Source organism: Podarcis raffonei, chromosome 7 (genome assembly GCF_027172205.1).
Source record: "Podarcis raffonei isolate rPodRaf1 chromosome 7, rPodRaf1.pri, whole genome shotgun sequence".
Taxonomy (NCBI): Eukaryota; Metazoa; Chordata; class Lepidosauria; order Squamata; family Lacertidae; genus Podarcis; species Podarcis raffonei.
The window spans coordinates 88,806,676-89,095,033 of NC_070608.1; the positions used below are offsets into that span (position 1 = coordinate 88,806,676).

At 43.3% G+C, this 288,358-nt stretch overlaps 6 protein-coding genes across 17 annotated transcripts; 3 read left to right on the forward strand and 3 right to left on the reverse strand.

Annotated features, from left to right (window-relative positions):
• The first annotated feature begins 6,966 nt into the window (after window positions 1-6,966).
• Window positions 6,967-55,681, forward strand: KIAA0232 (KIAA0232 ortholog). Of its 8 annotated transcripts, none has more exons than XM_053394874.1 (13): window positions 6,967-7,106; window positions 10,596-10,704; window positions 19,990-20,499; window positions 31,710-31,847; window positions 37,305-37,371; window positions 39,031-39,115; window positions 40,979-44,249; window positions 45,653-45,761; window positions 47,864-47,968; window positions 50,893-50,955; window positions 51,173-51,271; window positions 52,306-52,403; window positions 53,177-55,681. In XM_053394874.1, the coding sequence occupies exons 3-13, from the start codon at window positions 20,269-20,271 to the stop codon at window positions 53,351-53,353; spliced, it is 4,443 nt and encodes a 1,480-aa protein (XP_053250849.1). In that variant the 5' UTR covers window positions 6,967-7,106; window positions 10,596-10,704; window positions 19,990-20,268; the 3' UTR covers window positions 53,354-55,681. The 8 variants fall into 8 exon arrangements, with proteins under 8 accessions (XP_053250849.1, XP_053250854.1, XP_053250855.1 ...); XM_053394879.1 differs by having other exon boundaries at window positions 39,034-39,115; XM_053394881.1 differs by having other exon boundaries at window positions 6,968-7,106; window positions 19,990-20,031.
• Window positions 55,682-58,620: 2,939 nt separating this feature from the next.
• CCDC96 (coiled-coil domain containing 96) lies at window positions 58,621-63,083 on the reverse strand. The gene is made up of 2 exons (XM_053397581.1): window positions 61,968-63,083; window positions 58,621-59,725 (listed from the first exon to the last, which is right to left on the reverse strand). Exons 1-2 carry the CDS (start codon window positions 63,081-63,083, stop codon window positions 59,180-59,182), a joined length of 1,662 nt encoding a protein of 553 aa, XP_053253556.1. The 3' UTR covers window positions 58,621-59,179.
• A 228-nt stretch (window positions 63,084-63,311) lies between these two features.
• TADA2B (transcriptional adaptor 2B) lies at window positions 63,312-68,299 on the forward strand. Its single transcript, XM_053394912.1, has 2 exons — window positions 63,312-63,728; window positions 64,735-68,299. Exons 1-2 carry the CDS (start codon window positions 63,459-63,461, stop codon window positions 65,725-65,727), a joined length of 1,263 nt encoding a protein of 420 aa, XP_053250887.1. The 5' UTR covers window positions 63,312-63,458; the 3' UTR covers window positions 65,728-68,299.
• A 6,281-nt stretch (window positions 68,300-74,580) lies between these two features.
• Window positions 74,581-79,344, reverse strand: GRPEL1 (GrpE like 1, mitochondrial). The gene is made up of 4 exons (XM_053394924.1): window positions 79,210-79,344; window positions 77,061-77,226; window positions 76,329-76,410; window positions 74,581-75,300 (listed from the first exon to the last, which is right to left on the reverse strand). The coding sequence occupies exons 1-4, from the start codon at window positions 79,305-79,307 to the stop codon at window positions 74,954-74,956; spliced, it is 693 nt and encodes a 230-aa protein (XP_053250899.1). The 5' UTR covers window positions 79,308-79,344; the 3' UTR covers window positions 74,581-74,953.
• Window positions 79,345-90,669: 11,325 nt separating this feature from the next.
• SORCS2 (sortilin related VPS10 domain containing receptor 2) lies at window positions 90,670-213,030 on the forward strand. The gene is made up of 28 exons (XM_053397582.1): window positions 90,670-91,404; window positions 109,682-109,749; window positions 132,134-132,233; window positions 152,224-152,388; window positions 152,941-153,014; window positions 160,023-160,087; window positions 161,532-161,650; window positions 162,991-163,080; window positions 165,071-165,250; window positions 166,245-166,391; window positions 171,888-171,990; window positions 178,795-178,871; window positions 179,418-179,509; window positions 182,335-182,442; window positions 183,070-183,190; window positions 185,399-185,532; window positions 186,943-187,071; window positions 187,737-187,908; window positions 191,509-191,695; window positions 193,329-193,462; window positions 197,627-197,750; window positions 198,161-198,273; window positions 200,222-200,347; window positions 201,486-201,585; window positions 202,109-202,208; window positions 204,478-204,635; window positions 211,023-211,102; window positions 211,374-213,030. Exons 1-28 carry the CDS (start codon window positions 90,670-90,672, stop codon window positions 211,395-211,397), a joined length of 3,825 nt encoding a protein of 1,274 aa, XP_053253557.1. The 3' UTR covers window positions 211,398-213,030.
• A 15,698-nt stretch (window positions 213,031-228,728) lies between these two features.
• Window positions 228,729-278,552, reverse strand: AFAP1 (actin filament associated protein 1). 5 transcript variants are annotated; one of them, XM_053394901.1, is made up of 18 exons: window positions 278,470-278,552; window positions 268,147-268,275; window positions 266,886-266,983; window positions 262,016-262,124; window positions 261,035-261,246; window positions 260,356-260,535; window positions 252,568-252,660; window positions 250,208-250,292; window positions 249,708-249,857; window positions 247,579-247,790; window positions 245,107-245,252; window positions 243,126-243,261; window positions 238,697-238,954; window positions 236,709-236,823; window positions 233,701-233,865; window positions 233,060-233,250; window positions 231,788-231,949; window positions 228,729-229,395 (listed from the first exon to the last, which is right to left on the reverse strand). In XM_053394901.1, exons 2-18 carry the CDS (start codon window positions 268,271-268,273, stop codon window positions 229,369-229,371), a joined length of 2,466 nt encoding a protein of 821 aa, XP_053250876.1. In that variant the 5' UTR covers window positions 268,274-268,275; window positions 278,470-278,552; the 3' UTR covers window positions 228,729-229,368. The 5 variants fall into 5 exon arrangements, with proteins under 5 accessions (XP_053250876.1, XP_053250877.1, XP_053250875.1 ...); XM_053394902.1 differs by lacking the exon at window positions 278,470-278,552 and adding an exon at window positions 268,651-268,728 and having other exon boundaries at window positions 243,144-243,261; XM_053394900.1 differs by lacking the exon at window positions 278,470-278,552 and adding an exon at window positions 268,651-268,728.
• Window positions 278,553-288,358: the final 9,806 nt, after the last annotated feature.

The window sequence follows — 288,358 nt, forward strand, 5'->3', positions numbered from 1 at the left end:
CGAGCGACCCTCCTCAGGGGCAGCACAGGGACCGAGCCCAGTCCGAAGACCCCGCAAGCGCCGCGGCCTCCTTCGCGCCCCTTCGGCGCAAAAGCCCCAGCAGCGGGCAGCGGGGTTTAAGGAAGGCGGCTCCGAAGGCCGCTCTCCCGCCCCGAGAAGGCGGCGACCGGGCGCGCCGGGTACAAGGCGACGGCGCCCTCCCCGCCGCTGCCCCTCAACCCCGGCAGGAGACAAAGGCGAGGCCTCGGAGGCCCAAAGTCAAGGGCGGCCTATGGGGGGAGGAAGAGGAGGGAGGGAGCGAGGGAGGAAGACAGCTACGCCAGGCCGCTCGCAAGCCGCCTCGGCTCCGCCAAGCTGTGAGGGGGAAACGGAGGCTGACACAAAGAAGATGGTGCAGGCCGCGCCCTAAAGCGGGCGCCGCGCCCCGTGACGAGCAGCGGGAGCCTCCCCCGCCCGGCGCCCCGCGCCCCGCCGAGCTCACCTCAGTCAGGGGTTGCCTTCCAGCGGCCGCGCGCCACTAGGCCAGAAAGCCCGGCAAGGGACTGCGACGAAGGCGGAGAGGGCGGCGCAATTCCTGCCGGCTCCGCTGGAGGCTGCTGCCCTCCTCCTCCTCCTCCGGGGGCTCTCCGGCCGTGTTGCCGCCCCGGGAAGGATTTCTCCGCTGCTAACCAAGCCAAGACACAGGGAACCGTTCGCTTTCATGTGTCCGCGGGCTGCCGGGCTGGCTGCTCCCGACGCCCGCCTCGCCCCTGCGCTCCCTCCATTCAGAACCGGCCCAAACCGACCCCGCCGCGCGGCTGGCCAGGAAGCGGGCTTGGGCAGGAGCCCGAGAGGGGCTTCGCAGGAAGGAGGGGCCCTCGCGTCTGAAAACGAAGTAAAACCAACCCTCCTCCAGTTGGCTGTTTGTGACCGAAAGTAATAACTACGCTTAACGGTCAACTAGAGTTCCCGCGCCTAGAGACTTTTAGGTGTGATGACGATGATGATTACTACTACTATTTAACGCCATTTCCCCCCCCCCCAAATCTATTTTATGGACTTTTAATAATGACCCTACTAGAACCAAAGATATTGGACAACATGACACCAAACTGCAAGGACACACGGTTTAATGCAGGCATGTCCAAAGTCCGTTTCAGGGGCCTAATTCGGCCCTCCAGTCAGTTTAATCCGGTTCCTGTGGCAGCTTATTTCCTGGGGTAAAATCCTAAAAACCTCAACAACTTCAATACTTAAAAAAGGTCAACTTTGGTCAGCCCTTCACTTCATCAAATCTGGCCCTCTCTGAAAACAGATTGGACACCACTGGTTTAATGGGTTTTGATGAATTTTTGGCGCAAGTTAACATAGGCCAAGGAAACGAAAAGCGGGCAGGAAAGGGGAGAAAGCTTCCTCCAGGTGTTGCAAAAGTACGTTTTGTTGTGCTCAAGTTGCTCTGAATATTAACGTCCCTTGAAGGACAGCCAAATTTAAATAACAATCTGACACACAGCTGTGAGGCATTTGCGAGCTTTTTTGCGGAGAAGGTCCTGTTGCTCCGCCATGACCTCCCTGCCAATTTGGATACAATAAATGAACTGGAGGCCCCTCGACTGTCCTCGGGTCCAGTATTGGACCACTTTGACCGGATATCTCCAGCCGATGTGGACAGACTCCTCCAAGCTGGAAAGCCCACCACCTGTCCTCTTGACCCGTGCCCGTCATGGCTGATTAGAGCGTGTCCAGACGAGGTGCGGGCCCCCCTGGGGGATATCATCAATTTGTCCCTTGGCACCGGGATATTCCCAGGGGAACTGAAGGAAGCAGTGGTGCGTCTGCTCTTAAAGAAAACATCATTAGATCCCTTAGATCTATCCAATTACCGCCCGGTTTCGAATCTTCCATTCCTGGGTAAGGTGATTGAGAGAGCGGTTGCTGAACAGCTTGGTAGGTTTCTGGATGAAACATCGGCTCTCGATCCATTCCAGTCCGGCTTCCGCGCTGGTCATGGGACCGAGACAGCTCTGGTCGCCCTAACAGATGATCTCCGCAGGCAGCTGGATCGAGGCGGGTCGGGGCTGCTGATTCTTCTAGACCTGTCAGCAGCCTTCGACATGGTCGATCACTAACTCCTAGACCACCGCCTTGCCGACGTGGGGATCCAGGGCACAGTCCTCCAATGGCTGCGCTCGTTTCTCTTTGGTCGGGGACAGAGGGTGGTGCTTGGGGGGGGAATTGTCATCGCGCCACTCCTTGGTGTGTGGAGTGCCTCAGGGTGCGATTCTCTCCCCGATGCTTTTAAACATCTTTATGCGCCCCCTCGCCCAGCTTGTCCGGAGTTTTGGGCTGGATTGCCATCAGTATGCCGATGACACCCAACTCTATCTGTTGATGTATGGCCATCCTGACTCGGCCCCAGACACACTGACCAGATGTCTGGAAGCTGTGGCTGGATGGTTACGTGGGAGCCGGTTGAAGTTAAATCCTTCGAAGACAGAGGTCCTCTGGCTGGGACGGGACGATATGGGATTGAGGGGGCAACTCCCACCTCTTGCGGGGGTGCAATTAGTGCCAGCACCGTCCATTAAGAGTTTGGGTGTAATCTTCAATACCTCCCTCTCTATGGAGGCGCAGATTACAGCTATAACAAAGGCGGCATTTTTTCATCTCCGCCAAGCTAAGCAGTTGGCCCCTTATCTCTCTCGCCCTGACCTAGCCACTGTGATCCATGCGACGGTCACCTCCAGACTGGATTATTGTAACTCGCTGTACGTGGGGCTGCCCTTGAGACTGACCCAGAAACTCCAGCGGGTGCAGAATGCCGCGGCGAGACTCCTTATGGGGTCTTGGCTGCGAGACCACATTCATCCGGTACTATACCACCTGCACTGGCTCCCAGTGGAGTACAGGATCAGGTTTAAGGTGCTGGTTTTAACCTTTAAAGCCCTATACGGCCTAGGACCCTCGTACCTACGGGACCGCCTCTCCTGGTATGCCCCACAGAGAAACCTACGGTCTGCAAATAAAAACATCCTGAAGGTCCCAGGCCTCAGAGAGGTTAGGCTGGCCTCAACTAGAGCCAGGGCCTTCTCGGCTGCGGCTCCAATCTGGTGGAACGCTCTGTCACAAGAGACTAGGGCCCTGCGGGACCTGACATCTTTCCGCAGGGCCTGCAAGACAGAGTTGTTCCACCAGGCCTTTGGTCAGGGCGCAGCCTGACTCCCTCCTCTGGCAACCTGCACAGAATTTTGCTTAATGGTTGCCATCAACTTGATTTTAATTAATTTTTATAATGAAATATTTTTAGAATGTTGGATTATTTGATTGTTGGATTATTTGATTTTTGTTAGCCACCCTGAGCCCGGCTTCAGCTGGGGAGGGCAGGATATAAATAAAAATTATTATTATTATTATTATTATTATTATTATTATTATTATTATTATTAATTCTTTCAAGATCACAACAGACTTTCGAGCCTGGTCTCCAAAAGAGTGAGTTCAGACAGTGGCCGCCAATGTGTTTGGGGTCTGTGGGCACTTTTGGGATCCTGAGAGCCTGTGGGCGCCGGTGACACGATGGCTGCTGTGAGCACAAAATGGCTGTCATGCTTAAAAGAGCCCAATTTGGGGGGGGGCAGCAGCTCCATGCAAATATGGAAAACTTTAATTTAAAAATGCTTTAAATGAATAAGCAGCTGTCGGACTGGTCAGATGAGGTGAGGGGCACCCCAAGATGCGTCCAGGAGTTGGAGTGAAACAAGAATATTGAGGGGTCCCTTCAAGGGGTTCAGCTTCTTAAGGAAGACTGGACCTTCAGAGAGAGTATCTTTTAAGGCTCAAACTGGTCAGAAAATGAACACAGACCAGACCAGGATATACAAAAGCAAAGCAGCTATAAGCCTGATCTTTATTAACTGCTGCAACAGGGTGCTCACTGCCACACAGGAGGCAGGAAGGACCCAGGACAAAGGTGTGCAAGCCCTTATATAGACTTTTGAACAGCCCACCCCTCCATATGTCATACGTACATCACAGAAGGGGTGTAGCCCAAACCACCCTCCAACACATCATACGTATATCAGAAAAGGGGCGGACTACAGAAATCTGAGTGCTTTGTTTTTATCCTGTCTGCCAGGTTACCTGATTGGATTACCTGGGCATCCTGGCCACTCTTTTGTTATGATAACTACTCAGTCCCTGAATACAGGTCACAGGCTCACCCTATTCATATCTTAGATGTGCCCTTGAGATAGGATTTGCAAGCAAAGAGGCAATGGGGAGGCTCCCCATTTCCTTCAACCTTGCAGAGAAATATTTGAGGTCATTTGGAAGAGACAAATGGTTTCGGGACTTTTTCTGTGGGTCTCAGGCATGTGGTCTATACATTTATGTATATGCTTGCTTGGTACATTTATGAACATTTACTTTATATATATAAGACCTTAAAATTCTTATAACAGGAGCAAGCTAGCAGAACCAGGCGTTTTATCCATTGCATAGAGCTGAAAACCAAACGGGTAGAAGGAGCCCCTTGGCAGCCACCGTAAGTAGGAGGGGTCTCTGGGCAACAGCTCAGCTATGAAGGAGTACTCTGCATTGATACTAAATAAATGAACTGATAAAGAAGCTCACTGCGTGCCTGGTTTCTCTCGGCTGTTAGCCAAGCGTGCTGCCTGTTGGCTCCCACGCAACAGATGGGACAGTGGCTAAACTTTCCCCATAAATCTCATCCCCTCCCCCAAAACCACCTAAGCATTTATTGCTGTGCGTGAGGGCGTATGAAGGAGAGGGGTGGGCTGCCCTGGGCACCACTCGGGGGGGTGTGACAAGATGGCCCACTGCCCCCCCCCCAGCTTTAGAGCAGCCGAGGACATGTGTGCAGTTAGTATGGGCGCCGCTCACGTGGCATCCGTACGGACTGCCGCTCTCGCGCGCCGTGTATGCGAGCGTCCATACGGGTTGCCTCTTGCACAGTGACCATACGAGCTGCCATGCGTGCGCAGTCTGTACGGCATGTCGCGTGTGCGCAGCTGGGTGGTTCGCCCCACCCCTCGGCATCCCGCCCCAGGTGCCGGAGAGGCTTCCTCCGCCACTGTGTGGGTGAGGTACTGTAGATTAGAACTAGAAAATAAATCATAAATAGTTCAAAATTATTCTAGAACTCTATTTATATAGTGCTGGTTAGCTAGTAATCATTCAATTTTATTTATTTAAATATCTAACTTTTTAGGCAAAAAAGGCTCCCCAAGTGGCAATGAAGATCAGTAAAAAAAAGTACAGTACCTGTCCATAGGCTTACAATTGGAAGGTGGGAAGACACAAAAAGAAAATAGGGGAAAATAAGCAAATACGTGGAACACAGCTCACCAGAGTTGGAAAATATTGCCCTACTAGTGTAGTGATTGACGCAGAACATCTACTGCAATGTGCGGGAAAGAATAAGCAAATAGAGTGTTTCAAGTCCAGGGAAAAGTCAGTCAATCAACAAAGGTAAAAATAGTCCTAACCCTAACCCCACCCTGACAAACCCAAAACACAGGATCAAGATTCTACTTGGCTAACCATGAGGTTTGCCAAGGAACCTGGCTCACGCATTTTCTTTCTCTGTTATAGGTGTTAATAAAAAGGTTGACATAATAAAAAGGCTAATATGACAGGAAACCCACCATTATGAACCTTGATGACAAGCCTGATTCCAGCCTCCTCTCCTGTAAGGCCTTCAGGCATATCCTGACCTAAACATTAACACATGCAAATTTAGTTGCCAAGTATAGGAAACTCAGCTCCTCCATGTGAGTCATCCACACATGATTTGAAGGCAGTTAGCATGGGCTTACAAATCAAGTAAATAAAAATACTTAATTAACTGACCAATAGCATCATAGATAAATTTGTTCTGCTCCCCCCAACATAAAGCCTGCCCCCCCTAAATTCTGGCTACGCCCAGATGGCCATCATTTATTTTAAGGTGGGCAGGTTCTATGTTGGATGGGGAGCAGAACCAAGTTAACTGTGACAAAGTTGTAGAATGCTGTGGACAGGTTGTTGAGTTGCACATAGATTACACCTGTGCTGAGGGAACTGTGCTGGCTACCAGTAAGCTGCCAGGCCATGCTCAAGATCTTAACATATACCGTATATAGCCCTGAACAACTCAGAACCAGTTTTCCTGAAATATCACCTGCCCCTATATAAACTTGGAAGATCACTTAGCTAATCAGGATAAATTCCACTTGTGGCAGCACACCCTACAGAATAACATAGGATGGTGACTCCAAAATAGGTATTTTCTGCTGTTGCCCCTACTCTATGGAATGCCTCCCTCTTCCCTAAAATAATGTATAGCAGGAACTATCAGTTGCTTCACATTTCTTGTAAATACCTATATTTTTTCCCAAGCTTTTCCTAACTCATGTGATTGGATTCTGCTTTATGCACTTGAATCTCTCAAAATTTTGTTTAATTTGCTTCTATACTGCTGTTTTAGTGGCTTTAGGTGGTATTTTTGTTTCACTGATACTGTTTTTTAAAATATTGTTCATCACATGAATATATTTTTTAAACTATTAAGTAGTTCATAAACCATTTTAAATAATTATTCGATCAATAATCCAACCTGCAAAGGAAGAGGATTGGGGCTGAAATAATAAAGGAAAGTGGGAGTGCAAGGAGGCAATCTGGGAGAGTATAATATACAGTACAGGACTATAACATGTATTTATTTCTTATGTGACACAGAATCATGCTTCGTGGTGAAGGTTTTAACTCTTAAAGCCAAATATTTTATAACAGCGTGTCGCTGTGACCCCCCCCCACCCTGGGAATGTTGTTCTCTGGTAAAAGAGGAAGGCTAATCTCCTCCCTGGAAGCCGGGCTGAGCCAGCCCCGCCTGAGCCGGGTCGCCCGCGACCTCCCCCCCCCCCCCCGAAATGCGCCGGCGGAAGGATCCTGACGCCGCGTCAGCTGACCGCCTCCCGCTTGCGCAGTGGGAGGAGAGGGCGCTCCGCCCCAGCCCTCCCTGTCCCTCCCCTCGGCGGGGCCGGCGCCGGTTTACGTAACGCCTCTCCGGGCAAATTCCGGCTCGGTCCCGCCGCCTGACTCGGCACGGGCGCCAGAGGCCCTGGCAGGTAAGCGCGACCTTGGGCCAGGGGCGCCTCGGCGGGGGCGCCGCTCCCCGCTCCCCCCGCGCGCTCCCCGGGGCCCGGGCCCAGGCCTGCGGCGCGGCGCGGGGGGGACCGGCCTGGCCGGGCCTCTCGACTTGATCCCGAGGCCTCTGCTGGGCAGGGCTCCGGGGCCGCGCCGGCTCCCGCAGGCGGTCTGGCGCGGGCGCCGCTCCAAGGGCGGGCAGGCGGGAGGGCCGGGCCGCCGGGCGAGCGGCGTCGGGAGGGCGGACGGCCGGGCCGCCGGGCCTGCCCTCTCTGCGCCCGGGCGAGCGGGGCGAGAGGCCGGAGGGGGCTGGGGGGGCGAGAGGGCGGCGACTCGTCCATGTTGGTCGGCTGCTCCGCCGGAGCGGAGGGCTTCCTGCGCGCTTCCCACGACGCCCCTGTGGAGTTTGTTCAGGCGCTCCTCCTCCTCCTTCCCCCTCCCGGTTTAGCACTGCGGTGTCGAGCTGGGCGACGGGGGCGGAGGCTCCAGAGGCCCATTTCGACTGCTCCCCCCCCCCCCGCTTGTGCTGATCTTGCAGACCTTGCTTGGGGTTGCTGGAAAAAGTACTTTCAAGTTACTTCGTCGCTGCTCGGCTGTACCTGCCGCTCCGTTTGCTGCGCTTGTATTATTGTGCTCTCGTGCCCAGTAAACGGGAGAGGAGGACAGGCGTATGAACAGACCCGTGCAGAGGGCGGGGCGGGGCAGCCGGGTAGCCTTACCCCGGGGCTGGGAGGGCGGTGTCGGCTGGGGGGTCTCGCCAAGGGCCGGACGGACTTGCCCTGTTGGAGTTTACCGTCTTCTAAATAGACTTCCGCTTCGGGCCACAAACAAGGTCCTCACCGGCTTGAATGTAAAATTTCCAAAGCTTTTATGAAGCTTAATGTCCTTGCCAACTTTTCCACCTTTCCGTTACTGAGTTTCTTTAGGAGTTGACTGAAAGGCCGCCACAGCCATTTTGGTTTCAGACTCTGGTTAATGTATGGCTTGGGTTACCGGTATATTGGTTTTCAAAACGAGGTTTGAGCCGATAGCGTTTTTTACCGATAGTTTAAATCAAGCATGTGTTTAGTCTGGCCCTTTAAACAAATCCACAACTGTTTTAGTAGTTCACCTGCCCTTGCAAACCTATCTGTAGGCTGCCACCCAAGGCATAGTTACTGGGAAGTAACTATGAGCAAGGCTCAGTTCTGGGTGAACATGCGTCGTCAGTGGCTTGAAAAAGTTAAAGTTGCAAATGCTAAATTGCAGGTCATACACCCAAATTGTTGGCATACTTAAACATAAAAGTATGGGTGAAATGAGCAGCATATGACTTGAGTTGATGAAAATGTATGCTGTAAAAAGTGCTGCTGCTTTTTGTGGTAGAGCTACTTCAGCATTCATATGAGGAAGTTGAGAGGGCAGCAGTGGCTGCTCTGCGGAAGAGAGGCTTATGGGAATATTTTTGAAATAACTCTTTAATATTATAATTTAAAGGAGAACGTAATTGATTCTGAGACTATATGGGATTGAAAAGAAAAGTCAAAAATACTTGGTATTTCATTTCTGCTCTGAGATTTCAAAGGAGGAGTTTTTCTTGGTATCCCTGAAGGGAGGGGGTGCTGGTTGCTGGGGCGGCCCTGGAATAAGCAGGCAAGTGGGTGAGGGGACCCAGCCCGCCAGTCCTTGCTGCTAGGAATGGATGAACAAGTGGGAGGCCAGGCAGGCAGGCAGGCAGGTGCTGTGGTGGCCTTTCTTGTGCTTGCTGTGTGCAATGCCTGCCTGGGAGCTGAGTGCCCAGCACTGAAGGGGAGCATTTTCACCATGCAGGCCCAGCGGTGCCCACTGCTGCCTCCCAACGTGAGTAAGATGGTGGCCTCATGTTCACCTTCAGCCAGTCTCCATCTGGCCGCTAAGGCTGGAGGCATCTTCCTCCCAGGAGGCATCTCTCTTTGGGGTGGGATGTGGCAGCATCAGCAACTGCCCAGAGAACTCTGAAGGAGAGGAGAAGAAGCTGAGGGAACACTCCACAAGGGAGGGTCTTCAAAAAGGGGCGAAGGGTTCCCAGCTCTGAAAGCAAGGGTTGACATAACTGGATTTCTGAGGCTTAGAGTGCGTTTCCCCACAGGGAAGCCACAGAAAGTGTGTCAAGGGAGCTATGGACTCAAAAAGGTTGAAACCTCTGGATTAGGGTCTTGTAGTAGCTGAAGGTGACCATCCCTATCCCAAACTGAACCAGAACTTGCTTAGCCCTAAATGCTAGTGTAAAATAATAGGCTTACCTCTGATAGATTAACTTGTTCTAGGATTCAGTTTCGGAATCTGTTTCCAGGACTCAAGCTCTGATACTGAAGCAGCATAGTTTTAGTCTTCTTTTAAATGAATTTACTGTTTTTTGTCCCGCCCCCCCCCCATAAATCACATGGAAATTATTGATTAGAAGGTGATTAATAGATCTATGATGAGTATGCACAAGGGACTTAGCCTTAAGAGGCCAAGTAGTCAACTGCATTATGTCCCAACATACCAATTTAAGTTGAGGAGCAGCATTTCCAGATGGATGGCATAGGTTTCAGGCACTCTGGAGCCCTGGTGTTTGTCTCTCTTTTAGGAACTAAGCACTTTTTTCCTGAGCATATGCAGAATATCCTACCACCTCAGAGTAATAAATCTCTGAACAGGAAGTAATGCATATTTTGTTCTGTATCTTACTATTTGAGACTTCCATTAGAAACAAGTGAAAAGAAACCTGTGGTTGTAAAAGGAATATAGGATCTAAAAAACTTAACATAAAGTTATAAATTTATATTTTTATATTTCACTAAATTCCAAGGATTAGAAAATTTCCCTTTCCCCAGAGAAGTTCCTAACTCAGTGCAGAACAGTACAGCAGTACAGGCACACCTTGGAGATATTGTGGGTTCAGTTGCAGACCACCACAATATAACAAATACATATCACAATAAAGTGCATTTTTTCCTTTTCTGCTCCAACCCTAGCCAGTGCCACTCCTGTGGCCAGAAGAGGAGTGGTGGCAGCAGAGAGAGGACTTCCTTCCCCTGGAAGCAGACAAGCTGCCTGCAGCTGCACCCACGTCCTCCTAAGGAGCTCAGTAAAATGAAGTATGCCTGTATTTGCAAGCTGAATGCTGATAATTTCTACTACTGCCATTGGGGTTTAAATGAGCCCATTTAAAAAAGCCCATTTGATTTTTTTCTTGCGCTACTGGTATGCATTTGTGAAAGACAGAAATGGGACTTAACATGAAGTTATATAACATTTTCTAAATGATTGTTGTCCATATAGTAAGAAGGATTTAGGATTGTATTTCAGCCATACTGTGTTACACTGTAAAACTTAGTGAATGTAAATAGATGCATTTTTAATCCTCTGTCTGCCACTTTCTGTATATCCATGTTTGAAAATAGTGCTTCTAATATTTTAAATGTCTACTTCATGTAGGGAAGTTAATATTTGATCAATATTGACAGGATTGATGTTGCTCCCTTACCTGCTTCCTGCTGCTTCCTTATGATTGTGGTCAACTGCCATGTGATTGGTTGCTGCTTTGTCTCTTCACTGATGGAACTGGCAAGTTAGGTGGGTAGCTGTGTCAATTTCACAGAACTTTATAGTATGTTTCCTTCAGAAAGCCCATGTATATGAGCTGTTACTTACATATATGAAACACCCTTTTGAAGGAGGGAAGAAAGAGAATGCCACAACTGAAATAAAACACATCATTCCCAAGCCCTCAGCCATGTCAGTGTCACATCAGAGATGAAGGAAGAAAAGGTAATGGAGCAGATAAGCAAGCAATGAAGAAAAGAGTCCTTCATACTTCTAGGCTTACAGTGAAGCCACCACCAATCATGTTGTGATGGAATTGCATTCAAGTCTAGTTGCAGGGCAGTGTGGTCCAGTATCCAGAACAGATTGCTGTAGTATCCAACTTAAGTCATATTCAGAGTACACCCACTGAAATAAATAGTCCTAAATTAGTCAAACACCACACATAGTGTAGAAGTGTTTTCTCTTGTGCTAGCTGGAAGGGGCATTGTGATAGAATATTTCAAAGCTGGAAAAGTGAAGAGTGGTAATGTGTATTAAGTGAAGTGGTATTAAGTTCTTAAAAATATGAATGTGATTTTCCTCTTAATCAGACTTTGATCCAGAGCCTGTTTCAAAAAATAATAAACCTGTAATTTTTAAAAAAGAAGATCTCTGAGCAGAGAGAACGTTCCACAAAGTCATATGCCTGCATATATCTGATATCCAGGCGGAAGTTTTGCTCAGGAATATTTGTCATAAGCAGACTTCTAATTCCACCCACCTCCTATGATGAAATAGCCAGCACATAGTTTTTAAAGTTCATTTGCTTCTTACTGATTATAAACTATGACTGCCAGCCTTACTCAGAAGATGAAGGGCTTTTTAGTATTAATATTTTATTGAAAAGTTTTCAATTATAAAGAAATAAAGTGGTACAAAGAAAAAGGGACGAAAAGAAAAAAGGGACAAAAATCTGTAAAGAAAAAACCCCCAATATATATGAAAAATACTACATTCTTTTTTAAAATTTGATAGGTAAATATCAGCAGCCAACTACATTTTGTAAAAATCATTCAAGCAAAGTCTTTGTATGTAAGTACTTGTCATGGTGTTCTGTGTGCCAGAAGTTTAGAAGACGTTTAGTCATGCTGGCCACATAACCCAGAAAAGCTGTCTGTGTACAAACCCCAGCTCCCTCAGCCTGAAAACAGAGGTGTGCATTACATGCCATTAGGGCTGCGTGATATCTGGTTTTCAATATCACGATATATCGCCAACTAAACATCACAATATCTTGATATGTCATGAGATATATCTGCGGCAGCGGAGGGCCTTGCCGGGCCTCCCCGCAGGGAGAAGGCCCCCACCACGCCTCCCCATGGAAGTGAGGGCCGCCTCATGCCTATTCATGGCGGCGGAGGCCTCACCACACCTCCCTGTGGAAGCGGAGGACTTTGCAGGCATCCCCGGGGTGGAGGAGGGCCTCACTGGGCATCCCCACAGTAGTTGAGGGCCACCATTGCGCCTTTCTGAGATGGCAGAGGGTGCACTTTGCTGACCTTCCCATGGCAGCTGAGGGCTTTACAGTGTAAGGAGGTGTGAGATTTCATAAAAAATATTAAATAAACTTCCATATAATATTTTACATATTTTTTCAGCTAATTTAAGAGTAGTTCAACTGATTTACAAGGCAAGTTGCATCTATTTCCCCACTTGGAGGTCTAGGCATGCAAAAAACCCCACTGAGTTCATCTAAACTTCTACTTTCCTGGTAGTAAGCCTCATTGAATCCAGTAGAGCTTGCTTGTGAGTAGACATGCATTTGTTTACCAGCAAACACCCGCCATACCATTCTCACACAGTACCCAACTTCTCATTTCAGCAGAAGGCAACCAGTTAAATCTTCTCCCCTCCATTTCCCCTGACACAGAAGCCCCCTCCCCCCAAAAACTCCATCCCACCAACCTCTCCCTTTTTATTAAAGGGAGGGAGGGCAGGCAAGCAAAGACTTAGTCTCCTATAAACAAACAAACAAACAACTTTCCTTTTGTGTCCACCACTGCGTGCAGAATCATGCTATAGAAATTGTAATTGTAGTAATCTGATCCATGTGCTTCCGAAAGATTTAATGAAAATGACCTAAATAAGGGAACTTTTTGCTCTTCCTACTGATTAATGATAGTTCTCTGACTCCTGTTAGAGAGCAATTTTCTCCATAGCATAAGTATTTTAACAGTCTCCCCTGGTATTAACAGTAAATATCTTAATATTAAGCGTAAAAATTCAAGTGTTTGACTGGGTAACAGTTATTTTAACGATTTTAGCTTTTTTACATTCCAGTTTTAGGTAACTTTTCAACCATAGTTTTCACTAGTATCTTTCTTTCTTTAACTTATACATAGTTGCAGTGAAAAAACCCAAACCTTTTGAAAAGTGGCTTTCCTCCAATCCTTTGGGTTGTCTTTCCTCCTCCACCCCATTTACTCCTCTGCAAGTTTACCAGGGAGATTAGATCTTGAGGTTCTTACCAGATACACTTACTAAATAGGCTGTAGTGGAAGCAGGGGTGGATGAAGGACCTGATAGTTGTCTTGTAAGTTCTGGTGTCCCAGGTAAGGCATATGCTGCTACATTTGTGGCTGTGCAACTGGCTTGACATGCATTGCTTCACCTGTTTTCTCCAGAAACTGCAGTGACATTGGCCTCTCAAAGGCAACATTAGATTCTTTCATAGCTGATGTGGCTTCAGTCATGAACTTGCAATGCGTCCCAATTCTAGAAGTAGAAGCAACTTGACTGCATAGCAACCTGAAGGCCCTAACATTCCCACTCTGATTCCCTATTTTATCTAGCTCATATATGTGTTCTGCCACCCTCCTCCCAATATGTGTTTGGCCTTAACTATGTCCCTTGGAGGCTGCACACAATGTCTTTGCCTTGTATTCCTAAGTCAAGCAGCCCTCTGTCACAGGTAGCTCCTACTCAGCTGGTTGCTCAATGACAGCATGGTTCTCAGTTTGCTCTTCTTCTCGTGTGTGCGTTTGCGGCTCATCTGATCAGCTAATTCCACCAAAGAAAATAGCAATTGGTTAGTGATGTGATTTTAACTTGTAGCTAAGCTTTTATATTGATCTCTCTGACACTCAGCAATTAGCACAATGACTATAACTTGAGAATATGGCCTTGTGTGAGATCTCTAAAATGGGTTTGCACCAAATCTAGTGCGCTTCCTCACTGAAAACCAGAGAAGGTTGATTTCTGTACTGGCAAGCAGTGTTAGGAATCCCTCCAGTCAACAATGGCATTTTGTGACTGACGCATGTCCAATTGTCACCCTATGGAGATCTCTGGATGCCAGGTTGGCGACTGACATCTCCATCTGGCTGGTCTGTCCAGCTTTCTTAAGTAGTAGAGCTTATTTATTGCATGTATGTCCCATATTTTCTTCAAGGAATACATGGTTCACCCCCTCATCAGTTAATACCTACAATGACCCTGTGAGGTAGGTTAAGAGACTGTGACTGGCCCAGGGTCACCCAGTGAGCTTCATAACTGAGTGGAGATTTGAACCCTGATTTCCCAGGGCCTAGTCCAACAATCTAACCACTACATCCCAAATGCTTCCTAGAGTACTTCTGTTGTGGGGCAGCTCTATAAAATAAGTAGGGGAAATCAAAATGTCACTTAGAGAAGGATCTGAAATATTTTGCTCTCTCCTTCAAGTTTCTGTTCAATGCTTGATAGTGGGGAAAAATCGGTATGTTCCTTTTGGGTTTTAACCAAGAGAGAAGGCACAGTTTGCATTGAAACCACTACTAACAACTACTAAACTAAGGTGGAAGCTTCTTTCTCCTGTGAAAATGCTGATTGTAGTTCTCATTCACACACTCTGAAAAATCTTTAAGAGCTATGTGGAGCATAATCAGTTTGTGTCTGGAACCTTTATAGAACTTTATACACACAGGTCCCGCTTATCAAACGCAATGCGTTCCCTGGAAATCATTTATTAGGTGAGCGTTTGCAAAGTGATTCTACAATTTCCATTGATTGCTATGGGGACATTTCTAATCCATTATTTCTCCAATCTTCCCCCTCTTCCATGGTTTCTTCCTGAAATGACTGTAGCTAACCAGCGGAACTGATTTGTCCAATCTCTCCTGCTCTGATTTGTCCAATCTTATCTTCCTTACTCCCTCCTTGCATGGTTTCTGCCTGAAAATGGCTGCGTCTGACCAGCGTTCAAAATCCACCAGGCACATTTTGCACCTGGCTATCAGCCACTTGTGATCAAGTGAAGATGGCACTTGATGCAGTGTTATAAACTCAGATATATAAGCTGGACGCCAAATGGTTCCTTAATCCAAGGCTGCAGTCACCAAGACGGAATATCTGGTTGTCATTTTTGGGCAAGATGGCCTTAAAATCTTACTTTTCAAATGATGGACTAACTGTGATTTCTTGTTTAAGTTCTCAAAGCTCTTAACCTAGCTCAAGGTTGTCATCTGAACTAGCCAGATGTTTAACTGATAATCACAGTCAGTCAGTCGTTTGACAAGTAAGACCTTAGAGCCATCTTGTCCCAAAATGGCAACTAGACATTCCATTTTGGCTACTGTAACCCTGGTTTAAGGAGCCATTTGGCACTTAGCTTATATATCTGAGTTTCTAACACAGATCTGGAGGTGCACCAAATGGCTCCTTAAACCAGGGTTACACCTGCCAGAACAGAATGCCTAGTTGCCATTTTTCTGCCAGTCAGTCGGACTTTTTGGTTTCTGGTATCTGGAACACAAACACAAAGAAGTAAGGAAGTGGGCAAACTCTTAACTGTTTGTATATCTGAATCTGTGGTGTGTATAGTGAGCTTTGGGCATAATTCTTTATGTTTTGGTAAATGATTTTTTAGTTTTTTAGTGGATAGTTGGGACCTGTGCATAGGTGCCTGCAACCAGTTATTGAACAGGAAACTCTGATACAATGCCTTTCTGCTTATGGACAAAGCTGCCAGCTTTGAGTGCATGGTTTTCAGGACCACATTTAGCTAGAATTGCAATGTTGCCTAGCGCAAGAGCTTATTTTTCCAATATTGTGTAAAGAAATGCGTATCAATACATTAGGTTAGGCTATTGAGTACCCTGTGATACGGAGCGTGGATAAAATTAGATGAAATTACTCCTTTTCTCATTCTAAGAGTGCAGTCTAGGTAAGTTAGCCCTGTTTTTGCTGGAGTGGAATTTATTTGTTCATAAATATGTGATTTGGGCTGTAGAACTTTAATCGTACTTGTACAAATAATTGATATTTGCATTACTTGCTTGGTTTATGAGAAGATAACTTAGAAGCAATTATTATTAAATTTATTTTAGAATGTTTTCAGTAAATACGCTTTGCACTGGATTGAAACCTACTTGGCAAGATTGTTGTAAATGTGCATTTACAATATGCTAATTTCCCTTAGAGACAGCATGTTAATTCCCTTTTTGATGGATTAAAATGACTTTTGAGTTATTTATGTGTTAACTCTTGGGTCTGGAGCGCATCCAGGTCTCAACATAAAAAGAACAACAAGGGGGTGTCCAGATTGCATTTTTATTGCTTTGATATATTTTTTATGATATAGAGGCATACAACTATTTTTATAAATAAATGAACCTGTTCACTTCATCGCAGGGAGCTATGCATCACAGAGAGCTATTCAAATCCCAGCAATCCTCTGTCTGGGCAAACATGGATCACTTTCTGTTATTGTGACATCAGGAGATCATTATGTGGGAGATAATGATCTGGCTCACTCACCAAGTCTAATTCCGCACCCTTGTGCCAGATAGATGTAAATTAAAATACTAAAAGCTGCTTTATACAGTTTACCACTAGCCCTGAATTTCTCTGCTTATGGCTTCTTTCTATAAGGAAACCCTTTACTAAAAGAATATATATATATATATTTACCACAAAATTTATACATTTATACAGTTATTTTCTTACTCTTGTGAAGCCGTGTAAGTAAGATGGCATTACTTATGCTCTTCCTCCATTAGATCTACTGCCATATAACTTTCACAGGCTTGTAGGAGATGGAGTCAAAGGCAAATCTGTGGAGATGACAAGAAAAGCGGATTCCTCTGTGAAATGCTGCACAATTCAGCCCCAGTCCCCTCAGGCTAGTAGTCCCCATGCGCCCTGCAGCTGTCCTTTTTCCTTTGCTGTTGAGAGGTGGAAATGGGGAAAGGACAGCTGTAGAGCACATGGCTGAGCACTTAGGCAGCTGTTGGCCTCTGAAGGACATGGAGATCATGCCTTTTAGCCTTAACCTGAATGTACCAATTGGCTAGCAGGTGCCTTAGTACCAGACCATGTCCTTTGCAGCTGTCCTTTCCCCACACTCCTGTTGAGAGAGGATAGGGAAATCTGCTAGTGTAGCACGGCACTTGAGCAACTACTAGGCTTTGTGTCTCTCTCTAGGCTAGAATCACTTGGGCAGGGGGACCAGGGACAGTGGTTGGATATCCAAGCATCCTGCCATGACCCTTAGCTTGTGGGCACAGCAGGGCATCCCAAGCAGTTGCTAGCACCTGTATTCTCCCTTTCTGTTCTTTTTCTAGAGGAACAGAGGAAGAAATTGTGGTTGGGAGCTGTACACAAGAGAATTGTAGTTTAAAGGCTAGAAGAAAGAAGGAGAGAGTTCCTGTGTCTACTCTGCACACTGGAGCCCTTTTAATAAGACTTCTGCATTCTAGAGTTGGGGCTCAGGGATTTTTCTTTCCCACTGCAGGAAAGTTTGTGGATTCATCTGGCATCTGGGAGCAATTATGTGCCATAGAACCTCAGATAAACTTTTAGTCTATTCTGTGGGTGAGTGGGAAAATTGAAACAATTAAATATAGTTGATGTGACTTATCTAAAAGATTTTGAATTAGACAATTTTCTATATAATATTTGACTTAACTGTTTAAATGTCTGTCTGACTGGATTACTTGATGTATACAAAAGTATACATCATTATAGCTAAAGCTTTTATTGCTAGTATTAACACATTTGTTTAATTATCTACATGAGCCGACAAATTCCTGTTTTGTTGTCCAAAGCCCAAAAAAACCCTTTGTCTCAAGAAAGCCAAAGGTGAGGCTTCTTCACCAATCTCAAGAACCTTTAATTGCTCTTGGAGTATTCTTAATGCCTTCTGTTCTTTCTCCTTAACAAATTCCTTACATTTTTCATTTTTTATATAATGTTGCCTCTCATTTTATTTGTTTTCTGGCTTCTAAAGCCTGAAGCAGATATAATCCTGTATGGAAACATTTAAAGGTTTCTCATATTGTGCCCCTGAAATGATATTAATTTGAAAAAAACAAGACAATCTCCTGATTAAATCTATCTACTGTATTTGTGTCTCTTAGAAGTGACTGTTTTTATATCCATATCGTATCAACTTGTTCTGTTATTCTCATCTTACTGTATAATGGAGGAAGAGCTGATCCTAGAATCACAGAATCATAGAATTGTAGAGTTGTAAAAGGTGAAAGATTTGTACAATCTGAGGAGAAGCCTTCATCTGTGATGATGAAAAATGAAAATTTTTGAAGGAAATAAAAATAGATATAAAATTAAGAAATGTAATAAAGTATCTAGGAATAAATATAACAAGAAATTTAGAACAAGAGAATTTTAACAAAGAGGGAAATTAAAGAAAAGCTGGAGGAATATAAGAAAATTAAGCTTTCATGGTTTGGAAGCATAGTGATAAAAAAATTCTAGACAAAATTTTCCTTTTAATTATTTGGAATGTTGCCAATTAAGATATCAGAGACAGAGATAAAGTGTTGGCAAAGTATGATTAATTAATTTTGTAATGGGGATAAGGAGACAACAGGGCAGATAAATAGTCAAAGCTGGGGGGAAACACACTTTGAAAATGTTGTCTATAAGGATAAAAGAAATTTGTTATAAATTAATTTGGAGATGTTATTTAACACCAGTCAGATTAAATCAAATAAACAAGGAATATTCAGTGTTATGTTAGAGGGGATGCCAGGACTTATGTTCACATGTGGTGGGGGTGCAAATATGTACAATTTTTGGCAAAGGGTGTTTAAGGACATAACAGAAATCACTGACTGAAAGTCCCAAGGTAGCATTATTATCAGTTTACGATGGGGTGGAAGGTACAAATTTGACAGCTGCACAAGGGGCAAGGTGATTATAAAATGGAAGAATGGTATAAAGAGATGTGGGATATAGGTATTAATGATAAATTAACATGTGCTATTAAGGTAAGATGAGGAATATGCAGGAGAAATGATTTTGAGGAGCTTTGGAAGGTATTTGTAGAATTTGTACTGTTAAAATGCAATGGGGTCAAACCATTGCAAGAGGTGTTGAAATTTTGGGAGTTTGGGTAGTTACAGTGGATGGTCTCAGGGGTGGCGTGCACATTTTTATTGTTATTTATTTATTATTATTACCTTGTCAAAATAAAAAATAAAATTATATATAAAAAAAGAATTGTAGAGTTGGAAGGGACCCTGCAGATTACGGTATCTATTCAGCCCCCTGCAGTGCAGGAATAGGCAGCTGTCCTGTATGGGGATAGAACCTGCGACCTTGGTACGATCAGCACCATGCTTTAACCAACTGAGCCATCAAAATGTGTGATATATTTCTTATTTTAATATTGTAGTCTGTTGCCTTAAGTACTACAGGTGTTGCAAGGAACAAACCAGTCCTTTGAATTCAATGTATTGCAGAATTCTCAATGTAAATATTTTATTATTGCCCACTTATGACTGCCCAAGTATTTCCAAAAGCAAGTTAATAATAAAATTTTTAACAAAACTGAATAGCAGGAAAAATCATAATTACCAAAATAGATATGCTAATTTAGTAATGTATGGCAAGCTTGGCTCTTGTGGGATTGGAATCCAGTAAGAGGGAAGGTTAAAAATGAAATACAAAATCACTCAAAGTTTACCACTCCTTTTTTAGAGCAGGAAAGTAGTGCTCAGAGGCTGAGTAAGTTTTACAGGTGGGTCGCATGTCAAAATATTTAATTGCCCCTGAGCAAAGAATTGCTTTATCAAGATCAAAAGAAGATTTGCCTAGAGGGAGGGAAAGGGAGACAGGGTTCCCCTTTCTCAGCTGAAAGTGCTCCCCAAAACTTTTTTTTTTAGTTTTCAAGCCTGTAATGATCACTTCAGTTCAGTTCCTTTTTATAACAAGGCTTTGTTTTTTTCATAAGTGTACATTTCTGTTCCCTTTATAATTCATGTATTTTGCTTAAATTGTGATTTTTTTTCTTCATATGCATCACAGCCTCTTTTTTCCTCTTATTTATAGGTCCTGCTGGGGATTTACATCTGGCGTCAATGTGAAATTAAGGTAGAAAAATGCACATAAACATGTGTTTCCTGTTAAGATTTAGTGTACTCAGTGGTTATGCCTGAAGAGTGGGTCTTGTCTTTAGACTGATAACTGCCAGGAAATATAAATGATTATCCTAGAAGTCAAGCTTCTCTCCTCCTTGCTGGAGTGAAAAAAATAACCACCTCCAGGTTCCTACGGAATATCATCTACAGAAAATGCATCACGTTCTAAGGATGACAGTCACCTAGATTCATGCACCCAATCTATACAGTTGTTGTGGATGGTTTGCCATCTGAAAGCTCCTCAAGCTCCTGTCTGGGCTCTGTACCTGTTTCTGAAATGTCTCTGCTTCATGCTTTGGGCCCCGTGCAGACCTGGCTGGGACAAGAGCTAGAAAAATGTGGCATTGATGCCATGATTTATACTCGCTATGTCCTCAGTCTTCTACTGCATGATAGTTATGACTACGACCTGCAGGAACAGGTATTTGCATATTTTGGATATTGTTTGAGTGAAAAACGAATGCATGTTTTCATTGTGTGACACGTGTTTGAAATTCTAGATGTGTTAACTGATTTCAGATTCCCCTTTGAATAGCAAATATTGGGTACAGAGTGGTTACACTAGACTTGAGGGTTGATTGACTGGCAATCCAAATCTTACAGATGGAGAAGGGATAAGAAAGGGCAGATTTAAACATTTCTGAACAACCTTTTTTTAAACCAAGGCTGTCCCTGATCTGGAACCACATATCCCTGTCTCTGTAGTAGCAGAGGTGCTTATCAAGCTCTCCCCACCTTGATTGCACAGGCACATTACAAATGCACCCCCCCCCCAAAAAAAAAATATCTGCAAAGGGTGGATCATCTGCTTAAGTCCTAATCGATAGATGAAGCTTTGGGCATCAGCCTTTAGGTGCTATCTACAAAGGCTGGAGCTTGTTTGTTTTTTACTCAAATCTTTGTTGCCTAGTCCCTTCCTTAATTTCCTTTTATGTCCCAATTCGCTTCCCCTTTTTTCTTTGTCATATTTTTTATTTTCAAATTTAGAGATTAAGCCATGTTTAAACTTTCTTAGTTGCTTTTTGGCATGAGGTGTTCATTTAATTTGTGGGGTTAGAGCTGTCCAGAGAAGGCTCATTGTTACTTGCAGCTTTAATTTGCAGCTTTTTGAAAACTGACTCGTATATTCCTTGAACCCACTACTTGGCAGTCAGTGGAAGAATACAGGAGAGGTCCATGTGTCTATCTACATAGCCCAATTGCATGTACAAACTTAAACTTGTTCTACAACTTGAAAAAGGAGAACTTACAAGGGCATTACATGAGCAATGGTGATGATGGAAAGGAAGAGGGCACATCCTGGGCACCACGATTTAAATGCTCCTGCAATGGCACCAGCAAATGCAGCAGGAATAGCAGGCAGGCATTACTAACATGGCAGTCAGTTGGTGCAGGCCATACTGTTCCAAAATAGAACTTTTACCTGTTTGGCCAGGATTGTGCCAGTCTATTTACCAGAAAAGAGGCCCTGGATAACAGCTTGGCTGGCAGTTGTTTTGGCACAATCCGTATGCCGTTCTTTCCTCATGCCTTTTATTTGTTCCTTAAGACTGGTGCTGTATGTTGCTAGCCTGAAGTAAAATGTTGGCACTGTTTTACCAAATAGATCACAATTTCTTCCTTCACCTGTGGTGTGGAAGATACCAGCAGTGGCAGCAAATGGACACTTGACAGGCCAGAGCCAGAATGTAGGCAAGTGTGGCATATTCAGTATGGGAGTAATAGTCGCCTACGTTAGTAGTTATTTTGTGTGTGTGTGTGTGTGTGTGTGTGTGTGTGTGAATGAATGAATTATAATGCATTTTGAAAATGTGATTTATAAATGGTCTCCAGTTAGATGATGAGAATGTGGCTGGTTGTCCGTTTTCTACCTGAACAAAGCATAGATCTTAAGAGGTTTGCACACAGGAGTATGAACCACAAGGTTCCACTATTGGTCTAGGAGCTGGCACCTAGTCTCTCAACTCTGCAAGCTTGTATTTGCAGAGCCTGGTGCTCAAAAGTAATATAGGTCTCCTACAGTGGAGCTTAATAACATTAAAGGAAAACAAAAGTTAAGGCCATTGCCGTGACCTCTGAGCTAGGACTTGTGTTGCTTTGCTCAGGACCAACATGGCAAAGTTGACAGACAAAGCTGCTTGAGGAACACTTTTTCCAACCTCGTCTCCATGCCTCTGGGTCCCCTGTATTGCACCTGGGTAGCATAAACACTCCTGTAGAGTTGAGAGAGACTGAACACTAACAACTAGACCCCATCCAGTCTCACTCTTGCGTGCAAACCTCTTAAGACCTATGGCTTGTTAAGGTATCCACTTTCTTTCACTTGGTTAAAACTTTCTCAAAACTATTAAATTGTTTTTATCATCTGTTGCTATTTTACTGATTTTTGTTTGTCAAAAAAGTCTATTTTAATATGTTTATGCTATACTGTTTTTGTAGTATATTTCAAAACCAAAAGTAACAGGTTTCCAGAGTGGGAAAGATGTTGCGGGACTAAAACTTGCATTTTGCCTGACTGTTGGCCAGTTCTTTTTAATTATAGTTTTCTTACCACAATTTGCAAAAGACAGCGAGAAAAACAATAATATACTGGAAAGCCATTCTAAGTTCCTTATTTAAAACAAATTACATTTCTCCATTGATCAAATATATTTCTGTTTATTTAAATTCACCCCATGTCTAATCCTTGTAGAATCATAGAATTGTAGTGTTGGAAGGAACCCCAAGGGTCATCTAGTCCAGCCCCCTGCAGTGCAGGCATCTCAACTAGATCATGCATTTCAGATGGCCATACAACCTCTGCTTAAAAACCTCCGAGGAAAGAGAGTCCACCACCTCTCATAGGAGTCTGTTCCACTGTCAAACAACTCTTACAGCCAGAAAGCTTTTCCTGTTTTTAGTCAGAATCTCCTTTCTTGTAACTTGAATCCATTGGAGAAAACAAGCTTGCTTCATTCTCTGTGTGATAGCCCTATATATATCTGAAGATGGCTATAATATAATATGGGGACACGGGTGGCGCTGTGGTCTAAACCACTGAGCCTCTTGGGCTTGCTGATCAGAAGGTTGGCAGTTCGAATCCCCATGACGGGGTGAGCTCCCGTTGCTCTGTCCCAGCTCCTGCCAACCTACCAGTTCGAAAGCACGTCAAAGTGCAAGTAGATAAATAGGTATCGCTCTGGCGGGAAGGTAAATGGCATTTCCGTGCACTGCTCTGGTTCGCCAGAAGTGGCTTGGTCATGCTGGCCACATGACCCGGAAGCTGTACGCCGGCTCCCTCGGCCAGTAAAGCAAGATGAGCGCCGCAACCCCAGAGTCATCAGCGACTGGACCTAACCATCAGGGGTCCTTTACCTTTTTACAGATTATGAAGTAACCCTTCTGAGAATGTTAGTGCTGATGTGAAAGCAACCAGCAATTCCTCAAGCAATAGTCTCAATACCACCCTGATAACACTGGGATTGCCCTTCTCCCCATTCCTCTAGAAACATTTTTGTGTTATGGAGTATGCCACTCCTCTACTTTTTGTCCATGGCACAGGTGCTTTTAGTGGCAGATAGCCACAATTTTTTCATCCCAGAATATAATTGGGTATTCTAATCTAGCATCATTCCATGGGGATATCTGGGAAGAAAATGCGGCAGCCACCAATGGAGTCCCTGGTGGCAGAGTTGGAGTGTAGAGGTCCCAGTAGGGATGTAAGTGGGAACAAGGATAGAATGGAAGACTCAGGGAAGTTTGTAAAACTAAAGATGTTGTAGATACGTGTGTGAATGTTGTGAAAAGGGATGGGATTGCAGTGTAGTAAACGGAGAAGGGGTATCATGTATTTTGAGCAATAAGAGGGGCAAATCTCTTTCACTATGAAGTTTTTGATAGAGGGCTAATATGTGACAAGAAGGTTCAGAGAGAAGCCTGCAACTATTTGGACTAGAGTGAAGAGGATAGGATGAATTTTTGCTTTGCATTATGTAGATAGAAGCACTTTAACACAAATAGAATCTTCTGCTTTTTGTTCATCATGTTTAGTGATCAAAGATGAGGCTTATGCCTGTTTAACAGGGTGAATGTTGATGCCAGTGGATACAGACAGCAATTTTGGATGTAAGACGATCGTGTTCTTGTATACAAAGTTTGAGGTGGCAGTTAGATGTAAGTAAGTAAAAAGATGGCAGTTAGTAAAAAAACCAGATGGGCAGTCATATGTGGATTGGGATGGAAGAAGGATAATAGGTAGAAAAGAAGAGCTGTGTGCCATCATCATATAGATAACCTCATAGAATTGAGTTGGAAGGGACCACGAGAGCCATCTAGTTCAAACCCTTGCAATCCAGGAATCTTTTACCCAACATGGGAATTGAACCCATGACCCTGAGATTAAGAGTCCCTGAAAAGCCATAAAATTTGAAGGTATTCATAGACTGTGCCAAGAGAAACTTCCTTCCACAGGGAAGACTTCGATCAAGCACTGCCTTGAGGGGAGCCAGCTGAGAACAATACGTTTAAAAAAAAGGAATGAAGGAAGTTGCAGTGGAGAAAGTGGTTGATGTTATAGAAGACAGCAGAGAAGTTGAGGAGCATACATACAGTGTACCATATCAGTGGAGAGCAGCCAGAAGTTGAGATAACTGTTCAGAGGGAACAGTTGGGTAGAGGAGCAGAATGGGTCAGAAGAGGGTATGACAGCTAGTGGTGTGTATAAATGTGGTGAGGGAGGAACTTAAGTAGACTGAAATGTTGGTGTGGAAGATAATGTCAGAGGGGATGACAACCTTTGGTATGCCTGTGATGTGCATACAAAGTGCATTGAGGCAGAAATTGTTCATATCTTCCATGACTTTGATGCTGCTGTTGATGAGTACAGATTATAGATGTATCCAGCACATATTTGAATCAAAGTATTTTCAGATGAGTTTCAGCTGTTGGGGTGTAGACAAGATTCTTCGACCAGTTTATTGTATGCTTGATCTTTCCCCCTTGTCTTATATCAAGAAGGGAGGGATTGGCCAGCTAGGTCAAAGACGAGACGAATGCCTCACTTTGTGGAGGAGTGCTTCTGTCTTTGAAGGAAGTAACTGTAAAGCTTCACCTAAAGAAGCTTTTGTGGATCAAGAAGTTAACAACCACCAGCCAATTGCTAGTACAGTGGTACCTTGGGTTACAGACGCTTCAGGTTACAGACTCCACTAACCCAGAAATAGTACCTCGGGTTAAGAACTTTGCTTCAGGATGAGAACAGAAATCGTGCGGCGGCGGCAGCGGGAGGCCCCATTAGCTAAAGTGGTACCTCAGGTTAAGAACAGACCTCCAGAACGAATTAAGTTCTTAACCTGAGGTACCACTGTATTCCCTTCCTGAGCAAGGTTGTTATGGAGTTCCAGATACTCTTGGATGAGACTGGTGACCTGAAATCTGATTGAAATGAATTCAGATATAGTTTTGGCACAAACACCACTTGCTTTGTCTTGATGGATGACTAATGCTGAGAAACAAACAAGGAGGGTGTGTGACCATGCTTATTCTCCTGTACCTCTGAGCCACTTTCGGTACAGTACCTTGGTTATCGAACGCCTTCGTACTCAGATGTTTGCGAATATTTTTTGGCAGCCAAATGTCCAACGTTGCTTCCATGGCTTCCAATTGAGTGCAGGAAGTTTCTGCAGCCAATCGGAAGCCGCGCCTTGGCTTTCAAACCATTTCAGGAGTCAAACGGACTCCCGGAACGGATTATGTTTGACAACCAAGGTACAACTGTACAGTTAAACATAGTATCCTTCTGAAAGCCTGTTTGTGCTGGGAATTGGGGGCAATGTATTATGGTGGTTCCATTCTTCCCTGGGTGGTCAATTCTAAGCAGTGGTGCTAGGGAAGTACTGTTAACCTCCATGGCTTCTATGCTGTGGAGCTCCACTGGGTTCTACCTACTGGGGTAGGAAAGCTGAAAAACAAATTACATCTGGCAACCAATGTGCTGCTTTGCTTTCAGATAGTAAGTACATGGGTAGACGAGTCTAAGAAGCCCGGGACACAAATGTTCACGACCCTCTAGCAGGTAAGGTGGCTCATTTGCCAGAAGTAATGAATTTTGCATTAGCTCTCAAAACTTATATTCAATTTTGACCAAACTAAGCCTCCTAAAGCAAAATAGACATCAGGATTACGCCCCCCCCCATCGTAGAATTGTAGAGTTGGAAGGGACCTCAAGGATCATCAAGCCCATGTCCTGCAAATACAGTGGTACCTCGGGCTAAGAACTTAATTTGTTCCGGAGGTCCGTTCTTAACCTGAAACTGTTCTTAACCTGAAGCACTACTTTAGCTAATGGGGCCTCCCGCTGCCGCCGCACCACTAGAGCCCAATTTCTGTTCTTATCCTGAAGCAAAGTTCTTAACCTGAAGCACTATTTCTGGGTTAGCGGAGTCTGTAACCTGAAGTGTATGTAACCCGAGGTACCACTGTATGACTATAAAATCTTCATCACCCTCTTACTCAGTTTAACAGCAACAAAGATGAACAAAAAGCTCAATAAGTTTTCCTGGACGCTCATTTTACACCATTCTCTTGGCTAGCAACTGGAACAACTGTTGCTTGTTTTCATTAACACGTAGGAATTGCTTAAATTGCATTGGAATTGTAGTGTTTTTGACTTGAATACTGATGTCACTTCCTCTTGATTCTCAAGTATCTGCCTTCACACTGTTACTAGAGTATCAAACACCATATCTAGTCGTGAAATATCCTTCAGTTGAGTATTGAAATATGATTTAAAAACACTTTCATAGTATTCTGAAAATGTTTTGACATTGCCCAGATTACGTTTGTGGATTACAGCTGCTCCATCAAATATTTTAACTGTTAGAATTGGTTTGCTGTGATTAAAGTTGTCATCACATTTTGATTGAATACAGTCTATAATTTCAGACTTGTTGGTTGGTTTTCGGCGTTTTCCATCATCTGAAATGGAGGGTGGGTACAATTGCTTTTCATAGGAAAAGAAAGCGTCAATGTCACCATCCCATACTTCAGATACGGCATATGCTCTGCAGAACCAGTTGGAGTCTTTTAGCAAGTTAGTAATCTTGGACTTTGTTTTACTGGTGCTTTTTGTTCTATTAAAAATGTGAAGGTTGCTCCTTGGAATAACTTCATGAATTGTAAAAAATAACTTCATGGAATAACTTCATGAATTGTAAAAAAGCCAATGCAATTCTGGGCTGCATCAATAGGAGTATAGCATCTAGATCAAGGGAAGTAATAGTGCCACTGTATTCTGCTCTGGTCAGACCTCACCTGGAGTACTGTGTCCAGTTCTGGGCACCACAGTTCAAGAAGGACACTGACAAACTGGAACGTGTCCAGAGGAGGGCAACCAAAATGGTCAAAGGCCTGGAAACGATGCCTTATGAGGAACGGCTAAGGGAGCTGGGCATGTTTAGCCTGGAGAAGAGGAGGTTAAGGGGTGATATGATAGCCATGTGCAAATATATAAAAGGATGTCACATAGAGGAGGGAGAAAGGTTGTTTTCTGCTGCTCCAGAGAAGCGGACACGGAGCAATGGATCCAAACTACAAGAAAGAAGATTCCACCTAAACATTAGGAAGAACTTCCTGACAGTAAGAGCTGTTCAACAGTGGAATTTGCTGCCAAGGAGTGTGGTGGAGTCTCCTTCTTTGGAGGTCTTTAAGCAGAGGCTTGACAACCATATGTCAGGAGTGCTCTGGTGGTGTTTCCTGCTTGGCAGGGGGTTGGATTCGATGGCCCTTGTGGTCTCTTCCAACTCTATGATTCTATGTATTTTGAACTTGATCAAGACGAGGCATGACATATTCTTCACACTTTTTCAGTCCTATTGTAAATGCCTCTGTAACACACTTGACAGCTTCGACACTTAGAATTACTTTTGAGCCCCCAATTGACACCAAATCAGTTTCTTCAAATGGATTTCCTTGTTCAGTTAAGATGTTGATCATTTCTTTGACATGGACTTAAGAACCTTTTCTCAAATCATCCCTGACCACTGGTCCTGCTAGCTAGGGATCATGGAAGTTATAGGCCAAAAACATCTGGAGGGCCAAGTTTGAGGAAGCTTGGGTTAGCACGCACACACACGTACACACACACATATACATACATCATAGAACAGAAGGGCAGTGTATAATGAGAAAAAGCAACACTCCGTTAAAAAGAGTACACAATAATCATTATAGTGTTTTAAACAGCTGCATAGTTCTGTTGGCATAAAAAGTCTTCAAGGCTTTAAAGGGTGGAAGAGTGTTCTGCAGTATGTGACTGGCAACACTAAATGCCCACATTCTAGGTGAGGATAGTCAGACCTCGGTAACATGAGAACGACTAGCAGTGCATCTATAGATGATCTCAGTGATCCAGATGGGGTATAAATGCTCAGCTGCGTATGGTGCTGTGAACCCAAGTTGTTCAGGGCTTTGTATATCAACACCAAGTGCCTTGAATCTGGCCCAGTAGCATTTGGGCAGCAGTGCAAATGCTGACTGCCTTCCCCCATCAGCGTTCTGCAATAGCTGGAATTTTTAGACCAAGCCCAAGAACATAGAGCACATTGCAGCAATCTAGTCCTGAGGTTAAATAACATTGGGGACAAAATTGTGCCATGTAGAACCCCACAGCACAAGTTGCAGGCAGGGTTCAAAATTAGCAGGGCGCCAGGTGCATTTTGTGCCCAAATTCTCCAATTGCGAGCTCAAAAAGTCTGGGTGCCATTTTTGTGCCTGCTGACACTCAAGGACTACTGAAATGTATGTGCTCAAAGTATATGTTAAGGATAGACAATACGTTAAGGCGTTTAACAATAAAGAGTAGAATGTTTTGAAAACTGAAGTATGGTACCAATATTTTTATTGTCAACGCCAAATTAAAAATGTATTAACAATTTCTGCTAAAAATGAGATATTAACAATGTGTTACTTATGTGAATTGTGTATTAATTCATACTTAACAAAATAATAACAAAAAATGGTTGTCAACACACCCACCCCACTGATGACTAGACATTCTGTTTTGGTGCCCACAGCCCAGGTCCCAAAAGCCATTTGACTCCTAGCTTTTCTATACCAGTTTCTAACGCTGGTGCCAGGGGGTCAAAGAGCATCCCTTCAGTGTTTATTTCTGGATTTGACTGCACAAATAGGAATGGAAAAACTGTAATACAGTGCCACCAGTTCCAGTCCCACACAATGAATCTAGGAGGTTACTATTGTCATTGGTATCAAAGTTCATAAGAGTAACAGGGCCACACTCCCCTGGCCCTCTATTAATAACAAGGCTAATATACTCTTGAAACCTGGCCTGTATCCAGTTTGAGGTGGATCCAGATAATCATTGTCATCTAGAAATGCTAGAATTGCTCCATAACCACCATCTTCACCACGTTTCTTAAAAATAAGGGTATTGTGTCCACTGTGGGCTTTTAAAGGAGTAGCTGCCTATTTAAGGGCGGCTGGGACCTCCCCCTCATGCAGTGGTGTGTTCACAACACCCTAGACCCACCCAGCCACCCCACTGTGGCTAGCTTTAGCCAGCCAGAAAAGCAAATGCCCAGAGGGCATATGCTTGGCTCAGTTTCTTCAAGTATCTGTCCACATCTTCAGGCCACATCAACTGGAAATGGTCCCATAACAATGGGCCAGACGCTTCATTGGAACCCTGATTGGATTTGCTATAACATCCATGTCACTATGAAGTTTAGAGATTTTGTCTTTGAAGTATAGAATCACAGAATTGTACAGTTGGAAGGGACCAGAAGTGTCATTTAGTCAAACCCCCTGCGTTGCAGGAATGTTTAGGTTAACGTGGGGCACGGACCCATGACCCTGAGATGAAGAGTCTCATGCTCTATCAACTGAGCTACATATATCAGGGATAAAGTGCCTTGCAAGCTAGTAGCTGCTAGTTACCATATGTTCTAGGAGTCCACCCCTTGAATTTGGGCTAACTAGTCTCTGGACTACACAGAACAGCTCTGCCAGCTCACTTATCAAGGGTGTGATTGACATGGTGAATTATGACTTTGCTGCCTTCACCGCCATGTGGTAAACACGACTGCAGGTGTTCAGTCAACTTTGGAGCAAGATTTCAACCACTTGCAGTTAAGCATCCATGTGATGTCCAGTACTAGAGAGGACCCTTAAGAGTGAATCTATTTACATTAGATTCATATAAGGTGGTAGAAATGTTGAATCAGTAACTGGGCCCAGTAATGGACTGGATGACGGTCAATATACTGAAATTTGATTCAGATAAGACAAACAAGAGCTGTTGGTGGGTGGCTTGTCAGTATTGGTAGGCAGAGTTCAAACACTTTGAGTTGTACTTCCCATAAAGAAGCAGGTTTATCAGTTGGTGCTCTAGATCTAGCTTTGTTGCTGGAGGCACAAGTAGCCTCTGTGGCATGAGGTGCCATTTATCAGTTTGACTGGTGTGCCAGCTGCTGGGACAGAGCCTACTTTTAGTTATCTCTGCTGTGCTGTCCTAGAGATTAGACTACTGTAATGCATTATATGGGGACGCGGGTGGTGCTGTGGGTTAAACCACTGTGCCGCTTGGGCTTGCTGATTGAAAGGTCGGCAGTTTGAATCCCCGTGATGGGTTGAGCTCCCATTGCTTCGTCCCAGCTCTTGACAACCTAGCAGTTTGAAAGCACACGGTGCAAGTAGATAAATAGGTACCGCTCCAGTGGGAAGGTAAACGGTGTTTCCATGCGCTGCTCTGGTTTCACCAGAAGCGGCTTAGTCATGCTGGCCACATGACCTGGAAAAACTGTCTGCTTAAGCGGACAAACGCCGGTTCCCTCGGACTTTAAAGCAAGATGAGCGCTGCAACCCCAGAGTCATTTGTGACTGGACTTAATTGTCAGGGGTCCCTTTACCTTTACCTTAATGCATTGTATGTTTGGTTGCCTAATTGAAAAATTACATTTAGTGCAAAATCCAACTGAGTGTGCCAACTGGGACCAAGCATTGGGGGCACTGATGGTACTGATCTCTGCACTTGCTCCTAATCTGTTTCTTTTTAATGCCCTTCACAGCTTACAGCCAGGATATCTGATAGACCACGTGTCTCCTTTTGAGTCAACCTGTGTAGTTCATCTTTAGGGAACCTTCTTTTGGGTACCTCTGTTTTCACAACTATGTCAAGTAGTGACCAGGCAATGGATTTCTCTGTGGTGGCAATCCAGTTCTGAAATACTCTCCTCAGTGAGGCTTTCGTCGTGCCTGCTTTTAGGACACCTAGGTGCTTACACTCCGAGGCAATTTAGCCGAATAAGGGTTGCCTAAGTTTTTGTGCTGTTCTATCATGTGCTGTTGTAAGTGTTGCTGATGTTATTTGATACATACATTATATTCTCTTGTGTTTTTAAATCTTTATTGTAAATCTGTATTTGGAAAACTTAGTTGGTTGGATCTACTGTAATTAAAGCTAAGAGTCAGGAGGGCAAGTAATGGGCTCATGGAGCTCGTGTACATAGTTATTGTGCTTCTGCTCCTCACCACGGTATTTGTGCCATCCTTGTACAAAAGTCTTCAGCATCTTGCAAACAACATGGAGCCAAATGCTGCTGTTAACTTTTATTCTTCGCTTTAATTTATTTTTAGGAGAATGACATCTTCCTGGGTTGGGAAAAAGGAGCTTACAAGAAATGGGGAAAGAGTAAGAAAAAATGCTCTGATCTAACACTAGAAGAAATGAAAAAACAGGCTGCTGTTCAGTGTCTTCGCTCTGCTTCTGATGAAGTAAGAATTAGCACCCTTGTTTAATTCTATGTAACTTCTCATTCTTAATGTGGTATTGGGGTGGATAAATTTTAGTTTTGTAATGTTGGTAAATTTCAGTTATAGAAAGCTTCCCTTCAAAATATCCCAGTTGAATATGAAATCTTAAGTTTAGTCTTTTTTAAAAATAAGAAACTTCATTATTATTATTATTGCTGTTTTCATACAGAATGGTTATTGACATAAGCATATACAAAACGCAATAAGAATAAATACAAATAGAAAAATGAAATGAAAATATAGAGGTGAGGGGAAAACTGGGAAACAACTGAGAGTGCAATGCCATATATATTTGTCACTTTTAAGTGGGGGTTTAGACTACATCGTTTCCCATACTTGTTGCTCTATCCAGAGACCCAGATCACTCTCCCATACTAATTGTAGCCCCTGAGAATGAACCATTAATAATGTGCACCATTTGCTTTAATTTGCTTTAATTGAAAAGCCTCATAGCATAGCCTAAGACACGGGTCCTGGGATGATAAAGTCTGACAACTCTGCTGCTCCTTCCTCCAAGATTTCCAAGTCCCGTATTTCCTTGTGTGGCCTGGAAGAAGCAAGTTCCCTTTATTTATTTTTCTGCTAGAGTGGCTTTGGCTTTGCCCTCTGATGACGGGTTTCATGGCATCCCTTAGGCTCGAGATTTTAGTGTCCGGGATGGCATTTTATAGGAAATAAAACTTTAGCGCTTGATGAAGACTTTCTTTAGCCAATTTGTTGATTAGTAGGAGAGAATCAAAAGTCAGCAAAATGAACTTGGGCTTAGAGAGTCCACTGCTATAGAGATAGAATTTGGGCATCGTCTGAGACTGGGATGATTCCTATATCTGTTTTTTTCACTTTATACCAGAGATCTTTGGATATGAAGATATAGTCCAAATGGGCCATACATGTACAAGTGAAATGTAAATTCCCTGTCAGTGGAGTGGCAGATCTGCCAGGGGTTGCATAATTATTGGCATGCAAAAGTTTAGTGAAGGCTTCACCAGGCTTTAAGGAACTAAACCTTCTCAGACCCTAGTGAGGTATCTGTCTTTTGGGTCTGCTATGGAGTCCTGAATAGTGAATGGGCATTTATTTATTTTTGCAATCATTATGGCCACACCCCTTACTGAGGGCACAGGTTTGGTCACCCAACCATTTGCCCTTTAATAGCAGTGTAGTTGTAGCAGTGTAGTTGTTTTGCTGTTGTTGTTTTTTTGGTGTGTCTCTTGTATCAAAATTATATCTGGATGTTCCTTTTTCAGGAGCGTTTCTACTCTGGATCACCTCACAGCAGAGCCTAAACCTTTAGCATTTAATGAAATTACCTTTACAGTGGGTGGCGCTATAACCATAGTTGAGAACAAATGGTGCTTATCCAATATGTCGAAGGAGGAAGTAAGAACACAGCAGTATGCTTGAGGGTTGATTGCACTGTACAATAAACTCTCAACAGGAGAGAACAGTAAGAACAGAGAACTTCAACTTTTAACATAGCAAACTGTTCAAGGTGCATCCAGCTATCTGTGGCTGGAATAGGGGAAGCTGTGGAGAGCATTATGCTAGCACACCAAGGAACAGGAGGGGGGCTGAGGCAGAGAAAGATCTTTTGCTCCACACCCTCTCCTCCTCTGGGAGTTCGTCATAATAAGCCTGATGGCTAAGTGCTTGGTTTAATCGTTTGTGCTTTACAAAGGCCTAAGAGCCATGGTGTGAACGAAGAGAGTCTGCTGCAGAGCTTTGCATTTTCTTTTTCTCTCTGTGCATGAACCATGAGGAAGAGGAGGGGAGGCTAGTTCCACTCCTTGCAGCCACTTTGGGGATTGCAATTTTACGTTCATGGATAATATTTTGTAGAGGCAGTTTATCAGAGGCAGCAATGTGTTTGCCATTGACTTGCACCAACAACTTCAATGGGAACCCCCATCAGTAGGAAATCCCTGCAGCCTCCAGCGCAGTGGTGTGACATACCGTATTTTTCGCTCTATTGGACGCACCGGACCACAGGACGCACCTAGTTTTTAGAGGGGGAAATCAAGGGGAAAAAATATTATCCCCCCCCCCAGCCCCAAAGAGCAACGGACAGGCTGCGCCCAGAGCTTCTTGGGGCTGCAGAGGAAGCCCGGGTTCCCTCACCAGCCCCAAAGAGCAAAGAAGCCAAGACAGCGTTCTTTAGCTGTGATTCCTACATTGTGAGGGGGCTGGGCTAGATGACCCTCGGGGGGCCCTCCCAACTCTATACAGTTCTGCAGCTGGAGATCCACAGCCACTTCACACAATGCCCACTCCCAATTTTCATGTGAGAGACATGTGGCTTCAGTGTCTAGGTAGGTACCCCCCTACCTGCCACACTTCCCCCACCCCACTTAAACTGAGGGAATTCCTGCCCAGAGAAGCTCCCAGGTGAGGCAAGGGTTAAGATCTACCTCTGGTGGATCGCAGAGAGGCGCGCAAGTCTAAAGAGGAAGCCAGGGCAGCGAACGGGATGGATCGCGCTCCCTGCCCTGGCTTCCTCTTTAGCCTTACACAGCCTCCCGCGGCTGGAGGGGCGCACAAGGCTAAAGAGGAAGCCAGAGCAGCAAACGGGATGGATCGCGCTCCCTGCCCTGGCTTCCTCTTTAACCTTGCGAAGCCTCCCCCCGGCTGGAGAGGTTGTGCAAGGCTTTTCTAGAGGAGGAAGAAGGGACTGACTGGCGGTGTCAGTCCCTTTTCCCTCTTGGGGAAAAGCCCGCAAGAGCCGCGCGAAGCTTGTGTGGGGCTCTTGGGGGCTTTTCCTGCCTGCCTCCCCCCTGCATTCGCTCCATAGGACGCACAGACTTTCCCCCTTAGTTTTTAAGACGGGAAAAGTGTGTCCTATGGTGCGAAAAGTATGGTATGAATTATCTCTGTTGAGCCAGTTTCCTGGCATAAATCTGGAAATGCCTCTACACTGAATGAGTTGTATTTAAGTTCTGGATAGTTGCGTAGGGCATTTAAAATCAGAGTTTTAGTTTGGTAGCGTTCAAAGCAGAGAACAATATCTCTTGGTGCCTCTGAGTTACTTGCTCTTGGTGCACCCACTCCGTGTCCCCTTTCAGTGTCATGGAGAGTGATGGGGGGTTATATATTCAAACTGTCTAACCAACTTAAAATCCAATCAGTCATATCTCCTCCTCCTCTTTTTCTAGAATCCCATGTAGTTTAATTTTTTTCAAATTTTTCTCTATCCAGTTGAGAAGCAAATTTTAAATCTAAATATTCATTTGCCATTTTACCTTAAGTGCTTGCAGTTATGTTTGGGTGCTTAAGCTGGTATTGAGGGTCTCGTTTGCTGTTTGTGCTACATCAGCTATTTGATTAGATAACATATCAATCTTGCTTTCAAGTGAATGCAAAGCAGCTGCTCAGTCTGTTGCTAAAGTCTTTCTTATTTTATGAATACAATGGTGCCCCGCAAGACGAACGCCTCGCAAGACGGAAAACCCGCTAGAGTCCCCGCAGGTTTTTTTCACTTTTTTCCCCTTTTCCTAAGCCGCTAAGCCGCTTATCAGCTGTTCTGCTGACAAGCCGCTTAACAGCTGATCGCTGAAAGCCGCTAGACCGCTGTAGCGCTAATCCGCTAAGCTGTCAATGGGCTTGCTTCGCAAGACGAAAAAACCGCTAGACGAAGAGAATCGCGGAACGGATTCTTTTCGTCTTGCAAGGCACCACTGTACACTCCCCTCCGTCTTTTTTATTATCTAAGCTGCTACAAGGTTTCCTGCCTTTTGCTTTTAGGCCCTGGAGCCATTTTTTCCTCACAAGCATCTTCTGAGAGCTCTGAGTAATCAGGAGCTACAGCTTCCTACCAGTCAAGCCTTGCTAACTTACCTTTCAGGCGATGCAGCCCCTGCAGCATTACCTTTCAGGAGGTGTGCTGAGAAAGGTGAAGAAGAGTGAAATTCATTCCTGAGGGTGCTGGAAACTTGAAATCAAGCTGCCATTTGACTGCAGCAGGCCAAGGGGAGGGGAGGGTAAATAGGTTGTATATGATGGGCATAGTTACAATATGAGTTTCAGTAAGACAGAGGTGATGATCAGAGCTCTTGGGTAGCTCCATGATCTGCTCAAAAGTTGTGCAGTTTACATTCAGAGCCAAATTTAATCATTTTAAGTCATGGTGCAAAGGAACCATGAGGAGCATTCTCTAAGGCTCCTGATTGTTCTTATGCAGCTGTGGCTTTACTTGTCCTTCACCTGATGTCAGGTGAGTGACAGCTGGATGTTGTTTGGCCAAAGTGGTCGTCTTGCAGGCCATCTGGGATATGTGTGCCTGTTTAGGCGCATGGGCCAGTGGTTTCTCACCATAGTAGTAGAGCATGGAACATAGAGTGTTGTGCCAAAGGCTAGACATGTGCTGGAGCATTGGGTTGAATAAATGATTGAAAATACATTTCAGCTGGTAGACTAACAATTAATGAAAATAAGCAATAGATGACAAGGTGTAAGGATCAAGTGAAATGCAGCTGGTTGGCCACTATCACTCACTGTACTTCTGTATCTATACTTCTAAATAACACTAATATTTCAAAAATTAGAGATTTGTTGGGATTGCCTTTTGACATTGGCTCCCAGTACGTTTCCGAGCACAATTCAAAGTGTTGGTGCTGACCTTTAAAGCCCTAAACGGCCTCGGCCCAGTATACCTGAAGGAGCGTCTCCACCACCATCATTCTGCCCAGACACTGAGGTCCAGCGCCGAGGGCCTTCTGGCGGTTCCCTCACTGCGAGAAGCCAAGTTACAGGGAACCAGGCAGAGGGCCTTCTCGGTAGTGGCGCCCGCCCTGTGGAACACCCTCCCATCAGATGTCAAAGAGATAAACAACTACCTGACATTTAGAAGACACCTGAAGGCAGCCCTGTTCAGGGAAGTTTTTAATGTGTGACAGTTTAATGCATTTTTAATCTTTGTTGGAAGCTGCCCAGAGTGGCTGGGGAAACCCAGCCAGATGGGCGGGGTACTACTACTACTACTACTAATAATAATAATAATAATAATAATACTTGGGATAAGATCTGGTGTAGCTATTGAACTGATGTTTTTTGGTTTTAAAATTAGAGTTCTTTGGGGAACTTTTGGATAGGTAACATGGCCCTCCGCTCCATTTCATTTTAGTTTGACACCTAGGCCAAACTACACATTTCACTGGCTGAACATTCCAATTAGTTCCTTAAAAGCAGCTCCAGTGGCTCCAAATGTGAGCAAAGATGGGGAAATTGTTTACTTGCTCACACTGCAACCAAAAATTAACTAGTTGGCTTAGATACAAGCCACTATTCTCTTTGCCAGCATTACCTTGGAGTGGGGGATACATGCCGAGACTCTTGGGGAGACAATATATATGAAGCACTTTCAGTACTTGAAATGTATTAAGTAAATGCCAAGTGGTCATTGTAAGCTTTTTTTTTATTGCACAGAGCTCTGGGATTGAGACTTTAGTGGAGGAGCTCTGCTGCAGGTTGAAAGATCTCCAGAGTGAACAAGGTGAGAAAAACATTTGGACTACATATCTTCAGAGTTATTTTTATTTATTTATTTAAGTATTTATGAACCACACTTTCATATAAAATATCACAAGGCAGTGGGGCTAGACCATTCTTAGATGCATTAGGTCAGTACCGTACACAGTTCTATGGTTTCAGTTAGGCTAGAACAAAACCCAGGTCTCTCAAATCGTAAGGTGTCTCCCATTTCAGGCTGCTAGTGAGAACTCACATGTTTAGAGTGCTTCACCCTTTACCCCAGTCTTAGACATTGAAGTCAAGCCTTTTATCTGGTTTGCTGAGCACAGGAATACTTTTATTGTGATGGAGCATTCAGTCATGTGAGCCTCCAATGCAGCCTGAAATAGTACAATCCTCTTTATTGGCTCTTTATGATAACTGCACCCAAGTTCTTCAAGGACTGTAGATGTAATATTGGGTCATGATGTGCGACATTTCTTAGTAAATTGAGATCCGTCCCACTATATATAAGGAACATTGTGAAGCCATAACAAGAGAATGTAATCCGTGGGAGACCAGCTTGGTGTTGCTGGATTACAATTTGGAACATCCCGGTCTATCTTGGCTACCCCAATCAATGACCAGCTTTCTAGAGTTGTTAATGGGTTGATAAAAGTCTGAAAACGCACTTGAAAAAGTTTATATTGAAACTAAGGAAATGCAATACTTATAACAGTTACACACTTAAGTATTTAGCCTGGGAAGGCAAGCCAGAATAAATTATTGTCACTTTAGTCCCTTTGAAATCAATGAGATTTAAGTTGGTGGTCATCATCATTCTCTCTTTTCATAACAAAGGATCTAATAAGTCACTTGAGTGATGATTCAGAGGTTAAAGCCCACACTTGACCTTGTTTTAGATTGCATTTTAAGCTAGACTTTTACCTGCAGTAATACATACAAATTTACAATTGTGGGATTGAAATGAGGGAGCAGACAAAAGCAAGCCATCACCCCACTTGGAGCCATCCCTTGGCTTCAAACAATAACACATTGTGTCTCATTAATGTCGTTCACCATAAATATCTGGGTGATCCTCATACTCTTAACTGACTGAGTTCTCATCTTAGTTTTGGTCTCAAACCCCAAACGTTTTACTCTCATCTACCAAACAGCTGAACATCAACACATTTTTATCTGTATCTGTAGCTGGTGTTTCTGGAAAGCTTAGGTAAATGAATTTTCCTGGCCTCCTTGAAATTAATTAATCCATTACTTTGATAACTGCTCCCTGCTTGTCTCCAAACAGAATACTATATTGTAAAAGAAATGTGGGTTATTTGAGCAAATGATTTGAATTTCACCCCTGCATGATATAAAGGCTGTATTGACAAATTCTATATATTTTAATGGTTTCAGTAACTTATGAGCGTGTTTTTGAAAATTATTAAAATTAGTTAAATCCCAAATGTATATAAGGCTACGCTGATTGTGTTCAAATAATATTTGATCAATTTTAGAGGACAAAATTCACTTGATGAAAGGTTTAAAATATAGTGCTTAAACCATTAAACTATGCAACAATACTACTGTAAATACAATTACTTAATATGATGCATGTTTCTCATTATAAGAAGTAGCCTGGTAGGGAAAGTATGATATCACATTTTCAGAAGGCTGTTTTTATTTTATTTTTTAGCAGAGGAGAAGATTCACAAAAAACTTGAGGGCTCTTTGCCTCCTGAAGTTGATTTCTCTCCTGCAGCAAAGGATCAGGTGGAAATGTAGGTATTCCTCTCTTAAAGCGAAGTATTGTGTTTTCCTGTGTATGTTGATGTAAAAGCCAAATGCTATTTTAAATAGACAGGTAAACATATACAGGGCTTAATATAAGGGTTTCAGTCTTTTGTTTTCTATTAAAATGTTTACTTCTGCACTGTAATCATAAAATAAGATTTTTTAAAAATATATACCGTATTTTTCGTCCCATAGGACGCACCTAGTTTTTTTTGGGGGGGGGGGAATAAAGGGGAGGAAATTCCTTTATTCCCCCCCCCCCCAAAACCAGGTCGGGGAACAGCGGGATGGCGGCGCTGCGCCTCCCCGCTCTCCCCCGAGCTTGTGGGGCTGGCCGATGTCTGCCCGAAGTGCAGGGCGCTCTGCTTCAGGGTGCCCTGCGCGCTGGGCCTCAGGCTGCTATCCGCAGCATGGGGAGCCCTGCGGGAACTCCCGCAGGGCTCCCCACGCTGCGGATGTCTGTGCGGCGCGAGGGGCGCTCTGCTTCCCGCGGGCTCCCCAGGCTTGCTGATAGCTTCCTGAAGCCTGGAGAGCGAGAGGGGTCGGTGCTTCAGCGAAAGCCTGTATTTGCCCCATAGGATGCACACAGATTTCCCCTTCATTTTTGGAGGGGGAAAAGTGCATCCTATAGGGCGAAAAATACGGTACATGAGAAAGTTATATTTTCCTTTGACAAAGGTTTTAATCCCCAGCAAGGCTTCCCCAGTTTATCAGTCCTACCAAACAAGCTGCTAAGGATGAGAAAAATAGGCAGGGAAAAGCTATTGATTTGATGAATCACAGGTGGCTGTGGTCTAAACCACCGAACTTCTTGGGGTTGCCAATCATAAGGTCAGCAGTTCGAATCCACATGACGGGATGAGCTCCTGTTGCTTTGTCCCAGCTCCTGGCAACCTAGCAGTTCAGCGCAAGTAGATAAATAGGTACTGCTACAATGGGAAGGTAAACTGCGTTTCTGTGCACTCTGGCACTTGTCACAGTGTTCCATGCGCCAGGAGCAGTTTAGTCATGCTGGCCACGTGACCCAGAAAAGCTGTCTGGACAAACGCTGGCTCCCTTGGCCTGAAAGCGGAGATGAGTGCCACACCCCATAGTCAAATTTGACTGGACTTAACCATACAGGGGTCCTTTACCTTTCACCTTGCTGGAGAAGTTAGTTTTGTTGTGTCAGAAATGTTGTCTTCAGTGACACCTGTTGAGGAAAATAACATGAATTTACAAGATGGTCTCCTGGACATCTGGCTTCTTTGCCCCTTCATGCTTGATGACAACATTGGGCACCAGGGACTCTAAAGATCTGTGTTTCTGTGCCCCTCCTGACACGGATGGAACCGGTGCTCCCCCCCCCCCGCCGCCGCCGCCCAAAAAAAGTGTTTAGGGGTACTCTCATTTTCCTACTCATATTGAAATACTGCCCCTCAATGAGGCCAAGCTTAAGATTCACAAAATGTTTAGTGGTGTGCGTACCCCTTCATCCCCCCAGAAAAAAGCACTGGATGGAACCTTTACTTCTGCCTCCCACTTTGCACTGCTTTTCAGAGGTGGCAGAAAGGACCCACCTATTTCTGCAGAGAGACTTTGGACACTCGTGTGCATGTACAGTGAGCCAGGATGTCTGGGCATAATGAGTAACCATTCCCATGATGCCCACACACCCCAAGCAACGCAGGGATGGGAGTGTCTGAGACATTCCAATTGCCCCTTCCTATAAATGGAACCCTTGTCTGTCGTCATCCCCCTTTCATCTAGTAAGCTATGAGAGAAGGATTGAGTGTCAAATCCATATCTACAGTAAGTCCTGCATATAAAACTTATTCCTGATTTATTTATTTTTTCGTTTCTCCATTCAGGTATTATGAAGCATTCCCACCTCTTTCCAAGAAACCTGTTTGCCTGCAAGAAATTATGACAGTGTGGAATAAATCCAAAATTTGTTCTTACTCCAGCTCCTCATCTTCTTCTACTGCCCCAGCAACTAGCACAGATACATCATCTCCAAAGGATTGTATTAGTGAAAGTGAAATTTCCAAAGAGAGAAATGGTAACAAAGTGCATGCCACTGTCCATGAGAGAACCACACAGAAAAAGGATAAAGATGAAAAAGAGAATAAGTTTGGAAATAGCAGTGTTGAAGATAAATCTGTTTTATATAAAAAGCAAGTCCGACATAAATCTGAGGGAAAGATACGCCCGCGATCCTGGTCTTCTGGCTCCAGTGAAGAAGGTTCAAATTCTAGTGGTAATCAAGGTGAACTAAAGGCAACCACAAAATGTGTTAAAGTCAGGCATAAAACAAGGGAGGTTCGGAGTAAAAAAGGTCGCAATGGACAAAGCAGGCATTTGGCAAAATTTGGTGAGAAGTCTGAAAGAAAAATTCATGGTGGCAGCAGCAGTAATGGATCTATCAAACAACTCTGTAAAAGAGGTAAACGGCCATTAAAAGAAATTAGAAGGAAAGAAACTGGGAACTACGAGAGAAAAGAGCTATATTTTGATAGCAGAAATGAGAAGGAATATAAGGAAGAGCCCTTATGGTATACTGAGCCAATTACTGAATACTTTGTTCCCCTGAGTAGAAAAAGCAAGCTGGAGACGACGTACCGCAATAGGCAAGATGCGTGTGATGCAACTTCGGAGGCTGTAGAAGAATTAGCTGAATCGGTGCAAGGTCTCTGCATTAGCAACAATAATATTAATAAAACATACCTCGCAGCAGGTACTTTCATTGATGGCCATTTTGTGGAAATGCCTGCAGTTCTAAATGAGGACATTGGCCTCACTAGGACCTCAAAGTGTTCTCAACCAGAGGACGATACACACTCAGATGGCGTTCATCTGTCAGAACTAACGCACTTCTATGAAGTGGATATTGACCAATCCATGTTGGATTCTGGTGCCTCAGGCAAGATGGAAGGAGAGAGTCGGATTTTGAATATGATTCGGCAGAAAAGTAAAGAGGGGACTAATTTTGAGGCAGAATGTTGCATAGTGTTTGATGGAATGGAGTTGCAAGGGGAAAGTGCAATATGGGCAGATTCAGCCACCTCTGGTGCTGAAGGGTGGTTCTTACAAGATCTTAGTAATTTAGCTCAATTTTGGGAGTGCTGTTCGTCTTCTAGCTCTGGTGATGCAGATGGGGAAAGCTTTGGAGGAGATTCTCCTATTAGACTTTCTCCTACTTTAGACAGCACAATGCTTAATTCTCACATGCTTGCCGGCAATCAAGAGCTGTTTTCAGATACTAATGAAGGGTCTGGTTTAAATTCTTTTTCAGTGTTTGAAGTGCAATGCAGTAATTCTGTCTTACCATTTCCTTTAGAAAAATTCAGTTTGGGAAATGAAAATGCAGATTCTAGTAGCAATGTTGGTATGTTTGGGAAAACACAGTCTAGATTGTTAATATGGACCAAAAATAGTGCCTTTGATGAAAACGAACACTGTTCTAATTTATCAACAAGAACTTGTAGTCCATGGTCATACTCTGAAGAAACACGTTCAGACAATGAGACTTTAAATATTCCATTTGAAGAATCCCCTCAATTTAACTCGGATGAGATAAATTATGTAGTTCCCAGAGTATCTTCAAGTTACATAGATGAGGAAATTGTAGATTTTTTGCAGGAGGAAACCTGCCCGGAACAGACTAGACCTTTAGGAGAAATGCCTACCTTAGTTTTTACAAAAAAATCAAAACTAGAATCTATATGTGGTATACAATTAGAACAAAAAGCCGAAGATAAAGAATATGAATCTACACAAGTGTGTAGTGACAGCAGTCCACATGAAGATGACTATGGCTCAGGGGTTATTAAAGACATCTGGACAAATATGACAGACAGAAATTCTGCAGCAATTATAGAAATAGATGGTGTAGAAGAGGAGCTGTTTTCAACTGATGTAAATCATTATTGCTGCTGCTTAAATGACACAAAGGTAGAAATTCTTCAGGACCCTAACAAAGCAGTGCAAAGATCAGAATATCATCTGTGGGAAGGACAGAAAGAGAATTTGGAGAAAAGAGCTTTTGCTTCAAACAATTTATCAGAAGTGGATTGTGGGGATTATACTACACCCTCCAAACCATGGGATATTAACCAAGATAAAGAAAGTTCATTTATTCTTGGTGGTGTGTATGGGGAGCTCAAAACTTTTAACAGTGATGGAGAGTGGGCAGTGGTGCCGCCTAACCATCCAAAAGGAAACTTACTACAGTGTGCAAATTCTGATGTAGTTACAATAGCTGGTACAGATGTTTTCATGACACCAGGAAACAGCTTTGCCCCTGGTCACAGACAGTTATGGCGACCTTTAGTATCATTTGAACAGAGTGAGCAGTTGAAGTGTGGTGATCGTGGATTAAATAGGGGTTTTTCATTTATCTTCCATGAAGACTTGTTAGAAGCTTGTGGTAATTTTCAAGGTGAAGAGTCTGGTCTTGAATATTCATTCTCTTCCTTTGATTTGAATAATCCATTTTCACAAGTTCTTCATGTAGAATGTACATTTGAACCAGAAGGAATTGCATCCTTCAGCCCTTGCTTTAAACCCAAATCTATTCTTTGCTCTGATTCTGATAGGGAGGTTTTTCGTCCTAGAATATGTGGTGCTGGGAGAACACAATACAGAGCTATACGAATTTCTCCTAGAACTCACTTTCGCCCCATTTCTGCATCTGAACTTTCTCCATGTGGTGGAAGTGAATCTGACTTTGAATCAGAGAAAGACGAGGGGATTATCCCTGCCCCTTCACAGACTGAAGTGTTTGATGATCCACAAGCAGATCTTAAGCCACTGGAAGAAGATGCAGAAAAAGAAGGGCATTATTATGGCAAATTGGAACTTGAGTCTGGAAAGTTCCTTCCTAGATTAAAGAAGTGTGGAATGGAAAAGAGTGCACAGACATCTCTGGATTCCCAGGAAGAATCATCTGGAATATTGCTGTTGGAAAACGAGAGTTCTTGCTTAGAATGTGGTATAAAAGACCTGCAAGACGTGATGGCTGTGGAAAACCCTAGCACTAGTTGCAATGTTGTAGAACCACAAGAAGAGGAAGACAAGTCTTGCAGTTGTGGAGATAATTCATATGAAGATAATCTTGTTACTTCAGCACATCTGAAAGAGGTATGTTCTTGAGAGATGTATTCTTTACATTTTTTGTATAATTCAAAGATCTAACATATTTCAGAAAAATGGAACCTTAATGCCGTCACAAAAGGCATGTTGGCTTTGAATTACATTAATGTGTTAAATAGGTTGTGATCAACATTGTTCACACATGTAAACTCGAAAGATACTCAAGAAAGCAGGAAGAGGAACATGAGAAAGACAGGGTTGGCATCCAGACTGCTAAGAGAACAAACCTCTCTCAGTGAGCAAATACAATACCATTTTCTTGCAACCTGCTGTCTAACCCTGTTGGGCAGGGTATAGCTGTTGCACTATATTAAGAGCCTGTGTAAATATTCCAAGATGTTCTAAAATGATTGTTCTATTCTTGTATTATGCTGCTTGTTGGAAGAATTTGACAACCTGCCTAAAATGTATAGTCCTGATCCAACTGTTATGATTAATTTTTTTATGAAGGGTAAAAGATAGGGGATTTCAGAATTTATCCTCCAGTCATGCTATATAATCTGAAAGGCTGGCTTGAATTTGTGACTTTAAAGTACCGTATATACTCGAGTATAAGCTGATTTTCAGCACATTTTTTATGCTGAAAAAGCCCCCCTCTAGTGGCGGCGGAGGAACGAGAAGCAAAAAGGAGCCCTTTGGCTTGTTCTTCCTCCACTGCTGCCACCACCAGCCTCGGCCTCTCAGCAGCTCCCTAGGTAGGCGGGGGTGCGGGAGGGGCTGGGGGGAGAGAGAAGCCCCCTCTGCCGTGTGCGCATGTGCACGTGCGCGCATGCACTCTGGCCCACCAGGAGGTTTGTGGTGTGGTGAACCTGCTTATACTCAAGTCAATAAGTTTTCCCAGTTTTTTGTGGTAAAATTAGGTGCCTTGGCTTACGGTCGGCTTATCCTCGAGTATATGCAGTATGGTATATTTTAAAATTAAAATTTAAAGCATGAATTATTAGCTGTTTTTAAAAATGGCTGCTCTTATCAGTATGAGGATTTTTGAGGGCCCCAAGCCAGAGAACTACAGAGCAGCGGAATGAATGCAGCACACATGACTTTCTACCTGTCATCCCCAAACAGGGATTAAATGTGAACTGGGATCCAATTCAAACATAGGTGTTGATCTCAAGGCTGAGCACAAATACCTTCTGCTATTCGCTTCTGTTTCTTGGGAAACAGACGGCTTTGAATCTGGGAATAAGCTTCAGTGGGGCTGATCCCTCAGTCAATGCTGCATGAGTGTAACTGGTGCTATATAGTCACTCTATCAAAAGACACAAACTTTGCAACTGTAACTTTTGAACAACATTTAAACGTATTTTGGCTACAGATTAATCAGTTAGCAGAAGTGCAGTTTAGTGCAGTGTTTTATCTCTTAATCTAAAATGCAGTTATTCTCAAAACAGTTTCCTGTATTGAATAATGAGCTTCAGAAAATAAGCTACAATCAAGCAAAGCAGTGCTGGTGGGAGAAAGCTCTTTATACGCCACTCTTTCCTGCATCACAGTTTGAAGGTAGCAGCATCTTTTAACTTACTTAAAATGAATTGAACACTTCATATCTGAGCAGAAATAGAAGGTGAATGCAGTTGAGCATGTACCAACTTGTAACCATTAAGTACCGTATGCCAAACATACTTTTGGAGGGGAATTGCCACTCACCTACTTCCCATGCATTCTTATCACTGCAATAGTGTTGTGAGCTTACAAAGTAGTTTCTGGCATATTAAGAATGGTCATCTATATTTAATCTTAGCTACTATCTCACAACTGAAGTGGCGAGTGCCGACAGAAGTGAAGCTACAATGGGACTAATGAAAAACAAGAGGGGTGTCTGCATGCTAAAGAGAAACTCTGGGATGTTTCAGACAGGGTCTGCAAATTATGGCTGGCTGTGAAGTCCAGTCCCCCCAGGAGAACACAACATTATAAACATTTTATCAACACTGTTTTTATTAGCACTGTATTGTCTGATTAAAAACTGAAGTTGTATAGCTAAGGTTTTTTGTAGGTCGATGAGCACATGCTTTAAAAAAAACTCTTTGACTTCTGAATAGCTGCACTGCTTTTTACAGTTCTCCTTCATACGTCAAAGACCGTATACTCGAATGTTTAAAAAATGATTAAAAAATAGTAAAGTGAATGTTATTTCTAGTATAAGCATCAAAATATGGGGAATTTTGGATTTTGGCTTTTTAATTTTTAATATGTACGAATGCCCCGGTATTTCACGGAGTTGTATGGCACCTTAGAGACCAAATTATTTTGTGTCATGACTACCATCTTATGCAGCATACCTACCTGGGAGTAAGTGCTATGGAATGTAATCGTGCTTTACTTCCTTCTACATAGGTTCTACATGCAAGACATACTGAGCTTTAACTAACAATTGTGCTTCAGTCAGCTGAAATGCAACTTTCAGCTTTTAATTAAAAATGAACAATCTTACAAAGGAATGTTACCATTTAAACTAGCTTCCTGCTAATCCAAGAAAATGATAGAAATATCTAGCCTCTGTTTGATTCATTTCCTCACTTGGGTCTTTTTTGTTCTCTCTGTGCCATTGTAAGCTTTACAGACCAAAAGAGAAAATTATGCCCAACAGTGGAGCAGTTTAAAGAAGCTCCCACTCCGGCTCACGCAGCTGAGAAGTGGGTGGTTCAAGAAAGCCCGCTTCTCAGCTGATCAAGCCCCCTGCCTCCAGCTTGAGTGTCCCTCAGCGGGGGCTTCATTAAACTGCTCCACTGAGGCGTGGCAGCTGCACACCCTTCAGCAGAGCAATATAAAGAAGCCTCCTTTCTATGCAGTCCCTCTGGAATATGAGGGCCAGAGCTCGATGGCAGTTTTACCCAGTGTTTATTGCAGGTGAAGCAGCCATTGCTCTCTGGCCCTCATACCGGTCCTAGCCCATGTATTGATACAACGCCCAGGCCTAGTGTACACCACAACCACTCACACATCACAACCACACAAGTGCCCTCACAATTAAGATTAGAAAAAGCATTTTAGCTCTTTCCAAACCTGATTTGGGAGGTTGGAGTGATTCTCCTGAAGAGTGATTAATTTTCCCTCCCCAGCTGCTTGAGGAAGATCTCCCCCGTGCACGCACACCAATTAGGCTTGGGGAAAAACCTTCTATTGAAGCCAAGTTTTCACCCTAATTGGGGTGCAGAGGGGCTACAACTGGGGACCATAAAACCATTGTTAAGACTTCTGTTGAACAAGCAGGCCGAGGGATGGGGGGAATGACTGAAGAGGAATGGAGCTGAGTTGAAATCCTATGCTCACATAGGACTTGATCTTGCCCCTGGTGTTACACCTATGAAAAAGCTGTTAACAAGAATTCAAACACTTTCTTAGTGGAGCACTTCAGATGGCTGCCGCCTCTGTCTTTCCCAAATCTCAGAATAAGATTCCAGTTTGGCAGCCAATTGCAACACATCACCAGGAGTATATAAGCTTTGGCAAGGGAACATCACTCATACATCATGCTAGGACTCTCTCTGTCCAGAAACACATGACTATACAAGTATGAACTTGATAAAAAGGTGCTTTGTGCAAACAACAAACCACCAAGGAAGATAGGAAGGGTAGATGGATAACTCTTGTGCTCTCAGACCCTTTACAGGTACTCTGCTTCCGAACTCCAGACACACACATGCACCAGGAATCCCAAATCCACTGCAGCAACTGGAAGCTGAAGGACAAGCCACCCTACATAGGTAATCTGAGTGGGTGGTGGGTAACCAGGGATTTGGTGGTCCATTCCTTAAACTATGAGTCCTGAGCATCCTCCATCTGTTCCTTATAAGCGTCCCAAAATCTGCAGAGTACATGCACCCATGGCCAGAAGGTTTTCCTCTCCTACCCTAGAACAGAGTTTTTCAACCTTTTTAGGTCCATGGCTCCCTTGACCAACAACATTCTTTCTGCAGCACCGCTCTGAGACTCAGAAGCCCTTGCCTGCAGAGCTGCCAGCCCCTCACCCACTTTCGAACACCCTCCCTTGTGGAGTGTTCCCTCAGCCTCCTCTTCTCCCCTCTCCTTGAAAGTCCTCTGGGCAGCCCAGTTGATCCCCCTGCCCGAAGGAGAGGGGCCTCCTCACACTGTCCCACAGGGGCCTGGGAAGCATGCCCTGGCCAGCCCCAGAGGCACCATGCGCCTGGGGAGTTTGTAGCCAGAGCTGCTGCAACAAACAGCTGTAGAAGCCTTTGGGAGGCAGAGATATGGGAGGGACAGAGGCCAGTGTTGCCCCTGGCACCCCTGACCATCATTCAAGGTACCCCAGGGCGCTATAGCACAGTGGTTGAAAACCACTTTCCTAGACGGAACGTCTAATCTGGATAAAAGATTGGACAACACTGGAAAGAACAGACATTTTAGACCTTGAGAGTCATTGTAACAGATTTGGATGGCATGCCTTTCTCGGTTATAATAAAGCTAAAGTGCATAGCAGATTTACTAGTCACATTCTCAGAAATGCTCTATTGAAAGTCTGGACCAGATATCAACCTCTTATTGGAGCCACAAACTCCATGGTGGATATCCTTGTTGGAAGCACATGCTATTAAAAAAATGAACATGCAGAGACATTGGGCCTCATATAGGCAGTAAATAACAGAAGACCAAGGCCAATTAAAGTTACAACCATACCGGGAGATAAGGCAACATTTATCTGCCTGGCTCCAATGCCATCAGCTGAATAGCGTTTTCCAATCAGATATTACAAGAGATTTTGGCAAAGAAGATTCAAAATTCCAATTGATAGTATTAAGAAAATAACACGAAACTTGTATCCAAAATGTATGATTTCCTATTGGAGTGAGACATGAAGGATGAACAAGTAAAGGAGGCTCAAATAAAATGGGCCCAAGACATTGGCAGGACTATATAGAACAGTGGGAGAGGCTATGGCAAGTGGATATTAATTTCACAGCCTGCTACTGTATCAAAGAAAACTTTATAAAAATGTTCTTTAAATGGTACATGACACCAGCCAAGCTCACAAAAATTTACAAATTAAAATCTATTTTATGTTGGAAATGAGGAAAGTCTGGTGGAGGGGTGAAAAGATTAAAACCTTCTGGGGCATAATACATGATGAGTTTAAAAAAATGCTCAGGATCTCCATAGAAAAAAAACCTGGGGCATAATAGGGAGTGATATCCCACAGAATAAGAAAAGAATTTTTTTTATATGCCACTGTAGCCGCCAGAATAGTTCTAGCCAGCAAATGGAAAGACAAGACAGTATCCTCTAAAGAAGAATGTATTTATAAACTAAGTGAATACATAGAGTTGGCAAAATTAACAGCAATTATAAGATCTCAAACAAATCAAAATTTAAACTCAGAATGGAAATGCTTTGAAGAATGCATGGGAAAATGCAGCTCTGAAAAGAATATGTTAATATGCATAGATTAAACGTGTAAAGTGGATGTGTGAATATAAATATATGGTTAGCAAGTATAGATTAAGTATGTAAGTATATAAAGTAAAGGTGAAAATAAAATCAGAAAGGGTTGTAAGAGATAAAGATGAAGATTTTTGGAAGGAAGTCGATCCGTGGTGGTGGGAGGTCACAGGGATGGGTAAGGTGTCTTGTTTTAGTTTGCATAGGTAGCATATGTGTTTCTATGTGTATTTGTGGTATCTGTACGTCTTTGTTCATATATATTTTCCCCCTCAATAAAATATTAAAAAGAAAACCACTGCCCTAGATTATAGGAAGAGTCTAAACTGACTGGAGAATCTTCCCTTACTTAATAGGTTATAAGACTGTCCAAATCCCAGTGAGCTCTCATCATGCGCTGGAAAAAGCAAATAGTTATAATTATTATTTATACGCCACCCATCTGGCTGGGTTTCCCCAGCCACTCTGGGTGGCTTCCAGCACATATAGAAACATAATAAAATATCAAACATTTAAAACTTCCCGATACAGGGCTGCCTTCAGGTATCTTCTAAAAGTTGTGTAGTTCTTTATCTCCTTGACAACTGATGGGAGGGAATTCCACAGGGATGGTGCCACTGCTGAGAAGGCCCTCTGCCTGGTTCCCTGTAGCTTCTCTTCTCGCAGTGAAGGAACCAGCAGAAGACCCTCGGAGGAAGACCTCAGTGTCCTGGCTGAATGATGGGGGCAGAGATGCTCCTTCAGGTATACTTGGCCGAGGCCATTTAGGGCTTTAAAGGTCAGCACCAACACCTTGAATTGTGCTCGGAAACGTACTGGAAGCCAGTGTAGGACCTTTAGGACTGGTGTTATATGGTCCCAGCGGCTACTCTCAATCACCAGTCTAGCTGCCACATTCTGGATTAGTTGTAGTTTCTGAGTCACCTTCAAAGAACTCATTGCAGTAGTCCAAGTGGGAGATAACCAGAGAATGCATCACTCTGGTGAGACAGTCCGCGGGTGAGTAGTGTCTCAGCCAGCATGTCAGATGGAGCTGGTAGACAGCTGCCCTGGACACAGAATTAACCTGTTCTTCCATGGACAGCTGTGAGTCCAGAATGACTCCCAGGCTGCACACCTGGTCCACACCCACCTGCCCCACAAAGGGAAATGCAACCAACTTCAATAAAAGCCAAGCAATCCACTCCACCTTTTCTTAATGCTAGCAAAACTTGTAATGTGTTCTCCCTTGCAGGATCAGAACCAGGTTACATTGAAGCAGAACAGTCGCAGGAGAGAGACACTCTACATTTGATGAGTAAGTACTTTGCCCAGAACAATGTTATCTCCAGTGGGTCTTTCCAAATACTGACGCCAGCAGAGCTGAGAGCATTCTTGTTTGAAGAAAAAGGACACAGGCAGTGGCATCTAGAATAAAAAGACTCTTAAGTGTTGGCACCGTTTTTCACTTACTCATTACCTGGGTCAAGCTAATGTCTTGTAACACCTTGCCTATGTTTCTCTTGTCTCCTCAGGCAATCCGGCAACCATCCTGCATACACAGAAGCAAGAATGCTCTTCGCAGAACATGACATGCAGACCACAAGGGATGTCTACAGCTTCAGCAACCGCCAGTGAGAAAGCAGCTTTTTTCTCTAGAGTTGCTACCATTTTGTTCCTACAGGGTTTTGTGCCTTTGAAAGCTGAATGACAGGCAGTGTGGCAAACAGGTGTAACTGCACTTGGGGAAGTCTGCACCAGTGAACCCCTCTGGCTGTTAACAATGTTTTCGAAGGCAGAGGACTCCTGTGGAAACAAAAATATGGCAACCCCCGCTCTGTGGTACTGTCAGGCCTCACTCCACAACTGATATTGTTCAACAAAATCTGTGACTGAATTGCTTTTCTTATGGTGGCTAAGCAGTTAGGGAAGCCTTTCCCCTTATTGGTCACCTCAGATGTCTTTAGAGGACATACAATGGAAGGGATTATCCACAACAGCCCACCTGGGTTGAATGTCTGTATCTTGCCTATGTTTGTGTCTTCTGTGTGTCACTAATTGGTGGACATCATGAGCACTGGCATAGCAGGACCATAAAACTGGCCTGCACAAGAAGCCAGAAGAACTGGTACTACACTGTAAGATACAGTGGACCCTCTGGATACGAATTAAATTAGTTCTGGGGGTCCATCCGCAACCCGAAAAGTCTGTAGGCAGAGGTGCTGCTTCTGCGCATGCGCGTGGTGCAATTGAGCGCTTCTGTGCACATGTCAAGCGTGCAGAGCACTTCTGCGCATGGCAAAACCTGGAAGTATACACTTCCGGGTTCGCCACGTTCGTAACCCAAAAGTTATGTATCCAGAGCGGTATGTAACTAGAGGGTCCACTGTATTAACATAAGATGTAAGAAATAAAACATTTTAAAACCATGGTTCTGTTTAGTCACTTGACCAATTGAACTGATGAGAGATACCTCTGTTTCCTTCACTAGCCTCTGTTGCAGTTCTGCTTTTCTTTTGACATCTTAATTGACCAAACTGGATACTTTTGTTTAAAACATAATAAAGACACTATGGCACTGAAATGTAACTTTAACAAAAACAAAAAACCTTTTGTAATGGAATTCTGTTTTTCTGTCTCCCCCTTATCTGAAATACAACTTTGGAAGAATGCTGTACAAATGTGAAGAGAGAGAATAGTATTGGAGAATTTGCAGATGTGGAAGAAATATCGCAGTGTGAAGAACATCTTCTAGATTTTAATATGGTAAGCTTAGCAAATATTTCGCAATAGCCAGCGCAACTGGAAATCAGTTCTAAATCACATGTGGAACCTCAGTGAGTAGAGGAGATTCCCCATTTCAGAAGTCTGCCTCTCAGTTTGTGGAGAGGGGCAGGGAGAAAGAAGGCTTACCAAGCTAGCCCCTGCAGAAGTGTTCATATGAGCAGAGTGCCTGAAGAGGGCTCATGTGTGAATAGCAGGCACTGGAGGTTGCAGAGGAGCAGTTGCTGACTTTCCTTTTCAGACACAGCTTTTCACATCATGTTGAATCCTCTTATAGATGTGATGGGCCCTAGAGGGCGCAGTGAAAAGTGGGGAGAATGAAAGTCCCTATTGTGTGCATGTAACTCTCTTTGGATCTCAGTCAAAATGTGTAATCATAGTGCAGTAACACTGAGATTTAGCTTTTCTGTATATAGGATTACTATACAGTGGTACCTTGGTTCTTGAACGTAATCCATTCCAGAAGTCCGTTTGACTTCCGAAACATTTGAAAACCAAGGCACAGCTTCTGATTGGCGCAGGCACCCCAGAAACAATAGCCGACAACCGCATCAGATGTTTGCCTTCCAAAAAGGTTCAAAAAGTGGAACACTTACTTCTGGGTTTTTGGCCTTTGGGAGCCGAAATGTTTGAGTACCAAGGCATTGAAGAACCAAGGTTCCACTCTACAATGTTTGAATGTTTATTTACTAAGGGAAATTTTATTTTCTCTTTTGCAAAGCTGTATTCTACATTTTAATTTCTTAAATCTATAGGTTTCTTCTGTACATGAAGCAAGGTGTGCAGATCCCAGAAGTTCTGAAACAAAATCAAATGGCATTAGGAAAAAGCTATACTCCAGTGACAGCCCCAGCTCTGAAGGCACAGCATCAGAAGGTGGAAATGGATGGGCAGATCCTTGTGAAGAGCTTTTCTCTCGAACTCAGCTATAAAAACTGCGGAGTAAAAAAAGTATGGTTTAAGAATAGCATGAGATGGAAAACTCTTCCTGAAGGTCTGTGACTCAGCAATGAATTGATTTTCCCTTTGGGTTAATGGATTCAGAAGTGTATTTATCTTTCTCTTCTTGATATTTTATTTTCAATAGTTGGGAACATTGTCCCATTGAAGGCTTTTTTTCTCTCCCTCCAAACTGTTAGTTCCTTGGCCATTTGGACCTAGATTAGATTGTGTTGTCAAATCTAGAATGGATGTGCATGTGATTTGTCATGGTAGTATCACTGCTCTTTTGCATCTTAGCTGCAGTTATTTTTATTTTTAACTGTAGCCTTATCAGTATTACTATCTAACTAGCATTGCAGTGTCCACAGCTATTCAGATATTTTATCTTTTGGCTTTTAAGATTTGGGAGATAAATACTTAACACTGTAATCTATCAGTGCCTTTCTGAATGTGAGAGGACAACATGTGTGGCTTGTCCAGTCTTTAAGATCTTCTAACTTTGGAGTAGGAAAACTAGGGCTGTGCTTTAGAGACTTTCAGAAACTGTGTTTTCTATTCTAGGATCTCTCCTCTTAACTCGCATATAAACTAACACAGTTGAAACTATTGTTTGTTCTTGCTAACTGAAGAAGCCAAGGATTTTTGCAGGCCTGGGAAAGAAACACTATTTTTTCCCCTCTTCTTCCTTCCCCCTCATTTCTTCTCTGTTCATCTCTTTCAGGGCTCAGTACTGTAAAGTAGATGATTAAAAACAAAATGACACTATGTCCTGATTCCCAAGCACACTTACTTCAATGGTACTTAGGTGTAAGTGTAGTTTGGGTTGCACTGTTAAACCCAATGGATAAATTTAATGGATGATGAGCTTTTTCACAAGCTGCAAAGATTTTGCTTGAATAACTAAAATAATCTCAGAATTCAGTGTTCGGTAATTTATAGGCGAAGGATTAGTGTGTCACTCAAAACAAATCCTGTGGCTCCTGCAGTTGGCTACTATTGTGGTTCTAATTTAGTAAATCTTGTAGCGATCTTTGTGTCCTGAGAGAATGTTAGGAGTAAGTTGTGTGTTGTGGGTGGGAGTGGGGAACGTGATGACGACTTACATGTGTGATTGCAGTAGTGATTGTTGCTTTATGTGACCTGCTCTTAAAGTTTATTTTAACATAGTCAATGCATCTGTCAAGTTGTAACTGTGCAAGACTATCAACTCCTTGTGCTACTAACGTATTATGCAAATCATAAGAGCCAGGAGGAGCAATATTGGTTTGTACCATTTCATAGTTTTTAAAAAAAGATCTATACAATAGCAGCATGTTTAAGACATCAGAAAGTGCAGAAAGTTTACTATTGACTTGAAAATGCTAAGCCATTACTTTTGATAGGCAAGAAACTCCTAACAATTATAGTTGTTTCAAATATTAAGCTGAACTGGCTTTGAAATTTTTATTCTGTGCTAGTGAGCTGAACTAAATTTGAGTTTTGTTGCCTTTTCTTAATTGATAGTACATGACTTAAGATCTAGGGTATCAACACCTTGTAAGATTGCATGTCTCCTTTCTGTTGAAACTTTTACTCCATTGGCTTGGTTTGTACTTTCCAGGGAAATGTTATTAATAACTGCTTTTAAGCTACATTATTTTAGCATTCATACAACAAATCTTTAGAGTGTTTGGGTTTTTTTCTTATTTGAGATTCAGGATAAGTTTTTATATATTTACTTTCTTCTGGAGCTTCCTTAAAAAAAGTTGTATAGCACATGCACTGAGAATATTGTCTGTCAACATGAAAGCAAAAAGAGCGAGACTGATAAATCATAATGATTAACTTAACTAGTAAGTCATTATTACAATAAGAAATGACCAAATGGAAATATTGCAGTGGGCGAGAAGAACCCACACTTTTTAAAACTCAGCTTATTTAGGTAGATCTCAGTGAAAGGGTTGTTGGTTACATTATGATTTAATATTTTAACACCTTTGGAAATGTACATGTTTCATGTGTGGGCAATAACAAATAATATTTATTTGTTCCATAATTGAATGGAGAAAATTCTGAAGCTTTCCAGGGAGGAGGTTGGCGTGTGAGTTTGTGGTTTTTTTTTTTGCAAGGATAATTTAAAAGTGGAGATGCTGAAATGCACTGTGGTCGGAGGCGCATTGCATATCCATAGCACTGAAGGATCAGTTTTTCATTCCTGGGCTGAATTTGTTTCTACTTTTTTGCTTCAAGTGGTTGTATTGTTCTGATTTCACATACACCAGAGTAACTGAATTTGTTTTTTGTGGAGTTACTTAACACCAAATAAAAAGATAAAAGGACAGCTTTGTTGGTTTGTCTGTTGATGTACAAAATCCCCACTCGCTATGAGAAGCAAGGCTACATAGGTTGAGAGCTCCTGGGCTTGTCTGTTGTGGGACATATCCCTGTGTTGGATTAAAAGGTCAGACTGCAGCAATTTTCTTGAAGGTGAGACAAAGGATGCAGGCATAACCCTCCCAAAGAGAGGACTCAACAGCCTATGTTGTAACAAAGTCTTTGGACAGGAGAGGCAACCTAAGGCTGGATTGCCTTCTAAATCCAATTGCCTTCTAAATCCAGCCCATGGACGATCCGGGAATCAGCATGTTTTTACATGAGTAGAATGTGTGCTTTTATTTAAAATGCATCTCTGGGTTATTTGTGGGGCATAGGAATTGGTTCATATATTTTTTTCCAAAATATTGTCTGGCCCACCACATGGTCTGAGGGACAGTGGACCGGCTCACGGCTGAAATAGGTTGCTGGCCCCTGTCTTAGGATAGCCTAGACACAGAGCTGAATACAGCACTCAAAAATGGTGCCTGCTTCTCTTCCCAAAATGCCCAGGCCAACAGAGGAACAAGATCTTTAAGTATACAGTGGTACCTCAGGTTAAGAACTTAATTCGTTCCGGAGGTCTGTTCTTAACCCAAAACTGTTCTTAACCTGAGGCACCACTTCAGCTAATGGGGCGTTCCGCTGCTGCCGTGCCACTGCTGCACAATTTTTGTTCACATCCTAAAGCAAAGTTCTTAACCTGAGGTACTATTTCTGGGCTAGCGTAATCTGTAACCTGAAGCGTTTGTAACCCGAGGTACCCTTGTACAAGAATTCGTGTAAGGAATTCTAACAGCTTACCAAGAAGTCAACAGCCAAATGGGACAAAAATCTCTGAAACCTTTTGAGTAGGGGTGGCCTCTATCACTAAGCTATATCACAATATCTGAAATAAGGATGGAGCTATGTAGAGGCATTGGCTGGTTTTACGGTTTTCCCCACATGGTGATTTTGCATGCATGTGTGCGTCCACCCACATACCATGATTCATGATATATTGCCAGGTCAAAAATTATGAAAAGGATATCACAATATGGACTTCAAACCAGTTTTGTATCATATATTGCCTATCCCTACTTTTAAGGGCCAGTGTGGTGTAGTGGTTAAGAGTGGTAGACTCATAATCTGGTGAACCGGGTTCGCGTCTCTGCTCCTCCACATGCAGCTGCTGGGTGACCTTGGGCTAGTCACACTTCTCTGAAGTCTCTCAGCCTCACTCACCTCACAGAGTGTTTGTTGTGGGGGAGGAAGGGAAAGGAGAATGTGAGCCGCTTTGAGACACCTTCAGGTAGTGATAAAGGGGGATATCAAATCCAAACTCTTCTTAAGTAGCCAATAGTTACGTGAAACACTAAAATAGAAAAGATATTGCTAGAATTACTATTTATGATACAGACTGGGACAGTATTAGATTAAAGCCTTGAAATGGTAGTGGGAATTTTTGACATAGCATGTGCACAGGGTTGTTCCCGAGTCACAAGATAAAACACTTGCTCAAGATGTAGTGATCAGTTTTGCATGTTACGTGTAGAAAGGGAATATAATGTGGCACCTGTGAAGCATACATGAACTGACAATGGTCAACCAGTGCTTGTTTTGCAAAACTTGTCACCTGAAACCCTGAAGCATCATCAAGAACTGAAACTAGTGGCCATCAAACTGGCGGAAAAATAAATCACTTACACCCCTTTAAACTGATGATCCAAAAAAGTGGCACACTGCATCAAATTTAAAGGAGCTACCTAAAAATTGTAAGATGAACAACAAAGACGGAGATCAGGAGGAAGAACAAGAGAGCACCAGGAGGAAGAATGGTTGCCGCACTGTGGACCCAGAGGTCACCAAACATTTTGGACCAGTGGACACATTTTAAATTTTGAGAGCGCTCTGTGCACCACTCACAAAATGGCTGCCATGGGGCATGGGTGGTAGGCAGGAAATATTTGGGAATGCCTTGGTGGCTGAAATGAAGCAGAAATTACAGCCTCCGCGACTTAAAAGGAGACTGGATTTTAAATCTGATTTAACTGAGCAGGATTTTAAATCTGATTTAACTGATAGCCTCCTTCCAGTGAAATTTAAATATGCCAAAGTTAAGGAAAAGAATGGGAAACAAATATTGTATATGTGTAAAATAATGTAAATAAATTGAAACATTGGCAGGCTTATACAGCACACTTGCAATCAGCAAAAAGCTGGATAACACTAGAAGAAGAATTGATGAAGTATGTGTATGGAAATGCAGGAGGAGGAACCAGAAGAGGGAATGGAGGGAAGTCATGAGGTCTAAAGAACCTCAAAGATAAGGTTTTGAAATGTTTTTGTGAATGGGGATGGGGGTTGTTTTTTGTAAATTGTGGAAATTAATTGTGGAAAAACCAATAAAAATTTAATTACATAAAAAAAATTAAAAAGATGATTCCCCCTTCACTTCTCACTTTCCTCTGTAGCCCCCTAGCCCCATTCTGTGCCCCCCCCAATTTATGTGGTTTTTCACCTGGGCACCCCTTGGAATATCCTGGGGGGCACCATGGGACCATGTGGCCCCCGATTGGGAAACACTGATTTACTTGGTCACTAAGAACCCTCTGCATTCTGGGTGTAATCGCTCAACATCTTTCAGGCACAACACCCACACGCAACCCTCAGAATCCTTACACACCTGAGCAATAGGCCTAGCACCCATGAAGCTCTCTACCCACACCAAGATAGATTTTTCTAAAGACTTTTAAAAAAGTTTTTTTAACCAAGCATCTGGCTCTCCCTTCCATGCACTTGAACTGTTGTGTACCAAGGCAGGCACTGGATGCCTTGCTGCTATTAGCATTATCAATATTTTTATCCTATTCTTTAGCCAAGACAGACTCCTACAGCAACTTACAAATAAATATTGACCTCTTAATCAATGTTACACAAAATAATTTATTGCTATGTAAATTTGTGTAGGATTGCTGCTGAAGGACAGCCATTTTATGGTGGCACACCAACACTTCATCAAAATCTCAAGCCCACCCATGTGTCCAAAGATAAGGAACCCTTGCAAAATCCCACCAGTGGGCCTTCCCCCCCCCCCTTTGATCCTGTACCGACTGCAAAGGTTTGTTACCCACCACACTGCTTGGTGTATATGCGCAGAAGGGAGCAGTTGGCCCAGAAAGAGGATGTGGGGAATCTTAAGAGTTGATTGAAAATATGTGTACATCAAGGCATTGATAGTTTCAAGTTGTTACTTTTTGAAAGTAATTAAACTAAGCACAACTATCAGTTTGTGAAAACTTTTAACTGACAGTTGGAAGCCAGTTGGACAAATTGATTTGGTTTTAAAGCACTGTTATCTTCTGGAAATAGGAACAATATCTGGAACAAAGATTCTAAGAACAAACAACTAATTGCTATTTAATGTAATATTTTATAGTGCACACACTCACTCTCTTTGCTCTTTTTGACATTTAAAATAAAGTTTAGAGCGGTAGAAAAGATGTCACCCCTCTGATTTTCTTCTTTACCCCTTTGCAAGTAAGGGAGATGGCAGCATGATGGCGTTTCAGTACCTCCAGCCTTTCATTCAGCATTTCAGCAGCAGTTACCTTATCTTCAAAGTCCCTTAACAGCAGTGTATTCCCAAGCAAGCCGCACTTCTGGTAAAGCCTCTGATTGTCCATTCGCAATTTGTCCCTAGCCTGTTTAGTCTTAGTTAGAATCTCTCTCCTTTGGGCCACTAAAGCCTCAACTGCCATTAGTTGAGACCTTTGGCCATGATTCTCTGCTTCCACAAACTGCAGTTTTTCCTTCACTTGAGTAAGAATTTGCACTGTGTTGGTTATCTTTTTCCGGAGCTTCATAAGCTCCTCATTGCGCTCTTCAATCTTTTCATTGTAGGTTTGGTTCTCTATTTTCAGTTGCTCAAAATCTATTAAGTGCAGACCTTCTGCTAACTCTTCCATGGCTTTTAAACTTGCATCAAGCTTTTGGATCCTGTGTTTCAGCTTTATATTTTCCAGTCGAACCTAGCATGATAAAAACTGAAGTGAGTCTACAGATATCCTACCCAAGGGTGGTATTCAACTAAACAGTTGTGCAAATGCAAGGATCACCTCTACCACACGACTTCCCCCACCCCTGTCTCCTCCACATTCAGCTCTCATTTTCCCCATGTTCCTCATGTTCCAGGGAATTTAAGGAAACCCCAGAGCAGGTAGGAGAGGCATGGTGGAAAGTTAAATTGCTAAAAATGGAAATTACAACATGCACAAATATACATTTCCTACAAAAAGAGACAAAACCCTTGCTGTGATGGAACCATAGACTTAGTGCTACTTAGAGTACAACCCAAAGGATTTAACTCAAAGCAGATTTGAAGAACTCGAGGAATGGAATAGAAGCAGCCACAACTCCCCTATTGACCGTATGTGGAACAGTTGACTTGGGATGAAACTCTTCCAGGTGAGAAACTATTATGGGAGGTGATTGGGGTTGGAATAGGAACTGTCGGGAGCTTATGTGAACTCTGGATCAGTCTTTACCAGCTGTAACACCTATGAATAAACCTCAATAAAACTGACTTTTAAAATAGTTCAGACTACAAGATGCTCAGGAAGTTGCCTCTTACTTTTTTATCACCATAAGTTTCTATAACTAATAAGCCTAAGCACATGTGATGGAAATAACTACAGTGGTGCCTCGCAAGACGAAATTAATTCGTTCCGCAAGTTTTTTCTTCTTGCGAGTTTTTCGTCTTGCGAAGCACGGTTTCCCATAGGAATGCATTGAAAATCAATCAATGCATTCCTATGGAAACCGCCTTCAGACCAGGTCCGGGGACAGTCTGTCCCCCGACCTCTTCTGAAGGCTGGGGGGGGGGGACAAGGGCTTCTTCTCCCCACCACCCAGCAAGCTCCGGGGACAGGAGGGCTTTCCTCCCGACTGCCAGCATTTTAAAAGCCCCCAGGACAGCGGAGACTTCTCCGCTGTCCCGGGGGCTTTTAAAATGTTGGCGGGAGGCAGCGAAGCGCTCGCTGCCGCCCGCCAGCATTTTCAGATCGCCCCGGGACAGTGGAGAAGTCTCCGCTGTCCCAGGGGCTTTTAAAATGCCAGCATTTTCAGATCGCAGCCATCCGAAGGCTGCCGGTGGGGCGGAGAGATCTCCTCCCGCCGCCAGCCTTCGGAGCAGCCTTCTGAAGGCTGGCGGCGGGAGGAGGTCTCTCCGTCCCGCCGCCAGCCTTCGGAGCAGCCATCCGAAGGCTGCTGGTGGGGCGGAGAGACCTCCCGCCGCCGCCAGCCTTCGGAGCAGCCTTCCGAAGGCTGGCGACGGGAGGAGGTCTCTCCGCCCCGCCGCCAGCCTTCGGAGGAGGTCCGAGGACAGTGGGGAAGACGCGCTGCGCTTCCCCGCTGTCCCGGAGATTTCCCTATGGGCTTTCGTCTTGCGAAGGAAGCCCATAGGGAAATTCGTTTTGCGAAGCGCCTCCAAAACGGAAAACCCTTTCGTCTAGCGGGTTTTTCGTCTTGCGAGGCATTCGTCTTGCGGGGCACCACTGTACATAGGCTTTCCTTGTTTACCTGTGGCCCTATTATTGACTGCTATGGTACCTCGGTTTACGAACTCAATCTGTTCATGAAGTCCATTCTTAAACCAAATCCGTTCTTAAACCGAGGCGTGCCTTCCCTAATGAGGCCTCCTGCTGCCGGTGCCCTGCTACCATTCGGCTTCTGTTGTAGACCGAGGTAAAGTTTGCAAACCGGAACACTACTTCTGGTTTTGCGGAGTTTGTAAACCCAATAGTTTATTAAAGGGCTGTTCATAAACCGAGGCACCACTGTACTATTACTATCAGGGTTTACAACTTGGGTTTTGGTATCGTTGCTCTAACATGGGTAGCCAATGTTGTGCCGTCCACATGTTGATGGACTATGACTCCCATCAGCCAAAACCATTGGTTCTGTTGCCTGAGATTGCTCAGAGGACACCATATTGCCTATCCCTCCTCCACTGGAATAGAAATGCAAAAGTAAAGCATGGAAGGGGAGGGCAAATATTAACTGTGCATCACAACTGAAATAATAAACTGCCTAAGCTGAGAAGACCATAACTTCCAGGGGAGAATTAACTAGCTGCACCGCAGACTCCTGCCAGTGAGGTGGCTGGAGGGGGTCGATGAGTGTGTTTGGGTTTTTTCGTTAATGGGTGAGGGGGAGAAGCAGGTCTAATCCATCGCTGGACTGTCTGGGCAGGCTTGTCCGGTCAGGTCTCACCTCCGTCATCTCCCTTTCCTTGCTCTGCTCCCTGGCCTGGATCTGGCCCACTCTGTCGATAGCGGCTTGCTTGCTCCCCAGCCGGCGCCCCACGGTGTAGACGGCCACCTCCATCTTGAGCGCCTGGTGGGCCTTCCAGGCGCTCTCGACCTTGGCCAGCTTCTGGCTACAGGAGAGGCGGGCGTCGTCGATCTGCTTCTGGAACCAGGCGGCCTCGTCGGCCTGCTGGGTGCGCAGCTCCTCCAGCATGGCCAGGTAGCGGCTGTAGCGCTGCTCCTTGTCCGAGATGTGCTGCTCCAGCTCCTGCCGGACGCGCTCCTTGCTCTTGGCCTTGTTGAGCAGCTCGCTCAGCTTGCTCTGCAGCTTGGCGTTGTAGTGCTGCAGGCGCGCCCGCTCCAGCAGCAGCTGCCGGTACTGCTCGGCCAGCTCCTGCCGCCGGAGCTGCTCCTCGGCCAGGCGCCGCTCGCGCTGCTCCTCCGTCTCCGCGGCCGGCGCCGCCTCCTCGGCCTCCCAGCTCCCGGCGCTGCTGCCCACCTCCAGCGAGAGCCCGCTGTGGCGCTGCAGCTCCAGGTCCCGCAGGCTCAGGCTGATGCGCCGCCCCAGATCCACGCCCGTCAGCAGCGGAGGCGGCTCCAGCAGCCCTCCCGCCGCGAAGGGGGCCTCGCTGGGGAGCGCGGGCACGGGGGGCTCCTCGCGCGGCTCCGCGGCCTCCTGGATCTCCGGGGCGGGGGCGCCGTCAGGCGGGGCCCCTTCCTCCCCCTCGCCGCCGCCCTCCTTCTCCTCCTCCTTCTCCTCCCCCTCCAGGCCCCCTTCCACCGAGCTCTGCTGCTCCGGCCCCGCGGCCTCGCTCGCTTCCTCCGGGCCGGGCGCCTCTTCGGAGACCGGCTCTCCTTCGCCCGCCGGCTCAGCCTCCGCCGCTGCCCCCGCCTCCTCCGCGCCCGCCTCGGCCCCGTCCGCCGGCGGAGGCTCCTCGGGGCCCGAGGCGGGCGCTTCCCCCGGGCCCTCGGCCTCCCCCGGGGGCGCCTCCGCCGGTTCAGGGGGCCCCTCCGGCGGGGGAAGCGGAGCTTCGGCCGCAGCGTCTTCGCCCGCCGCCTCCATGTTCCCCGTCTCCTCCATGGCTTCCCCGGCTCCGCGCAGCGGCGTCTCCGCGTCTCCACAGTAACCGCTCTGTGGGCGGGCACGGCGGTTGCTAGGGGAAACGCGGACCAGAGCCGCGAAACTCGATTGGCCACGCTAGCCTGGGCCACGCCCACGGGCCTCTCGGAGCTGCTGATAGGCGAAGGGGAGAGCCGCTCAACCGGCGGCGCCAGAGGAAGCGCGACGCCGAGCCTCGAAGCTCGATTGGCCGCGCCGGCCTCGGGCGCCGATAGGCGGAGGGGCGAGGCGGGGGCGGGGCCTGCTCAGCCTCTTCCCCGGCGCAGTCTCTCCAACGTCAGCTGTGCGCCGGTCTCCCCCCCCCTTGTTATTTTCCCGAGGGCGGGGGGAACCAAGATGGCGGAGCTGGGCAAGAAGTACTGCGTGTATTGCCTGGCCGAAGTCAGCTCGCTGCGCTTCCGCTGCACCGAGTGCGCCGACATCGAGCTGTGCCCCGAGTGCTTCTCGGCGGGCGCGGAGATCGGGCCTCACCGGCGCTGGCACGGCTACCAGCTGGTGGACGGCGGGCGCTTCACGCTCTGGGGCGCCGAGGCCGAGGGCGGCTGGAGCAGCCGCGAAGAGCAGCTCCTGCTGGACGCCATCGAGCAGTTCGGCTTCGGCAACTGGGTGAGGGAGAGGGCGCTCCGCCTCGGGCTCCGGCCTCTTATCGCGCTCCCTGGGCGCCCCCCCCCCGCCTCATTCGCGTCCCGGGCCATTCACCCTTTTGCGATGCTTTCTGGATGAACTACGGCCAAGAATTAAAAAATTTCCAAAGATGGGTTAAATATCATTAGAAAATGCCATTACTTATCAGCTGATTAGGACTTCATCTGTCACTCTGTTGTGACTGGTGGGCTGAGTAATTTTCAGCCATCTCAAGAGGGTCCTGGCGGCAGTTTGAGAACACAAGAAAAAAGCCACCATTGGATACATTTAATACTGTTCTTTTAGAGAGCTCCAGTTTAATATGTATGTATCAAGATGTGAATTTGTGGGGAAAGGAATGGACAGTTAGGGACTACTTGATCTTTGTGTGTGCATATAACAAACTATCATTGCTGATTGGGGTAAATCCTTGGTATGAACAAGCCCTAGCATTCATTAACACTATTTAAAAGTATTATAATGTGAAATATTACTCTCGATAGTTTTATGAAGGAATGCCACTGCTCTTATCTAGAAATTGACATTTATTACATACTGTATAGGGATGTGGGTGGCGCTGTGGGTTAAGCCACAGAGCCTAGGACTTGCCAATCAGAAGGTCAGTAGTTCGAATCCCCCCGACGGGGTGAGCTCCCGTTGCTCAGTCCCTGCTCCTGCCAATCTAGCATTTTGGAAGCACGTCAGAGTGCAAGTAGATAAATAGGTACTGCTCCGGCGGGAAGGTAAATGGCGTTTCTGTGCACTGCTCTGGTTCGCCAGAAGCGGCTTAGTCATGCTGGCCACATGACCCGGAAGCTGTACGCCGGCTCTCTCAGCCAATAAAGCGAGATGAGCGCCGCAACCCCAGAGTTGGTTACGACTGGACCTAATGGTCAGGGGTCCCTTTACCCTTTACCTTACATACTGTATATGGGATAATCTTACAATTTTAAAGGTCTTCATATATTTAATTTTAATTTTATTCTAGGAAGATATGGCTGCTCATGTTGGAGCATCACGAACGCCTCAGGAAGTGATGGAACACTATGTAAGCATGTATATACATGGTAACCTTGGGAAAGCCTGCATCCCTGATGTTATTCCCAACAGAGTGACTGATCACACCTGCCCAACCGGTGGCCCACTTTCACCTAGCCTGACCATGCCTCTGCCACCTCTAGATATATCAGTGGCTGAACAGCAGCAGCTGGGATATATGCCACTTCGAGATGATTATGAGATTGAATATGACCAAGATGCAGAGACTCTAATCAGTGGCCTTTCAGTAAACTATGATGATGATGATGTCGAAATAGAATTAAAAAGAGCTCATGTGGACATGTATGTAAGAAAACTGAAGGAGAGACAGAGACGAAAGAACATTGCCCGTGACTACAACTTGGTCCCTGCTTTCTTAGGCAAAGACAGAAGAGATAAAGAAAAACCTTCAAAACGCAAAATCACAAAAGAAGAAAAAGAGCTGCGGTTAAAATTAAGGTCTCTTTATCAGTTTATGTCTTGCAAGGAGTTTGATGATTTCTTTGAAAACTTGCACAAAGAGAAAGTACTTCGAACCAAGATTAGGGAACTACAACGATATCGGCGGAATGGTATAACAAAAATGGAAGAATCTGCAGAATATGAAGCAGCTAGACACAAACGAGAGAAAAGGAAGGAAAATAAAAATATTGGTACTTCAAAGAGGGGGAAAGAAGATGGGAAAGATGGGGAATTTGCAGCAATTGAAAACTTACCTGGCTTTGAACTGTTATCTGACCGAGAGAAAGTGCTTTGTAGCTCTATTAATCTGAGTCCAGCACGTTACGTGACTGTTAAAACTATTATCATTAAAGATCATCTCCAAAAAAGGCAGGGCATTCCATCAAAAAGTCGCCTTCCTAGTTACCTGGATAAGGTACTAAAGAAAAGGATTTTGAACTTCTTAACTGAAAGTGGTTGGATATCCAGGGATGCCTCTTGAATCTTGTTCTTTCTCCCTTGAAATAGTATGAACTAATAGTCACTTCACTTGCTTATCCTTTTCTTAAAACCTAGGATTCTCTTGTAAAAGCTTAAAATCCTAAACTGAACTGGATTCTTCTGTATTGAATCATGCAAATGCTAGATTGAACTTTGCAACCCAGACAGCTTTCTTGAGAGGAGGAAATTGCTTTTAAAATAATTGTGGGATATGTGACACACTTATCTTTGACTAGTATAGCAAATGTGGCAGTAGTTACTGTGATCCACCTCTGCTGTAGAAGCTGTGTGGAGAGGGGGAGACCTTCAGCTTCTTACGGACATAGTGCAGAGTGAGGCTGCAGTCCTCTGTATACTTACTTGGGGAGTAAATCTGACTGAATTCAGAGGAACTTGCTGTTGAGTAAACTTGAATAGGATTGGGGTGCATGTGTCTTTTTACTAAATCCTGGGTACTAAACTTCAAAAGCACAGAGAAATTAAGATTTTTAGTGAAGATCCTTAGCTATAAGCTATTGTTCATTGCCAAAACAATATATTTTGCTGCAACAGTAGAAGAGCATAATGAACGCAATTCAAGAGGGCATTAAAGGGTATCTGCTCACTTGCTTGAGTGTACGCATGGCAATTTTAAGAGTAGACTGGCTCCACCAGCTAGCTGAATATAAACCCATGACTTGTCTTTGGCAAGTAACTGGCATTGTGGTTCTGAATGTAGTGGTTGGCCAGCAGCTCTACATGACACTATTTCTGTGACTAAAGGCACAGAGTGAAGAATCTTTGCATGCACAAAGGTTTTCTCTGGATTCATGTAGAAATCTCATACACACACACCCGTTACATGGGGGTAGGCACTACCTGGCTCAGTAGAATCCACTGTCACAATTTGTGCTTACGGGAAGTTTGCACCACTTGAAACTATGACAGGTGGGTGGGATCTTAACAGGTTCCTTGGTTTTTCAGACTTGGGCAAGAAGCAAAAATATTGAGGCTTTCTAAGCTGCTGCCTGGATTACAAATTATGCAGGCAGGCCTGATTTAGGCCAAATTGCCTCTTAATGCAGCAGGTAGCATAGTTATCAAAAGAGTAAGCTTGAAAAGGGTCGTGTCAAATGCAAATGCTCATTTATCAGCTGTTGGGACAAAGTATAACTTTGCTGTTACCACAATCCAGTCTGGGATAGCTCAGTCTGGAGAGCATGCAATTCTTCATTTGCCTCATGTTGGGCAAAAGATTCCTGCACTGCAGGGGGTTAAACTAGATGACCTTCATGGTCTCTCTCAGTTCTCCAATTCTAGGGCAGTTGACTGTGTGCCCAGGGGCCTTGTCCTTTATACAAACTTATGAAGTGGGGCTGCGGCTAAAGAACAGCTTCCTGTATGGTGTATATGGAAAAAGTTTTTTTAAAAGCACTTCTGCAAGCTCTCCTGTCCACATCAAAGGCTTCATTGGCTTGTGGTGATAATGCCCAGGGCTAAAGGGATGCTTCTGGCCTGCTAAACCATATCTGGGCCTTGAAAACACTGATCTTCATGTGCAGCTCTACCATAAGTAGGTTTCACCACCAGCTTCCTTGATGACTGGGGTTTACTAACAGTTACAGAATCTTAACTATTCAGGATTACAGATTATTCCTCAAACTCCTGTGAATTCAGAGTTGATATACACCTTACACAAAATTCTGAATTCTCCCACTTTATAAACCACACCAGCTGGTAGATTCAATTTTAAATGTGTCACCTCCCCCTAGTGCAATGAATAACACATCAGAGGGAGGCACAGCACAAACCTGTCACTGATATGTGGCTCCTTACACATCCAGTGGTCAGAAGTGTTCAGAAAGGACATGCCATTTGCCATCTCACTCTACTGCACCTCTAGATCCATTTCTCTGCTGTTGCATGTGCTGGTGTTTAATCCCTACTCTTTTTCAGCTGTATACATGTGTAGCTCGGCAGCTCTTGCACATTCCACTTTCTGGCCACTAATGGACTAGAAATAGCACAAAGGTCCCTGAGGAAACAATAGTGTTCTTCTTCAGTTTGTGTTCTCTTCTGATTGACAAAGCAAAGATTTTCTCTCATTTTATATGTGACTTTAATTATGATACTTTGTTTTTGACAATAAGTCTACTCTGGTCAGAAACTATGCAGTGTTTTATGGTCAATGCACTGTTCCATCCAGGTCAGTCCAAAAGGACTGAAGCACAACTAACCCTAAGTAATGACAGACATGTTTTGTTATTCCTGCCCTTCAAAAAACTGGTAAACTTTGTTAACATGAGTACCACTATCTAAATGTATTTAGCTCTAGTGCCATAACTGTAGTTTCCTGAATGTTAATCAATACATCTGCTAAACAAGGTTGATGTAAGCCTTATATTTCATTGGCAGCCCTTTTAATGTTGCTTAAGAGGAGCAACTGGTGCTAAATATAACTTATTTGATAATCTGAACAATTTTTAAATGTGTTAATATTTATTACACTTCTGCAAAGGTCTTTACAGTGTGGCATTTTCACATTCATGCAAAGCCTCTAAGCAAAACTATAGTGAATAAATACTTTAATATAACTAATGTTTCATTAAAATTATTTAAGGGTGACTGAAATCTAGTAAGAGAAATATGGGCATGTAAGGAACCACAGTGGCGCTGTGGTCTAAACCACAGAACCTAGGGCTTGCCAATCAGAAGGTTGGTGGTTCGAATCCCCGCAACAGGGTGAGCTCCCGTTGTTCGGTCCCAGCTCCTGCCCACCTAGCAGTTTGAAAGCACATCAAAGTGCAAGTAGATAAATAGGTACCGCTCCGGCAGGAAGGTAAACAGCGTTTCCGTGCGCTGCTCTGGTTTGCCAGAAGCAGCTTAGTCGTGCTGGCCACATGTCTGCGAACAAACGCCGGCTCCCTCGGCCTATAGAACAAGATGAGCATGCAACCCCAGAGTCAGGGGTACCTTTCAGGAACACATAATTATTTATTAGCTTTTAACAGTTAAAAGAAACATTGAGATTTTAATGCTTATTGTGGGTGGAAACCTCAGCTGCAGGGGCCAAATGCAACTCCAGGCCTTCACATTCATGTCTCAAAGACTGCCCAGGCTACACCTCACCAAAATTATACTACACACCCTTGTGCTTGGATGCCTCTTGCACGCCAGAAGAGGTGGATGCTATATCCAGCAAAGTTATCCCATTAGCACAAGGACTTCCACCCATCCAATGAGATTTCCTTTCCCCATCGGCCTCCGAATCTGCTGAGGAGAGGAAGGAGTCCTATTGTGCAGACACAAGCCTTTAACTAATGGTACAACTTTGCAGGATAAAGTCCCTGACTTTTCCATGGCTTAGAATGCAGCCTATAATACAAAGGCTGTTCTAACCATTTCTACTTCGGACTATACCTACATTTTGGCTCTGGATGTACCTACTATCAGCACGTACTTCCCTGAATATCACCCACAAGGGAATGTAACCCATGGAGAAAGTGCTCTGGCAGAAATAGTTCAGGAAAGACATCAGACATACTTTTCACAGGCATGTGTCAAGTTAACACTCTTAGCCCAGTTCACAATTTGAAGAGGAAGGGTGTTAAAATTATCAATTCATTTCTTACCACTCTCTTTTCTAATCGGATGTAGCATAAAGTATCCGTGCACATGAGAGGCAAATCATTTTAAAGCAATATATACTACTACACAGGTACTATTACTCTATACTATATATTTCCTTTTCCATACATGATGTTGGCAGGACTCCATAATTTCATTCACCATGGGAAGTGCTGAGCCAGTTTCCAGAGAGCACAATTCCCAGGCTTCTGACCAATGCAGGAGAAATGGTAATCTTCATGCTCCACATAGTTGAGAAGAAGCCTATATTCTGGCTGTGCAGTTGTGACTTGTGGGGAGGAGGGAGGTATGTCTACTTGTTTTTGCACTTGCTAGGAACTCCAAGCAGCTGGAAAAGCTAGAAGTCCATACACATCTCCCTTCCTGTATCATCATTTGGGACTGTATGTTTTCATGTTTAAAAGTAGAGGCTATGCTCCATTATAGTTGAGGGTGATCTATCACATACTACAGCTAGCCCTAGATGGCCATTCCCATTCATATACAAAGACACATTCAGTCTTTGTGATCATCATCATGTGCAAAAGTTATCATAAAGAACAAGTAGCATATAACAATAGTGAGCAGCTTCAAGAGGGTTTCACAACAGTTTCAAGCATGCATTTGTATGTCTGGAGTTCAGCAGAACTTTGGAAACCACAGTTGGCTGTATGGGGAGGAATTTTTGCAAGTGCATCTAGGAGTAGAGTATGACACGAGTGTCAACTAAAGGACAAATTAAAAGCATAGCAATATGTAATCTGACATTTAAAAGGCCAGTCAATGCACAAATCTGAGTTGTTTTTTTAAAAAACAACAACACAACAACAGCTAATTAAGACAAGAGCCCTGCTGAGTCAGACCAAAGGCCCATCTAATTCAGCATGCTGTTTTCAGAGTGACCAAGCAGGTCATGCACTTTCCCGACTTTGTGGTTCCCAGCAACCGGTATAGAAGCATACCGCACCCAACGATGACCATACATAGCCATCAAGGCTAGTAGCAATTGATAGCTCCATCCTCCATGGATTTGTCTAGTCCTGTTTTAAAGCCATCCAAGTTGATGACCATCACTATATCTTGTGGCAACAAACTGCAAATAACTAAGCTGTTGTGAAGAAGTACTTTTGTCTGCCCTGAATCTCTGATGTGTATGTCAGGTAAGCTTGACTTGGCTTTTAGTTTTGGTTAACTGATATAGCTTCATTAGATGACCCTGGATCTAGGAAGAGGAAGAAAATCCTCTCCTGATCCACTTTCTCTGGGTGATGCACAATCTCACACACCTCTGTCATGCCCTCACCCTTGCCTTTTCTTACTAAACAGCCTCAGATGTCATAACATTTCCTCAAAGGATGGGCAGTTGATCATTTTGGTTGCCCTTTTCTAGCTCTGCACTGTCCTTTTTTAGGTGATGCAGTTAGAATTGCACACAGTACTCTAAATGTGGTCACCTCATAAATTATTATATTGGCAGTCCCTTTCCTAAAGATGCCCAAGACTGAATTCAATTCACAGCTGCCACGAATTGAGTTCAATGAGCTATCTGTTGCGACCCCAAGATCTCTTTCCTAGTCACTGCCAGTTCAGACCTCAACCTCATATGCAAAATTAGGATTTTATTTGTGCCCCATTGTGCATCACTTTAAACTTGCTTACATTTAACTGGATTTGCCATATACCATAACTGTCTTTCACCTGGTTTCAAAGCTCCTCACAATCTCTTGTTGTTTTAGCCCTCTTGAACAATTCAGTATCATTAGTAAATTTGGCTTCCGCACTGCTCATCCCAACCTCCAGATCACATATGAACAAGTTAAAAAGCAAATGTCTCAACACTGATCTTTGGGGGCGGGGAGATTCCACTTTCTACATTCCTCCACTGGAAGAACTACCCATTGATTCCTAGCGTGCTTCCTGTTTCTTAACTAGTTACTGAACCATAAGATAACCTTTCCTATTCCATGACTGCTAAACTTAGGAATCCTTGGTGAGGAACTTTGGCAAAAGCTTTTAAAAGTCCGAAGTACACAATGTGAACTAGATCACCTGGTGATTTGTTTTTATTTTTCATTTGTTAATAAGGCTTAAAACGTAAGCATCTTGTAATCATTGTTTTCCTCGGTTTGTCTGCCCTACATCTCTCTGAAAACCGATGCAAATATTTCATTCAGCTTCTCTGTAGTGTCTTTTTTCTCCTTCAGCACACTTTTTACTCTCTTGTTATCCAAAGGTCTAAACACCTCCCTAGCTGGTTTCTTGCTTCTGATGCATTTTTTAAAAGCTGTGGTTAGTTTTGCAAGTTTTTAGCAATATGATTACAGTGGTACCTCGGGTTACATATGCTTCAGGTTACATACACTTCAGGTTACAGACTCTGCTAAGCCAGAAATAGTACCTCGGGTTAAGAACTTTGCTTCAGGATGAGAGCAGAAATCGTGCTCCGGAGGCGCAGCAGCAGCGGGAGGCCCCATTAGTGGTGCTTCAGGTTAAGAACGGACCTCCAGAACAAATTAAGTACAAAAAAATGCACGCAGATAAGGGATGCAAAAAAGAATTCAATACAGTGGTGCCTCGGGTTGAGGCACCAACTGTATTGAATTTATTTTTGCATCCCTTATCTGCATGCATTTTTTTGGCCAAAGTTTGTGTTCCCTCTTGTTCCTTTTTGGATTAGACTTCCACTTTCTGAAGGAAGCCGCCTTGCTTCTAACAGTTTCCTTGACATCGCTCATTAATTATACTACATTTCTCTTAGCCCTGATGGTACCTTTCCTGATAACCAGTATGCATTGTCACACTTGTGACACACTGGATATCCCCCACAACCCACAACCCTGCTGGCTCTCCACCTGAATATCCGTTGCTGTTGTTTACTGAGGTAGTTTACTTGGGAGCTTGGGTTTTGTTAGGTCACTAAGGAGAGTGACAGAGCAATCTGCCATGACCTCTTCACTGTGTCAACCTCACCCTACTGCTTAACTTGCTTTGTTACTGTAGCTTGATGTTTCATCACTAGAGCACAGTCCCTCATTAGATTGTTCCAAATTTATTGCCCTGGCTAAGCTTCCCCAACTGTTGATGCAGCAAATTAGGTAAAGTAGACCTTATTTGGAAAAAAGCACAATACAGAAAGAAATGTAGCTCAACTCGTGGGCTTAATCAATTCCAGTTAACAGGAAGAGATGAAACTAGATTATCTACAGACTTTCCATCCCTAGGATTAAGCTCCTATTAGTTTAAGGTACTTGAATTAAACAAGTATGTGGTGGTACTTACCCTCTAGTTGCTTCATTGCTTAACTCACTTGTTTCCTTGGTTTGATACTTCAGCACTGGGGCTTGCTTGCTCAAGAAGTGAACAATTAAAAAGGCCTGTCACCGTAAATCACCATCCAGTACTTACTAGTGACATTTTTCCTTTGCAAGTTTATCCACTATCCAAATCAAACTCATTAACTGGAAAACTACTCCCCCCCCCCTTAACAAAACAACTTTAACTTTATGCTGTATAGTTCAGGAGACTGGTACAAGTCATCAACCTAAGTTAATAAAAAAATTTGTCACTAAAAATAGATAATGGGTTTTACCCATTTACCAAATCTGCAGCTTAAAAAAGTAAAACCAAAACAGGAATAAAATGTTGAGCGTGTTGTTCTCAGTGCTTTTTTTTTAAGGGGGTGTGTGCCAGTGCTGCATACCCTTGATTACCGCCAGAAAAAAAGCAATGGTTGTTCTGGACAGTTTGTTTATAGGCAAGACCCCAAAAATGCAGGAGTAAAACTTTTAGAAAGCTTCTTTCCATCTGCTTGTTGAACTTGTCCTGAAGGGATGGGGAGCGAAAGCCTGTTGGGGCAAAATGTTCCCTATCCCTAGTCTAGGAGCAGGTGGTGCTACAAGGCTCAGGCCTGAAGACAAGTAAGGATGGATGTAACCTGCCTACGTCAGATTATTTAAACATTTTTAAAAATAAGTTTGCCATTTTGTTTGCAAAGCGACAAAGCATGCACCTTCCTAATTATCTGTTGACCAATGTAAAAATATTTGTATATTAATCCTTGCTGGGATCAATCATCATCCCAAATATTGGGATCAAATATTGCAAAACTGATGACTTTGCATCTGGTGGAAATCAATGCAAATACAGAAAATAAAACATTGTAAGAAATTAAGCATGAAGAAAGTGGAAATGTGATCATTGTATCATTTGCAGTATCTGTAACACTGGCAACAACTTTGATGGATTTAAAAGGATGGTTAGACCAATTCATGCACAATTAAGTACCAGTCACAATAGCTGTATGCAGGGGTAGGGAAGCCACAGACCACAGACCTAATTAAGGCCACCAGTATTCCTCATTTTGCCCATGAGGTCACTTTGGCCACAATATGCCCACCTGCTCTACACCAGACATGCCTGATGTCAGGAACAGAAAAAGTGCTGATGATCAGCTGGTCAGAGCACTTTGCAGACAGTTTTGTCTGCAGTGTCATTTAAAATCATGTGGGCAGAAACTGGACATTTGATGTCAGGTAACTGACAAGTGGGCAGCCCCACCTGTCAAACTCGGTCCACCAGCTGGTTCCAGTTCTCCACCTGTGGGTATATGCTACTTCAAGGCTCAGAAGCACCAGGTCTCCAAATACCAGCCATTGGGGAACAACTGGAGTAGGAGACTGTCCTCACATCCCACTTCCTATAAGCATCTGGTATGCAACTTTGGGAAACAGGATGCTCAACTACATAGGCCTTGGGTTTGATCCAGTAGGGATCATTTGGCATTCTTAAAGTTAACTGGCAGGATTCAGAAAACAAAATCCCTAACAAGCTGTTCCCAATGTATCATAGAGAATTCAGAAGATGAAGTGCTCATATTTTATGTTGGTCAACTGCCTCTGACCTCCCATGCACTCTTCTATGTGCCAGAGGACTTTGATGAAGCAGGCAGGGAACGGCAGGTATTAAAAAATTCTGGTTTCAATGAAAACTAGCTGATGTCTGTGAACTCTTAAAACACTTAATTTGGTTGTGTGTCTGCAAGCAGTTACTAAATGAACTTGCTATTCTTTTCTTTGTAATAGTCTCAATACATCTCTAGATCAATTGTCATTTCAAGGTCGTGCAATGTGATTCAATACTAAACTAAGTATAGAAAAGGCTAACGGCACTCATACCAAATAGTTGTGTTATGTGACATACAATTTGATGCTTTCCATGGGAACAGAAGCTATTTAAGTTAGTACTAGGCTGGTGTCCAACTCTGTATTCATAAAAGAATAAGCAAAAATGCTAATTTGTACACAGAACACGACACTGAAAAGATCCGATTTTCATTCTGAACAATCTACATTGCATTATTGTTACTAAATTGCCTAATTACAATGCAGAATACCTTTCATTAATCACCATAATATTATTCACAGGGCACAGATGACTCATGCTTGCAATTCATACCACTCACTTTGCATTCCCCACATTATTGGTATTCATTTTAAAAACACATTTCAACATTGCTTCATTGGTATTAAAGCTTCTTCCACCATTTAGTTTAGCCTCCCACACTGTTTAGTGAGTCTTTATCTGGGCATCTATTGGTTCTGTGGCACTCTAAGATTAGACTGCTAAGGTTCCTTTACAACACCTACTAAAGCAGGCCTCAAAGTACGGCCATGCAACTTATAGCCCACCTTGGATACTAAAGCCACAGTGCCAGGTTCTTTCCCTTCCATGGGAATGTGGAATAATGCTTCGTGCTCATAGGGATCAAACTTGGCTCCAAGAGGATTCAGTTTCATCAAGCCATGTTTGGTGAACACTTTCTGTATTTGAACCTCAGTCATGACAAGACCTTCGTAAAGGTTTTTGAGATGTGGATTTTCATCCTTGAGTTCTTCTCTGGGAACACTCTCAGTTGCTTTTTCCAGAACATCAGCAACTTCCAGCAAATCTTTGCAGAAACTCTGAATTCCTAAAACAAGAAAAGCAAATAAAATTTCAGATAATCCTTAAAGATGCATCAACATTTCATCAGACAATGAAAGGGACCATTAATTTTATATTTTCTTCCAGGATTCAAAGCTTAGGCATGTATATGGTTAAAGATACATTATCAAGTATTACCAATACCAAAAATGACGTGCGACTGAATCTCCATTAAATTCAGATTTAGCCTTATGTTAATGAAAATATATTTGGATACATTTGTAGAATTGGGGGCATAAAAGTTATAGCTAGAAAATTATAAGTAACTTAACTCTTTAAACAACCACCCTCAAGCCTAAGTTTTAATAAGGTACCAGTGTATATGATAAACGTGTATTTTTTCTGCTCTGTACAATGACCCAATGTTGTCTCTTGAAAATTTAACTGAAAGGGGAATTTGGCAAAGCAGTAAGCAATTCAAGCTGCAAAAATCTCCACCATGTGAAATTCTTTTTTCTACAGTCAAGATCAGTGGTGAATTTCCAGCCTGGCATCCCTATTATGGCTCAGCGGAGGTCCTAATTTCGCATCTAAGTCACACACACCTGACATATATGACTTTGGAGTAGTGTGGGAGAGGTGAAACTGCAGTTTACCTGTGTGCTGTGAAGTATGACTTCAAATCACCCGGGCAATGGAAGCAGGGTTTCCAGGTGCCACCAATCAACTGATCATCAGCACCTGCAAACCCAAGCCTTTGCCTGCGCTGTTTTTGACTTCAGACCAAAGGGAAATGCTTTACCTAGTGCCATGATGATGTCACATTGATCACCAAAATGGCCCACAGAGGTTCTTGCTCTCACTTGTATATTTTCTCTCATGCTTACTAACCAAACAAGAATCATGTTCACTGATTCAATGCACCAGCTGAAAAAGTATGTATCTAGATCTCTTGAAGCAGCACAGCATATGAGCTGAGTGGAAGTACCATTTTGGAATTTCCAAGCTTAAGTTTTTATTTATGTTTAATGTGGTGTTCTAGTGCTAGTAACAACAAATACAGCCTATACCTACCATATAACTTTGCTTCTTCTACCAATTTCTGAGTTCTTTGTCGCAGATTTTCTGCATCTGCCAGGGAACGTTTATACTTGTCCTGGACAAGGGGGGAAATAAACAGTGGAAATGTAAAACCAACTGCCTATGTAAAAAACTCCCAGGAAATGGAGACACAGAATGAATGAGTCCACCAAACACACCATCCTAACTGTGCTCCTGGATCAAAAGAGCTGTCTTTTCCTCCAAGTGATACACTGAATTTGTGATGTGTCAGGTTTTTAATAGAACTTTATAAATGTTGTGACCCACAAGTGAGGGGATAATGGTTAAAAGCAAGACAGAAATACAAAGGGAAAGATATTACTCCAGCCATTTGCTATGCTGTTAAATCCTACAATTATATGGCAATATTAAGAGCAACATCAGCAAACCATGAGACACTCCTATTTTTGTGGCACCAGGGCCCATTTAATTAAACAAGATAAAAGTCCTATTATTAACTAGATACATGGTAAAAACTTAACCATTCCCTTTTTAGACAAAGATGAAATCCAACTTTAGTTCACCAGTGGGGGGAAATTAATGACCACATGTACAGAGCTCAGGTAGTCTCATACATTCTCACTTTTCTGATGCTAGCACTTTCAAGACCCAATTGCTAAAGGAAACTACTGAAAAGTAATATGCATATCCTATCTATCTGCTGTTTGAGGGCTATACAAATATATAAACCAAAAGGAGTCTTACAGTAATTTCTTTTAATTGTTCTTCTAGTTTGGCCTTTTCCTCTATTAACATCTTTTGAGAAGAGCCAGTATCAGATTTTTGTTCATGTTGAGTCTGGTTTGGCTCTTCTTCCAAGTTTGGTCCAGTGCCTTTCTCCTGTGTCACTATGCAAAGCAGCTGAGAAGTCCTGAAACAACAGCAGGTTCAGTAAAACTCAAAGCAACTTTTTAAGACTGAGTACAAGAGGCCACCAGCACATTGCCACCTCTTATCCCCAAATCTTCTCTGAAGGGTCATGACTCATCAGAATCCCCAGAATAGTATACAGTGGTACCTCGGGTTAAGTACTTAATTCGTTCCGGAGGTCCGTTCTTAACCTGAAACTGTTCTTAACCTTAAGCACCACTTTAGCTAATGGCGACTCCTGCTGCCGCCGCACCACCGGAGCACAATTTCTGTTCTCATCCTGAAGCAAAATTCTTAACCTGAGGTACTATTTCTGGGTTAACAGAGTCTGTAACCTGGAGCGTCTGTAACCTGAAGCGAATGTAACCCGAGGTACCACTGTATAGGGAGGGGAGGGGTGGTTATTCCATCAGACAAGCAAAAATGAATGCTGCTAGAATGATTTTTTTAGCACCACACTGAATAGAATTCCATGCGGCAAAACTCTATACAAATAGTAAAAGATTATATATAATGGGAGGCCAATCCAATAACCCATTTGGTTTTTTTTCTTGGAAAAGGAATGTCTACTCAGGTTCTCAGTCTTGAAGAACCACAATGCAGTTTTTGCAGCACATCCTTCCAGTCCATATCCCTTGTGGTGGTGACAGACTGGTATGCAGATATCAATAAAAACATAAATATTTTTAAAACCACATAAGAAAGAGGGATAACCTTCCTTCAAACAACTTGACATTTTAATATTTAATCATGCATAAACAGGCCCCACTACTTCTCCATTAGGAACAGAATTAATCACCTAGAAAAAAGTGTACAATCTCATAAAAGTTTTTTCAAAGTTTGACTAATTTTTGAAGAACAGATGTGCAGCACAGTCCTTTTAAGTGTCTTCTCATAAATTTTACCACCTTTCCAACAGGAATCACTTCCAGATATGTATGTACAGCAGGTGTGGTTCCCCTGTAGTGCTCCAGTTGCTGTCAGACTCCAACTCCCACCAGCTCCAGCTAGTAAGGACAACAGTCAGGGATCATGGGAGTTCTAGTCCAGCAACATCTGGAGGGCCACAGATTCCTTGTCTACAATGAACAGTATTGCTGCAAAACACAGCCAAGTACATAACTCTCCCAGGAAAGTTAGGGCTAGTTCACATTTAGTTTAAAAATCTATACAGTATTGTTATCTATTATTTATTACATTTATATACCACCCTTCATCCAAAGATCTCAGGTGGTTCACAGGATAAAAATACAAGGGATAAAAGAGACTTATACTGTCCCTCCTTTATGTTTCACCTGGGGTTGGTGAGCTCTGCTCTAAAGTATCAGCATATTTAAGTGAACCAATATCCCCTACTGCCCGCGCTGGTTTCAAAAACGTCCCGTTGGCACGTGCAAGGCAGGCAATTCCTGCTCAAAAGGAATCAAGTCATTTGCTATTAAGATGGATCGGGTATTGAAAAGCTTTTTAATACTGCCCCAAGCACTGGCCAAAGGAGAATCTGAAAGGATTCAACTGCCTAAAGAGAAAGAGAGAAAAGGGGGGGGGCGGTAAATAGAAGAGAAACCCCGTCCACGCAGAGAAACTAAACCGGGAAAGCTACCTCCTCCCGGAGTAAGACAGGCTGCGTGACGTGATGGACTAGGGTCTGAGCGAGACCACGGTTCAAATTCCGCCCCTAGGCTGGTGAAGCTCCCTGGGGGTGACCTTGGGGGCCAGGAGCTGCCTCCTCTCCGCCCAGCCTGCCTCACAGGGCGGTGGTGGAGCGGGGGGGGGGCAACATTAAGTCCCTTGGAGGGGAACGAGGGATTAAATGCGAAGAACGGGAAATATGTAAAATAAATAAAAACAGATTCCGTGACGGGGGGCGGATACGGGGGGACCGTCGGGCTGTGGGCCCGCCTTCCCGCCTCTTCGCCTCAGGCACGCGGAGCCCTCCCGGCCTTTCCCACAGGGCGGAGTCCCGCCGCCTTTGCCGCCTTACCGCTGCGGGTGCTGTGGAACGAGAAAGGCGCCTCGCCCCGGCAGCGCCGCCAGCCCCGCCAGCCGCCACACGGACCGCACGCCTCTCGCCGCCGCCATGTTGCCGCTCGGCCTCCTCCTCCTCCCCTCCCCCACCCCAAACGCACCAACGGAAACCGCCTCCGCCCAATCAGCAGGCAGGTCGAGCGGGCAGATTGGGCCATGTAACCAATCAGCGACGACCTCAGCAACAGCCTCTGCCCAATCATCAGGCAGGTCGAGCGGAGTGCTCCTCTTCTCTGACCATTCAGCCACGCCCTCGGAAGCACGTGCGTGAGAGGGAGGGAATAGAATGGTATGTCGACATCCGGGGCCTGCAGTTCGCCTTTTGAAAGCGAGCTAATCGCGAGTCAGACAAGAACCGAGGAAAAGGCAGCTATAGATCTAATAATTAGACTCACACTGGCATTTAACTTCCGGGTTCAGTCAGACCCGTGCTCGCTCTCCCAACGCAAAAGCATTAGGCAACAACTGAGAAATCTACGAATTGATTGTTAATATTTTTAGCGCACTGGCGCTTAGACGCCTCCAGGTGCCCGCATGCCAAAATAAAGTGAAGTCGCAGAAAGAGTACCTGTTCTTTCCCACTCAGGTCTTATTCGGGTTTTAATTTTTTTCAGCATTTTAAAATAGTGCCAGTGCAGTCCATTATCCCCAGATGTGGGGCGTTATCGCTCTCACAATGTTAAATGGAGAAGTCAAATTAAACCGAAAACTTAAACGGGGGTGCTTCCATGCGGTAGTTTCCTAGAATCATCGAATTGTAAAGGATTCCCGAGGGTCATCTAGTCTAACCCCCTCAATGCAGGAATCTCAACATGCAGTCCCCCTTCCAATTGGAAACCATACTGGAAACCATACTAGGGTTGCAAATCTGCTAGAAGTTTTATTGCTGCACCTATGAACTCCCATGTGGCTGACACACGCAGCTGTTTTTGCAGCGTTCACAGAATGACCACGGTCGCATCATAACACCATCTCATCCCACCTCCTGCTTTTAAAACGGATTTACTGTTTTCAGCAAGTGCGCTCTCTCTCTCTCTCTCTCTCTCTCTGTGTGTGTGTGTGTTTGTGTGTTACTGGATTGTCTGTGGTAAATCCAGATTAAATTGTAAATAATATGTGATGGCATTCTGATTAAGACAATGTCATATGTGGGCACTGAACAAAATTTAGAATGGTAAAGTTGCAAGGGGTCCTAAGGGTCATCTGGTCCAACCCGATGCAATGCAGGAATCACAACCAAATCATGCCTGCCAGATGGCCACTCAACCTCTGCTTAAAAACCTCAAAGCAAGGAGAGCCCACCGCCTTTCAAGGGACTCCAACAGGTCGTACTGTCAGAAAGTTCTTACGGATGTTTAGTTGGAATCCATTGGTTTAGGTTCTACCCTCCAGAGCAGGAGAAAACAAGCTTGCTCCATCTTCAGTATCTCCTCTCAGTCTCCTCCTTACCAGGCAGAACACACCCAACTCCCTCGACCATTCCTCATAAGGCTTGTATGTATGAACAGCACAGAGTCCAGAAGAAACTACTGGCTAGAAGCACCATGTGTTGAAAGCTGAGTTTTCTCTGCACAAAGAGACACACTATGCACGCCATAGGCTTCAAAATGCATAGTTCAGAAATATGGGCGTAGTCAGGCTTGGGGGGGTGTGGGCAAAACACAATTGGTCAGTTAGTGAAGTATTTTGGAACACCCTCCCATTGGATGTTAAGGAGATAAAGAACTCTACAACTTTTAGAAGACATCTGAAAACAGCCCTGTATCAGGAAGTTTTTTATGTTCGACATTTTATTATGCTTTTATACTGTATGTGCTGAAAGTCACCCAGGGTGGCTGGGGCAACCCAGTCAGATGGGCAGGGGTAAAAATAAAATAAATAACAACAACAACAATAATATTGACACCGTTTGGGCGGGGGCACACCATTTTCATGTATTGTTTACACAGTACATTTCTTACTGTGACTGATACTTCTTGACTCAATTATATGTAACACTCAGGCCCAGATGAGACAATTTATCTATATATATATATATATATATACACCGGTATTTCTTTTGTGACAGTGTGAATCATGTGACCTATATACAGTTTGGGGGGGGTTCTCTTTCTGAAACATGAAGTACACTGAGCATTTTCTTTTCTTTCATGTTTGATGCTGTTAGATTAAATAAGGGGGGATGAAGGTTTTATGGTCATATTTGCGATGGGGTGGACTGGATGACATTTGGGGATCCCTTCCAAGTCTATAAGTCATATGATTCTATGATTTTATGATGGGGGGGAATCTTGATGTATGTTTTGCTTTAGGAGGCTTAGTTTGGTCAAAATTGAGCCTACACTTTCAGAGTTAATGCTAAACACATTACTGTACTTCTGGTAAATGAGCCACCATAGCCACTAGAGGGCTGTGAAAAGTTGTGTCCTAGGCTTTTTAGACTTCTTAGACGCAGGTGGCGCTGCGGTCTAAACCACAGACCCTAGGGCTTACTGATCAGAAGGTCGGTGGTTCGAAAACCTGCAATGGGGTGAGCTCCTGTTGCTCGGTCCCTGCTCCTGCCCACCTAGCAGTTCAAAAGCACACCCAAAAGTGCAAGTAGATAAATAGGTACCACTCTGGCGGGAAGGTAAACGGCATTTCCATGCTCTGCTCTGGTTCGCCAGAAGCAGCTTAGTCATGCTGGCCACATGACCCAGAAGCTGTACGCGGGCTCCCTCAGCCAGTAAAGCGAGATGAGCGCCGCAACCCCAGAGTCGTTCGCGACTGGACCTAACGTTCAGGGGTCCCTTTACCTTTACCCATCTGAAACCAAAGGGGAACATTGGTTGCCAGATGTGATTTTTTCCCCAGTTTCTGATTTGATCCTGGAATGTCCCACTTTTCCTTAGGACGTCCCTATTTTCATCAGAGAAATGTTGGAGGGAATGGAGTTATGCAATCCCCGAGTCAAGGAGATAAGTAAGTATACAACCTTTAGAAGACATCTAAAGGCATCCCTGTATAGGGAAGTTTTTTAAATGTTTAATGTTTTATTATTTTTTTATGTATGTTGGAAGCTGCCAACCCAGTCATATGGGTGGGGTATAAAGAATAAATTTGTTATTATTATGGAATAGGATGTCCCTATTTTCATCAGAGAAATGTTAGAGGGAGTTACCAATGCATGGACCACTGTGGTCAGTAATGGTTGCAGTTGGTATACCAGCCAAAGTTGATGGAAGGCACTCCTTGTCCCAGAGGTCAACTGGGACTGTAGTGACAAAGATGGATCAAGGAGTTTCCCCAAGTTGCAGTCTTTCTCCTTGAGGTCAGAACAGGCAACTGACCTATTTCCCGGAAAAGGCCGTTGTCTTTCTAGAATGGAAGCTCAGTTTGCTGACCCTCATCCTTCTACAGACTAGATTCAGCTTCTGGTATGTTAGTGCAACCTACTCAGCATTCGAAACTCCCATTGTTCTAGGCGCATTTTACAACTGGGAATTTCATTAGCACAAGCATTTCTGAGCTCTGGGCGCAGGACTGCGCCTAAGATTTCAGATTAAAACTACCACTGCTGGCACTGAGGACTTCCAAGAGATTGCTGCAGCGTCAGGCAAGCTGACAGGTTCTACCTCTCAGCTGGCCTTACAGAAAGGCAGTGTTTTGAGGGACCCTCATAAGAATATTAGGGGGGTGGGCAGGGGAAGCATGGCTTCATTTTCTGCAGTCTTCAGATGAAGGCTAAACCATGTGAAAAATGAACATAAGATTTTAGCTGCAGTTCATTCATTTTCAGCTTTGTATTATTTTTATAAAAAAGTGCACCTAGACATTCTGTTGTGGTGCCCATAACCTACATAGGTTTAAGGTGCCATTTAGCTCCTAGCTTTCATATCTTAGTATATAACACTGAACCCACTCTAAATGAGGATTAGTGGCAGTGATGTGCAAAAACCCAATCTGGCATGTGGCAGCAGGATTCAGCAGTGTGTTCAACAAGTGATTGGTAGAAATGGATGGAAATCAGTTTGAGCTGCTGTTTTCTCATGGCCACCACACACAGACATTGTTGTGAGAAATGGCCCTAAGAGGATCAAATATAATATGTGCCAACAAATATGGGGGTTGGGGTGGAGAATGCACATAGCAGACATGTGGAAATAGTCTATTGTGTGGGATCCTCCCTCCTTCCTTCCTTCCTTTCTTCTCATGTAAAAAGTAAGATCCATCTAAATGACCAGAGGAATCAACTGAAAGATACTGAAACCCTACTAATTTAAAAACAAACATATACACTAAGCCTCAATAGACATGAAGTTACTCCTGAAAAGAACATAGTGTATCTTGGAGCTTATTTGTGGCAGTTCTTCCAGAATTCATTGTCAATAAGGATAATTTTTCACATAAGCCTTCTCATTGATTTCTCACACATGGCATTTTACTCAGTGCCTGCCATTGATTTTCTTCTCAGAACCACCATTCTCCTCTCTGACTCTGTTGACAGCCTGCAACCCCACGGGAACTTCACTCATGAGCCCTGTGGGCATCATTATCACCTTGTGTTTGCTTCTGATCAGCCTAGAGGCCCTTGCTTATGAAGCCAAAAGGGTGTCCTGGCTCCAGTCCCAAAACACACCAGCAGATGGTCTTACTTGTAAGCAGGGATAGGATCTTTATTAAGACAGAGCAGCAGTACATTGTTGTGAGGTGGAAAGGTATGTCATGGTTATGTGAGCAAAGTAGGTTCTCACCCTCATATTCCCATGGACTTGAGGGAGGGATGAAAAAAGCTAACCATACTGGGGCATTTTAAACATTAGCCTATACAACATGGGGACTACATCCACAGAGGGGCTCTCCATACATCCAAGGGGTGAACATGTACAGTGGTACCTTGCTTTAAGAACAGCTCAGTTTATGAACAACTTGGATTAAGAACGCTGCAAACGTGGAAGTAGGTGTTTTGGTTTGTGAACTTTGCCTTGGAAGCAGAACATGTTCTGCTTCCTGTTGAGTGTGTTCCATTTGTAAATTGAGTCCCCTGCTGCTATGGGAAAGCACACCTTGGTTTAAGAACGCTTTGGTTTAAGAATGGACTTCCGGAACGGATTAAGTTTGTAAACCAATTATTTGACTGGTGGCAAATGTATTGGTTGTGTGGGTCTTCTATGGGTTCTGCTGTTGGCACTCTGGCATCCTGAAGAAGGGGGCCCTGCCAAATATCTGCCACAGCATCCAGCAAGGCAGCTGATAGACTGGTTCTTGGCATCCTTGTGTGCAAAAGAGGGGGGAATTATAATAAGCACCATGGTTGCTCACACAATCACAGCAGGGGGGCAGTCCTAATCCCCTTCAGGGAGCCCCAAGAGTGCTAGTTGGGGCCACCACAGTCACAAGGAGCAGACACAGCTGCCTCCAAGACATAAGGTGAGCAAGTGATCCCCTCAAGCTGGTCAGGCAGCTTCCACAGATGCTCCAGTGGCACAGAACCATCACCTTCATTCTCTGTTCAAACCTCTGCTACCTCAGCCACAGGTAGGCCCTGACTCTGTTTTGGCTACTGCACACATCCTCCACAGGAGCTGAGAGTTCTGGCCTTGGGGAGAGAGGGGGGGAAAGGGTGTTGAATGGTTCAAGCCACTTGCTTCAGCATCCACACCCACAGACCTATCACAACTGTGAAGTTATGTCCCACTGCACATAACAAACTGTTTCACAGGGCACAATCACTGCAAAGATCTTCTCTAAGGTTCTGTCTGGAGTTTTCTTGAAGCCCATGCTTGAATGGACAAGCTCCCAGCCTCACTTTCTGAAGGAGGAGCCCCCTCACTTTCCATGATGCACATACATCATACGCTCCAACATTTCTCTGATGAAAATAGACATCCTATTCAATAATTAATATTTATACCCCACCCATGTGACTGGGTTGCCCCAGCCATTATGGCTGGCTTCCAACATATATAAAAACATAATAAAACATTAGACATTTCAAAACTTCCCTATACAGGGCTGCCTTCAGATGTCGTCCAAAAGTTGTATCCATACTTATCTCCTAGGTTTGGGGGTTTGCATAATGGCAAAAAAATACAATATGAAGATCCAAGCAGTATGGTGATCAAAGGAAAGGAACAAAGGTTTTGGGGGGAAATGGGGTGCCAGGTGCTTCAGCCATTTCCTCCACTCTTTTCCACCACTCCAACCCCCAGCACTTTCTTCGCTAGGTTCTTCTGTCTGCTAATACACAAAAATGGGGGGGGGGCTTTCCCTGAGAGATGTGTATTTAACTTACATTCAAGAATTGTGTTTAGAGGTACCCCAGGTGATTTGGACCATCTCCACACCAGCTCTCCAAATGCCCATTGGCCTTAGACAAAGAACTGAGAGAGCTCTCTCTTTCTTATCCTACTTCGTTCTAATATTGCAAAATGGAGCCCACTTAATTGCAATCAATGGCTAATGCACAAGGGTGGGCTGGGGATCCTGGCATTGAGCAGGGGAGAGAAGGGCAGACAGAGAGAGAGAGAGAGAGAGAGAGAGAGACCCCCTCACGGAGCTTTTCCTCTAAGTAGCAGCCTTGGATTTGCCGGTGGATGAGCCCAATACAATATTCACCTTGCAGGTGCACCACAGAGATAGGAAAAGGTTGAGAGTGATCCTTGCATGCATATATCCTGGCTCAGCTTGCAAAGCTGGGCACATTCATAGAGAAAGGAAAAAGAACAGAGTGATACTCTCATGCACACTTTCTGGCTCCGTTTCCAAAAACTCGGGCATTTTGGCTGAAATATACTCAGAGTCGCAAAGTGATTTCATGCTCTTTATTCAGCTCATAGTGGTGAGGAGGAATGAAAGTCCCCTCAAAGTATCTGCTTTATATAAATTATTTACACAATGGGCTGCACATGATTGGCTAATTCCAGAATTCTACTTCTATCTGGAGCATGATTGGGTAGTTCCTGCCAACCAATCATACTGCTGCATTGTTCTAGGACCAATCAGACTGCTGCATTCTGAATCCTATTGTTCTAGGACCAATCAGACTGCTGCCTTTTGGATCCTATTGTTCAAGGACCAATCAGACTGCTGCAGTTTGGATCCTATTCGACTCAGTACATAACATTGGCAAATTCAAAAAATCCACCTGGACTAAAATCCCCTGAAGAAGAGGACCTGTACAGGAGATACCACGTATGGCAACTTCCAGTGTGGAAGCCCAGTGCATTGTTACTCTCAGTTGCATTCACATACCACTTTCTTCTGTGCTCCTTGACCAGGCTCCAACCACAACTACAAAGGATCATCTCATGACCCCCCACAACTGGCCTTCTCAGCATGCCAGATCAATTCACGCTTGCGTTTGTCTGGAGGGGCCCTTTTCACCTGCCACCAACCATTCCCCCAGGCTCCCTCAGTGGGAGAGATGGGAAGCAGGGCTCCTTCCACCAGCTCTGCTGAAAGGCCAGCTGCATCAGGCACCTTCTGCCCCTGAGCTGGTTATAGTCCAGGTTCTCATTATCAGATCCACTATCTAAGAACCGGTGCCTGTGTTTGCGTTTTCCTTCTCCCTCCTTGCCCCTTTTCCCTTGCGTGTTGTTTTTGTAAGATGGTAAGCCTGAGGGCAGAGACTGCCTTGGTTTAATTGTATGTAAGTCACTCTGGAAGTCTTTTTGGAAGAAGATTAGGGTATAAATGCTCAAAATAAATTTTAAAGATGCAGTGTGTGGATATATTATTTTATTCCGAAATGCAAGATACACTAATAATAATAATAATAATAAATTTTATTTATATCCCGCCCTCCCCAGCCGAAGCTGGGCTCAGGGCGGCTAACAACAATAAAACAATACAAAAGTACAACACAAACAAGACTCTAAAATAATTCATTATAAAATTAATTAAATTCAAGCCACTGGCCACCATTGGGCCAGAGCTCCGCGAAGATTGCCGAGGGAGGGAGTCAGGCTGTGCCCTGGCCAAAGGCCTGGCGGAACAGCTCTGTCTTGCAGGCCCTGCGGAAAGATGTCAAGTCCCGCAGGGCCCTAGTCTCTTGTGACAGAGACTGAAACCTTTTTTTGGAAGTTTGTTAGTACAGTTGTACCTCACGTTAAGTACTTAATTCGTTCTGGAGGTCCGTTCTTAACCTGAAACTGTTCTTAACCTGAAGCACCACTTTAGCTAATGGGGCCTCCTGCTGCCGCTGCGCTGCCGGAGCACAATTTCTGTTCTCATCATGAAACAAAGTTCTTAATCTGAAGCACTATTTCTGGGTTAGCAGAGTCTGCAACCTGAAGTGTATGTAACCTGAAGCGTATGTAACCCGAGGTACCACTGTATAGCAGTCTGGTAGTATTTAAAAATAAAAATACAAGAGACAGCTATCCCTCCTTTTACAACTTTCTCCAGGGGACTTTGTACAATGAAATATGCTAATCTCTATGCCAATCTCTCATACAAGGTTTGGGGAACCTTGGGCTCTGCAGATGTCGATCTACAACTCTGTGAACCGCCCCAAGACCTGCGGTTATAGGGTGGTATACAAATATAATAAATAATAATAGTAAAATAACTCCCATCAACCCCAGTAAGCATGGCCAGGGATTATGGGAGTTGTAGTTCAGCAAAATAGAGCAAGAGAGCCAAATGTTTCCCAAACCTGAATTATACCAATGATCTCTCCATTTTGGCATATAAGGTGTATATAAATTAATAAAGATTCATGTGCCTGGCCTTTTCAATATGTCCTGCAGGTGAGCAGGTCACCCACGGTCCACAGCTGAAGTACCTTCAGTTTTGGGGCAAAGGAGTCACCAATAAGCATATGGACATTATTCTGCTAGATGATGACAATGAGGTGGAGCTTCTGGATGAGGGCAGCTGAACTGAAAAATGAGACACCTTGATCAAGTGGAGCTATTTATTTCACTATTTCTTCACAAACATTTTCTAGTACTTTAACTGAATTTTACATTATCATCACTGTGCTACAAATGGGGGCTTGAGGCTCTATTAAAACATTTTTTAAAAAAATGTAACTGCACACCTGAAGATATAAGATTCAAAGCAACTGAACAAGTTCATGCATCTATTCATAAAGGAAAAAGTATCTAGGCTCCATTTTCCCAAAGAGAAGCATTTTGGATTTTTTAAACTTTGTAGACAATTATCCCTAATGGGATGAATGGAAAATGTGATTTGCCTATTTGTAATGAGGTTTATTTGATGTAACATCTACTTTCACATACTTAATTACAAACACATGTAGAAAAGTGGCTGGTTCTTTAAAATGCTTTATTGATTGTCTTATTCACGGGGCAGCTGTTAAGGCTGGCATAAATTCATTTTGTCTGAAGTTGCAATCATTCTTTCCTCCAGTTAATATTGTGAAAAGCAGGTGATATAAAGGAAAAAGATTGAGCTGGGTTGGTCATTGCTGAAATCTGTTTAGCACTCAGATGGTAAGTGCTAATGGATTATAGTTATGTTGTAGCTTGATATTAAATGGAAATAATGCATTATAGGAATTATTTTTTGGAGATGGAAGTTGTAGCAGGAGGAATTACATTAGTTAAATGCAACTTGAAAAATATATTGTACTGAACTGGAACTCTGTTGTTCAGGACTATTTCACACTTCTTTGCAATATCTATGAAGTGAGTTGTATATTTTATACAACATTAGTCTATCTTACTGTAACACCTGTACCGCATATGCTTATCACGTTTGAGAGTGATAGCACCACAGAATATGTATTAGAGTCCTGTTTGCGTTGGGTTTGTTTGATCATAGATCTGACCTTGTTGTGGGCATCACACATGCCAACCCTTGCTGCTTTTGGTATAGCCTACCTGGGAGGGCTGTTATGGTTAAAAACAGGTGAGACACGTATGCCGCTTTGAGCCCAATGATGGAAGGGTGGACAACAAATGAGATGTCTTCAGGCCCTGAATCTTTTAAAGAGCTGGCAACACTCTTGTACTGTCTCTCAATGACAGAATAAGAAGTGCCTGGCTGCCAGATCAGTCCCAACTAGTGCAGCACTGCATACAAACCAGATGTCTGTGGCGAGTTTGCAGTGGATTAGAAGAACTAGCCGCATTCTGAACCAAGCAGGCAGTAACTAGTTTTAGAATCAGTCCGTCTGCTGACAGCCACTTCAGTGGGGACTAGCGCTGGATTTAGCAGGGTGCAGGTGGTTCCTTGGCACAGGGTGCCAAGCCAAGGGGTCACAAAATTAAGAAAATTAAGAAAATCCGTAATTGAGAAGATTCCAGTTCTGGGCACCACAGTTCAAGAAGGACACTGACAAACTGGAACGTGTCCAGAGGAGAGCAACCAAAATGGTCAAAGGCCTGGAAACGATGCCTTATGAGGAACGGCTAAGGGAGCTGGGCATGTTTAGCCTGGAGAAGAGGAGATTAAGGGGTGATATGATAGCCATGTTCAAATATATAAAAGGATGTCACATAGGGGAGGGAGAAAGGCTGTTTTCTGCTGCTCCAGAGAAGCGGACACGGAGCAAAGGATCCAAACTACAAGAAAGAAGATTCCACCTAAACATTAGGAAGAACTTCCTGACAGTAAGAGCTGTTCGACAGTGGAATTTGCTGCCAAGGAGTGTGGTGGAGTCTCCTTCTTTGGAGGTCTTTAAGCAGAGGCTTGACAACCATATGTCAGGAGTGCTCTGATGGTGTTTCCTGCTTGGCAGGGGGTTGGACTTGATGGCCCTTGTGGTCTCTTCCAACTCTATGATTCTATGATTCTATGATTTGAAGAAACCAAATTTTGGCCTCACACAGAGTGCCATATTATGACACATAGGAGATAACTCCTAGGGGCCAAGGTCCCTTTGCTCCCCCTAAAATATTTGAGCAGGCTGAGCCCCCCGAAGTTGATGGGCTTTGACATTTAAATGGGGTGTGTGTGGTGTGGCATGTGATAAATTATGTGATGTTTGAGCTGGTCTTTGACCATGATGATGATGATGTGAGGTGGGGCCTACCTGCCCCCCCTCAATATTTTATTCAGGCTGACACCCGTTATGAAAGATTACTAAAGTCTGCCCCTGTGGTGATGGAACATTACATTGTCCAGGCCCAGTCTGAGGGCCAGAGCGCGATGGCACCTTCACCCGACTGGGGCTTGCCTGTGCCTTATTTTCCTTCTCTGCCTGTTGCTGCCTCCTCCCTGTGCCAGGCGCTGGCGGTGGGCATAGCTGTCAACTTTCCCCTTTTCTTGCAAGGAATCCTATTCGCAATAACGGAATTTCCCTTAAAAAAAGGGAAACGTTGACAGCTATGGCAGTGGGGGCCAGTGCTATGGGACGTCTGCTTTTAGGGGCTGAGGGGCTTCCTCACTACGGACAGGGGCACTCCTAGGAATTTATTGGATTTCAAATCCCATTGAGGTGGGGGCAGGGGCGGACTTTGGTAATATGGCCCCCACCCTGAGTGAGGACAATAGAATAAATAGGCATCGTTATCATTATTTTGTGCTCCCTTGGCTCGGGACGGGTGAGGAAGCGCATTTCCCCGACGGGCCGAGCTGCCCCTGTGGATCATCCTGCTGCCTGAGGCAGCCGCCTCCCCTTGCCCTCGGTGGCAAGCAGAGGCTGAGGAGGCGCCGGGCGCGGGGCTCCGGTCCACTTGCCAGCAGCCGTCGGGGAAGGCGGGCGGGCGGGCTCCGGGGCTCGGCGGGGCCGGCCGGCAGAGGGCGGCGCTGCGCCTCGCCTGGGCGTGGAAGCCCCGCTGGCACGTTGTTTCCCACGCCGCGCGTCCGCGCCGCGCTCCCGCCTCCATCTCGGCTCGCTCCCTGCCGTCCTCCGCCTCCGCGCCCGCCTCGCCTGCCAGACTCGCATCCCTGCCCGGCGGCGGCGGCGGGGGCGCAGCGGAGGCCGAGCATGGCGCCAGCAGCGGCGTCCGGCCGGGCAGCCCCGCTCCGCTTGCTGCTGCTGCTGCTCGCGCTGGGCGCTTCCTGGGCGGCGCGCCCGCCGGAGCGGAGCGGGCGCCAGAGACGCGGCAGCAGCCCGCGGGACGAGGCGGGCGGCCTGCGGGGTCGCGCCGGCGGGGGAGCTCCGGAGGCGGCCTCGCTGCTCACCACCTCCTTCGTGCTGAAAGGCGACGCGGCGCACAACCAGGCGATGGTGCACTGGACGGGCGAGAACAGCAGCGTAAGTGCGGCTCCCCCGGCCGGGTGGCTCCCTCGCTCGCCCGGCAAAAGAAAAGAATGGGGGGGTTTGGGGGGGGTTGTAGTCACGTGTCAGACTGGGGAGGCGGCGGGGGGGACCCGACCCCGGGGCATGTCCCGGGCAGGTCTCGGTGCCCGGCTCTGGGAGCGGAAGAGGTAACCCGAGGGCGACGGGTTGCCGATTGAGACTTCTTCCGAGACGCCGCCGCCAGCTGAGCGAGTGAGGAGCCCCCTTCATCCATCTGACGGGGCGGAAAGGGGCTTCGCCCCCGAGGCTCCGCGCCGCCTCTCGCCTTCCGACGCCTGCTTCGCGAGGCGCGCGCGCCTGGGCTTCGGGATTGGACGGGGATTCCTTGGGATCCTGCGCGGCGCCGGCTGGAAACACCGGGAGACCCAGACTAGGTTGCGGCGAAACAATGGGAGACGCCCCCGCTCTCTTCTCCCACTCAGTATTTTGGTGCTGCCAAACTCCCCTCTCGCGGAAATGTATTGTCTCTCTAAATGCCCGTGGCAATTAATCTAATCGTGATTTACCGTTTTTCAGATTTTTTTTGTTAACTTTGCTGCATGCAATGCACATTCCGTGGCAGACCTCCTTTGCAATGTCTTATTTTGAAATGTATAATATTTTAGTTTCCTGTTAATTTTTATGTATACTTTATATTTGACTTTCTTTGTTACTGTTTTATTTTGGATTGTTTTATTTGGTGTTTTAATGTAGGCTGTAAACTACATTGAGGTTTTTTCCTTAACAATATAAAGAAGTATAGAAATTAGATTACTGGTGATTAGATTACTGGTGAGCCTTCCACATGGTCATAGAAGAATGATGCATGATCCGCCAAAGAGCTTGCCACAGCACCTGTCCTCCACATCTGCTTAGGAATGCCATTTCCTTCCCCGGGTGCCTTGGGAGTTGTTTCAGAGGCATAGGACCACGTTGTCACACACATGGGAAAAGTGTCTTGCTGGTCACACACAAAGTCGCCATGGGCAGGGCGGCCACTGGTGTTTGAGGGAAGCTAGTGATTTTCTGTGGTTATTGGGAGCGAGTGAAGTTGACGTTGTGAGCACCAGTGCAGCTGCAAGATGCTTGAGTGGTAGATGTGCTTGGGTCCCTCTTGGGCCCAGTGAATGGTCTGGAGAACACATTGCTGGATCACGACTGAATTACTTGGGCATGTAATCCCCATGTAAGCTGGATGGTGGATATTTAAATTAAAACACACCCAAGACAATTTGCTTCCTTTGGCAGAGCAGCAAATGGCTCTCCCTCCCAACCAAGACCAGCTGATTTGGGGTTTCATGAAAAGGTTGCAAATTGCCAGTTGTTTAATTCCTTATTGCATTTTTGTTCCCAGGGAGAAGCACTTGTATGATTTTCTGCCTCATGTGCCAAAATAATTTGGGTTACCTTGGCTTGGTTTGGTGGGGGGTGGGGCAAGGGGGGTATCATTTTTTGTTCTGTATTAGCAAAAGTGAAGCTCTGCTTCCAGCCAAGAAAAGGTGCTTAGTCACAAAATTATGTTTGTACCTGAGTGGGAAATCCTATGAAAACCCTTGTTTTTTGCTTCCCTGGCTGTAAAAATGACAATAGTTTGCTGTCTTTTTGTGACAGCCAAAGCCACCTGCCCAAGGTGGATGCACCTCTCTACCTAATGCTATGTCTAGCTCTGACACACATGTGCACTTACATGCATCCTTAGAAATACAACATCCATTGCCTTTTAAAAAGCCATTTCTTACACTCTGAGGTAGCAAGAATACATAATGTACTACAAATCTAATAAATAGTTTGTGTATGCAAATGCTGTGGCCCCCTCACCACCTCCTGTGTGGTTCCCACTGAGTCCTGTGACTTCTTATAGGGTTCTGGATGTTTCTTATAGTTGATTGGAGGACTGTGGTCAGCACATCTCAGTGCATACGGAAGGAGAATGGTGGAGAAGAGCGCTTGCAAGTTTCAAGGTTTTCCAAAGTTCTTGGTGGTGGGAGGAACGCATTGAGTTTCCCAGTGACTATATGATAGTATTATTAGCTAACCCACAACCTCTCTGGCAATTCTGGAGGACAACTCATTTCTGTGGGGGTTGAGGATGGTAGAAAACTCACTTAAGATACTCCTTAAAACTGTATTTCCTCTCCCTTTCTATGTCCAACTGAGTGGTAACGTATTTCTAAAGGGATGGTATAGTGGTGGGGCTCAAGGCAACATAGCAATCCCAAGTGCTTTGAGGTAGGTCAACTGCAGTTCTATAACTATTGGAAAGAAGAACATTTGTAGATCTTGAAACCAAGGCCACCATTGTCCATTTGGATCCATTAAGTGTATTCATTCACCTCTACATGGTTCTATCCTTATTTCAGACATCGTGATGTATCAATATATCTCCCAGCCCTCTTCTGCTTGACTGTTTGGTGCCACCCTTTTTCATAATCTTCCACCATAGAAGATATAAGTTCAGAAGTGATTGGAGCATCAGATCTCCTTAACCAGTTTTCTGCTGGTGTGGGCAGAAAGCAGTGAAAGGGAGGTCATACACACACAATGCTCTTTTCTGAACAGTACTAGCATTGTATTTGGGGACTGCACTCCCAATGAGTGGATTCTTCAGGACTTACCCCGTATTTTTCGCTCTGTAACACGCACCCGACCATAACACACACATAGTTTTTAGAGGAGGAAAACAAGGGAAAAAAATATTCTAAATGAAACAGTGGATGTATGATTTTTGTGGTTCATGCTGTGGCCACAGACATGTGATCTGATGGTGAGTTTGGGGTAGCCCAATGCAAAAATCCTGAGGATCCATGTGGATCCGTGCTTTGTAACCACGTTTTTGCACCACTGCGGCCCCAGGCAACAGTAGGTGCATGATTTTTTTGGTGCAAGCTGTAGCCATGGACATGCTATGTGATCTGATGGTGAATTTGGGCTGACCCAGTGCAAAAATCCTGAGGATCCATGTGGATCTGTGCTTTGTAACCACGTTTTAAGTGGTGAGGGAAGGAAAAGCACTCAAGGGACAAGGAACACGTGTGGGGTGGGTGGAGAAGGATGCTGTTAATAATGCAGAAGAGGGATATAAGGGGAGAAGGCTCTTATAAGAGGAGTGGGGAGGAAAGAGGGACAGAGAGCCTGCTTGCTTTAAAGGAGCCAACCGGACAGGAGCCGCTTACACTCGTGTAAGCGGCTCCTCTCCTCTCCCGCTTTGCTCCTTTAAAGCAAGCAGGCTCTCTGTCCCTCTCTCCTCCCCACTCAGCGGCTCTTCTCCCGCTTTGCTGTTTCAAAGTGAGCCACGGAGGAGGGAAGGAAGGGGAACCATGGATCCTCTGCTCACGACTGCAGCAGATCCCCCCCCCCGCGACCCGTAGGCATTCCCTCCATAACGCGCACAGACATTTCCCCTTACTTTCTAGGAGGAAAAAAGTGAGTGTTATGGTGCAAAAAATACGGTACTTGAAGATTCCTCGTGTGCCCACACGGGGGGTTGGTGGTTCTTGGAGACTAAGAATATGTTTGAACCATTGCCTCATGCTTGCTTTTTGTTTGTTCCTCTTCGTTTCCATACTATTCAGGAGATACTGATTTTTAAATCAGCAAGGAAATGATGATTTTTAACTAACTTAATTTTCCTGTTTTGTAAACAATGTATTTCCTTCGCAGATCTGCACACTGATAATCACACATCAATTAAAGCATAGTTGTTGCAAATAAATAAAGTCTTTGTACTACCTAGGTCATGCAGCCAACAAGCCATTTGCCCTCTCACAGAATGATGTCTGCTTACAGACAATAAGGACAAATAGTGGAATTGCTGGATTTTTCTTTGACATTATCTGAACATATGGAAGAACACTAAGGGTAAGCTAGTGTCTTTAAATGCAGACTTAACCCAATCACAGGGCTAGGGTTGTGTAGGTGAAGATGAAGAATCACCATTCCTACCATGCATGCCCCTGTTGTACTTCAAATTACACCCCCTCTTCCTGCTTTATTTGTGATTGGGGAAATTCAACATTTACTGTCACAAGTAGTTTGACCCTAAGCAGGATTATATCATGTTTCTCATATATCCTTGGGCAAGGCCGGATTGAAGTCTGATGAGGCCCTAAGATACTGAGGGCGAAGGGGCCCTTTATATGTCCAGCTGTCCTTTGTCAACAACAAATTGTTGCTGTTTTTTGTGTTGAATATATGCTATATGGTAATTTATTGACCTAATAGGTATCTAAAGCCTGTTGCTGTATGTACCGTAGGTTTTATTTTATTTGATTTTTATGTTACATTTTGGAAATGTACATCCAGTTTTTTCCCTTTGATTTTTTTTTGGGGGGGGCACCAAGAGAGTGGGGGCCTAAGCTATAGCTTGTGTAAATTCGGCACTGTCCTAGGGCATTCCTTGGGAAAACAACAGATGCATCCGCAAGGATTATCCTTGCCTCCCTTTCCTAAAATCCCAGGTTGTGTTTTTTCTTTTATTTTCAAAATTCAGACATTTTGTTGTGATCCACCCCCACCCCAATGTAGCCAGATTACAAAAATGCTCTGGGAATATCCGTTGGTGGTATTCAGTCTTACAAGCAATTTAAGGAGCTGCAATGATGTTATACATCTGTGCCAGCAGCTTGTTCATTACCTTCACTTTCTGCTTCATCTTTGTGTGATGGAAGATTCAAAGGGACGGAAGAGGTGGTGCAATAAAATATTTATCTGACACATAGGCACATATGCATTAACCTTTCCACTCCTGTTAGTGCTTGCTGGCAATATGCTGTGAAACCGCAGAATTTGCTGATGGCGGAGAAGTGGCAGAACCACCAGCACCAATTTCAGGCAAGATCACACCAAAGTCAGCACCGATGGCAGACTGGGACATTGCCAAGCATGAACTCCAGGTGCTGCTTAGAATGACAGAATCATATAGTTTAAAATACAAAATAGAAATCTAAAATGAAATGTTGTTATTGTTTATAGAATCATAGAATCATAGAATCATAGAGTTGGAAGAGACGACAAGGGCCATCGAGTCCAACCCCCTGCCAAGCAGGAAACACCACCAGAGCACTCCTGACATATGGTTGTCAAGCCTCTGCTTAAAGACCTCCAAAGAAGGAGACTCCACCACACTCCTTGGCAGCAAATTCCACTGTCAAACAGCTCTTACTGTCAGGAAGTTCTTCCTAATGTTTAGGTGGAATCTTCTTTCTTGTAGTTTGGATCCATTGCTCCGTGTCTGCTTCTCTGGAGCAGCAGAAAACAACCTTTCTCCCTCCTCTATGTGACATCCTTTTATATATTTGAACATGGCTATCATATCACCCCTTAACCTCCTCTTCTCCAGGCTAAACATGCCCAGCTCCCTTAGCCGTTCCTCATAAGGCATCGTTTCCAGGCCTTTGACCATTTTGGTTGCCCTCCTCTGGACACGTTCCAGTTTGTCAGTGTCCTTCTTGAACTGTGGTACCCAGAACTGGACACAGTACTCCAGGTGAGGTCTGACCAGAGCAGAATACAGTGGCACTATTACTTCCCTTGATCTAGATGCTATACTCCTATTGATGCAGCCCAGAATTGCATTGGCTTTTTTAGCTGCCGCGTCACACTGTTGGCTCATGTCAAGTTTGTGGTCAACCAAGACTCCTAGATCCTTTTCACATGTACTGCTCTCAAGCCAGGTGTCACTCATCTTGTATTTGTGCCTCTCATTTTTTTTGCCCAAGTGCAATACTTTACATTTCTCCCTGTTAAAATTCATCTTGTTTGTTTTGGCCCAGTTCTCTAATCTGTCAAGGTCGTTTTGAAGTGTGATCCTGTCCTCTGGGGTGTTAGCCACCCCTCCCAGTTTGGTGTCATCTGCAAATTTGATCAGGATGCCCTTGAGTCCATCATCCAAGTCGTTGATAAAGATGTTGAATAAGACTGGGCCCAAGACAGAACCCTGTGGCACCCCACTAGTCACTCTTCTCCAGGATGAAGAGGAACCATTGATGAGCACCCTTTGGGTTCAGTCAATCAGCCAGTTACAAATCCACTGAGTGGTAGCATAGTCAAGACCGCATTTTACCAGCTTCTTTACAGAATATGATGGGGCACCTTGTCAAATGCCTTGCTGAAATCAAGGTAGGCTACATCTACTGCGTTCCCTTCATCTACCAGGCTTGTAATTCTGTCAAAAAACAAGATCAGGTTCGTCTGACATGACTTATTTTTCAGAAATCCATGCTGACTATTGGTGATCACAGCATTCCTTTCTAGGTGCTCACAGACTGTTTGCTTAATGATCTGCTCCAGAATCTTCCCTGGTATTGATGTCAGACTGACTGGGCGGTAATTATTTGGGTCCTCTCTTTTCCCCTTTTTGAAAATAGGGACAACATTTGCCCTCCTCCAGTCTGCCGGGACTTCACCTGTTCTCCAGGAATTCTCAAAGATGACTGCCAGTGGTTCTGAGATCACATCTGCCAGTTCTTTTAATACTCTTGGATGCAGTTCATCTGGCCCTGGAGACTTGAATACATCTAAACTAGCCAAATATTCTTGTACTATCTCCTTAGCTATTCTGGGCTGTGTTTCCTCTGCTGAATCATTTGCTCCAAATTCTTCAGGTCGGGCATTGTTTTCTTTATCGGAGAAGACTGAGGCAAAGAAGGCATTGAGGAGTTCAGCCCTTTCTGTGTCCCCTGTTTGCATGTTTAGTCGTTTAGTCGTGTCCAACTCTTCATGACCCCCTGGACCAGAGCACGCCAGGCACGCCTGTCTTCCACTGCCTCCCACAGTTTGGTCAAACTCATGCTGGTAGCTTTGAGAACACTGTTCAACCATCTCGTCCTCTGTCGTTCCCTTCTCCTTGTGCCCTTCATCTTTCCCAACATCAGGGTCTTTTCCAGGGAGTCTTCTCTTCTCATGAGGTGGCCAAAGTCTTGGAGCTTCGTAATCTGTCCTTCCAGTGAGCACTCAGGGCTGATTTCCTTCAGAATAGATAGGTCTGATCTTCTTGCAGTTCATGGGACTCTCAAGAGTCTCCTCCAGCACCATAATTCAAAAGCATCAATTCTTCAGCGATCAGCCTTCTTTATGGTCCAGCTCTCACTTCCATACATCACTACTGGGAAAACCATAGCTTTAACTATATGGACCTTGTTGCCAAGGTGATGTCTCTGCTTTTTAAGATGCTGTCTAGGTTTGTCATTGCTTTTCTCCCAAGAAGCAGGCGTCTTTTAATTTCGTGGCTGCTGTCACCATCTGCAGTGATCATGGAGCCCAAGAAAGTAAATCTCTCAACTGCCTCCATTTCTTCCCCTTCTATTTGCCAGGAGGTGATGGGACCAGTGGCTATGTTCTTAGTTCCCCCCCCAAAAAAAACTAAGATCAAAAAATGAAATGAAAGTAACCATAGAATCTTAGAGCTGGAAGGTGTCCAAGTGTCATCTAGTCCAATCCCCCACAATGCAAGCATCTAGGCTAAAGCTTCCACGACAGACGGCCATCCAACCTCTGCTTCAAAACAAACCTCCGAGGAAGGAGAGTCCACCTCCTCTTGTGGGAATCTTCACCTGCCAGACAAGAAAGGAGCCAGTCTGGCTTCTGCAGGGAGGGAGTTCCAGAATGAGGCACAGTATAGACTATGGTGGGTTTTTAAATGATATTTGGTTTATTTACACATATATACAACCTGAACCTAGATGGAGGGACTGCAGATTATTCACATCCTATGGGGGTCTGGCTTCCCCCTTCAGGGTAGCATTGCATTCAAAGGGCAGCAAGAAGCCATCCTCTGTCTCTCTTTGTTCCAGCTAGTCCTGCCCAGCTCACTTGGACTTCTGCCCCATCTTCTCATTTTCTCTGCCAACCAACTCCAAGGACCTCCCCAAGCCTTCGGCATTCAAAGCTGAAGCCCTAAACCTTGCATTTTCCTCTTTCCACTAGCACCCAGCCAAGAAGGGGCAGCACCACTCCCCTTGGCTCTCCAGTGGTTTCCTGGATGGCCACCCCTGGCTTTTGTCCCCTGCTAATGGCCCAGCGGGTGGCGTTGTGGGTAAAACCTCAGCGCCTAGGACTTGCCGATCGCATGGTCGGCGGTTCAAATCCCCGCGGTGGGGTGAGCTCCTGTCTTTCGGTCCCAGCTCCTGCCCACCTAGCAGTTTGAAAACACCCTTAAGTGCAAGTAGATAAACAGGTACCGCTTTATAGCGGGAAGGTAAACAGCGTTTCTGTGTGCTGCGCTGGTGCTGGTTCGCCAGAGCAGCTTCGTCACGCTGGCCACGTGACCCGGAAGTGTCTCCAGACAGCGCTGGCCCCCGGCCTCTTAAGTGAGATGGGCACACAACCCTAGAGTCGGACACGACTGGCCCACACGGGCAGGGGTACCTTTACCTTTAAATGGCCCAGCCAGCCAGCTCTGCCTAGCCACCGTGACTCTTTAGCATAACTCAGCGGTCGGCAACATGCGGCCCCTGGGCCAGATGCAGCCCATGAAGACCGTTTTACTGGCCCACGAGCCGCCCGCGCAGATACCAGAAATCGCATCTCTGCATGTCCGGACACTGAAAATCACTTCTGCGCAGGCACGATTTTTGGTGTTTGGGTATGTGCAGAAGCAATTTCTGGCGCCGCAGACATGTACAGATGCGATTTCCGGCGTCACGCTGCACCAGGCTTGGCCACGGATGATCTCCGTGGGAGTGATCCGGCCCATGGCCGGCAAACCTTGCCGACCCCTGGCAAAACTAAATCCAGAGGGCTTCCCTGTCTGGCAAAGTTTAATCAAACCTTGATTAATTCTAACTTTTACTAAATCCAGGAGCTGTGGGGAGGAGTTGGCACCCAGGAATTTAGGGGAATGAGGCCCCCTCCACAAACTCATAACAATATATATGTTAAATAGCTCTTAGGGGGATACCCCCCCCAGTGCCCAGTCTAGTGGGCATGCTTTGTTGCCATGGAACAACGACTGACTGCTTGGGGAGGGAAAATGGAGAGGAAATAGAATGAAGTGCCTGGAACCCTGAACAGAAGCACTTCACACTGCAACGTTTTGTTGCAGGTGACACATGTATTCTTTAATCCTGTGATCTGTTAAACTAGAGGCTGATCCTGGGTGTGCCCCCCTTCCTTTCAGAGATCAGGAAGCAGTTTGCAACAGGGATTGTTGTTTAATAATGGGAACAGTAATCCCGTTGGTAGATTAAAAAGAGGTGTTAAGGTTTCTGAACATTTTCTTTTTTCCCCAGAAAATGCCGATGGTAAAGAGAGGAGACCATTTTTAAATCCACATAATAGACATTACCTTTTGCTTATTACATTGCTGATGGTTTCTGTTTTCAACTTTTATTCTGTACCTGCCCCATCCCATTTCCACAACTGGTAAAAACTAAGATAGGAGCCATTGGATGTAGCAGCTCCGCCTAGTATGTGCTGTTATTGTTTTAATAAAATAAAGACCATTTTACTCCTTTAGTCTATCATATAGTACAGTGGTACCTTGGGTTAAGTACTTAATTCATTCTGGAGGTCTGTTCTTAACCTGAAACTGTTCTTAACCTGAAGCACCACTTTAGCTAATGAGGCCTCCTGCTGCCGCCGCTCCACCAGAGCACGATTTCTGTTCTCATCCTGAAGCACTATTTCTGGGTTAGCAGAGTCTGTAACCTGAGGCGTCTGTAACCCAAGGTACCACTGTATGCTTTTATATGCAAAGTTATCCACAATGTTGTTTATGTTCTTAATGTTGTAAAGTAAGTTTGCATCTCATATGCAGTTATTTGTTTCTTATGTTTCTGTCTCTTCCAACATTTCCATTTTTTGTGCCTTCAACATTTCTGAAAATCTTACATCTGTAGCCAAGGAAGAGAAAGGATTTTCTTGTGCTGGAAATCCTTTTCCTTCCAAACTTTCTTCACTGCCATTAACCTTTTTGCTCCCAGGTCCCCATTCTTTACCCGTGTTGACACTGGGAGGAGATCTAGATTGTGCCTTGAATCTTTAATATTTTAATAAAAATAAAAATAGTTCCATGTTACAGCTTCATAGTTTATGTTTGGTTTGATACTTGAATTTCTCTATCTATAATAAACATGTAATAAACATGTTCCATATAGTCGTTGCAAATCAACACTGGGATTACCTATGCTCTACTTTATGAAGGTTTGATACAGAGTGAGTGCCACTTTTAAAAACCAGTCCTTTCTTCCATCTGTCTTCACAATAATTATCAGTTGTGAGTATTTTGGACATTGTTTCCATTTCTACAGAAGCAAATTCTGAGTACAACCGTTTCTGAAGACGGTTGTCCCACTTTTCATTGCTGCCAAGGGATGACGGAGGCTTTGGGAGAAAGGTTTCAGAGTTAAAATTCTAAAGTGGTGGCTTTGTTATAGTGCAGTGCGAAGGAGGGGTTTTGGTGCTCTTCCTTTGGGGCGAGTGTAGGGTTGGGGAGAAAGCAATTATTGTTTCTTGCCCATGGGCCCATTGAAAAACCAACCTAGATTAGGTGACTTTAAAAAAGATTCAACATCATCCCCTGTGGATTATACTATGTCTATCACTGTACCAGATTCCAAATGAAAAATTAATAGACTTGGCCCTGCCTGCAGGCTTACAACTGAGAAAACTCAACACATGAGGGGAAAGGAAATGGGATAATGTGTCAAAAGTTAATTAGGAAAAACAGAGACTGCTGGCAGTGAAGGGGAGACTGATTCTTTACACCAGAGCTTTCCAAACTGTGTGACACATTAGTGTGTTGGCGTCTCACACAAATGATCCCTGCTCTCCTCCCAGGGCTGGAAAGGGGTACGTTTACCTCTGGTTTGCTAGTAAAACTGAATTACTGTGTCACAAAATGATGCACATCTAAAAAGTTTGTCAACAACATGAAAAGTTTGGAAAGCTCTGGTCTAGACGGACCAAAGGTCTGACTTGATGTGGGGAGGCTTCTTATGTTCTCAGCAGGATATTCACAGTTTGAATTCTACACAGGAAAGGACAAAGGGACAATGAAGCTTATTTTGATGCTGGGGAATTGTTGTTATTTTTGTTACTATATATTTATTAAATTTGCTAGTCATTTTATCCTGCCCAGGGCAACCCAAAGCAACTTACAACCAACCAACGAAACCAACAATAAATCCCACATAAATACATTAAACTAAGAGGACAGAGAAATACATTAGAAACACCCCACCCTCTTCAAAAAGGCCACATATAGTTAAAGGCCAAATGCCTGATTATAGGGGAAAGTTTTTGTAACGAAGGTGCCAGGCGAGCCTCTCTAGGGAAAGTATCCTCCAGGCGAGGATCCACCCCAGAAAAGGCCTGTTCTCGTGTTGTCGACCTCCGAAACTCTCATGGAGGGGGCACATGAAGAAGGAGCTCAGAAGATGATTGTTATGTACTGAAGTTCTCACCCTGGGCCAGCAGGGGGATACTGTAGATATGCAAATGAAGGATCAAAAGTGACGTTCAGTGATTGGATAGTTTGTATGCAAATGAAGGATCAAAAGTGACGTTCAGTGATTGGATAGTTTTAGAAAGTTGCAACAGTTACGATTGTTCTGGAGCTCTATATAAGCAGGCTGACTGAGCTCCTCAGATCAGTTCTGTTCCAGCTTACAATAAAGAGCTGCTTTGGAAGAATCGCTGTGTCGTCTGATATGTTCGCCCACAAAACCAGCATTTGAATTGGGCCCAAAAATTAATTGGCAGCCAGTGCATAGTTCAGTTTAGGAAGCTCTAATGTAGTATTTCAGCACATAAAGAAAAAATGTGTGATAAAAATAGTATAAAATACTAAATATTAATGCAGCTCATTGAATAACCACTGCTACAGAGAAAGAATTTAGACTAAAGGTTATTGGTGACAGTGAATACCAAAAATGTACATTATCAGTATTTAGGATGTTTGATGTAGGGAAGATTTAGGAAACTGAAACAAATAAATTGTATGTTCCCTCTTTAAATTGAGCTCCATGCCAAGTGTCAAGGAAAATTTAAATGGTATGGTTGCAGAAGGAAACAGTCTCTATTGTATTTTATGCTTATAAATTGATCAGCTGGTAGGCTGTGGCTTTTCAATGCCCCTTGCCAAAACACAGGCATGAACGCAGGTGGTCTGCTACATAGATACCTGAGGTTTACAAAGGACTGTATATCTGTGAACTCGGTATTGGCAGCTTTTCAGGTTTTACCACTCTTCTTGGTCGCAATTCCCAGGATTTCTACCTTCATGTCAACTGAGTCATTCCTTTGAGCACTAATATGATAGAAGCATTGTGAACTTAATTTTGGAGCATATTGTTACCATTACCATTTACTTTCATAATAATTTGCCAAACATGGCATATGACAGATATTTTTAAAAATTCCGGTGGGAGGTATTGGGGCAGGGGGCAAGAGCAAAGGGTGTATTCAGAGGTGGAGAATATTGCCTTAGTTTTCTTGATTATAATGCTAACACTTCTCTCCTGTTTTCTAATGATTCTTTCACACTGCAGTACCTATTGTATTATGAATTGTGGCTTTTTAACCAATATACCGGCATGACATGCTGAATTTCATTCACACCCATGGCCATGGTGTGACACAACAATGAGCAACCTTGGACAGTTTTCTATTCCCCCAGCCTTCTTCTCACACATGCTTCTGTTGCCCCCATGTCCCCCCCCCCATGAAAAGAGCAGGAAAGAACACTATGCTGACATACTGCCCAAAATTTCGTAACTTTGCCCCCCTTTATTTTTTGGGTTAAGGGGGATCAAATAATACAGAAATAAGTGCTAAACATGCACTATATCCCATTAGTTTTGCAGAAGTGGCTTTTACGTCATATGAAAGCTATAATATGATGCAGCAATTAAGGAATCCTCAGGGTAAGTGAATAAACTGCAGTGAGAATGCAGCCTAGGTTGGGTTTCAGAGCACATGTGTTAAAACTACAGTGGTACCTCGGGTTACATACGCTTCAGGTTACATACGCTTCAGGTTACAGACTCCGCTAACCCAAAAATAGTGCTTCAGGTTAAGAACTTTGCTTCAGGATAAGAACAGAAATCGTGCTCCGGCAGCGCGGCAGCAGCAGGAGGCCCCATTAGCTAAAGTGGTGCTTCAGGTTAAGAACAGTTTCAGGTTAAGTACGGACCTCCGGAACGAATTAAATACTTAACCTGAGGCACCACTGTAATTTCTCCTGTTTCTGTCTCTCATTTGAGATCTGACCATTCACAGATCTAGTGAGGGGCTATCTGTTCACAGATCACTCCTTCCAGAAGCTAAAGAAGCTCTTACATTAGAGGGAAATCTCCTGACACCAGCTACTGGTCTTGTCCAGGGCCTGTCATATATGGACTCTGTTGTACCTTCCTCTAAATTCTGGAGAGGAAGGAAATCCAGCTATCCCTGTTGTCCCTCCTGGTGATTACTTTTGTGGGGGAACACAGATAGATCCACAGGAGGCAGTGTGTTTGTGGGTCCCTGGATTGAAAGGTGATTTCTTTTATTTTGACTGTTTGAAGCTGATGGCCGTCTTAACAAGAATTATTTAAAAGCAGCTTGCATTCCCAGTGGAATGCATGTAGCCAGACAACTGATCACCCAGTTGCCAGCAGTCTAAGGAATAAGGTAGGATGAAAGCGGACGCGGCACAGCTGCAGCGGCCTAATGAGGATTGGTGGCAGCAGCGGGTGTTGAGGCATGAGTATGACACCCAGAGCTGTGCTACGTGTCAGAGGAGATAGAAGCAGCTCCAGTTGGATTTTATTATTCTATGTAGGCTGGGCTGGATGAATCCCTAGCCGGAATTAATATTGCCGGAAGAAATATCAACAACCTCAGATATGCAGATGACACAACATTGATGGCAGAAAGTGAGGAGGAATTAAAGAACCTTTTAATGAGGGTGCAAGAGGAGAGCGCAAAATATGGTCTGAAGCTCAACATCAAAAAAATGAAGATCGTGGCCACTGGTCCCATCACCTCCTGGCAAATAGAAGGGGAAGAAATGGAGGCAGTGAGAGATTTTACTTTCTTGGGCTCCATGATCACTGCAGATGGTGACAGCAGCCACGAAATTAAAAGACGCCTGCTGCTTGGGAGAAAAGCAATGACAAACCTAGACAGCATCTTAAAAAGCAGAGACATCACCTTGCCAACAAAGGTCCGTATAGTTAAAGCTATGGTTTTCCCAATAGTGATGTATGGAAGTGAGAGCTGGACCATAAAGAAGGCTGATCGCCGAAGAATTTATGCTTTTGAACTGTGGTGCTGGAGGAGACTCTTGAGAGTCCCATGGACTGCAAGAAGATCCAACCTATCCATTCTGAAGGAAATCAGCCCTGAGTGCTCACTGGAATGACAGATCGTGAAGCTGAGGCTCCAATACTTTGGCCACCTCATGAGAAGAGAAGACTCCCTGGACAAGACCCTGATGCTGGGAAAGATGGAGGGCACAAGGAGAAGGGGACGACAGAGGATGAGATGGTTGGATAGTGTTCCTGAAGCTACCAGCATGAGTCTGACTAAACTGTGGGAGGCAGTGGAAGACAGGAGTGCCTGGCGTGCTCTGGTCCAGGGGGTCACGAAGAGTCGGACACGACTAAACGACTAAACAACAACAAGTTACCTTGAAGCAGAGCCAGCCCAAGACATTTTGGCACCTGAGGCTATCCACAAGATGCACACATACACACTGCTAGGCAAGAAGTGATGAGGCAAGATTTTGGGAGGAGACCAGAAGCACCTTCTGTTCACCATGAGGCTGCTGTAGAGGTGGCATTGTGGAGACTGCCAGGAGGCAGCAGATCTGGCCTCCAAGGACTGTGTGGCAACTGTTGCTGCCACAGTGACAGCAGCAGGTGATGCTTTTGGTGGGGGCTGAATCTGCTGTCCCTGCCGATCCTGTCACCTGAGGTGGTTGTCTCACCCTTTCCTGCCTTGAAGGTCCTTCTGGATTGAAAGGTGAAGAGAAACAACTAACTAAAATAGGCAGATGGTGGTGGCTGCTCTAATGGAGAGCTTCTGTGGTGTAGTGCGATGAAAGTGCCAGACTAGGACTGGAGAGACCTGAGTTCAAATCTTCAGTCAGCCATTAGCTCACTGAGTTACCTAGGGCCAGTCAGCCTAAGCAACCATAGCTCATGGAAAACATTGCGTTATACAGTTCCCTTTACTTTCTTTAACCTAGATATCCACTAGACTGCAGCATTAAACCCCAATCTAACCATATTTGCTGCTGAAAACCTGTGTTTGTCAACTGTGTTTTTAAACTGCTCAAGCCTGTTATTCTCTGTGTCAAGCAAGAGTCACTTTTGCTTAATTTGTTAATCACTGTATTAAATCAGAAAATGATTTATCTAGATAGGGCATTTGAATATGTGCATGTTGTTCTAGTCCTACACAACTCCTCTACTCGCTTCATTGTTCTGGTGAGGTTTTAGGGTGGAGGTTTCTGGCTTCAGCTTCCAGGCATAAGGGCAGTTAAATAATCCATTTAACCAAACAGATTAGGCATATTTTCCATAGTTGCCCCTGGTGTCTAATTCAAAGCTTCAAACTGTAACTCTTTATTAAGTGATTCTTGAGTTTTCCAGATACTTTGGTACCTCGGGTTACATGCGCTTCAGGTTACAGACTCCGCTAACCCAGAAATAGTGCTTCAGGTTAAGAACTTTGCTTCAGCATGAGAACAGAAATTGTGCTGTGGAAGCACGGCGGCAGCGGGAGGCCCCATTATCTAAAGTGGTGCTTCAGGTTAAGAACAGTTTCAGGTTAAGAACGGACCTCCGGAACGAATTAAGTACTTAACCTGAGGTACCACTGTATTGCTAATATATTCTCTTGTGTTGACTAGTGCCTGGCTGGAATATTTTCTGGGACTCTTTTATAAGCCGCTCTGAGGTTCTCACACCATACATTTGCAGTGCTATTGCGTCACTTTAATAGTCACGGTTTCCTCCTAAGAATTCTGGGAACTATAGTTTGTTAAGGGCACTGAGAATTGTTAAGAGACTCCTATTCAGAGCTACAACTGATCCCTCTTCACAGGACACTGGGGAAGTGTAGCTCTGTGAGGGGAATATGGGTATCTCAATAGCTCTTGGCACCCTTAACAAACTACAGTTCCCAGGATTCTGTGGGGGAAGCCACTGTTAAAGTGATATAGTAATGCTTGGTGCAGATGTGGCCTTAATTGCTCCATAACTGCTTAAATGAAAAATCTTCCACTCAAAAGCTTTCATTATATTATCAGTAAATAATACAGCTACTTTAAAAACATAATACTTTTTCCATAATACTGATTATCCTGTGGGTGTTAGTACCTAATATAAGCACTGGCGGAGGAACAGGAGTGCGGAGGGAGCGGACCGCCACCGGCACCAGTGTTCCGGTAGGGTGCTATCGTGGTGCCCCCTCCCCAGACACACGTTGCCACCCTCCTGCGCGCCGGGCACCATGCCCCCACAGGCAGCACATCACGCTCCCAGAACGCATGCCACGCCCCTGGGATGCACACCACGCCCCCAGGGGGGGCACCAGCCACACCCCACCTGCTCTCCATCCCTGGTAGCAGAGCATGCAGCTTCACCACTGAATATATGGCCCACATTTGATGGTGATAGTAAGTGGCAGCCCACTTGCCAAAATGGATTGTAAAGTTCTAAAATTATAGTTTTGTAATATTATTGAATAGTATGAAGTAACCAATAAATTAATCTCTTCTTTCTTTGAGCATTATGCATTTCTGACCTTATTTCAATAATATAATTTATTTATTTATTGTAGACTCTCACAGAAGTTCAATTTAGCAGAGAAATAATTTATCATATTCAAAACAAAAAGTCTGTGGAGTAGTGTGTTGCTTTTAGGCTAAAATATATACTGACATGGGAGTACCTTCCATTAATTCTTATATATGTTAGCTATGTAAATATAAGGGGATGCGGGTGGTGCTGTGGGTTAAACCACAGAGCCTAGGGCTTGCCAATCAGAAGGTCGTGCCAACCTAGCCATTCGAAAGCACGTCAAAGTGCAAGTAGATAAATAGGTACTGCTCTGGTGGGAAGGTAAATGCCATTTGTGGTTCGAGGACCTGACCCCCGCAATGTGAAATGAATACACAAGGACACATGATATAAGGTTAATGGGCAAGGAAAGGCCACAACTTTATTGATTACAGCAGTGAAAAGGTATTGGCTTAGGCATTGGATCTCTAAAACAAGTGGGTTTATTCACCAGTAGGTGGAGCCTGTTGATGCTAATCCAACTATAGGCTCTCCCCTGATGTCACCGAGGGTCGTGCCATGGCCTCCCGCCAAGCAGGCATCGGACAGAATACACGACCGCCAGATTCCTTTAACGGAATACCCAAAAATTGAAGGCATAGGCGATGGCCACACCTAGCCCTTCGACACACCACAACACATTATTCCAATGCCTAACCAATACCACAAAAGTTGTGACGATTGCTACGAGGTAGGCGAAAAAACCAAAAGGCCTAATGCCAAATGGAAAAACTCCTACCAGGCCCCCTGGACAACCAGGGCGACCAACCTAAGGTCCATAGCAAGGCCAATGACCTAAGCCCTAACTCAAAGGGAGTGGAGGGTGGGTGACTTGCGACGAGACGACGGCGAAGAATGAGGCCGGGGAGAGGCTGGCGCTGCAGCAAAAGGCTGCTGAGCACGCCCCCTCGGAGGCACCTGGTTGGGTGCCTGCCGAGGGGAGTGGGCGCCAGCCAGGAGAGGTGGAGGCAGGGGGCTAACGCCCCCTGCTAGGGGCGGTGCTCGGGCTCCCGCCCACAACCACTCCCCTCTCTTCCAGGGAGGAGAGTCTTTCTGTGCACTGCTCTGGTTCGCCAGAAGTGGCATAGTCATACTGGCCACATGACCCGGAAGCTGTACGCCAGCTCCCTCGGCCAATAAAGCGAGATGAGCGCCGCAACCCCAGAGTTGTCTGCGACTGGACCTAACGGTCAGGGGTCCCTTTACCTTTACCTTTTTATGTAAATATAAGCTCGGAAATTAGTTCAATTGTAGTATGTGCATAGTTCTTGTGTTTGCTTGTGGTTTTATTCATTATTATTAAAAAACCACTTTTACCACCCAATCCTGATTTCAGTGGGACAGTCTTAGATGAGGGTAAACATAAAATAACTCTTAAGAACTCAAAGTCTTGACATTTATTTATTTAATTGCATGCTGCTGTTTATTATTTTTGCTGTCTAACATAAATACCTTAGTTCTCTTATTCATTTGTTTTCCTTTAGGTGATTCTGATCCTTACCAAGTATTACCACAGTGATATGGGCAAAGTATTGGAGAGCTCTTTGTGGAGGTATGTTATTGTCTCATGCACTCAGTATGTGGTCAGATAGAGTCACATCTTGCTGTTTATTTCTTTTGTTCTCTTCAAAGAGCAGCTTGAAAAACTTGGAAAGACATTTAAAGGTTTGGAGCAATAGATACTCCTCTGATGTTACAATTTTAATAATAACTAGAGATTACAGGAGAGTATTTCTTTTTCGAGAGTGGTACCTATTTGTAAACTTCCAGAGCCTTAATTTTGTTCAGATCTCTTCTAGCCTTATGTTATCTTATTTATTTTAGTTGTGTAAATAAATGGGCAAGTAAATTAGCTCAGGATGTGGTATGTGCAGTCTTGGGTGCGTTAGTTTGCTTTATAAACATTTTTACATGTCTGCACATGTTTACTCAAAAGTAAACCATACTGAACTCAATACTTTTTAACAGTGTTAAACACTGCAACATTAATGATGATTAACCTTTAAAACCTTGATCAAATACATATATGCACTAGCACACCCCACCTAATGCTTCTAGCTGTTCTTAATGGATGTGATGAATTTCTTACTATATTCATGCACTTTTTTTAGTCTATATTTAAATCATCCACTGATTTTAATGGGGGGAAATCTGCAAGAGATGACTGCAAGTTACTTAAGATTCCATTTACTTCAGTGTGATTCATACTCAGCGGCAGAGCATGCCTTCATGGCGCCCGGAGGGGGGGGCATGTGTTTGTGCACTGGGGGAAGTACACCATCTCAGTGCCCATTTATTTTATTTTGTTTTTTCTAACTCTTATTTATTGGTTTTTCACACAGAAAGAAAAAACTTTACAAATTTTAAGATGTACTGTAAATTACTTTATCCTTTGACTTCCCATTCTCCCCTTCCATGGTTTCCATATTTACTCTTGAATGCTGCATATTTCGCATATACTATTCAATACATCAATTTTAACCTATTTATCTTAATAATTAATGCTGTTGCTTGCTCATATTTCAAGTCCTGCATGTGTTTTCATCTTGCTATAGTAGTTCTTTAAATACTCAATAAAAGGTCTCTAGACCTCAAGGAGTTTTTCGTCTTGATCTTTTGTTTTGATCTTTAATTTTTGCTGTTAATCTTGCCTGTTCCACATATTCTTCCTTTGTTGGAACTTCTTCTTTCCATCTTTGGGCATACAGTATTCGTGCTGCTGCTGTGATATACATAAATAAGTTAACCAACTCTTTTGGTACATCATTATCTATAATTCCTATAAGAAAAGCTTTGGGTTTCTTGGGAATCATCAACTTGAACATCTTTTTAATCTCATTCTATATAATTTCCCAATAGCCTTTAACTATTTTTACAAGTCTACCACATTTAAGTGGCCATTTACATTTATTTGTTTACTACTGCCTTTTTGTAATTTTACACACCAGTCTGATGAAGGGGGGGGGGTGTAGAAGTAGAACTGACCGATCCCAACCCTTGCTGTGCTCGCCCTACCCAGGCTGGAAGGCTGGAGGAAAAAAGAGGGGCTTAGATGTGTCATGTGGGCACATCTAACCCTCCCCCCCAAAAAAACCATGGCCCAGTATGCCCTTTGTCCTCTCCTATCCCAGTTGGAGTACTTATGGCTCCACTGAGCACTGGTGGCTTCCCCAGTGGCAACAGATCTCTGCTCTGTCTGCAGATCTCCCTTTCCTCTCCTTCCCTCACCTGTGAGAGGGACAGCAGCAAACTCCTGTGGCTCTCTTCCGAGGCCGTAGGTGTGCACCCTTAAGGATTTTGATGGGATTGCTGTTATTGTGGTGCAAATTTATTTTGTGATCTCATGTTTTTGTGCTTTGTGCTAGCATGCTATGAGAGCATTCTGCTACTGTTATTGGGGAGTGTTGTTTTGTGTACAAGAGTGCCAACTTGAATAAAATATTGTGGGGGCCCAGATAAATGCTGCCCTGCATAATCAATCACATAACACAGTGCACACACACCATTTGAGTGGGAATGCCCATCAACTCCCAGCCCCCTCAAATATTTTATTGTGGTGGCTGAAGCCCCCACGGTCCCTAGGAGTTGGGTCCTATGTTTGTGTATATGTCTCAGTGTATTTTAAAAAAATAATGTATGTGTTTTTGTGTAGTATTACAATTCATTTTTTTCTTGGGCTTAGGTTTTAAAATATGCTGTAAGTCAGTCAGAGACATTTGTGCAATAAGCAATTAATAAATAATAACAATAATCTTAATGTTTTAATATCCTGTCTGGCTGCTGCAGTTTAATTGTTTTGTGACCATGTGTTATTGGTTATAATTATAATGTTTCTATGTAGCTGCACATTTGTTTTGTGTATATGTTGCTGCGTAATTTAGAATATGATTTGTAAGCTGATTTTATTGTAAGAAAGTTTTCCTAAAAGGGAAGATTCATGAAGTAGATCAAATAATGGGCTTAGTCCAGAAACACTGGAGAAAATAAAAACATACTGTACTTCTTTTGGAACATGTGCTAAATGCTTATGCATCACTCACTGTCTCTGCTTTAGGCTTAACCCAGAACAGGTTAAATCAAACCTCCTAGTGCAGATGAGCCTCCTACCAACACTGCCTTTGATTTCCTGGGCTGAGCATCAGTTGCTTGGCTCCCATCCAGTCCATTATGGATTACTGATTATCATGCATGAGCAACGCAGAAGTAACAAGATTTGCGGCAAAATACAACCTATGCTTCTGAAGGCATTTGCAGCATCTCTCTTAATTCTGTAATTTTATCAACACGGAAACACTGAGATTATGGTTGTTTGTTTTTAAAACCCCTGTGATTAAATTTTATAGGTATTATCAAAATGCCAGGCATGATGAGAGGTTGTGGTAGAGGTTGGTGGAGTGTGTGGTGGAAGCCCATGAAGGGGTGCAAAGAGTCTTTCTGTGTGCTGTGGACAGAGGCCCAGTTCTACCACTGCAGGGTCCTTCTCCACAGAGGCCATGTCCAGTGTCAAGGGCACTTTGCACAAGCACTGCCACATGTGCTACACACTTTTTTGGGGACATACAAGTAAATGAACGCCATCCACCTACATGGTAGAAAGTAAAGGAATTGTTGGTGGGGGGACTTAATCACTGAACTGTGCTTCTTCTGACAGCTAGTCTACTTGCCCTTAGAATTCAGTGGGAACCATAAACATATTAAGAAAATAATGCACTTAGAACACAGTTGGAGTGGAGTCCCTGGGACCCAGTGAATTTGGCTGGAATTTAGCCTAGTGCTAAGGAGCTAATTCTGTAATTTCTTCTAATGGGATGATCTCCCCTTCCCCACGTGTGCTGTTCTGGGGGTTCTCATTGCTGTGGAAGGTGGGATGATTAAAATATCCCCTCACACCCAGTTTAATATTCCACCATTCTTCAGCAGAGTTTATTTCTTTCAGCAAAGTAAGCGGCTCACGTTTATGTCAAGCAAAGCTTTAATAATAAAGAAAATTGTAACACAATAACATACTATCTGAGGGAAACTAAAACAGCATCATAAGGCAGGAATGAGACAAGAATGAAGAATGACAGTTTGTCTCTCTAACTGAACTTAACTGAGCACACAAAGGGAGGGGCCAATTCCGGAGCAGAACACCAAAGCCACACCCACCAGATGCCAGACATTCTACTATTCGAATTAGGCCCCAGTGTTTTTCTAACACTCATGACCTTCCAGAGCAGATTTGGGGAGGCCTGGGGGTGGCACGAGGCAAGGAGAGAGAAAAGCCCCATTATGGGAGTCCTTGTGCTGGCTTTCACTAAAGGTACAAGGTAGTTGAATCCAGACCTTAATGTCGCAAAAGGGAGGCTGATTTGCTATTGCTTCAGGGTGTCTGTTATTAGGGCCCCAAGGGTCACATTACAGGGAGTTGTACAGGCATAAGACAACTGAATCCTTTTGTCTTTGTGTAGATGGCAATGACCTTTTCTGTGGCACTCCAGAGTTGTGCCTTAGCAGGGGCTTACACAAGAAAAAGATGGGGGGCGGGGACTGGGACAGGAAAAATATTACAGGGGAGGATGTGGTTTTGCCACTCCAGCCCCAAGGAAAGTCTGCTGGAAGGTAAAGAGTTGCCCTAGTTACTTCCACCATGGCTGGTGAGGGCTGGCAGACCTGGCTTCTCTAGTGGTGCCTCCTGCCTCTTTCCCTTCCTTATTTTTCCTCCTTCCAGCTGCTCCCCTCTGCTCCCCCCCCCATCCTGCCTGCAAGAGGGTTTTGTTCTTGAAGCTGCAGACTGGCTCTCCTTCTTTGATGAGTCGTCCTCCCAGCTGCCATCAGCTGCTCCTTGCCGCTTCATAATTGCAGTGCTGTGCAGCCGCCATGGGAGAAGCTCATTTTGTTTGCCAGCAAGGGTGCTGGCTTAAATACAACTTTCACCCTGTGTTCCTTGTTGCTGGGATGGAGCAGGCAGTGATATGTGACTGGAGCTGGCTGCGGTGTCCCTGAGATCAGGGCTCTCATTCTCCCCACCATCTTAAGTGAATGGATGCCATTCACCTTATTGGAGGGCAGGGGAATGAATGGCCACTGCCAGTGCTTTTTTTTCTAAAAAATGTTTAGGGGTACTCTCATTTTGGCTGCTCCCCCTTCCTCTTCCCTACCCCCAACCCCTGGACGAGGGACTCGAGGTGGCAGTGGTGCTGAGAGGGCGGGCGGCTTGAGCGAGGAGGGGCCAGTGCTCGCTGGCTTACTCTAGCCCGGCAAGAGGAGGAGGAGCAGTGGTGGCGCCATTGTCTTCACCTCTTTGGGCACAGGCGGGGAGAATGATGGAGCTCCAGTCTGCGCTGCTACTGTGGAGACAGCTGGCATGTCAATCCGTCCGTTGGTCGGTCGGTTGGGGCAACACAAAATGTTTAGGGGTATGCATACCCCTGCGTCCTCCCAGAAAAAAAGCACTGGTCACTGCCAAACATATCTTTTGGGGACTTAGCTATACAGCTGAAAGATAACATTTTAAGTGCCTTATGAGGAACGGCTAAGGGAGCTGGGCATGTTTAGCCTGGAGAAGAGGAGGTTAAGGGGTGATATGATAGCCATGTTCAAATATATAAAAGGATGTCACATAGAGGAGGGAGAAAGGTTGTTTTCTGCTGCTCCAGAGAAGCGGACATGGAGCAATGGATCCAAACTACAAGAAAGAAGATTCCACCTAAACATTAGGAAGAACTTCCTGACAGTAAGAGCTGTTCGACAGTGGAATTTGCTGCCAAGGAGTGTGGTGGAGTCTCCTACTTTGGAGGTCTTTAAGCAGAGGCTTGACAACCATATGTCAGGAGTGCTCTGATGGTGTTTCCTGCTTGGCAGGGGGTTGGACTCGATGGCCCTTGTGGTCTCTTCCAACTCTCTGATTCTATGATTCTAAGTGCACTTTAAGTGCATTATACAAATGTGACACTAGGTGGTGCAGGTGAGCTTATGGGGAATTCCATATGTATTTTAAAATGTTTTTTTTAAAAAGCATTTTCACAGCTTTTTAATTTATGTGTAGATTCAGCCTCTGTGTAAATTAAAACTGACCATGAAGGTGGCAGCTTCAGGGGCAGTGGGCAGGTTCTGCTCCCACCCTTGTGGCACTCCTGTGGTTTTACTTTCTCTCTATGGCAGGAAGTTGCAGGCTGCATGAGGCAGCAGCCTTGCCCTCTAGCTCTCCTGTGTGTGTGTGTGTGGGGGGGGAAATCTCTGCCTTCCTTGCTCCTTTCCACACCTCATGCACAAGAGCAATTCTCAGGCAGTGGATGCTGCTTCCGCTGCTGGAGAGAGAAGCCAGGCAAGAAGACTTGGACTCACCAGAGAGAGTCTCTTCCTGCTTCTTCACCTCAGTCATGGCAACAGCCCTCCGACTGGGCTGCCCTCACCCCGTATTGTGGAGGGAGGCTGGTTGTGGGCAGCTTTGAGAAAGCAGCGGCGCATCTTTAAAAACCTGCTCCCTCCCTTGCCTGTCTACACATTGTTCTGCTCTCAGTGGTTGATTTGCCTAAGGAAGAAAAAAAAGAAGCATATTTTAACACATAATGCCTTCTGCTGACCTGTAAGGGCATATAACAGGGTCCCGTAAGCAGATAGACTTTGTATTTGTGGGCAACTGGAGGTGGAGAGTGTCCAAAATTATTTATTACATTGCCCGCTATACACAGAACCTAGGAGGCACTTTTCAAATCCCTTGTTTGTCCAGGAAACCTGCCTCTCCCTGGTGGAGAGGGTTCTCTGGCTGCTCAGTGATGCTAATGCTCCAGTAACTTATAATGTGGTCCTCTTTGCACTGGCGGCAAGAAAGATCAGGAAGAAGAACCTGGACAAAATTGCAGTAAACTGTAAGGGAGATTCAGAGAGATAGGAAAATACTGTATGCTGTGTGGAGTCCCCATTCTATGTGTGAATCTTCATTTTATGATTTTGATTATTCAGGCACTGGCTCTGCTTTTTATATACAGTTATATAGATATTTCTTTTCCTGAAAGTGTTTGTATGGTTTTGTCATGACCTTTGGCTAGTGCAATAAAGCTTATTTACCCTAACTAGAAAGAATTAAACAAGAAAACTTTTAACACACAAAGTTTTCTTTTTAATATATTTGGTGGTTGGGAGACTCTCCTGGTCCTAATTATTGCTTTTTATTTTAGAAAAGTAGGGAGGACTTTAAAGGTTTGGGTTTCATTGCATCCTCCCAAATTCAAGGGTGCTTGGTTTATACAAGAATTTCCATGGTAGTTTCTAAAGTGCCAACAGATTTAAAAAGAAAGTGTTCTCAGGCTCTCAGTAGATGGCAGAATTGATATCAGGCCTATTCAGGGAGGTGCCATGGTGATAAACTGGTGTTGGAAGCTGAGAGGAAACAAAATGCCAGTGTTCTGTTAAGCTTCTGCAGATTTAGCCAGCTGCAACTAAGTGCTGTGGTGACAAACAAATTAAGAATGCCACAGATTAAAAACAAAGCATTGTCTATGTAAGGACCAAGGCCTGGTTAAATTGCTAAGGATGGCGCTCACTCCATGCATGTGTTTGTGGTTTTTGAAAGCAACAGTAACCTAAAATGATGTTTTCCTAGCAAGGTGCCCACCAGTGTGCATCAAAATATGGCCACAATGATAAATTATAGCTGAATGGGTAAACGAGTGGTCACCTCAGCGACCATTCCCTGTTGTTTTAACCGCCTCCTGCCTTGGCCTTGGCCTTGGCCTTGGCCTTGGCCTTGTTTATTGGAAGGGACAAGGTTCTACTCCTCTGACCTAAAGGATCATGTTTGCTGTCTGGGGACCCAGATAAATGTCACTGAAGGACCAGAGACAGCTGTGACGCAATGTGCCTTCCACCAACTGAGGCTGATGTGCCAGCTGCTCCTCCTCCCAAGCAGAGGAAGCTCAGCCACAGTGATCCACACCTGGGTATCTTCAGATTAATGACCACCAATGCTAGTCGCCAAAGAGCACCTTAAACCTAGGTTATGGTCGCCTCAAAGGAATGTCTGTTTTCAGGGGGTTGGACCGGATGACCCTTGGTACCACCCAGCACTACAATTCTATCATTCTATGATCTCATCTACATTGCTTGACTGTAGCTTACACTTACAACAATTCACTTGTCCCAGTATGCAAAGAATGAGAAACACACACAGTAGAAATGGAAATGGTATTACGATTCGCAGAGATGTGGACAGAATCATAGAATTGTGAAGTTGGAAGGGACCCCAAGTCATCTAGTCCAACCCTCTGCAATGCAGGAATCTCAGCTAAAGCATCCCTGACTGATGGCCATCCAAACTTTGCTTAAAAACCTCCAATGGAGAGTCCACCACCTCCTGAAGGAGAGCCAGTGTGGTGTAGTGGTTAAGAGCGGTAGTCACATAATCTGGGGAACTGGGTTCGCATCTCCGCTCCTCCACCTGCAGCTGCTGGGTGATCTTGGGCCAGTCACACTTCTTTGAAGTCTCTCAGCCCCACTCACCACACAGAGTGTTTGTTGTGGGAGAGGAAGGGAAAGGAGAATGTGAGCTGCTTGGAGACTCCTTCGGGTAGTGATAAAGCGGGATATCAAATCCAAACTCTTCTTCTTCTTCTACCATTCCACAGTCAAGCAGCTCTTACTGTACTGTCAGAAAGTTTTTTCTGATGTTTAGTTGGAATCTCCTTTCTTGTAACTTGAAGGCATTTGTTCAAGTCCCAGGAGCAGGAGAAGACAAGCTTGTTCCCTCTTCCATGTGACAGCCCTTGAGACATTTGAAGATTCATATAGAACTAGTTGTGCATGTTCTTTTGCACTGCCGCTTGTATCAGACAATTCAGTCTAGTTCATTAATCATTTGGTTGTTAGCAGGGAATGGCAGTCAGATGTATGCAAGGTGACCTTCCTAATGTTTACTCGGGATGGGGATAAGATGGAGATAGTAGCCAGGTTGCTGCAACACACAGTGAGGATTTGTGAATGAAATACAACAGTATTTTAATTGTTAGATGCAGATTCTGCTAACTGGTTTTATTGTACTGAATCTTTCAGAATCTTGTCCATATGCCAAAAAAAGTTTGAGGCTGGCTAAGATTGATTGGTCGAAATGGTATTAACTATGGGCTAAGGCAGAAGTTTTTAAACTATGGTCTGTGAGATCCATTTGGGAGGCCTGTGGAAAGGATGCAACAGAGTGAAATTTATCTGTACTCAGCTCTGCGCTTACTTTCCTTGATGTGATGATGGAGGACAGAATTATTAAAAGGTTAGCAAGGCCCTAGACCAGGCCTCATGAGTCTCATAATGCATTGGATGATGATGGGGAAAGGGTTTTATTTTTCACATCCCTGTACGAGATAGGATTTTCATCACTTGTCACCCTCAAATCCAAATACAGAAATGGGAGGACTGTTGAGCCCAACCCAAGGCTAAAACTGACAAAGATTACACCTGACGTTTGCTCACAAAAACCTCTGAGCTGCATCACCAAGGAAGTGCCACCACACTTGATGAAATGCTTCCCACCGGTGCCACCTGGTGCCAGGGCAAAGGGCCACATGTGCAAAGTTGGGAGGAGGGGCACTCCTCGCCTTTCATTCTCTGAGAGGGAGAGGCGCTACCACTGTGCTCTCTGCCACCACCATGCAGCCTCTTCCCTGGCCCTGCCCACCCCCGACCCCCCACTGATGAGGTCCTGGGTTCAGGCTCAGTCCTCCTGGCAGTGCCTCTGCGTGCCCGCGCGGCTCCTGCTTGCCTCTTCACCTAGTTTTTGGAACTCTTTGTTTTTCACTGCCTTAGAAAATTGGGGCCACCTGACTTTTCACCCTAAAAGCCAGTTCACTTATGAACCACTTTAAAGGCACCTGTAGAACCCTGGGGAGATTCTACTTCTTTATTCCATTGTGAGAACCATCCATATATTTCTACTCTTTGCATCCAGTTCTAATTAAACCAGCTACTAATCCATAAGTGGACCTTCCCTTTTATCGTATGATAAAGTGCAGTTTAGGAGCCTTCAATGAGGATTTTATCAAAAGCTTTTTAAAGGTCCAAGTACTCTGCCTGCTGAATCACCCCTCTCCACATTCTGTTTGATATTTTCAAAGAACTCTGAAAGGCTAGTCAGAAGCCACACTGAGTCTCCTTTAGCAAGGCTTGTTCTTTTATATCTGCCATTCTCCAAGCTGGGACCCTCCAGATATTTCTAGACTACCACTACACTGACCATTAGTTGGTTCAGGAGAACAATATATAGAAAGGAGAATACCTAAAAGCCAAGATCCAAGTTTGGGGCAAGTGCCCTTTGGTGAGAGAACCCTAGCAGAGATTTAAAATCACAAAATATGCAGCAAAGTAAAGCATAGAAACATAGGCGTTTAAACCTTTAAAATATGTGCCCTTTAAAGTGAGTTCCAAAATGTCCCCTTAAAAAGGTGTGCCCCCCCCAAGTCTCCCTCTTCCCCCAGCATAGGAAAAGACATTTGGTAATTTTAAAAATATTTTACTTACAAACTTTCCAAAGATCAGATTCATATGCTTCAGAAAAGGTTGCACAGGCAGTAAAATGTCACTTAGTTACAAAGTTGTAGAAGTTCCTAAATTATTGATATAGGAACTCAAGAATGGCTGGTGAGAGCCATATAGCTGAGCTGGAACAACCAGCTCTAACATCTTCAAACGTTGAGTTTCTCAGATAGACTGGAGGTGAACAATAGGCTTGATTACCTATTTCCTCCCAAGGTGAGGGGAAGTGACCTAGACTAAGCCTGGCAAGGCAGCTTACTCTATGGCAGGGGTGGCCAACTCGCAAGAGACTGCATTCTACACACAGATTCAGGTCAAAGTTATTGAGCTTTTTTTATAGGGAGGTGGAAAGCCCCCATTTTTTTAGAATTCGAGCCTAAGATCAAGGGAGAAAGGGGATCAGCCACTCATCAAAAGATCACTGCGGAAACAAACAGCCTCGTTGAGTAAACTCCGTCTTCCGTTCTGCAGATCGTGCAACAATGGAGGGCGGGAGGAGGGGGCAGGGGCGGGTTCTGTTTTACCAATGCTAAGGAAAGGGACCCAGCGATCGACCACGATCTACCAAAACCTCACTGGGTCTACCAGTGATCCCTCGTGATCAACCTGTTGGACATCCCTGCTCTGTGGTATTAACCACATCATGCATTAATTAGACTTAAGCATGTTGGAACACAGGTGGCGCTGTAGTCTAAACCACTGAGCCTCTTGGGCTTGCCGATCAGAAGGTTGGCGGTTCAAATCCCCACGATGGGGTGAGCTCCTGTTGCTCGGTCCAAGCTCCTTCCAACCTAGCAGTTCGAAAGCACGTCAAAAGTGCAAGTAGATAAATAGCGGGAAGGTAAACGGCGTTTCCGTGCGCTGCTCTGGTTTCACCAGAAGTGGCTTAGTCATGCTGGCCACATGACCCAGAAAAACTGCCTGCGGACAAATGTCGGCTCCTTTAGCCAGTAAAGCAAGATGAGCGCCGCAACCCCAGAGTCGTTCGCAACTGGACTTAACTGTCAGGGGTCCTTTACCGTTACCTTTTTTTATTGGTTTTATGAGACTGGTTATCCAGCACCATTGGCCATGTGGGCTGAACTAGGGCTGATAGGAGTTGTAGTCCAAGCATCTAGAAAGGCTGGAGAAAGCTGTTCTGTATGATTGATAACTTTATATTTAACCATGCTTTCCTCCAATTTACAAGGATCAGAAGTTATGCTCATGGTCCTAGATCTTTCTTTTAAAATTGGTGGTATATGCACTACTTTGCAATCGTCTGGTTTGGACAATTTAGGGACAGCTCACATATTTTTGTTACAAGATCAGCAATTTCTCAGCTTACCCAGGGAGTCTCACTTGGCATCTATCATTACGTCTTTTTAGCACTATGCAACAAGAGCTCTTAAAAGCCCAAGTGAATTGGTTTTATTCTTCCGCTACAATTTTATTTTTGCTTTTTCTAGTCTGCTGTTTTTATTGTTCGTATTTGTTTTTATTGTTTTTATCAGTTTTATCTGATTCATTAGTTGTCTTGGGAGTGATAATACTGAAAGGCAGTTTTCAAAACACCTGATAAATAATAAATAGCATTGACACCATCACCCCACAGGCTTCAATTTCCTGCAAGGAGCTGTAAAGTGTGAGTTTGAGGGAGTGGGGGGCATAAGGGCTGGGGAAGACCACTATCAGCTGCAGTACCAATTGGGACAGAATTACTAACCTTTCCCGCCTCAGCTCTGTGCATCAGCATTGTGGTGTGTAGCTGTTGGTACATTTTGCCAGCCATCTATATATGAGAATATCTGTGAGTACATTACAGCAAGGCTTTCATGCACATTTCTTTGACACAAATGTGGTTTGTTTTTGTTTGTTTGTTTATTTTAAATGCATTATGATATACAAAAAAAGGGTGTACCATGGAAGGAAACTTTATTTAAGATGTGCAGTATACATCCTTTAGCAGCTGTATACATGAGATAAGGGCTGGGGTCCAGAGTTCCTGTGCTCATGTTCTGCATGGCCCCATTTACAGTAAATCCCCCCCCCCCACATGTCCAAATGGTATGTATGGAATGTGTACCCCTTTCTCTCTTGCCTCGTTCCCATAGAAATACCACGTTTCCCTTTTTTTTTTGGAATAGACAGATAAACACAGAGAATAAAGTGGTATTAATTGTGTGGAAAAGGATTGTGATATTTTTGATAGGATTATTTTCCATGAAGATTTTAGTATATTGGAAGTGCTAGAGGAAATATGATACATGCTGGCTGGTTGTTTGCCTTTCCTATTTCTCTGCTTCAAGCTGGTAACTTGAAGCTTTTACAAATCAATTTTCATACTTGTGGAACGGCTTCCTGGTTGCCAGTTTCTCATCAAACATTTCTGTTGTTGGATGCTGACATATGTGGCCTGACCGTCCTATGAACTTTGTAAGAATTCAGTCATAATTATTCTGCTTCATTCAATGTCTACAGCAACAATTTGCCACAGTATAGTATGCTTGATGTCAGAACTGCTCACAGATTTTCATTTTCTATTCACCTTTTTATTATATTTTTTTACAAAGCAAGTGCCATAAAGCAAGCACTGTCTCCTCAGTATTAGACATTTGAAACAGGGTTCTTGTTTAATAGCCAAGTGGGTAGCTTGCTCATTTGTGGCACCCCTGCTGTGGAACTCCCACCCAAGGAGGCTTTTGTTTTATTGTCTTTTAGGTGTCAGATGAAGAAGACATCTCATTCTCTTAGGCATTTTAATTGGTTTGATGGTGGATAGTATTGGGAAGCTGCTATATTTTAAAACACAAATTGTTTGCTTTTTAAATAGGTATTTTAAATGTATAGCATGCTAATTCTGTTGCTTGTTTATTGCCTCTAAATAATTTACTGTATTTTATTATTGTCCTACTGTAGATTACACTGTAAAGCAATTTTGTACCATGGCGTAGAAATGCTCTTAAACAAACAAGGAAGCAAATGTGAACTCCCAGAAGGGAGCTTTGTGCTCAGAGGCTATCACCATGTGGGGCATTCCAGGGGCACATGGGGGGGCACTTTGGACCCACCAGAACTGGAGCCCCCTCTTCCCCTGACACTCTCGGGCTGAAAAATGTATGCTTGCCTTGGAACTGGTGCAGTTGTTTTCTCTCCCATTAGAGTCTATAAGGGGAGAATTTTCTGAGAGGGCTAACTGGTCGAGGGGGACCCCGGAAAATCCACCCCTGCCCCTCCCTTCCTAGCTGGTGTGAGTTGGCAGGGCCTAGGGAGTGGCAGTTTATCTTCCACATAATTCCAGCACCACCATCACTGCCGTAGGATTCCTCTGTCCATAAATAATTGTGAAGATAAAATATGTATCTGAGTGAAGAAAGGAGGCAGTGGAGGCACCATAGCTGAAGAATTAAGACCTCAGTTAGCAATAACTTTCCACTCATTTCTGGCTTATCATAAATATAAAACCCAGTTTCATTTCTTGGCAACCTTGGACTTTCAGGGTGGCTAATAGAACAAAGTTGTAACACCTCCTTTTGTGGCATCTTCAAGTAGCTTCTCCAAGAGAAATTATACAGGACCATTCTCTACATGTTCTCTATTAGTGATCTCATCAAAACTTACAGCTTTCAACATTGGACATACACTGTTGATATCTAGCTCTTAAGCCCTGCCTTATAACTTTCTCCCTCTTTCCAGCTGTGTAACTTCACCTGCCTGCTTGCTATTTCTTACAGGATCTAAAGGTGTGAACACATCCAGAGGTTACATTTGCTCTGCTTGTTGCTGTATGGCATTGCTGAGCCGGAGTTAAGTGATCAGCCAATATGCCTAGAATTTTTTTCTCTGTTGAACCCCTAGCCAGCAACAAAAAATGTGCTATTTTCTTTGTGTACATCTTATATTACTGAATTATTTAGTATGCCACAAATTTGAGATCAACCAATTCATCCTGTTCAATTTCCTAATAATCTGTATTAACAATGATTTGGGCTTGCTGTCATCTAACAGTTAGATTCTAACCAAAACATTTCTCCTCACCCCCAGGCTTCTGTAAAATATGCAAATATTTAATAAAGTGGGCCCCATCACTGATTACATCCACTGCTTTCTTTTCTTCAACTGTACTGTTTGCTTTTAAGCAAAACCCTAACTAGTCCCTTTAATACACATTAGACATGCCTCTTTTAAAGCAGAAATAATAGCTTCTTACATCATATGTAACCAAATGTTCTGTGAAATTTTAAACTGATTCAGTCTGCTGAATTTAATTTTATCTGGAAAACCATCTACCTTCTAAAAAAAGGATATCAGATTAGCTTTAGTAGCCCCTATAATGCCTTGCAGCTGTTTTCCTTCTCTTTCTCTGTCCCTGATTCAGAATTGCTCTGAAGTAAAAAGGCAGAAGAAATCCAGCCTCAGCAACATAGAGGGTAGGATCTAGTGTACTGTAAGCAGGGATCCCCTCCTGCAACAGGACTTCTCATTCCTCTCCCCCCCCCCACAGCAAATCCCATGTGCCCCTCCATCTGGATGGGGACCCTATGGACTCACGATTTCTCCAGTGTCTACAGGTGGTTCCAGTCATTCCTGCATTGATGGATGGAGGGGACGTCTCTCCTTTGTCTGAGTGGCAGCAGGGGAGTTGGGCATCACAATCTCCTGGATTTGACTTTCACTCTGCAGTACCAGCAAACTTTATGCGAAGAGGAAATGCTTTGTTTTTGGCCTATCTCCCTTCTCAGTCAAACCTAACATGGGTTGGCATAGTGCAGATGCACGCACCTTATGTACTAAAATGATTAAAACTGTTGAGCGTTTAAAGTACATCCACAGGTTCTTTCATCTTCACCTGGCCTTTTGAACGCATTCACCCCATTTGATCTCTTTCTTTCTATTTCTCCTACATGACCCTTAAGTGGCTTTTTACTCAGTCAGGGTGTTATGCTAATGCAACAACTACATTGGCCAGAATAGTAATTTCGTATCACAAATATTTCTCTCCTGATTTTTCTTTGATATGAAGCAGCAAAGAGAAACCCCGTGGATAAATACACTTAAAGATTATTACTTATCCAATTTGGTATGGAACCTCTGCTTCCTATGCAAATTGCTTATAATTATTGCACTGTTGACTGAAAGAAGTTCCACATGTTTTTCTGTATATACAGTATCACCTACCTCTCTAGTTGTTTTAGCTTCTCAACATTGGTCCTATTGAAATTAAATACTTCAGTTACTCTTCTAATTCCAGCTACCTACCCACCTAAATTTTGCTAGAAAATAGTGATGTCCCTCCCTTTCATTTTTAGAATAGAATTGAGACTGTGTTGTTAAGAACAATTTGATTCCTCACTAGTCTTCCAATCTGGGTTGGGAGAGGAGCAAAGTTGCTCCGTTAACTCTCCCTCCTGATCACCCTTTTTACTACTACTAATGTATTATTTATACCCCACCTATCTGGCTGATATATTGGTAGCACAATGTATACAGAACCAAACACCATCCATGGCATTCAGTTATATACATTTGAACATATATATGTGAATCTGAATTGAGTAAAACGGGGCTAGGAACAGCCTGCAGTTACTTGGATTATTGATATCAATCCAAGGCACTGCTACATCTTTTCAGACGCGGGAATAACCTGTGGGAGTCATCCAGTAGCTCTGCAATTTAATAAGTGAAGCAGCCCATAGATTATCACTATTTTGGGTCCTGTCAAAAGACGACATTGTCTTATCCCCCCTCCCACTCTCTCTAGCTGTGAAAAGCTGAGGGCAGCATTCTTGCATTTATTTTATTACCTAATAGAGGATGTAGATCTTCAGGCACAAGACAGCTGTGGTATTGTGCTGAATTTGTCTGGGAAAAAATTATGTTGAAGCTGAGGAGCTGAGAGTTAACCACGCTGTTTCCCGCCCTGCCCCCCTGGGCCTGACCTGGTGGTGGAGTTGCTGCAGCCAGGCGCAAGGCGCACCGTGGCTGAGGAGGGTGCAGGGCAGCACTGCCACCCATTCTCCTGACCCGAGGGCAGAGCTGCTGCAGCCAGGCGCAAGCCCCACAGCCAAAGCACAGCTCCTTCTTGTGTGGAGCCACACTACAGTGAAGGTCCCTGCTGTGGAGGTGCCTGTTTGTGCCCCCTCACAAAATTGCGCCCTGGGACATGGCCCCCATGTGCCCCCCCCTACTAAGCCTCTGATGCCTTGCCCATCAGATCATGTTTTTATTAAAGGGCAGATGAATGTTGAACAATGCTGCTCTCAGGGAACACTCAACAGTTTTTCAATCAAAGGGATGTCTTTTGAAGATTGTTCAGAAACAGCACTGGATTCAGAATATAACAATTGTTAACTGGAACTGACCTTTGAAGACACATAATGCCTGTTTTCAAAGAACGCTGACTGTTAGTTTTCTGGGCCAAGTTCAAAGTTTTTGAGTTTGAACATCCACAGTGACTTGGATCAGGGCGCATTACAGATCTGCTCTTGAATATACGGCCATGTGTATTACGATAGTCCCACGTGCAGGAGGCAGTCTTCCTGCTGTCTTCTGAAAGTGAGCTGAGAACCCGCCTCTTGGTGCTTGCCCCCTTATTGTGGAATTCATGCCTTAAAGAGCTGCTCTCAGTATGTGGTTGCTTAGGTAGACATTTGCATCTGGATATGCTTCTAGATGTTGACTTTGATTTCTAAGAATTTTAGCTGGCTCCGAGTTTTGTTTTTATTTCAGTGTTCCTTTTAAAATTATTTTAAGACCACCTTGAGCATTTCTAGTTACTAAGTGAGATAAAAGTATTCAAATAAATACAAAAATAAATTCAGAAATGTTCCAGATTTTACTTTTTCTATGCCTGTAGCTTCAGGTGCACCACAATTTTGCTTTCAAATCATTCAGCTATTCATTAGTTGCTTGTCTGCTCCCCCTGCCCCCACCCCAAAAAGTGGCCTGTTGTTTTGCAGGCAGGCTTTTCAAATGCCTTCACTGTTTTCAGTACCCAAGAATAAAGCTCAAGGTTGCACAACAGGAAGGGCAAAGGAGGAAGACTTGATGTGATTCAAACTGTGGGGGAAGAAATTAAAGCTCAACTGCTTTGAAAGATGGATGCCTCTCAGTAGGAACTGAAAGAGGAATTACATGTAAGAACAGAAAATTGAGATGGGTTGCTAGGAAACTGATAAATGAACTGGAAGATAGGTTGAGAGGAAAAATAGAACAACAGATGGAACCTGTCTTTAGTGTCACATAGACTGACAGTCATTCCCGTGTAGCTGAAGGAGTATGAAATGTCGCAACTAAGCAATGTGATGGTGAATTACCTCCTCCCCTACTGCTCTACATGCTGTCTAATTATATAATACATTGTTATTATTGCTGTTTATAAATAAACAAAAATAGAAAATGAAGCTATTGCCATTTCCGACTAAATTAGGGTAGCAAGACATAATTAGATCCCTTAATCTAGAATCCAAAGTCTCCAAGTTTAGAGCAGTCAGCAAGACTGCTTTGATGACAGATGACACTCTTCTACTCTCACTCTGCAATGCTGGAGAGGGTGCTTGGGGTGACTGTGTCAAAAACCCAATGATCCCCACTGTTACATAATGGAAAGGGCTTCAACAGGGTCCTCTGCCCTATGTGCTGGAAAGCCCCCAAGAGCATTCAGGAATCCATTGGATTCCATTAGTCTCTGGATTGATGGTGGTGCTTGGCCACTTAGATTTTTCTTACAGCTATGACATTTTTTAAAATATTAAGTGGTTTATAAATGCTTTTATGAAGAAATAAGGAACCAGGAGAAACCAGAAAGTTCACATGTGCTTTAAATGTATGTCTGTGCAGCTTATATTAAAGGACTCAGATGGGAGCAAATTTTTCTGTTGGAACAGGGACTTGTACATCCACTGGACTCCGAGTTGTCACTGTGTGTTCTGTATCCTCTATTAGGCTCAGGGTGCCAATGGGTATGACTGATTTCTTTGGTTCACTAGAACCCTCCTTATGTGGTTTTATGACACTTGCTAGTATCTGTCAGGCTGCTGGAAAAGCCTGCTGTCTCTTATCCAACACTGTAATCAGAAGCAGGCAAACTTACTTGTCAGTAATTAATTTTATTGCTCAGCAACCAGGGAGTCAGCATACATCACATCCTTCAGATAAGCAGGTCAGTTGCAGAAGCTAAAGTTCTGTCCTCTCTCTCCCTTATTTATACCTCCCTCCTTGCATTTTTTGCTGTGACTCAGCTTTTCTTAATTGTTCTCGCCTTTTCACGACACTTCATTCCTGCGCTGAAAGAGGGAGGAGAAGAAGCCAAATGGGGACTGTATTGCGAAGCAGGAGAGCCAGCTCCTTCTCCATCTCTCTCAGCGTCTGTGGCCACCTCAAGCCTCTCCCTTCCCCCTCCCTGTCCCACCACCCTGAACCTGGTTCAAAGTCCCCTTCCCCCTCAGGTGCCTCCTCAACCACCGGCTGCCACCACTCTTCCTCATCCAGCCAGTCCCTGACAGTGTGTCTCTCCAGGCATAAAAAAATCTGGAAAAAGAAACCATAGTTAAAGGGCTAAAGTAGTAATAGTTACACAGAGGAGGAATCTTGCTAATGCCTTCATGGGGGGGGGGCGGGATTATGTTCTTATTGATACAAACGTATGTAGAAGTCAGTCTCCTAAAAATCAGAGGCAGAGAGCAATTTTGATGTTCTCAAACATCATCTCTTATACAGTGGTACCTTGGGTTACAAACACCTTGGGTTACAAACACTTCAGGTTATAGACTCTGCTAACCCAGAAGTAGTACCTCGGGTTGAGAACTTTGCCCCAGAAATTGCGCCGCAGCGGTAGGCCCCTTTAGCAAAAGCGCGCCTCAGGTTAAGAATGGTTTCGGATTAAGAACGGATCTCCGGAACTAATTCAGTTCGTAATCAGAGGTACCACTGTACAGTACACTGCTAATCTATTCATGTGAGTACAAAATAACCAATCAGTTACCACAATTGCAGCAATCTTTCCTATGACAGTTACACAATTGCAACACACTGTCATCATTCTTAAGTCACTTGGAGATACTTGGATTCTTCTGACTAGCCAACCCTAACCGTCTCTTAATGTGTGGATACATGTAGCCATCTTTCAGTGTCTGCTTTCATTGTCTTCTATTATTGGTCTGCTTTCAGTTACCTATGTTAATATTTTTGTTCTCTTCTTGACCTAGGACTTAGTGTAACTTCTATGCTTGACTGATCTTCTAGCGTTTAGTACACCATCGTCATAGCCTAGCTGCTTACATTCCATTCCTTCAGTATTCTTTCACTGCTATCAGTAGACAAGCTATGCACAGCTTCTAGAATCATAGAATCATAGAGTTGGAAGAGACCACAAGGGCCATCGAGTCCAACCCCCTGCCAAGCAGGAAACAGGAAACCTTTTCTGTTGGGCCAGGGGGTGTCAACCTGGTCCCTAACACCCACTAGTGGGTGTTTCAGGATTCTAGGTGGGTGGTAGGAGTTCTACGGCAGCCTCCAAGGATTATGAAACATGTGTTTGTTGAGGAGCCCGTGCCACTATCTCAAGATGCAGAGGCACCCTTGAAGTAGCTTCATTGTAATACTGTACACATTCACATCCCGAAAGAGACAATACGGAGGCACTTACTCAGCTACCTGTGTTGCCATTATGATGTGGTGTGGCATGTGTGCTTGAATTAGCAGAACTCCTCAGTGTGCTAAAGTGTCTGGAGGCCGCGCACACACAAATCAATTCCAAAAAAATATCTACAAAAGCCGCCTTGCAACAAAGTAGGAATATGAGCACTTGGAAACTTCTAGGATGTAAGGGATATGAAGGTTGCCTTAAGCATCCACTTCTATTAAAAAGGCAACACAAACATATAGTATGCTGGTGTGCAACCTAAATAAAAAGCAACTGAAGATGATTTGCAATAAATGATTTCCACAAGAAGATATGCTTCGATATTCTGAGCAAATGAAATGGAAATGGCAAGAATCATTTTGGCTCAGTCCTATTGCCCATCAGCACTGGACTGACTTTCTCTCTGTGCTGGCAGATCTGAGCCTCTCCACTGAGCACAGAGCCACCTCCTAGGGGCTGTAGGGGCTTTGGCCCCCACAACAAAATATTTTAGGCGACTGGAACCCCACAAAGTTGATGGACATTCCCATTCAAATTGTGTATGTGCACTGCATCATGTAAATTGATTATGCAGGGCGGTGCTTACCTGGGCCCCCACAATATTTTATTCAAGTTTGCACCCCTGCCACTAAGCAGTATTTTATGGGCATTGTACCATTAACGGTCTGATACTTTTCCTGTTCCATGCTCTGAGGCCTAAAAAAACCCCAACAACTGTGCAGGCGGACAAGTGAACTGACTAATTATACCAATTAGGATGCCCCTTGGTTTCTTTTGGTTACATGTGACTGAGGAGAACAGCAATCAATGTCATTTTGACTTAGTGTTTGGGAATATATAAGGAATCTGAAGGTGTTTTGAGAAGCTGTTGTAAAATGTACGTTAGGCATGCTGTCATGTCCAATTTTCCTTCACAAGTTCTAGTTTCTGTGCTGTTGAAAAATTGCTTAAAATTCTGTTATTGAATTCATTTATTTTTCAAACCTTTAACCGCTAAGGAGAGCCAAGTGAGAAGCAATCGAATGGTTTCTCTTGAATGTCAAGGGCTGTGAAATGAACAGATTATGCAGAATTTCAAATCTTCACAATCATAGATATCTTTCAGATGTTGACGTTAATGCATAATTATTTTTACAAGATTATTATTTCCATGGTGACTTAGCCGTCTTCCCCTGTGATCCTATTTATGAGATTTCTTACCTGCCCTTAACTGTAAGGTCCCAGGATGGGTTACACAAATGTAATATACAATCATAAAACCAGATAAACCAGCTATAATTATAAAAAAGTAAAACTTTTACAGTCAGAACAGAACAGTATAAATTCAACAAAATAGGTATGTCCCACAAAATAAAATATTTTAACTGACAGAAACCAAGGTAAAGAGAGATATTTTGACATTTGGTGAAAGCTCAATGTACCACTGTGGGGAATGGGGTTGCCACAGAGAAAGCTTACAATACTGAGGGTGGCAGAACTAGTATGAGACCCCCCTCAGTTTTAGCACCCAAGAGGGTCAGTAAGAATGGAGATTTAGTTCAGATATTACAATGCATTGAAACTTAGCATGGTTTGTGCATGTTTTGGTGCACCTCACCTACTGTCTTGTTCTTTGATCATGTAGATCATGTTCTCTCTTGTCCTTCCCCTTGAAGGCCCCCACTGAGGGCAGAACTCACCATTATTTGTACATCCACTATTGTTTCTATAGGCTGTTGTATTTTGAAAATGTCACGGCTAAGGCTAAAACTGGAAGGATACCTGTGTATTTTTTACTCTTGGAGGCAAAAGCAAGTGTTCATTTTCTGATGGGTTCTTCCTGCAATATAAGGTCAATGTCTTCTGTTTCATAAATCTGGATGATGCAAAATGGTGTGAATTTATGTACAGCTTATTTCATTCATATTGTTACAAAAGTTGGATAGCACCCCTCCCCCGCCAAGTGGTAGCAAGATTTCAGGGGGCTCCAGGCACTTGCCCAGGGGTTGTGCTCCTTTGGGGAATTGAAGATGCTGCTGGGACTTTGAAGGAACATGATTCAGCCACGCATTTACAGCTTCAGTCTGCATGCAGGGAGTCCAGATCTTATGGCATGGTCATTTCGAGAGGGGCTTGTTTCCCCACAGCAGGGCAACCATGGAGTCCAAGGCATTTTTTCCAGCCAGCCTGCTTGGCATAGGCACTGAGTTGCACCCAACATGTGGGCGGGGGCAGTGCATGATGTCACATGTGTGACACACCTCCCCCTAGCTGGGCTGACTCAGCCTGCCATCCCCCAGCCCCCACCAGCCACCTTTTTGTCCTGCCCCATCCCTGGTGATCCTCAAAAGGAGGCAGTAGGGCCAAGCATCTTCTTCCCGGTGCGTCCTTTCATCCCAGTGTATGGTGGAATTTTGGTGAGCCCAGGCCCCCTTCTTGAAAATATGGGGGGCCCGGCTCCCATGCCCCCCATAGATGGCACCCCTGGCTCTCAGTCTTTGTTCTCTGCTCCTTCCCAGCACACCTTGCTGAAGACACCCTTTTCCTGTCATCTCTCACATACCCCACCACCTCAGCAACTTCTGCCTGCCCAGGCCCAAAATTCCCCTTAGATGGGCCATCAAGAAGAAGAAGAGTTTGGATTTGATATCATGCCTTTCAGATTGTATCTGAGCAGGGCCTTCAGAACTGGGCAGTTACTTTACCTAAAATTTTTGTTTATAACAGTTTTCAAATGTATAATATGTGAGCTGTATATCAGCTCTATTTTGAAATGTAAAAATACTGGTTAATTACCACCATGCATTTAAAGTTCTGTTTTCCACCATACCAGGTCCTCAGATTTTGGAACATTATATACCAAGTTGAATCTACAGCCTGGAATTGCTACAGTCATTGAAAATTTCTACATCTGCCCCACTAACAAAAAAAAGGTAAGGGGGTACTCTTTACTATACAACTCAATAGGTCAGCTCAGGAAATGGCTGTCTTTACCTTCTACTTGGCTGAATTTAGCTCCTGCTGGATTATGCCATCCATGTTTAGCTCATAAAGGAGCAGCTATGAAATAGGGATTAATGGAATGCTGTAGAACTCTGTATCAATACCTAAATATCATGTTTGAAGGTTGCTAGCAATAAATAGTTTTAGTATTAACCATAGTTTGGTTTATTTAACCTTACTCTTTGAGATATTCATGTATCTAGCAAGTGACATAAAGGGTGGGAAGAAAGAACAATAACGTGCATGAAAAGGTAAAAATAGATAACCTTTCCTGCAGGATCATAAGGAAAGCTGGAAATGTGTGCTGACATGAGCAGGAAGTAACTATAATTTATCTGAAAACATTGTATGGAACAATTGAAGAAATCTCATCTTTGTTGCCTGAAATGTTGTGACCTTTTGTGGATGCACACACAAACTTCCCATCTTTGCTCTTGGAAGAGGCAGTGCTAAATGTGAGTTTTAAATAACATAGCTGTGACTTCAAATGAACGTTGTGAGAAGGTAACAGTTTTAAGAGCACTCAGGGTGCATTCAGACGTGGAGATAATTGCATTAGAGTTCCTGGTCACTTCTGTTCTGGCGTCTGATGTTCCTTTTACACTGCATTCCCAGTTGCATTATGCATGGAATTGTGGCTTTTTGAGTGAGACATTCATGCTACATTTAATTCACACCTGTGGGTCAGTTGGGACACAACGGCAGGCCTCATTAAACATGTTGCCTCCACTCCCCACCCTTTATGTAAATATGTGCTTCTGTTCCCCCATGATTCACCCATGAAAGCAGTGGGAAAGAACTGTATGCTGGGCATAGGAGCAAACTCCTAGGGGCTGAGGGGTTTTCAGGCCCCCAGTAAAATATTTGAGAGGCCTGCCCCCCAAAAGTTGATGGGCAATGCCATTCAAATGGTGTCTGTGCACCATGTCATGTGATCAGTTATGCAGGGCAGGGCTTACTCTCCCCCCCACCCAATATTTTATTCCATTTGTCACCCCAGATGCTGGGATTCCGCTCCCAATTTTTTCATCCCACAATTTTTAAGGTCAACAGAAATGAGTGCTAACCTTCCACTAGATTCCACTATTATTTCCAGAAGTAGCTTTTACATTGTGTGGAAGATCACACAAAATGTGAAAATGATCAAGTAAGGAAATTTTGGGGAAATGAAATAAAACACTGTCTGAATGCAGCTTCAGAGCTGAATAATTCTAAGGAGTGTGGCATGTACAAGAGAAGGGGCTTTAAAAAAGAGGAACAATTGTATTGTCATCCAGGCTAAGCTGTTCTCCAGTTGTTGCTTCAATATCCCAGGATTTGATGGATGCTCTGTAGGAAAGATCTTCAAGTGGGAGAGGCTGTGGCCATCAGAATTAAAGGGTTGCGAAACAGTATTTTAATTGTTTTGGTTAAGATGACTGATTTATGGTCTCTAAATCATATACAAAGCTGTTTTTTCAGTGTCCTGGATGTGGTGTTCATGGTGTCTGTGTTCCGTAATGTATGTAACATTAGATTTTCAGGTGATGTTCTGCTTTATGAAATGGGCTTTATCAGTTGTCCTGCTTTAAAGGTAACCATTTTCCTATGGGAGGTCCAAGTGATACAACAACTCAGTTTATCATGATGTGACCCAGAATTGTTGATTGGTGGTTTTATTTCAGCACTCAGCTGTAAATTTAATAGATTTTGAGGTTGGCAGAAAGCAATTATGGAGGCTTGCTGATTGCTTTTGCATGGTGTTGTGAATTGGCTGCTAATCAGGTTGGAGGAATATAGTAAATGCCCAGTGTATGTTGATGTTCAGGGTATATCCACAGTGTACAAGGTGGGCATCTGTGGTCTATATTTTCCAGTGCATGTGGAATGGAGTGGACCTGAGTTTTCTGGTTCACACATTGAATTCCCCTGGATTTATTCCAGCCTGTGACATTTTGTATTTCCATTCTTTTGATACTAATGAGCTGTAAAAACACCAAGTTCTCTCAGTTTAGTTAGCTTTGAAGCTGACAAAACCTCTGAAATCTTCACTTCTTGCTCTGAGCTTTTTAAAAAGTCTAGTTCCCATTTCCTCTTTTTAGCACACTGGTTGCTTTGTTAGGAGTGGAGTTGGGCATTTGTAAGATTGGAGGACTTCCTGGCTTTCTGTGTGTCACCCTTGTTTTAGTGCCCAAGACAGACAAGAATTGGTCTTGTTAGGATGGGGCCATCAGGCATGCTTGAAGGACTAGGATAAATTACAGGCTGCTGTTAAATGAGGTGACCCGAGCTGGAAGCATATTGATAATGCCTGGTAATTTGGCTTATTTGTCAATCAGTTGCTTCAAAATGATGTTTGAAGGCCTGATCTCTGTTTTTCTGGAGCCAAAGATGTATAAAGCTGGAGTCTGGAATGTAATGAATACTGCTTAGTTCACATGACAGATGTCATTAATTATGGGTTGCCTTGGGACAAAAGAATTGTGTGTGCCTTTGTGGTTTGTTCATTGGTTGTAATGCTGTGTTACAGAAATATAATGAAAGCAATTATCATAATAGTCAAGACATGAGATGATAAGGATTTGATTATTCAAAGACTTGTCCAATCATCAGTTGACATATTCGAGGGACATCACTGCAATTGTTGTGGGCCCCAATGGTGTCCCACGGGTGTTTTCTGTCACAAGTGTGGAAGCAAAATATGTGCTTATATGCATCTTTTTTTTAAAAAAAACCCCATGTCAGATAAAAATGGGACAATTGAGCTTTCCCGGAGAGTGTAAAGACACATGGTTTTACACAAGTTGCACACCCATTGTGTACTGCTGCCCTTTGACAAATTACAATGATACAGGTCTTGTTGACTGAGCTGGTTTGAAGATAAAAGAAAGGCAGGGTTAAGACATGACTTTGAGCAGGAGAAGGATGGGCCACCAAATCAATACCAGTAAGAGAGGGTATGGGAATGAAAGAGAGTCTGGGAGAAACAGCCAATGAATTCTATTGATCTTGAAGGGGGCCCTGGAACATCCAGAAAGAAATGGCAGAGAAAGACAGAGGTACAAGGAAGACAGAGCTATTGATCAGTGCAGAGTCAATCCAGATCAAATGAAGCTATATGATCACAGAGAGAGGGAGATAAATGTACTCAAAAGATGCCTTAATGAAAGAACCTTGAGGAGATAAAGTGGGGAATATTCTTATGGGGAATCTTGAAACAATGCACAAAAAGTATGATATCTAAGCACCAAGGACCAAGCCACATAGGATGCGGGAGCTCTGTCACTGAGACTGTAATGCTCTGTATGTTTACCTGGGAGTAAGTCCTGTTGAAATCATTGGGATTTATTTATAAACATGATATGATTGATACTTGAATCTCCCAGGGAGAATACAAAGAAGTCATGGGGTTTGGGGCAGCAGTGCTGGAGAAAGGAGTGTTCAACTCTTCCTCTGTGTCCTTTTCCTGATCAGTATTTCTTCCCACCTGCACAAACTGTTAATAGCCTAGCTAGAAAAAGACAGACACCAAACATGCCCCCCCAACCCAGCCATTTTGGAGAGTGATTTCGAGTTGAGGAAATTGCACAGGGGCAAATGCTGCTAGGTGCCCCTTCACCCAGCACTGCTGCCCAAGTCCACTCAGTTTCCCCACACCCATAAGTGCTTTAAAGCTCTCACATCATCTGTGTAGTTTAGCCCTGCAAAAAAGAAAAGCAAGAGAAATACAAAGACCAGGCAAGAATTCCAGAAGATTAGCGTGAGCAACTGTGTGACATGCAGAGAAGAAATAAAGGAACATAAGAACAAAGATGACACCTTGACCTTTAGCTACCAGCAGACCATTTGACATGTTTTGTAAGGGAGGCCTTAGCAGAATAGTTTGAAAAGAAACCAGATTGCAGGGATTCAATAAGAGAAACAGGGAGTGGAGGGAGATTGAGACTGTAGGAATAGACTATAAGTAGCAATAATTTATATGGAAAATATAGCAAAGCAATAGCTTGGGGAAAAGTATAAAGATAAAAGGTATTTGCCAAGAGGAAGGCTGTAGCTGGCTTGAAAGGTACTCATCATGAGTATCATAGTGGGGAGCGTGGGAAAATGACAAAGAGCCAGAGTTTCGGGCAACATGAGCACCAGAATCAGCTTGGGAGAGCCAAGTTTGACCATGAGCCAATATGTGGAGATGTTCCAACAAGAAGAGTTGCCGACAATTACAAATTTGTTAAACACTGAGCAGCAATTAAGAAGGCCACAGAAAAAGAGAAGCAAAGAAATAGGAACTTGTCAGTTTAAGACCGATCAGATATGAAGAAAGGAAACAGTGACTGCCAAGGGATAAAGAATGAGAGAAGAGAAAATCAGGACAGTGCATGCAGCAAGGTAGGAAGGCGAAAACAAATGCACAGAGGCATGCAAAGCTGAGCTAGTTCAAGGGCTGGTGAAGGCCAAAGGCACCTGCAGGGTGGTCTGGTCCCATGCTGCTCTTGGAAGAACATGTGAGCTGGGGGATGGTGAGCTTACTTCCTATACCACTGTTGCTTATCAGGGCCAGTAGTACTAATGTAGAAGGTAGCCACTCCATCCTGCCCACAAAGATGGTAGCATGTTACTGGAGCTGCCTAGATTGGAAGGTGCAGCAACCACGCTCACACTGCCAATGTATCTTTTGAATTAGCCTTAGAAACAGCAGTTGACTGAATATATGGGTTGCACAAACAAGACTGGAGAGTGCAGATAAATTGTGTGTCATATTGTAACGTCCAGATATCCACAAGACCTCACACTTTTCATTTTTTTGGAAACTGACAAATATTTCCTTAAATGGACCCACAAGAAGGATGCTGCATGCTGCAAAATCAGTGCCATCTTTTTATGCATTTAACCAGTAGTGGCCAGTGGGGGGCGGAGAGGGTATGCCCCTGATACTGGCATCGCTGCAGCTCCCATGGCAGAGCCAGCCTGGTGCTCCTGACCTCAACACCACTCTATGATGCCAACCTGCAGCAACATCAAGTGTTGGGAAGGAGGTCCCGCAGCTCAGCCATGCCACACTGGCTGCTACCACATTTCAATAAAAAAGTTTGGTGGCTGTTTCCTGGCGTGTGGCTGCTGTCACATGCTGACAGCTTCTAGAAGCCACAGGTGAGAGCTGAGTGCAGGAGCGGGGGAGCAAAGGTGGACAAACTACCCCAGAATGAGCATGACGTGTCCCCCACCAGAGGTACTACCCCTCCTCTAAGACCCCAGACACCCCAAAAGATTGCAAAGGTTGTTGCTTCTGGTGACTCATGTGACGGAAACCAAGACCCTCCCCCATGGTGATACATGAGTGCCATCATATGTGCCACCTCCCCTCACACAGTCGCCAGTGCATAGGCATAAATGCAATGATATGTCTCCTCAATGCACTACATCACATACACACCCCAAAAACCCAGACAGATTCCCAAAAACCTAAGCAGATTTCTCTAATAAAGGCTCACACCTGTGAGGTCTTAAAAATTTTAAGTGTCAAGTTGTCAAAACTTGTGCTGTCAAAGTTGTTGCACCACAGCGCCCCTAGTGGCCACTCCGTGGTAGTAGCAGGCAATGCCACTGGTTTCAATGAATGAAACACCCCACTGTGCGATTGTAGCAAGCAGCATCACTGAATAGGGGCCACTCTATCTATTTAAACTGAAGCAATTAATCAAGCTTGTTTTGCTAGGGAAAGTTTGTATATATGAATGTTTCGTAAATGATTTATTCTATAACATAAACCTCCAAAATTACCCCCACACACTTGTATTCTGGGAAACCTCTGCTACCATAATCCCCTAAGTGTAAGATTCCCAGTACATTTCCGAGCACCATTCAAAGTGTTGGTGCTGACCTTTAAAGCCCTAAACAGCCTCGACCCAGTAAACCTGAAGGACCATCTCCACCCCCATCATTCAGCCCAGACACTGAGGTCCAGCGCCGAGGGCCTTCTGGCGGTTCCCTCACTGCAAGAAGGGAACCAGGCAGAGGGTCTTCTTGGCAGTGGCACCCTCCCTGTGGAACACCCTCCCATCAGATGTCAAGGAGATAAAGAGCTACACAACTTTTAGAAGACCTTTGAAGACAGCCCTATATAGAGAAATTTTTAACATTTGATGTTTTATTATGTTTTCATATGTACTGAAAGCTGCCCAGAGTGGCTGGGGAAACCCAGCCAGATAGGCGGGGTATCAATTGTTGTTGTTGTTTGTTGTTGTTGTCACATAGGCCGCAGCTTGTCAGGGGAAGGATCTGGGCAGGGTTTCTCCAGCACAATGGTTCCTGATGGAGATGATTGAGCAGGTGTTTGGCAATGATTGCCCAGACTTTCCAATGAATAGGATGTACCAATCCTGTTGATTGCTCATGTTATTTGAATGTAACTGTTTAGAATGTTTCATGCAAATTCTGTCTGGAAAGGTGTAAGACTTATAATTCACAAAATGTTTGGTTTGACACATTGTGATATTGGCCTGTCTGACCTGCTGTAACCCCTTCTAATTTTGTGATGCACCTTTGACATTTTCTGTGCCACAGATGCTTTGCTTATTGTTTTGTGGGAAATGTAAACCTTCAGAAGGCAGAACACCCTTTGGGTTCTCCTTTCTTTGCTTTTAGAGAGGTTGAATCTTTGTCACGACTAATAAACGATCAAAGGCTTAACAGCCCACTTTGCTTATGGATTTTTGCCTGGTTGTCTTTTCTGTTAGTCTTCTACTCTGACCAGGGAGCCTAGCTTCCAGCAAAAACCTCAGGACAGCGAGCCCCAATTTCGTGTTGCAACGGAAAGCAAATTGATAGCACTCACAATGGCAATGCTAACTTTCATCATTATTTCTGACTGAGTTTACCTTAGATTGCTAGGAGCCAGGGACTCACTCGTTCCTAAGATCCAGCCTGGCTCCACATGAAGCATCTCAGTTGTCCCCATGGATGTCAGTTGAATTTGCAATATAATGTGCAACGTGGCTCTTCCATGACTGTAGCTCAAGCAACCTGACATGAATATATACAGATTGGGGGGTGGGGGTGGGAGAGAGCCCAGCAGTCTTAGCTGTTACTCAAGGGGACCAACTGAAATGAATGAACGTGACTAAGTTATGTCCATCAATTTCAATGGGTCTACTCTGAGTACAACTTAGCTGACTGCCATCCATTTCTAGCTGACTAGAAGTCACAGGTTTGGAGAAAGGCTGATCCACACATTGCATTCTCCATGTGTGACCACAGATAGCTTTGGACAGGTTGCATGGAGCAAATTTTGAATGTCTGAATAAGCACTTAGACGTTTTCTGATCTCAGCAAGGTAAGAAAACATTGCAAAAAGCATGTCTTACATATTTGAAGACCTAATAGGTTTCAGTTCTCTTTGTGCATTGTTGCTAGAGATGTGATCGCTTTCTTTCAAGTTCTTTCTCCATATAGCTCTGGTACCAAAGGGGGAGAAATTGGGTTCCATTTGCTTTTTAATGTAAACTGTCTTATTTTCATTTTTCAAACCAATATATGAATATGAAATGCAACCACCTTTCAAAATCTAATTTCCTAGGTTTCATTAATTTTAAAATTTGGTAAAATTGAACACTGCCATGATGTCAGACATGCCTGTGATTTTAGCCACATCTTGCCAGGCATGTGTGGCACCATGAGAGTTTTCAGTTTTACCAAATTTTCCAAACTAGTGAAAAATTGGATATGAACTTGCTTCCAACTAAAATGTTGGAAAGTCAGTGTTGTTGAAAGGTCACTAGGCAGCACTGAAATCGGTAGCTAGACGTGCTCCTTTTCTGTTACCAGTGGTTTGCCCATCTATTGCATTTTTTATAGAAGTGAGACACTGTTCTTTTCCAGGGGGTTTGTGAGAAATGTGCTACTCCTGCGGGTTCAGCCTGTCAGCTGTGGTCATTCTCCCCCAAGCACATTTTCTGATTATTAAAAATGCATGATGTGCTAAGGCCCGCAGTTCCTTTTTTTCTGCACCTAAAAGATCTGCTCCCCCAAAGTATTGAAAAATTTAACATGTTACTGGCAGAATTTGTTCAGAAGATCAGTTGGTGAGTCTGCGTTAGCACTTTCAGAGGTTTTGTGCTGTGAATATACTTAGTACAAAAGTCTTGTAGAGAAATTTTCTGATCCTGATGCTTGTTATACACTGTCGTTCTCAAAGCTGCACACCTGCAGTGCTGTGACTAGTAGGTTTCCTGGCCAGAAGTTGTCGGCTATACAACAGGTCATCTCTTGCTGTAAAAAGAAATATAAGCCCCCAAATGTATCTTGTGCATTGCACTCTCTCATCTTGACCACAATGCCCTCTTCTCTGTTCATCTTTTCGTGTGTTGCCCTACGTTTTCTTCCATGCCAAATTCACAGTATATTCTCATTTTTGTTTGAAGGAGAAAAGAATATGATTTTTCAAAAGGCAAATAATTATAGCAAATTGGACTCTGCTGCCCGTCAAACTTATAATAGCTGGAGAGCTGTAAGACTCTGCCAAGCAAAGGTGATCATCTGATTTACATTCCCAAATTCAATTCAGATCAATCCCCAAAGGCAATTTTGACTTAAGCAATACTTCAGAGGGATAAAGGGGGAGTTCCAATCCTACAACAAAGAGTGTTGAGAGCTATGATATGCCACTTAGGATTTCAAAATGCTTATAATCCAGGGGAAGGAAACCTTAACATTTCCAAAATAGTATCATGGAACATGATATGGGTGACTTAATACAATTGTAGATGGAAAGCAAGTAGAACATGTAACTGAATTCCATATTATACTCCTCTGGCGGACAGGGATTTTATAGTCAAATTGGATTTCTCCTCAGGGGTATGTAACTTTTAAAAGCTCAGCTCTTGCATCAGTCAGGAAATTAATATGAACATCAAGCAATCCTGCCAGCTCCCATAGTTTTGTCACTATAAGCACACAAAGTTGGTATAAACAACCACATTTTGGGAGGGTGTGTGTGGAATCTATAAGGTCTCTCTCTCTCTCTCTTCCAAAATTCTCAAAGTAATCATCTACCAAAGATTTATTCCTTTGGTAATATTTACTATATGTCGTATGCTGCTGGGGAACTAGTTGTCTCCAGCAAGGAAAGGGTTTAGATGGGGAGAAAACTAGCTGAGGAATCCATTATTCAGAATGCTTGTTACTTCCAGCCATGGCCCTGTGTTTAAGAATGAGTTGGCTGAAGGGGAAATTGGTGGGTGGTGGGGGTTAAGTAGGTCATACGGTTCAAAATGGTTCAATGGATCAATTTGAAACTTGGCAGTATAGAAGAGGCAAGTTTGAGGATGCCAGATTTCAAGCAGAAAGGATGACAAAATTGGTTATTTTAAGAGATTAAGTTATTTACATGGTTTACATTGAGGGAAAGTAATTTCTGTCTGCCCAAGAGCCCCACTCTCCCTCAGTGCCAATTCTAAGTCATGTAAAGAACTCAAGTTGGAGTAAAAACAAGAAAACATTTGGGCAGCTTGATGATATGTTTTAAAATATATTAAAAACAAAAACCTGTAACAGGGTAAACATTTTCTGGTCTGGAAATACTATCGTGGGGAAAGCATCACATTGATATTCTGTTTGTCAGACCTCTTATTGCTTGTGTGTGGCCTTTGATGTATTTTTGCATCTTTCATCGCCATCGCAAAAGGGCACAAATATCCACATAACAACATATATGCAAGTTTCAAGCAAATTTGTGTGTTTTGTGAATGCAGCAGAAATCCCAATTCACATCGGCACACAAAATCCTGATGGCACTCCTGTTCAAAAGTATATTGTAAAGTTCTTGCAAGGTCTTCATTTCATATGGAAGGAAACCATCTGTTTCTTGTAAAACTAAACCGGTGGTGCAACTGCAGTGGAGTAAAGGGCAAAGACATTGAATATGTGCATTTGCCAAAGTGATTTTGGAAGCTGGGTATGTTTGGCCTGGAAAAGAGGAGGCTGAGAGGAGATAGGAGAGCCATCTTCAACTATCTCAAGGGGCATCACATGGAAGAGGGAACAAGCTTGTTTTCTCCTGCTCTGGAGGGTAGGACTCAAACCAGTGGCTTCAAATTACAAGAAAGGAGATTCCAACTAAATACTAGGAAAAACTTTCTGACAGTCAGAGCTGCTTGACAGTGTAACGATCTCCCTCAGGAAGTTGTGGACTCTCCTTCCTTGGAGGTTTGTTTTGAAGGAGAGATTGGATGGCCAACTCTCATGGATGCTTTAGTTGAGATTCCTGCATTGTGTGGGGTTGGACTAGATGACACTTGGGTACCTAAAATACAGAATTTTAATGGCACTTGTGGGTATTCCCAGGCATGCGAGAACAGAATCCCTCTGCTAGGAAACTGAACCCTGCAACATTTCTCAGCTGAAAATAGGGACTTTTCTCACTCAGCCAAACTCACCCAACTGATAAGTGTCGGCTCATCCTGAGCTTGGCAACAGCAGCAGCACTAACAGGGGAAATAGGGACATTCTGGGATCAATTCAGAGGCCAGGATGGCTTTCGTAATTCCAGGACTGGCCCTGGAAAATCAGGACAAAAGTTTCCAGACCTTTGGGTAATATAGGTCCCGTGTGGAGTGGATCTTCAATACATGATTTGTTCAGGCATTATGCCTTTTCAGTTTATGAGCGATACCACTAAAAATGGTGAATTGGTACCAATTGGTGCTGGATAAAGTTGAATGTGTGTGGTTTTTGTTTTTTTGCAAGATTTATACCTCAGTAGTTAGAATATAGGTGGTAATCTTGCAGTTTTCACTGTCTTACATATTTTCAGTGATGCTAAAGTTGGTGCCCAGTTCCTTATGCGACAAAGAGCCAAACTAATAGCCTCAATAGTTTATTTGACCCTACACCAGAAAATGAGAATTATAATACCCCATATCGCACCTTGCAATCACTTCTCCCCTTCAAGATGCATTACTGTTTGCTGGGATAAAGATTGTTTTTCTTGAGCACTTCAGTGCTTGATGACCTCAGCCTGCTGCTATGAATTAGAGAACTGTAGCTTTGCACCCCAAAAGAAGCACCAGGCCACCCCCAAACGATACTTCCACAGCACCAGGGGATTGTCTTCTATGACATTCCATAGAGTTTTATCTCACCCACTGCTTCCCTTTTCTGCAAGGCATAGTCATTGCCCGTCAGCCCAAGACATTTTGGCACCTAAGGCGAACCACAAAATGGTGGTGCCACACCCACAAACACCCAGGTGGCGTTGGAGGGTACTCCTGAGGAGGAGGCAGATCTGGCCTCCAAGGAGTACGCCACAGCCATCAGTGCTACTGCAGCAGCGGCAGCAGGCAGTGGATTCCTTGGAGGCCAGATCTGCTGCCCCTGTGATCCTGCTGCCTGAGGCAGTTGCCTCACTTTGCCTCATATTGGCCAACCCTGGTCACTGCCCTCCATGACAGTAATGGCCACAGCTGCCACAAATGTTCAAGGGAACTGTAGCTTTGCTCCTCCAAATAAGCATGGGGTCACTTCCCAAAGACAGCCCTACATAGTGTGCATGTTTGCAAGGGAGCCCTGCAAGAGAAGAAACATCTGGCACGGGGGATTTGAAGCTGAGGAGCAGTGCAGTTCCCTGCAATTCCCTGTTCAAAATCACATTCTCCAGTAGCCAGTTTTCTTAGCCAATGCATCTTGTCACAGCATTGTTGCACACTTGAGTGCTCCTGTGCCACCGAAAGGTCAGTTTCCCTTATTCTCAGTTGCCACAAAGTACAATTCATAACATGCCCCTCATTCATTTCCACTATGTAAATGCAAATAGGACCAACAATGTTTATTGTACTACTGCATTATAGGTCTCAAAAAGTTGATTGCATTCTACCTAATATGGAAATTTTCATTTACTTCTAATTGGGCTCCCTCATTAACTATTCTTCTAAAATGTCAACCTGGCAGCCTTTCAAGTGGGAAATTGATTTCTTTTGTTTTCTGTTTTTTAAAATAGCAAAAGGCTGATCTTCAGGTTGGGCTATTTATCTGGAAGATGCTCCAGAGGTGAAAACTAGACTGTCACATTTATCTCACAGTTTCAGCAATACTCAGTTAATGCTACAGTCACTTCCCTGGGCGTATATGTCTGAGAGTTAAAAACAAAAAACCAGAAAAGAGAATGAGAATATACACATTCCCTTTAGCACAGCTTTTGAAGGGAATCTGCATAAAATGTTTCCTCTAATTTCCCTTTCCGTGCCTAAATAAAAAACACTATTTTTGTGTATAACAGTCACTTGAAGTCACCCTAATATAGATAAGCACATTTATCCTTGCCCTTATAATAGAACCTGTTATTAAATTGATGGCAGCAGATGGTCGTATTGTTGCAACGTGAAGATGTTCCCATATGCTGTTATGATAAAATGGTGGTTTGTTGTTGTATCTCCACAAGCCATAATTCTTGCAGGGCCTATGGAAGAGTGGCAGTACTGTATTTCTCAAGCCTAGCGAAACACAGAAACCTTCTTTGTACCAAGACAAACTATTCCAGCCGAGTTTTGTCTACAGTGATGGGCAGGTGTCAGACTTGTAGGATCTACTTTGTTTTCTTCCCTAGAACCTTGAGGATCTATGCCCCACAAATAGCCCAGAGATGCATTTTAAATAAAAGCACACAATCTACTCATGTAAAAACACGCTGAATTCCGGACCACCCGTGGGCCCGCTTGAGAAGGCGATTGGGCCGCATCCGGGTCCCCAGGCCTTAGGTTGCCTCCCCCTGGTTTAAGCCTTTAAAGGTTGAAAGCAGCACTTTGCATTGGGCCCATTTTGTAAGCATGGTTTCAGCATAATTTTTGAAGATGCTCTTTGCTCTTTTATTAAGCGTATTTGTGATACTTCTTCTTTTTCCCGATATAAATAAGCTTGCTTCTTACTCTTCTATTAACTACAGTGGTACCTCTGGTTACGAACTTAATTCGTTCCAGAGGTCCGTTCTTAACCTGAAACCGTTCTTAACCTGAGCTACCACTTTAGCTAATGGGGTCTCCTGCTGCCGCCGCACAATTTCTGTTCTCATCCTGAGGTAAAGTTCTTAACCTGAGGTACTACTTCTGGGTTAGCGGAGTCTGTAACCCGAAGTGTCTGTAACCCGAGGTACCACTGCATAAAGATTTTTCTAGCATCCATCTCTGTGTATTTTGTATGAAAAGGAAGCTACCAAATGTGACAATGTAACCTACATTCTCTTTCTTACCTTCTGAATTTTTGCATTATTGTTTTCAGTGACTGCTTTCTATGAACAAATGAACGAACAATTGATGTGAGTTGTCATGACATGATGTGCCTGGGGCACTTTGATCAGTCATAATTTTGTAGACCAGCCATGACCTTCCTACCCTGTTGTCATCTTCTTCTCTTTACAGAAATGATGTTTGATGCCACAGTGGCACATGCACCCGGGGCTATTACTTAGAGGCTGCCATAAGCATTGCTAATTACAGTAATTACTTTGGCCACAATCCAGCCAAAGTTAAGCACTTTTAAGTCCCATTGATTTCAAATCAAAACTAAGTGCCAGCATTTAAATCAATGAGTTTGAATGTGATGTTTGCACACACAAAGTAACACCCGGAAGTGTCTAATCGAATCTGTCTGAGGTTACATGAAGGCAAGCAAATTACTCTATAAATGTTAGATTTACCCAGTCTGTATGGAAATAACTTTTATGAAAAAGACCAGGACAGCACAGAGAAACTACTGAGGTGACAGATGTGTCTGGAGCACTTGATCTCCTGTATTTGGGCAGAAAACCGAATATTTAGACTCTGTTATACTGTATATACTATACGTCGTTTCCATGCGCTGCTCTGGTTTGCCAGAAGCGGCTTATTCATTCTGGCCACATGACCCGGAAGCTGTACGCCAGCTCCCTTGGCCAATAAAGCGAGATGAGCGCCACAACTCCAGAGTCGTCCGCAACTGGCCCTAATGGTCAGGGGTCCCTTTACCTTATACTGCTCATTAGACTTTGGCTGTGTGGTTTTGTTTGAGACAGAAATATGTTACTATGTGGGGAAATGATTTTTTTCTCTTTTGTATAGAACTTTTTAAATTTCCTAATCAGTAAAGAAGCTGTACTTTGCTGCTTTTAAACATATGTATAGGAGCATGAACAGTGAGGGATCAGATAAAACATAGTTGATATAGCCAAGACTAATGCCATGTTACTTTTTTTTAAAAAATCATTTTGGGTGTATTCCGGAAGCACCCATTGCCTCATTCAGTTCTGACATCTCTATGTACAAAAGTACATTACATCCACAGCATTCCCCTGATCCACCAAGCTTGTAACTCTTATCAAAAAGAGAAATGAGATTCATCTGGCATGACTTGTTTGGGGAACTATAAAATACGTAATTGCTTCCTCCTAACATTTTCTTGTCCCTGTTGCTTGCATTCTTCTAAAATGCAGACCTCACAATGGGTTCTTTGTTCTGGTTCCATTCAGCTCCCCCTCCCCATAAGGCATGTCTGGTCCTTGAATTGTGCATTGTGCAAGGGAGGGGGCCCTTGATTTGCGATGGCCATGGTGAGGGGATGCGGAGGCCAGTCCCATTTGGTGGAGCAGGTGGGGATGGCGACTCTTTGCCTTGCTCTCTTCGGCCCCCTTCCTTCTCACAGCTGGGTTTCCTCCTCCCACACCCACTAATGATATGAGGGAAACAGACAAAACTTTTAGTCATTTTGGTATAGATCAGGCATGTCCAACAGGTAGATCGTGATGGTACATTGCGTGGTGTTCCTGGTAGATCCTGGTTGACCTCTGGCTCCTCAGCCACCTCCTTACAAAAAAGCAAAAAAGGAAAAGAAAAAAAAACCAAAAACCCCCCACTAAATTTGGCTTCCTAAAAAAAGCTCCACAACTTGGGGTGGATCACTGCCAGTCTTTTTACGACAATGGGTAGATCACTGCCAGTTTTTTTTATACTGTGAGTAAATCGCAGTCTATCGGGAGTTGGACGTCCTTGGTATAGATGAATACTGTTCACATGGAATCATACCTGCAGTGTCTTATCCGAGGAGGCACACAAAATTAATATGCATGCAATGTGAATTTTCCAGTAGCCAAAAACTAGAAGGTGTAAATTCTGTTGCATTACATTTTATGGGGTTTTTTTTTATTAAAAGACATTTCTACATACCACCTGCTACACAGAACATATGCTGACAGTGTACAAAAATAAGCTCATAATTTGGTAACGCTCCCAAATTAACAGCAGTTGCACGATATTTCTTTCACGTAGTAATTAAAAACCACAGCAGAGTACTTCTGGAATGTGAAATTGCATAATAGTATGGGATAGAGGCTAGAACAATGCAGAGGGAAATTTAATGCTGCCATCTCCAGGTAGCACATAGAATAGCATATGTCAACTGAGATCAATTTACCTAAATTCATGTTTTTAATGAGTAATGGAGTGAACAGACTCCTCCGTACGATTATATACACGGGTGCACTGCCATGTAGAGAGACTAGTGTACACTGGATGTGTATGCAGGAAGTCAACAGCCATTTCTGTGATCACAATGGCTGAGGTGAGTGTGGCAGGGATGAGGGCTGCATGTACAGACTCATCCCACCTCCCTTTTTCCTGCTGCTTTCCCCTGGGGAAACCCATGGTTTAGTGCTGAATCAGAAGAAATGGCAACCAGGTTTGTCTCAGATTGCTGTTCGTTCCGATTTAGCACTAAAGAGCAGGTTTTCCAGGGGGAAGCGATAGGGCAAAGACAAAATCATTTGGCACAAGACAAGCAGAAGTGTGAATGAGCCGTGACTCACCCTAGACCTTCTCCATGTACCTGTTACCCACTTACACAATCACATGGAGAAATCTGAAAGAAAAAACTGGCTACTAATATATGAAGAGCAGAATGCCACTGTATATTGGTACATTTCTTATCACAGAAACCTGGTTAGCAGGAGAATTTTATATTATTACAAATCTGACAAGTTACTCCTCTTTCTGTTGTATTACAAATGTCCTTGGCAGTTCGTTGTATAGGTGCAAGCAAGGTTGGTATGTTTTTGGTGTGTCAAAAGGATGTGGACAGGAATCTCTAAACATTATGGATTTCCTTCTTCATGTTTTGATATGCCGCATTTTCATTTCATGCACATTTCTTTTGGTGGTACATGGACATTTCATTGGAAAGAGATGTAAAGCATCAAAGAACTTCTCTGGCTTTGCTGCCAGACTACAGACTGTCAGTGAGCTCTGGAAATTTATCTGTGATTGGTTTTTCCGGGCGCAGTGGCCCACATGTCAGAATAGTTAGGAGTTGCTTGGTTGCAGGGGTGCCAACTTGAATAATAGGCCCAGGTAAGCCCCGCCCTGCATAATCAATCACATGATGTGGCACACACAGACACAATTTGAATGGCAATGCCCATCAACTTTGGGGGGGGGCGGTGGCCCCCTCAAATATTTTTTTGGGGTGGGCTAAAGACTACTCAGCCCCTAGGAGTTGGCTCCTGTGCTTGGTTGCCAGTTCCTCTTTTGTGTAGCTTCTAAATGTACAGGGTGAGTCTTTTAAAAGAGGCCCCGTGGAACATGTATGCTCTGTATCCACAGAGCCTCTTTTAAAGGACTCACCCTGTAGCATAGCTTCTTCTTTATGGGGCTCAGTCCACTTCCACATGGAGTAGAGCACTGGAATGCATGCAGTCTGAATACAACCAGGCAGTGCTTATAGTCTTTCTATTTAAGCCTGTGTTGAGCAGACACGGGGTATAATTTAATTTCTGCATGATTTGCTTGTTAATTGAGCATTCTGCTTTCATTATATTTCCCTCCTAAACTGTTGTTACAAGGCTGCAACTCTTGGGAATTGGTGGGATAGAAAATGAACTCAATGAATAACTCAATGAATAACTACAGTGGAACCTTGGTTCTTGAATGGCCTAGTTGACGAACAAATTGGCTCCCAAACGCGAAAACCCGGAAGTAAGAGTTCTGGTTTTTGAATGTATTTTGGAAGCTGAATGTCCGATGCAGCTTATGCTTGAGTGCAGGAAACTCCTGCAGCCAATCGGAAGCCGTGCCTTGGTTTTTGAACATTTTTGAATTCAAATGGACTTCCGGAACAGATTATGATCGAGAAGCAAGGTACCACTGTAATTGTCTTCTAGAGTGAGCCCAGTTTACTCTGTTCTTTGCTGCTACTAGAAATCTTTTCTCCCACTCTCAGAGGCTGATGGAAGCACGTAAACTGAGGATCCCTCTGTGCAGCACATGAATTTGGAACAGAACACCACAATTGTGTTGTTATGAATCGTATTGGATCATGTGTAATTTGCACAGTGTTTTACAATCTTAATCTTACTGATTACTGCAACATTAGAAATAATGCAATATTCTAATTTTACAAATAATGAAAGGAAATTGAGAAATGGCAAATTGCCAGATAGTGAGCTAGTTATGGTAATTCATATTAGGATTCCACCCCCTCCCAAGTTGATCTCCTATTTAAGTCCAAAATCAATTTTAGTCTTTTCCTCTTAATATTGTAGTTCAGGCTCAAGGTAAGCCCTGATAATGAACACTAGGTATTTTCAGAGTATCCATTGCAGATATCCTGAAGTTGTAGCACTAGCCGACTCTGGCCTGTTTTCATTGTTGCTCTTATTGCTGCAGCATGAACGGCAGCAAAACGCTTCTTTGCCATGCTCTTGGCCCCTTGCCGTATGTAGCGCTTAACATTCATAACATCTGACCGAAAAGGCATGATGTTGAATGTGTGAACGCATTTAACATGCCTGATTTTTTCTTATAACAATAGCAGCTCTCTCTTCCTGCAGCCCCAAGAGGGATTGGAACCTCAGCTCTGTGGTTATGGAGTTAACTCTTACCTCCCTCTGCAGTCCTGCCAAAAACCCTTCCTCCAGAAGCTTCTATTAGCTCAGGGGTCAGCAAGGTTTACCTCGCCTGGGCCGGTTCACTCCAGCAGAGATCCCTCCGTGGGCTGCATTGCGTGTGCACACACCCGCAATTTCCGGTGTCTGCGTCTGCGCAGATGCAATTTCTAGCGCCGCAGAAGCGAGTCCCCACGCCACGCAGGTTTAGTGCAGCACGTGGGGACTCGCCAAGCGGGCGGCTCGGTTTGGGGGCAGCTCGTGGGCCGGTTAAACAACCCCCATGGGCTGCTTGTGGCTCATGGGCCTTAGGCTGCCTACTCCTGCATTAGCTCCAGGAGGCAAGCATGTTGGGACTGTTGCGTGCGTGAATGGTTAACCTGTCCCCCCTCTCTGTGTGCTGCAGTCCCGATCCTGATTGAATGTCCCTGCAGCTTGCTATTGCTAAAATAAACAACAGCCGCTGTGTGCATTTGCATGCTTGCATCACACCTGTTTGGACCCACAGTCCACATGCCAGAGAATCACTTGGGGCATCTCTAAGCTCGTGCATTCAGCCATAGGGGTTGCAGCCATGGCTCCCTCCCCTCCCCTCAAACAAGTATGGTTATTTTGCTCCGTATGTTGCCTGCAGCTCCGCAACCCTGCAGGGATTTTTCAGCAGCAGCCAGGCCGCACAATAATGGGATAATCTGACCTTTGACTCTATGAGGAGGGGGAAGTCTTCAGTGGTTTTGCTTACACACAGAATGTATGTAACTAATTTGTTCACCTCACTGTGTTTCACCATGTTACTTCATAATCCATGGTACAACAGCCTTTCAGTCTCCTCTGAAATGTCACTTGTGGACAGTGAGTGACACTGTTACTCATTCTTGAGTTGAAAACAGCTAATTCTGGATCTGCAGTTAGTGGATACAGTCTAGTTCCAAGCAAAATCTGGAGTGGATTGTCATCTGGGTTGTGTGCAAACTGGCAGGTGAGGGGGAGCAGGCTGGCTGAGCTGCCAAGCCCCAGCCCTGCTGGCAGGTCACCTTTTACAGCAGTCTATGGGTTTGAGGATGAAGGCTAGACATAGGGGGCCTCCCCTGCTTCAGGGCCCCCCAGGACATTGCTGCTTAGCTTTTAGCACATGAAAATTATAAATGCCTGAATAGGTCTGCCAGTGGGAACCGTGAAAGGTACTGCAGTGTGCCTCCAACAGGATGCCTGCATGAGACAATTCCTCTTGCAGAATTCAGTTAGTTTCTTTATGCAGTTTGCAGCAAATTGTGATCTAGACAAATAATTGACTGCTGACTCTCACCACTGCTAGAGATTTACCATGTACATGTTGACATTTTTTAGATTATGAGCACATGGGCAAAGAATTGTCATTTTAAAATGTATTGTATCGCTCAGTAAGGAAAATACTGTCTTAGGAAGCAGCTTTGCAGCATTAATGGTAGTATTAGGAAGATTAGTTGTTTCCAACATTTTATTATCCCCTCCTTCCAACTGCAGTCCTTGTCCCCCGTATTTTGATGCCTCCTTCCAAACATCTTGTGCCAGTTGTGATATGATCACTGATAAAGCACGAGGATAATTCTTGTTCTAGGCTGCAACCCCACTAGGGAATAAGCACCGTAGAACAAAATGGAACTTTCTTTTGAGTTAACATTTATACGATTGTGCTATAAAAGTCCCTTCTCGTCTTCAGGGGATCCTGGGAATTGTAGTTCTATGGAGAAGTAGCATAGGGGATCCTAAATACAGAATTCCTACATCATCATCCTACAAATCCTAGGTTGTTTTTTTTAGGAAAAGCCATGGGAGTTGAAGTGGCATAAAACCAATGGTTATAATTGTAGCTTATATGACCTGTCCTAAAGGGATTATCATTAAAGGGCTGATATAGTTCCTCTTTTGGTTTCTGGACCAGTTGGAAGGAAGATGGAGCTGAATCAGCTCAGTACATGTCTGCCTATTTTCCGCTCCTACATTTCTTTGCCTTTTAATAAGATGAAAAAGATTCCTGTAGCCTAATCTGCTGTTCTTTTCTTTTGTAGATAATTCTTGTAAGTTCTTCCCATAATGACCTGGATCAGAGTCTTTTTATTAGCACAGATGAAGGAGCAACTTTTCAAAAGCAGCCTATTAATTTCTTCGTGGAAACCCTGATTTTTCATCCAAAGCAGGAGGATAAAGTGCTTGCCTACACCAAGGAGGGACAGGTAAAAAAAGGTCAAGCGGTATTTTGACATTTCTGAAATGTTATACCAAAATAAGTTCTAACCACTTTAGAGGAATAGTATTCAGATAAGGTTGACATTATTTAGCAATGGAAAATTATTATTCAGGTCATTCAGTGTAGGCTGTACCCTACACACATCCATCTCATACCATTCTTCAACAGTTAGTGTTTCACAGCTGAATAACTGAACAGAGTCCATTGAACAGCATTGGGTTTGAGATGACACAAGCCAGTAAGGAAGTGATATTAGATATATGAAAGTCATGACAATGAATGTACATGTGTGAACCATTCTGTTATGCTATGATTAGTTACATGAATCTGAATGTTGCTTCCTTTTTGGTCATGTTTTGTTGATATTTAAACAAATTGAAATGAACTAAGGGATGGCAGCCAGTAATTTGATCCCCTGGACAGCTCACTGGCATATTACTTCCAGCCTTGAAAATTCATTTGCCGGTGCTTATTGTACTTTGTAAGAAGGATTAAATAAAAACTGTACTAACATGTTCTGCTTTTATTATATTTTAAGCTTTATGCATCTCTTGACTTGGGGACAAAATGGACACTCCTGCAGGATCACGTGTCAAAAGACCATATATTTTGGTAAGAAACATAATGTTGGTCTCCAGAAATTAGAGTTAGGGCAGATCTTTTGTTGGTTTGTTAGTGTGGTTTGATGAAAACTATCCTTGGATGAAGGAATACACTACTCCAGGGCCGGGGAATCCTTGGCCCTCCATAGATTATTGGACTCCCATTAGCCCCGGTCAGCATGGCCAGTGTTCAAGGATTCAGGGAACTGGCAGTCCAGCAACTTCTGGAAAGCTAATACAATTGAGTGACCTGTGGTTTCTGTAGACATGGTGGAACAAATAGATGCAACTAGTCCTGCTTCTTCAATGGCCCACTCTTCAGTGGTGTCACCCTCATCCACTGATTTGGTAGCAGCATGTGAGCTCTGATTTAGACAAAGAACTCGCATATTCCAAAGGCTTTCCAATTCATTGCAACAAAGCAGAAAATTTTGCGCCTGCAGATCTGAGCCCTGTGTCAAAGGTAACTGAGAAACTTCCTCAGCTCCACTAAACACTAGATAATAGATAATATACTTATATTTTATATATTTGATTTCACAATCTGATCCAGTTATTTCAGTATAATTCCTTGAATCACTACTTTTAAGTTTTATGTGACAAAACCCAATCAAACTATCATTCTTGTAAGGAGGATTCATATAGAAAATTAATTGATGAAAAATGAATGTGGGAAGTATAGAACACACCAAAACATATATGAGGGCACAGGTCACTTGGGAAAAATAATATTGTGTGCAAAGTTGGAGGTGACCACTGCTGGCTTTGTAAAAAATAAATAAATAAGTGAGACTTCTATCACATGTGCCCTAAGGCAAAAAGCTTTTGGTATATGGCAGAAGTGGGGATGCTCAGGCCCGAGAACCCTCTTGACTTCTCTGTCTGGCCCTTGAGACTCTCCCCCTGCCCCGTCATGGGCCCTTCTTTCCACCCTGAGTGGTTTTGCCTGGCTGGAACAAACTCTGATGATGCTTCTTGCTTGCCCCGGATGTAGGATGGAGAGCAGTGTATTAGTGTGTGTAGAAACTAACTGGTTTCCACTTCTGCCTCAGCTGATGACGACTGATCGTTCCAGTCCTCCAGGGCTGAAGAGAGGCTTGGACAAAAAGGAGGAGGGTAAGGAGGCCATAAAGCCCCCTGAACCTCCTCAATAGGAATTGGGGAGACTAAGATACCTGCAGGTGCCTGTGGTGCCCAGGTTTGTCCCTGCGGGGGCAGGCAGGGGGAAGTGCTGGGTGAGAGCTTCTCCACTGTCTGCCTCAGTGCGTGGTAGAGCTCCTCTTCGAGTTTTGGCTAACTTAAATAAAAGTTTAAAAGGCGCTCTCTGGGCAACATATTGAAGGGATGCCACAAGCAAATCAGCTGCCAGCTCAGAGGATTGGGACTATGAAGGTATTTATTTGAAATTTCAATGACTTGAAAGGAAAACCCCTGCTGTTAACTGGAATTAGAGGCAGTGGGGCAGATTTTTTTGATGTTTTACTTGGAAATTGCCAAGGCTTTCTTTTACTGCCCCCCCCCCCCAAAATGAGGATTTAAAAGTGAGGAAAGTGCTTGGAATGTGAAAGCAAAGCAAATAACAATGGCATATAATTTCTCCATTAGAGAAATGGGGGAGAAGAGATCGCCTGAGTTGTGTTTGGTGAGTTTGAGACTGGTTGAATTTGCAGTGGATCATCTTGACAAAAGACCTCAGAACAAAATTTGAATTTATGTTGGAAAGACTGGAACTGATCACTATGATCAAGGAATAGCCATGAGGGATTAAAGTAAATAGTAAGTCGGCCTGAAGAAGCGAATATATTGGTGTAGTGGTTCATTTGGAACTCTAAGGGGCAAGATACATTTGCCCTCAGACAAAAAGGTGGCCAAGTCTTTTATGGTTGGAATTCTCCAGGAAATATGGTAATATGGCACATCTCCTTCCTAACACAAAGGGTTGGTGGTAAAAGCTTTATCTCCAAAGGAATGTAACTAATGGCCTTGAAAGGTTGGAGCAAAGACTGAACATTAAAAGGAAAGAATCTGGTTTAAGGACGAGTCTTCATTGGAAGGATCTGTGCAGAGATTGGAAGAAAATGAAACTACAAGCAAGTTGGAAAGATGAAAGATTCAAACTACTGTAACCTCACTTGTTGTTATTTAATATAGTTTTGTTTTATTTTTATGCAGGAGTTGGTAAAGGTACAGCTGAGGGATGAGGAATTTGCTTAAAAATGGATGTTAATTGGTGATAAATTTGTAAAATAAGCAGCATGTAAAAGGGATGAATTGGAATACAGTATATGTGAAAGAGTGGGAAACCAGTTTTGAAAAAAACTGTATTAAATTTATTTTAATTTGGTTTTGATGTGTTATAAATTTGAATAGGAATAAAAATTAATTTGCAGAAAAAACCCTAGCTGACTACATTTGTTGCTCCACCCATTCTTGCTTCCATATGGGTCTCAGAAGGTTGCTGAGAAGGGAGTGTGGCCCTGGGCCCGAAAATGGTCCCCCACCCCTTATCAGGGCTGTCAGGCAGGCAGGATCATCCACAGGGCTGGTGCCTCCAGCCAGTCCCTGACACCCCTGGTGTATGATCACTGAGGTAGAGTAACTACTCTTGCAAATCCAAATGTCAATTAGCTCATTATGTAAAGTTCAATATAGGTTAAATGTTGGGAGATCAACAACAAAACCCGCTACTGAAATAGAACTCATTAGAAAACTAGGTGATAAATAGTAATTGGCAAGCTTGAAATTATTAGCTGTGAGGATATATTATTATTATTATTATTATTATTATTATCATCATCATCATCATCATCATCATCACCATCATCATCATCATCATACCCACCACTCTGGATGGCATACAGCATATATAAAAACACAATAAAACATCAAACACTGAACACCTCCCAATACAGGGCTGCCTTCAGATGTCTTCTAAAAGTTGTGTAGTTTGTGTAGTTCTTTATCTCCTTGACATCTGAAGGGAGAACTTTCCACAGGGAGGGCACCACTACTGAGAAGGCCCTCTGCCTGGTTCCCTGTAACTTCTCTTCTTGTAGTGAGGGAACCAGCAGAAGACCCTCAGAGGAGAACCTCAGTTGACGGGGCTGAGTGATGGGGGTGGAGACGGTCCTTCAGGTATACTGGGCGGAGGCCATTTAGGGCTTTAAAGGTCAGCACCAACACTGAATTGTGCTCAGAAACGTACTGGGAGCCAGTGAAGATCCTTTAGGACCAGTGTTATGTGGTCCTGGCAGCCACTCCCAGTCACCAGTCTAGCTGCCACATTCTTGATTAGTTGTAGTTTCTGAGTCACCTTCAAAGGTAGCCCCACGTAGAGCACATTGTAGTAGTCCAAGCAGGAGATAACCAGGGCATGCATGACTCTGCCAAGACAGTCCACGGGCAGGGAGGGTCTCAGCCTGCGTACCAGATGGAGCTGGTAGACAGCTGCCCTGGACACAGAATTGACCTGCGCCTCCCTGGACAGCTGTGAGTCCAAAATGACTCCAAGGCTGCAGACCTGGTCCTTCAGGGGCACAGTTACCCCGTTCAGGACCAGGGAGTCCCCCACACCCAACCACCCCCTGCCCCCCCAAAACAGTATTTATGTCTTGTCAGGATTGAACCTCACTCTGTTAGCCACCATCAATCCTTCAACTGCCTCCAGACACTCACATAGGACATTCACTGCCTTCTGATTTAAAAGAGAGGTAGAGCAGGGTGTCATCCAAGTACTGCTGAACACCCAGCCCAAGCCCCCTGATTATCTCTCTCAGCAACTTCACATAGATGTTGAAGAGCATCAGGGAGAGGACAGAGCCCTGAGGCACCCCACAAGTGAGAGCCCAGGGGTCTGAACACTCATCCCCCAACACCACTTTCTGGACACGGCCCAGGAGGAAGGAGCAGAACCATCTTCCATAGATGGTCCAGAAGGATACCATGGTCAATGGTATCAAAAGCCACTAGGAGATCCAGCAGAACCACGAAACAGCTTCCCCCTCTGTCCCTAACCCACCAGAGATCATTGACCAGTGTGACCAAGACAGTTTCAGTCCCATGATGAGGTCTGAATCCTGATTGGAAGGGATCCATATGGTCCGCAGCCTCCAGGCGTGCCTGGAGTTGTTCAGCGACCACCTGCTCAATTAACTTGCCCAAGAATGGAAGATTTGAGACTGGGCGATAGCTGGCCATATTGGCCGGGTCCAAAGATGTTTTTTTAAGAAGCGGTTTAATAACCGCCTCTTTCAGCGGGTCTGGGAAGGCTCCCTCACAGAGGAAAACATTCACCACCCCGCAGAGCCCACCACTCAGTCCTTCCCGGCTTGCTTTTATGAGCCAGGATGGGCAAGGAGACAGGTGGTTGGTTTCACTCATCCAAGCAGCCTGTCCACATCCTTGGAGGTAACAGATTGGAATTGAATCCTACATGTTTTTTTAGATATATTAAAATATTTGTTGTTGTAGTAAATTGTATTATTTTACCACTTTGGTGTTTGCTGCCCTGGAAGGGTAGGAGTAGCATTGTAATAATTAAATGATAAAACCAACCGTGATAGTCAAAATGTTGAAGTATCAGGAAGCACTGATTGGTTGGAAGCCTACATTAAGTGGCAATAAAGAATTATAGGAATAGAGTTTGATTTCATGATTCTATGAAAATATTAATGATACATATCTGAAAGAAAATTAGGCTGGAAGTCTTCAAATGATTAACTTTTTTGAAATGCAGTCTTTTAAATTACTCCACCTTTGTATTGACTTTGTATGTTCTTTGATGTACAGCTTTCAGTCTTTAATATTATTCGAAACATTGTACATCTGTATAGCTTTCTATTCTGCTTATACCTCATTTGCCTTTGTTCTTCTGTGTTCTTTATAGAGATAAATAATTAAAATAAAAGTAAAGAAAATGCACAGTGTGGAATGCAGGATAGAAATGTCATAAGCAAGCCTATTTAGTAAAAAAAACCCAGAGCCCATAAATTAAACATACTCTGTTGTGAAGATCAAGTTATTTTCTTTCTCTCCAAGTAACTCAAAGTGCCAGAAGACATTAGCCTTTCATGCTAATTAGAGCAGACTGCTTATTCAGTACACTTTTTTTATATATAAAAATAATCCCCAATAGAACAGAATGTAGTAGCAGCAGCAACAACAACATCAATTGAGCTAGTTGTTTTATTGTACTTATGAATAATGCTGTTTTGACTGGATGATCGAGCAGTGGTTTACTTGTCAATCAACACTGCGAATAATAAATCTTGACTCCATTTATGTGTTTGGGTAAGCTCAACGTTAGCTTGGTGCAGAAGGACAAATGGGAGAAAATTCTCTAGGGCCATCTGTGATGTTAGTGAGGGTTTTAGGTTGTTATTCAAAGGATGACATTTCTGAAATCTCTTGGATCAGATACATAAGAGTGAATGCCCCGTGGGAGGGGGGTAATTAGAAAATAATAATTACACAGATATGACAGATTCTGTCTGGTTAGAAAGCTTCATTTGTGCAGCATGAGTTTAGAAGAGTTTACAAGACCTAAATCTGCACAAGAACTGAATTTGTTCACACTGCTAGGAATCAAGTATTGACTAGAGGCAGGAAAAAGTTGGCCAGAATCTCTTAAGGGTTGTTTTGGGTATAATACAGCCTTGGTGGCTAAATGTGGGTTTTGGAGGCAACCCAATTATCCAACAAAGCCTGCTGCATGAAATGGGAACAAATGCTCCCACCACAAAAGTGGTTTTTCCGATTTTTCTTGACACATTATTCTCTGTGTTAGGAGTTAGTACTGAATAATAGAGTTGCAAATTTAACACCCTTAATTTCCTCAAGACTTTAGGGAGGATTGTATGTACATCTATTAATTTGATATGCTATTTAGTTTGTTTGTTTCTTTATTAAAATTAGTTAACTTCCCATTAGAAATACCCACAATGGTATGCAAGAGTGAAAAAATAGGTATACAAAGAAATAAGAAATGAGACAGCCTACGAACACCCAGGCAGGAATAACAAAAGCAGAACATCTTAACTAAAAGCAGACTCACCATGTTCAAATAAGAACTCAAAAAATTGTAGAATAGAAACAATTGGTTTGTTTCCAATGCTGCCATTCAGCTCATGCACCAGACTTCTGCTCACCCACCAGTGCTTCCCCCTACTTCCCCCCCCATAACGCCCTCAAAATCTGCTCCAGATGTTTTGCGAGGGAGGGGGAGCAGAGGAGAGAAAGGGCAAGTCCTGTTGTAGAACTGAAACGCTTCTCATGAAGCACGGGATGCAACCTGCCGCCTGGCAGGCTTCTCTAGGAAAACTTCCTTGCTGCAGATCTCCCCTGACAAAGAGAGCAGAAGCTTCCCAGGCAATTCTCCATAAGGTGGACTGAGCCAAGGGCATTAAGAGCTTTAGACATTGTATTCAGCACATTAATTTGAATTTTGTAATGGTTACACTTTCTGAAAATAATCAGACATGACTATTAGAAATAATGGTGTGTTGCTTTCAAATTTATTTCCTGCTTTTGTTATTTTGAAAACAAATACAATTATTTTTTAGATAAGGAAGGATTATGTAGAAAGGAAAGAATAAGTGTCATGGGGAGAAGTCCACACAGAGGCTGCACCAACAAGCTTTATTTCAGAGCCTATTTCTTTTCCGCTGTGGTTCAGCTTCCACTAACACCTACGTTCTTTGTCTTGCTATCTGCTATGATTGAAACCAACAGTTCATTATGTCATAGTGAAGGGATTGGACTGGACTGTGAATGCATACTCTGGACTCCTATTTTTGTGTTTTTGACCTTTTACATTTTTTGAGATATTATACTTAAAAATCAGGAGGCAGAAAAAATTATGTTTTGCTTGATGTTGTGAGCAGTTGCATATAAATCCTTCTGTTTATCTGCTGCCCTGAGCTGCTCCTTGGGGAGGAAGGGCAGGGCATAAATATAAGCAAGTAAGTACCCAAGGTCTATAGCTGTCCTGCGATAAGTTTTGGTTTCATTCTGCTCCCAGGGCAGTTGATGGAGTTGATGAAGACCCTAATTTGGTTCACATGGAAGTCCAAGATCCCAGAGGAGGTAGGCATTGGGGAGGTGATCCCCATTTCCTGCTTTGTTTTATTTAGAAACACACTTTTCATATATCATAAATTTGTTTTACTTATATGTATTCAGCAGGACTATTTTATCTCTGTTGCCTTGCTACTGCAATGGCTGGATGACCTGTCATTGTCATTGTGAACCTGTGTTGATGGTTGTGGCTTTTCAGATGAGATAAGTCAAATCCTTGGCTGCAGACATACTAGCTCACGTGGCAAATATATATATAGTGTGAGGCACAGAGTTCACAGTGCGGGCCTTCTTTGTACACAATTACAAGTGAGGATACGCAAACAAGAATTAGGCTGATGGAGGTTTCCACCAAGCAGTCCAGCCCAGCAAAGCTGAGCTCCATTAAGTATACTAATGTTGCCAGGCACCCAAGAGGTGTGCAAGACCTCTGTGTTAGGAGTGTTTCTACATTACTGTAATGTAGAACTATAGGATGAATTTGAAGTTCTTTTTGAGTTAAAGTCAAGCCACCGTACTCTGCTTCATTGAAAGGGCTATAAAGATGGTGATCTGGTCTTGCTTTTAATAATGAACATGTAATCCTAATTTTGAGTGAATGCTGAGCTAAGGTCAAGTTCATGTGCTGAAATAATATGTGGATAGTGTCCTTCTTGGGCTATTTGGAGACCTGAGAAAGAGTTGCTTCCTTCTACCAGTGCTTAGAACAACGAGCTCAAGCAGAATATGCTTCAGGAGCTGACTGTCCCCTCACCCATTGCTCCAAGAAAGGAAGAGTGGCCTTCCACTGCTGCTACTCAGTACCAACCACCTCCAGAAGATGTAGGCCATACTACACATAATGCTAATCCAGGCTCAGTACTACAACTGGGGAGGTAATTTTAACCTTTCTGGAGCTGCTGTGATCAGCAAAAATCCCCTGGCCACCAGGCTGCTATTTGCGTTGTGAGGGAAGTCTTCCTTGGTGGGAGATTCCCACCCTATGCAAATGGCAGCCATGGGTGTGTGTGGTTTCTCTAGTCTGCACAGCAGGGAAAGGGTTTAAGTCTACTGACCCTTTTAGTCCTGAGGACACACCACAGCTACTACTTGCATTTGTAAAAAAGATCCACCCAGCTTAAAGTTAGGTGATTCAGTATCATGGGTAGTTTGCCTCACAACTGGCAAACTGCTTTAAAAGGAGAAAGGCGGCTGTCAAAGAAGTCAGGCACAGGGCAGCAAAGCAGTTCTAATGGGCTCCCATCCATCCCCCAGAATCCCTGAAGGAGGACCCCCACCCACATTTATATATTACTAGCTACTGGGTGATAGATTTGTTGGGCAAACCTTTTGTGGCATGTGCATTTTCACAATAGGTCAACTTAAACTGCTTCAGGAAAATAATGTTAGTAGTTTAAAATGGTGCATCTGTTATTCATTTGCATGGTACCCAAATGTTTCCTGCTCTCTCTAGGCTTTCGCTACATGGCTTGTCAAATTCAGAACTGTTCAGATAAAACACCGAAAGCCCTCTTCATTGATAGCATTGACAAAAACTCATTGACAGTGCAGGATGACTACATATTCCTTCAGGTAATGCCACTCATGGAAGGTAAGTTACAAAGGTTTTAATGCAACCCTTAGCATATTTGCTCCCACAGCGTGGGGCTTACTGGCCAGAAAGTTTCGGTTTGTAGCCTACATGACACAAGGACCATCAGAACCAAAACGGAAATTTATTACAAGGAACATCTTTTAAATGGCCACATAACCGATCACGTTTCTTTGAAGATCTATGACAGGCAAAAGTGCTAATACATCAACATGCAGCTTCTTTGGCCCCTTTTATAAGGTCTTCAGTCAAGGGGTCACTTGCAGTTGCTGAGACGTCCCTGCACTGCCTGTTGCGCCACCCTCCAAAATAAGGCTTTTTCAGGTTAGGGACAAGGTAACAAAGGGTGGAAGACATGGGGGGGGGCACACATGAGAGTAGCAATTTGAGTCACGCCAAGCTAGGATGGGGTTTGAACCAAGTTGACCTGGTGTCAGGGTTGGTTCAGATGCAGGTCAGCGCTCAAGATGCAGAGACAAGCAGAAGTGTTAGCTCTTTATTCAAGAAAACAGCATACCAGGCAGCAATGCCCACAAACAAGATTCGCCTCCATGAAACAGTTGCCAGGACTGCTGCCTTCTACTTCTCACTAAGTCTCCCCACCAGCTGATGTCTCCCAAGCAGCCTTAACCTATGTCAGAGAGGGGCCACCTGTGCTCGTTATTATGCAAACACAAAGCTCTCCTTCATCTTGAAGATGGGGGGGACGGGAGCTTACTACAGTAGGAAAGACAAGCTCTGTGGACGCAACTGCAGCCTCTGGCCTCTCCTCCTCTGCTCCGTGTCCTGAGTCTGCATTGCTTTCTTTGCTCTCACTCAAGCCTGTTGCTTCTGCATCCTCCAACCCTTCTGCTCCGCTTCATCCTCTGACTTGTCCACCCTCTGGGCTCTAAGCCTTCCTTCTCAGATCCCTAGTGGGCCTCCCTAGTGGACTCCCCAGCTGGTGCCTCCCACCACGCCTCTTCATCCAGCTATTCCCTGATATTTGAGGCCTCCTTCAAGTGGAGCAATTCACATTTCAAGTCCCCACTTTTGAAAAGTCACTGCCTCTCAGCAGGTCAAATTTCATATGGAAAGGAGAATTTGTCTTCAGAGAGTGAGAGTCTCTTTTGAGGCCACCAAGTGAATTCATGGCGGAAGCAAGATTTGAACTGAGAGCTTCTTGATTTGTACCTCTACACTATACCAGCATTATGTTGAGATGCTATATAGTGACATTGAAATTTCTAGTTTTAATCATCAGTAATGAGCTTTGTTTCTTTAATAGTTAGAAACTGATGATACCCACTATAAAACGGTATCAACCTTTTCTCTTTCACAGACATCATCAGTAAATCAAACAAACTATTATGTGTCTCACCTTCGGAATGAATTTGTACAGATGAAATTGCCAAAGTATGCATTACCTAAGGTAATTATCCACAAAATTCCTGTCCCTTTTCTTAGCCCAAAGTAGACTTGTTCTGTGCTTTGCTAGATTTTCCCACTAATTATTCTGTGCAAATGTTTAAATACAAGTAGCTAGCTCCCTGGTTGCATGCATTTGGCACATGTGCGATCATAGACATGTGCTTTGTTTTCATCTCTGGAAGGGGGCAGAATGGGGCAGGGCGGGCTTGTACACACACCCTTCTAAAAATTGTTCATTTTAGAGCCAGTTACCTGTCAAATCTCTGGCCAGCCTCTTTAAGATTATCTTTTACTGAGCTGCCTGGATGGACGATACAACAGAGTGAAGACACTCTGTATATGTGGACAACCACAGGTGGAGGACATCTCTCACTATTTACTATACTGCCCACTATACACTGGACCCCGGAGGCAATTTCTCACTCTACCACCCGTACAGGAAAGATGTCTCTCCCCGGCAAAGAAGATCCTATGACTTCTTAGCAATGTAAGCATTTCAATGACTCACAAAGTAGCCCTTTTTGCTCTGGCGGCCAAAAAGATCAGAAAGATGACCCTGGACAAAATAGCACTGAACTGTAAGGGAAACACAGAGATCTAAATAGACACTATTATTTGTGGTGCAGCATCCCTTTACATGTATTTATTTTTTATTCAGATTTGTCATGGCCAATGGCTAGTACAAAAGTTATTTACTTACACACCCCATCAAAGCACTCGGTGTGTCAGAACACAACCACCACGCAAACAGGGAGTTGCTTGTTGCTTACTTGCCCCAAACTGGTAGTTGTTCCACTTCACCCACAGCCCAACACTGAAATACCCTTATATGAAATTGTGGGAAGTGTATCCCCACATTCTGCCTGTGTGTAATAGTCTCCTCAGAGCTTGAGGTCTAGATATCTGGAGGATCACCTACTTCAGTATCAACATGTTGTCCATGCTTCGGGATCTTCTTTGGAAACCCTTCTCCATGGGCCCCCACTTCCTGAGATGAAGTGGATATAATCTGCAAAGAGGGCCTCCTCAGGTTGCTGCCAGATAGCCTGTTTATCAAACATTCACCCTGCAGGGACATTTGACAACATTGACTATGCATTGAGCATCCATTATTATTTGTATGTGGATGTGTCAGACAATGTTGTGTCAAGCGAGAGTGAGTGATGTTGATACCTGATAGGTTCCAGAGAGGATGCACTGAACTCAGGAACCTATCATGATCAACAGTGACCATGGGCTTAGCTAAGTCTGCCTTTCCCAGTCCTCAGAATTAGATATCATCAACCATGGCTACAAATTCCGTCTCACTCCCATACACAAGTTTAGACCTCAGACTGGGCATCTGATGTGTGTGGCAACCATCTATTCTACCACTTCAACCCAAAAGAAGTAGATAGAGGACAGGCAGTTGTTGTTTCTTGGTGCTTGTTTCCTGATGAGAGGGGGTTACTACAGTTTAGGGAACCAGCCTTTCAGAGTATTCACTGCCTATGTTAATTGGTACAAGATCAAACTTCTCCTTCATCAACTTGGATTGCCAGGGGCCCAACCTACTTCTGATTCCCTGCAGCTTCACAAGCACTTCTGCATCATTGATTGATGCATATGATCTTTCTGACAAGTCATACCCCCATTCAGTATCCAACATGGGTAACTTGCTGTATAATCACACAAGCAATCCCAGCTCCCCCTTTGCAGAGGCTGTCATTTCCCTGCTCCTCAGTCCATGTATCTTCCTCAGAGATGTTGTATCTTGTAATCATATGGAAACAACAGAGTCTTATCTATTTTGTATAGCAGATAATGTGCTAGCAGATACAGCTACATATTCTTTACCCTTCAGTTTTTCTGTTCCAAATAATACATGTGAGATTGGTCTGTGGGGTGAGAATTATAATAATTTTTTTCTGGCATCTGGCAAGCGTGAGTTGGTTGTAAATGCTGTCCTGTCTGGTATACATTTTATTTTGTATTGATCTTTTCCCCTTCAGGATTTACAAATTATCAGCACTGACGAGAGCCACGTGTTTGTGGCCATCCAGGAATGGTATCAGACAGATACTTACAACCTTTACCAGTCTGACCCACAGGGCGTCTCCTATTCCATTGTGCTAGAGAATGTCAGGAGCACCAAGCAGCCTGAGGAGAATGTGCTAATAGATATTCTGGAGGTAAAAGGCTCTTCATTTATTAGGCCCTCGTTGTGCTGACTCTTCTTGTTCCTTGTTGCTTCTCCTTTGACTACTTGTGAATCAGAACGATTGTTCCTCTTTTTGCTATAATGGAATAGTCATGTTAGTACTGATGCATATGAGGGTGCTGGTTGAACTTGTTGTCTCTGGCCGTGTGTGTGTGTGTGTGTGAGAGAGAGAGAGAGAGAGAGAGAGAGAGAGAGAGGGAGAGAGAGAGAGAGAGAGAGAGAGAACCTTTGGGGGTTCATGGAGCTCCTCCAAGCTGTAGAGGGAGGATTGTTCAGTGTGCAGCCTCTATTTGCATTGGCCTCACGCATGGAGTGCCAGACCTGTTAGTGTCTTTTTGCATGGTCTTTTCTAGACATCTGAAATCTTATATGTCTGTAACCCAAAGAATCTTATTTATTTAAAAAATTGGGCATTTGTACTGCCCCCCCTTTCAAAATAAGGGACATGACAAATGCCCCCAAATAGATAAGGGGCCTCCAGGAGGTCAGAATTTGGTATACAGCTAGTCTACTCTTGAGCTGCATATTTGACTCTCTCAGAATAAGAGGTAAGAATTGCCTCCCAAAGTATTTAAGGTATTTGCACATTATCTAAACAGCTAAAATTTAGTGCCCAATATATCCTGAGCACTGTTTAGCCATAGACAGAAGACGGATCTCTAGACCTATCCTTTGTCCCTATGCTTAGCGGAATGTTCAGTCTTACGCATGTGAAATACTTATTCTGCATCTGGTGCAGTTACCACATGCCCAGATTGGTCCTTGGATTGGAGGGCATGACCATGGATTTCACATTATTTAATCTAAAGAACTTTCAGTGATATAAAAATAAACGGTTATATAGACAAGCAACTGGCATACTTACTTTTTTGTTATTCAGTAGCAAAAACTGCCATTAAATATATGTTAGAGAAGGCTGTGAATACTGCTTATTAACCTTCCTACATTTTGTGTTTGTAATGTAGATTAGGGGAGTCAAAGGAGTGTTTTTGGCTAATCAAAAAATAGATGGAAAGGTTACCACTCTTATAACATTCAACAAAGGCCGTAACTGGGACTATCTTACACCTCCAGCTGTTGATATGAATGGTAAACCAGTTGACTGCAAACCGGTAAGCATCTCCACCCCTAATTTGTAATGGCAAAAATAGTTATAATATATTACAGGTGTTGTGTTTTTTCTCCACCCTAAAATGTTTGTTCAGATTTTAAGGAATTAATCTAAACATTCAGCATAACAATCCAATTTTCCTAGTACCTTTTCAAGCTCCAGATGAAGAATTTCACAGTTTAATGTTCCTCCATGAGACAATTCCCTGCACATAAAATGCTAGCAGTCCGTGAGAAGGCCAGCCTTGAACTCTTCTCCTGGACGTACAACTTTTCTAGGCACAGTTACATTCCTCAGCCCCCAGGGATGCCGTCTGAAAGGTGTCCAGTACAGCAGGAGCTGCACCTTGTGGTTCTGCTGCATGTTCAGATTGGTTCTCCTGCTCTGGAATTTACCTGGATTTGGAACAAGTTTTAATTGATCAAATATACAAATCTGATTAGAATGAGTGAGAAAATAATATTCAATATCTTTCAAGCAAAACCGTATTTGTTCTTGCATAGTATGACCAGGAAATTTGAATATGAAATTTGGATGTGTCTTTCTTCTATAATCTCAGCGTCCCTTGAGACTATGCAGTTTTTCTTCTTCTATTGCTGTTTCATAGAATTGATGAAAATAAATAAAATAAAAAACTGGATCCATGCTGTAACATAAAGCAGCAAAAGTTTAAGCTCAACAACCCCATTAATTTTGTTTAAATGGCCAGTCACATACAAATTTTCAGGTCCATTGAGAGCTGTATTAAAATATTATATTAACTTAGATTTCTGAAAAGTAGCAGTCTCAAATAAAAGAAATCAAGATATATGTGTTCTGCATCAGTAATAATAATAATAATAATAATAATAATAATAATAATAATAATAATATTTATTATCTATACCCCTCCCATCTGGCTGGGTTTCCCAGCCACTCTGGGCAGCTCACCATTAGTTTTTGCCATTAGGCCAGACTAATTACTACTATTCACTGCTTACATTTGGGCCATATGGGATTGAATTGTTTCTACTTCCCTAATTTTCATTTAAAACAAAACAAAACTCCAAAGGGCATGAGTTGGCATTTGGGACAAAAGGCGGAACTTGATCACTAAAGAGGAGGAAGTGGGGGCTGTAGTGACATGGGCTTCAACACCAGCCTCTCTTGTATAAGAAATGTAATGATTTTAGAATCATAGGATCATAGAACTGCAGAGTTGGAAGGGACCTAAGGGTCATCTAGTCGACCCCACTGCAATACAGGAACATCAGCTAAAGCATCCATGACAGAGAGCCATCCAACCTCTTGACAGTAGTCCATCCAACTTTCCTCCATCCTTTCATCTTCCTTACAATTCAGAGTAAAGGCTTCATAATGCATGTAAATATATGTAATTAATTTGCCATCATTCTTTCTCGGCCTTGCCCCTCTGCCTGGAACATGGGAATAATAATACTCATATGGTGGTGATGGTAATTGTAAAGGATAACAGCTCTGAAACTGCTACACATTTCCCCTTTTGTATTTTAGCCCTATTAGGGCATTATGGTGATCTGGAAATTCCACATGAGAATATTGTTCGTGAGGACAAGCACACTATCTGTGACCCCGCCTGGTCCCCCTCCGTTAGTTGAAGAGCGACTGTCTGAAGCAGGGAACCTCCTGTGTTTTTGTAGGTTCCCTATGCAATTTGAAATCAGGTTTCCCCCATTACTTGGAGAGCCTACATGAGTAATGCAGTATGGGGAGCATCTGTGAGCACAGGAGTCTCCCCATTTCAGACCATTCATTCATTCGTTTACATTTATATCCCACTTTTTTCTCAAAGGAGCTCAAGGTAGCATACATGGCTCTACCCCTCCTTGTTTAATCCACAATAATAACTCTGTGAGGCAGGTTAGGCTGACTGGCCAAAAGTCTCCCATTGAGCTTCAGGGACAAGTGAGGATTTGAACCCTGGTCTCTCCCAGGTCATAGCCTGACATTCTAGCCACAATGCCACACTGGCTCTCCACTTCATGGAGGTTGATGAGGACGGGGGTGAAGGGCAGAGCTAGTGTGCTTGATCCCACAGGTCTTCTCCTCACTTACATCACAGAATGCATGAGGAGGACTTTTTTTGCTTTATTTCCCACACTTTCCCCCCTATATGAGGATTGATTACTGCGTTTTTCTAAACTGTTATGCATTAAGGGATTGTGTGTGTTTTGTGCTGAAGAGATGTCATGGAATACTCACAAGTATTTTATCTATGGAGTCAGCTGTAGAATGTTTCCATCAGTCTGAGTAGATGCAAAACACCAGTTTGTTTGAAAAACAGGTTCACACAGACCTTAGAGCAGGGTTGGAGAACCTGAACTGCAGCTGCTATCATGCCTGATCTTATGGAGCTGTTAGGGCAGTCTCCCCCTCTGTTTTTCCTTTCGGATTTTTGTACTTGTGTGTACCTTGGGATTATCCTAAATCTTCCACTCTTGGTGCAATTTAGCTACATAAATATAAGCACAGGAATTATTAGTATAGTCATACCTCTGCTTATGTGTCCCTCTGGATATGTAAACTTTGGGTTGCGAACGCAGCAAACCCAGAAGTGTATACTTCTGGGTTTTGCTGCGTGCGCATGTGCAGAAGCACACCTCCGGTTACAGACTTTTCGGGAAACGGCCAGGCCTCCGGAATGGATCCTGTCCGTAACCAGAGGTACCACTGTATATAGATAGAGTTATAATGTTGCAACACTATAGTGCAATATCATTATAACTTAATGTTATAGCACTATAATTTTTAAAAAACAATTAGAACGATAGGATTGTAGTGCTATAACATTCTTTCACTTTAAGAAACAATGATAGCTAGAGAAGCATTTTAGCTCTGATTAAAATATTGATTAAGGTAGGCAAATAAAGGGACAATAAAATGCCAGTCACTGCATATATTATAATGAAGGTGTGCTGAACTGTGATGTGTTCATCTGCCCCAAACCTCACTGCTTATTTCAAACCTCACGCTTTAAAAAAGACAGTGTAGTGCTAAGAGCATGTACGGCAATGAGAATTGCACTGTTCTTCCATTTTCAAAAAAAAAAAAAAGGTGGCCTTTCTATGGTCTGCGAAAAGGCAGAAGAACCACAGGAAAGATACTGGATGACACTGTTGTGTGGATGTCCCATAAAAAGTGAGTGACTGAAGCATGGCAATTCCAAAGTTAATGTCTAGTGTGGAAGCACCCAAGAACAAGGGTAGCTGTGTGGAAGACATAGACTAGGAAAACATGATGAGGTGGTTAACCAGGAGAAAGAGAAACTTGGAGTTAGGGAACCGGGATGGGACTGCTGGAGGACAAGGGGAGAGAGTAGTGAAGTAAAAGCAAGAATCAGAAGGGAAGGGAAGGGAAGGGAAGGGAAGGGAAGGGAAGGGAAGGGAAGGAAGGAAGGAAGGAAGGAAGGAAGGAAGGAAGGAAGGAAGGGTAGGCAAAAGCGTTGGGGGGAAAAGAGGCAGGTTGCTGAGGAGAGATGGGGCCAAGGGTAAGAGCAGGAGGGAAATTTATCCTGTCCTTAGGGCAAGGCAGGCTGTATTGCCATTGACAGTAGAGGTGGCGGGGGGGGGGGCTCTAAATGCTGAACAGGCAGGGAGTGTGAGTCATGCTAAAATGCTTAAGGACCTTAGAACACACAGAGGCAATGCATAGGAAGAAGTAGGAACTTGTGGAAAGGGAGGGTAGGGGCAGCATAGGAGCGAAGAAAGAGTGGCAAAAGAGGAAGTTGTTTGAAACTCAGCCTCAAGAGAGCCCAGGTCCAAGAGAGGCTGTGAGCGGCTGTTTTGTGGGTTAGGGAGCCAAAAGGGGGTGAAGTACCCTAAAGCAGCTTCTGACCCCCCAACCTAATTTGCACGTTCTGAAACAATCCATTGAAATGCAGTCATCCTTTGAAATTCACGCTTTTGCAATTGATATTTTGCAATGCCATTCTCCAGCCAAGTGGTGTGTATAATTAATAATAATAATAATAATAATAATAATAATAATAATAATAATTTATTTAAACCCTGCCCATCTGGCTGGGTTTCCTCCAATCGAGTGTTAAAACAATACAGCATTTAAAATGTATTTACTGGGGGTAAAGTGTGCATATAAATGCATATATTAGTGAAAATAGTGTATGCACTGTGTTGGAAGAAATTGCATACAGATATGTGTCTGTTAGGAGAGTTGTGAAAATTACAGACTGCTGCAGAAATGTGGAGAACTGAACTTAATGTTGGGAAAATGTGAAACTGAGAAAAAATGAGATTGACAGATCATATCTGGGCTCATCCACAATTCCTTTTGTCCTATTGCTTTCCCCCAGGGAAAACCAATCTTTAGCTCTCAGCTGGAACAAACTACAAGTTTTCTCCGGATTGATGTTTGCTCCGATTTAGAGTGGGTTTCCCTTGGGAAAGGAGCAGGGCAAGATGAAAGCTGCTGGGACCCAAACTTTCTAGACACAGGAAAATCGGAAGTGTAGATGACCCCTCCCTTAATACATTTGTGAAGTGCCGGATCTAAGCTTGAAGAGACTCCAGTAAATGACTGAGAGGGTGATTCTTTGGACAGTGATTCTTTGTTGAAAAAAATGCAGAAAGTATTTTTCTTGTCAGATCCTCTAATCATCAACTGTGGGTCTTTCTTTTGGAAATGCATTGTTTCTATTACAGATTTTGATTATTATTGTTTTTTATTTCTGTTGATGCACCCTTAGGGTGAAGAGCAGGATAGAAATATCAATGATAAATAAATTGTGAATAAGAATAAGCATAGTTTACAACTGATGACCACAAATTATCATCTTTGGAAAAATGTGGTTGGTTAACCTTGCATTTTATTTTTATTTTTTTTGGAAGCAGAAGGGTGTGAGTAACAGGGATATTACTTTTGATTTTGCAATGAATCTTCTTTATTTACTTGTAATAATCACAATCACTTCCAATCCTGGAGGAAGAAATTAGATACAGTAGAAAACCACGGGGTTGTCAGATATATATGGGAGATATGTCTTATTCCAGTGCCGAAATGGAATTACCCTGAACTAGGAGAATTCTCATTAAAATATATTTCTCAAAGTGATGGTGACTATGTAAAACATCCCTGTGACAACACATTTTTGCTGGTTAGTTAGTTGATTGTGCCTTGATATTTTTTCCTGCTACAATTTCAGTCTGATTAAGCAAAGGATGGGTGACTTTTTCAAAGACCACCAAAACTAATGCTCTTAGAGATACAATAGGGTAATATCTCAGTACAGGGTCTGCTTCACTGTGCTGTTGGCATTACTGCACATTACATCAGCACAGGAGCAGTAGTCAAAGCAGAAATAGTAGCTGTACTAATAGTGTGTCTTCATGAAATAATTACCCTTGTCTCTCCAAAGAGAGCTGTCATTACATACCATTTACCCATAGTGTGTGGCTGTTTCAAAAATTAGAGGCATTCCTGCCATTCTGCTAAAAACAAAGACTTTTCTTTGTTATCTTTATAGCCTGATTGCCACCTTCACCTCCATCTCCGCTGGCCAGACAATCCATATGTGTCAGGAATGGTTCATACCAAGGATACAGCACCAGGACTCATAATGGGGGCAGGTAAAAAAAGAGAGTGCACTTTGTGTTTGGTGTTCATTGATCAAAAAGTTACATAATTTTATATGACATTTAACCAATTCTCCATTGCATATTATCTATCCATATAAAGCAGTTAACTTACTTCATTTCTGCATATTATTTTCATTGTGCTTGAAGGATTAAGCAGCACAGAAATGACCAAGGATGGGGCTCTCTCCTCTGTCTTGCTTTTACCTTGCTGTACCTGTTGATGCCATCACCACAGATGCCACACCCTAGGTGGAGAGGAAAAGGCAGTGTATCTAATTCTTTTTATTCCTGACAAGGGAAAGAAGAGGCAGTGGCAGCAGCAAGCACTTGGTGGGAGGAAGGTGGGAGCCACTGGGTGCTGTGTGGAGTATTGTGTTCCCCTCTTTCTCCAGGCAAGTTGAGCACCAAGCGCACTGCACCCCGAGGGGGGGGGGAGAGCCCAGGGGAAAGCCACATGACGCTGTGCAGTTCACAGACTCTTAGCCCTTGCACTCTTGCCCTCAGTGCAGAACATCCAGTGGGAGCAAGAGAAACAATCCATGAGCAGAAGGGGAGATGGGACAGTGGGGTGGAAGCAGGGGTGGGAGGTAGAAGCTGGGGGTGGAGGACTGAATCTGTCTGTTCCTCCTCTTCACTACTGTAGTTCACGTATGAATTAACTGAAGTTTGAAGACAGACTGAGATATTGTGGAACATAATTAACCAAGTGCATGCAAATGCTTTTTGCCATGATAAATTTATCCACGATAAATTTCTGCTGCCCTAGCTTGGTGTAAGGTGATTCAGCTCCGTCTGAAAAACAAACCTGGCTCTTTCCCTTAGTGCTCCACACCTGGAGTAACTGATTGCAGGCACTTTCCCAAGGCCCTACCGCTGTAGTGTTGCTTGCAGGGGGTGAACCAAAAGCGCCACTGGGAAAAAATACTTGCCTATTCAGTGCACTACCTTTTTCTTGCCCTCTCTCTCAGTTGACTTCATTTCCCTTCAGTGATTGCACATTGCCAAATATTATTGGCTATGTACTGTAGTGTAGTGATGTCAACCTGCTCCTGCTTAGCTTGGATCACACATGTGACTAAACCAGGAAAGAGACTGTAGCAACCACCTGGAGAAAAACAGGGAACACCAGGAACGCCAAACAGGATTAAAAATTATATTCTCATGATGGAAGTGTTTTTCATATAATTTTCCAATCCTCCCTTCCTCTCAGTCAAAAAATTTAAATGAATGAATATTGAATGCAAATCTGTTCATTATTAATTACTTTGAAAGTGACTGAAGTTGCACTAGCACTGTATGAATTAAAAGGAAAAGGAAAAAAGAAACAAGTTAGCCTACAATTTAAAAACAAGACACAAAAGGCAAAGCCCTTTAGAGGTCACAGGGAACCCTGGACTTATCTACACTTCCTCTTCTCCTGCTGCTTTCCCCTAGGAAAAACCACTCTTTAGTGTTCAGTTGGAGCAAATGGCACTTCAGGTTTTCCCTGGATTGCCATTTGTTCAGATCTTTTGCTAAAGAGCAGGTATTCCTTTGGAAAGGAGCAGGGCAAGGGGAAAACCACTGGGACCCTTGCTTTCTAGGCACGGGTCAAACAGAAGTGTGGATGAGCTCTTTCCCTGATGATGATGATGATGATGATGATGATGATGATGATTTTATTTTATATTTTATATAACCACCCATCTGACTGGGTTCCCCAGCCTCTCTGAGCACTGCCTTCAGATGTCTTCTAAAAATCAGGTAGTTGTTTATTTCCTTGACATCTGATAGGAGGGACAGAGCATCACATATAGCATTTTAGTGCAGAATGTGTATAATCACTTTATACAGCAGGTGAGAGTAATAATCTTTTTGAATGCTCCCTGGACCCAAATTAATTACTTTTCTTTTAAGTAGGTGTATCAAAAGCTAGCATATCAGAAGGCATAGCCCTCTCTTTAATATGCCTGAGTTTCTTCTATGGGAGCATTCAAAGCAGTCTGGAGCAGTATAGTGCAGAATTCTAGCACCTCATTCTCTCCTCAGATTTTGCACAAAATAATTCTTAGAACCAGTTGAGGCCTTACTTCCACCCTCACTTCTGTGTGCAGGGAGATTGGAAACAGACCTTTGGCTCAAGCCCCGCCTCACCTGACCTCATGGCACATAGAAGGGAAGGTCCTGCAACTGGAGAATCTTGCATGCATTTGTACTTTGCTTCTTGGACTGGCTTTCAGTGTTTTTTTATGTTCCTGGTCTTACAAAACTTAGAGGCATGTGTGTGATCAAGGCCAGAACACAATAAGTGTAGGACCACTGTCGAAGTGTAGGATGAAGATGCAAGCTCAGCGACTGATCAGAAAACACCAACTTTTGTGTTGATGCTTGTAGTAAATTGTGCAGCCCAACAAGAGACAACTAGTGGCTTCCTGTTAGTCATATGTATTGTTTTATACCAGTTTGAGGAGGAAACTAGAATTTAAAATGTAGTTCTTACTACTGAAGTGAAATGGAATGTCTCTCATATCTGGAAAGTTACTTTTGAAGGCGTCGAGAGAGAGGCAGCAGCCTATATATACACTGCAAAAAGCCTTCTGTTCTCTGGTAGTCAGAAGAGACAGCCAGAGGCTGTGCAATTAAAGTTCTGGGTTTGACCAATAGGAAGTCACTTTGGAGGAGACAGTCAACATAGGCATCAAGACGGAAGATGAAACAGCAAAAATATATTGAATTGTATTTCAGAAAGTGGATTTTTACGAGCACCGAAGGAAAGTAAACCCCTGTGGAATGAAGTGCTTCATTTTTGAAGTGTGATACCAGCGACACACACTAGTGAGGGGAAAGAATGGCAGAAAACTAAACTGGCCGCATAGGGATCTTCATAATTATATGAAAACTTACTGTTTGTTTGTATAGACTTACGGTCTATAGAATAAATTTCAAGGAAGTAGACACTGATGTAGCACAAGCTTGCCAGAACAGAATCGGAAAGTAAAGGCAGGTTGTTAGAAACAGACGGAAGCCAACGTGATACAGTGGGACCATTGTTCAGCTCAGAAGAAGAGACTCGGGGCAAGCCTGAATAACTGAGACTGCTCAACTTCTGACTTCACAAAGAAGGAAAGTTGCGACACGATATTATCCGCTTTGATCCAAACAATGATGAGGCCAACCAAAAGCATGCTCATGGATACATTGTTAATCCCAAATTAATTCAGATGAGCAGGACCTAGTAAGTGTCCAGGCTGGGTGAGCTTTCCCAGTTTCTTTGCTGTCATAGCAGAACTCCTGGGAAACCAGTTTCCTCCTAGAAGACTGGAGAAAAACTAATTTTGTCCTTGATCTTAATAAGGCTTTTCAGAATGAATTAACAGTTAAATCAAATGGGATTCATTCAGTTCAATTTTAATTCGTTCAAAAAGAATACACAGAGTATCAAAAGAATGTGAATGAAAATGGTTCTTGTTTCTCACATTTGTATCTATTTGCTCTTAATTGGTACCATTCAGAGTTGAGGGCTTACCTTCAGGAGTGGCAATTGTGGCAGTGAGCTAACCTCAGAGACCCATCCTCATAGCTGCTATTCTCCCTCACCCTTAAGAAATGCTCTGAATTTTACATTGTCTTGGGGCATTCCAGTGAAAAAATGTTGTCTGCTATGTTAAATAACACAGCATCTCTGGGAGGGGGGGGGAGATGGGGGAATGGTAACCTCTAGAAGGACCAAAGTAAAACTCTCTTGCCATCTGAAAACTAAAATTAAGGTTAATAAAGAAATGAAAGTTAAGTATTTTTTTAAAAAGGGCACCTCTGTAAGAAATGCAAATCACTTGCATTAGTTGCAAATAGAAAAAGGATGACTAAGTAAATTTCTATTCCTGGAAAGGTCCCAGAGGAAATAACAAAAAAGCTCATTAGACTAGATTAAATATAGCAATTAATAGTGGTGAGTGTGGTTTTATACAAAGTTGCCATACAGCCCAGCCCTAGGCAGCATTGCATCCTGCTATGTTCCATAAAAAAATTGGGGTGAATTTGTAGAGTGCATTCCAGGATTGGGGTGCTGTGTTTGGGAGGGGCTTAGCATATTTGATAACTAATTATGGCAGCCCTTCGTCTTCCATGCTGATCCTGAACACTGTGGCCCTATTTGCATTATGCAATTATTTTATTTAACAAAATGTTGATTGAAATGAAACCTCTAAACGATTTACAAGAAATATTTTAAAAGTATCAGTAAAAAAACAACAACAAAACAACAACAAAGTGATGAAGGGGGTGGAGCAACTCCCCTATGAAGAAAGGTTGTTGCAGTGCTTGGGACTGTTTAGTTCAGAGAAAAGGCAAGTAATAGGTGACATGGTACAAGTTTATAAAATTATGCATTGCCTAAGACTAGAACTCACAGACATCCAGTGAAGCTGAATGTTGGAAGATTTAGGACAGGTAAAAGAAAGTACTTCCTTGTGTAGGGCATAGTCAAACTTTGGATCTTGCTCCCCCAGAGGCAGTGACAGCCACCAACGTCGATGGCTTTAAAAGAGAATTAGACTGTCGTGGTTCTGGGCTTCCAGCCACGGAAGAGCTTAGTGGAGGGAGAAGCCAGCCAATCAGCCAAGTCTCAGTGGGGTCCTTGCCTGACAGCAGAGTCTGTATACAAGGCCAGTCCAGTCCTAAGGTCAGGAGTATCACATAGTCAGATGGTCTGGGAGTCAAGAAAGCCGAGGGTCCAAGGTCATGAGAAGTAAGAAGCAGCAAGGTCTGGTCAGGAACGATGAATGTCCCCAGCCTCCACAGTGGAGAGACAGTCCCTCTCTGTGTTTCCGTTCCTTCAGGCTGCTGCTCAGCAGGTGAAGCAGACTCTTGGCCCATGACAGACAAATTCATGGAGGAGAGGGCTATCAATGGCTACTAGCTAGGATGGCTATCTCCACAGTTGGAGGCAGTGCTTCCGAATAACAGTGGATGGAAACCACTGGAGGAGAGAAGGTTCTTGTTCTCATGTTCTGCTCACTGGTTTTCCACAGGCATCTGACTGGTCACTGTGAGAACAGGATGCTGGACTAGATGGGCCATTGGCCTAATCCAGCAGGCTATTTTTATGTTCTTACGTTCTCATAAAGTACTTCTCTACATCAGCCAGTGTATGGGGTGTAACAGTGAGGAATATGCATATACAGTGGTACCTCGGGTTACATACGCTTCAGGTTACATATGCTTCAGGTTACAGACTCCGCTAACCCAGAAATATTACCTCGGGTTAAGAACTTTGCTTCAGGGTGAGAACAGAAATCATGCTCCAGTGGTGCAGCAGCAGCAGGAGGCCCCATTAGCTAAAGTGGTGCTTCAGGTTAAGAACAGTTTCAGGTTAAGTACTGATCAGATCAGATCAGATCAGATCAGATCAGATCAGATCAGATAAATTTATTGTCATTGTCCATATATACACAGTATACACAACAACGAAAATCAAACACCCACCCAAAGACCGGGTTCACATACACATTTGCACGTATCTCCAACATTCTCATCCTATTCAGACATAATCTATAAAACATAACATAATCCAGAATATAACATAACCTATTTAAAGGCATAACATAACCTAAAACCTATCTCATTCCTTCCTACTTCCTGCTTGCTATTTCTTGCAACTGGCCCTAAGATCATTATTTAGTGCAATCAGAGCTCTTGGATAGAAACTATTCAGAAGGCATGTGGTTCGTGTTTTCATTGTCCTATATCTTCTGCCCGAAGGCAACAGTTCAAAGAAGTTGTGAGCAGGATGGGTGGGATCTCTCAGGATATTGTGTGACTTCTTCAAAGTGCGAGACGTGAAGATCTCATCCAGGGTTGGTAGTTGGAGCCCAATAACATTCTGGGCAATTTTAATTATTCTCTGTAAAGCTTTTTTATCCGTTTCAGAGCTGCTCCCATACCACGATAATACACTATAGGTTAAGACACTCTCAATGGTACTGTGATAATAGGACAGAAGTAGGTGCTGAGATAGATTCAGTCCCCTGAGCATTCTCAGGAAATACAACCTCCCCTGCACCTTCCTCACAACCATATTAATATTTGCAGTCCATGAGAGGTCCTCAGAGATATAAATGCCCAGGTATTTAAAACTACCAACCCTCTCCACCTCCTCGCCATTTATGTGCAATGGTAAAAATACACTGACCTCCGGAATGACTTAAGTACTTAACCCGAGGTACCACTGTATGTGGAACCAGGCATGCTTAATCAACATAAATGATTAAAATGATTTTTTATGTGTTGGAAGCCGCCCAGTGTCTGGGGCAACCCAGCCAGATGGGCGGGGTATAAATATTATTATTGCTATTGCTATTAAAATGACATATGCAATTTTTTAAGAGGCTCTCATACGAGGAGAGGGAATAGTTAATGCAACTTAGCACTGAGGCTATGCCAAGAAGGGATTACTTTAACATGAGAGAGAATAAGGGCAGCTCTCTGCAGCCAAAGTTGAGCACGCCCCTGGCAGAGGAAATAAGATATTCTGCTTTGAGACAGAACTTGGACCACTAGTCATTCCATTTTAGTCATGCAGTTAAATGGTCTGGTAATTGTAAAGTCTTTAAATGTAATTCTTCAGAACTGCCTGACTCATTATTGGGTGTTGGGGTTGCTGTCGGGAACCTGGAAGACATGGACAGCCTTTCACAGCTTTTGTGAGGCTAATTCTCACCATAAGATGAAAGCCCCTTGCTTATGGGGTAGGCGGGTTCTTGTGTTTCGGAACAAATAATCATGAGTAACCCTTGCCTATTTTGCCTTTGTTCCCAGGCAATCTGGGTGCCCAGCTTGTTGAATATAAAGAAGAAATGTATATAACATCTGACTGTGGCAAAACCTGGAGACAAGTAAGGAAAATGAATCTGTTGTGTTTGTGTGCAGATTGCTATCTCCATTTCCTTACTGGCTCAGGCGTCTCTTCTCATATTACAGTATTGCAGTAGAGCTCCCTAGTCAGACTAACACTTCTATCCCATCCACTCTTCCTTGGCGGATTGCTTCTGGTAAAGTTGGAATATAAAGTGACCAGGGCAAACATTTGCCTCATGCAATTCACCCTACCTCAATCTGCTCTGAAAGATTGGGAGAGCCTCACAGAGCTGTGAGCTGGGGGAGGATAGGGGAGATTGTTCCGAATAGAATGCTTGCTCTGATGGAATAAGCACCATAGACACAGAATTCTACCCCATATATTCAAATATTTCTTATGTATTTAAACAAGTCTAGCACAATATACAGTCAGTTCAGGGAAATGTGTAACCATTTCAGTGTTTTAAGGACTGGTCAACACATTTCATTAATAATTAAATATATAGCATGGGATACTTTAGTAATACATTCCCCACCCCAGCCCAAAGCATGGTCATTTATTGGGTTTCCCCCCTGCTTTCTAGGTCTTTGAAGAGGAGCATCACATCTTGTATCTGGATCATGGTGGAGTGATTGTGGCCATCAAAGACACCTCTATTCCACTGAAAATACTCAAGTAATTCTACAGTAAACTTCCATTGCCACATTTTCAGGAACAAGTCTATTCCATTGGTTGATATGAGTTTTTCACTCCAAGAATTTACTAATCTAATATTTGCTCTGCAAAGATGATGGTTTGGTTATATTGATGCAGTAATAAACACCGGACCACTCTGAATGATACAAAGATCATTCATAGATGGGGCAGGCTTTTTGTTGAGCGGGCTTCCTCTGGGTTATCAGAGTCTGTTGCAGACAGAGGCAGGATGCTGAATGGGCAGTGCTTTGATCCCAGTGAAACCTCCTTTAGGTAAGATATGAACTCTACTCACTAAGATGATCATCACACTTTTTGTAGGATACCCAGCCACATGAGAAAACTTTGTTTCAACCTGGACTGGACTGCCTGGGTCACCCTGCATAGGGTTGGCACATGGGGGACCTTGAAATAGGCTGCAGGTTTGGATGAGAACTAGAGATTCCTTTGCAGCCCTGTGCTTCTATATTTAGTGTAGAGCCCCACACCAAGCTTTTGAGTTAGGCAGGATTCCAGAATGTACGAATTCTTCATGAATTCTGTTTTTTAAAGGTGGGGATGAAAGAGAAGCTACTGATAGATACTAGAGAATGCGAGGTCTGAGTACACACTTGGAGCCAAAAGAGACATTGCACTAAATCACTTGCTGCTGCATCTTTCAAAAAAACAATAAGAGGTGCACAGTGTGATTTTCATCAGAACTGTATCACAATGAAAATCTCTCTCCCCTGTAGCAGTTGTTAGCTCCATGAGGAAAACTCCCTTTCACCTTAATTGAAGTTTCTCTCTCTGGACTTATCAGCAGTTGTGGAGAGTGGTATGAGAGATGGTACAGTTTCTGTCTACACTGTTCAGTTAGCCCCTCTCCCCAAGCCACAGTCCCAATGAAAACGGCTCCCACACCTGCCCTTAATTGATGTGTTTTAAACGACATACCGTCAAGTTTAGTGTCCTGTCTAGCAAGGCCCTTAAACTGTGGGTGGGGTTCCCCCCCCCCTGCAGCTTAGGCCAGTGCATAAACCTGGGATTCTCCAGAATGCTATAGGACTTGGAAAAATATAGAGCTTATCCACACTTACCTTTCCTCTGCTCTCTCCAGGCACAGTCCATGTGAAAATCTGCTCTTTAAAGCTCAATCAGAGCAAACAGCAGTCTGCAGAAAACCCGAATTGATGTTTGCTCTGGTTAAGCACTAAAGTGTGGGTTTTTGTGGGGAAAGCTTAGAGGCAAGAAAAAAACACATTTGAACATGGAGCTTTTAAATGCTGACCTGTGCCTGGAAAGAACAGAGCAAAAGGTAAGTGTGGATAAGCACATATATGAGAAAATTTGCAGACTCTGGACTAATATAAAACCCACCATGTTGGTTTACTGGAGGAGAGGTGCTAACACCAACTTTTAAATTGCAGCTTATAGTGTAATCCTTCCATAGACATCTGTCTAGAGCAGCCTGTATCTTTGTTGTTGACGTCCATGCCTGGCACTCTGAATGGTGTTAAAAATGTAAGGTAAATTAACAAATGCTAGGGTTTTGGTTATTTGTGATATGAAAGGAGAATACAAGTTGCAAAGGAATTTCTTGGTTGGCTTATGCAACCTGGCTGGCTTAGTGAAGAACAAACCTAACATGACAAAAAGTGTTGATGGGCTATTGAGGAGAGGAATCCTTTAGCCTGCGTGGGTGAGATGTTGATGGGGTGCATGTTTGAGGGGACAGGAAAATGAAGTTTTCAAGCAAGGGGTTGCTGGGAGAGAGGAGGAGGAAGGATTGTGGAGATCCATCTTGGAGAGGGAGGCGAAAGGTTGCCTGCACTGATGTGGGTCATGCTGTAAGATCTGGACTTCCTCCATGCAGACTGAAGGTGGAAATAGGTGGGGGGGAAACATATTTCTTAAAGCGCAACAGTCTCCGCCATGTCTTCTATTTTCCAAAGGAACACAGAGAGAGGGGCAGGCACCTGACTTTTGTAACAAAATGGACATCTTCATCATATGTGAAGCTGAACTTCCACAGCAGGTCACCAGAGTAGAATGTTATAATGCTGGAAGAAATATTTACATGTATGTCTAAAAATCAAGACAGAAGTAAATCGCAAACACTTTATTCTAAAACAAGTAGTAACATCCATAGCACAACTGAACACATATTCTTAGGTCTCACTATTCCCTATAGTTGATTCTCATCTCTTTTTATAGGCTGAATCCCTTCAGCTGTCGTGACTCAGAGAGAAACTGCTGTACATACTAAACCACCATAATTTGTCTATGCATGGCAAATTCTGTGTTCTTTCCTCTGGGGTGCTTATCAGTCATTGATTTACTGGTGCAGTGTGCAAGACATGCTATTCTACAATGGAATGTGAATATTTTAAGTTTCTAATTTGGAGAACTGATATGGTTGTTTGAGGGAAATGTACTGGTGGAGAGATTTAGTTGACTGAGATAACAACCAAAATAGGCATCCACACATTGTGACCTTCTCCCTTCATTGCTGTCTTCCTCCTCCATGACGGATGGATTCAGTACATTCAGTCTCAAACCTTTATTGGCATATAGACAAAACTCCAAAAGGTTCAGTACAATAAAATCACTCAGCAAAATCTGCACCTAAGAATTAAAATACTGTTGTATAACATTCACTCATCCTCCTTGCGTACATTCACAACTCACCTACTATGGGCTTTTAAAGTCCTATGGCTTAATTAATTATTTCTAATGGTGGTGATGATCAGTGCTTATTTTCAAACCATTCTGTATAAATGAGACCTGCAATAAATAAGAAACAATATTTTTTTCATTTACAGGTTTAGTGTCGATGAAGGCCAAACATGGAGCACTCATAACTTCACCAGTATCTCTGTTTTTGTTGATGGCCTACTCAGTGAGCCTGGAGATGAGACTTTAGTCATGACGTAAGTAGAATCTACTGCACCAGTACACAAACTGCATGGGGAAAGTTGGAAGTTGCCTTTAGAAGACATTCCTTGTTTGTGTGTGCGCGTGTGTGCACGCTGGGTATACATACATGTTACAAGAATCACATCAGCCTCCACAGGCAACACAGATTCTCACTTCTGAAAATTCTGAAGATCCCCTAGAGATGGGCAGAGAAGGCTGTTGAGGATGACAAGGATACACGCAGGGAAGGAGGAGACACTGGCCACCACTTGCCCCTGTATATCTTTCCTAGTGACAAGGACTCTCTGCCTAGAATGCATGAGTAAGAGCAGTTTCCCAAAACCCTGATTGCTGTTTGTTCTGATTCAGAGCTAAACCATGGAGACATCAGTGGGGCAAATGGAAGTGTGGATGAGCCCTGATTGTGCTCAGGCACTGTGAAGGGAGGGTTAGAGACACAATTTGTCACTAATATGTAGAATTGTACACAAAATACTGTGACTACTAAAAGAGTCTGAAAATGCAACGTACATTTTTACACCCAACAGCCAAAATAGAACTTATTGATTGGTGTTACTCTCCTGCATTTTATCCCCTGTTTAACTGAAATCTAATTCTGAAGCTTTTGATCTTTCTCTTAGAATCTTTGGACACATTAGTTTCCGCTCAGATTGGGAGTTAGTGAAGGTAGATTTCCGCCCTTCTTTTCCTCGAGAATGCACCGATGAGGACTATGAATCATGGGACCTGACAAATCTACAGGTATAAAATAGTCGCTGCCACAACTGGTGACACTGGTCTGATTCGGTGTTACATGTACAAACCAGGGTGAACCCTTCTGTGCTTCTCCTCTCCTGCCTCCCACTTTGGTTTCTAAAGGGCGGATATGTAAAGCTTCCATTCATGGTCTAGATATAACAAGCTGCAGTTGCCTGTTTCATATAATTACAGAAAACTGTGGTGGTTTGCACAAACCATAGTTATTTAATAAGTCATGGTGTCATCCTGGTTTAATATCTTAGTTTCTTAACTATGATCTGTAAAAACTACAGTTTTCTAATTTCAGACAAACTAAGAAACTGCAGTTTGTTATAAACATCAATTGAAAACTTTTTAATTTCCTCCTCTTGTAGAGGAAGGGAAGTAGGGAACATTTGATTCCAAGGCTCGAAGCAGCTCATGTATTTAACACTAAGGCGGCAGTCCTGCACTGCAGTTTAAGGAGTAAGTACCATTAAATTCAGCCTTTACTTCTGAGTAGACATGCCTCGGATTCAATAGGAAGTTTTTTCATGCCTAATTGTATTGTGGGAAAATTTTCCACAGGGGTCACAGCACACATTAACCATTTCCTCCCTATCTGTGCCCCCCTCAAACAAAGCCAGCTTGCCACAGTAATTAGACAGACTCCTGGAGTAATTAGACTTTAAAAGCCACTTGTTGGTTCCAGTAAGATACTTTTTCTCAAGCCTAATTATTGTACTGTGGGGAGGTGAGGTTGCAGTCCAGATGGGAAAGCCTCATAAGCCACACCCAGCCTGTGGGCAGAATTTTCCCTACCCTTGGATGCTATTTGGGTTTCTAATCTGTGTCTTGTTTATTCCCAGAAATTGTCAGGGACTGGGCAGAGGAGGAATGGTGGAGACCGCCTCCCCAGCTTGACCCTTCCAGGGAGGAGGAAGAGGAAGACAGTTTAGATTTACAACAAGGGTTTAAGGGAGGTCACAGCTCAGGGGCAGATGAGGGGGAAAGTTGGGAAATTATGGGAGAAGAGGAGGAGGAAGAGGAAGCGGGGGGGGGGACACACAACTGATGGACACAAGTGTCTTTAGAAAGCATTCCAGACACTCCATCTCCCAGAACCCGGCAAGACTTGAAAGTAGAAGAGCAAAGAGCTCAAAGACAGAAGGCCCTTGTCAGCACCCGTAGGAGAGATGATGCAAATGACGAATGAGAAAGTGGGGGAGGCGGGGGTGGAGATTCACTTGGGACAGCGCCATTATCCAAGAGGCTGGGTTCTATAGCCTCTCTCTGTAAATACTGAAAGCAAATGGTAAGAAACATTTCCATGTCTTTGTACATTCCTGGGCAACCAGCCAGGGGTCACTGGCAGCAGCCTGACAGAAATTCAGGTTGATAGCTGGCCATTAAGGAGTCACCAACATTGATTAGTGTCATGGTTCTAGGGGTTGCTCGTGCGTAAGCCGGCTGTATCTCCCCGGCAGGGTGCAAACACCTGGCTGGGTTGCCAAAGTGAACCTTTTCTGCCCGGACAGCCACTCACCCGTGGCTGACTCAATCGCTGGCAGAATCCGTCAGTGGGCATTTCTTAAACTTCTTCCAGCAAAGAAGCTCATCTGCCCCCCTTCTCCACTGGTGCTACGCTGATTCTCTTCCCCAGAAGATGGGCTGCTTCTCCCGATCCCGGGATGCTCTCTGGAATCCCTCTGGCTTTTGCTCTCTCCCTCCGGCACTGATGGCAGTTCCCTGACAATTAGTATAAATCAAATATTACCTCTACTAATGTCAACCATTTAAAAATCTGTTTTTTTAAGTGCTAAAGAGAATTGGCTAGCTGTTAGCTAAGGTGAGCGAGTCTGCATTATTAAAAGCCATGTAGGCCAATTCAGATTGCTGGTTTTGACCTATAAAGCCCGAAATCCAGAGGGTGGTAACGTGAGAGCGGGCCTTTTCTGTGCTGGCTCCCCGCTTGTGGAATGCTCTCCTCAGGGAACCTTCTTTAGGCACCAGGCCTTCGGTTACGTAAACAATCTGTGTCCTTTTAAACTGAATGTGTGTGGGTGTTTTAATTGTTTTCTTTGTTATTATGCTATGTATTTTAGTTTTTTATACTGTAAACCTTTCTTTGATCCTTGTGTGAAGGGTGGTAGGTAAATAACAAACAAACAAACAACCTTTGTATATTTAATCCTATCTGGTAGTTATGAGAGTTCACATTCTACTCTTCAGGGCGACCTCTGCATCATGGGTCAGCGGAGAAGTTTTCGGAAGAGGAAGAGTTCCTCGTGGTGCATTAAAGGAAGAAGCTTCACATCAGCACTCACTTCCGCAGCTTGTGAGTGTAGCCCTTCTGATTTCTCATGGTGAGCTTTTCTATAGGTCTTTGTGACGGCTTAATATTCTGTATTAATCTTATTGAAAACCCCAATATTTAACAGAAGTGGTAGTTATGCACTGGGTAGAAAGAGAAAATTATTTATAGCTTTCCTTTGAGGATGTGGTGGTGGTAGTAGCAGTAATAGTCAACACTTCATATCTCCAGCTGTTCTACCCCACCTGTGCATTTGTCAGAGTTACTCAGAAGACTTCATACCCCACCTTTCAGTTCTAAAGGGCCCCCATGGTACCTTACAGACAGATTTTGAAAACAATATAGGGCATTTGAAAATAAAGAATAAATATGTACAATTTTGAAGTACATACAGCAGCAGCAGTAACTTCCCTCCCAAGGCCTTCACACATAATGTGTTCACTGCCCACCAAAAGTTGATCAGTTATTGAACCTGGAGGAGCTTCCTTGTAACAGCATTTCATAACTGTGAGGACTTGACTGAAAAGACAGTGTCTCAGTCACAACCCCAAGCAATTTCTGGTGGCCCCCAGCCCCCCCCCCCAGTTGGGCTGTTGTGTTTGTTTGTTTGTTTGTTTGATTCCATTTATGAATTTCACAGTGATTCCACAGCAAACAGTTGGAAACAAATTTCACATGTAAGAACAGTTAAAACCTAATACAGATACAGGCCAGGATAACGAACAACACTTAAAAGGCTTGTTGAAAAAGGATTGTGTTGTGTCTGGCTCCTAGCCGCTCTGGTCCTGTGTCAGTCAGAAAATGGACTGAGTAAGGACAGGAAGTAGCTACATACTCAGCTCTGAACATTTCCTGCCTTGGATGCAGGGTGGCTATCACAGCTCCTGTGACGGCCTGAAACTCACTAAAGCCATATTTCAGCTGAGACCAATGGTCCTTTTACAAGCACAAATGATCAAGCTGGTGGCACCTGCATTTAGTCCACAAAAACTAGGGAGAAACCCAGGACACAGTGGCTCAGCCATGACCAGAATCCTACTGCCCAGGTCTGGACCAGCCCTTATATAAAGGTTGTTCCTGCATGGAGTGTTGTAGGGCCAGCCCACGCTAGTGGAAAGAGGCATTGCACACATTCTTCCCAGAGCCTTTTTACTCACCACACTGCATGCTTGGGTTTGGGAAGGAGCTTGCAGGTGATAGGCAGTTTGTTTGCATTGGGTGCTCGTGGCCCTGTGGCTGCATTCCGGTTGCAGGGCTCAGTAGACTCCTGCCATACAAGAGACCCTGGGGTGGGGGCTGGCTGACCCTCACACACTTGGCATGAGATGCCCTCCCAATGGCTACAAAAGATGCCAGTTGTGTACTCGTACTCCCCAGGCCACGTACACTACAAATAACACTTTACAAATTAATAGTAAAGACAAGTCAACTTCATGATTAATGCTTGTTTGTTGTTCTGTAGTGATTATGGGTTTGAGCGTTCAGCACTGCAAAAATCTGAGCCAAACACGTGCTTTGCTGACTTTTGGTTCAACCCTGAAACTCCTCCTGAAGACTGTGTCTTAGGGCAAGCCTACAGAAGCAGCACAGGGTAAGTACTTGGGGAGTGTTCTGCTGTGGAAAGCAGCCCCATAGCTTCCTTCCTTTCTTCAGTTAATCCATTGCCTTTCTAAATGGATATTGAAAGGTTGCTGTTAGCCATTCCCAGTTTGGTTTAACAGACAAACCTTTTTCTCAGGGAACTCTGAGAGTTGTGGCTTTGGGAAGAGAATAGGGGTCTCCTAAGACTCTCAGCACCCTGAACAAACTACACTTCCCAGGATTCTTTGGGTGAAGCCATGACAGTTTGAAGGGGTATCTTATTGCTTTGAATGCATGGTGTGGATGTGGCTTTATGTGGAAGCAAGTCCCATTGACCTTGGTGGGAGTAACATCCAAATAGAGATATAGCCCAGTGCTTTGCCTGCAAAACATCCCAGGTTCAATTCCTGGTATCTCCAGGTAGGGGTCAAAATGCCCCCTGTCTGAAACCCTGGAGAGCCGCTTCTGGTTAGTCTGAACAAAACTGAGCTAGATGGACCAGCTTCCTGTGTTTCTGGATTGTGCTGTTGGTTACCTTGGTCTGGTTCTCTTCCTGTTTTCCTCCTGCCTCATCCATGGGGAGAGACCAGATCCCTCCAAGTTATGATGCATGCTGTGTTTGATGTACAGTCCCATTGTGCACTTAGATATGCTCTATTTTCATTTTTTCTACAGGTATCGCAAAGTTATATCTAATATATGTGAGGGTGGTGTGGATTTGCAGCAAAACGTATCTCAGCATCTGTGCCCTCTGACTGCTCCCAGAGGACTGCAGATAAGCATCAAAGGGGAGAGCCTTGCAGTTAAGCCTGGAGAAGATGTCACCTTCATTGTCAAACAAGAACAGGTAACTGTAATTTCCTGCCTCTGTAGATATTTGTCTCCCATCTGCTTAGTGAATTGATAGAAGCTGGGAAATGGCGTGAGGCCCTCATATTTGTTAACCACAGAAGAAAAGGCATATTAATTCAAGTGCTGACGGTTCCAATACCAGGACACTTAACACATTCTAAAACATTCCCCATAGTAGTATTTGCTAACTGGGGCAGTTCAGTGGCACCCATTGCAGCCCCAGGCCGCACACTCCCCACTCCTCCACTGAACTGAGCTACCAGTCAAAGAGACCACACAGTTGAATGGGATCAAATCAGGCCACAACTTTATTGACTACAGATGAAGTGGTTTGGCATAGACATTGAGTAAGCATTTTAATTTCTGAGCTGCCTACGGGAAATGACCTCAGGGTCAATCCAGCAGCAGGGATTCCTATGACTTACATCAAATGGGGGGGGGGGATCCCTGCCAGGATCCCTGCCTCTAGGAGCACTGAGACCCAAGCCCACCGTCTGGGCAAATGAACAGAAGCAACTCCATCATGGATCCCTTTAATGGGATACCCTGTTTCTGGAGGGGAAAGCGGGGGTACAACCCCCCCTCCAATCAAGACTAAGGTCACTCAGTGCCTAAACTGCTGAAGTTGTGATGATTGCTACGAGGTAGGCAAAACCTCCAAGTCATAGCCAATTCTCCTGATAGGCAAATTCCTACCCAGCCACGAAAATACAACAGCTACTGCAGCCGTAGGAAAGTCAATTCAATGAGTAAATGCAAAATTACTAGAGTGGGTGGTGGGCTGATCCAATGAAGAAGAGCTGGGTGTCGGGGGCAGGTGTGGGCTGCATTAAATCCCCCGGGAGCGGACCTGAGGGAAGCCTGATAGTTCTCTCTAGCCCGCTCCCGGAGAGCCCAGCTCTCTGTGCCAGTCTGCCATTGGCCAATTTGGCAGGCTGGCGCAGAGCAGGATTTCAAGCTGGGAGCACGAACTGAAGCTCACGCTTCAGCAGGGATCAGACCCTTCATTGTCAGTGTGGTGGAGGTGCTGGCCGTCCTGCAAAGCCACCGCACCCCTACCTAAAAGGGGATAAGTGGAGTTGCCCATGATCCTTGCAGCTGGGATCAACTTTCATTTGGAAGCAGGACATGTGTTTCCTTCTTTCAGGATAGAGTTTCCACTTGAGTGTGGGGTGGGGTGGGGGTGGGAAACTTGGTCAATTCTTTCTAGGGAAAGATTCCTTTCAAACTCCTTGTCCTCCCAGATCCAGCCTGGCCAATTAATGTGAAAAGAAGTTTGCTGCAGAGCTTTTCCTTGCTATTAATCCCCTCTGCTGTCTTCACATAACTTCCTCTTAACATATGTTAGGAAGAAAATGGCCCCTTGTTAGGTTGCTTGGATTATCCAAATATCACTTCTTCCAGAAAGTACTCCCAGTCTATTTTTCTTCCCCCACGATGTTTTCCCCCTCAAGGCCATGCTGTTATGAACACTGCAGAGTCTCTTCTCTTGAGATGGAGCAGGAGTGGCAAGCTACAGGCAGCCCTACTCTCTGTCCTCTCCTGATATCAAGGCTTGCAAGGCAACCCCAGCATTAATTAAAATGATGCAGCTGCCTCAGGTTGGGGAATGTTGATGAGGGGGCAGGGAGTAGCAGCAGCAGCCCCCTATAACTACTCCTTCTGAGTCCTTCCCCCATTCTCCCCTCTCTGTCTGTCCTGTCCTGGGTCTCCTGCTGCCCTCAAATGCAGTGGAGTCTGCTGTCTTGTTGCCAGTGTTGAAGTAAGAGCCAACTGCTAGTTGCCTTCTGTGTAAGGAATGTGGCGGTGGGGAACATGCCTGTGTGGGATGGCATACCTTGCCCCGGAGTGAAATAAGCTAGGGAAAGTCAAAGATAGGGTGTGTAATCTAGGAACATCCTCATCCAGAAGACATCTGACCCTATATAAACCTCTGGGGAGATAGGGCACACCCCAAATTCCTGGTCTTATATTTGTTGTGGAGCTTGTAACAAAGCTTTACAGAGCTGCGTAAACTTGGGAAAAGGAACCCACATATTCACCAGTTCTGATCCGGTTCACCATGCAGGTAGTCCTCAAAGAGCTGCTAAAACCACTCCAGTTCCAAGTGTAGGGTGCGGGACTGCAGTTGTGCTTCCTCAGCCACTATTCTGGTACCAGAGTCTCATGATGCCTGCCCATTGCCATGTTGGTTGGGGCCAATGGGAGGTGGGATCCAATAACATCTGGAGTTCCACAGGGTTTTCCATCCCTGATCTAGAGCAATGCTGAATCATCCTCTGAAAAGAAACAGAAGGGGCTTCTTCCAAGGAACAAAAAGAAAATAAATATTCCCTCCTCAGGCAGTATTCTTTGATGGATCATTCCTCATCAAGATCCAGTATTTTAGTGGAACCAACACACAGTGGGAATGGTGAATTTCCAGAGGAAGAGGAGGATTATGTATTTATTGATTGATGGTTCCCTGGTGTACATCAAAAAGGGGTTCAATCTATGTTAGAGAGAGTGACTGGGCTTGTTTCCCCTGGTGTAATGGGAGAGAGGGCCTTCTTGCTTCTGAGAAGAAGAGTAGAAGAAGAGTTTGGATTTGATATCCCGCTTTATCACTACCCGAAGGAGTCTCAAAGCGGCTAACATTCTCCTTTCCCTTCCTCCCCCACAACAAACACTCTGTGAGGTGAGTGGGGCTGAGAGACTTCAAAGAAGTGTGACTAGCCCAAGGTCACCCAGCAGCTGCATGTGGAGGAGCGGAGACGCGAACCCAGTTCACCAGATCACGAGTCTACCGCTCTTAACCACTACACCACACTGGCTCTCTCTAGTGTTTTGCCCAGCTTATCAGATACCTTATCTGGGCTGCTGCATAATATTTTGAGAGATCAGGAGCAGTTGAGCCACCCCCACGGGGGCTTTGTAGTTTGGAGGGTTTATTGGCTTAGATGTAGGTGTTTCAAAATATGACAGGTTGGTAGAGTTTGGAATAAGACTAAGATATATTGCCAGATATTCATTCTCACCATTGAAATTCATGTAACTCGGAATAAACTTTTCACTGTCCAGTTTTTTAGACCCTCAGGTTGGTTTGGGAACATTCCAAAGTGACCTGAGCTGGGGACAACAATCAGAAAAATCTGAATCTGAGGGAGAGCCTTGGATGATTAATTTACTTCTGTTGTTCTGCATGACACTGTCCCAAACACGTGGATTTTGATCTGAGCGTGGTGAGGAAGTTTGAGGGTTGGAAGACTTGATTCCCATTTTGAGGAGGGTCCTCACTGACATTTGAATCCAAGCCAAGTATGGATAAATTCATATGAACTCCCGCATTCTGAATGCTGAACAGGCATTATTCCAGGGAATATTCTCACACATTTCATCTGATTTATTTAAGAATCTTCCAAATGTCTATGTATTAAAAGAGAAGAAAGCAATCATCTTTTGCCCTATGAAAGAATTGGCAGTAATAATCCTCCTGATGACTAATTCTGTTTGTTTCCCAGTGCCAGTTTTTATGATGGAGCTGAATGCAGGTGTGTGTGTGGCTTTGTTTTGGTTTTATCTGTCTCTTATTTTTGCTGTTCTTGGCTTTTCATAGGGAGATATTTTAAACACCAAGTATCAGCTGAACCTTGGCGATGGCGTTAAGGCCATCTATGTGAATCTCACATTGACAGGTGAACCCATACAACACCGCTATGCAAACCCTGGGATTTACCGAGTCTCAGTGATAGCTGAGAATGCTGCAGGCCGAGACGAAGCAGTTGTGTTTATTCAGGTTCAGTGTAAGTCTTGACCTCTTTTTCTTAATTCTTCTCTAGTCTTTTGTCATCAACATCCTTGGTAGCAGTAGAAGTAGTCATAGCCATACTACTATTGCCATAGTTCAGTCTTGGCAAGCTGTGAAATGAAGGCTTTTGTCACTTCAGAAAGAAGCAGAGACTCAGCTAAATTTGACCAGCTAAGTGCTCTTTTTGTTTAAGAATCCAAGGTGTGTTGGTGTGTCAGGGACTGCCAGAGGTCCATAGTAGGTGCTTCCTACTAGTAGGTGATCTCTGACACATTTATTCAGTACGCTGGACCCCTGAAAGCTGTTCAGCACCCAAGCCCACCTGCTAGAAGTCAATGGAAGCATACACAGGTGGCGCATGAGCTCTGCTTTGCACAGATCCCTGTGCTACAACATTAGGTAAAGGGTAAAGGGACCCCTGACCATTAGGTCATACCATTAGGTGCTACAACATTACTATTTGTCAGTGTAGTACCTCTTGTGCAGTCTGTTTTGTGGTGATGTGCAAAACAGATAGTGTGGAAAGTCTTTCAGTAACACTTAAGTCCATCAGATGCTCTGTTTTGTTGCCCTAGCATCAAACTAGTGTGGGAACAGAGATTGTCTAGTCGGTCAGACATCCAGCAAAACCATGACTTAAGCTTTTAAAAGAGGAGGTGGATAAGGAAGCTGGTGGCAGGCAGATGATGGAGAGATATCACACCCTCACCCACTTAGCAGAGCTGCACCAAAGCAGTCTTCTTATACTCCCCCACCCCCGCTCTCTTTATTAACCAAAAAAGCACCCCTGGAAGTTGGTCTATTTTTCATCCAAGTCTTGGACACAGAAGGATCTTTGCAAAAACCTCCTGAAAGCTGATTTTTTAGCCAGGGAACTGTGATGCTTCCTAGACTTGGCAGAAATTCAGATGTGCAATTCCGGAGGTTGTCTGGCCAAGATGGAGAAACTTTCCCCATCCCACTACGCTGAAGCTGAAGCAAAATCTCTTTGTATGCTCTCTGGCCCCATAGGGTGTTGAAAGTGACTCTGCCAATATTTTGGCTCAGTCTGGTTAGGGAGTTGCACTATAACTGTCAATTTTGGGGGTTGCACAGCTCCTTTTCTCGAAGCAGAAGGCTAAGCTACTTCATAGAGTCTCCATTCTCTGAAGCCTTAAAGGCCTTTCAAAGTTGGTGTGTTCAGTGCTGCTTAAACATGGATATGAGGGGCTTCATAAAGGCTTTGGAATCTACTTCCTACGTGTAAGCATAATTAAATCCACTTCTCTTTTTCTTGATGAAAATTTCAATGTGTCACAAATATTTCTTGGGTCCCTTAACGCTATGAGTGGACATGCTGAACTTTCAAGCAAGAGCACCTCAAATTTAATTCTGTATGAGAGTTAATTCAGTGACCATTTTCTTGTATATTCTAGCATGCAAGAGAAAGTGCTGCCGGAAAGTGATTAACCACTTGGCTTTGGCCATTTACCTCAACCTGTTGGCAATGTGGGATTTCCTTGAAATGCATTGCTTATGTCTCTCAGCGCTTCAGTATGATATTGCTGATGAATTGTTTAAAGATTTCAGAACCTGAAGTGCTTGATAAATTAATAGTTTCTTAATTAATGATAGGGACTTTTTTTTAGCTCCACTGCAGGCATTACAGCTAGAAGTAGTTCCTGTTACTGGCAAAAATCAGAAGGTGAACCTGACAGCCATCATCTTTCCCAGAAACGCTAACTTTACATTGTTTTACTGGTGGATTGGAAACAACCTTCAGGTATTGACTAGTAATTAATTCTGACTTCTCCAATATTTAAAACAGGAGTTCCTAACCTGTGGCTCTCAAGATATTGCTGGACTCTCATTAGCCCCAGCCATCACGGCTAATAGGCAGATATAATGGGACTTGTAATCCAGCAACTTTTAGAGATTTACCACCCCTGTTTTAAAACTTTGCTTCTTATTCTTGTAGCACATATGAGAAACATCACAATCTTATACAATACCATTCTGTTACACAAAAGTTTGTCTCCAGTATCCTTTGTATTTACCTGAGCACTGCAACTCCTTTTTTTTTCAAGAGTAATCACAATTATAAAGACCTTTTGGGTCTTTTCTTTAGGATTTTAAACTATTATCATTTTCCAGAACTAAGGTCAGCATTAACCTTGGATAAGTGTCAACTAAGGAATTGGCTCTTCTGGATAGAATCTAGAAGGGACCCGCAACTAATTAGAAACACCAATTTCCCCCTTGATATCCATTCCTGAGAACAGAGCATTTTAGAACTAGTTACCTGACCAAATTCTCACCAGTTTCCTTCAGAAATGCCTCTATTGAGCTGCATTTCCAAGTGATTCCCTGCAGTCTTGGATGGTCACTACAAGAAGGTCCCATATGCAGACAGACCTCAGGTGGAAGACATCACTCGTGATCTGCCAGCCTGCCCCTTATGTAGAGACCCAAGAGATCGTTTTCATAGAATCATAGAATCATAGAGTTGGAAGAGACCACAAGGGCCATCGAGTTCAACCCCCTGCCAAGCAGGAAACAAGCCTTTGTTCACACAAGCAAGCTAACACACCACAGCAGAAAATGTGATGTTTCTTTGGAGTGACAATAATAGTTTTGTAACGCAGACAGTGGCCCTCTACACACGGGCTGAAAAAATCAGGGAAAGGGAGTTAGATAAAATTGCTGTAAATTGTTGTGGAAATTCAGAGGTTTGATCTCAAATCAAATTGGATTTGAGTTTGTTGTCTCTGGTAACTTCTCTCTCTTAACATCATGGATGTTGGCTTATATTATGGATGTATGACCTGTATTATTTTAGTAATACTATTGCTACAAGTCTGTCATGGCTTTGGCTAGAACAATAAATTTAGGAACAAACAAAGTATAGCAGTACGGAAGAGTGATAATCCTTTTATAAAGAGTAAATAATATTTTTATTAGGAATTCAGTGTATGAGAGGGTAAGAGGTCACCTTAGATGCTCTGATAGAAATTGGCTTATTTCTTACTTTGACCAACTTAACCTGTCCAGCTCCTTAAAACTATGCCCATTCTCAAGCAACCTGTTTGATGTGGGTGTTCAATTTCCCGCGTACAAATCACAGAAGGGAGAATCGTTGTCACTTACGCACATACAGACAGACTTCATCTACATTAAGGTCACATCCAGGAGTGGCGTGTCCTGTTTCTCCACAGGAGATGAACAGGAAGTGCTGCTTTGCCCTGCTTTCATGGCTCCTGCCATCACTGACCTACTCCCACAGCTGCCACGCAACCTGCCCCATCTACCACTGGTGAAGTGCTGCCACCATCAAGGCCAATTTTGGGCACGTCGATTTTTGGTGAAATCTCACCCAAAATGACTGTGACATTGTCCCAAATCAGCACTGATGGGGCGGCACTTCTCCACTGGTGGTGGGGCAGGCAGAAGCAGCAGCCTCACCTGCCTCATGGCTGCTCAGCTCTGGTCCCATCCACACCATCTGCTTGGCTTTGTCCAAAGAATCCTGGGAACTGTAGTTTTTTGAGGTTGCTGGAAATTGTAGCTCTGTGGAGGGTAAACCACAGTTACCAGGATTCCTTGGAGAAAGCTCTGTGCTTTAAATACAGTGGTGCCTCGCAAGACGAAATTAATCCGTTCCGCGAGTCTCTTCGTCTTGCGGTTTTTTCGTCTTGCGAAGCACGGCTATTAGCGGCTATTAGCGGCTATTAGCGGCTTAGCGGCTATTAACGGCTTAGCGGCTTTAAGAAAAAGGAAACAAACTCGCAAGAACTCACAAGATGTTTCGTCTTGCGAAGCTAGCCCATAGAGAAATTCGTCTTGCGAAGCGACGCAAAAACCGAAAAACCCTTTCGTCTTGCGTGTTTTTCGTTTTGCGAGGCATTCGTCTTGCGGGGCACCACTGTATGTTTTAAATGTATGATGTTGATGCGACCTAGGTTTCAAAAGCTTATTTGCCTACTTTTCTTTAGTTGGCTAGTTTTTTTAGTCCTTTCCCTCATTGGCTAATGTTCTGTTTGCTCATTTCGTTTGGGTAAGATTTTGAAACAACTGAGAGAATTTAGGTACCGTATTTACTCGAGTCTAATGCACCACCAAATTTAATGCACATCTCAGTTTTCAGAACCTTGAAACCAAAAAAATTGTTTGCTGGTAAATGTACCGGTAAATGTGCCATTGAATCTAATGCACACCTTTATTTTTGCAACGTGATTTGGCAAAAAAAGGTGCACATTAGATTTGAGTAAATACGGTAATTCAAACAGCAATCTCTTGGCAGATCCAAAACTGGAACTGGTTTTGGTCATGATGTCAGCTGTCTGCTTTTGCTTGCATCTTTGTACTGGTGTTACATTTGCTTGGGAGCTCTGGAAACCAGCCCATTGTGCACTGTCATCCCCCCCCCCCCCCAAGAAAAAAACCCACTGGAAATGGCTGAAATCAAAACGACTCCTGAAACCAAGTGGAGTTCGGGGCCCTCCCCAGATACAACATCATGCCAGACAGTGAGGAAAGGCTTTTTGTCTAAGGAAACTGGTATTTTGTTAGTTTTTATGCTTTTTTTGCCAGCTCTAAAGTGTTTGTCTTCCTTCTTTATTCCATTCAAATATACATTCTGATTTCCTTCATAATATAGTTAATATTTTTGCATTTTCCTTAAAATTTAGTGTCTCACATCTTTCATACTTCTACTCATGCTTGTTCTGGATAACATGCACCCAATAATTTTGTGTGTATGTATGTATGCATGCATGTAAAAAAAACATTTTAAAATTAAAAGGAGCATCAGGAGGCTGCAATTTTGAGGAAAGTAGCAGCAGAGGACGAGGGAAAGCTGCTTTATTTACTTTTTTCTGCTCAGAACGGCCCCTCCCAAGCTGCTTCCCCCTGCCGTGTGTTCTAGGTGCATGTTTGCAGGATAAACATGTTCAGAACTGGAAAAGTCACCATAGCAGGATTTGGAGCCAGTTGAGAAAGGATTAAGCGCCTTTCCTCCTCTGCTGTCCTTCCACTCAAAATTGCAGGTTCCTGAAGCTCTTCTTTTTTTTCAAAACTGATGAGGTTTTGTTATGCACATTTGCATGCAGCATCTAGCTTCCCATATGAATTTCTAAAAAAAAAGAAACAAGAATATGTAACGCATGCTCCTCTGAAAATAATTGTTGCTTGACCTTGGATCTTCTGCTGCTAATCCCCGATGCCTTGGAGCACCCTGCTGCTACCCAGAGAATACCCAGGAGGGCTTTCCAGGGTTGAGCAGCAAATACAATTTCAGGGTAATGCCCTAGTGAATCATCACACAAACAAAGCCCTGCTTAGACCAAATTAAATAAACAGTTTGTTACCATATGAAATATTTATGCTTCCACAGTTGCAATGTTCTCAGCATTTTTCTTCACCCTTCATTTGTTCCTCACCAGGACTGAAAGAAAATGGCCCCCATTCCACGTGCCATTTGCAGGTTTTTGTGAATTGGTGCTAGCAATGGCAGTCTTCTTTTGGATTTTTTAAGACCTTTTTTGGTGCCCTTGCTCATAGGCATTGGAGCTTCTCTTGGCGGCTGCCACCTGTTGGCTTCTGTTTTTGTTTCATAATGTCCTGGAATGACGCTGCGTCTGAGACATTGCAGGGAACAAAAATGGCACCTGCCAGCTGGTAGTGATCAAGGGAAGCTCCTCTGCTGACAAACGTGGTGTGGACACGCTTTTTTTATAAAAGGGTTAAAAGTAGGGAGAAAGACGAGCACCATCGCTTCTGCCAATGCGAAGTTCCCTCAGATGTTTCAAATAATTTTGCTGAAAATTGTCCCCAGGTTTGTTCCCCCCTTCAATTTGAAGATGAAAGCTCTTAGTTGAACATTTGGGCTTTGCTTATTTTTTTCTCTTTCTTTCTTTCTTTCTTTCTTTCTTTCTTTCTTTCTTTCTAGCCACTTCTGTCACTGGAGAATTTTTTGGTAACCAGTTTTGCAGAGGTGGGGGAAGTCAGAGTTACAGTTCAGGCTTCCTGTGGGAACTCCATGCTTCAGGATTCCAAGATTGTCCGTGTTTTGGGTGAGACACTTAACTTTCAAATATATATTTTAAACTATGCAAATTCTTTCACCTCCATCCTATTGTAGCTGAGACATCTTGGGTTAAAGTTTGGGCTTTTCTGAATATTTACAAGTCTGTGGGTGCTTCAGCTGTGAACATGACAAATCCTGGCACGCAATCAGCTTTGGGGAATTAATTCTACTCTTCCAGTGATTGTCATGGTTTTGTTACTCATGTGTGTTCATGTACTATGTAGTTCTCCCCTTAGTTGCTTGTTTTCTGTTGTGAAAATTTTCAGATAAAGACTGTGGTTATAGAATATTTCTTCTGCATAATAGCTTTGTGCAGAGAAACTTTTGTGCAAATCCAGAATTGTTTTTTTTTATGTATACAAAATTTGTTTTTAAGTTCTCTCTTCCTGTTTCCAGATAATTTTCAAGTACTTCCTCTAAGGTTTTCTGAACACCTGGACTTATACAACCCAAACATACCTGCCTGGCGGGAAGATGTTGGCCGTGTCGTAACGCAACAGATTGCAAAGGTGCTCTGATGGTTTGCAAATTTAGCAGAGATGGAACAGAGGGAATGTGGAGCCTTTGGAGAAGCTTGTATATAGAGTTAGTGCAGCAGGATGACATAACTGGGTTTTGGTTTTACTTCTTGTTCCCTTTGTGTCTTTAAATGAAGTAGAGACATTTTTCAGGGAGAATGTGGTTTTACGTTATATATTTATCAAGTTATCAAGGTTTTAACAGTGATTGTAGATAAATGATCTTGAATTGCTTGTATTTACTCAAATCTAATGCTCACCATTTTTGGCCAAATTGCGGTACAAAAATTAAGGTATGCTTTTGATTCAATGGCACATTTACAATCACCAGCAAATACTTTTTTTGGTTTCAAGGTTCTGAAATTTGAGGTGTGCATTAGATTTGAAATTATGGCATGTAATTTAGGGCTCAAGCAACAAAGTGCAAACAATGCTTTGATATACTGTACATCAGCGAGGATCCATAACAAACACAAATTGACTTCTCTTGAGAGAAATATGATTAACTCATTATTCGGGAGTAATTTTCTTAAAATACTTGTCACTGGATTGAGAGGAATGCCTATCGTAAAAAGAATAGTGGAATACTTATGATACAAAAATGATTTTGATCTGTTATGTTTCACCTCCTATCAGTATTTCACTAAATTGTTTTGCTCAATTTCAGACACATTACCTACATCACTATAATTTTCAATATCACCTCCTCACAAGAAAATGTTTCACATTCAGATTGTTTTTTTATTTATTGTCCAATGATGGAAGGAACCTCTAATAAACCAATAGAGGCTTGGGTTAATAACATCTGGAGCATTGCTCTATCAAAACGCCTCACATACCATCAGCAATTAATCAAAGGTTTCTACAAAAAGATACATTTGACATGATCTGGTCTCCCTTTTTCTCTTTTATTGAAGAAGAACAGGATATTTTAATGTCATCATCATCATAGAGGGGATATATCGATTAAAAATGTCTAGCCAGATTGTTGGTTGGGTTCAAGCCAACATGACAGTGATGTGGGATTGAGGATTAGAATGATCATTTTGTGATACTATGGCAATGGACAAAGCTGTATTGTAACTTTTGAATAAATGTTTTAATGTTTTTTTTAAAAAAAGAATATATACATATTCCACCACCTCCCGCCTCTGGTTTTGATGTAACTATGCAATGGGGTTTTGTTGGTTGTTCAGTTGGAAGTTGCCTTGAGCAAGATAAAATGACTTACTAACTAAATAAATAGATCTCCCACCTTGCCCTGCAAGGTGCACACAGACACACATATTGCTTACCATGTTAGAAGATGGAACTGCAATCTTTTGCATACTTAGCTAGGAAAGAAACTCACTGAACACAATGGGACTTAACATAGTGTAAATGCATAAGATCAGACCATAGCTGTCAACTTTTCCCTTTTCTTGCGAGGAATCCTATTCAGAATAAGGGAATTTCCCTTTTAAAAAGGGGGAAATTGACAGCTATGGATCAGACTGCATAACCATCTGTTAAAATTGGGGAGGAAAAAAGGGAATCTTTGCCAACTTGAGTCCCATCAGGGGAAAAGGTGGGGTATAAATAATTAGATGATGATGATGATGATGATGATGATGATGATACAGCACGCAGCACTAAATCTGTCATTAGTGCAAGCAATAAGGCACTGGTGAAACTCCAAGACACTTGAACTTAATAAGTATTTTCCACTTTTTAAAACAAATTGCCTAAATCTTCCTATTATTATTATTATTTATTCTTTATTGCATCCATTTGTTTGTTTGTTTGTTCTTCTCCAGTAGTTATTCCAAACCTTGACTAATTCATGTGAGGCAAGAAACAAATCAAATCAAATCACTTTAAAGGAACTATAGTAGAGCAGTTTATTACAAAGGTAGCCATGCAGTCCAAGTCCATTTCTGAATGGTTTCTCTCCCCTCAGGAAACAGGCGTACCTGAAGAAGGTCTTGTTACAGTAGTAAAACCTGGACTGCCCACAACTGCAGATTTACATGTGCTTCTATCCATGAACCACACCAAAAGCAAAATAAGTATGTCTAGCAATAAGGTAAGAAGACAGATGAATATTAATTTAGAGCACAATACAGATTGACTGTCTCACTCCTTATTAAACTAAGAGCACTGTGTAATTTTGCAACATGTCTAGCAAAGCAGAGAATCACTCTTTGAAGGGCCTAAAAGTATTTTAGGAGGGAACTGTCACATGTTTCCTCTAACAGCTGATGCATCAATACGACTACATCTCTTCTATGTGACTGGAGCCCCCAGGACACAGGTCATGTGTGCACACTCCTAATATCTGGGGATGTGCAGCACTAGTATAGGAAGCAACCATCCAATTAGGCTGCAATAGTAAGGTATGAATTGGCCCTAGATTCACATTCCAATTTTCTTATTTCTCCTTCTCCTCCTTGGAAAGAGTGCAAGGCATTAGCTTTGGAGAGGGTATCATGCTACAAGAAAAAAAAACCCTGTGCCCCAAATACTGTAGATGCTGAATTGAGACAGATATCAGCCTGACAAACACTGCTCAGTCTTGTCTTATCGTTTCTTTTTTAATATGGGCAGTTACTGGATGCATAATCATGCCTCAGTGCTTTTGCAGCTGAAGCATGAAGTGAAAAGTCCTTGTGACTACCACTGAACAAAATCAATATTTCAGAAGTCACAGGGCCCCTATAGTATTAAAATATTCATCTTTTGCCATCAGCTTTAATAGCAATTATTTCAGATTCTGCAGCATCAGGATTCACTGCCTTCTCATAGATGAATGTTTTGCCTCAAAATTTGCTGTGGGTAACCCAGATTTGAGTACAGTGGTACCTTGGGTTACATACACTTCAGGTTACAGACTCCGCTAACCCAGAAATAGTGCTTCAGGTTAAGAACTTTGTTTCATGATGAGAAAGAAATCGTGCAGCGCCGGCACAGCGGCAGCAGGAGGCGCCATTAGCTAAAGTGGTGCTTCAGGTTAACAGTTTCAGGTTAAGTACAGACCTCCGGAACGAATTAAGTACTTAACCCGAGGTACCACTGTATAAGAAACCCCTACTTCATTTTGAATTTTACTTTTGGCTGAATTTTCATAGCAACTCAACAGTGAATAACTCCACACAAGCAATGACTTCCTTTTGGCGGTTGTGGAAGGTAGGACCTGCCTAATACAGTTTTTCTTATGTTTCCAGAGAATAGCTGCTATTAAGCAATCTTTGAATGCCCATAACATCAGTTTCTTCATGAGAGGAGGACGCTGGGTCTTTGTGACCTTAGTTAGCTCTGATTCAGGTAAAATTTGTATCCTTTTTTGACAGTTAGTTGATGTTCCTCTCATGTTTAAGTTAAAATAATATTGAAGCTCCATATTGGTTTGGAATTCACACACACACACACACACACACACACACACACACCAGTCAGCCTATCATTACAATTAAAACAATCACTTTGAATAGAATTTAAATCTTGCTCTTAAATGTTATATGGAAGAAAATCCTATTGAAGTGAAGATTCCCTGCGTCCAGAAATGAGGTTAGACCTGGGGAGTTAGATCTTTTCCACACCATACATAAAGCATATGGCCTCCCCAAAGAATCCTGGGACTTTGTGAAGGGTGCTGGGAATTGCAGTTAAGTCAAGGGCTATACCGTTCCCAGGACCTTAGTCCCATTGACTTTACTGCATTGTGGACAAGATGAGTGGATACAGTTTAGGGTCACTTTTTAAAAAAAGAATCTGCACTAATGCTAAATACAGAGGATGGTTGATTGTTCTCAGGATTGAATTTAACAGTGTGTGCCTTTGGTTTCAGATTCTCAGAGTATTGGAGGAGGAGGGTACTGGGCGATAATGGCCCTTTTTGTCATCTCTCTGGTGGCTGTAGGTGCTATCGTCCTCTACAAGTTTAAAAGGCAAGTGATTTTATATCTGGCATCATATGCAGAATATGTTTATAAAGCAGAAGTTGTCTGGAAATCATAGGAAAAGCTTTTCTTTTCTTTTTTAAAAAAATCTTCACTTTTTTTTAACATCTTTTCCCTAACCCTATTATTATAAACTTTTCATGGTATGTTAATAGCTTCCAAAACAGATATAAAACAGATATAATAATAATAATTCCCCTTTTTAGGAAACAAAATATTATTCACAGTAGGGACAGATTTTTAAAAAATTAAACTGAAAGTAACTTTGCCTGTACAAAACGTTGTGAGTAAAGGCTGTGGGGAAATGATTTTTCCAGGATGTGTGGCAGCTTCCCTTGCAGGGCGGAAAAGTCCCCGTGGCTTTGCGTTCTGTTCCTGCCCCCACCCACCCAGGCTGGGCTAGGCTCCTGCCCCACGTCCCGGGTGGAAGCCTTTCGGTCCAGAAATTAAAAAGTAAAAAATACCCCCTTGCCTAATCAAGTATTTGGGGGGCGAGTCCTGAATGACACTGTATGACTAGACTTCAAAACGGTTTGCAGTGGTTGATGTGACTGTTATTCACTCTGCTGCAACATGAGAAAAGTAACGTATCTGGTGAGTTGGTGTCAGTCCTCTCTACCAAAACTCAGCAGAGCAGAACCTGGTGCTTCCGTGCATCTTTCAGGGATTGCCTGGTGCTCAGCTTCCTAAGAGCAGCATTGTAGAGTTAGGACAGGAGCATTCATTTCACTTTAATTATAGTCACAAGCTGTACCAATCTGAGTTACTAAAGGTCTATTGTTCCTAATAATGAGTAAGCAGGAAACGAGCAATCTGTTGTTCCAAGGTCAAAATTCAATTCCTTCAAGTGAGCAATGAGCAATCATAACACTGGAAATACAAATGAGAAGAGTACTTCGGGGCTAAACAAATCATTTTATTAGTCAGCTTATGTCACAAACACTAGGTTAGATCTGGGGATGCTTGAGGAATTCAATTTCTGATGCAAAACAACCTGATCTACACTTCCCAAATGGAAGAAGGAACATAACTATCCTTCAAAAGTAGTTCTCAACTCAAATAAAATACACAAAAATGTGTTAAACTTTTAAAAATAACATATATTTATAAATGTGCACATTGAGATAACAATGAACAATCACAAATAAATGCAGAAATGGAATGGACCTATCAATGAAGACCTGAAAAATTGACACAGAATGGAAATAGATTGATCTGTCCAGCCCTAGTTGGACAGAAGAGTTCTCTGGAACTGAGGGTTGCGGACGCTGAACTCTTCCCATTTTTGGCCACACTGACACATAACAATCAACCGTTGTTTCTGGTTTGTTGTGCACAATCAACACGCAGGTGCAACCTGATGCTTTGCTTCTCCCCTGATGCAAATAAAGAAACAAACATGGGGAAAACGAAGCATGACTATGGGTTCAGATGTAACAGGAAGCCAAGCTTAATTGACAATTCCTGGTTTGTATCTCTGCTTGCCTCAGGGAAGAAGCAGAACATCAAGTCGTACCTGCATGTTGATTGTGCACAACCAAGTCATATAGAACTGTGTCAGATGACACAGAATGCCAGTGGTGTGCCCCATGTGCAGACTTCCCACAGGCATCTTGTTGGCCACTGTGAGAACAAGATGCTGAACCATGGCCCTGATCCAGCAGGCCTCTTTTTATGTTCTTAACCAGGGATTTGCCTCAATGCACCTTTTAAACATTCCTTTTGGAGGTAAAGATTTAGGCCAGGGGTCAGCAACCTTTTTTTGAGGCTGGGGCGGTCCACTCCCCAGCAGACCTCTCAATGGGCTGGAGCGTGTGTGCCCATGCATGCGCTCAAGCTATTTCCGGCGCTCTTCTGAGATGGAGGAGTGCCTGTGCGCATGCGCACACGCTGTTTCCGGCGCTCTTCCGACCCGGAAGTCAGTTCCTGTGGTGAGGGAAAAAATGGTGCCCCCCCCCCAAAGCACGGAATACGCACGCCGATCCACGGAACGGCCATGGGCCGGTTCCAAGAAGCTCATGGGCCAGAACCAGTCCATGGGTCTTAGGTTGCCAACATCAGATTTAGGTCCTAGTCTGGCTATAGTAGCATGCAGAAAATAGGTGGTTCTAGGTTGGCAAGTACATTCCCATCAGCATGAAAAGGTGCTTCTAGCCAATTCAATTGAGTCTTAATGAGCTGGTATTATCCACACCCATTTGTGGATCAGAGCAGCACTGTACAACATTGCATTACAATCCTGTCTTGTACTCTTAAGGAAATTACCAGGCAGAAATGTCTATGCACAGATGCAAAATGAAAAAGAACAAGAGATGACCAACCCTGTAAACCGTAGAGAGGACACCCAAAATATCATCCAGGGGGAGGAGTTTATTGATGATGATCTTGATTGTCAAACACTGGGAAATGCAAGAGGTGAGTACACCTTCTCTTTCTTTACTGGCAAATTTCTGCTCCGCTCTCAAAAGGGTTCTCATAATCAATAATACCAACTGCTATATTATTGCAGCATCCAACAAAATATGTTGTACACATGTCAGTCCATGGGAACAAATATTTATTTAGGACCCAAGTGCTGAATGAATAAAATAAGGAAAATTATAACGGCAGTGGTGGTAGGGGAAAATCACGACTAACTGTATGCTTGACAAGCACTATACAGCAGTAACTCACTTTTTCTTTTATAATTACATTGATTATGAAAGCATTTGTTTCATTCCATTCCATAAGCGTTTGGAAATGCGTTTCCAATGTACCAGCAGCCTGAGTGGCATTCTTCATTATATTGTGGTCATTGTAGACCACAGCAGCTGTATTATTCATATCTGAATTCTGATTTACCAAAGGTTACATCCACACCATACTTCCTCCAGAGAATCCTGTGGACTGCAGTTTGTTAAAGGTGCTGGGAATTGTAACTGTGTGAGGGGGAAATGGCAGTTTCCAGGATTCTTTGGGGAAAGCCATGACTGTTAAAGTGCTATACAGTGGAACCTCGAGTTGCGGACGTAATCCATGATGGAGGCACGTCCGCAACCCGCAGCGTTCGCATCCTGAAGCGCCGCGTCTGCGCCGGCACAATTTGGCGCTTCTGCGCATACGCAAAGCGCGCATGTGTGAGTGGCGAAACCTGGAAATAACCTGTTCCAGTACTTCCGGGTTTCCTGCAGTCCGTAACCCAAAAACACATAACCTGAAGCGTCCATAACATGACGTATGACTGTAAATGTGCTTTAAATGCAAGGTGTAGATGTGGCATTAAACATACATTCTGGGTTCGTTCTTCAATCTATATATTTTATTAATTAATGGAAATACTGATTTTAAAAAGTATATGCTGAAGTAATCTAACATTTAATACTTTATAAAATATGTCAGTTAGGTTGACATTTATTAGTTCTTGTAAAAAGTGACTACAGCTAAATCTGTTAGCTTGACTAGGGGTTACTTCCTATTCTAGTTACTCACTGCTGAGGGAGAGGTGAATCTGAGGGCCTAAGGACTAGAAAGTGAGCACCATGGCACCAATTTTAAAAAGAGGATTGGGGCTACAAGAGAGCCTGGAAATCATGGGCCAATTAGCTTAATGTTTGTCCTGGTAGAAATACTAGTTGAAGATAAAACAAGCAAGCATATAGAACAAGCCCCGCTGAAGCAAAATCAGCATGGCTTCTGCAAGGATACATCCCATCTCACTTCTTTTTAGAGTGTCAATACCATATAGATAGTGGTGATCCAGTTGAGAAACTACTTCACCAAAGACTCCTGAGTAAGCTTAGCAGTCATGGAATAAGAGGCAGGCTCCTCTTTTGTATCAGGTATTGTTTAAGTAAGAATAGATGGACAGATCTATCAAGAGAAGGATGTAGAAAGTGGAGTCCCCCAAAGATCAGTATTAGGACCTATACTTTTTAACTTATTCTGAAATGATTTGGAGCTAGGGGTGAGCAGTGGGTGGCCATGATTGCTAACGATGCAAAGTGGTTAAAACAAAAAGAGGCAGTGAAGAGCTCCAAAAAGGATGAGTGGTGAAATGGTGAATACAATTCAATGTAAACAAGTGTAAAGTGGTGCATGTGAAGAGAAAAAACCCAATTCCACATATACCCTAATGAGGTCTGAACCATCTCTGACTGACCAGGAGTGATACCTTGGGGTCATAGTGGATAGCTCAACAAAGATGTTGAGCTGTGAAAAAGGCAAATTTCCTGCTAGGGATAATTAGGAAAGGAAAATAAAACTTCTGCTATAATGCCATTACACAAATCAATGGTTCAACCGCATTTGTAATACAGTGGTAACTTGGGTTACATACGCTTCAGGTTACATACGCTTCAGGTTACATACGCTTCAGGTTACAGACTCTGCTAACCCAGAAATAGTGCTTCAGGTTAAGAACTTTGCTTCAGGATAAGAACAGAAATCGTGCTCCGGCGGCGCGGCGGCAGCAAGAGGCCCCATTAGCTAAAGTGGTGCTTCAGGTTAAGAACAGTTTCAGGTTAAGAACGGACCTCTGGAACGAATTAAGTATTTAACCCGAGGTACCACTGTATACAAATTCATGGAAAGTAAGACTAGCAATGGCTACTAGCCACAGTGGCTTTGTTCTGCCTCTGCTGCCTCTTCCACTGTGAAGACAGACACAAAGAATCCATTCAACTTTTCTACAATCTCCTTTTCTTCTTTTAGCACACTTTTGACCTTGTCATTCTAGGGTCCCACCACTTCTCTAGTTAGCCTCCTGCCTCTGATGTATTTAAATAATTCATTGTTATTGTTTAGGTTTTTAGCAATTTGCTCCTCAAATTCATTTTAAGCCCCTGCTATTGTCTGCTTGCATTTCTTTTCTTTTTTGTTCTCTTCATTTGGACCAAACTTCCATTTTCAAAAGGAAACCTTTTTGTCTCTAACAGCTAATTGAATTCTGCTTTAACCACAGAGGCTGTGGTGGTACATTTCTTGATCTGTGTTATATATTTTAGCTGAACTTCCCAAGCACATGGGTGTCTGCAGAAATAATTTCAGGGGCAGGGGCAAAGTAGATTTGTAAAAAGATTTTTAACTATAGGTTGTTGATGATGATTTGCAGTCTTCATAGAACGTAATTCCACAAACCATTGCATTGTGCTAAAGAGAAGCAACGAGAAATCATAGTGGATTGTGCCTGTTGGAAATTTACTGCATTTTATGGAATTATACATATCAGAACTAACTTCTAACAAATTCCTTTATTTGTCCATTTACCAATAACAGAGAAAAACATACAGCTTGAGTTTGTCCATTGAACATCAATACTTGGAATTCTAAACCAAATTAAAACCCCTAAGGCTGAATTTCCCCTACTTTTACACATTCATTGTGATGAATGCCAAACCCAAGGTCTGAAACCACTCAGGTTTTTTTGTTAATGCTTTTAAAATTATTATTAAATTTCTATACCAAGGGACATGGGTGGCGCTTTGGGTTAAGCCACAGAGCCTAGGGCTTGCTGATCAGAAGGTCAGCGGTTCGAATCCCCGTGACGGGGTGAGCTCCCGTTGCTCGGTCCCTGCTCCTGCCAACCTAGCAGTTCGAAAGCACGTCAAAGTGCAAGTAGCTAAATAGGTACCGCTCTGGTGGGAAGGTAAACGGCGTTTCCGTGCGCTGCTCTGGTTCGCCAGAAGCGGCTTAGTCCTGCTGGCCACATGACCCGGAAGCTGAACGCCGGCTCCCTTGGCCAATAAAGCAAGATGAGCGCTGCAACCCCAGAGTCGGTCACGACTGGACCTAATGGTCAGGGGTCCCTTTACCATTAAATTTCTACACCACCCTTCATCTGAGGATCACAGGGCAGTTTATAATATAAAAACACAAAAATACATAACATAGTAACAAACAAACAAATAACCGTCCCACCCCCCAGTTTAAAAGGCCAAAAATTGTTTAATTACCTGGTGGCCTGGAATAAAAGGAATGGTTTTGCCTGGTATCTAAAGATATATAATGATGGTGCCAGGTGACCCTCCCTGGAGAGAGCATTCCACAAATGGGGAGCCACCACAGAAAAGGCCCATTCTTGTTTTGCTACCTTCAAGATCTTTTGTGGACCTCAGATGAGGGTTGCCGGGTCAGGGTTGGCTGATAAGGAAGAGGGTTGTCTGTCCTTGACACTAAATAAAATACAGTACTAGGTGGATCATTCTGTAATCAAAAAGTGAAGTTGTCAACGGTCTTTTCTTTTATGAATTTATCCTTGGGATAGCTCTTCCATTTTTCTCTATGGACGCTCAACAAACACAAGCCTGACAATTAGTCTTCACTCATTGTCGATTTTAGCCCTGCCTTCACCCTCCACAATGTACCAAAGGATTGTTCAGTTGTTCATTGTGTAACTGGGAGGGAAAGTGCTATGAGAATGACCATTTTAATAGCAGAGCACATTTTGTTGTGGTCCAGTAGTTCAGTAAGGCTCATGATCCAAACATCACCCAGTGATGGTTATATTTCTTTGGTAGACTCACAGCTTGTGCGAGGGCTATGTTTCTAGGGTGTGGGGGGGAGGGGTACGCATAAAACTGAAATCACATTTAGTCAGAAAACCCTTGGCACCAACAAGTTGTGTTTAATTTGTGCAATGTCAGCTGGCCAGCTGCAAAGCAGGTAAAACTGTGATCACACAAGTTAAATGTGTCCAAGTTGTGAGTCTTTTTGCCAACAATTCATACCAAGTAACAGACTCATCCCCAAAGTTTTCAAATTTGTAAAGTTCCTGAATGGGATTGAAAGTTTCATCAATGAAAGAGGACATCAGTGAGATAATTAGCGAATCCAAAGACAAACAATGCAAGTTGTTGTCCATGATGCACACAACTGGAACAAAATATGTTTTCTCTTGGTTTTGCCTGGTCCTGCTAATTGCTTGAGTTGCTTGATAATAAGGGGTAATTTTCTGCAAACACACAGATACTCTTTCATTGTTGAATCCCCCAGCTTTCCCATAGCATTGGTATGTTGGGAATTAGTCTTTGCATGCTCTTAGGGAAATTTTTTATGATGCCTTTAATTGTGCCAACTGTGGGATTAGCAGTAGACAATGGTGGTCTAATATATTGCCCTGATTTGTGCTTGAACCCTATAGTTGAGCAACCCTTGTATACTTGTACAACTAACTTATTGAGATTGAGTCCAAAATCAGAACAGGCAGATGAGATGGCATTGAGAATACCTGCTGCAGTTCGGTCTGAGACTGAAATGAACCCAATGAATTCTCACGTTCAGATGCATTCACATCACTTTCTGCCAGGCTGGAATGGTTTTCCATGTTTTATCACTGCTTTCATGATTTGTTGTAACCTGCCCTGTGCCCTTATGGTGAAGTGCAGGTAAGAAAACTTATAAAAAAACATAGGGCAGCCTTCCACCCAACCCCCATGGAAAATCCGTGGAAAGTCAGCAGAAACGAGAGCTGCCATATTTCAAGAAGTGAAAATCCAAAAACATACAAATTGTGCCCCCCCCCTTTTTTGGAAAAACAATTTTTGGGTTATGTTGCAAAAAATCCAGGATGAACTGCCGCTTTTCGGAAATTCCCCCCAGACGTCACTTCCACCATTGAAATCCCGGAAATTCTCCCCAGATGTATGGCAACCCTAGCACAAACAATGTTGTTTCCTTCTGCCCCACGCCAGGGACATTTAGCCTCATGGAAATATCATCTCTACCCTATCTGAAACTGCATTTTTCTGGTGAATGGTCCATTCCAGAATTTTTATTTTTTATTTTTGTTTCTATAGCCTCCATTTTGCTAATTAGCCGTAATAGTGGTTTGATGCACATTCCCTTTCTCGAGATCTAGTGACATGCTGTTCTTTTGACAGAGATCCCTGTGATATACTCTGATTCAGCATAAGGACCTATAAACGTGAGTGCAGCATCCCTAGGTGGATGAGGAACGGCTGCCAGGCTTGCTTCCCAGCACCCTCGTGGCATCTTGAGATGCAGGGCCAACCCACCCACGAGGCAAGGGGAGCTGGCTGCCTCAGACGGCAGGATCCACAGGGGGCGCAGATTCGGCCTCCTCCTGCTGCCATGGTAGCAGCAAGAGCTGTGGACACGCCTTGGAGGCCTCCTCAGCAGTCGTCTCCCCCCCCCCCCCCGCCACCACCACATGCTGCCTCTCCCGCAGCATCTTGGCGAATAAGAGGCATTGCTGGTCTCCTCCCCCCCTTGTTCCTGACGTAGATCTTCATTCATCCCTTCTTCCCTGGCTGGTGCAGGGACATTTTGTGGTTCGACTCAGGTGCCAAAGTGCCTTAGGCCAGCCCTGCTCAGATGATAGACCAGAACTACTATTCTGAAGGGGGAAGCAGGATTTGGATTAAGCCTTCCCTGCCCCGCCTCCCACTCCCAGCCAGGTGATTGGTACTCTTGTTGTTGATTGACTGGGGCTGCCTGCATGTCCCCCCCCCCCCGTTTAGTGCAAATGTATCGTCAGGTCAGGGCCATGGTGTAAGGAAACTTTTCAATTATTCCATTCATTCTTTTTGTCGTAGAATTTTCTTAGCTTAACTGCAGGGGACGCTTCCTCCGACGAGGATCTGAAATACATGTGACAAATGTTAGATTTGCCATGGGGATTCCCTTCTCATCTTTGAGACAGTTTTACAGCGTAGTGTGACTAAACAAATCCTAGCTTTCTGTTCTCTCTTCTCATAATTTTGGAATTTTTACAGTGGCATATTTCTAGACTCACCCATCCACTTCTTTTGTTTTTATATATTTTATGTTGCCTACTTTATCGCTCTCCACACCATTACCTTGCAGTGACTCCTTCTGGGAGAGGTGGAAACTTGAACAGCTACAGAGTTCCCTTATTGCTGATGGCAGTCAGTGTCCAGTCCCAGGTCAGTGTCATCTTAAAAGGAAGCCTATGGTTCCATTCTTCTCCCTTGCCTCCTCCCCCCAAACCACTTTATGATCTCACTTGGCTCCACACTATAGGGATTCCCAATAGTTCATCGAAAGCCAACATTTTTAGCAACACAAAACTGCTGCACCACTCTTACCTGATGCGATTTTGATAAAACCCACCATCCCATGGAATAGAAGGGGGTGGGGTTCCTGTCAAAATCCTGTAATTTGCTAATCATTGTGCTTTGTTTTTCTGTTCCTTAGGCAATCTCTCAGGCATGGTTCTGAGCACTAGTTCCAGGGAGAAGCACAGTTACCTGATTAGCTGATACTCACAAATGAACACATAGACTCTTCTGTTGGGTCCCTCCTTCTCCCTCTGAAGATATAACTACTGGTGGGATGGAGAAGTTGTCTTGAAGACAGGCACAGACGTGTAATACTTGGAGAGAAAGATAATATAATTTGTTTCCATGGCTGTGGACTTTTTTTACACCTCAAACTAAGATAGCAGATCTGTAGCCCTAGGCACACTTGCAACCACCTTTTCTGTCTCCCGTGTCTCTAGTTCTCAATGTTCATTTAATTGAATGCATACAGCACTTAGCTCACTGTGGCAGTATCAAGTAGGAGGCTGCAGTTCTTGAGCCATGAAGACTGGTTTTAAAAGCTGTTGGCTAGTTGAAGCAGAAATCTGGTGGAATGTTGGGAATAGTTTCCTTTTACAAGGAAGTGACTCCTGGGTCTGATGTGGCACAACCGAAGAATTCAGAGAGATACTGTCAAGAGACACATTGATGACTCACTAGCATCCCTCTTCAGGCCCCGTGCAAGTCCTTCAGGCTACAGCAGCTGTGTGAAAACATCGTATAGGGTGATGCTGAAGTGGGAAGTCTCACAGCTTCTTGTACATCACCACTAAGAAACTCTCTGCTTTGTTTTGTTCCCAGACCAGGTTTCCTCCTTTTCAGACACCACCCACCCTTCCATAAGTGGGTACCACTAGACTGACTGGTAGTTTGCAACCTACATAATTATATAGTATACAGCTTGGGCTGCCTTACTGTCTTTTGGTCCCCATAACAGCAAGTGTAATTACTTTTTTTATTTCTGTAACCCTTTTTTGTATCTTTTTAAACTTTCTATTTTTATAGCTATACAAGCATTCCTGTCTCAGGATAGTACTGTCAAAGCAGCATACTTGGAACTTGCTATTTTAGTCTTTTTCCTTTTTCTACTGTGGGGCGGAACAAACTGGAAAAAAAACACACTGCCTTGGATGTGTCTGACAATCTGGTGAATTAAATTTGAGAATTAATTCCATTGAAATGATTGCACTTTCTCAATCTTACCCCTAGGTGTCACGCTTCATTCCTGAGACCCGCGTTGAGCTAGACCTTATTTCTGTGTGCAGGACAATGGTCTCCTGTGATGGTTACTCTTGTTTTGAAGGTGTGCAAGTTAAATGCTGTGTTTGCTTATTCTACCCCAAGTAGCTTCATGGAGCAGGAACTGCAAGGTTGCAGCCAAACCTGCGCCTAATTGTATTTGCTCTGAGAGTCTTGTGTAGGAAATGAACCACAACACTGCTTGGAACTAGTCACTGAGCATCTTTCTAATTGTCTCACTTTTTACAAAGAAATAGCAGAGTTACCTTAGGTTTGCTGAATAGCAGTGGATAACCAAGCATAAATAAGAATGAGTTATGTCACACTTACTAGTATTGTATGTATTAGATTACTATGTCTCCAAGGTGCCAATGTTTATTTTTGCTGAAAGCACATTCCATTTTGTCATGTTCTATTTTGTCCTCTTGTGAGCACTAAATCCTGCAGAACTGTTAAGCACAATGCATTCAGGAACTGACTATCCAAATGGATGATAACATTGCTGTGAATGAATTGTGTCTTTTTGCCACTTGCTCAGGATCTCAGTCTGTGTTTGTTGATGCCGCAAGACCTACTAATGCCCTGAACATTTGCTTCTGAAGGAGCCATGCAGACTGCCGCTTTGCCTGCACAGTGCTTAGCAGCTGTTGAGAGACCATGCGCATGAGGAGTCCCAAGGACTTTATTTCACTGTTCATAGTACTGCTGGCACTGTAAACAGCAAGACCTCTCCAGGTAGGATATAGGATAGAATTCCTGTCCACCAGGCTGGACAACAATTTTCAGAAATCTTAGAAACCCTATGAGGAAGACAAATCACCACAGGTCTATGGGGTACATCCAGAAGGGTGTTTATGCTTCGCATGTGTGCAAATTTTTCACAGCATTTCCATTACGATTGGTATCAAATGCCAACTCTTATTCCAAGGATAATCAGGATTTACCCTTTCTGGAAAAATCCAATAAATTATATATATATATATATATAGATATATATATATTTATATATATATATATAAATAAACAGTTTACAATATTAAGCCCCTGTTTAGAAGAACACAAGGTCTCATACCCACAGATCAATAACGGATTACTAAAAATGGGGGGAAACTGGTCTGTGTTATGACTCCAGCAAAATTAAATCTTATGGCATTCAATAGTTTCTTGGAACACTTTCTGGAGAAGTGGATTATTGGAACAACTGTATTTAAAGTGCTAATAAGTCAGTTGATGTCCAGTGCTAACTCTTAATTCTAGATTTTTAGTATTGCTTCATGAAAAATATTGCTTCTCGTCCTTGGAATGGAAAATCCCCACCTTTACACACAGGAAATTCCAGTTCTGCTCCTCCCCCAATCAGAATAGGAATAATAATAATAATAATAATAATAATAATAATAATAATAATAATAATAATTATTTATACCCAGCCACTCTGGGCGGCTTCCAATCAAGTGTTAAAAACAATACAGCATTAAATATTAAAAACTTCCCTAAACAGGGAATAGAAAGAAGCTAAATGGTGTGTTTGTTTTGAGATGTTTTGGTTGTTGTGCTTTTGATTTGTTACTTGAGCACTATTTAACATTAGCATGCATTTACTGTAAATGCACACTTGTTTTCTGTGCCTGCCTTAATGTTTTTATAAGGTGTACTGTTCATGCTGGGTATGAGTTACAGTCCATTATTCCAACCTATAGTTCCATGGGCATTGTTGCACAGACATGGAACTCCTGCTTCTTATATTCTTTAGTGAAGAGAGAAGCCTTGCACATACGAAAGAACATGTGCAAATATGCAATCCCCTTTACTGAAGTGACTGAGCGTTCATTTCCATCACCTTCTATCTTTTCTTGCATGTGTGAAAAAACCTTGACTTTGGCTGATAAAGTGCAATGCAGAGTTAACATTTTTCTAACTTTGCTGTAAGTGCTCCTTCTTCCAAACATGGAGGGAGACTTTTTTGGGAGGCGGGGGGGGGGGACAAATTAAAAGGGTTGGACTCTTATTGCAAGAAAGTTCAGATTCTGACAATTTGAAGTCACATAATATTGATATAGCTTTTGCTGTGCTTTTTAATATATATATTTGCATAGCAGTCACAGCAAGATGTTTTCTCCATTGCCAGATAAACTGCTGGGAACTGTGGGTGAGTTTCTGCTTGGATGCCAGCAGGGAAATCTTGACACAATAGGGGTTTTCACATTGCATTCAAAGAGTGTACAATCTGTGTACCTGTGTACACAAATAGTTGAGCTGTACACTCGTACAGCTACTCACATGTAGCGTTCTAGGAGTGTGTAATCTGTGTGCACAATAGTTGAGGTGTACCAATCAATATGTGTACACTATTTCACAGAAACGCTTGTACATATGTAAAGACAGCTTGTACCTATGTACAGTGTAACATGTGAACAAGCTTTGTATCTTCTCCCTATATGAGAGTGGAGTGGAGCAGTACTGATTGCAAGGGTTTTTTCCCCTGTGTAATAAAAAGTTTGGAAACTTTTAGCAGTTCTTTTATTGACAGGTAAGGCTGCAATCCTAATGCCACTGCCTCCAAAGTAAGTCACATTTACTTCTGTGTAAGATGAGTGTGTTTGCAAAAAGAGGATGCCTGTTACCCTTGCCTCCTTCCTCCATGTTGTGGGATGGGTTGAATAGATTTTTAAAGTCCCATCCTTAGCAGCAAAATTGGAGCACAGGAATTAGGCTGTAAAGCTGCCTTTTGAGCAAATCCAGCTAAGTCGGCTGGCTTCCCCCTTTCTTCCTTAACAATCAGACAACAACTTGGGAAGTAAGTTTAAAAATATAATTTACTTCCTTATAATCTTGCATTGGTTCAACAGTCAAACCTTTGCAGGCAAAATATTTATATTTACAGTATAGCCAGCTTCAGGCTGGAGCAAGCAGAGATACGTCTGCATCCAAGACTGGTCAAAAAAAGCAAGAAAGAAAAGAAGGAAAATGTTTTTCAAAGGTCTGACTTTCTGCCTCTCAACAATACAGCTCTGTGGTATTAGCCCCTTCTAACTAGCAAGAATGTGCATTTGTTAGATTTGGCAGCTAATCTCCCGCACGTGTCTAATATTAGATTGTAAACTCCTTGGTGCAGCAGTTTGTTTTTTACTCTGCAAAAGCATAATGCACACTGATGACATAATATAAATCCTAAGAAGATGCCACATGATCTGTTGCCTGGTGCAAAGCCCCACAGTGAGGGGGGCCGGAAGAAGCAAGGGTACGGATACTAGCAATGTGAAGGATGGCTCAGGCATAGAAGCTTTGAGCAGTGGTGACCTGTCCTGGGCCAGCTGGGCATAAGACTCGCGGAGGCCTGACGAGAAGGGGCAGTTCAGGTCCCAGCCCTTTTGAAAGGGTTGATGATTGCACTCTTCAGTTGATAATCGGGACTCACTGTCCAGACTTTAAGAGAAGGCGTAAGGAAATTTTGAAGCCGCCTAGCAGGGAGCACCTCTTTTCATAAAGCAGGGTTGGAGGCTTAAAAAAATTAAACAGAAGCAGCACTGTCTCGTTGGTTTTGTGGTGACCTGCAACTTTCACCTCTCCTAAGGTATGTACGGCAGTTTCATGTCTTTCAGTTTGCATCCTGTTTCTCATAGCATGTGCATGCGCACCCCCCCCCCACTGTCTGCAGCTGCCAAAAGGCTTGTTAAGCTCTGAGATGAACCACTTAAAATGGGAGCAGTATAAAGCAGAGACAGGTGACCAGTAGACCCCAGTAGACCAGTGACAGCAAATGCAAAACTCAGCTACCTCAACTTCTGCTACAACTTTTGTCATCTTGTTTGTAGGTAGTAGGTGACAGCTCATGGTATTTGCTCCATGGATTAAATTGAGACAAAGGAAGTGGCTGCCACCACGCACATCTCTCTTCACTGCCAGAATCATCTAAAAACACTGCCATCCCTATAGCCATTCACTTTATCTCTGGGTGAAGCTGTGGTGGAAGAAAAATTTCAGGAGAGCTGACACATTTTAGAGTTTGACAATATATCCAATAATTTCTACTGATTTAAAGAGGTGACTCAGGCATCTTGGGAGAGTTCATAATCTTTCTGTTCATAATTATGATGAAAATTGACATTTTGAAAGGGGAAATGAATCCATCTTAAATTAACTGACTGAAAAGCTTGTGGGAAGACAATTAAGTACAATCAAATTAATATAATTGATCAAATTACTAATTGGTGCAAATTCAGTTGAAATTAATTATTTTAAAGTTCCACTGATTTCAGTGGGAGATATTAGCATATTAGTTCAGTCTTCTTTCTGGAAAGCAATGGGAGTTAATGCCTTGACTGGAATGTACCTTCTCTGATGACTAAGAGAAAATGGGTGGTTATTGCAGCAAGAATGAACGACACCTGGAGATTCTTTCCAGAACACTACCAATACAGAGAAAACATTATTGAAAGGGAGAAAGGGGGCATGTGTGTTGCCATGTGCCATGTATTTTGTACATTAAAATACATAACAAGAAGACAGGCTTTCACATCACCCCCACTAGAAAACATATATATTTCCTGATAGTTTTGATTTTTATGGACAGGTGGACTTGGATGTCTGTGTTTCTATCAAGTTTCGTAGCCCTTTCTAAATACTTCAGAGCAAGAACCAAGCTAAGTATTTATCCATCAACATCCTTTTGAAAAAAGCTATGCACCAACAAACAAGGCAGCCGTTGCTGCTTCAAAACATCTGTAAAATCTGCAAAACATCACCTGTGTGGTGTTCACAGCCTATTTCACCGATGTATCTACCGTACCTCCCAACATTCTTCAGCTCCAGATAGCAACATTTCTCACTCCCCCCCCCAACCAACTGACCCTCCTTGACCCCCATTTTTGTGCTCCCACCCACAGAGCATTTCCTATCAGAAGGGGAAGTGCCGCCACCACCTCACCAACAGGACACAGCACACAAGCCCTCCACCATTCTGAGAAACCCTCTTAATCCCTATTTTATTTTATTCTTTGGTATGCTTACAAAAAGAAAAACGCACATCAATAAATACATTTGAGAAAGATCAGATGTGGATGCACAAAGCATTAAAAAAATAAAAATAAAGCAAGACTCCATGCACTTTGCTCCGCTCCCTTTCATGCTGTCCAGGGCGACCCTGCCCTCAAATGTGCCAGGCAGGCTGGGCCTCAGGGGCAGCCGCCTCTCCGCCTCTCCCACTTTCCTGCAGCCTCTACAAGCTGCCCAGGGAGGAGACTGGCAACAGCAGCCCTGGAGAGGCAACAGGATGCAGGACAAGTGCCGGCTCCTCCTCCTTCAGCTTAGTGGCAACAGTGCTTGGGGGGGGAATAGGGGCATTCCAGGATCAAATCAGAAGCTGGGATGGCTTTCGGAATGCCAGGACTGTCCCTGGAAAATTGGGACACTTGGAGAGTATGATCTACTCCTATTTGATATGTGATATCATATGCATTTTTTGTTTTTGAAAAGTCTTGTGGGATAGCTCAGTCGGGAGAGCATAAGACTCTTTAAGGGTTGTGGATTCAAGCTCCATGTTTTACAAAAGATTCCTGCATTGGATGATTCTCGTGGTCCCTTTCAACTCTACAGTTCTATGATTCTGTGAAATATAAGAGACACCCAGGAAGCCCCTGGCCTGAAGAGTGGGGCTATTAAATTATCAAAATTAAATGACCAAACCCATTAATTTGTGAACTGAGGTGCAACTAAGACTGCTTAGGATTTGCCTCCTGCTACTTTTCTAGCCCAGTTTCAATTCTTATTACAAAAGAATTTCAGAAACAGACTTGAAAGAGAAGTTGCTGAATTACAACTTATCACTAAACTGAAAACTATGGCGAGACCTCCTCTCAATAAAGATATTGGATTCCTGTCTCATTACATATGCTAAGCATCTGCATACTATCCCTTGCTTTTTCCTTTAGGACTAATTGCAGTCGTTACCAGTTGTCAACAGGTTTACCATACCCATTGAGTCAATCACCCATCTCCTACTACCCTCCTGAGAAAAACCCCACCCCACTCTCCCAGTATACATAAGGGTCTGGTGACTTCTGTTTCAGTGTATCTGAAGAAGTGTGCATGCACACGAAAGCTCATACCAAGAACAAACTTAGTTGGTCTCTAAGGTGTTACTGGACATTTTTTTTTATTTTTATATATATTTCGACTGCATCAGACCAACACGGCTACCTACCTGAATCTAGCCGTTTCAATCATTGTTCACATGCAATGTGAGCATGTACTTTGAGGGATGAAGGCCAACAGTGCATGTTATGGCTCCACATTCACTCGTAGTTGATGGCTTACTGTTAACTCGCAGAAGGCTCAGACATCCCTCCTCCCCTCTCGGCCTATGATTGCAACAAAAGGTGATTAGCATCACATCCAAACCATAGGTTGTGGTTCATTCTTGGCTTGCGAATTGTGCTTTTGCTCAGTCTGCATTTCAGCCCTAACACTGAACTAGGGAGTGTGCTTGGTTGCTCCCACTCAAACTAGGTGGTGAGTGAAAGAGCAGAGATCTCTCCATTCATTGTAAACCATTATGGTTTAACATGCTGTGTAAACTGGCTCATTCCATCATTGTCAGTTAGTAACCTCCAATCTTCGAGCATGTAGGCACCAGGAACCTGGATTAAGGGGGTCACTCCTGTTAGCACCCTGTGAGTTTTCTTTCAGCCCTGCGTGACAACAATCTAGAGTGTATATTTTCAGTAGTTTGTGAGGTCCTGGTGATGTGCGTGTGGAACCTGCTAAAAACAGTTGTGGTTCATTATTGGCAGGGAAGCAAAGGGTGGGTTTCTCCCCTAGGACTCCGGCCTCCCCAGCATTTTAGTCTGCAATAACCCAAGATAAGGCGGGGCAGGGAGAAAGAGAGATTTGTCTTTCCCCTCACATACTAATGCTGGCCAAAGGCCGACACAGGCCTCTTTAATGACCACACTCTTCTTTCTTGCTGTGCTGTGCTCTTTCCTCAAGAGGCATCTCTGTAAGAGATTCCATCTGTGCACTACCTACAAACATCAAGGCAAGAGAGAGAGGCAATGGCTGCTTCATGTTTATGGAATTTCCTACCCCACCCCCTGAAGGCTTGTCAGAAATCTGCCCTGAGAACATTTTTGGAACCGTGAAGCAGTCCTGCCAAAGTAGGGGGTGGCTAAAGTGGAGATTTAACTGTCTTGTGTTTTCATTCTGATGGTTCCAATGGGACTGAGGCACACCTAGTGTACTCTGGATTTCATCCACTGTATGTGCACACTTTGGGCTTTGGCAAGAGAGAGATGTGTGCATTGCAGTTGGCTTTATTTCGTTAATTCTTGCTGCCCACTGTCTTAGTTATAACTACAAGTGAGGAATTAATCTGATTTCTCCAAAATTATATGTATAAAACGATGAGCAGTCAGAATGGCTTGGCACCAGCCAATTTGCCTGCCCTGGCTGATATTCTAAATAGTTTTTCGTATGAGCATCGAACTACAAAACTCCATGGAACAGGCTTCTTCCATGACTTGCTCTTCACACCAGTATGAACAATGCCTCAGATAAGAGAATCTTCAATCTAAGTGCTGCAACTTGCCTTATAGTATTGCATCTATTATTAGGCTTTAGCATTTATGCCGTTAGAATTATTGCCCAGCTCATTCTGAATGCAGAACAATTCCATTAGGACAATCTTGCAATGCATCCCAAAAGTGCTCAGGCTTGGACTTCTGGGAGTCTTCAGGTAGGAGCTGCGGATCTGGGAGAAGGGTCAGCTACTAAAAAAGAAAAAGTGAGAATGCTTTTCTAGACAGTTTGAACCCGGTGTTTCTCTCAAAGACCACAAGCCTTGAATTTGGATCCAGAAGGTAAAGAGTACACAATGTAGAAGACTCTAAATGTTCTGGTGACTGATGCAATGCATTCTGCACTAGTTGACATGCCTGAATCTTCCCTGAAGGCAAACCGGTAAGTCTCTTTTAGTCCATTGACACTTGCTAGGTTCCTGATAAACGGAAGTGCCGCTCTTATTGGATAGCATTGGAGGGAGGTGGTCTTGGCCACTGTTACCGTCTGGGCACTTCTAAGACTACAGTGATGAGAATGTGACATCCGGCCCCTCAAATCTTTGTTGAGAGCTCATGCATGACCATTTCATCAGTCTGGTCAGTTTTCAGTTGCCCTCATATCACAGCACCCTCACAGCAAGCTGCTATGCTTATAGTAACTATGACATTTCTTTATTAATGTGAACTAAACTTTAGGCTCATGAGAAGCTCATGAGGCTCATGATGCAGCTCTTTATATGGAAATACAGTAACACTAAAGGCTTTCAGCTCCTGCATGTAGATTTGAGTCAACTGTGATGCTTATTTATACAGGCCATGAAGGTGTAAGTTACTTTCCAAACGTCCAGGAGCATGAGGAATAATTTATTAATAGTGATTTGTACTCAGATTTCAGAAATATGTTCAATATGTTTATATGCTTTTATTAACCATCACAAGTTTTCCGAACTTTTACTTCTGCCTCACCTAATTTTGATGTGATAATGTGACCAACCTTTCCTATTACTATTTTAGATAGCATTAGCCAGGTCTCTTGGGACATAAGGGGTGGGAAGAAAGAGGAGTCTTGATTGCCAGACTGAACTAGAGGGTGGGTAGGATGGAGGAGCCAGTATATTTTTGTATATTTGTAGTGGCAATTTTGTAGTGATATGTTCTGGTTTTGAGCAGCAGCAACTAAAACATTTGAAGAGACTTTATGTTAACACTTAACTATGGTTCAATTGCACAATCAATAGTTCAATCTAAGTAGCTGAAGACTCTGAATGAGGAGCAGCCACTGATTTGATAAATAAGTACATAAGGTGCACAATGCAGCTTTATGCACATCTACATCAAAATATGTAAGCAGGTCATTGCTGTATCCCACAGCAAATCTGCATTTGTTCTGAGAAACTGTACCACAAAATTTCCTTTATTAAAAGTTGTTTGACACTCTTGATTTTGTCTTTATTTTTGAGGGGGTAAAGTTAAGGCTCTGAGTCAGAGTACATGCAGAGGCCAGATGGGCAGGGTATAAATAATAAATTATTATAAATTATTATTATAACCTTTCTATGCACAATTGCTAGGATTTAACATATACCACAATAGTAATAATATGAGGCTGAATTTGGTCCAGTTGCTTTGCATTGATCAGAACTGGCCATATTCTGGTTATAATATGTAGAAATAATGATTGGTCTTACCTGAAGTGTAGATTTGGGAGTAGGGATTCTGGAGCCAATGGGAAAAATATGGACCCCCTGGAGGCAGAGGTGTGCTGTGCCACGAGCGCATTACTTTGGAGAAAATTATTGGAGATGAGGAGAGGCCAAAGAGTGTCCTGAATTGAAAAATGATGGTTGCCTAGGGTGAATCGAAGATATTGTTGATGTGTGGGATGGAGTGAGAAGTGAAGGTATGTGTCTTAAGAGATTGATACTCAATATGAAATCTCTATGGTGTAAGGACTCTCAGATTGAGTTCTCAGATTCCATCTTGAATCTCTTTTAAGCCACGTAACGGTTGAGGAAGCGTGAATTGAGAACAGGATGCCATTTTTGTGGACCAGGAGGAGGAATAGGCAAAGTCCACCAACTGCCTCAGTTACATGCAAGCAGCCACCTGGGGGATAAAATTAAAAATGTAGAGGTCCCACTCAATCTGCCATACCACGGACCAGGAGGGCAGAATTGCCAGTCACAATGTAGAAAGGGCTAGCTAGTGGCTGTGGTGTTGGTGGCAGAAGGAAGGAGGAAACCATGGGGAAAGGGCTCCTCCCTTACCGCTTTTGTGATCTGAGGAAAAAAGGCGCGCAGGCTTTCAGGGCCATTGTGCACCAAAGCAACACAGAAAGCAAAAAGAAACAAACTGCCAGAAGTGAAAACAAACCCCTTAAATCCAAGCACTAAATAGGAAAAAAAGGACAAGAAGAAACCAAAAGCCACCAAAGCGCTGCAGAAGAGTGTTCCTTATCTTTCCAATCAGTAAAGCTGTAGCACCTGAGGCGCTGGTGAGAGAGGCCAGAAAAAGAAAAAGATGTTCACGGGAACTCTGGATTTTCAGAATGGCAACAATTACCTAAAAACAGGGTAAAAGATAATAATGCAGCAAATGGAAGAAAGTAGGGATGGGTTTTAGGGAGAGTTGGGGTTTTTTGGTTTTGTTTTCTAAAGACAGGAATCTAGAGAAAATGACAAGGAAGGAAATTAAACTGAAAATGAGAAGAAACGAAATAGACTTATCTGGCAAAAAAGGAGAGCCAGGAGGAATGAACTGCTGCGCCAGGCAGGAGGAAAAAACGGGGGACGCCTAGCCTACTTCACACAATTCTTTGCTCCTGCCTAGTGTCCCGTGACGAGGACACAGCCATCCCATTGGCTCCAGCATCCCACGAGGTGCCGGTCCTGCACACCCTTGAATACCCCAAGAAAAAAAAGCTGTCTAGTATTGCCATTGGAGCACTGCCATCACATCCTGCGCCTCACCCTCTGCGGCCACAAGGAACATGGAGCGGGGGGGGGGCATGGAGACTGGAGGAGGCGTCCAGAGGTAATTACTTCTATGCCAAAGATGGTGAAAGCAAAAGACACTCTTGACACTGAAAGTTTCCCACTCTTATCACCGGAACCCAACTTAACCTTGTAGGTGAAATTTGAGCTTCCAATCATATTTCTGCTTCTGTTTTCATTTCCACAAGTGGCACCTGCCTTGGAGGTGGCCCAGATCAAACCAAAGTGTGATCTGGATGGCAGCTGCATGCTAGAGGTATGTTCAGGTAGTAGAGGAAGGCACAGGAAGGTGCTATTGTGTTCCCCCCACTATTCTAAACCAATCTAAAGTTGGCAGTGTAACCCAGAGACAGAAATAACTTCCCAGCACCTTCAAGACATCACCAAAAAGCTGTCATGCAACAGATCAGAAAAGCAAACAGTTAAGATACAAAGGCTGAGTTTTCACAGGGTATTTTTATTAATAATGTCAATTAATGTGTTACACCAATTAGGTGCCTGTCATATTATTTTCTGGGAAAGGTAAAAAACTAAAACAAGTAAGGCCTGCATTTCGTGTGGCCCTTTCCTCCTTCCAATTTGGGCTTCTACAAATTTCTATTGTCTTTCTCAGAAGATAGTGATTGCTCTTGACCCAGCATTTCATAACTAACAGCAGCCACACCAACACTGAGAAATGAAATGTAAAATACAATGGAATCAAACATAGGAGATATGAAAACATAATAACAGCTCACAAAAAATCCCCTTGCTTTAGTGTTCCTTCTTCATGGAAAACTTTAAATACGATTTTGTCTTTGAAAATACAATCATAAAAATAATTACATTCTTAATACAAGAGTATTCTTTTAAGTCAAACAACTCAGATCCATTGGTAGGTTTGGTAATAATGGAAGACTGATACAGAATTATTAATACATTAAAAAATTATTTTTTGCAAAGTCTTGCTCCCCAAATTATAACCTGATATTTAAAAAGTAGACCCACACCCCCATCCGATGACATAAATTACAACTTCCATAACAAAAATAAAAAACAGTTCCTGATTCATACTTTATTTTGGAATACTAGATCAGTAAAATGTCCTCACAAACATAGAAATGCAGTGTACAAAACCACTTTCTTAAAGCAATTCTTGATCATTAGTAAAACCTTCGCTAAAGGCCTGTGTGAAATGCATGATGGGATCGGGGGGGGAGCAGGTGAGGAGTAGATCTCTCTCCAATCTGCAGACTTATCCTGGATTCTGTTTTTCTAAGTCACAGCAGAGCATGACAGAATGCTTGTAACTGGTTTATCTAGAAGGTTGCACAGGAACCCTTCTACCCAAGCTAGAATCCATGCAGCTGCTCACCTGGAAACACATCCAGAGGCCTTCTTGGCCACTCAGAGCTCTGCCACAGCACTATACTGCGCATGCACAGCACTATACTGCGCATGCGCGCACACAAACATACACACTGAGAAAGGGGTGGAGTATATTTCACAGCATTTAATATGGTCTATTTAGAGGTTCTTTCTGTTTTGGTTTGTTTCTGCTTTTTTATCTGTATAAATCCATACTGTACATTATTTGTATATACCTGGCACTTCCAAGACAAAAACCAAATAACAGCAGGAACATCAGAAGGACTCCCCCTGGGCTGTGGGGAGGCATCCCAATCCTTTTATAATGCCTTGTTTTTGAAAAGGACTAACTCTCGTGGAGAAGAAGTTCAATAATACAGTTACAAAAATGGTTCCTGCAAAGTCAGCATACTAAAAAAATCCCCACCTTCTGCATTAAGGGTAATACACACAAACCCTCACTCTGTTGAAAGGTTTTCCTCCAACGGTGTTACTACACAGGGACTCATTCCCTCTCAGGCCCAAGACAGGGACCCTCCTCCTTGCCGCATCCCCCCTGTTCCTGTCCTCCCATTCACACCCTGCTATTGGGGAAGCCTTTTGGGTTTTCTTAAAAAGTCCTCTGCACGTCTTAAGAATTTTTAGATGTGCATTTTTATGCCTTCTTAAAAATGTATGTGTATATATATAAATTTTTTTAGCAAAAAAGGGACACCTGTTTTTTAAATGCCACACTAGCCAGTCAATTAGTATTCTGCTAATTCAGATGAGGAGGTAACTTTGTGCTCATCAAAAGGGTTAGCCAATCAGAACTCCATTGAGCCTACTTTTACTGGGAACAGGAGTAACCTGATGTTCCTTCATTTCATTCATTCACTTATGTACCTGTCCTTAAAAAGCTGCAGAGGCAGAGCAGGCGCCCTCCTCAAGCTATGCACGTCTGTCTTGGGCCTGAGTTTAGTGAAATTTACCAACCGGGGGGGGGGGCAGATACGAAGATGCAGCCACTGAAATTTAGAATACACACTCTGCTCAAAGTAAGTTTCACAAGGGAAAAATAAAATTGCACATATCTGGTAATTTATTCTAGTTATTGTGCTCTGTGATCTGTTTAAAAGGGACAGCGACAGAAGCTGCTTCCTTATTAAACGTGCTGATCTAAGGTCTAGGATATATCATAAATATGTACATCTATAAATTAAACATTTAATGAAATATACAAATAAATTAGTTTAAAATAATTTGCCTAAATAAAATAACTTTTGTATAACTTCCTTGCACAGGACATTTTATGGGATATAGATGACCTTTCTGCACACCACAGTCTGTAAAGCCCTGCCAAACTGCCACACAGGCCAGACAACTAAAGGAAAAAGGAACATGGAATGAGAGAGGTGGGCAGTGCTTGCCACAATTAACCCCTTCAGGGAGCATTTTATCCTCCCTACATGCTTCAGAAATTAACAAAAAGCTTATTATGTGACCAATTTGCAACAAGTGAAGCATCTACAGGGTTTACTCAACCCCGTCCATGGGCTGCTCCATTCAGGACACTAGTGGAGGCTGATCTTACACAAATTCCTTTGCATGGGCAGAGCTGCCCTCATCACTTCCTCGATATGAAAGCAAAGCATGGGCTTTCTGGGGATATTTTGTTTGCTTCCCCTCCACAGGCAGACAATCCAAGCCAGCTGGTCAGTAGGGCACCAATGGACTATGACAGTAGATTGCCTTTCCAGTCACATATGCAGGAAACAAAGCCCTCTAATTCTTTGTATACGCAGTGGTGCCCATTGACACCAGCGGCATATTCAGTACATATGTAGCAAAACAAATGGTCCTGTACTCAGATCTGGCTCTAATCATTCTGAACAAAGACAGTGCCTCAAAGCTTCACAGTGTGGTCAGTGTGAGTGATTAGATTAGGAACACAGGAGCACGAGGAACATGTTGGGAGTTTCCATGGGAATTTTAAACCTTCCTCTGATGTCTAAAAGAGCCGCCTTTCATCACACCAGCCTGTCCAAACTTGAGGCCCTCCTCCGTAAGCCCCTGCCAATTAAAGTTAGGTCGGTGGTGGCCAGCAAGGGGGGGGGGTGACATTTTAATTCATAGCACCCCATTTGTGGATTGTCGTCTCCAACTATGATGTCATTTTAGCACCAGAGGAAGACCTGCGCATTTCAGCATATAATGTGAGCTGGTCTTGATTACAATTTTACACATTCTGCTGGATTGTATGAGTTTGCTTTAATTCCTGCTTCTACTGTGCAATATATGCCACATCTCAAGCTGCAACCTTAAGGCTTGGGTGGGGAAAACAAAGTCAGTTTATCCACCTTCTTCCATGTTCTGGAGGGATCCTGCCAACAGGGAGGGTGAAAGTAAGGGTGTCCCGTCCCCCACCTCTGGCCTTGATTTTTAAACACAATTTCCCTCCCATTGGAAATTAAATGGGGTGAACTGATGGACTGACGTAATTTTCTCCCTGGTTTGGGGACATCAGAGGAACCGGGAGGCTGTGGATCCTTTGGCTACTGAAGTTGTTATGACAGCACAGAGGAGAACGCCAACGTCAGGTCCCCCTTTAGGATCAAAGCTCTCTCTTTCCACCAACCAGGAGGGATCTCAGGCATCCTATGGCCCATGGGGTGCCTTCATTGGATTTGTAAATCACAGTAAATAAAACAGCATAAAACCAAACATAAAAATGTTCTGTTACATTTATCTGTAACACAGCACTCATCCAGAAGGTGCCATTTGCCTACGACCTGACCTTCCCTATCCTCAGTTTCTGGGTGGTGGCTGAAACTTTCACTTTGGGTCTGACATCCCTTTCTGGAAAGTCCCTGGTGGGCCTACCTGATCTTATGTGGAAGGATACTGCTGGGATAGAAGACTCAAAAGAGGATTGATGCCACCTCTCTTGAGTAGTTCCCCCCTCCCTACTTATCTTATTAAAATAAAATGCATACATACATAAAATTAAAACTCTGTTGCTTGCGTTCTGAATTGAGCTTTGTCTCCTACTTGACATGGTGATGGGGTGCCTTGGACCCCTTGAGCTGCAGGGGAGGGCAGGATGGAAAACTTGTCCTTTGGGGAGGGATTGTTCCTGCTCTGGCTCTTAGCTGAGCACCCCCAAAGTGGCAGGTAGGTCAGAAGAGCAGCCTGCTCAGTCAGCGTTGCAGCAGAGAGGGAGAGTCTCCTGGCTATCTTGTAGCTTGACCTGAACTCAGCTCCATAGAAGGGATAAAGAGATGCTCTCCCTGGAAGGACTGCCTGCAAAAAAGAATTCAGGGAGCAGACACACCCTTCTAACTAAGGCTGCAACCCTAACCCCACTTACTTGGGAGTAAGCCTACTGAATTCAATAGGGCTTACTTCTGAGTCGACATGGTTAGGGTCACACTGTAAACCTCCCTATCGTGGTCTCTTCGGTCTGTTCTCAGGAAAGAAACAGAAGGAGCAAGAAGCACCTGCCAGTGGATGCTGCCTCCCAGCTGCCTTACACAATATGCCTGAGGAGGGAAACACCTTGGAGCAGCCCATCCGCACAGCAGCTGTTTTCCTAAGATCACACAAAACTCTGGACTGAGGCAACAGATATACTAAGGAGTACCAGAGGAAATTTTTGTTACACTTATGAGACATTTCTTTGGGAGGTGCAGAATAATAAATGATCATTTATATTCCACTTTCCAAGCGTTTGAAGCATTTCACATACATTATTTGCAACAACCCTGCAAGATAGCCCAGTATCATTATCATTAATGATTATTATTATTATTACTACTACTATCCCCATATTGCAGATTGGGTGGTGAGGCAAAGACAGTGCAGCCTGCCTATGGCCACCTAGCAAGTTCACAGCTGAACTGGGTTTTCAGCTGCAAACTTCTTGGCTTACAACTCATGCTTTTAGCAGGAAAAAGAAATGTCATATAAACTTAGAAAAATAAACATTACATTGTTTTCTTTAAAAAATGCAGGAACACAGACCATCTTCTAAGCAGAAATCACTGAAGAGAAGAGGTGCTTAAGGATAACAATTAAAAATTGGTTTATTCTAAACATTCATTGGAGGTTGAAAGAATCCTACCTTTTAGCATTGAGAGAAAAGTGGCATTGTTTTAAAAAGGGGGGTGTTACATTTTTTAAAAATCTGATTTTTTCCCCTTGGAACAACATTAGTTGTTCTTTAGACTGTTCCTTATTTTCTTCCTATATATCCTCCTTAAAACAACTTTAACTCTGGAGGGGAATTTGAAGTAGAGAGTTATTGATCCTGTTTACTTTGTGTGAAGGGGCATCCATTTCTATTGGCTTTTTGTGGGAGTGGGGAATCCATCTAAAACATTTGAAGAAAAGAAAAGCATCTTCAAAAATAACATTTAAAACCGATGGAAGCTCTTTTCTAGTACAGCTGGGAGGAGCAGTTCTACACTAGTACCAAGGTAATATTTCAATTGTGTTATCCTTCTTGGTCTCTAATCACCATGGAAAACAGCAGGTGCAGGACTTCCACAGCGGATACAGTTTTTCAGTCTTCTACTTTAAAAACCTTGTAAGAACTGAATGAATGCCACAGAGTTGAGAATCCCCACATTTATCCAGCAACTTCTACAGAGAGCCAACATCTGATTTTGTACCAAATGATTAAAGCTATCTAAAACTATTTCAAATGCGTACTGAAACATGCCAATCTCAAATTCCATCCAACACAATTGCTAGTTTAACCTGATCCATCTACGTAACCATTTAAAATGTTCCTTTTATATTATGTTATTTCCGGAAGAAGTGTCACAGTAACAAAAATGACACATTCAAGATGGCCCTCCTCTTGGCTGTGTTAAACCTATATTGACCACTAACTGAACACGATTGACAAACCCTTGACACCATGGTGCAGGTAAATCTTCTTCAGTCCATCTTGAGCCATACCAAACAGGGCACTAGTGACGATCTTACTTCTTTATGTTCCATTTTTCATCTCCCATTCCTAGAGGGGGAGACATTATATCAAAGTCATGTAATACTTGACTCAAGTACATCTAAAATGCAAGAGTTGTTCAGTGGACTTTACTGTATTCCAGGCTGCCAAAGCCTATGCAGAAAAGGGGCCGAATTGCAATTTATGCAAGTTAAAAGTAATCTTTGTCAAATCTTTATTTACTTCACATGAACTAGAACATGAGGTTAATACACAAGAGAGACATGCTGCCATTCCATTATCTGCAGCTTACTGGAAGGGAAGAAATCAGGCAAGCCCAGAAAGAAATTCTAGAACCTAAAATTCTTACTGACTTGAAAAAATAATTGTACTATTTAACATCCTGTGATTCTTTGTATATCTGACCCTGCTCACTGCTGGAATAAGGCCCAAAGGCTTTCTGCTGTGGTAATGTGGCTATACAATTTCAAGAGGTTACTGCAACTAAGGGCCTGTTGGAGGAGTATGTGTGAACTTGAGAGAGCAGGACTGTAGTAGTGGAATCCAGCTCAGTTCCCTTCCTACCTCTGGGGTAGGAGACTGGGGCTCAGGACCTTTCAAAGCTTGGCTTCCAGCCAGAAGAATGGAAGTAACTGGACCGGATAGGATCAGATCACAAATGAGACTGCTAAAGCCTGCCCCATCTCCTTAAGGAAGGGTGCAGCCTAAGGTGTAAGCAAAATCCCCCCCTTTTAAATCAAAACTGTGTATGGATTTTATCTGATATACTAGGCTTGGTCCAAGACGTCCATTTCTCACATGACAGCATGCCATGCCTTCCACATGAAGATTTGCTTGCTTGAAAACACCCTGAAGTGAAAACTACACACCCTGTTAAAACCATAGAAAAAGGCCTTCCCTGTGAGGCAGCATGTGGGACAAAATCCTCATGCTTTTAAACCAGCAACTCCCCACAAGAAAACAAGAAAAATGTCCTAAGAAGACTGCATCATCTCTGCGACTAAGATAATGTCCAACTTGTCTCTCCTGTACCCAGCTACTGGGCAAAGCATTTCTTTGTAACAAAAATGTGAATCACAGCATCAGAAAAAAGATATACTGGAAACTGGACTGCAGTGCAGTACAAAACAGGCAACCAATGAAAAAGGAGGGAGTCGGTTGTTATCCTGGCACAAGTCTTGATGTGAAGTTCGTTTTGGGGGGGGGAAACCTACAACTGAAATGATCTGAGGCTGTTAAAAACGAGGGAAAGTGTGTTTGCCTCCTGTGAACAGTGGCAAGAATACAGACAGAGGAAGAAAAAACAGAACTCTGAGAATGGGACTGTTCCACTTGCTAGTGGTACAAGAGTTGGTAGAGATGATTGCTGCTAATTTTAAGTGCTAAATTTCTTTAAATCATGTTTAAAGTGAAAATACATTTATCATATTTATTATGTAATTTGATTTTTTAAATGGAAGTTTAATGGAAGTTTTTGCATGGTTAAAACTGCCCTTTTTAAGTTATTTCCTTGCCAGTGTAAATTCCTTAAAAAAAAACATAAACCCCTGGCTTGGGAAGTGAATTCTATATAATACCAAAAACAAGAGTCCAGTAAGAAAAATGCAGACCTTTGACAGGAACGAATGCTAATCCCAATTGTATAAAACCAAAGTAGAGCCAATTTTCAGTTTTGTTTCAGTTGAGTAATTTGACCTCATGTATATCAACATTAAAATAGTGAGGTCACACCACAGGTAGATAAAATTTAGAAAGTACTTTTTTCATATCATCAAGAAAATGAAAAATAGGATAAACAGGGAAATGCATGCAATCAGTGACTGAGAACAACAAAGCATGTATGAGTAAGTATTTGAAAAACCAAGGTTCATCAAGCCCTTCTGCTTGGCCCAAGCCTAGGAAGCATGGCTTTGTGTGGATTTCTGCTTGTCCCACACCTCCTAAGCACAGGGCTGAGTGGTTTTGCCCTTGCTTCACTGCTTTCACCAGAAAAACCCACTCTGTAGCAATAAATAGGAACAGACACCAATCTGTAGAAAACCAAACTGAAATTTGCTCCAATTCAGTAGCAAAGATCAGGTCTCCCTGGGGAAAGCGGCAGGACAAGAGCAAGTCTGGATGAGTCCTCATTCTTGTAAGCCGTGGGAAATACAATAATTTAACAAAGTTTCAGCTCTTAAAGCAAAATACAAGGAGTGTATTATAGGAAACTGAAGAGTCACTGAAAATGTTCAACTATTCTTCCCTTCAGTGTGAACTAAAAGAGCAATCACAGCCTTATAAGACAAGATAGCCATTAACTTTTTCTTTTCTGAACAGTGGCAACCCTTTCAGAACCAAAGTGAGACAGAAAACTGGCTCCTCTAGTGTGGGCAAAAAGCAAATAAGCCAAGCCTGTAAATATTGGCAGAGTACCATCGGACGCTGAGGCAGATCTCACCTTTGCCTTCTGAAGCACATGGCCTCTGCATGGAGAAGTGCTTGAGGAGGAGTGTCTTTTCAGGACTACAGCACTGTTCACAGGCACAGAACATTCAGTATCACTTGTATCACAGCTGGAGATAGGTGAATTCTCCAGAGTCTGATGCTTTAGAACTGGAGACTGTAAGAATACAAAACCATTTGAAATCATGACAGCTATCAAAACCTGCTCCTTGGTCTCAGGAACCATCATGCAAATTTAGGATGCAATAGCTTAAGAGGTGTGCAGGTGGACCATGAGCAAACAACTTTCCAAAATGTATAGATGGGACTACAGAATGTGACTGATCTGATCTGAGATGGTTTACTAATTGCCTTTATCTGGTAACAAGATCAGTACTTTAATGCAGTGGTTCCCAATTAGCTAATTACTGAGGGTCCCCTATTTTTCAAAAGTCAAGCACTGACCCCCTACTTTCAAATTTTTTGATACTGCAAAGCCATTTTTTGAACAAAATGTTGGCTAGCCCCTAATAAGAAAACAATTTTAGGAATGCTAAAAAACAAGACTAGGGCTAAGTGATATCCGGTTTTCAACATCGTGATACATCAGCAGCTAAACATCACAATATTCCAATATATAATGACGTCTGAAACTGGAGATCAGGCGTGGGGATGAGCGAAGGAGCAGCCATGGAGATCAGATGGAGGTGGGAGGCGAGGAAGGGGAGTCACTTCCACTGCACGGTTTGAGTGGGAGGAGATAGGGATGGGGGGTGCATCAAGTCATGATCAGCGGGGCAGCCAGGGAAGATGCACGTCCACTGTGGCTGCTGCTGCTTTCCTGCTGACTGAGAAAAGCCGCTCTGCCTCAGTGCCAGGGGAAGGTAGTGCCACAGTTTCTTAAAGTGAGGGCGATCAGCTGCCCTGTTCTCCATCCGCGTGAGGGAAGGCAGCTCAGATCAGCAGTGTTATCGGCTGAGATCATCATGTGATATTGACGACACCTTGAAATTGGCTGCTCTGCTCTCTCTCACGTGAGGAGCGATATATTGCTGCATATTGCCGGGTTGTTATTGCGGTGTGATTTCAAAACCGGTTTGGGCCAATACATTGAAAAACTGCACAGTGCTAGAACAGACCATAAAATTTGTAATATTACCATGCAAAAATGACAAAAAAATCGCTTGGAGGAGGCAAGGGATGGGTCCCTGGACATCCTGGGTGTGTTCCACTGACTCCCAGGGGTCCCCGGATCCCTAACTGGGAACCACTGCTTTAATGGAAGTACCTGTGCAGTTGAGGTTCCTGATTTAGGCTCAATCGCCAGTCCCAACGTGATGCCACCAGCCAAAGCTTTCTTCAGGTTCTCTTTCACCTCTGTCAGCTCTAGTTCCAGAGTAACACGTTCAGACTCTTTCAACTTACACTCCTCTTCCAACTTCTTTAGTTTATCTTCAAGGATAATTAGTGTTTTCCTACCTGAAATTCAGAGGCAAGGTAAGTGATATCTGAGGCAGGGGGAGATTTGTACATTCCTAGTTACTCAATGAGGCCACAACCCTGCAAGCAACTTCAAGACGGAGGCATAAGACTTACTGCAATTTGACCAGATACCATCTTGGTTTCTTCCTCCTTTGTAATATCTAGTTGAGTTTACATCTCTGTCCTGGTGCCATTACCCCTATGACTCCTTTAATGATTATTCAGTAGTAGTAATAGGAAGAACCAATGATAATATTTCTGATTATGTTTAATGTGTTTTATGCATTTTTATCCTATTTTATTTCCGCATATTGCTTTGGGGCATTCTGTTGTGGGAACAGACTAACTAACTAACTAACTAGTCATATACCTTCTCCTGCTACTGGAAGTATCTTTCCTGAGATTCTGGTCCTACAATGGTCTAAGAAGATCAAACACGCAACATACCAGCATTCGCTTCCAGGGCTGCTCTAAGGTCTTTCCTTTCCTTTCGAAGCTGAGCCAGGCGATTCCTCAGAGTTTCTCTTCTCCTCAACAGCTCCTCCTCTTTGGTCTGTAACCTCTTTGCATCTGCTTCAACACGGTTCTTTCCATATTTGTACTGTTCAGCATCTACACGTAAAGGTTAACTATTAGACATCTGAGAGCAGGAATGCTATTAATCTTACCTTCTTATATGGGGGCCTTGGCTCAGTGGTTAAGTATCTGCTTTGCATGTGGGAGAGCTAAGGGTCACTCCCTGGCACCTCCAGGTTATCCTGGGTTTCTCAAACTTGGGGTCTTCAGCTGCTGTTGAACTACAACGCCCATCAATCCTGATAACCGCTACTGCTGGGTAGGGATGGCAAGAGTTGCAGTCCAACAACAGCTGAAGGCCCAAGTTCGGGAAACACTGCCCTCGAGAGCCACTGCCACATAGACAACACTGAGCTAAATGGATGAAGGGTCATGACTCAGCATAAGGCAACTCCCCAGGTTCTTATTAATCAAAAAGCTAAGTCCCAACACAGACATTCTAACAGCCATCCAGCAGATGTGGCTGTTTTCCGAGGCATACAAATCCTTTCTCAAATGTAACCACCAAACCTTTGAACCGTATTCCAAGATCTCTGCTTGTCACATCTCTTTCCCAGTGGTTGCTGTAACCACGCCAACTGTGGTCCAGGAGTGTAAACCTTTCGGCACATTTGTTTTAGCTTCCCGGCATGTTTATGAACCACACACGACACCTGCAGCCTTGGGATGTCTGTCACTTGTGTGGTTTGTAAAACACACCAGGAATCAAACCCATGTGGGTTTAAATACCTGGACCAAAGAAAGAGCAGTCAGGAAGGCTGTGGCAAACATGCCATCCAAAATTCTTAAGTAATTAACAGGAAGACTGAGAAAAGAAGATGAGAGTTTAATTAAGTTCCCTAGTTGTTCAGTAATTAACTAGTAATTGGAAATCACCAAATTCATTACCAAATGCTAACTGGTAGGACTGTAACTTTCAGATGACCTGAGAGTTAAGAAGGGCATGTATAAGAAATGGAAGAAAGGAAATCACAAAGGAGGAGTAGCCAACAGTTGCAGCGGGAAAGTCAGGCTGGCTAAAGCTCAGAATGAGCTTGGGCTCCCAAGAGAGGGTAAAAAAGATAAAAAATGTTTCTTTGGCTATGTCTGAAGTAAGAGGAAAAACAAGCAAGTGGTAGGTCCTATGTGTGGGGAAGAAGAACTACTCAACACCTACTTTGCCTCTGTCTTCACCAAAAGGAAAGCGATGCTCAGCATTGTGATAACAGAATAAATGATGTAAGGAAGGAGCTGCAGCCCAAGATAGGAAGAGAGAAGGGAACACCTAACTACTTTAAATGAATTCAGATCTCCAGGGCCTGATGAGCGACATCCAAGGGAGCTTGCGGATGTAATTTCAGAGCCTTTGTATTTGAGAATTCTTGGAAAACAGATGAGGTCCCTGCAGACTGGCGGCAGGGTAATGTTGTCCCCATCTTCAAAAAGGGGAAAAAGGAAGAGCCAGGTAACTATCAACTGGTGAGCTTAACATCGATATCAGGGAAGGTCCTTGAACAGAAAATTCAAGAGTCGGTCTGTGAGCATTTAGAAAAGAAAGCTGTGATTACTAAGACCCAGCATGGGATTCTCAAAATAAGTCATGCCAGACCAATCTGATTTCTTTTTTTGATCAAATTACAAACTTGGTGGATTAGGGAAATGCTGTGGACATAGCGTATCATGATTTCAGTAAGGCTTGTGACAAAGTCCCCCATGATATTCTCACGATGAAACTGGTAAAATGTGGGTTGAACAAGGCAGCTGTTAGATGGATTTGTAGCTGGTCGACAGACCAAACCCAAAGAGTACTCATTAATGGTTCCTCATCATCCTGGAAAAAAGTGACAAGTGGGGTGGCACAGGGTTCTGTCCTGGGCCCATTGTTCTTCAACGTCTTCATAAACGACTTGGATGAAAGAATTGAGGGGATGCTCATCAAATTTGCAGATGACACCAAACTGGGAGGGATAGCTAATACTGCAGAAGACAGAATCAGAATTCAACATGACCCTATCAGATTGGAGAACTGGACACAAGCTAACAAAATGAATTTCAATAGGGACAAATGTAAGGTTCTGCACTTAGGCAGATGCATAAATATAGGCTGGGGGACATCTGATTTACTAGCAGTACATGTGAAAAGGATCCAGGGGTCTTGGTAGACCACAAGCTTAACATGAGTCAAAAGTGTGATGCAGCAGCAAAAAAAGTGAATGCTGTTCTAGGTTGCATCAAGAGAAGTCTAGTGTCCAGATCAAGGGAAGTAACAGAACCCCTCTATTCTGCCTTGGTCAGACCACACCTGGAATAATGTGTCCAATTCTGGGCACCACAATTTAAGCAGGATGTTGAGAAGCTGGAAGGTGTGCAGAGGAAGGCAACCAAGATGATCCAGGGTCTGGAAACCAAGCCTTATGAGGAGCACTTGAAGGAGTTGGGTATGTTTAGTCTGGAAAAGAGGAGACTGAGAGGAGATATGATAGCCATCTTCAGATATCTTAAGGGCTGAAACATGGAGGAGGGAGCATGCTTGTTTTCTTCTGCTCTGGAGGGTAGGACACGAACCAATGGCTTCAAGTTGCAAGACAGGAGATTCCGACTAAACATCAGGAATAACTTCCTGATGGCAAGAGCTGTTCAGCAGTGGAACAGACTCCCGCGAGAGGTGGTGGACTCTCCTGCCTTGGAGGTTTTTAAGCAGAGGTTGGATAGCCATCTGTCGTGGATGCTTTAGCTGAGATTCCTGCATTGGCAGGGGGTGGGACTAGATGACCCTTGGGATCCCTTCCAACTCTTAAGATTCTACAATTCTATGTAGCTGATTAATCAGTTAACTCATTAAAAACATTTTAACTGACTGAAAAAGTGGGTTTTTCTTTCCTTAAATAGGAAACACTCACTAGAATTGCTGCGTTTTACATTTGAAGCAGATTCTGATTTCTTTTGTGGGTTGTTTAATGTTCTTCCTTTCCCCATTATTCCATTTGTAGCAGCAGAAGCCTTCTTTCCTTTAAACTGATAGAAAAAATATGTGTTTAGTAATTAAATATATATTTAGCAGTAATTATTCAATGACAGGGTTTACACTTTTCCTAGATCAAAGCTTCAAAACTGTCCCAAGCTGCCCAGTTGAAAGCAGGTGACAAGTTTAAAAAACTAGGTCAGCTGGGAAGGATGCTTCTTCTGAAGCCGCAAAGATAAAACAAAAAGCACCTGCAGTTTCTTACTGAGCAGAACACAACAGTGAGACTGCACATTTCTTAAGTCACAGGCTACAGGTGACTATTCAAAATTTTGAGGAACCATTCAGAATGTGCCACATGGTTTTGCAAGGATCTATGTTGCTAATTAATCGCAGTGCATGCTGCTCAAAAGACCACACTTTGTCCCTCTCTTCAGGAACCTGGGAAGGAAGCAAACCACAAGTGCTGGCTTACTGTTTTGTATAAAGCAGCATTTGTGGTTCACTTCTCGCCTAACAAATTACCAAGGTAAGCCAGAAACAAACTTTGGCTTACCATCATGGTCTGTTGGAAGAGAAACAAACAATGAGTGCTGGTTTACTCCCCAGGACATTGGAGAAAGAAGTCAGGGGAGGGAAGTTTGGGGGGGGTACGCTTGAGCAGAATTGCTTGCCCCCTTTTGCTATGGTTTAAAGTGAAGCATGAATCAGGTCAGTATGAAACTTTACCCCCCCAAAAAAAAGAAAGTCAATTTCAAATTTGCATACAAAAAGCAGAATTCCAGCCCTAATTCTGCTGCCTGACTTCAAAAGTAACTATACTGCCAGATTTTGACTTTTCTACCTCAAAGCTGTTTTACATATAACAATTTCAAACTTGGGGAACATGTACAGTTGCAATCAAAATTATTCAACCCCTATTGCAAATCAAGTTTACTATCAAAATTTACAGGCTTTCAGCTGTTTGCAATGAGCATTATTATTATTATTAATTGAATTTATATACCGCCCTATAGCCAGGGCTCAAAAACAAAGGCAATTGAAATAGCTCAGGAAACACCTTGGGGTGGATTCAGATGAGCAGCTTAGTTGATAAGCTACCAAAGCATTTTTTTAAAAAAGATGCTCCACAGTTCAAATATATTCCAAGATAAAGTGGTGACCTTGCCACTAGGTTGTTACTACCTTGCCAACAACAACATCCTGCCCAACTGCTTGTGAAGGTTTTCACCAGGTCATTTTTTACTCTGAAAATGCCCACCATGCACGGGGTTCACAGACTGTTTTGAGCTTCTGAAAGAATAACACCCCAGAAAGAATTTGAAAAGAGAATGGGGCATAGAATTGAGCACACATACAGATTCAAAATGTAACTTTTGTATTCAAGATTAGTGGATGTTTTCTTGTGGAACTGAAGGGTGCCTCCTATACAACAGAGTGGAAAGGCTCAGGCAGTATGAATTACATGTGGTTTCTGCACTCTTACTGACAGTACAGTACTGCCAACACCTGTGTGTGCATGTGTGTGTGCATGTGCGTGCTCTACTTTTAAAATCTAGCCCAGGCGTGAACAACCTATGGCCCTTCAGATCTTGTTAGATTCCAAATTCCCATCACGCCATGCCAGCGTGGTTAGTGGGACTTGTAGAACAATGACATCTGGAGGGTCAGTGGTTGGTAGCTCTGCCCTAGACTAAGGCAATGAAGAGAATCCCCTGGGAGCATAGCATGGGTTGATGGGCTTGTGTTTTATTTCACTGATTCTTCCACCCTCCCCAAAAAATTGCGCATTTTTATGTGACTATTAACAACACAATGGGCAATGCAGCATGCCGCCTTGTTTAAATTTCAAGCGTTTGGTGCCAGTGCATTATCTCAGAGATACACAAAAGAAAGTTGGATTAAGAGAAATAAGCAGTGCAGTACCTGTGACACAGATCCCCTCCCCACAGCAGAGGTATTAGTGACAGATTGAGCAGAAGACAGATTGGATGAGACAGGATATTTATAGTGGTTAGAGGACAGTTTGTCAGTAGATAACCTATTGGTTTTTCGGTCTGCTGGTGGGTAGCGTGCAAAGATTTTCGGAGACGGCAAGTTATCGTACAGGCCCATATTATCATAAAGCCCATCTTCTCTCATGTTTCTGCCACGAGAAGCAGGAAAGCCATCTTCCGGTTCCCACTGAAACACACATACTTAGTAAATTAACACAAACATCATGCATTGGGGGGAAAACATGAAACCATTAGAGAGTTATCTCTGAGATCTCCTTCTCAGCATGCATTGCCTCCATAAGGATCTGCTCTAATTTTAATTACCATAATTCTCTCAGTTCTTGAGTTACTTTTGGAGGCTGTAGTAAGGTTCATCAAGGCTCTACTGAAAGGGATACCATGGGGTTGCCATCTTGGGTCTATTCCCCACACGGCCATAATATGGGAGGAATTCAGCATCATGCTGTTAGGAGTGTTCAGTCAGCACAAGTATTTTTGCTTGCCAGGTGGAATGATCTCCCCTCTTCTCCCCCGTGAACCGTTCTGGGGGATTCTCCTGACCCCCCAGAGCCAATTTGGCAGGGAGGCGGGGAGAGAAAACGTTCTGCTGTGCTAATGGGACTCATTGCGCTTGCTCCTGCCACCACAACTATTTAGTTCAATCCAGCCCTGTGATTCCAGATGCAGCATTTATGCTATCTGTCCTTACTGAACCTACAACACAAGTGCCAATGACATAATAATGATACAGAAGTTGGCTGGTGGGTCAAAACCGCAAGGAAAATGCAGAACATAAAAATTTTACAATCACAATACACAATGCTGGTAAATAGAGAGATAGAATGGAAAATCAAAAGACTGAGACAGAGGAGTTTCGAACATGCCAACAAAACGGGAAAGCTACTATCCTGGCAACTGAAAAAAAGGAAGGAACAGAATACGATAAACAGGATAGTGGTGGAAGGAGAAGAGATAAACAAACCTAAGGAAATAAGGAGAGCTTTTTTGGATTTCTATGGAGAGCTCTTTAGAAATACTGGAAAGAATAGGACCAGAAAAATAGAGAGATATTTAACGATTAAGAACATCAATAAGATCCCCTCAGCAGATAAAGAGAAATTAAATGCCCCAATTGAGATAGAGGAAATCAAAGCAATAATAACAGATTTAAAAAACGGGAAAGCCCCAGGCCCAGATGGGTTTAGTAGTAGATATTATAAAGAAATGGCACCGGTTCTACTGACTCCACTACAAGAAGTAATGAACAACATTCTTAATGAAAGAGAAATACCGGAGACGTGGAAGGAGGCGCTGATTACATTAATCCCAAAACAAGATTCAGATTTAGAACAAATTAAAAATTACAGACCTATTTCCCTATTAAATATAGATTATAAGATCTTCGCGGGAGTCCTTGCAAGAAGATACAAGGCCATCTTAGTAAAAAATATCCACAGAGACCAGGCCGGCTTTCTGCCGGGTAGGCAAATGAAAGATAATATAAGAAACATTATTAATATAATAGAATATTTAACAGAAAGATGCGACAAACAAGGCATATTGTTATTCGTGGACGCTGAGAAGGCGTTTGACAACGTAAACTGGGAATTTTTGCTGAGACAACTGGAACACATGGAAGTAGGTACTGAATTTTACAACGGGATAAAAGCAATCTACACGGAACAAAGGGCAAAATTGTTGATAAACAATGTGGAGACAGAAGAAATAACAGTAACTAAAGGAACAAGACAGGGATGCCCACTGTCCCCACTGTTATTTATAACGATATTAGAAGTACTACTAAACTCCATCAGAGATAATAAAGGAATAAAAGGAATCAGGGTCGGCCATCACGAACACAAAACTAAAGTCTTCGCAGACGATCTGGTTGTAACAATGGAAGACCCACTGGATTCAATAAAAGAGGTACTTAGAGAATTTGACCAATTTGGGGAAGTAGCGGGCTTCAAATTAAACAAAAGGAAAACAAAAATAATAGCTAAGAATATGCAATTAGACAAATTGGAGGAATTACAAAGAGAAGCAGAAATAGAAGTGACAAAAAAGCTGAAATATTTAGGGGTATGGATAACACCAAAAAATATAGACTTATTTAAAAACAACTATGAAACTGTATGGAAAGGGGTCAAGAAGGATATAGAAACGTGGGGTCGGCTCAAATTGCTATTCTGGGGAAGAATAGCTACAATTAAAATGTCGGTACTGCCAAGAATCCTATTTCTTTTTCAAAATATCCCGATCATTAAAGATATAAAGATATTTAAAACCTGGCACAAAGAAATTTCTAGATACATCTGGCAGGGGAAGAAGCCGAGAGTAAAATTTAAATTATTAACGGATATAAAAGAGAGGGGAGGCTTTGCTCTCCCAGACCTAAAATTATATTACGAGGCATCCTGCTTATGCTGGGTCAAAACATGGATAAAACTGGAAGATACGGAAGTGTTAGACCTAGAGGGCCACGACAATAGATCAGGGTGGCATGCCTATCTGTGGCATGGGAGGAAGAAAGGACATAAGGGATTCGGGAATCATATATTTAGAGGTCCCCTGATAGAGGTTTGGGAAAGATATAAGGATGTGTTAGAACCCAAAACACCCCAATGGCTGTCTCCATTAGAGGTTATGTCGGTTAAAAAGACCAACATGAGAGCCAATTGGGCAACTTACGAACAACTCCTAATGAAGGCGGAAGGAAAGTGGAAAATGAGGCCGTTTGAGCAGGTCAAATCCCAAGTATATGACTGGCTACATTATCATCAGATAAACGATATGTTTAAGAAAGACGTTAAAGGCAAAGGATATGCTGACAAAAAGTCCAGATTCCAATCTGAGATTTTGGAGAATAACATAAAAACTCTATCCAAAATGTATAAACAACTATTAGATTGGAATTTAGGTGACGAGGAGGTTAAGGCGGTAATGACACACTGGGCTAAAGATTTTGGCCGTAACATTTATTTTGAAGAGTGGGAAAAACTTTGGAAACATCACCTCAATTTCACGGCCTGTGTGTCACTAAAAGAGAACTTAATGAAAATGTTCTACCGCTGGTATCTGACCCCGGTAAAATTAGCCAGAATGTACGGATCTTGCAACAAATGTTGGAAGTGCAAAGTAAGGGAAGGGACTTTCTACCACATGTGGTGGGAATGCCAAAAGGTCAAAGAGTTCTGGGAAAGCATACACAATGAAATAAAGAAAATGTTAAGATATACTTTTGCTAAAAGACCAGAGGCGTTCTTACTAGGTTTGGTAGGAAAGGAGATAAAAAAGAAGGACTGCAAACTGTTCCAATATGCTATAACGGCAGCAAGGGTGTTGATAGCCAAAAACTGGAAACAAGAGAGTTTGCCGACTATAGAGGAATGGAGAGCCAAACTACTAGATTATGTGGAGATGGACAGGATGTCAGGAAAAGTTAGATATAAAAAAGATCAGAGGTTTGTCAAAGATTGGGAAAGTTTTACGGAATATCTGAAAAGCTTAACTGATGAACAGATAACACTAGTGGGTTTCAAAGGTGCTCTGTAGAAGCAAAGGGTAATGCCTATGGAAAAAGGAAGAATGAGAGTGACTTATGGCACTACATACAAAGGAATGCGGATTTATTTATTTTTTTGTTATTATGGACGATTCGTGGAATGGCAGAAGGAAGTCCTTTTTATTTTCTCTGTAAAAAACAAGAGTATTGATATAATTTGATCTGTATTTTGATTTTTACAAATTAATAAAAATTATGCAAGGAAAAAAAACAAAACCGCAAGGAAAATGAGATAGCAAGCATCTGGCTATACCATACTAGGATGTGGCCTGGTTCATATGTAGAGAAGCTGCTTAAGAGACCAGTTTGTTTTGGTAGAGACGACCTCAAACCAGTTTCCATGATGTCCAAAGCAGTTTAAGAGCTTCTAGAAACCAGACTCTCATCCTGCTTTGAACACAGAGCTTAAACCACAGTTTCCTAGTTTGAGTATAATGAGGAAATGGTTTAACAAGTCAAGAAGTCTCCTTTGCAGCCAGGAGAAGAGAAAGGGGATGAAGGAGACAGCAGCATCAGCAGCATCATTCTCATTTCATTCTTACTTTGTGAGGTTCAGAGCTGATCAAATCTTAACTTTGAACTTTTCTCTGGGAGTTGCATTAATGCTTTGGCTAATAGAGGACTATTGAACTGTATATATTTATGCTGATTTACATGGGCATGTAGTATTAAAACTATATGCCCTACTTTCAAAGAATCTGTACTTGAGACATAGCAGTATGTTGGGATCATGCCCAGTGAAACTCTGACAAGTGACTTTGGGGGCTCAACACACGTAAATGATTTGACCTACACAAAAATCAATTCTTACTGATCCATTTATGCAAGGAACATCGTCATAATGAAGTGCCATCCCGCTGGGACACGCATAGCCATTGGCAGGATTTCCTCGATAAGGATTAGTAGACAGAACCCGTCTGTTCATAAAACTAAAACAAAAGCAAAAACAGAACAGAGTTTATGCTGAAAGCACACACAGGGAGTAAGCATGATTCACCCTTCAAATTCTTCCTTGCATTTCTCCCTGCCTACCGAAGGGTTTTTCATTACAAACACACCCAGTATGGTATCACAGGCTGAAGTGTAAGCCAGGAATCTATCATTTAGCAATGCATTGTGTGGGTGGCGGTGGGAGAGCAGTTCCTGTACACATTAAGGAAAGGGCCAAAGATGACTACAAGATTTGAGGAACAAGGCTGAAGTTTTAAGAAATGAAATGATACTCTTAAATCTTCCTAGTGGTAGGAAGTTTCTCAGGAAGGAGAACGTATTTTCTGGAAATGAAAGCATGTTGTTGCAAGTGGTGTCAGCAAATGGCTTCAGCTTTTTTCATCACAACTTGTAGCTCCAAAACAACAAATAATGGGAAGAGATGGACTTCACCTCACTAGAAAGAATCATTATAAACATGCTCTTGATTATACAAAGGTGGCTCTTTCCCTAGGGCCTGTCTGTAGCCAGATGATGATTGCTGCATCCCAATGCTGTTTTGGGAAAGTCTGGGGCCGAGTGGATATACTGCATATACAAGTTGCTTTGATTAAATTAGTAACTTGAGACATCATTAGAAAAATGCCAATTATGAATTACTAATAAAAACCTGGTCCTAAGAGAAAGGCAGGGTGGGTCCTTCCTCCCCAACCCATGTATCTTCTCTTTCAAGTATCTGGCAGTGGTTCAAGATTTCCAAAGCTTTCTCTATTTTTGCAGGTTGGTCCTCCACATGGCAATACTGATAACACTTGAAAAGTGCCATGGGGGGCTGCTATCATCTATAATTATAGGTATGTTAGCCAACAGGGAAGAAGTACTTCATTTGATATTTAAAGGGGGTTTGAGTTGACAGCAGGTCTTCAACATGTAATTAATTGATTAATCTATTTCAACACTTTTAATTTACTTTAAACGATGTTAAAGAATCATGCAGAATATTTTAAAAATAATACACATACATTTATTAACAGTGCTTATAAAACTGCAGTTGGCAAGCACCATCTGAAAAAAAAAATTCCTTTGCTTCTTGCTTCAGAAATACTGCTTTTAACCTTATGCAAATTTATTGGTTATTCAACATTATTAATCAATTAGAATTTATTTGATTGGGCTGCAGCCCTGATTCACAGCAGGTTTTTTGTGAAGCATTTTGAGTGAACACGAGTGTTTAACAATAACTTCACAATGCTCTGATACTTCATTCAGAAGTAAATCTCACTGGCTTCAATTGAATTTACTTTTTGGCAGATGTGTTTCGGACTGTAGCTTAAGTTGTTTGATGGATTAGAAATGGATACCTTCAGCTTCTACTCACAACTTCAGGCTATCACAGACAAATCTGGTACCACTGGTCTAAATTAAGCCAGACTATGGCTGGCCGAGCAGCCTGTTCCTAGCAGAGGGAAAACAAGCCTTTAACCATTCTTTTAGCCAGTTGGTTGCCAGGTTACATGACTGGGGAGGGGGCTAAGGAGCCTTCCTCTCTGCTCCTGCCCCCACACCCCTTTTTAAGGGTTTACATCAGCTTATTTTAGCCACCTGGGATGGAGGAAATACAGAGGTGCATCTCTGGCTGAGCAGAGGATGAGGGAGTTAAGCCGACACAGCCCAGTTCCGCGAGGAACTCCTTAAGGCCAGCCGGAGATCCACCAAACCCTAACCCACGCATCCAGGAGGATCTTCCTATAGGATTGCTCCTTACATCTTTTTGAGCATAGAGTCAAAACAATGAAGAACCTAGAGTTCCTGAAAATGTTCTTAACTGGTTTAGCTCCTCCTACCAGAAGGTCTGTTTTGCGGCTTGAATGACACTTGCCGTCACATCCACATCTATGTAGTCATAGTGCAGAGTGCCAGGATCTGCAGAGGAGCCACTTTCAGCCAGCAAAATACCAATCCACCTGCCCATGTCTTCTGAAGATGAAGCCTACACAAAGATGGGGAAATTTCAGGCAAACATGCACTCTGGTCACTTGAAAGGCATCGTTTTTCATTCAAGTGTACTTTTTTTCTTTATCGAAAACAATGCATTCGAGTGAACTCATGCCTCACTCTTCAACAGAAAAACATTTTCAGGACAGCTCACCAAAATCAAACTAAAAACAAGAAGAAGAATGTACAAAAACAAGTAAGCAGGATCAAAGCAGCAATTAATACAATTACACAAAATTAAAAGCCTAAAGAAAGTGTAATTGGCAACAGAGGCACCTCTGTAGAGAAGAGCATTTCGTAAGTGGGACACCACAAAAGAGAGGTCTCTCTCCAGTCGCCGCCTCCCGCACATCGGATGAATGGCACCCCCCCCAGGTGACATGGGAGGTGGGAAGCCACCAGTTAGCTCTATTGGTTAGAACTGTGTTTCCCAATTGGGGGCCATATGGCCCCCTGGGGCTGCTCAGGATATTCCATGGGGGGCAAGGTGAAAATCATGTGAATGGGGGGGGGGCACGCACAAGATGAGGCTGGGGGGCCACAGAGGGAAGTGAGAAGAGAAGTGATTTTTATTTTTCTAATCCTGATTGGCTAATTATTATTAAATTATTATCCGCTTGGCTCTTTTCTGTCAACTGCATTTTCCAGGAGCATTCCTGATTTGTTTCTGGCAGAAGAGGGTGATTGCTCAGGCTCCCATTTTGCCCAGTAGAGTCCGCGATCCAGACCCCCAGGTCAGGTAAGTGCGGTGGTGGGGTGGCAATGGGCAGGGCTGGGCGAGACTGAGCTGCTTGTTGCTGCCGGCAGGGCTGGACCCGTGGCATCCTGGGCCTGACTCCACAAGGCACAGGGTGCAATCCACCCCAGTGCCTAGTGGATCAGGGCCACTGGATGTTGTCAAGGGGTGCAGGGCCCATCGGCAGAGTCAGTCTGGCTCTGCAAGGTGGGGGGTTAAATCCACCCCAAAGTGTCTACTCAGAAGAAAGCAGGACTGAGTTCAGTGCACCTTACTCCCAGGTAAGGGTGTGTGAGTTTTATCTAGGTGGCTCCTCCGGATAACAATATCTTTTTGCACCAGGTCAGTGAGGATCACATATGCAGAACTCCCTGTACACCTCGGTGTCAATTAACTTGGGTCAAATAAGTATTGCTTACTTTTTATAATACATGGGAGGTGGGTCTCCCTCGGGAGGTTCTGGACTCTCCTTCCTTGGAGGTTTCTAAGCAAAGGTGGGATGGCCATCAGTCATGGATGCTTTAGCTGAGTTTCATTGCAAGGGAGTTTCACTAGAAAGAACCCTTGGGGTCTCTTCCAGCTCCATGATTTCATGTTTTTTCTGCTTCAACAATATTTCATTATGTTCCTATCATTTTATGCAATTATATTTTGTATAAAAATTGCAAAAATAAAAAATGTTCTATTTACAAACAAAACATTTAAATAGCTACCTTTCTACCTGTAGGATGGGGGGGATGGGCGTAGCCAGTATTTTTGCTGGGGGGGGGCAGACTTTCGTTAGGGTGGGAGAATATCCTATTTGTATTGATTTTTACTTATTTGGGGGGGCAGCTGCCCCACCCCCCTTGGCTATGTCTGGGGAGGGGCACAGGAAGGAAACAAGGTCGTAAGGGGGCCGTGGTCTGAAAAAGGCTGGGAAACACTGGGTTAGAGCACGGTGTTGATAATGCCAAGGTCGCAGGTTAGATTCCCACACAGGCCACCTGCATATTCCTGCATTGCAGGGGTTGGACTAGATGACCCTTGCGTTTAACTCTACAAGTCTATGATTCTATGTTATAGTATAGCATAGGCAATAATGGCAGTATTGCCATTACACAATCATACAGAGAGGTTAATGAGAGAAGCACTACATTCAAATGTAAATATTATTTTGTTTTCCGATTATCTTCTCCTCAGGGACTTAGTGAGAAGTGGAAACTAAGAACTGAAGAGAGAATCCATCTAAGCCACTTTCTGGCCTGATATTATAGTTCAATAGTATAGTACACTGCCTTGCAAATTAGGGTAATCTTGAGACTGATGTGCCCTACAGATAAGATTTGGAAGAGAGCTCAATTTCCCCCAAAATAGAAGCAATTATTAGACAGTTTAAATAATGGAAGCACTATAATAAAGACGTTTCAAAAGCTGTAAATTGATCCAACCATGAAAAGTGTGGGACAAGAGTGGGAACAAAGGAAATCCTGCTTCCAACATATAATTGGAGACTTTCCTAGGTATGGCATACATTGTTTGGTCAGAGAATGGGATTTTGCTTATGTCACTATTGGCAAAGGATAAGCACACTAAACAACTTAACCTCTAATACGGCAACCTCTTGTGCATTTCGAAGCAGGCGGAATGTCAAGGGGTGTTTGGAGTCCAATCCTGGAATAACTTCACAGCCACGGAGAGGAATAGAGACAATATGGGTCTTTAGATCTGTTCTGTCTTTGTGGAAAATGAGCTTATTATCTTTCACTCTGCACCAGCGCTCACGCCACCGGTTATTTGACAGCACATTAAGATATCCTGCAAAACACAAAGACAGGCACTTTCCACTAAAAAAAAAAGAAGTTCATTCAACTGGACCCACCACAAAGACCCCAAAATCAATGGCAAACTTGTGGTCAAACAAATGCCCTTCTCTCTCTGCGGTGGCAAGGAGTGCCTGTGGTTGTGTCACCACAACACCATGGGCTCCTTTGAAATGATATATACCCACAAGGCTGTATTACTGGTCAGCCTGTGTAAGGTGTATAAACCTCAGGACAGAGTCATATGAATATGTAAATGATTTGACACACCAAGGCTTATTAGGGTTGTTGTTCATCTCAGCTGTATCATAATTGTGTTTATTGGGGGGGACGGGACAAAATCATTTTTTAAAAAAATCAAGTCAACTCTGGTGCTCATTGAAATTAAGGGCGTGAAACTGAAAAATAAATACTGCAGCTGAGCTGAAACAGGGGGTGCTTTTAACTAAAGCTTTACTGAGCCACAGAAAAGACGTCTGTCTTTGGGCACTCTCCAGCTGGGGTGGTGGAGACAGCGCACGTTTTTACCATGCAGCTGCACGACTGTCCAACGCACACACAAGACATGTGCTCTCTCCCCCAAGAAGCAGAAGCAGCAGCTTCCATCTTTCTTTTAAAGTAGAGCTCTCAATGGAAATGTCTGAAGGCGGTTTCCAGGTGTGCTTAGAATCTTCCCCACAACAGAAAACTGAGAACAGGAAGGAGGCTTCCAAGTGTATTGATTCAACTGCACTTAGAAGCCTCCTTCAAACCCACTCAGGGCTGGAAGCTGGGGGCTGGAGCAGGCAGGTCAGCACATTCAGGGACACTGAGGGTGGGGTAGCAGGACTGCCCCCACCACGAGTTGCTTAATCAAAATCAACACAAGTCTGCATTAGCATATTGTCTTTTTTTCAAAGACCTAAGGGAGAACCAGGTACACAGCCAAGCATCTCTGATGATTGCTACTCCATCAAGGTCGGCTGCCTCTGTAGAATGCCATGGAAACTTTAAAGAAAACTCTTTACCTTGGGGCATTTTTCTCTATTACTCTTGCTTGAAAGTGGATGAGGACCCACTTCTGGTGTGTTTATTTGATTGTTGTGTTTATATCCCACCCTTTTCTCCAAGGTGGTGTGTGTGTGGTTCTTCCCCTCCTCATGTAATCCCCACACCCAGCCTGTGAGGTAGGCTAGGCTGAGAGGAAGTGGCTGGTCCAAGGGCGCCCAGTGAGCTTCATGGCCAAGTAGAGATTTGCATCCTGGTATCCCAGGTCCTACGATGACACTTTAACCACTGCACCACACTTCTCAACACTGTAGAGATGGAAAAGGTACTAGAGAGCAATAAAAAGGGGCTGCATGTAATAGTAAACCATGTTTTAGCACTATGAGCTTGCGCAGGAAGACACAGCCACAAGCACATGGCGCTCTCTCTCTCTCTCTCTCTCTCTCTCTCTCTCTCTCAACAACTCCTATACAGCAACCAGGAGGAATTCAGCAGAGTTTAGTTGCACTTTCCACAAAACCTGGCTTGTCAATACCTGCAAATTAAAGATTCTGGTTAAAATGAGGAGTGTTCAAGCTTCATAACCCATACTTTGAAGCTGGATTGTTTAAAAACAGACCAGAATTTGTTTTAAATTATGATCTGTGGTCCATACAAAGCAAGCCAGGTCTTGTGGAAAGTGAACCTAAGCACTGCTTAAGTCTTCTCAACCACATTTGAAGTTGGGACACAGATGAGAGTGGAGATGCCATAGTCTTTAAAGCTACTATTAAATCATCAGAGCCCAAATTCAGTGGGTGAAAGAGGAACGTAACAGCAAACCTAGGAGATTGAAACACCACTAAATACTGAAGTTTGGTGGAGCTTTTTCTACCTGTTGCCCTTTCAAGTTTAATTGCAGGTAACAACATGGGAAGTTACTCACCACAAGTTGGGATATCTTCTTCAGCTGATGAGGTTTGTTCATCTGTGGAGGGCTTCTTCTTTCCTAGGCCAATTATCTTTGTTATTTTCTTCCCTGTTACTTTAGACACAGTGCCCTTGGAATCTGTTTTAGAGCTCTTTTTCCTCTTTACTATTAAGAAAAGCATGCATGTGTCAGTCTTGCAAGATTTCAAAATTTCACACCTGCATCTTTAACAGCAGCCCAGCATCTACTATATACTTTGGAAAGTTGTTGTCTATGCATTTGGAGACCTCTTAAGATATTGTAACCAAATTTTGTGTGGTGGTTCCTGAGCTTAAGGAACAGGTTTTCAGCTATGTTGCGATACAACTGGACATCGTTATGAATCAAGCTGGCAGAATGAACCTTTCCTCAGAGTGAATGTATATGAAAATTCCATTTTTCTTTTCACCTTTCCAGCACTTAAAATACTGTGAACATTTTATGGTGTGACTCAAACACTGTCAGTAGCATATTACCTTGCTCTTTCCCATTACAGGTGGCAGCTATTCCATTTTCTACAATCCCCTCACCATCAGAACTTGGTCTTTCTGAAGATAGTTTCTGCAGGAGAAAAGAACTAGGTCATTAGTAATGGGGTCACATTGGAACTGATGTATTATGAATCAGAATGTGCCAACTATTTATCTGGCCATGGGACAAATTTGAGACAGTCAATAATTTATTTTCAAAAATTAACCTTTTCACAGAAGCATTAAATACATAATATTTGTCAAACCCACTCTATATTACATTATTCCTCCACTGTGGAATTATCTGTACAATACTTTTGTAAAAAATGATCAAAGTGCTTTGATTCTCTCTATATAAACCACAGTCCAGATTTACTTTCCTTCAGTAGTTATTTATAAATGACCCGGGGGAGTCATGTGGAGCTCAGTAACAAAATGTAAAGTACTGCATTTCCTAATAGAGACTATACCTCTGCCCTTATTTCCCATTACATTTCTGCCCATGGCCTTTACTTGACCGCCCTTGGATCATTCTCCTCAGTGTTCTTGCTATTCTCCTAACAGAAGAGGGAGTTCATTCTAGCCTTTATCTGACACCAGATCACTTGCATTGCGATTAAATGCCTCCTTAAAACCACTTTTTTAGCACCGTTTGGCTTCACCTCTAAATTCCCACCCAGCCACAACTATGACCCTTTTACTTGTGACTGGCCTGCCCCTGGACAGTCATGTGTCAGAGAAGATGCCTGCAGGAAAGGAGCCTAGCCATGAACAGCTGCTACTGCTACTGCTTCTGGCTAGACTTCCATCAACTCAGAACTCCCAGTCATGCAGAGGTCCCAAATGATAGCAGCATTACTGCACAATGCTTTTTATATTTGTGGTGCTACAAAAAGACAACAGGAAGAAAATTAGCCTATCCACATGTACATCTGAAAAGAGCTGTTAAATCTTTTCACAGTACACCTTTTACCCTCTTTCTCTTCATTCCACTTCCCAAGGATTTCTATATTCATTTTCTTTATGCATATATTTAGTCCTTGATCTCACTATGCTCCAAAATTTAAGCATTCCTTCATTGTGCTGATGTTCCTGAAAATATCTGAATAATGGTGCTGGAATCCTGCCTGTCCTTATAACTTCTGTGCTCACAAACAGTCAGAGCTCTCTTTGGCAAACACTGGGCCAAAAACAACATTCACAGCAGTTGCAGAAGAAGATTGCTCTTATTCGTGTATGAGTGTGTTGCAGTTGTTTTGAGGGAAAGCCTTTTTCCCATTTCCTTTTTGCAGTAAAAGAAAAATAAACTTTTTTGTAATTCATTTTCCTCCACACAGGCTGATGCCCCAGCACCCAAAGTACACATCTCCTCCTCATCTGTTCTGTTAACTTGCAGGCAGGAGCAGCAGCAGCAGGAAGAGTGGCGGCAGAGGTGTGCAGTGAATGGAAACTAAGTTTTCCTTTCTCTCCTCCATCACCCTAATGCCCTAGGCAGCACAGCACATCAGGGCAGAACACCCAGAGGACTAAGCAAAGCAGCCCAGAGGAAAATTACCGTGCTTTGTCGTCTATAAGACGCCCCCATGTATAAGATGCCCCCTATTTTGGGGGACTGAAATTTCAGAAAATGGGGGGAGATGGCAAAGCTTTTTTTGCGGAGGACTGCCCGGAGCTGTTGAGCTTTTGGGAGGGGATTACCGAGGGTTGTTGAGCTGGCACATTCCTCTCTCCTGCACACGCCTCTCAAAATCTGCCTCCTGTCTGTCCCCTCGCCAGAAGAAGCTGCCAATTGCCTGCCCAACTGCTGCAGCGTCGGACAATCAACACCACCCATTGACGCAGCAATCAATAACACACACAATAGCCGCTGACAGCAACCAATCAAACGCCCACCCTGTGCACTATCCATGTATAAGACGATGCCCACTTTTTAGCATGGTTTTTAAGGGGGGAAACCTCATCTTATCCACGGAAAAGTAAGGTATGTCTCCAATGGTTCCCTGGGCTTCATGCCCTGAAACTGGAGGGTATCATTTGTCTACCATGTTTGACTTTAAAGATCAGGCAGATCAGGAAACCAAAAATGAAAGGTAATTAACAAGAAAACTAAAAGGACAGTGATCTTCCAATTTTTTCAAAACAGACATGGGGAAGGGTGCTTGTTTTGCAAGTCTGTGTGCCTGAAATGATTAGCACACAACTAGCAAAAATGTATTACTTTAAAATGTAGAAATCCTCATTTAAGATAGTGACATATATGAAGAGACTCTCAACCAAACCATTATTCTTAGAAAAGGTTGACTACCCATATTTCATGGTGCAACACTCATACACTGCATTTTCCAGTAGTCTTATTGTACAATTACCTTTTCCAGTTCAGTCTTGTGAACAGGAGAATTAGATGAAGGTCCATCTGAATCTGTAGCTCCAATATAGTTGCTGCAAACTTCCTTAATTACCTTCAAAGAAATGCAAAAAGAAAAGAGCCATTTTTTCTTGAAACTGAAGATACTGTACTGGCGGGGAGGAGAAAATATAAGTGACTGGGATTGTAGTTAGCTGCTAACTTGAAAATATCATAAAAATATGAATTCCGATACTTCTCAAGGATGCCATTTATACTTCCCATTATGTTTAGTCAGCTTCTTTATGCATGTCTTGGAGGAGCCACAAGGTAAAGAGGTGGAAGGTTTCAACTTCCATAATAGCTAAACCCAAATCTGAGACAGAGAAAGGCTTGCATAAAAGGGCCCTGCAAACCAACATCACAGGACTGAGCCCTGAGGCAAATAATACTGTGTCAGACACTTTAAATACAAATTATCCAATGTAGGAGCCTCGAAACAGCAATGCAGCAGTAGGGACAGCCATGGATCCCAATATAGTCCATTCCCCTGAGAGGTGCATGAAAAAATGTTGAAATACACACACAAATGCCACTTTTGCCCTGGCTGGAACAAGCCAACAAGACTTCAGGCATGGGGTTGACCTTTAACTCTGCTCAGTCTTGCTGCTCAGGACCAGGGCTTAGGATTGCTCGACCCATCTCGCTTTTTAGCCTTCTTGCACAACCACCATTTATAGAAATAGCTTACAACAGTTGTCTGACCCTTCATAATTTTCTAAATTTCCATTGATGCTATCATTTTTTCAAGCATCATGTACCACATCAAAACAATTTTATAGCAAGTGTAAATTATGTAAGTTATGTTGTCATTGCATTATTCCATGCCAGGGGTCAGCAACTTTTTTCAGCAGGGGGCCGGTCCACTGTCCCTCAGACCTTGTGGGGGGCCGGACTATATTTTGGAGAGAAAAAAATGAGCAAATTCCTATGCCCCACAAATAACCCAGAGATGCATTTTAAATAAAAGGACATATTCTACTCATGTAAAAAAATGCTGATTCCCAGACTGTCTGCGGGCCGAATTTAGAAGGTGATTGGGCCGGATCCGGCCCCTGGGCCTTAATTTGCCTACCCATGTTCCACGCCATTTATTTCAATGCAAAGAATCGCAATGGGGGGGACGGGGACGGCAATCCATCACATATCATTTGTGGAATGAAAACAGCAGCAGCAACAGTAAATACAGATAGTATTCACTTGATTGATTTCAGTTCTGGGTGTGAGACGAACAAGCATACATGGGAAATTTCCGCTCCCACTTCTGTTTCCACCAGTCATTCCTGACAGCAACAGAAGACGGTGCTGGAATGGAGACATGTCCTTGCATGAAACCTCCTTCCCAACATCACAATAGAACGAGTTCTTTTTTTCCTCTAGTGCCAGCTGTATCTTCCTACTTATTTTGGCATTATAGCCAGATGGGATACGGATTTTCTGTTCTGCCACTCTGGAATATATCTCGATGGATTTTTCAGCAACACCACTATACTTAACAACTTTTACTTTTCTTCTGTATCACAGGCACCCCCACCAGACTAGTTAATAATTCTTTTCAAAGCGTCCTCTTTTTAAAAAAAATGTAAGGAAGTTGGAGTAACAAGGCTGATTTGTGGGACAAAGTGCTAAGCATTTTTATCTAAAAAATGTGAATTCTAAAACAGGTTTGGAAGTATTCAAAAAAATTCAAATGGGTGTACTTCCATTTACTGCAAATGTACTGCACTTACACAAAAAAAGCTGCACTTCTGCTGCTGCCTCTTTCATGACCCTGACAAAATTGCTCATATTTTCAGCATCTGCTCATCCCACAGAGTCAATTAGTTTTGGCCACACACAATAATGGAAGTCAAAGAGAGGACACAAGAAATAACTTGGCAGTGATCATGGAGCTGTATCTGTGCAATCATGCATTTTCTCAAAGGCCTTATTTCACCACTACAGCAGGAAGGGATCCAGAGTCCTCACTGTCATCAAGACAGCTGTTTCCATCCAAAAGAGATTGCTACAAAGGACGCTTTGGTGGGTTGTGGGTAGAGACCTGCACACCCTCAATCCCACTGCAGTGGCAATTTTATTTGATTTAACCATGCTCCGCAAGCACAAATCAACAAATTAAAAACAATGAAATCATCAATAAACTGAAAATTATAAAATGGCAGAAGAGATCCTGCAGCACCAGCATCTGATCAGCTTCTGAATGGAACTGAAAATCATGGTTTTGACCTGTGAAGGCCTAAAGGACCATGCAGAACTCCTGAGGTCGCCTTCTCCCCTCGGCTGCATTATGATCCTTAAGATCAACCTGGATCACCATTTTGACTACACTATCTGCAGGCCAACTGTGCACACCAAAGTAGCAAAAAGAGGCATGTCACGGAACTGAAAACGTAACAAAGCCAGAATAGTTTCTAGATAAATTGTAAGGGATTTTTACTTGGGCTGATTTTAATTGTTCAAATAAAACAGATGTAAAGTAATAGTCATCCTTGCACTGTGTTATTTGTGCTTTGGTGGGTATTTCTATCCTGTTTGAAGGAATGGGTTGGTGCAAGCTAGAAATCCAAGTAATAAATAAAATGCAAAGCCATATATTTTAGTGACACAGCAAGAGGCTAGGCTTGTTCAGGGCATTATCCTTCCCTTTTAAGGTATCTTTTGATACTGCATGTATGCACTGTTGAAACTACTGCAAGATCTCCATGATAATTCATACCAGATACTACTGCAAGAGAAGGTTGCCCATGTATGTACATAAGCAGCTATGGGTAAATGCAATCTTGCTTTTGTCAACTCTGTGCAATCACACAGGGAAGATGTGTTCTCTGAAGAAAGAGTAGCTCCTAAGTAAGACAGGCCCTGGAAATGTTGTCTCCCTCCTGCCTCTCAGATTTAAGACATGGTGCCTGAAGGTAGACCAGGGAGAAAACAGAGGTTTCTGTACTTTTTCTGCTGAGGTGGTACAAAGTTCAGGCGATGTCAGCATGGTATATAGAGCTGTCCTGTACCTCCAGAAGGGAAGCAAGGGCACTCTGGCCCTGCCAGCCCCATCCACAGGACTAAGGACCAATGGCAGGTTGCACCCCACCCTGCCAGGAAGAACATCAGGGAAAGGGAAAGACCAGACTGGCCCCAGTCACTGGCCAGAGACTAGAAGCTTGCTCTCCACCACCAGCTCCACCTGGAAGCTTGCCTGTAACTACATTGTGAGGGGGAGGCCATGGTAGCCCTTTGCATCAGCCAGAGGACTAATGGGTGTAGCTGCATCATTTCTGTCCAAGTAAGGATTAGGGCTTTCATAATGTTTGCCTATCAAGAAAAATCAAGAATGGCCTAAACTGTCATTGATAACTATAAAAATGTATTTATTCCAGCTCAATTATGAGATGGTGCTAGTTTAATTCTGTACTTAAGAGCCTCTAGTTGACCCTAACACCTTGTGAATATTTGCAAAGGGTAGTACGTAGGTGAAAGCAGGTGGCGCTTTAAGAGAATGAAGACTGGGAAGGAGGGGGGACCAATCCCTTGAAAAATAACCCGAGCATTACACAATTTGTGTGATATGTGACACATGGTCCAGACAGGATTTCTTCCAAAACTCCATCTTGTTACACCACACCTAGCATTATTTACAAAACCTGGAAGAACCTTTTCAGAACCTGAAACAAGCTGCTGAATGAGATGTCCATTGTGGCAAATCGTTGAACTCGACACATTTCTGACAAGAGTGGCACTTCAGGAAAGGTAACAGCTGGAATGCCATTGTTGTGGCCATGGTTGTTGCAAAATGTTTGTAATTTGATGGCTTTGAGATTTACAGTACTGAAGTATTGTGATCACAATACACAGAGTCATATTTCTCTCTTTCCGGCTCTCTTTCCCTGTCTTTTGTTGGAAGTTAAATAAAATGTTGAGATTTTACACTATAACTAAAATGACTTCTGCTTGCTATTTTTGAATATACTAACTTCGCGTATGCTGTTTCTCCAACGTTGGGTTGTTTTTTAAAAAAATAATAATAATCAATATAATCTGTTTACTTATGAACACACATGGGATTATCATTATGTCTAAACAAATATTTTAAAGCACTTTGGACCAGATTCAACTAAGCAGATGCACAACGCTAGCACAACGAGACATTCCTCTCCTCCCCCATGTATATTCCTCTCCCCACAATGATCTCTGGGGGGTCTGGAGACCCTCCCTGAACAGCCTGTGCAGGGGGAGAGGGGAGATCATTCTGTTGGGCAAGCTGAAATGCTTTCACTGTTGGAACCCAGCTACACACAAAAAAATATTCCGAACAGCTACTGAAAAGTAAAAGGTGCAAAGTTTCCCCCAGGAATTTTATCTGAATAGATATATGGCTGATTATTTCACAATATGCGGCAGGTGACTAAAGAAGAATTTTGGTGTATATTATGCAGTGGGTATGATAAATAACAAGACTTGACCAATTTTATCCAAAAGTAAAATCTGAAGAACAAGATTTATTTTATTTCATGTTAAAGGTAAAGGTAAAGGTAAAGGACCCCTGACCATTAGGTCCAGTCACAGACGACTCTGGGGTTGCAGCGCTCATCTTGCTTTATTGGCCAAGGGAGCCAGCGTACAGCTTCCAGGTCATGTGGCCAGCATGACTAAGCCACTTCTGGCGAACCAGAGCAGCGCACGGAAACGCCGTTTACCTTCCCGCCAGAGCGGTACCTATTTATCTACTTGCTCTCTGACGTGCTTTCGAACTGCTAGGTTGACAGGAGCAGGGACTGAGCAACGGGAGCTCACCCCATCGCGAGGATTCAAACCACCGACCTTCTGATCGGCAAGTCCTAGGCTCTGTGGTTTAACCCACAGCGCCACCCGTGTCCCTTATTTCATGTTACATAGGATTAAACATTTCCCTTTATTACTACTGAACAATGTGCAAAAAACACTTAGAATGAAGTCACTTAAAAGTGCTTTGACAAGACAACTATTAGAAATCTGCAACAGTTTTTGGGATTCTTGGCTACATAATCCATCCTCAAGTATTGGAATGAAACAACACCATGTGCCTCACCTACTTATACTTAGGAAGACCTACCTCAGAGATTAAAGGAGAAAGGCAAAGCAAATGAAATAATATATATAAAAAAGAAGATTATCTTAAATTCCCCACAAATAAGCAGGGCATAGAGTAGGGAAAACAAACAAACCTGCCTGACCCATCTGAACCTTCCTAGTGGAAGGTCCAGAGGATGGATGGATGGATATATATATCTCCCCCATCAAACCAGAATTGAAAGACTTAGGAAAAAAAGTAGGAAGGTAGGTAGGCATACTGATGTTTATGGTACAGTAGTAGCTTTCCATATTGAGGCACACTCTGTGTCAAGAACCTGTTACCAATAGTTTAAGCAACCAGAGGAAGTCAGACAATATAATTCAGAAACCCAAATAGAGCTCAGAGACCAACATCAGCACTTAGGCTAAGTTCTTATCAGGAAATTGGGCACAGAGAGACAAAAGAGGGAGGGAATCCTGTATCAGAAATTTTAAGTAGCAATTCCGTTTTTGAGATCAAAAAGCAAGGGGCAAATACTACAAATCAATGTTGTGAAAGAGACTTTCCTCCAACCCTTTTCTGGTTTAGACCAAGGAAGTAGACTTTATGACCTGATGAAAATCAGAGTTCAAGTAACATGCAAGGGGGAGGTTTTTTACGGATCTGGGAAAGGTGTTATGCAAGAATCCAGCACAAACAAGTAGGCACAGGACCTCGGCTCACACAAAGGGAACTCAGAAGAAGCATATACAGTTAGAACCGAAAAGGTGCCGTCATGCAGGCAGGACAGCAAGTCGGGAGCAGGAGCTGAGCTCAGGCTGCAAGGCAGAACAGAGGGCAGACATAGGAGGAAGGCTCCAGAATAGATCAAAGGGTCTCTGAAGCTTACCAGGGCAGCTCCAAAACACACTTATTCAAAAGAGGACTCCCAACTTGAAAAGGAGCATGGACACATAGGAGGAGATCCCATCAGAGGAGGATTCCAGACAGGACAAGACGGCACAAGACGTGACAGACCTGAGGCAAAGAACAAGGGGCTGCACCAGCCAGCTGTGTGGAGAGTTAGTGGGAAACCGGCTGCTTCAAACACAAAACTTTAAAGGAGATATACAGTACACTCTACAATAGGGCAAGCGGGGAAAAGATGTGACTGTATTCACACTGCCATTTGCCACCAAGCGGCACACTGTTGACTAAACCACAACATTTTATAAAGCATTTAATGAAGATGTCCGATTCTGGGAAGGTTCCTGTATTGCAAAATAGTTCATTTGCAAGGAAGGAGTGGAGTTAGAATGAGAGAAGGCTGCATGTGAGACCGGCTTCCACTCTAGCCAGTGCATCTGGTCTCTGAAGCAGAACAGGCAGTGTGAAAATGCTCTTCAGTCCTTACAAGGGAGCTGCTTCCTTGTGCAAACGGGCATGAATCAGAATGCCAATTTGCAAACGAAACAGCATGTAAAAGCAAATGGGAAATAATTCTTCATAAACTACTTTAATAAATTTCAAGAGCCACTGGAGAAAAGTTACTTTGCCTGAGAGTCCTTCTGAAACTAATTTAGGCTTCAACACTGCAAAGGAGGTGGAAGTATATGAAAAACTGAACATTAGCAATTACAGGCAACTGCTTACTGTGTGGCAAAAGTGCCTTGATAAGAGTAGTAGCATCGAGCTCATTCAGTGTCTAAAGTCAAGGACAACTTTCTGCCAAAATTAATCACCTGCCTTTCTATTGTGCTTTGTCAGCATGCAGTTGGATTTCAAAATATGGACGCTTCAGAGCCCCCCTAAGGCAGGAAAATTTTAAGTGGCTACTACAGAATCATAAATACAAATGTAACACGTTTCGCCTTAGCTTTTTAGAGAAATAATACTTTTCGCATGCAAAAAGATAGCCCTAACATTCTACAATGTGCAGTCATCAGCCAAGCTGCAATTGTTTGGAACAAAGTCCCAATGGAACAAGAGAAGTGAAATCTGGTGACTTTTAAGTGAACTGAATCAGGACTAACTTTAGCTAAAAGTAGGGCCATTTACATTTCAACTACTTCGGATCACGTTGGTGAAATCTGAATAATTATACTTTTTTAAATAACCAAACATGTGAACAGAAAAAGTAAAACAACAAAAAGTAGAAGCTGGGAGTGAAAATTTGATAAGGCAGGAGCAGATTGAATCCTCAGAGGAGGACAACAGCAACAACAACACACTGAGCCATGTCATACAATGTTTATGTATGGCTTAAGGATACTAGTGGGCTGAATTATCATGCCTCCAGTAGCAGCTGGCAGAATGCTAGGGGTGGAGCTGCATTGCTCTCCCAACTCCCCAACACCATGTGTGGCTGCTACTTACCAAGGGGCATGGCATGAACAGCTCAGTGTGATGCTCAGTGTGATGTGCAGCGGCAGAGCCAATTTGACTCTCCTGCCAGTGTGGGGGACCATGCTGCGCTGCCTGCACCTCACCCTCTCAGTAAGCAGCAGTCAAAACATGGCGTTGGGAAGCTGGGAGAGCAATGTAGACCCACCTGCACCACACCATGGGCCAGCGCTGCTGCATGCCCCAACGCCACGAGTTATGGAATAGTGCCAAGACTTCACACTTCAAACAGATTTTCAAGTTTACTCACATTCTTAAACACACTTTTATGGCACCAAGATCACTATAGGAAATGGGACTGGTTAAAATTGCAGTACGTACCTTCAGCCATTGATCTGCCTGCTCCTTGCTCTGTACAGCAAGCACTAAAGCATCTTGCCCCTGGTGTGTGATTTTCAGCTCATGCTTCTTCTTTTTACTATCTTTGGGAATGTATGTAATACTGCAGCCACTCAACAAAAGTTCCATCTGAGGCTGTTGGTCCTTGGAAGTCTTATAGCACTAAACACACAATTAAGAATGATTTTAGGACAAAGCTTCATTGTGTGCAAAAAGCAGCTCCAATCTAAAGCTAAAAAAAAAAAAGTGCTTCATCTTTCCACTAATCAAAGATAAACAGTATCAACATTAGCACAACTATGTTGAGACCATGTCATGGTTCCTAAAATAGCAATAAAATTTGTTGTCAGGAAAACTAGTAATGAAACAGAAGCCCCAGCTGAATTCTAGTACTCTGATCCACAAAACTTTTGCACTATGGCAATAAATTTTGCTGCTGTGAGATTTTGTGATAAGTGGGTTGTCCTGCTGGTTATGTTTTCACCAGGCTAATGGCAGCAGCAAGTCAGCCAGCACACTCAGATTTATACGATCTGAAGAGAAACCAGAGTATCAGTCAGCCAGCACACTCAGGCAGGTGGCTCACAGCCTCATGGATAGTTTTCCCAGGCTTCAATACACTATAACTGGCATTATCACAAAAACCATAAATTTTAGTCACCAGTAGTTTGTTTTCTTTGATCACACAAAGCAGTTTAGTCCACTGCCCAAATCGCTTCTTTCTTAAAAGGAAGGCACAGATTTTAGCATCCTTAACAAGGTCCATCGATGCTTCTTCAGAAGGCCACTGGTGTCTCATTTTCTTCCCTTTCCCATCCTCATCCTCTTCATCATAAGACTCGTAAGAGCTGCTCATAGCATCAGAATCGTAATCTTAGGGAAAAAGTGGTGGGGTGGGGAGCTCTATTAAAATAAACTTAACCAAACAGCACATTCCAACAAAGCGACATTTGGAACAAAACAGTCTGCTCAGAATGATCTCATGTCTATTAAAACATTTTCTTAAGTGGTATCAGTAGATTAAAAGATCAATAGATGTAACTTTTTATAGAAGTACAGCTTGGTCATGTGACCTAAGATCCTGGCAAGGGATTGGACTGGTTGACCCTCAGGATCTCTTCCAACTCTATAATCCTACGGAACCTACACCGTCAAAAAAGGTGGTGTAAGTCAAAACTCTATTTTAAAGGCTTGTTTTCCCTCTGCTAGACTCAGGCCAGCACAGCCAGCAGTAGCCTTGCTCCTCAACGGAGTTTGGAAATAAGGGTAACTTATGCCAGCTTCATTTATGCCAGTTTAAGTTACCCAGAGTAGATTCTGCTGGCTTCCTATAGTTAGAATTGCTTGGTAAAAAGGTCAAGCGGATCATTATTTGAAAAGTGCAAGACAGTCTTGAATGCTTGAGCAGTATACAGTGAGCAAAAATAATTCTTGGTAGCTAACCTAGAATACTGATCAAGTGTCACAGGCTCAACATTTAGCTTCTCAATCCTACCAACAAATGAAATGGAATCTAGTTTAGCTAAAACAGGTTTATCAGTTTTGTACAGAAATTTATATATGTATTTCTGCATTTATATATATTTCTGCATTTTTTTCCTGTTTGCAGTTGACTTTATTTAGTTGTGTATCCTTTACTTACTGGATGTGATGTATTCTGGAGCCTTTCCTGGACTGAGTGGTACTGCTTCCTCATAGTAACCTTCAGGAAGGGATGAGGAAGGTAATGGTGGTGGACCATTATCTGGTGGCTAAATGGGGGAGGAAAGTTTATTGTAGTATTTATTTATTTATTTAAAATATTTATATACCACTGTATAAAAAAAACTATTATCGCAGCGGTTTACAACAATATAAAAACATAAAAGGAGGCAATAAAAGAATAAAAAGTTAGAAACAAGTTAAAAGCAAAAAAACAAAAACCAAGCATCAATAGACCATTGTGGGGGGTGTACTCCCAATTGCCTACATGGGCCTGGCACAACAGAAAACTTTTCAGCAGGCATTTAGAAGTTGGCACAGAAGGCACCCCCTGACTCTCTGTTGGGAGGCGTTTCTCAGGACTAGGCCAATGACACTCAAAGCTCAATTTCTCATTGTTGTCAAACAAGCCTCACCAGCTCTGGGAATGACCCAAAACTCTCTTGCAGATGATCTCAGCAGCTGAGCTGGAATATAAGGGTCCAGGCGGTCCCTGAGGTATCCTGGCCCCAAGTTGTTCAGGGCTTTGTAAATCAATGCAAGAACCTTAAACGTGGCTCATTAGCAGATGGGACAGCAAATGCAGCTGTTTTAACAACACAGTCACATGTTCTCAACCAGATTCCCATCATTAATCTGGACGCGGCATCCTGCACCATCTGGAGCTTCTGAACCAGAGCCAAGGGCAGCTCCACAAAAGTTAAGCACAGTGAATGGCCAAAAGAAAACACCAAGGTGTTGTGGTTGTTGTTTTATATTATGTTCCGATCTTGCAACTTCTTTAGGAATCCTGCATGGAAATTTAAACGTCCAAACGCAGTTTTTGTATAATTACAGCAGACCACTCAGCTAAGCTGCCTTTTCTTCTAAGGTAGGGAAATATAATCTGAGTGTTCTTCCAATTACTTAGCAGCACAGGACTGCGCCCAAAAGTCTTCCACATCAGGGGGATTTGGGACATTACAAGAATGGCTGGAGAAGGGAGAATTCAGGCTGAATTGGACAGAGTCTTTGTTCTCTTGGGAAAGTTGCAAGGCCAAATTGATGTTTTGGCTATAAATGTTACAACTCTGGACTCAACTGTAAACAATATCATTGAAACTGATAAGGAGTTGAATCTGGAAGTTTATTCAACTGAACAGAAAGAGAAACTTGACAACTTTGAGAATTTGGAGAAGGAGACATATGTTGTCCCTGAAGAGCTGCAGATGATGAAGGAGGACTTGAGGCCTGACATGATGGTAATGAAGGAAAATAAGAATTTGATGTGGAAAATCTGGCCTGAATTGGAGATTGAAGAAAGGAAAGATCTCCTTATGTGGAAATCCGAAGACCTAAGGATTATAAATTTGCTCAAGGTGGAGGTTGGAGCCTTGGGGACATTTGGACTTGAAAGGAGTAAGAACAAGATTTGGGTTCCACCTTTAAGTATGGAGGACTGGTTGAAAGAAACATGGATCCTGAAGGGCCAGAGCTTCTCCGAGAGTTGGTGTTTAATTTTAAGGACTATCAAAAAAACCAGCAGAGAGGAATTGAGAGAGAATTAAGAGCCTCGGATGTGAGATCTCCAGGCTAAATAGTAGATTAAGACTGATGGACATTTGTTGGGGACTGGAACCGGGAAAGGATGGGGTGGGGTTTGGGAATCCAAAGGGTACATAAGTATAATGTGTTTTGCTTTTATTTTTGTTTTTGTAATGTTTATGAAATTTAGGAAATTCGTGGAAGGGAATTTGGGTCGACTTTAGAAAGAATGTTTTAAGAATATGTATTGATGTATAAGTATTGATGTTTAAGTTTGGATAAGGTAAAATTGGTTTTTTTTAAAAAATGAACTAAATTAAAGGAAAATAAGGTTAGCAAAAATAAATTGAGGAAATGGATGAAAGAGTAAAAGTAAAATAATAACATGTTAATTTATTAGGTTAAGAATTATGGTTAAGGATTTGCTGAATCAATAATTTGAATTGGAATACAAAAAGGGGAGGTATGAGGAGGTCGGGAAAATATGTCAATGAAAGTAAATTTTGGTGAACTTAATGTGTTTTTAATTTTTATGTATCTTTTTTCTGTTTTTTCGTATTTTTTTTCCTTTTTCTTTTTGACTTTTTATATTCTTACTGTATTAATTTTGAAAATTTTAATAAATACCTTTAAAAAAAAGTCTTCCACATCAAGACGATGTGTAACAAAGTAGAGAGAGTGATTATGATGGACTCTGTATCAGTGGAGAATTTATTGGCTACTGCAAGGCAGTTATCTTAGAGAAGGACAGAGAACCAAATATACTTGACTGACCTGCTAGTCTTGTCAACAGGGTGGAGGAGTGCTCTTGTGTCCCTCCACCCTTTTCCTTTCCCCACTTTAACTAGTTGCCTTCTATTGAAAGCAATGGAAGGGAAATAAAAGGGACCAGACTATGCCACCTCCAGGGCTGGCATCATTCATCCCCTGGTTTGGGGACCTACCAGAAAGGACTTAGCCCCACACAACGCACTCCCAGGGCCAAAGGATGGCAAGGCCTGACAAATTCAGCAAATCTGCTGGTTGTAACATAAATCAAGCAAAACCAAACAACGGGTAGTCGTTTAAAACAATAGCACAAATGTTTGTAATTCTAAATGGAAAGACAGAGATGTTAAATATTCAAGAATAAAGTTATCAAAGTACTTGCCCAACTGTTAAAATATCACATGGGCCTAGGGCTAAGATGTGGCAGCATTTACAAAGATGGTCCACAGCAAAATGTGCCTAGTTGAGTCAGATGCTTTCTTTAAAAATTCAGGTTCAACCAAGTTGAAGAGACTGATTGGGAATAATAAAATCACTGAGTTGAGAAAGTCATTAGAAGGAGGGATGGAGATCCCTAAGCATTATCATGTTGCTATTTTAACAGCTGTGGTAGAATGAACAAATACAAGTAAAAGTTACTCATGCTGGGAATTGGAAGAAAGCAAGTGGGACCTGAAACAATATGTGGTGTGGATTAATTCTCTTCAGGACTCCAAGCAGCCATACCTGGAAGAATTTCACTATTAGTTATAGGATTGAACAGATATTTCTCTGGCAGCATATAAACATTATTAGTGGGCTAGAATGTGTTTTTTCTAGAATGCAGGCAGCCTGATATTAGGATATTAGCTTTGGTCCCGTAGGTGAGAGATGAAGGGAAGGGTATCTATATGAGGCATCATGTTTACAGAATTATTTTTTCTTGGTGTAGTGTGAGGAAGATGGTGAAGCGTCACTGCACGGTTTGTGAGAAAGTTGGAGGAAGTAGCTTCTATAACCTTCAGAACCACCTGCCCCTGCAGAGTGAGAGATGGAGAGGGCAAGTGCTTGGTATGAATGCTTTGTTCATGGGATGTTTATGGATTATTGCTTGTATGTCAGTATTTGTCCAGGTTTGTCTGGGTCTCACAGAGTAGGCATGTGAGTATGTTGTTGTTTGAGGATGGGAAGCTGAACTGTGGGAATAGTGTCAAGAGTGTGATCTGACAGTGTCCTAGAATAGTAATGAGCATATTAGTTTAGGGTGTTTTTGAGTTTTATTAGTGTGAATGTGTTGTTCATGTATAGAATGTGCTTGGGTGGAACAGAACGTGATGTATTCTTAGCAGTAATTATGTTTTTGTTGTATAGGGGGCTGTGAATGCAATTGGATTGTAATTGCTTTTGCATATGTGGATGGGAAGAGCAACTTGATTTTTCTTTTGCCCAATTGTTGATCCTGTTGTTTAAAATGTGGAAATGACACTTTTCATCTGAAATATTCTATTTTCTAGTCCTTAAAGGATTTTTCATTTGGCAGTTTGCTATGTTTTACAATGTAGAATTTTATTTCCATTTGTGAAGCTGATTTTTATGCATAATGTGCTAAGAAGATGCACTATTTAGTTGTTCATTGTGTCAAAATGGGAAATCAGTGGTTTTTTTGTATTTGTTTTTAATTCTGCTAAATAAATAAATTATCAACAGTCAAAATACTAATTATCAACTTATGTTATCAAATAACAACTAAATATTAACAAATATAGTCTATCAAATGCTGTAAGTTAAATACAATTATACACTAGCTGTCAAATACTGTCTAATATTAACTTCTATTGCATTCAAGCCATAAAATATAGTCATTTACATTGTAACAGGAATTTCCCAGGGTACCCTGAGTTCTTTGGAGGAGTAGATTAAAGGCAGCTTGTGCACTTGGTCTGCAATGTGCAGCCACAGGAATGTCTGGTGTTACAAGACCCAAGTGAGTACAAGACCCAAGAACACACGGCAGCATCTTGTACAATGTTCAGGGATTCTGTGGAGAACACAGATAAATTCCTTGGCATATGTCAATAGAGAAATTATTCCCTGAAGATAGAAGTATGAAAACAACTGAGACTGATTAACATGTCAGCTATCCAATATCCCAAAATATTAATTGGCAGGCATCAAATACGGAAATCAATTAAAATTGGGTGAAAATTTGGTGTAGTATTGTCATTGAAAACGAAACACTGGGAATATTCAATAAGCAAATTTGTTTCAATGATATTTAAGTATGAACAGGAAGACCTGATGGATAATCTGTTAAGGACGGTATTAGCTAAAAGTGAAAGTCAAATTGCTCTACAAGTAGAAGGGATGGCAAGGAAGGTATGGCAAATCATCCTACTGGATATGCTTTCACACTTTAATTATATATGAGGGAACAGGTTATACATTCAAATAAACAAATAGGTAAATGAATTCCAAAGCTGTACTATTTAAAAAATTTTGAGAAAGATCTCTTCATAAGCAAACACTTAGAATATACTCACCAGCCATTGCTGAGGAATCTCAGGCAGAGGCATTTGAGGAGGAGCAGGTAAGTTACTGGTAACCTCTTGTTTCTGTGCATTTTCTTTTATTTCAAAATCTAATGTGAGGATGGGGGAAAGACTATGTAAAATTGATATTAATTAATGGTGTCGGTGATGCTTACCATGGCATCAACTCAAAGCTTACACATAGGACATGGGGTGGCAGAGAAGGAATAACACATTACATAAAACAAGGGCAGTGACTTGCTAAATGAAAATAAAAACAAGAGGGGAGTTAAGAATCCTTACTTTAAGAAGCCACTAAAGTTTATCATGAGGGAACATCCTTGGAGCTGCAAAGAAAAGAATGGGAAGGCACTCTTGCCCCACTTGAGGAATGAAGAGAATGATGCAAATCTTTCCTCTGGGAATGGGGCACGTGTTGTGGCCTATCCAATGCAAAGACCCCCTCCTCCCTTGAAAACAGCCTTTAACTGAAATCAATGGCTGTTTTCAAGACAAAATGCCATGCGGAGGCAGTTTTAGAAGGGTAAGTAGTCAACCCTCCACTCTCCATGCCCTGTGACACCACCACCCCTTAAAAAAGAAGTCCCTCACACACAGGGAAATGAGACTTGTAAACAGCCTTTCATTGGGCTGAATGAGAAGCTGCTTTCAAGCCTAATTGCTGTGCAGAGAAGAGTTAACCCTCCTCCTTCCTCCCCCCAACTCCATAAAACACCCCTGTTCCCTGTTAGAGGCATGAACTGTTTATGCCCAATTTGACCATACTCCCTGCCCTCAGCACTAAATAATAATAATAATAATGTAATATTATTTATACCCAGCCCATCTGGCTGGGTTTCCCAGCCACTTTGGGCGGCTTCCATCCGAATATTAAAACACAATACAGCATCAAACATTAAAAACTTCCCTAAACAAGGCCGCCTGTAGATGTCTTTTAAAAGTCAGATAGTTGTTTATTGCCTTGACATCTGCTGGGAGGGCGTTCCACAGGGCAGGCGCCACTACCGAGAAGGCCCTCTGCCTGGTTCCCTGTAACTTCACTTCTCGCAGGGAGGGAACCACCAGAAGGTTCACCCCTGCAAGATCGGCCACTTGGAAATGCTGCTCTACTCGGGTGCAGAACCTGTAAGCCAGACTGCAACAAGATGAGGAGGGGGGAACTGGGTGAGGTTTTGTTTTCCTAGTGCTCTGGGTTAAACACAGTCTCACCTCACCCCATACCATATGCTAATAACATAAACCTGGCATTAACCTTTTGATGATTGTATCCTCAGAAGAATGTTACTCAAAGCTGCCTTTTTCTCCCTGACTGTGGTTGTTAAGTATTCATGGTCCAGAAGCTGAAGAAACAGCTGTAGTTCAACTATTAATTCTTCCATGGCTGAAACAAAATAAAAACAATTTCGTATAATGAAAATAAGCATAAAAATGACATTTAGAACAGGCAGCCTAGCAGAACTGTAAAAGGAAGCTGCTGGTAGTGGTTTAAATTGTACATAGCAGCTTCCTGTCTATTGTTGTTTGAGACCATTTGAACAACAGTTCCCCCTTAGGTAGGAATGGTATTTATACCAAGGCAATCCAGTGACAGGCAACTGAAGGAAAAGCACACTTCTATGGATAGGGGTAAGATGGCCAACTGGTAAATCCACCAAACCAAACCAATTTCATCTAACCCTTCGCTTGATGCCATTTTTCACATTTCTGCATTTATAGTCCACCTTCACTGACAGTTTGTTTATTTGGCACAACATACTTCTGGCCTCTATGAGACGCGGGTGGCGCTGTGGGTTAAACCACAGGGCCTAGGACTTGCCGATCAGAAGGTCGGCAGTTCGAATCCCCGCGACGGGGTGAGCTCAAATTGCTCGGTCCCTGCTCCTGCCAACCCAGCAGTTCTAAAGCACGTCAAAGTGCAAGTAGATAAATAGGTACCGCTCTGGCGGGAAGGTAAATGGTGTTTCCGTGCACTGCTCTGGTTCGCCAGAAGTGGCTTAGTCATGCTGGCCACATGACCCGGAAGCTGTCTGTGGACAAACACCAGCTCCCTCGGCCAATAAAGCGAGATGAGCGCCGCAACCCCAGAGTCGGTCACGACTGAACCTAATGGTCAGGGGTCCCTTTACCTTTCCCTTACTTCTGGCCTCTAGACTACTGTTAGGAAAATGAGTGATCTTTGAGGATTCAGAAAGTGCTCATCTCTTGGACAGAGGGATAAACAGTTTGCAGCAAAGCCAGTTCAAGAATTACCTGCCTCCTTCATTAGACTAGAGCACATTCTTCCCTTTATTGATGCTCATCTACAAACATTAATATGTGGAAGCCAAGGGATGGGATGGGTTTAAAGTGCCCTACACTGCCAGATGATGATGGTGAAACAGGACACTGCACATATTTGGGTAAATGTGTGATGTAAACAGCTTTTAGATGTCTGAGGCACCATGAGGAAGATCTTTGAGCTTTCTAGTAACATTTGAACCTGCCCTTCATATGCAAAGACACAGAAAAAAAGAAGCAGAGCGGCTAAGATGATCCAGGCGATGGAATGCAGGGAGCCTTAATAGATCAGAACAAATCTTTCATGTACTGACAGTATAGCACAGAGTTAATACTGTCTGTTCTCTAGGAGAAAGCAAAACAGATTTATTGACCATAAAATTTCAGATGCCATGGAAAAATCAACTGCTAGATTTATTTATCAAACTACATCACCCTTTATTTAAGGCTATCCATAAAGATAACCAGGTAACTTTCTGAGAAGCAAGGTTTAATTAGATACAGTTACTGAAGATGTTGTTATGTTGCCTAGGGGAAAGCAGCACAACTGAGAGATCACAGGGGAAGGTCAATTCCCAGGTGGTATATATTCATCCCTTGATCTGGCAGCACATTTCTTCTATGAAAAGTATAAAAAAAAGGATACAATGAGGGCAGAGACACAAATGGGGGCAGCCCTCCCATAATGAAAAAGCCTAACTTTCAACAAGACTATAAAAAAATGAATGTAAAGATTAATTCGGTTGGCTGGTTCAGATGTTCTCAGAAACAAAATTTTGTATATGAACACTTAGATGTAAGTGTACAAACATCTGGATAACTATTAATCATGGCCACAAGCCTAGATTGCTTTTAAAGGAATTAGAAATGTTTATATTTCATTTTTTTATGCCCATCATCTGAGTATCTTAGGGTGGTTCACAGCATAAAAATACAGAATAAACAAAACAAACCAATAACCTCCCTCCCAATGTTCATGGAGAAGTAGCCAGTCCCTGGTTGTGAGCTCCCAGAGAAATCTGGCTGGCCGTGTTGGAAGCAGAACGCTAAGCGAGGAGCAGCTCTGGTCTCTTCCACCAAGACAATTCTTGCGTTAAGAGAAGATGGAGCATGCATTTCCAATTATGAGACACACATTATGAGCAGCTCTACATATCTGCTGCATATTAAATGTTAAGTGTAAACAAAATATGGATAAATACGCTGATATGCCGATCCCCATACCATCTCAAAGGCAGGAGGAATGTTTGTCCTACACTGAGACTCTCATTAGTTGGCCATCAGGGCTGCACCCAGCTGAGTCCTCTGGCTCAGGCAATGACAACCACTAACCACACTACAACGGGGATGGATTTTCTCATCTTGCCAGCTGCTTCTGTTGCTCACTTGAAAATTAATAAGGCTCATATCAGAATTAAGAAGCTATTGCTGCCATCTGTCTTCCTTAAAACACCACCACACTGAATTATTAAACACTGCAAACAAACACACATTTCTAACTTTTATGTGATTTCAATTACTTCTGCACCAACAGCATCCTTTGCGAATAAAGAGCCAGAAGACTTTATTTGCCATTTCATTTTGTCAACCTGCAATTCCTAGTTGTGCTTTTCATTTGATTTTATCCTTAGCCCTCCACAAAGAATTACACATTTGAGTTCCCTCTTAAATATTTAGAAGTGTAACTGAAAGGTGTTGTTGTTTGTTTGTTTTTGCTGGGGGGGCATGTTTCTTGGCAAAGGAGAAAAAAGGAAAATCCTTCATTAAGTCCCCCTATTACCATCAACGTTATCAAGCCTTCATCAACATATGGCTGAAAATGGTCACTATGGGACTTGGGATGGCCTGTCTGTCTGAGTGTGCAGCTGGCAACTGTCTGTAGAAAACAGCTGTGACACACACAAATGACTGGTAGAGGCAAATCTTACAGAGGTCTTGCTTCAGATATCACATTACAATGTATTTCATAATCCTCTCCCCACCCCATCCTCCATTAACACGAGGGAGGGTATGGATTAGGTATTTGAACTTCCAAGAGAGAACTATGTCATAAATAAATTTCAGTGTGGTATATCAATGCTCAGAGATAATTCACATTACACTGTTGCTGGTTTTATTCTGTTGTGATTCAACTTCCATGTTGTATTCTTTTATCTTATGCTTTCAATCTTTTAATTGTAAACAACATACGTAAGTTTGAAGTTGAAACAGTAACCAGAGTAAAACATAATTCTGTTCACATCACTTTTTTAGGTGTCTTTCGATACCATAGCAAAACGTTTCGAGTTTTCAAAAGACAATATGTTGGATCTTGTTAGCCAAGTAATCCAGCAGAACACAGGCGAAGTGTTTACAATTCTGCAAATTGTTTGAAATGCCATACGCCATTATACCTCTTTGTTCCTTTTCTGCACTACTTCTCCACAAATGAAGTTCAGATGCCAGGAGTTTCTTTGACTTAACACTCCAAAACACGAGAACCACACCTAATTGGAGAAAGTTGAGCAGCTATATGCCAAATGCAGAGGGGCGTAGCTTAGAGAGACTACAAGTCTCTAAAAGAAACATTACATCAGGCATCAGTTTGCCAGAAGTGATCAAAACGAGCATACACACCCCATCTCCACCACAACAAAAATGTGCAAATATCGTTCTTTCTAGTGCTATTCACAATCAATAAAAAGTTAAGCTGTCATGTACACAGTGGACAACAGCCAAATAACAAAGTCATTTGTCAGCATTTCACCAGTCAATTGACGAGTCTACCACCTTAAGAGGGAAGATCCCAGTGTTTCCCAAAACACACCTATGTCTGGGGAAGGGCACAACTGCTTACATTTATGTGTGAACTGGTCCCCAGATCAAGGTGGCAGCTTTTTCAAGGAGATGCAGTTACTCAGCACCAGCCTGCTAGCTATGACTTCAGTTTCATTTACTTTTTTATAACCACAGAATCCAGGAGAAAGCATGGCAGACCAAACCAACCAACCAACGGCTCACCTTGGTAGGAAACATATCAGTAAATTTTAGTCTGATTTTATGGGCAACAACTGCAATCAATTCCTCTTTACATGTTCCAAACTTATCAAAGTAACACATTCTCAAGGTAAGAATGATTCTGGCAAGAGTCGCTGACAAATCTTTCCCTAGAGAGAGCACACCATTAACAAAATAGTGCACCATTATCCTCACCTGCTTGTTGTCAGCGACCATATTAGTACATAGCACACATATTTCCAAGTGGTGAGGTGTTCCAAGACAGCACTACAAGGTTAAAATTCCTTTGAATGAGAAAGCACTAAAGATCAGACACACCAGTTCATCCAGATGATCAGAAGCACCAGACACATCCTTTGAATACTGAGGGGCCCACTCCCCTAAAAAAATATTATGGGGGCCGAAACTGCTTTGGCCCCTAGGAGTCGGCACCTATGCTGGGGATTTAGGGCATTCTTACAATATTTCTTTAATTTACAAATATACTGTATAAGCAAAGTGGTCCTATGAGCAAAGAGAATCAATCCAACTCCTAGAGAGCAGCTATGGCAGGCTGCTCTAAAGCATTGTTTCCCAACCTTGGGTCCCCAACTGTTTTCAGACTACAGTTCCCATCATCCCTGACCACTGGTCTTGCTGGCTAGGGATGATGGGAGTTGTAGTCCAAAAACAGCTGTAAAACCCAAGGTTGTGAAACACTGCTCTAAAGTGGCACTCAAGTTCAGCTAACCGTTACTAAACTGTCTCTCTTTGCCTGCTTCTGAACCCCAGTTGCTAGAAACCACAGGAAGGGAGAGTGTTCTGGTGCTCAAATCCTGCTTGCGGGTTTCCCACAGGCATCTGGCTAGCCACTGTGAGAACAAGATGCTGGACCAGGTGGGCCACTGCCCTGATCCAGCAGGCTGCTCTTAGGTTCTTCTACCCATTCATTTCCCAAAAACCGCACACACATATAAACACACCTTGTGGTGCACAGGTCCAAGCCCCTATTCATGCAGATGAATTGTCCATTCCAGAAAAAGGGACACTAAGAAAATTGCATAGCTCAGTTGGTTAGAGCATGGTGGTAATAACACCAGAGTTGCAGGTTCTGTCCCCATATGGAACAGCTGCATTGCAGAGGGTTGGACTAGATGATCCTCAGGATCCCTACTGTTCTATGATTCTTTTTGTCAAGGCCATGACCATTCTTTCACAGTGAGTAAACTGGCCAACCACATCACAATTTGAATGACTGCCAACCCGTACCATCTTGTGTATTCCTTCCAAAGAGGTCACTGACATATTATTAATTATTATTATTATTATACTGCTCTATACTCAAGAGGTCCCAGGGCGGTTCACATAGTCTGGAAGTTAACAGCTGTGCAAGCATCTGTCAAGGAACTAGATGTAAATCTTACATTCAAGATTCTAAAATAAGAGTTGATTTTAAAAGGCAACACCAGCAAAAAAAAGTGCAGGTTATAATTCATTCCACATCCTCCTTTTAATCTGTGCTTCATTCATTTCCTAGCTCTATTATCATCCTCAACCCTCAAATCATCTGGGAGTAGCTTTCATTCTCTAAGATCCAATTGTTGTCTGTGGGTTTTGCAAGTAGCTTCAAAGAGAACTACTTGGTTAACAAACAACCGCCACCTTATGAAATGCAACTACAACCAATGTTGAAGCAAATGTGCTACACACTCAGGAGGTCATTGTCCAAAAGCCTACTTCAGTCCTCAACACCACTTCCTATGTACGAAGACCTAACTGTAGCAGACCTCAAAAAAACAAATTTTGGGTCCACTGTGCTCCATAATTCAGTCCCAAAACACCTTTGAAAGGCAATAGACCACGTAAAGTTATTTAAAAGCATTAAAATATATTACCTCCCTTAGATTAAGCAATATTTAGCATATTTGTCATTAACCCATTTATTGTTTTCAGACCTTGGAATCTTGTTGCTTCCAAATGCGTCTTCAAAATATATTGTGGACGTAAGAGTTAATGACATTAATTTGAATAGACAGATAAGGTTGCATTCCTAAATTCCCCTGGTTATCAATAAGATGGTCATATATAACTACAGCCTTTTCCAGATATTAGCAAGTTACAGTTTAAACCAAAGTCAAATTTTGCTTACCAAAACAGACAGGTCAAATCAAAGTCAAACAGAGAAGTTATCAAGTTTTACCTGCAGGTTAGGGAATTAAATAATTTAGAGAAGGGGAGACTAACCCCAGTTTGGGGTCCTGATCTGAACTCCCCAATAATTTTTTTCTGCCCCTCAGACCCTACAGATTTTGGTGACACAGGCAAAATAAAGAAATGAAGAACTAAAATAGATATTGCGGTGAGCAGAGATAGAGCCCAGCACACTGATAGGGATGTAAATTGCCTCGACTCTGGTCATCAGATCGATTAGAGAGGTGGGTGGGTGCCTTTTGTGCTTGCACATCCTAAAGCGCATACCTGAGCTTATGGCCACGCCCACTTTTGCAAAGCCCCACCACTAGCATGAGGTCCCTGGAGAGTTAGCCAAGGACAAATTTGGCCCTCACTCCAAGAATATTAGTCATCTCCGATTTAGAGGAAATTGCTGAACTAAAATGCTTTTCTTCTTTGATCCCCCTGTTCTGCAGCTCTTAGTTGCTGGTCCTCTGCTCAATCCTCTGCCTAAAGGAAAAGATAATGGGTCATACCCAACTAACTTACTGAGAAATTCAGTTTGGAACTTAATGCGAACCTGCCTAATATGTAAACCCAAGGACAGCTAGCCTTCTAAATCTGCACTTCTCCAAATTTTGTGATGCTGTTCTCCGTCCAAATGATGCATATAAAAATGTGCATAAGGATACACATATATTAGTTAAAATAGCATATCAAAATGCATTATATTTGCAAAAATGTGTAAATCAAACAAAATTACATGCAAATATTAGGAGACTGGCAATAAAATGTTGGAAAACTTTCACAATGATTTTTTAAGTTGCAAACTGATATGGGAACGTGGAGAACTGAACTTGAATCTGGAATAAAAATGACAATTGGTCATTCTTGAAGCAATGCATCATACAGGAGGAGATGCAGAGCAGATTAATGATGGAATTATTTAATTTGGTATAAAAACCACCCTAAATTTTTCAGAAAAACTACCTCAAATTAAATTTCTCAATTCTTCTCAAAAGCAAGCCCTGCCAAATGATAGGATTGCTCTCAGATTAAGTATAGAGAGAATTTTTAAATATATTTTTAAAGCAGACGGTTCTAACAAAGTACATGAAAGTAATTTCTATACAGATGCACAAATCACAGAAGGCTACCAATTTGTTTTCAGTCATCTGGGGAAAACACAGCTGTCCCCTAAGCCTACAACCAGGAATAAACAAAATAAAACCAAGCATAAATTATATTTTAATCAAGTAAAATTCTGTCCCTTCTCCAACCACACAGAAAGAGGGGAAACACATTTTTAAAAGACCAGAAAAAGGAGAAGGAAACTGGTAGGAAGGGACTCTGATGAGATGGAAGAACACGGCAACCAGGAGGCATCAAAAGAGATCAGGGGCAGAATGCACCCCCTGGGCTGACATGTGGTCTAATAAACCGGTAACAGCGCATTTGGGAGCATTCTAAACCCTTTGAGAACCAGTGGAACTTCTTCCCAGCTCTGAGCAGATTTTCTGCTCTGGTTAAATCCAGGCCAAGTTATACCTGAAATTAACTCTGCTAAGTGTTTCGCAATTGGCTTGTTTGGCCTACAGGCCATGATATTTTCCATTTTAGTGCAGGACCCTGCAGAAGAAAAGAGGGCCACTGAGAGTCAGGGAGAGCCTCTGCCTTTCTTTGGAGCCCAAATAAGGGTGCAGTTTCTCTTTGAGCTTGTGCTGAGTTCAGAGACGCTTGGAAAGCACAAAGATGCCCCATTGTTTTCCAAGTGTTTTTAGGGTTCAGTGAGAGGATGGGAAGGAAGCCTGCCCTCCTCTAGGTTCCAGAGCAGATTGGGAGCACTTGCCAGATTAAAAAGTATGATTGCCAATGGCAAGCACATTTGCAGATTCGGGTCAAACCTTTGAGGACTTGACCTGTATTGTTAATAACAAGGACTGATGGCCATCATTTTAAGTTTGTGTGGCAATGTGTCTTCTTCTGGCATCTTTCTACTGGACAATCTTACAATTAACTTTCAGATTTCACTTATGGTTACAAGAGCTCAGGAAGTTGAGTGAACAGGATATCAATCCCATTTGGGTACTCTGGTTGGCTACTAAAATATCTCAGCAAAGTAGTCCTTAAGTGGACTTCACTTCAATGGAAGAATAACTTTCTTGCAAATCCAATGAGTCTATGGGTCCCAAATTTAGCATAATTGTTTTTAAATATGTCTTGGCCTGGACTGGACCAGAGCTGAACCTGAAAATCAGTCTCCATTTTTCTACAGTTCCTGATGACTGCTAAGACACCGACTTCCTTTTAAGATGCTAAAGCCAAACATTACAGCTACCCAGCACTCAGGCTCACATTCCTGGAAATCATCAGAATTAAAATATGTTGTTGGATTAAGGAGTTAGGGAACCAGAGTCACAGTATGTAAAGTTTTGAATCTTAACGATTGGTTCAACAGAATTAGAGTATGTGTTATGCTTTTTCTGTCATTTTTTATACTTATATGGAGAACAAAATTATTGAATTAACATGGGAGAACTAAAATTAATTTTCCAATGTGAAGGAAGAAACCCAGAGCAAAATAAATAAAAAATGAAGCTCAAGCATGGCATTTTTTTGGGTGCTGTCCACAAAAAATGTTTCTTTTCCTTCTTTTGGAAATACTGTATGCAATAAAAAATAAATGAAGCTAGAGATCATTATGTCCTCATGACAGTTGGCTGGAATATATTTTTAACTGTATGATGAAGGAACCCATTAACTAATCTGTTAATTACAGGGAGATGGCATCTAAGAAGGAAGCATATGAAAAATATCTAAGTATGGAATACTCTGCTGACAGTGGGACTTACATGCCAATATTTAAAGTGAAGAAAGAAACCAGGCGTATTCTGTGGAAAGTGGAACCACTGAACTTTTAGAAATATAAAATATGGGTGAAATATATCTAGGGACATTCTACTTCATCATGTCCTTCTCTCAGTTTGAAGCATATTTTTCTACAGATTTTTCTGTAGCTATAATTTTGTATTTTTAAATGGAAAACTTGAGAGTAGAAATTAAAACAATTTCTCAAAGAATGAAAAATAAATTGTAAAAATGACAATTGCTCTGCATTTCTTACTCTAATATACTTTTAAGGATGGCAATTATTTTCATATCCATTATTCAATTATATGCTTTCCTTAATCCTCACAAATTTATTAATTGGAACTAACCTGACACATTCTGCAGTGTAGCTTAACTATTCCTTTAGACAGGTGGTCAGATTTTTATCAGGCTTTAGTAACAATGTGTTTGGTTGCTACCTCAAAGATTTTTACTAACCTGCTTACAAATATGTATGTTAGCAATTTGTAGCATACTGACAGGCTAATTTAGGAAGAAGAAAATGCAAACTAATAATAATAAACGTATCCCTGGTCACCTGGAAGCAACTCCCCTCAGCCCCAGGCAAGTACCTATTTAGATATGCTAAAGTCATTTGATCCTTGAGTGAGACACCAGCAACTTACTCGGGCTTGCACTTTTCAGTCTCCTTGCCAAAAGACACAATGGGCAATCTTCCGCACCTTTACCTGGGAGTAAGCCCAACTGAATACACAAACTTGCATCTAGGCAGATATGCACAGGATACCCGCTTAACTCTGCGTGACTTCGCTCAGTCATGACCCCGAGTCCCATCCCACGGCCTCCAATGGGTGTTGCCACTCGCAACTAACTTGGGCCGGATTTTGAAGAGTTCCCATGAGCGAAAGGCAGGCAGGCAGGCAGGCAGGCAGGCAGGCGGGCGGGCTCCTCCCCGCTCCCCCGGGGAACGTGCCCGTCACCCTCCGCGCCTGCCTTGCTCCCTCTGGCAGGAATTCCCCCGAGTGCCTCAGCATCTGCCCCGGCGCCGCCTTGCGCCCGCGCCCCCGCCATCCTCCGAGGCGGCGCAGGGAGCGAGGAGCGCGCAGGCAGGCGCTGCCCGGCGGAGCGACGGCTCCTTCCTCCGAGGGGCTGGCCTCCGCCCGGGGCGCCCTCGCCCTCCCGCGCGCGCTCCGGCCTGGCAGCCCGCGAGGGAAGGAGCGGCCGGGGCTCCCGAGGCCGCCTTTTGTCTCCGCGCTGGGGGCGCGCCTCGCCGGGAGCCCCCCCCCGCCCGCCCCCTTACCTGTCGCCCGCCTGGTCCCGCGGCGGCTGCAGACGCGGCCGGAGCAGCGCAGGGAAGGAGGAGACGCCCGCTCGGCCCCCAGCCCAGCCCAGCCCCGCGCGCTCCCGCTCGCTCGCTCTCTCGGCCGGGGAGCGGGGCCAAAGCGGGCCCCCACCCGAGTGGCGGCGGCACGAGCCAATGGGCGAGCTGGGGGAGAGGGGAGGCGGGGCCCCAGAGAACAAAGGCGGGAGGGGGCGCCCGGGAGAGGGGCGGGGGGCTGCGCCGGACAGGCTCGCCCGGGGAGCGGCGCCCGGGACGCCCCAGTTCCGCCGCCGGGTTAGAAGCCGGAGGCAGCCGGGTCTGGGTCGCGCCCCGAGAGCGGCGGGGTCCGGCGCGCAGCCTGCCCTCCAGGCCGGGACGCGGCTCCTGGGCTCCGCCTGAAGCCACGCAGAGCCCTCCCGGCCGGGGCACAAGGCGAAGCTCGGGAGGGAAAGGCGGCGGGTTCCCCTCCTGGGCGGGTCCGGTGGTCTCCCGCCTCCTCCTCGGAAGGGTCTCTTCTTCAGCTTTTCTGATCCTTGGTGGCCCCGCTGGGAGAAGCCGGAATAAATAATGGCCGTGCCATTCAAGTTCCTTCTTTTATAAAAGGGATCCTAATAGAATCAGAGAGGGATCCGCAGGGCTATCCAGTACTGTATAACCCCTGCAAGCAGGAATCACAACTGAAGCATCCATGGCAGACAGCCATCCCACCTCTGCTTAAAAACCTCCAAGAAGGAGAGACCGCAGCCTCCCCAGAAAGACCATTCCCCTGTCGGACAGCCCTTACCAGCAGAAAGTTCTTTCCCATGTTTAGTCAAAATCTTTATTGTAACGTGAATCCACTGGTTCGAGTCCTACCTTCCCTAATGGAAGAATACAAGCTTGCTCCATTTCCCATGCGAAATTCCCTTTAGACATTTGAAGATGGCTATCATATCTCTTCTCAGTCTCCTGCCTTAGGTTGGTGGATCAGTGGACCTCCGATGGGAACGTGGTCCGGAGGGAGCATGCCTGGACTAGGAACCCTTGACTGAATGCTGAAATCCTCACCACAGGCAGGAAACTCACTGCCATCAACAGAGGAAGAGCAGCGCTTACTCCCCATGACCCTACAGTAGCTGCTGCAAGGCCTGTGACACCCATATCTTTATCCCAACAGAAGTGCATGCTTTTAGTACTTTCAGGTGGGATCTGTCTTGGTGGTGCATCCTGGAGGCTGCTCTTTAAAATGAAGGCTAGGGACCCTGTGAAGATTGAAGCACCCTGCCAGCTGACTATTAAAAAGCTGGCAGAACTGGGGATTATGACCTGGCCTAAGGTGGTGTGAGTGCGTCTTCGGTGTCGCTCCCCTCTACCCTTGAGGATCTGGAAGCGTAGTTGCATCCCCAGGTGCCAGAAATGGTGGTACCTCCCTGCTTCGCACTAGAGGCAAATGAAGTGAAAGGAGACAGGGATTTCTAAAAATGACGTATAATAAAAATGTCCATAGTGTGGTGATGGTGTAAGTCAGGATGGGGGGGGGGAGCTCCCTTGGTCTCCCTCAAGAGAGGTGTATCTTTGCTGGAGAACAAACAGGGTTCACTCATTTTTGAAGACACTGTTTATACCTCATATGAACAAGGCAGCAGTATGAAAAAGTAAGATGTCTTATCCCTTCTTTGCTATTAATCTTGGAGGGTTTTTTTTTTAAAAAAAGACTAAAATCAACCAAGATGGAACTGTGTCAGGATTGTCCTTCCTCGCTTCTTTGTCAGAGGCAGCGAGATCTGTGGGCAGAGACTTGTGATCAAAGTGCTTGGCATTATTGTTTTGTGTGGTAAGGACTATGCCAAGCACCCCATCTTTCCTCTCAGATAAAATAGTTTAACTCAGGGGTCCTCAAACTTTTTAAACGGGGCCGGTTCACTGTCCCTCAGACACTGTTGGGGGCCGGACTATACTTTGAAAAAAATGTGAACAAATTCCTATGCACGCTGCACATATTTTATTTGTAGTGCACAAAGAACAGGAAAAACAAACAATATTTAAAATGAACTATAGTGGTACCTCGGGTTAAGTACTTAATTCATTCTGGAGGTCCGTTCTTAACCTGAAACTGTTCTTAACCTGAAGCACCACTTTAGCTAATGGGGCCTCCTGCTGCTGCCACGCCGCCGGAGCACGATTTCTATTCTCATCCTGAAGCAAAGTTCTTAACCCGAGGTACTATTTCTGGGTTAGCGGAGTCTGTAACCTGAAGCATATGTAACCCGAGGTACCACTGTATTTTAATCAGCATAAACTTATAAGCATTTCAATGGGAAGTATGGGCCTGCTTTCGGCTAATGAGATGGTCAGTATCGCTAATGCTCATCCCTGCAACCCAGCCTGCACATGGATCTCCCTCACCCCCATGGCCCAGTCTACATGTGGGCCTTCCATGCCCCCATCCCCACAACCCAGCCTATACACGTGTCTGCCTGCACACACCCATCCCCACAACCCAGCTTAGACACGGCTCCCTAACCCCCACGACCCAGCCTATGCATGTGCTTCCCTAACCCAGATCCCCATGACCCAGCCCACACCTGTGTCTCCTTAAGCCCCATCCTCACAACCCAACTTGCCCGCGTGTCTCCCTAACCCCCATCCACTACCCCCAGCTAGCACGCCTGTCTGCTAACCCCAAATCCCCACACGCCAACTTGCCCGTGCGTCTTCCTACGCCCAATCGTCACTGTCGCCTGGCACATCACAAACTCCACGTCACAGCCCTGCAGATGCACCAGAACCAAGGGCACAGCCAGGGGTGAGGTGAGCACCCCGAGAGGTGGCATGAGGGCACGGTGTGCTGCAGCGCCAGCAAGGCCCTCGCACCGGACCCCTCCTTGCCCACGACTGCAACCCATCTGGGGTGGGGAGGCAGGCGGACGGGCAGGGAGAGGCCCAGGCTGCCCAGGCGGTGCGCTTGCAGGGGAGCGTCTCTCCTCCGCAACCCCCCCCCCTAACTGCCTCCTCCAAAGACACGAGAACTCATCTTCCTCTCCCAACCCTGGATGGGCCGGGTTCAGGACCCTGGCGGGCTGGATCTGGTCCTCGGACCGTAGTTTGACACACCAGGCTTCTGAAACTAAACCCACTCAACAAGTTCAGAAACATCATTTCACTGGGGTGCGGTGTCACATTGCCACACATCCTGCCTGTCTCTAATTGTGGCTGCCATGTTCAGAGAAACACATGAGGATGTGGACATGAAGGTGCCTTCCATTAACTTATGGGCTAGCAATTGACATGCCAGAATAAACCCTTCATAAATTTACCCTAACCCTTAAAACCAGTAAGGAGTACTCAGGACAGTGGAGGGCATGTGCTGTGTGCCGTTGGTGTAGAGGTGGTGGCACTCACCCTTCCTCTGGTAGGAAATGTTCTGCAGGGAGGTTGAGGAGGGTCAGGGAGGGAGGGAGAAATGTCCCTGTTTTTATCTGAAGAATGTTGGAGGGTATGATACACACACTAACCACTTCTGCAAGTCTGCTACTGAGATTCCATTGTTAGTTTTGTGCCCGGTTTGTCTTTTAAACTTGTTAAAAAGCCCATTTTGGCCACACCCTTTTGGACATGAGGCCCCCAGAAAGTTGACCATAGATCCATGGCCCCAAGGGATTCACCACCCCTGGTTGAAGGAAACCCCTGTGAATATTATTGTTGGTATGTAGTTGCTTAGAAGGAAAGCCCCAAAATATTAACTTTTATTTTATTTTAACCTGAAGCTTAATCAGCATTAAAAGGCTTATAGCATTTGTGTTAGCCCTCACAGGCTAACTCCTATTGGCCACACATTCAGCAAAGGGGAAGGCTCTCTCTGCATGGAGTGACAGACATGTACTAAGTTCCTTTGCACAAAGAGGAGGCTGCTTAGCACAGACTCTCTTCACAGGGAAGAGCGCTAGGCTTATGTACTGATATGTGCGTAACACCCCTTCACACATGCATCAAAGAATGAAGGTGGGGGCTTATCTAGCTGGGAATGGGGCTGTCCCATGCAGCCCTGTGAGGGGGTTGCTCTGAACTCCATAGTGAGACAACTGAAATTTTAACCAGTCAATGGTGAAACAAAATGTAAACTTCACCTATATGCCAATTGAGGTCTAAACTGGCAGAGAGAGATGTGCAGAGAGAGATGTACTTGATCAAAGAGTGAGGGAGAGATGTATATGCAGCTGTGTAGATGCTTAAAATGTTGAGGCAATTTTAATCTGTTTTAGTATTTCAACTTTTGTACGTTTTAAAGTATGTGGTTAATTTTTCTCGTATTTATTGTTTTGTCCTTTTGTAAACTGCTTTGAGCATTTTTAAAAAAATTAAGTGGTGTATAAATTTTATGAAATAAATCAATAACATAAATAACATATGTAAAGTGTGTGTGTATGTGTGAATGAGAAGCATGTGTGGCTGTGGTGTGTATGTGTGCTGAATAGATGTAGTTGTGTGTGTGTGTGTGAGAGAGAGAGAGCACACACACGAGTGTGGTATGGCCTCCTTAAATATTTTTGGGGGGACTGCGCCTCAGCCCACTCACAAAGCTCCATCATAAACCCCACCTCAGCCCTCTCACAAAACGCCCTCACAAACCCCATAGTATATTGGGATTTGTGACAAAACTCCATCATCCCTAGTAATGCAAGGCCAGCTAACATATGGCTGCTTATTAAAAGTGTCCCACTGTAGGTTCCAGTTCCCCCCTGAGCCCTCTGTATTAGGGCTCCGGTCACCTTGTGAGCAGAGTCTTATTTAGTCTTCTGTTTTAAACCGAAGGTATCTCTGCATGCTCCATAAACATCTTACCATTTTCATTCCAATGCGTTGTTTCTATTCCTAGGCGAATCTAACTATGGTAGGAGATTACTGGACGACAAGGACAGGCTTCTCCAGCTCTGTTCTTTCCAATTGCATATTGTAAAGATGCAGAAGTCCTGGAAAACTATCAGCTTTCCCCAGAGGGGGAATATTTTGTAAAAAGTCCATTCTTTTGGGAGGAGTGGGTTTGTTGTTCAAGGCCTCCCAAAAACCTTGGACTGCACAACCGGGATTTGCTGGGATGTGGCTGAATCCCACCCAAGACTAACACTGGTTTGGAAGTCCTCTTTGCTTTGCTCCCAGTTTTCTTTCTCTCTTGGGTTGAGCCCACCTCTTTGCTGTGGCATTTCATTCAACTTCGCTTCAGGCTTTCCCCAGTTCCTACCATGGCTTTCATTTTCAGGTCAGGGTCATGGGCTTGAGCCCCTGCATTGCAAGATGTTGAACTAGATGACCCTCTATTCCATTCTGGCTCTATGATTCTTTTATTCTGTGACTTCGTCCATTCCTGTGTAAGGTCTTCCTTGCCCTCTGCCTTCCCCTCTCTGCCCCAGATATTAATCTTCTGGTGGTTTTAGGCCCCATCTGCACCATACATTTAAAGCAATATCATACCTATTTACACAGTCATGAATTCCCCCTCTAAAATCCTGGGAACTGGAGTTTATTAAGGGTGCTGAGAGGTTATTTCCTCTTCCTAGGGAACTCTGGAGCTTGCAGCTACATGAAGGGAACACAGCTATTAGATTTTGGGCGTATATTGACGGATCACAAAGTTTATTTGAGTCTGCTACTTTTATTTTAATTTTTCCCTATTTTGTTTTATGTTGCTGTTTGATTAGTCAGGACACACACACACTTTTGTTTATTTTGCGTGGGACAGACAGCCACAGCAGCACAGAAAGCAGTAGGATAGATAAGGCACAACTTCAAAGGGGAGAGCTACAAGTGTGGTATGTTCTCCTTAAATGTTTTTTTGGGGGGACTGCGCACAAGTGCCAAGTTGCTCCCAAGCTTGTGGCGTCACACGTCTCCTAACACTAGGCAGGCCAGTGCAGCCTTCCACTAAGCCATGCTGGTCCCCGCAGTGTCGGAAGATGCTGTGCAGGCCAGTGGAACCTCATGCAGTGGAAGCACACTAGTCCCCACTGCTTTTCCGGACACCATGCAGCCTTCCACTAGCTGCAGGAAGACCCAATGGGGCTGGCAGGCTGTGGGATATTGGAAATTTTGGAGAGGGGCCTTGGCCCCCAGCCCCCACTAGATGGCGCCCCTGGTATTGGGAAATGTTCCTTGTAATATTAACGTTGGATTTTACAGGATTGTCACAAAATACAATCTTCCAACCCCTCTCCTAATAATAATAATAATAATAATAATAATAATAATAATAATAATATTTATAGCCCGCCTGTCTGGCTGGGTTTCCCCAGCCACTCTGGGCTGCTTACAGCACATATAAAAACATAGTAAAACATCCCTATACAGGGCTGCCTTCAGTTGTCTTGTAAAAGTGATGTAGTTCTTTATCTTCTTGACATCTGATGGGAGGGCGTTCCACAGGGCGGGCGCCACCACCGAGAAGGCTCTCTGCCTGGTTCCCTGTAGCCTCACTTCTCGCAATGAGGGAACCGCCAGAAGGCCCTCGGCGCTGGATCTCAGTGTCCGGGCTGAACGATGTGGGTGGAGATGCTCCTTCAGGTATTCTGGGCTGAGACCATTTGGGGCTTTAAAGGTCAGCACCAAGACTTTGATGGCACATGTGCCTGGAAGATTCTAGGACAGTCAAAGAAACAATTAAACATTTCAATATTGTGTAGTGTAGTGTAGTGTAGTGTAGTGTAGTGTAGTGTATATATATATAAAATTATTTGCAGAATATGGATAGATATCTTTTCAAAATGAGAGCAAGAGCATCAAGTGATACTGAGGACAATCCTTGTTTTGATTTGTTTTAAATTAGTTTTTATTAAAGATTTTCTTGTGTAACAAAGCAAACAAGAAAGAAAGGAAATCCTGCACATGTCCTCTTTTTTTGGGGGGGGGCTACATGCCCATCTGGGGGGATTTTTTACAAGTTATAACAATCGCCTGGTTTCGGTGGGGGGTTGATTTTTAATTTTACTTTTTTGTGCTCAAGTGATTCTGAATTGTGCTCGGGCTCCGGCAACTTTTTTTAGTCCAGATTCATGTTCTTATGCAGCTGCATTGTTTGATACTCTCTGGGTGTCCCATGATCACATAATAATGTAGTTGTGTTCTATGCTATAAATCAAAGATTGCTATGAGTTGTTTCCTTTTGTTTTCCAGCGTATTTCTTATCAATAAAAAAGTCTGAGAACCACTGGGTTAGAGCCCTCACACATCTCTGTGTATGGAGGACAGAGGAGTTTTCATCAATATATATGTGTGTATATATATATATATATATATATATATATATATATATATATATGCGCAGAAATCTCATCCGGCTCCAAGGCATGTGCTGGCTGTTCACATTCAGACGTGCCTCCTTCCCTCCACGTATTATGGCAGTGGCAAGTGACTGAGGAGACAGGCCTCTAAGGAACAGGATGCATTCCATAACTTCATGAATATGGGAATGATAATTGGGAGGAAATGCACTTCACACACATATTATAAAGCAAGAGCGAAACCTAACATGGAAAGCTACCATATCACTTCCTTTCATCATCTTGAATTTTAATTTATCTATTTACTTTACCCAAAGCTGTTGGGAATCACATCTTACAGCAAACAGCCAATGTTATAAGAATGGCTATGTAAGGGGTACAAAAAGTGAGCAAGGAAGGTTGTATGTACTTCATTGCGACAATGAAACTTATTTTGGGGAGCAGTGTGTGTCTATGTGTTCATGCAACCTTTGTTCAGGGTACTTAAGCAATGCTGCATTGAATCAGAAGAAATGGGAACTGAGAATCAACTTCAGCCTTGTAGCTATGATTAAAGGGAAGGAATCTGCTACCAGTGGTGTGAAGAAGACCCAACTTGCATACGTAACAATGCATGCGAATTTTCTGTTCACACAAGCAAAGTAAATGCACACCTGGTCATATTGCAGTCTTGATTGTGCACACAAAAAGAAGTAACTTATGTGAAGTGTTAAATGTGCAGATTGAAGCAGTTTCATAATTTTGAGCCAACAATGTGATGAAAGAAGGAGAAAATACAGTTTTTGGAAGCATCCACTTAAGTTTCCTTAACAGGCGCAAGGCAAGTCTCATCTGTCATTGTGTATTCGTTCAATGTTGAAGAGGAAAATCAGGTTAGAGCTAAAGCATCTCAAAGAGCAACTAACATGATTGCAGGACTGGGGAATCAGTATTCTGAACATAAGTTAAATGAGTTTGGCCATTCTAGCTCTTTTCTAAAATGGGAGGATGATGGCACTTACACTTCTGAGCTGACACTTTAGCACTAAACCAGAAATGTGTTTAAAATTTCTCTAAAAATAGGGGTGAAATGTGATGTTGGGCAACCCTCTGGCTGCCTTGGCCTCACACTTTGCCTTGTCTGCGGTGCAGATGAGCAAAAGGACAGGAAGCAGAGGCAGGCAGCACTGAGGAGAATCAGATGCACACGAGGTGTGTGCCCCTCAGCACCACCACCGACTCTCCTTCCAATATGTGCTTAAAGGAGGGGAATTGTGCTCAGACATACATCTGAGAAGTGAAGTATTTGGAAAATAGAAGCATACACATTTGCATTTATAATGGTTAAATGGCTCTGATTCAAAAGGAAAGTCACAAATACGCGTCAACAGTATGTAAGGTCCTCCATGCTGCTACCCAAAGATCTGTGTCATAACAATGGATTTCAGTGTCCTGTGCAGAGCAATCCTAAATGTGTTCAATCAGAAATAATCCCCACTCAAATTCAATGGGACTTATTTCCAGAGAAGTGCACACAGGATTGTAGCCTGGGTGTTTAGCTCTGCGCAGGATTGTGGCCTTGGAATGATAAGCGCTTTATGCAGAGAACCTTTCACTAGCAAATATAAGCTTTTCTAATGTTTTTATCATTGAAATCCCTTACATAGGATATTTCTAGATGTTAAAAAATGTGAACCAGACCATATAGACCCACTTTAAATAAAGAGGATGGAAAGTGAATGTCAAGTTTCTAGCTCTCTCTCTCGTTTAAGGCTATTATGTGAACTAAAAAGTGCTGGAATGCAGGAATTTCAAAAACCGAACAGAAACCAATGGCCTTAATGCCATTGTTTGTACAGGTCTGGTTTTCGGGACAAAGTGCCTTCCTTCCCTCCTCCTAGTCCTGCCCAAAATGGGTTGGACGGAGGCTTCAGCTCACGCTGTTTCACAAAGGTGACAGTGACCAGCAGAGAGGGCAAGCGCACACCAGTAGCAAACCCTCAGGACAGGAAGCTGCTCTAGGGGTGGCGCGGGGGGGGGGGGGGCTTGTGGGAAGCTGTGAGCTGTTTCAGAAATCATTGTCCCTGGATGTCTTCAGGGCTCCCAGCCTCCCTTGCAGACACGCCCTGGAGAAGAGTGGACAAGACAGAGAATAAATGCTTGTTCCAAAGCGCAGCAGAGTTGCCTACAGTAGAGGCCCCTTCATCCCTACCAGAGACCAAAATGGCTGCCTTCCCTCTGTCCCAGGAGACAATGGAGGAGTGTGCCTTTGGGGGTCAGATCAAGCAGTTGGAAGGTTACAGCATCTGTTGTGGCTGTAGAGACTGATACAGGACAGATATGTTTTGTTGCAGCTGGGGCAGATTAAGGCGTCCAGTTGTGCTGCTGCAGATGCACCGCAGCAGTTTTTTGCTTTGCATTCCTCCCAGTGGTCGCCCCCCCCCATCACTGCTATGAACATGACTGGTACCACGGTCGTCTGCAAAGGATTCCCACACAGTGCTGTTGAAGTTGCCGGCCTTCATGTCACATATGCGGACATTTTTGTTAACACAGAGTTGATTTGCCAATTGGCCTGGTGCTGGAGGCGAGCTCCCCATAGAGGACGTCCTTGGGGATCCTGTCCAGTGGGTTGTTTA

What these genes read in the sequence shown, in the direction of transcription:
- KIAA0232 (XM_053394874.1), top strand. Translation starts at nt 20,269, where the DNA reads ATGCACCCAATCTATACAGTTGTTGTGGATGGTTTGCCATCTGAAAGC. An exon ending in ACTACGACCTGCAGGAACAG is followed by an intron (nt 20,500 to 31,709) that starts GTATTTGCATAT and finishes ATTTATTTTTAG; the next exon opens with GAGAATGACATCTTCCTGGG. An exon ending in CTTCAGCACATCTGAAAGAG is followed by an intron (nt 44,250 to 45,652) that starts GTATGTTCTTGA and finishes TTCTCAAAACAG; the next exon opens with TTTCCTGTATTGAATAATGA.
- CCDC96 (XM_053397581.1), bottom strand. Translation starts at nt 63,083, where the DNA reads ATGGAGGAGACGGGGAACATGGAGGCGGCGGGCGAAGACGCTGCGGCC. An exon ending in AGGAAAGGGAGATGACGGAG is followed by an intron (nt 59,726 to 61,967) that starts GTGAGACCTGAC and finishes TTATCATGCTAG; the next exon opens with GTTCGACTGGAAAATATAAA.
- TADA2B (XM_053394912.1), top strand. Translation starts at nt 63,459, where the DNA reads ATGGCGGAGCTGGGCAAGAAGTACTGCGTGTATTGCCTGGCCGAAGTC. An exon ending in AGTTCGGCTTCGGCAACTGG is followed by an intron (nt 63,729 to 64,734) that starts GTGAGGGAGAGG and finishes ATTTTATTCTAG; the next exon opens with GAAGATATGGCTGCTCATGT.
- GRPEL1 (XM_053394924.1), bottom strand. Translation starts at nt 79,307, where the DNA reads ATGGCGGCGGCGAGAGGCGTGCGGTCCGTGTGGCGGCTGGCGGGGCTG. An exon ending in GTTCCACAGCACCCGCAGCG is followed by an intron (nt 77,227 to 79,209) that starts GTAAGGCGGCAA and finishes CTGTTGTTTCAG; the next exon opens with GACTTCTCAGCTGCTTTGCA. An exon ending in AGAAGAAGCAAAGTTATATG is followed by an intron (nt 75,301 to 76,328) that starts GTAGGTATAGGC and finishes TTCTTGTTTTAG; the next exon opens with GAATTCAGAGTTTCTGCAAA.
- SORCS2 (XM_053397582.1), top strand. Translation starts at nt 90,670, where the DNA reads ATGGCCCCCACCCTGAGTGAGGACAATAGAATAAATAGGCATCGTTAT. An exon ending in ATTCCACTGAAAATACTCAA is followed by an intron (nt 179,510 to 182,334) that starts GTAATTCTACAG and finishes TTTCATTTACAG; the next exon opens with GTTTAGTGTCGATGAAGGCC. An exon ending in AACACTGGGAAATGCAAGAG is followed by an intron (nt 204,636 to 211,022) that starts GTGAGTACACCT and finishes ATTACCTTGCAG; the next exon opens with TGACTCCTTCTGGGAGAGGT.
- AFAP1 (XM_053394901.1), bottom strand. Translation starts at nt 268,273, where the DNA reads ATGGAAGAATTAATAGTTGAACTACAGCTGTTTCTTCAGCTTCTGGAC. An exon ending in GAGGATACAATCATCAAAAG is followed by an intron (nt 266,984 to 268,146) that starts GTTAATGCCAGG and finishes TCCTCACATTAG; the next exon opens with ATTTTGAAATAAAAGAAAAT. An exon ending in AGAAGATATCCCAACTTGTG is followed by an intron (nt 247,791 to 249,707) that starts GTGAGTAACTTC and finishes TGTGTTTTGCAG; the next exon opens with GATATCTTAATGTGCTGTCA.